General features: G+C 47.3%; 1 protein-coding gene and 1 pseudogene across 3 annotated transcripts; one reads left to right on the top strand and one right to left on the bottom strand.

Moving 5' to 3' along the window:
• Positions 1–81,457: 81,457 nt before the first annotated feature.
• Positions 81,458–233,778, bottom strand: LOC137547388 (myelin-oligodendrocyte glycoprotein-like). Of its 3 annotated transcripts, none has more exons than XM_068270939.1 (4): positions 233,692–233,778; positions 125,594–125,917; positions 96,235–96,329; positions 81,458–83,368 (listed from the first exon to the last, which is right to left on the bottom strand). In XM_068270939.1, exons 1-4 carry the CDS (start codon positions 233,726–233,728, stop codon positions 83,225–83,227), a joined length of 600 nt encoding a protein of 199 aa, XP_068127040.1. In that variant the 5' UTR covers positions 233,729–233,778; the 3' UTR covers positions 81,458–83,224. The 3 variants fall into 3 exon arrangements, with proteins under 3 accessions (XP_068127040.1, XP_068127039.1, XP_068127038.1); XM_068270938.1 differs by lacking the exon at positions 233,692–233,778 and adding an exon at positions 153,996–155,119; XM_068270937.1 differs by lacking the exon at positions 233,692–233,778 and adding an exon at positions 153,111–153,213.
• Positions 233,779–241,689: 7,911 nt separating this feature from the next.
• LOC137554789 (U2 spliceosomal RNA) lies at positions 241,690–241,895 on the top strand (annotated as a pseudogene).
• Positions 241,896–288,358: the final 46,463 nt, after the last annotated feature.

The raw sequence follows: 288,358 nt of genomic DNA, 5'->3' as shown, positions 1-288,358 counted from the left end.
TGCCCTGCTGCAAGCGTCCTGTCAGAACGGATCTTCAGTGCAGCTGGAGGCATTGTCACGGAGAAGAGAAGTCACGACAGTGTTCAGTACCTGACCTTTATCAAAATGAATGAGGCATGGATCCCGGAGGGCTACTGCACGACCGAAGACTAAGTCAGTCCCCACACACAGCATCTCTGCCTGCAGGCCGCTTGCCTGCCTTCTCAGCCACCACCAACAGGGTCCAGGACTCTAGGTGGATTCCTGAATTTTTAAGGCCGCTGCTAGCAGCGGCCGCTATACTAATTTTTCTGGTGCGTGTACATGCCTGCCTAATTTTTCTGGCTGCACTGCGGGCGGCTGCAACAAAAAAACAAAAGGCATGTACATGTGCCCATCCCCCTTCATGATCATTACCTGGCCGCGGTGAAGGGGCTTGTGTATCACAATGACCGCCGGCTATATGAGTGTCTCGGGTGGGGGTGGCACACCAAAGATAATAAGGTCGTTGCTTCATTGTGGTCAGACCAAATTTGATCAGCTGGACAGTCACTGTTCTGTCATTCAGCTACATCAGCCGGGCGACCATATGGGCTGTAAAGCCACCATCACCTGCACTCTCGTCATGGATGCACCAGTCCAGCACGGCCATTGCTACACACGGCTGTTTGCAGTCACTGCATACCTTTCACTGCATCTGTGACTGCACATTTTATTACACCTGGCAGGCAGTGCATACCTTACACTTGAATGGATGGCAGACTTGCTCTCCATATGATTCTCGTGAAATGAAATCTTTTGGACTGCTAACCATATAATAATTGCCCACCGTAACTGGTTCTCGTTAAAGGATTTAAAGTAAATTCATTTCAAATACAGCAAGCCCTCGATAGTCCTCCTGTATTGTTATTTTTGGTCACTACCTCGGGACGGGCATGCCTGCCTGCTGCCCTCCTTGTATGGGTAGTAGAAGCAGTAAAGTGTTGTACCGTGTTAGCCATGAGTAAAAGCAAGAAGTTTTGAATCAGGATGATACCATTTATTGGCTAACTTAGAGATGGATAAACAGTGAGCTTTCGACTTATAAAAAGCCTTCGTCGGACTGGTTCCTGACCAGAACTGAAAAACACAGCTTATATACACACTGACATACAGAGGAGAAACATTCTTTAGCAAACATAAATGTAATTAGATGCCTCAACGGTTACTGAGGAGGCTTTCCCAGGCATCCTATCTAAATTGATAATTTACGATGTCTCTTCATCACCAGAGTCTGCTTTATGTCATATAAAGCAGACTCTGGTGATGAAGAGACATCGTAAATTCCGAATTCAAATGGTAACTGGACTGGTTACATGCACCATTAATTCTAAGCTTAAGAGAATTGTGGCATTTAAAGCCAGCACCTGAAAGCAAATAAAATGAATAGTGACAGTGAATTCCATCTTACACAGCATATGGCACAAAAATGAATGAAAAGATAGAAAAATTAAAATTAAAAGAATTGTGGCATTTAAAACCCATCGTACCAGCTCCAACTTCTTGTGCTGGTACGATGGGTTTTAAATGCCACAATTCTTTTAATTTTAATTTTTCTATCTTTTCATTCATTTTTGTGTCATATGCTGTGTAAGATGGAATTCACTGTCACTATTCATTGTATTTGCTTTCAGGTGCTGGCTTTAAATGCCACAATTCTCTTAAGCTTAGAATTAATGGTGCATGTAACCAGGCCAGTTACCATTTGAATTCGGAATTTACGATGATTCTTCATCACCAGAGTCTGCTTTATGTCATGTTGAGGATTCTATTGATCTTATCAATTTAGATAGGATGCCTGGGAAAGCCTCCTCAGTAACAGTTAAGGCATCTAATTACATTTATGTTTGCTAAAGAATGTTTCTCCTCTGTATGTCAGTGTGTATGGGTAGTGATAGCCGTTTCTCAGGCTCCACACTGGATTCAAACCCTCATTCCCCGGCCATTACCCGGGGTCAAAATGGCAGACTTGCCCTCCATATGATTCTCGTGAAAGGAATGTGGTGTCATCTTTGCCCTCCACAACAGCTTCTCGTTAAAGGATTTAAAGTTAATTCATTTCAAATACACAGCAGGGCTTCGAAAGTCCTCCTCCTGTAATTGTTATTTTTGGTCACTACCTCGGGGCGTGCATGCCTGCCTGCTTCCCTCCTTCGATGTGTAGTGGTAGCCATTTCTCAGGCTCCACACCGGATTAAAACCCTCATTCCCCGGCCATTACCCGGGGTCACAATGGCAGACTTGCCCTCCATATGATTCTCGTGAAAGGAAATCTTTTGGACAGCTAACCATATAATAACTGCCCGCCATAACTGGTTCTCGTTAAAGGATTTAAAATAAATTCATTTCAAATACAGCAAGCCCTCGATAGTCCTCCTGTATTGTTATTTTTGGTCACCTCAGGACGGGCATGCCTGCCTGCTGCCCTCCTTGTATGTGTAGTGGTAGCCGTTTCTCGGGCTCCACACCGGATTCAAACCCTCATTCCCTGGCCATTACCCGGGGTCACAATGGCAGACTTGCCCTCCATAGGATTCTCATTGTAGCGGTGCTGAACAAGTACACAGCAAGTAGAAACTGTAATTTAAAAAAAACACGTAAGCTTTTTAACAATGCCATGGAAAGTTGATAAGGCAGTAACATATTACCTGACATCACCGAGTGAGGAAGAGCAATCTCGCCATGTTGCGCAGTAGTCCAGCATGGCCGTCACTACACAAACAGCTGGTTGCGGTGCATTACACAGTGAGTTTGGTGTGTCAGTGTGTACACTAATTACACTACCTGATTGATGTATACACATGCAAGATGTTTTAAAGCACGTTAGGCCTGCAATTTAGCATTCAATGTGATTTCTGCCCTTAAAACGCTGCTTTGCGTCAAATCCAGATTTTTCCCCGGGACTTTTGGCATGTATCCCACTCCGCCACCTGGGGGTCCAGGTGTTAGACCCCTTGAAACATGTTTTCCATCACTTTTCTGGCCAGCATAAGTGTTTCTAGTTTTCCAAGTTCGCCTGTCCATTGAAGTCTATTGCGGTTCGCAAACTTTTTCTCGAACCAAACCTTCCGCGGAGGTTCGCGAACAGGTTTCGCGAACCGTAAATCGGAGGTTTGCGACATCCCTATTGGGGACATCAGGAGACGCCTAAAAGGAGATAATAAAAAATATTGTATAGATAGACAGGAAATGCAAATTTCTTGTGGTGTACAATGGCATGACATTTTTTTTTATACATATGTTGCTGTAAGTTATACTATGCACTACAATTATGTTTCAGTGTTATAATTGGGGACTAGGCCATGTGTCTATGGTGGTTTGTGATTATTTCTGTGTTTGTTTAAAAAAAAACCCACAAAACTACATTTTGAGGTACTGAGGGACAAATCCAGTACATACATATGTTTTGCAGGTTATCATATTTGTGGTCCATACATGTGTTTAAAATAACAAATACTTCTTATTTAACTCTAATAATAATAACACAAGGAATAGTAAGGGCCTACGATTTTAAATTGGCTACCTGTGCCCAGGTGGTCAAACTCTGAACAAGTGTCATCAAAACTTATTTCCACACTTAGGTCGTTATCTACATTGCTGGCTATAATGATAAATACCCCTGGAAAAATGTAAACTTAACCACTTCGCATCCAGACTTTGTTTTCCCCTTATGGACCAGAGCAATTTTGACGTTTTAGCTACTCACGACACCTAAATGATCTAGGTATCATTTTTTTAAGGACAAACTAGACTTTCATTGGTGGGTATTTTGTCCCTAGACCAAAACAGTTTTCTATGCATTTTAATGGTAAAAATGAAAAAAAAATGCATTTTTTCTCAGTTTTTATCAATTCCAGTTTAAAAATAAAAAGTGTCACAGGATATACCGTAAAAACATGTCACCAGTATTATGTCCCCCAGTACAGATAGAAAAATGTGTCCCGAGTATCAGACCCCCCCTGTATAGCCAGATGTGTCCCCAATATCAGTCACCCCCAGTACAGTCTGATGTGTCCTCTGTGTTTGGCACCTCCCAGTATAGATAGACAGATGTGTCCCCAGGATTGCTGCCCCTCATTATAATGAAATGTGTCCCCAGGAGTAGTAGTCCCCCATTATAGCCAGATGCGCCCTCAGGATTAGCGGGTGCACCCAGGATTAGGGCCCCCCACCATTATAGCCAGATCTGCCCCCAGTATAAAATTCTACACTTAAAAATGTGGCACCTCTTACTTTATCCCCCCCCCAGCTGCACATTTTACCCCCCACCAGGGGTCCACGCACCCCCATAAGGGCCAGCCAGATGCCCCACTCCCCACGCAGGCAGCCCCCTCGGTGGCCAGATCGCTATAAAAAATGATCAGAAAGCAGCCTGACTCAGATTATCTCATTCCAGCGATCAGCCTGCAGCCTGAGCATCCGATCCCCGCTCTGCACGCAGCCCTGTGATGCTGAATAGCCGGGTCCTAGCTTGATGACGTCATCAAGCTGGGATCCGGTAACCGACATCACAGGGCTGCGTGCAGAGCGGGGATCGGAGGCTCGGGCTGCAAGCTGATCACTGGAACGAGATAAGGTGAGTCAGGCTGCTTGCTGATCACCTTTTGTAGCGATCTGGTCACCGAGGGGAGAGATGAAGGACCACCGCTGCTTGCTACAGCGGTGATCGTTCATCCGCGGGGGGGATCTCTAATTGACTACAAGTGAACATTTTCCCTTCCACCAATTAGTTTTGCAGCCATCAGTGACGAGAGGTGCGCTCTGAAGCGCACCTGTTCCTGCACAACAGGGCTGCAAGCAGGTCAGTATATCTACGTGGCTGTGGCTTGGAGGGTGCCACAGCTGACATAGATATACTGTAGCTGTGGACAAAGTGGTTAAAGAGGAACTGTAAGGAAAATCTTAAAATTTAAAACACTAACAGATAAGAAGTACATTTCTCCCAGAGTAAAATGAGGCATAAATGACTTCTCTCCTATGTTGCTGTCACTTACACAGGTAGTAGAAATCTCACATTACCAACAGGATTTGGGCTACTCCATCTCTCCATAGGGGTTTCTCAGCATGACCTTTATCTATATATATAAAATCGGATGTGGGTGTGTGTGTATGTATGTGTGTATGTGCCGCGATCACTCGAAAACGGCTTGACCGATTTGAACGAAACTTGGTACACAGATCCCTTACTACCTGGGATGATATGTTCTGGGGGTCTCGCGGCCCCCCTGCACACCTGGGCGGAGCTACAAACAGCAAATCAGATTTCACCCATTCAAGTTAATGGAAAAAATGTAAAAGGCTGCCATTCTCACAGTAATCAAGCCAGAGTCCCCACACCTGGCACAGTTGGTCACCTGGTGACCGAGGTTACAAATCCAGGAAAAGTGGGTGGAGCATAAAACAGCCAACCAAATTTCAGCCGTTCATTTTAAATGGGAAAATGTAAGCTGCAGCCATTCTTAGACTGTTAATCGCAGGGTTCTCAAACTTGGCACACTTGGTCACTGGGTGAATGTGATTAAGATTCAAGAAAATGGGTGGAGCCTACAACAGCCAATCAAAATTCACCTATTGATTTTCAAGGGGAATATTTAAACTGCTGCTATTCTTACACTGTTAATGGCAGAGGCTTCAAACTTGCTACAGTCTGTCTTTGGGTAACTGGGGTCCAAATTCACTAAAGGGGCGGGGCCACATACAGCCAATAAGATTTCCTTGGTGGATAAACTGCTTCCATTCACACATTTTTGATGCCAGGAACCTGAAAGCTCAAAAACTTGGTCATTGAGTGACTGTGTGTCAAGGTTACAAAAAGTGGGCGGAGCCAAAAACAACTTTTACTGGGAAAGTATAAACTGCAGCCATTCTTCACCGTTAATGGCAGGGTTCTCAAACTTTGCACAGTTGGTCACTGGGTGACTGAGATTAAGATTTTGAAAGGTGGGTGGAGCCTACAACAGCCAATAAAAATTCACCTTTTGATTTTCAAAGGGAATATTTAAGCTGCTACCATTCTCTTATACTGTTCAAAGCAGATGCCTCAAACCTGGTAAAGTTGGTTACTGGGTGACTAGGGCCCAAATTCAGAAAAGGGGCGGGGCCACAAACAGCCAATAAGATTTGTTTATTTTTAAATGGGAATATACAAAGTATTGATACCAAGGACCCCAAAGCTGATAAACTTGATCATTGAGTGACTGTATGTCAAGGTTAGAAAAAGTGGGCGGTGCCAACAACTAAATTTTTAACATGGCAGGGTTCCCAAACTTGACACAATTGGCCACTGGGTGACTGGGATGAATGTTCAGAAATGTGGGTGGAGCCTACAACAGCTAATCAAAATTCACCTATTGATTTTCAAGGGGAATATTCACATTGCTACCATTCTTACACTGTTAATGGCAGAGGTCTCAAACCTGATACAGTCAGTCATTGGATGACTGGGGTCCAAATTCACTAAAGGGGTGGAGCCACAAACAGCCAATCAAATTTGTTAGATTGATTTCCGCCATTCTGTTATTGGCAGGGTTCTCAAACGTCAAACAGTTGGACACTGGGTGACTGGGACGAATATTCAGGAAAGTGGGTGGAGCCTACAGCAGCCAATCAAAATTCACCTTTTGATTTTCAAGGGGAATATTGAAACTGCAGCCATTCTTACACTGTTAATGGCAGAGGCCTCAAACCTGCTACAGTCGGTCGTTAAGTGTCTGGGGTTCAAATTCAGTAAAAGGGCAGAGCCAAAAACAGCCAGATTTCTTTGCTGGATAAACTGCTTCCATTAGCACAATTTTGATGCCAGGAACCCAAAAGCTCACAAACTTGGTCATTGAGTAGTGACTGTGTGTCAAGGTTACAAAAAGTGGGTGGAGTTAAAAACAGATTTTACTAGGGAATTGTAAACTGCAGCCCTTCTTCACTGTTAATGGCAGGGTTCTCAAACTTAGCATAGCTGGTGACTGGGATTAATATTCAGAAAAGTGGGTGGAGCCTAAAAATGCCAATCAACAATCACATGTCGCTTTTCAAGGAGAATATTCCAATTGCTGCCATTCTTGCACTGTTAATGGCACAAGCCTCCAACCTGGTACAGTTGGTCATTGGGTCACTGGGGTTCAAATTCAGAAAAGGGGACAGAGCCACAAACAGTGAATCAGATTTGTTTCATTTCATGGGAAAATACAAATTATTGATGCCAAGGACCCCAAACCTTACAAACTTAGTCATTGAGTGACTGTATGTCCAGGTTACAAAAAGTGGGCGGAGCCAAAAACAAATTTCACTGGGAAAATGTAAACTGCAGCCCTTCTTACACTGTTAATGGCAGGGTTCTCAAACTTTGCCCAGATGGTCACTGGGTGACTGAGATTAATATTCAGGGAAGTGGGTGGAGCCTATAATAGCCAATCAAAATTCACCTGTTGATTTTCAAGTGGAATATTTAAATTGCTGCCATTTTTACACTGTTAATAGCAGATGCCACAAACCTGCTACAGTTGGTCATTGGGTGACTGGGGTTCAAATGCTGGAGAGGGGGTGAAGCCACAAACAGCAAATCTGATTTGTTTAATTTCTATGGGAATATACAAATTATTGATGCCAAGGACCCCAAAGCTCACAAACTCAGTCATTGAGTGTTTGTGAGTTAGGGTTAGAAAGTGGGCGGAGCCAACACCAGGGAAATACATACACAGGCAATGCTGGGTCATCAGTGGGTGGAGACAAATACAAATTTCACTGGGAAAATGTAAACTGCAGCCATTCTTACACTGTTAATGGCAGGGTTTTTAAACTTTGCACAGTTGGTCACTGGGTGACTGGGATTACTATTCAGAAAAATGGGTGGAGCCTACAAAAGTGAATCAAACTTCACCTAATGCTTTTCAAGGGGAATATTTAATTACTACCATTCTTTCACTGTTAATGGCACAGACCTCAAACTTGGTACAGTTGGTTATTGGGTGACTGGGGTTCAAATTCAGAAAAGGGGTGGAGCCACAAACAGCCAATCAGATTTTTTTTCATTTCAATGCAAATTATTGATGCCAAAGACCGCAAAGCTCACAAACTTGGTCATTGAGTAATTGTGTGTTATGGTTAGAAAAAGTGGGCGGAGCCAACACCAGCCAAATACCTACCCGGGCAACGCCGGGCAATCAGCTAGTCCTTTATAAAGACACTCCCTGAAAACGATTAATACAAAGATGCTGGCCAGCCTCCCTGCTCGCTGCACACTATTTTGGCAGTTGTACGGAGCAACCGCCATTCATTAAGTGCTTTTATAAATAAAGAAAACCCTGAGAACTTCCCTATGAGCAGTCCAAAATCTGTTGTTAATGTCAGATTTACACTACTTACTGTAAGTGACAGAAACATAGGAGAGAAGTCATTTGTGGCTCATTTTAGTCTGGGAGAAATGTACTTCTTATCTGTATGTGTTTTAAATTTTAATATTTTCCCAACAGTTACTCTTTAAAGTGTCCTAGAGCTGAAAAAAAAATTATACATACACGGCTCTTTCTCCAGCTCCATCGCCCCCACACTGGTGGCCGCAGCTTCGTTAAGGGGGGCCCCCGTACTTCCGTCAGTTGGAGCCAGTCTGTCGCAGTAGAAGTGTTCCCTCTACATATTTCTCTTGGTGGAGGGCTGCTTCACTTCACTGCTGGGAATTGTGAGCACTAATTATATTACATTGCTGTTTGTAAATTGTGTTTTGCTACTGCGATATCTGGTGGATTGTGTATTGTGGTTCATCTGATATCAAGCAGCAAGTGTCAGTTTTTAAAAGTACAATTTTTTTTTTCTTTTCCCTCTAGTTTGCTTTGCAGCAGGCAATTAGCTAGGGGGAGGGACTAGCTGCAACAGGAGGTATTTGGTCAGCTTCAGGACTCAGTACTGAAGCTTGCTCATTCTGTGGCTTGCTCACTAAGTGGCTTTGACACAAGTGGCATAGGCATTAAAAACAGGTGTTACAACACAGGCACAAAGAGAGAGGTGAGAGGAAGTAGGTAAGGACTAAAAACAAAAAAAAAACCTTCAACCAATATTGCATTTTTTTGCATTGGTTAGAATGTGCTAGGCACGTTGTGGTGTAGTCTTTAAGTTTTGAGGACTCCACCCCATCTTCACTCACTTCCCCTCCACCCCTCCCCCTCCTCCACCCCTCCCCCCTCCTCCACCCCTCCCCCTCCTCCCCTCCTCCACCCCAACTTCACTCACTCCCCAACTTCACTTACTCTCCCTTTCCTCCTCCCCAGCTACACTCACTCTCCCGTTTCATCTTTTACCACCACAGTTTACTTTAAATAATTTTTCCCCACACAATAGTCATCATGTTGGACAATGCAGTACAGTGTACATCCTGCGACATGTATGCATGCCTTGCTCAGCGGATTGAGGGTGTTTACTGTTGCCCTGGGTGTGTGCGGGTTGCTCAGTTAGAGGCGGAAGTCGCAGAGCTAAATAAGCATCTCGCAACACTGAGACGCATACACAACACGGAGAAGAGCTTGGATCTCACGATCCAGACACTGGATGGAACCGTTGAAGATGAGGTGGGTGGAGTACAGTCAGACCAAGAAGCAGAGGCAGCCGCTAGTTGGGTCACAGTTAGAAGGGGTAGGGGAAAAAGTGTCAGGGAGGCTAGTCCCGAGTTGTCCCTCACTAATAAGTATGCTTGTTTGCGTAATATTGGGGAGGATGATTCTGGAGTAGCAATGCTGCAGCAGGATGTGCTCCTTAGCAACCAAGGGGCAGACTGCTGCAAAGAGAAAGGGAATAGGGGTGCAGCTAAGGCTAGACAGGTACTGGTGGTAGGGGATTCAATTATTAGGAGCACAGATAGGGTAATCTGTCGAAGAAACCGTGAATGCCGTACAGTCTGTTGCCTCCCGGGTGCTCGGGTTCGGCATGTAGCGGAAAGAATTGACAGATTACTGGGTGGGGCTGGGGAAGACCCGGCTGTCATGGTACACATTGGCACCAATGACAAAGTTAGTGGGAGATGGAAGGTCCTCAAAAATGATTTTCAGGTACTTGGAGATAAACTTAAAGCAAGGACCTCCAAGGTGGTGTTTTCTGAAATACTGCCAGTGCCACGTGCTACATCTGAGAGACAGAGGGAGCTTAGGGAGTTAAATAAGTGGCTGAGAAATTGGTGTAGGAAGGAAGGGTTTGGGTTCCTGGAGAACTGGGCAGACTTTGCAGTCGGCTACAGGTTCTACAGCAGGCATGGGCTGCACCTTAATGGGGAGGGTGCAGCTGCATTGGGGGAGAAGATGGCTAAATGGTTGAAGGAGATTTTAAACTAGGATCTGGGGGGAGGCGGGAGGATAAATTCTCAATACGTAGACAAGATAAGGTAAAAAGTCAGTGGGAACCTAACATTATAGGGGGTGGAGAGGGGGGTGGGGACAGTATAAAGATTAAGGAGGTTGGTAAAAATTCAAGTAGCCCATTTCATGTAAACAAAATTGGTAAATGTGGTGGTAAAAATATAAAGTGAATGGTAACCAATGCTCGGAGCCTTGCAAATAAAATAGACGAACTAGAGTTCATTCTGAATGACAAAGGCTATGACATTGTGGGAATAACCGAGACATGGATGGATGAAAGCCATGACTGGATAGCTAATTTAAAAGGATACAATGTGTTTAGGAGGGATAGAACAGGGAAAAAAGGTGGAGGGGGTTGTCTCTTTGTTAAGAATTCTTTTACAGCTGTCCTCAACGATGAGATGGAGGAAGATTGCAAAGATGTGGAGTCCGTTTGGGTAAATATTCATGGTGGAAATAAAAGTTGCCAATTGCTTATTGGGGTATGCTACAGGCCACCTCTTAATAATGAAGCTGCAGAACTGCGATTACTACAGCAGATTGAAAAAGCTGCAAGTAAAAATTAGGTCATAATTATGGGCGACTTCAACTTTCCAGACATTGACTGGAGTATTGAGGCTACCCATTCTGGTAAAAGCAGCAGATTTCTGGCAGCACTACAGGACAATTACTTGACTCAAATGGTAACGGAACCAACTAGGGGGAATGCGTTACTGGATCTGATCCTTTCTAATAGACCAGATAATGTATCAAATGTGCAGGTTCAAGAACATTTGGGAAATAGTGATCACAACATGATAACGTTTGATCTGGTGACTGATAGGCCACGGGGCAGCGGGACCACGAAAACTATGAATTTTAGAAAAGCAAAGTTCAATCAAATTAGGCAGGCACTAAGTTTGGTGAACTGGGATAATGTACTACAAGGGGAAGACACTGAAGGGAAATGGAAAGCTTTAAAACTTATACTCAATCAATATTGAAGTATGCATATCCCGTATGAAACAAAATATCTAGGAATAAAAAAAGGTCTCTATGGATGAATAGAAAGGTTAAAGATAAAATGAAGAGGAAAAAGAATGCCTATAAGGTCTTAAAACAGGAGGGGACCGAGGCTGCACTAAGCAATTATAAGGAGTGCAATAAAAATTGTAAAAAATAAATTAGGCAGGCAGATTGAAGCTGAAAAACAAATCGCTGGGGATATCAAATCTAACCCCAAAAAGTCTTACAAGTACATTAACTCTAAAAAAAGAAAGGTTGACTGTATAGGACTCCTAAAGGATGAGGGTGGGAACTCAATGGTGGATGACCAAGGTAAGGCAGAGTTATTAAATGCTTTCTTTGCTTCTGTCTTCACAAAAGAAACAGCACTGTTGAAAATTACAGAGGCAGAAGAGTCTCAATCTTAAAACTGTAATATTAAATACTTAACGCAGGAAGAAGTGAAGGCAAGACTAAATAAATTAAAAATAGACAAGGCACCTGGCCCAGATGGCATGCATCCTCTGGTCCTAAGGGAATTAAGTTCAGTTATAGATAAACCCCTTTATCTTATCTTTTGTGACTCTCTTTCAACTGGCAGAGTCCCAGTGGATTAGCGTACAGCCCACGTTTTCCCATTATTTAAGAAGGGCAAAAAATCAGATCCAGGAAATTATAGACCTGTAAGCTTAACATCAGTTGTATGCAAACTATTTAAGGGGTTACTAAGAGATACTATACATGACTTCATACTAGAAAATAATCTTATTTCTCAGCATCAACATGGGTTTACTAAAGACAGGTCCTGTTTGACTAACATGCTCAGCTTTTATGAGGTAGTGAATGCTAATATGGATATTGGGAATGCTGTAGATGTGATATACTTGGACTTTGCAAAGGCCTTTGACACTGTTTCCCACAAAAGTCTGGTGCAAAAGTTGAGGATGCAAGGACTGGGGAAGAGTCTGTGTGCATGGATAGGGAACTGGCTAATGGACAGAAAACAAAGAGTTGTGGTCAATGGATCGTACTCAAAATGGGAGACTGTTAGCAGTGGGGTACCACAGGGGTCTGTTCTGGGTCCAGTGCTCTTCAATTTATTTATTAATGACCTAGTAGATGCAGTAGTGAGCAATGTTGCTATTTTTGCAGATGATACAAAATTGTGCAGAATCATCAACTCTCAGGAAGATAGTGTCATATTGCAACAGGATCTGGATAAGATGGCTATATGGGCACATACATGGCAGATGAAATTCAATGTTGAAAAATGTAAAGTCATGCATTTTGGACGAACTAATGGTCTAGCACCATACAAAATAAATGGGATACAGTTGGGGACATCAAGCTTGGAGAAGGACTTAGGAGTACTCATCGACAACAAGTTAAATAATCGTACTCAATGCCAAGCAGCTGCAGCTAAAGCTAACAAAATTTTGGGATGCATTAAAAGGAAAAAAAACTCGAGATGCTAGCATAATATTGCCCCTGTTTAACTCTCTAGTAAGGCCTTATCTGGAATATGCAATTCAGTTCTGGGCACCACATTACAAAAAAGATATTGCAGTTTTAGAGCAGGTGCAGAGACGAGCAACAAAATTGATACGTGGGATGGAAGGTCTCACTTACCAAGAAAGGTTAGATAAACTGGGTTTATTTAGTCTAGAGAAAAGAGGGGATCTAATTAACATGTATAAATACATCAGAGGGCAATATAATAGCTTGGCGGATGAGCTTTTTGTCCCTAGGTCTTCTCAAAAGACTAGAGGACATGATCTGCGCATGGAGGAAAAATGTTTTAGCCATTTATTTAGGAAAGGGTTCTTTACAGTAAGAGTGATTAAGATGTGGAATGCATTGCCACAGGAAGTCGTTATGGCAAACTCTATACCTGCATTTAAAGGGGGCTTAGATGCTTTCCTTGCGTTGAAAGACATCCATGGCTACAATTACTAGGTAATGCCTAATGATGTTGATCCAGGGATTTTATCTGATTGCCATCTGGAGTCGGGAAGGAATTTTTCCCTTTAGGGGCTAATTGGACCATGCCTTGTAAGGGTTTTTTCGCCTTCCTCTGGATCAACAGGGATATGTGAGGGAGCAGGCTGGTGTTGTACTGGTTGAACTCGATGGACGTATGTCTTTTTTCAACCAAAATAACTATGTAACTATGTGCTGGAGAGATACGTAAATAACGCATTTCTCCAGTGTAGCTGGCATGGCTGACTTTAGTGACGGGACATAGTTCATGAAGCAGAGTAGGACGGCGTTGTGGGATCATTCAGAGTGGATGGTGCTGGAGGAAGCTCCAGGTATGTATGAAATCTTTTTAATTTAGAAGTTTCAAGTCCCTTTGAAGTTACTGTTGTGCAACCAGAAAGTAATTTTTTTTAACAGGAAATGGCATAAGTGTTTACAAAAAGATAATAAGACGATGTGCAAGAGGAAAGATCTTATCATCACACTATGCCATTTACCATCAAAAAACGACTTTCTGGTTCAATGAAAGTAAATGCATGTCAAAATTTCCCAGTTGTATGAATAATCATGAGCAGCACTGTACGATGTACGCTTGCTTTGTGCAATGTTGTCTGAAATACGCAAGCATTCAGCCATCCTCATATTCCTCTTAGTTTAGCTTCCCTTTAATGCAAATACAATGGAGTTACTGGCATACCAGACAGGAGATAGGTGAGGATACCAGTCTTTCCTCACCTCACCTATCTCCTGTCTGGTATGCCTGTAACACCATTGTATTTGCATTAACTCTGGAGAGCAGAGCTGGTGTTCCTTCTTCTTTCTTCATTGCCTAATTGATATGTTTTAGTGAGCAGAGCTTTGGAAGGATGAATACTCTGTGTCTGTTGACAGCCAGAATCTGGTGCCAACTCACCTGCTTTCTATCCACATGTTAAAATTTATATGTGATATGTAAAACCCTTTATGTTACTCAGCTCTGGTCCATTTTAAGGACAACATACTGTTGGTACTTACCTGCTTACAGACTTTTTTGTGATTTGTTGTACTAGTAGATTGTTGTCTTTAAAGGGAAGGTTCAGGGAGGGTGGGTAAAAAATAAAAATCAAATTCCACTTACCTGGGGCTTCCTCCAGCCCGTGGCAGGCAGGAGGTGCCCTCGCCGCCGCTCCGCAGGCTCCCGGTGGTCTCCGGTGGCCGACCCGACCTGGCCAGGCCGGCTGCCAGGTCGGGCTCTTCTGCGCTCCAAGGCCCGGAACTTCTGCGTCCCACGCCGGCGCTCTGACGTCATCGGACGTCCTCCGGGCTCTACTGCGCAGGCGCAGAACTACTGCGCATGCGCAGTAGAGCCCGGAGGACGTCCGATGACGTCAGAGCGCCGGCGTGGGACGCAGAAGTTCCGGGCCTTGGAGCGCAGAAGAGCCCGACCTGGCAGCCGGCCTGGCCAGGTCGGGTCGGCCACCGGAGACCACCGGGAGCCTGCGGAGCGGCGGCGAGGGCACCTCCTGCCTGCCACGGGCTGGAGGAAGCCCCGGGTAAGTGGAATTTGATTTTTATTTTTTACCCACCCTCCCTGAACCTTCCCTTTAAGGTGCCAGAGACTAATGGTATGCTAGAAGTTAAGTAGTTAATTTCAGTAACCAATAAAAAAGGCTCCTTAGCATTAAGGGCCTGTACACACTGCTGTGTTGTCAAATAGACTTGCAGTCTTGAAGTCTGACGAGCCCTTCAATTTCAGTCTCAAACTATGAAAAATTGTACATATCTTAAAATATTATTTGGATTATACATGGTCCATTTAAATAAATAAATAAATAAGAGGAAATGAAATGTACATTTTCAATAACATTTTTATTGCATGTACAGGTCATGCAAACAACACCAAAAAATAAAACTTTTTGAAACATACAGGATCTTCTCAAAAAATTAGCATATTGTGATAAAGTTCATTATTTTCTGTAATGTACTGATAAACATTAGACTTTCATATATTTTACATTCATTACACACAACTGAAGTAGTTCAAGCCTTTTATTGTTTTAATATTGATGATTTTGGCATACAGCTCATGAAAACACAAATTTCCTAACTCAAAAAAATTAGCATATTTCAACCGACCAATAAAAGAAAAGTGTTTTTAAAACAAAAAAAAGTCAACTTTCAAATAATTATGTTCAGTTATGCACTCAATACTTGGTCAGGAATCCTTTTGCAGAAATGACTGCTTCAATGTGGCGTGGCATGGAGGCAATCAGCCTGTGGCACTGCTCAGGTGTTATGGATCCCAGGATGCTTCAATAGTGGCCTTAAAGAGACACTGAAGCGAAAAAAAAATATGAAATAGTGAATTGGTTGTGTACTATGAATAATTACTAGAAGTTTAGCAGCAAAGAAAATATTCTCATATTTTTATTTTCAGGTATATAGTGTTTTTTCTACCATTGCATCATTCTATAATATGTGCAGATTACACAACACTCAGCATTCAAAATGATTCTTTCAGAGAAGTGTGTGAACTAATGAACTCTCCTCTGGCAGAGGAAAAGCAAATAGTTGAATAACACTTGAGATAATAAAAGTCAGATAACAGCCCTCTCCACGAATTTGAAAGTCGCAGGGCTTAATTGCTTTTTTGCATAGAGATAACAACTGGAGTTTCTTAACTCTTCCTGTACTGGAAACAGTTAGACTGATGTATCTGATCTTAATGTTTTATTTCTTACTAGCTGATTGCCCGGCGTTGCCCGGGTATGTATTTGGCTGGTGTTGGCTCTGCATACTTTTTCTAACCCTAACACACAATTACTCAATTACCAAGTTTGTGAGCTTTGCGGTCTTTGGTAAGAATAATTTGCATTGAAAGGAAAAAAAAAATCTGAGTGGCTGTTTGTGGCTCCACCCCCTTTTTTGAACTTGAACCCCAGTCACCCAATAACCAACTGTACCAGGTTTGAGGCCTGTGCCATTAACAATGCAAGAATGGCAGCAATTAAATATTCCCCTTGAAAAGCAATAGGTGAAGTTTGGTTCACTTTTGTAGGCTCCACCCATTTTTCTGAATATTAATCCCAGTCACCCAGTGACCAACTGTGCAAAGATTAAGAACCCTGCCATTAACAGTGTAAGAATGGCTGAAGTTTACATTTTTCCAGTGAAATTTGTATTTGTCTCCACCCACTGATGACCCGGCGTTGCCCGGGAATGTATTTCACTGGGGTTGGCTCCGCCCACTTTCTAACCCTAACGCACAAACACTCATTGACCAAGTTTGGGAGTTTTGGGGTCCTTGGTATCAATAATTTGTATATTCCAATAGAAATTAAACAAATCAGATTGGCTGTTTGTGGCTTCATCCCTCTCCAGCATTTGAACCCCAGTCACCCAATGACCAACTGTAGCAGGTTTGAGGCCTCTGCTATTAACAGTGTAAAAACGGCAGCAATTTAAATATTCCACTTGAAAATCAACAGGTGTATTTTGATTGGCTATTATAGGCTCCACCAACTTCCCTGAATATTAATCTGGGCAAAGTTTGGGAACCCTGCCATAAACAGTGTAAAAATGGCTGCAGTTTACATTTTCCCAGTGAAATTTGTTTTTGGCTCCACCCACTGTTTGTAACATGGACACACAGTCAATCAGTGACCAAGTTTGTGAGCTTTCGGGTCCTCGGCATCAATAATTTGTATTTTCCCATGAAATGAAAGAAATCTGATTCAATGTTTGTGGCTCTGTCCCCTGTTCTGAATTTGAACCCCAGTGACCCAATTACCAACTGTACCAGATTAGAGGCTTGTGCCATTAACAGTGCAAGAATTGCAGCAATTTTAATATTCTCCTTGAAAAGCGACATGTAATTTTTGATTGGCATTTTTAGGCTCCACCCACTTTTCTGAATATTAATCCCAGTCACCCAGTAACCAGCTGTGCAAAGTTTGAGAACCCTGCCATTAACAGTGAAGAAAGGCTGCAGTTTACAATTTCCCAGAAAAATCTGTTTTTAACTCCACCCACTTTTTGTAACCTTGAAACACAGTCAGTCAATGACCAAGTTTGTGAGCTTTTGGTTTCCTGGCATCAAAATTGTGTGACTGGAAGCAGTTTATCCAGCAAAGAAATCTGACTGTTTGTGGCTCCACCCCTTTACTGAATTTGAACCCCAGTCACTTGATGACCAACTGTAGCAGGTTTGAGGCCTCTGCCATTAACAGTGTAAGAATGACTGCAGTTTCAATATTCCCCTTGAAAATCAATAGGTGAATTGTGATTGGCTCTTGTAGGCCACACCTACTTTTCCAAATATTAATCCTAGTCACCCAGTGACCAACTGTGCAAAGTTTGAGAACCCTGCCAATAAGTGTAAAAAAAAGTTGCTGTTTACATTTTCCCATGAAAAAGGTTAGTTGTTTTTGGCTCCGCCCACTATTTGTAATCTTGACATACAGCCACTCAATGACCAATTTTATGAGCTTTGGGGTCCTTGGCATCAATAAGTTGCATTTTACCATTGAAATTAAACAAATCTGATTGGCTGTTTTTGGCCAGCTCCCTTTTCAGAATTTAAACCCCAGTCTCCCAGTGACTGACTGCACCAGATTTGAGGCCTCTGCCATTAAGAGTGTATGAATGGCAGCAATGTAAATATTCCCCTTGAAAATCAAAAGGTGAATTTTGATTGGCTGCTGTAGGCTCCACCCACTTTCCTGAATATTAGTCCCAGTCACTCAGTGGCCAACTGTGTCAAGTTTGAGAACCCTGCCAATAACAGAATGGCTGAAATCAATCTAACAAATTTGATTGGCTGTTTGTGGCTTCACCCCTTTAGTGAATTTAGACCCCAGTCACCCAATGACTGACTGTATCAGGTTTGAGGCCTCTGCCATTAACAGTGTAAGAATGGTAGCAATGTGAATATTCCACTTGAAAATCAATAGGTACATTTTGATTGGCTGTTGTAGGCTCCACCCACATTTTTTGAATATTCATCCGAGTCACCCAGTGGCCAATTGTGTCAAATTTGGGAACCCTGCCATGTTAAAAATTTAGTTGTTGGCACCGCCCACTTTTTCTAACCTTGACATACAGTCACTCAATTATCAAGTTTATCAGCTTTGGGGTCCTTGGTATCAATACTTTGTATATTCCCATTTAAAAATAAACAAATCTGGCTGTTTGTGGCTCCGCCCCCTTTCTGAATTTGGACCCTAATCACCCAGTGACCAACTGTACCAGGTTTGAGGAATCTGCTTTTAACAGTATAAGAGAATGGTAGCAGATGAAATATTCCCTTTGAAAATCAAAAGGTGAATTTTTATTGGCTGTTGTAGGCTCCACCCACCTTCCAAAATCTTAATCTCAGTCACCCAATGACCAACTGTGCAAAGTTTGAGAACCCTGCCATTAACGGTGTAAGAATGGCTGAAGTTTATATTTTCCCAGTAAAAGTTGTTTTGGCTCCGCCCACTTTTTGTAACATTGACACACAGTCACTCAATGTGTGAGCTTTCAGGTTCCTGGCATCAAAAATGTGTGAATGGAAGCAGTTTATCCACCAAGGAAATCTGATTGGCTGTATGTGGCCCCGCCCCTTTAGGGAATTTGGACCCCAGTCACCCAATGACCGACTGTAGCAAGTTTGAAGCCTCTGCCATTAAAAGTGTAAGAATAGCAGCAGTTTAAATATTCCCCTTGAAAATCAATAGGTGAATTTTGATTGGATGTTGTAGGCTCCACCCATTTTCTTGAATCTTAATCGCATTCACCCAGTGACCAAATGTGCCAAGTTTGAGAACCCTGCGATTAACAGTGTAAGAATGGCTGCAGTTTACATTTTCCCATTTAAAATGAACGGCTGAAATTTGATTGGCTGTTTTATGCCCCGCCCACTTTTCCTGGATTTGTAACCTCGGTCACCAAGTGACCAACTGGGCCAAGTGTGGGGACTCTGGCTTGATTACTGTGAGAATGGCAGCCTCTTACATTTTTTCCATTGACTTGAATGGATGAAATCTGATTAGCTGTTTGTAGCTCCACCCAGGTGTGCAGGGGGGCCGCGGGCCCCCCAGAACATATTATCCCAGGTAGTAAGGGATCTGTATACCAAGTTTCGTTCAAATCGGTCAAGCTATTTTCGAGTGATCGCGGCACGCACGCACGCACGCGCGCACACGCGCACGCACGCACACACACACACACACACACACACACACACACACACACACACACACACACACACACACACACACACACACACACACACACACACACACACACTCATACATACTCATACACACACTCATAATTTTTTTTTCGCTTCAGTGTCTCTTTAAGCTCATCCAGAGTGTTGGGTCTTGCGTCTCTCAACTTTCTCTTCACAATATCCCACAGATTCTCTATGGGGTTCAGGACAGGAGAGTTGGCAGGCCGATTGAGCACAGTAATACCATAGTCAGTAAACCATTTACCAGTGGTTTTGGCACTGTGAGCAGGTGCCAGGTCGTGCTGAAAAATGAAATCTTCATCTCCATAAAGCTTTTCAGCAGATGGAAGCATGAACCCACTTTTGAACCAGAAACAGCGGCAGAAGCGCCTGACCTGGGCTACAGGGAAGCAGCACTGGACTGTTGCTCAGTGGTCCAAAGTACTTTTTCGGATGAAAGCAACTTTTACATGTCATTCGAAAATCAAGGTGCCAGAGTCTGGAGGAAGACTGGGGAGAGGGAAATGCCAAAATGCCTGAAGTCCAGTGTCAAGTACCCACAGTCAGTGATGGTCTGGGGTGCCATGTCAGCTGCTGGTGTTGGTCCACTGTGTTTTATCAAGGGCAGGGTCAATGCGGCTAGCTGTCAGGAGATTTTGGAGCACTTCATGCTTCCATTTGCTGAAAAGCTTTATGGAGATGAAGATTTCATTTTTCAGCACGACCTAGCACCTGCTCACAGTGCCAAAACCGCTGGTAAATGGTTTACTGACCATGGTATTACTGTGCTCAATTGGCCTGCCAACTCTCCTGACCTGAACCCCATAGAGAATCTGTGGGATATTGTGAAGAGAAAGTTACGAGACGCAAGACCCAACACTCTGGATGAGCTTAAAGGGAACCAGAGAGGAATGGTTTTGTAAAATAGAAAAAGGCTGTTATACATACCTGGGGCTTCTTCCAGCCCCATAAGCCCGGATCGCTCCCACGCCGCCATCCTCAGCTTCCTGGTTCCTCCGGTACCGGGCCCGTCACTTCCGGCGGACGCGGCCAATTGTCCGCATCACAGGGGCTCCCTCCATACACGTACGCATGCGGCTGCGCAGTAAGCAGCCACATGCGTACTTGTATGGAGGGAGCCCCTGTGATGCGGAGAATTGGCCGCGTGCGCCGGCCGAATGGCCGACTCGTGGCAATGACGGGACCCGGTACCGGCGGATCCAGGCAGCGGAGGACGGCGGCGTGGGAGCGATCCAGGCGTATGGGGCTGGAGGAAGCCCCAGGTATGTATAAAAGCTTTTTTTCATCCTCTCTGGTTCCCTTTAAGGCCACTATCAAAGCATCCTGGGCCTCCATAACACCTGAGCAGTGCCACAGGCTGATTGCCTCCATGCCACGCCACATTGAGGCAGTCATTTCTGCAAAAGGATTCCCGACCAAGTACTGAGTGCATAACTGAACATCATTATTTGAAGGTTGACTTTTTTGTTTTAAAAACACTTTTCATTTATTGGTCGGATGAAATATGCTAATTTTTTTTATAGGAATTTTGGGTTTTCATGAGCTGTATGCCAAAATCATCAATATTAAAACAATAAAAGGCTTGAACTACTTCAGTTGTGTGTATTTGAATCTAAAATATATGAAAGTCTAATGTTTATCAGTACATTACAGAAAATAAATTTATCACAATATGCTAATTTTTTGAGAAGATCCTGTATGTTTTAAAAAGTTTTATTTTTTGGTGTTGTTTGCATGACCTGTACATGCAATAAAAATGTTATTGAAAATGTACATTTCATTTCCTCTTATTTATTTATTTAAATGGACCATGTATAATCCAAATAATATTTTAAGATATGTACAATTTTTCATAGTTTGAGACTGAAATTGAAGGGCTCGTCAGACTTCAAGACTGCAAGTCTATTTGACAACACAGCAGTGTGTACAGGCCCTTAATGCTAAGGAGCATTTTTTATTGGTTACTGAAATTAACTACTTAACTTCTAGCATACCATTAGTCTCTGGCACCTTAAAGACAACAATCTACTAGTACAACAAATCACAAAAAAGTCTGTAAGCAGGTAAGTACCAACAGTATGTTGTCCTTAAAATGGATCAGAGCTGAGTAACATAAAGGGTTTTACATACCTGGGGATTCCTCCAGCACCATCCGCATGGATCAGTCCAACACCGCAGTCCTCAACCCTCTTCTGCAGCGGTACCGGGTACCATAACTTCCTACAGAAGGAGCAAGCCTGTGCCACAGAAGTGCCCATTCTACTTATCTGACCACCAACGTATGCTGGAGAGATACATAGAGAGTGCACTTCTCTTAAGTCATACTTTACGTGACAGGAGATAGTTACATAACCCAGTACCGGCGTTGAAGAAGGGTGAGGACAGCAGCGTGGGACCAGTTCATGTGCATGGGGCTGGGTGAAGCCTAGCAGAGCACCTGTGAGCCTCTCAGGAGCTGCTTTCACTGTCTCCTGATACGGTACATCAATTTAAGTCAATGACAAAGCCAGGAGCATATGTTAGAGACTGGTGAAACGTTCACACAGTTCTGCCTTTGTAGAAGAAACAGGTGGAGTGAGCTGCATCGAGGAGACAGTAACAAGATCGGCACAAGCAAATGAAGCGGAAAGGATGTGCAACAGCTGTGATGCAACAGGTAGGTATTATAGCATCAAAATATTTCAATATAAACCATACATGTCAAACTCCGGCCCGTGTGCAAAATCTGGCCCTCAGAGCCATCCGATTTGTCTCTCAAGGAGTTTCCACATTTTTTATTATTTTTGCCACAATACACCACCGCAGACACCAATTTTGAGGGTAAACCTTATCTCACAAAAGAAGTCAAATGGGGAGAGGGACAGCACTAGATACCAAGGAACTGTGTAGGGGAGGGAGTACCATTATATATCAGGTAATGAAAAAACATTTTACATTTATAAAAAAAATCAATTTTATTAATAGTGAATTACATATCCTTTACAGTATGATACAGGAAAACGGTATCCTTGTTTTTAAAAATAGCAAGTTAGAAAAAGTATTTCAAGATACAATTTATTAAAAATACCTTAGAAAGTAGAAAAGGAAACTATAATTATAGCTTAATATATTACCAGTTATCGTTTACATCGGCACACTTTTACATTAGTGATGGCTCGAACCTCCGATTTTAGGTTCGCGAACCTCCGCAAAAGTTCTGGACTACAATGGGCAGTCAAACTTTCAAAAGTACAAACATTTATGCAGGCCACAAAAGTAATGGAAAAGATGTATCAAGGGGTCTAACACCTGAGTTTTTGCATGGCGGAGTGGGATACACGCCAAAAGTCTCGGGGAAAAGTCTGGATTTGATGCACAGCAATGTTTTAAAGGCAGAAATCATATTGTAATGCTAAATTGCAGGCATAAAGTGCTTTAAAACATCTTGCATGTGTATACATCAATCAGGTAGTGACACACCACTGACTGTGTAATGCACCAAACTCACTGTGTAACGCACCGCAAACAGCTGTTTGTGTAGTGATGGCCTTGCTGGAATGGTCTCACCATGGCGAGAGTGCACACCATGGCGGTTTTCAAGCCCATATGGTCGCCGGGCTGTGGTAGCTCAATGATAGAACAACAGTGACTGTCCAGCTGATCGAATTTGGTCTGTCCACAATGAAGCAACGACCTTATTATCTTGGGTGTGCCTCTCCCCCCAAGACACTCATATAGCTGGCGGTCATTGCTTCATTGCGATACGCAAGCCCCTTCACCACGGCAAGGTAACGATCATGAAGGGGAATTGACACATTACATGCCTTTTGTGTTGTTGTTGCAGCCCCAGTGCAGACAGAAAAATTAGGCAGGCATGAACACGCACCAGAAAAATTATTATTGCGGCCGCTGCTAGCTAAAAATTCAGGAATCCACCTGGAGTCCTGGACCCTGTTGGTAGTGGCTGAGAAGGCAGCAAAGCGGCATGCAGGCAGAGATGCTGTGTGGGGACCAACTTAGTCTTGGGGCAGGCAGTCACACGGCGTGCAGGCAGAGATGCTGTGTGTATGGGGACTGACTTAGTCTTCGGGCAGGCCTGACTGTGCTTTGCAGACCACGTGGTCAGATGGACCCTTGACCCAACGCTGTGTGCCAGAGATGACACCACTTGCCTTTTAACATTACGGTATGGTTTGGGTATTGCCTTTTTTGAGAATTAATTGCGGCCTGGTATCTTCCACTGCGGTGTGTGGCTTTGCTTTTGTGTGCTGCTTTTCCTCAGGTGGTCATCCCATTGCAGTTTGTGCTTTGCCATCATGTGCCTTCGTAAGAAAGTTGTCCCTACGCGGGTCTTGGTTTTTCCACAGCTCAATTTTTGGTGGCAGAGAGTACAGATGACATTGCTCTAATCTGAGACAGACGCACAAAAGAAATTCCACACAGCTGAGCCCTGGGATGATGGCACTTTGGTGGTTGCGGCTGACTGAATGTTAAGTGGGGTGCCAGAATCAGAGCAGGAGGAGGAAGATATGTCACACTTCCGTGCGGAAGCTGAGAAAGATGAGGTGTTCTGTGTTAAATAGTCAACTACGCCCTGACAATCTTGGGGGTTGATGGCACATGCCTTCTGAACACTGTACTTTGGTCCAGGGCCACACAAAATCACGACAGCACAACCTAGAACAGACGTGCCGGGTGACGTGCCTCTGGGTCTGCCTGTTTTGCCCATATTGGGGGGATGAAGTGAAAGGTATGCACTGACTTGACTAATACAATGTGCAGTCACACAGGTACCGTGAACAGGTATGCAGTGACTAGTATTACAAATGTGCAGCAGTCACACACAGGTACCATGAACAGGTATGCAGTGTTGTTTGTGGTTCTGGAGAGGTTGCTGGCGAGCTCCTGGAGGTCTGCTGGAGAATCCTTGTAGCCGACTTTGTTGCATCTTTCCTGGGCTTCTGGTGGACTTGAGGTCCCTGCTCCAGGCCTGGGCCTAGCAGGGGCCTTGCCTATTCTAACCGGCCGGCTCATACCCCCCCTATCACTCCTTCTTACCTGGGGGAAGGAGAGATGAATGCGGATAAAGTGGTGGCCTGGTTCCAGGAGGTGAAAGAGCTTTCCGAGAGCCTGAGGGAGCTGAAAAAGAACTTTAAAACCATAAGATACAAGTATGGAGTCAGCTGGAAACCAGAGTTCCTGCAGACAAACAGCACCTTGGTATGTTTGAAGGCTGAGATCAAAGTGAGGAAAGCAAGGCTGGCTTACCTAGAAAAAAATGGTGGGCCCCTGTCTGAGCAAGCAGTGCACAGGAGGCGATTCAGAAAAATGCTGCAGCCCATTTCTGACCTGGATTCTGATGATGATGATGATGATGACTGCGCCATTGTGGAGGACGCCAGCACACCCAGAGTGGTTCCCCCCTGCGTGAAGGAGCAGTGTGAGGTGACTGGAGGCCTGATAACCGACATCAAAAGTGAGGAGGAACTAGTACCCTGCTCTGTGGTGGGTGCCCGGGACGGTGTGGGTGGTGCCTGCACTCCAGCTGTTGCTGCTGAGGGGGTGCAGGGCGGTGTGCCTACTGCTGCAGGACTGGGCAGTGTGTGTGCCGCTGGGGCCCCTAAGGCGGTGGCAGGTGGTGGTGTGGGTGCTGCAGGCACCAAGGCCGCGGTGGCCGTGTCCCCCTCCTCACCATCTGGAGGTGGGAGTGCTGAGGCTGTGATGGCCTCCCCGGGTGCCCGCACAGACTCCCCCCTTGTCTCCCCAGTACCCGCTAATCTTACCCTAGGCGCTGCCTGTGGCACCTCACCTGTGTTGCTGGTGGTGTCTGGGGTGAGTCCGGGGGGTGAGCTGTGCACCCAGAGTCCAGGGAAACGTCCTCCTCGGCCACACGATGATTCCCAAGATGGCGCCGGCAGCGAGGAGAGAATATCGAGGGCACTTCCGGCGACGTCAGCGGGGGTGGAAGTGACGTTTCCGCAACCAGTAGACGGAGTTCCGCTTGCAGGGACGGAAACCCGCCTGAGTGATGCAGAATTCCACCAGCAAGCAAAAGTGAACCTGATGTGCCTGGCCAAGAGAAGTGGAAGATAGTGTTGCAATGGACATGGACAGCCGAGCTGAGTCCACTGCAGAGCGGAGGATGGTAGATGGAAACAGGGATGCACAAAGGTCCCAGGAACTAAGCCCTCAAGCTGTAGAGCCTGCAAGAGAAGGTGCTGGTGAATTAAACCAATCACCTATGCATGAACAGGACACTACATCTGATGGACTAATTATTAAGCGCAAGACAGGTGAGAAAAAAGCTGATAAGCAAACTAAAAAAGGGAAAAATAAATTTAAAAAACCTGAAAATGTATTTGTGTGTGTGTGGGGGGGGGGGGGGGGGGGTGGTTGAAAGAAAAAAGCTGAAATTGAGGAAGCTGATTGTTCCTCTATGGAGGAAGATTGTGTATCTGCTGATTCTGATGTGAAGCAAGGTTTTTCTGCTAATGTGTCTGTTGATTCTAATGCAAAGTCAGGTTTTTCTGCCAATACTAATGATTTGTCTGTGGGAGTTGCTGAGAGGCATCCATCTGAAAATGGCGCCTGTGAATAATGGCGCACAGTGTTGCCGCTAATCCGTTTGCCGCTTATCGCTATTTAACGTTAAAGCCTTATTGTTATTTAGCGTTAAAGCCTTATTGTTATTTAGCGTCAAAGCCTTATTGTTATTTAGCGTTAACACACAGAACCCTCTCTGTACCTATCCCTAACCCCTAAACCCCCCGATGGTGCCTAACCCTAACCACCCCCCTGGTGGTGCCTAACCCTAACCACCCCCCTGGTGGTGCCTAACTCTAAGACCCACCCCCAGTGGTGCCTACCCTAACCACCCCCCTAGTGGTGCCTAACCCTAACCACCCCCCTGGTGGTGCCTAACCACCCCCCTGGTGGTGCCTAACCCTAAGACCCCCCTGGTGGTGCCTAATCCTAACCTTGACAGTGTTACATTAAATCCATTCATCGTTTTGCAGTTAAATAACTTCTGCAGTTTGGCTTATGTAGGGCGCTATTGATAAATAACGTTAGTGTGTGCCACTATTGATAAATAACGTTATTGTGTGCCATTATTGATAAATAACGTTAGTGTGTGCCACTATTGATAAATAACGTTACTGTGTGCCGTTTTTCTTCTTTTTTTCCCTGTGCGCCATTATTATGCAGTACTAACGATAAATAGCGATAAGCGTATCTTTTTAATGCAGCGCCATTTCTATGCATAGGCACTGTGCGCCATTATTCACTGATCCCGCTGAGCGGGTGCTGCAGGAGGGCGGAGATAAACATGCAAATTTAATTCTCTCTGACTCTTCCAACAGGGAGATCTCCTTAAGTGTCCCAGTAGAGGGAGAAAATACACCCTCTTCTTCTGTTGTTATGGATAGAAAAGGGGCTTTTGTCCTTTCTACGGGAAACAATGGAGAATTAATTATGTCAAATGAACAGGAGAAAATTACAGGTGGAGAGGTTTTAGATAAAATGTGGGAAAATTTCTACTCAGATGATGAATCTGAAACTGAAATTAAAAAGAAAAAAACTGAGAAGAAGAAAAATCTGGAACCTCCACCTGTAATTAAAGAAAAAATAATTACAGAGTTCAAAACGATAGAGATGGGAAGTTCGGATCTTTTCAATGATCCGGATGATTCGAATCGGATCATTGAAAAGATCCGGATCTTTGATCCGAATCTCGGATCATTTTACAGGGGACGCAGACGGGGTGAAATTTCAGGCAGGACGGGACTTTCCCTGCACTGTACGTTCAGTTTAAGGCTGGCTGCTGTTATAGCAGACTAGTATTGTGTGTATGTGTCAATGTTTTTTATATAATTTACTTTTAGGTCTGTTTAAAAACATTATATGTTGACTTATGCAGAATGAGAAGATAACCTTTCCCCACCTAAAGAGAAAGGTTTAGTAAGCAAGGGGCCTTATCCCCCCCCAGAGTTAAGTTAACATTTTATGGCCTGCCCATGTGATTCTCCCTGAGCATGCTGGGTGTTCTGTAAATCACAGCTTTATTTACCAGCAAAGCAACAGGTGTGGGAGAAGATAGTGTCTTTTAAAATGGATTCCAGAAAAAGAAGTAATATATGAATTCATTTTGATGCAGTTGCTGATAGTAAAGCAAAATGCAAACTCTGCAAAAAGACATTTTCAGGCCAAGGAGGATCAACTTCAAATTTTAAAAGGCATCTGGCAAACCAGCATCAGTCAGTAGTCCTAACCCAAATTAGACAAGAGGACCCAGACGAATCAAGACGGACACCAACCTCATTAGCACCCCCTCAGCTGAATCACCCACCACATCTGGAGAAGGGATGACTTCTCCAAAACCAAGACAAAGTCGCATAACCAGTCATGTGAGACCACCAATTAGCCCCTTCAAACAATCCAAAGTGGATGAGCAGTTGGTGAGGATGATAGTATTGGATTTCCAACCGTTTTCGATTGTCGGTGACAGAGGATTTAAAGATTTGATGAAGACTATTGATCCTGCATACGTCTTGCCAAACAGAAAGACTCTAAGTACAGTTTTGATGCCACATATGTATGAAAAAACTAAGGCACATGTAATGGATCGTATAAAGGATGCATCTGCTGTTTGTCTGACAACTGACTGCTGGACATCTCGAACAACGGTCAGTTTTATGGCAGTGACTTGTCATTATATTGATAATGACTTTAATATGATGTCCTCTCTTCTGGACTGCTTCCCTTTAACAGAGAGACATACAGCTGACAACTTAGCAGCTGAGCTTAAAAAAATTTGTGAAGAGTGGGGACTAACAAATAAAGTGAGTGCTTGCGTCTCTGACAACGCAAGTAATATTAAAGCGGCCATTCAGAAGCTTAATTGGAAGAATGTGGCCTGCTTTGCCCACACTCTTAATCTTATTGTTAGGGAGAGCTTAAAACAAATACAGGACATAGTGGCAAAGGTTAAGAGCGTGGTGGAATACGTACATCGTAGCACCATTGCAACTGAAAAACTAAAAGCCACACAAAGGCAAATGGGCCTCGAAGAGCTGAAGCTCAAGCAAGATGTAGTCACAAGGTGGAATTCCACTTATTATATGCTTATACGATTTTTGGAGCAGAAGGAAGCAATAATTTCAACACTTGCTTTAGTCAACCCCAGCCTTCAAACGCTGACACTGGATGAGTGGGACATAATAAAACCAGTGTGCAAGATTCTAAAGCCCTTCGAGGAGGTTACGGTGGAAATCAGCGCAGAAAGGTTTGTATGAATTTATTTTACCACATAACCTTTTACATTTTGGCAAAACTCTGGGTAGTTATCCGCATTCTTCCACTAGCTAGTTATTGCACTGGGCTGCTGGCGCATAGCATGTGACATCACACGCTATGCACCAGCAGCCCAGAACAAGAGCCAGTAGAAGAATGCGGAAGAGGGATCTCATGGACACAGGACTGGTAACGGATAATGCACACACGGGGTACATTATATATTAGGGGAAGAGTGACGGTGTGGATGTGGCAGGCTTGGCCGATTCACTTAATAATGCTGGTTACACACGGTGCGTTCCCGCACTTGATTTCCAGCTCGATTCCCGTCGACTCGATTATTTCCGACATGTCCGATTTCCGTTTTGATGGATCATTAGGTCGATTTGGCATACTTTACATGCGAATCGACCTAACGATCCATCGAAACGCAAATCGGACATGTCGGAAATAATCGAGTCGATGGGAATCGAGTGCAGGAACGCACCGTGTGTATCCAGGATTAGATTTCATGCTGAAATCTGATGGGAATCCGTCTTTTACTGTATGGGCAGAAAGGATAAAGATCCAGATCTCTCTCTAATCAGATTCGATTTGAGAAAGATTTGTCTCTTTATCGAATCTGACCATAATCGCATGATGTATATGTATAGCCACTATAAGTCCTCTTTTTTCTTTCTCATTATAACAGATATGTGACTGCATCTAAGGTCATTCTGATGGCAAGAGGACTTCAGAAAACTGTTGTACGATTAAGGAGTGCTTCTGTGTCCAATGAGAGCCCTGTTGTTGCAATGATGGATGCACTATTAAAAGAAATGAACAATCGTTTTCATAAAATGGAGTACTTTAGTCCGCTTGCTGAGGCAACTTATTAGACCCTCGCTTTAAGCAAAAAGCTTTCACTGACAAAGGTGCAGCAGAAGAAGCTACTAAAAGGATTATTACATCTGTTGCAAGAATTGGGTGCAGTAACCAGCATCAAGTGGGCCTCACTGACGCCCAATCCCCAACCACTTCCACTCCCCATTCTGACTCTGAAGAAACACTCTCTTTTTGGGAGGACTTTGACGTAAGAGTGTCTGATGCAGTACCAATTAGCAATGCTACATCTACAGCAAACGCAGAAGTTAGAAACTACCTTGCCGAATCTATGACGAATCTATGATTCCCAGGACTGAAGATCCACTAGCCTAGTGGAAAGCCAGGCAATCAATTTATGAGGGCCTGACGGCAGTGGTGCTATATATATACCATGATATATATATTGTTTTTGGATAAGTATTTTTTGGACAGAGTTAGGGGGCTTATATAGGAAATATTACCAGTGGTGCTCAGCAGAGCTCGAATATTCAAGCTCTATTCAAGCTCTTTTTCAGCTATTCGAGCTCGGTATTCAAGCTCCGAATAGCTGCAGCTATTCGAATGGGCTATTCGAGTAAACTCGAATAGCCCATTCACTATTTGCGCTATTCGAGCAAACAGCGCTATTCGAGCTCGAATACCGAGCTCGAATAGCGTCATAGCCCAGATTGATGTCCTTAGAGCCAATCAGAGGGCTCCCAGGCCCTCTGACGGCAGCCAATCACAGAGGGGGACCCTGGCCAGCCCCTACCCTATAAATAGCGGCCACCATTTTAGGTTTTTCCGTCCTTGCCTGACTTTGTACAGAGAGAGAGTTGCTCCTTTGTGCTTTGGCTTAGCAAGTGCTTTATTGTGGTCAATCACCTAGCGTTTTTGCTCCCATACACCTCCTATATACACCTATATTGTTGTTAGTTAGATAGACATTGTATTTTAGTTAGTAGCTTGTGTGTTACTAGAGACAGCCAGCTGCTGCAGGCAAGCTTACAGCTTTAGGCCTCAGGGCCTTGCCTGTGTGGGCAGCTGTTCTCCTGTCCTCTGTTAGTTTATTTCTCATCTTATCTATACCAGTGTTTCTGCTGTCCTTTACTACTGAGTGATTGTATTTTGTAGTTATACTGTAACTGTACTAGGACACTCACTGTCACTGTTTGTTCATAGCTCCTGCGTGTGTGCGTGCACAGTACACACTCTATTTCCTTCTGATTACTACTGATTATTGTAATTTCTAGTTGTACTTACTGTTACTACTTACTGTACTAGGGACACTCAGTCACTGTTCATAGGCTAGCTCCTGCGTGTGTGTGTGCGTGCACTGTCTGTACAGTACACACACTCTATTTCCTTCTGATTACTACTGATTATTGTAATTTCTAGTTGTACTTACTGTTACTACTTACTACTAGGGACACCCAGTCACTGTTCATAGGCTAGCTCCTGCGTGTGTGTGTGCGTGCACTGTCTGTACAGTACACACACTCTATTTCATTCTGATTACTACTGATTATTGTAATTTCTAGTTGTACTTACTGTTACTACTTACTACTAGGGACACTCAGTCACTGTTCATAGGCTAGCTCCTGCGTGTGTGTGTGCGTGCACTGTCTGTACAGTACACACACTCTATTTACTTCTGATTACTACTGATTATTGTAATTTCTAGTTGTACTTACTGTTACTACTTACTGTACTAGGGACACTCAGTCACTGTTCATAGGCTAGCTCCTGCGTGTGTGTGTGCGTGCACTGTCTGTACAGTACACACACTCTATTTACTTCTGATTACTACTGATTATTGTAATTTCTAGTTGTACTTACTGTTACTACTTACTACTAGGGACACTCAGTCACTGTTCATAGGCTAGCTCCTGCGTGTGTGTGTGTGCGTGCACTGTCTGTACAGTACACACACTCTATTTACTTCTGATTACTACTGATTATTGTAATTTCTAGTTGTACTTACTGTTACTACTTACTACTAGGGACACTCAGTCACTGTTCATAGGCTAGCTCCTGCGTGTGTGTGTGCGTGCACTGTCTGTACAGTACACACACTCTATTTCCTTCTGATTACTACTGATTATTGTAATTTCTAGTTGTACTTACTGTTACTACTTACTACTAGGGACACTCAGTCACTGTTCATAGGCTAGCTCCTGCGTGTGTGTGTGCGTGCACTGTCTGTACAGTACACACACTCTATTTCCTTCTGATTACTACTGATTATTGTAATTTCTAGTTGTACTTACTGTTACTACTTACTACTAGGGACACTCAGTCACTGTTCATAGGCTAGCTCCTGCGTGTGTGTGTGCGTGCACTGTCTGTACAGTACACACACTCTATTTCCTTCTGATTACTACTGATTATTGTAATTTCTAGTTGTACTTACTGTTACTACTTACTACTAGGGACACCCAGTCACTGTTCATAGGCTAGCTCCTGCGTGTGTGTGTGCGTGCACTGTCTGTACAGTACACACACTCTATTTCATTCTGATTACTACTGATTATTGTAATTTCTAGTTGTACTTACTGTTACTACTTACTACTAGGGACACTCAGTCACTGTTCATAGGCTAGCTCCTGCGTGTGTGTGTGTGCGTGCACTGTCTGTACAGTACACACACTCTATTTACTTCTGATTACTACTGATTATTGTAATTTCTAGTTGTACTTACTGTTACTACTTACTACTAGGGACACTCAGTCACTGTTCATAGGCTAGCTCCTGCGTGTGTGTGTGCGTGCACTGTCTGTACAGTACACACACTCTATTTCCTTCCGATTACTACTGATTATTGTAATTTCTAGTTGTACTTACTGTTACTACTTACTACTAGAGACACTCAGTCACTGTTCATAGGCTAGCTCCTGCGTGTGTGTGTGCGTGCACTCACTGTCTGTAGTGTACACACACTCTATTTCCTTCTGATTACTACTGATTATTGTAATTTCTAGTTGTACTTACTACTTACTGTTACTACTTACTGTACTAGGGACACTCAGTCACTGTGTTCATAGGCTAGCTCCTGCGTGTGTGTGTGCGTGCACTCACTGTCTGTAGTAAATAATGAGGAGTAACAGAGGCGCCAGATTAGTATAAAAAGTTTAAAAACCGTTTAAAAAGAGGGGGGTTGGTGGTTACCACCCGCAAATAAAGAGTGACCAGCCAATGAGTCATATATAAATAAATAAATAAAATTTATTTTGTAATCTCCAAGCAAACAACGCGTTTCACGGGTCAAGCGCCCGCTTCATCAGGCAATCAATCAGGAGATACACTAAAGAGACAAAAGAGAAAAAACGATACAATACATAGACAAAAAAAATTCAACAATGCGCAAAGAAAAAATGTTTTTCACAACTACACTACATAGGATGTAACAATAGGCGCTAAATTCTATCCAATTCAAATCAATTTGTGATTAAAAGTAAGCTAAAAACAACATGAGTGCAACAATGGGCTGCCTTTCAAAAAAGCTTTTCGCATATATTAAATTGTGCAAGGCGGAGTGTCACAAACAAGTGGTCAATAATGGATGCTTGTAGACATCACGGAAGAGCCCTTTGTATACAATATGCATTAGAAAAACAAGCACCCTGAATCATTATACTGCATGAAAATTAAGTGAACATCAAAGTACATTTATCTGCAAACCTCTAAAACGTGAAGGGCATATAGCGCTGCGTGATGGAATCTCTATAGATGTATTGGTACTCACCACGACTGCGTCAGCTGCAGGAATAGCGCCTACTGTAGTGGGACGCTGTCTCACCTTGGGGTTTTAAATGAAAAAGGGGTGTGGAGGTGGAGAGGTGTCTATCCGGAAGTAGACAGCGCGTCGCTGTTTCCGGTAGTGCAAATTGACAAGAGGGGAAATTGACGTCATGACGCTGTACGCGTGTACAGGGCGGACGCAGACTAATGGTCGCGTCATGCGCTGCTAGGAATGGAGGCATGCGCATTGCAAAGTACGAGTAAAGCGCCGCCATATTAGAAGAGGAAAAAATACGTTCCTGTATAAAATGAGATGAATCCGCATGATAGTTTTTAACTGATACTAGCGGTTGATAGGGAAATTTTGCAGAAATACGTTTTATATTTTATATGTTGTGTATGTGTATATATACAACTGCATGGTTGCCATGATAACTTGGACATCGTTCTGAAAGTGTTCACAATGAGAGGAAACTGTTGCCCTCTAGTGGCTGGTCATGATAAACCAGCTCATCTAAGAAAGGCTGTAGACAAAACAGTGTTGTTGTATGTGTTAATATTAAAAATTCATTATTAGTATGGGATTAATTGGGCGGGGAAACGGGGTGGGTGGGGAAAGGGGGGGGGGAGGATTTGTTCTGGGGGGGGGGAAGGAAGGACAGGAGATGGTGGGAGACAGCATGGGTCATTCAATCTGGTGTGAAGGAAAATTATATTTCAGATCATTGCCAGAAATATCTTAACAAAGGAATATAATTATTAGATTCAACTGCGATAAAAATCGGTCAATTCATTGTTAACAATAGGTTAAAAAGAAAGAAATACAATAGACAATAAAAACATATACAATGGTTAATCAAGGGGGATGATAAAAGAGAGGACTGATGATCAGAGAAGGAATGATCAATTTAAAGGATTAGTTAAAAAAGTTTAAAAAAGTTTTTCTAGAACCTCATTGAGGCCCTCAGGAGACAGGCTTCTGAGGGCCTGTATCCAATACATCTCTTTATTCTTCAGGACCTCAAAAGTATTCTGGGGTGATTCGATAGCGTCTATTAAAGTGATGGTAAGTGACCGAGGATCACCGTTGTGATAGGTGCTAAAGTGTCTGGAGACGCTGTGTAAGGGGTAGTGTTTTAAAATATTCCTCTTATGTTGTCCTATCCGGCTCCGGGCTAATTGAGTGGTGCGGCCTACGTATTGCAGATTGCAGGGGCATGATATGACATAAATGACGTTCCTGGATGTACAATCCATGTGATGTTTGATGGTGAATTCCTTGTCAGTAGTATTGGACTTGAAAGTCTGAGTGGTTGCAACAAAGCGACAGGCTGTACAGCGTAAATGAAGGCAGGGGTGCGAACCCGGCTTCGCTGAAGGGGTTGTGTGCGTTGTGTTGGTTTGTGTATGTTTAAATTTACTGGGTGCTAATAGTCCCCGTAGATTCGGGGCCCTTTTGAAAGTGAGTGATGGGCATTTTGGCAGGGATGTTTTGAGATAAGGGTCTTGGGCCAATAATTCCCATCTGTTTTTGAGAATAGTGCGAATTTCACCGTGTTGACTGCTGTAACCGGTAATGAATCTTGGAAAGGACAATGTAGTACTGGGATGGTCTATGGGGGGAGTGGTGGTGGGGGACTTAGTAGCTTTGTATTTAGCATCCTTGATAAGTTTTTTCGGGTAACCACGTTCTAAGAATTTTTTGGTAAGAGTCTGCGATTGTACGTGATAGTCAGAGGGATCCGTGCAATTGCGATATATTCGTTTATATTGGCAGTAGGGGGTATTAGTCGTCCAGGGTCTGTGATGGAAACTATTAAAGTGTATGAAGTTGTTGGCATCCACCTTCTTAAAGTGAGTTTTTGTCTTAATAGAGTTGTTCGTGGAGTATAGGATCAAATCAAGAAATTCAATTGAACTGGGATGGTGTTGGGATGTGAATGAAAGGCCTGCCGGGTTATCATTTAGATATGCAAGAAATGTAGGTATTATTGTGCGATCACCTTTCCAGATGAAAATCAGATCATCGATGTATCTTTTATAAAAAATGATGTTATCAGAAAAAGGGTGTGAGTTATGAAGTTTAATTAATTCTAGGTAGCCCATGGAGAGATTAGCGTATGAGGGGGCGAAGGAGCTACCCATAGCTGTGCCTGTGATTTGGTGATAAAAGATGTCCATAAAGGAGAAAACGTTATGCTGTAGAATGAATTCTGCGCATGTATTGATGAATTGTTGTTGTGTAGTGGGCATAATTGGGTGATTTGAAAGAAAAAACTGGAGCGAATTGAGGCCAAATGAGTGAGGGATGTTGGTGTACAGAGATGATACATCGCAAGTAAGCCAGCAAAAGTCTGCATACCAGTGTATGGGTTGCAGGAGTTCTATGAGGTGTTGGGAGTCCTTCAGGTATGACGGCAATGTTTGTACTAATGGTTGTAGATGTTTGTCAACAAATTTGGACAGGTTACTGGTGATGGACTCCATGCCTGAGATAATAGGTCTACCAGGGGGGTTAATCAGGGATTTATGTATTTTTGGAAGGTAATAAAAAAATGGTGTTTTGGGATGGTGATTAATAATGAAGTTGCGTTCGTTCTTGGTGATGATGCCGTTTGAGAAAGCTGTGTTAATAAACTGTTTTAAGGTGTTGTTAAACTCAGGGGTAGGGTCTGTAGTTAATTTGACATAGTGTATGGGATTGTCCAGTAGTCGATTGGCTTCAGCTATATAATCCAATTTGTTTAGAATGACTATGCCTCCGCCCTTATCAGCCGGTTTAAGAATGATGTCATGATTTCGTCTCAAAGTCTGAAGGGCTTGCTGTTCTGATTTATTGAGATTGGAAGTGTCAGTAGTCAGATTGAGTTTTTGTAAATCATTCAGTACCAATGTGTAAAAAGTTTCAATAAAGTTTCCCTTGGACGCAGTCGGGTAGAATCTGGACCTGCCTTTAAGTTCCGTAGTGATGTATTTTTCAATGGCAATTTCATTAGTGTTAACTTTAATTGTTGGTAATGTATCATTGTTGGTCAAGATAAGGGTATCGGTAGGGTTGGTAAGTGAAGTTTGATGTTTTTTTATGGCAAAGTGCCTCTTTAGGGTGAGTTTGCGAATGAAAGCATTTAAGTCTGTGAACAATTTGGCCATGTCTGATGATTTGGTCGGACAGAAAGAGAGGCCTTTCTCTAGTAGGTGGGTTTCTGACTGGGATAGAATGTGTTTGGAAAGGTTAAAAATGCATCTGGTCTGTGTCTTACGTCCGTAATTCGTGAATCTGAGGTGATTGGCGGTTTCTTTTTTCTTTTCCCTCTACATCCCCTTTTTTCTGAGTCTGGTAATGGTCTCTTGTGGGTTGGTTTGGGCTGGAGGATGGTTCTGGATGCCGTGGGACTCGGTAGTGGCATGATGAGTGTGTTCTGTGTGAACGAGAGGGGTAAATCTAAAAAAGAGGACGTTAAATTAATGGGGGAAGTAATCTGACTGGCATTGGTGTCTGATTGCTGTTTAATAATGGGTCTAAAAAAACTGGTGAGTGTGTTAGTTTTGGTGTGAGGCGTCAGGTCCTGTGTACTAGGGCCGGTGGGGGAAACAGGCTGGGTATCATGTGTACTGATTTGTGAGAGGCCTAGAATGTCCTCTGTGTGTGTATGATCGTCTAGATTGGTCTGAATCGGATCAACGGGAGATGTGTTCATGGTTCCGGGCTTTTTGTAGTTGTTTTGGATAACTATTGAGTCGGGGGGAGCCCCACTTGTGAAGTTGCAAGCTGGAACGTGATTAGGCCTAAATTGGGTTGTTTTTGCGTTAGATGGGGTTGACTGTAATTTTTTTACTTGTTTATGGGTACCTTGTGGGTTTTTGATGGTTCTGGTATTTTTATTTCTATATTGGGGTTGTGTTTCACTGATTTTAATGGTCTGTTTTGGATAGAGTAGTGTTTGATTAGGGTTGGACGCTTTATTGTTGGTATTATCAAATAGAGTTTTGGCTAGAACCGCTGAGTGTGCAAATGTAAACTTAGGTGTGAGGAGTGGGGGTTTGGTTGGTAGTGGTTTTGGCGTGATGGGTGGAGTGAACCCAGGGGGTGGAATGAGAATTGGTGGAGGGAAGGGAGGGTAATGTGGAGGTGGTGGTGGTAGGGTGAGGCTCATGAGGGGGGGAGGGCGGTTGTGTGGTGGGGGTATATGTTGAGGTGGTGGTGGTTTGTCTATGGGGAACCTGGTTTTGCGTTCCCTTTCCCTATGTTCTGCATAGGCTAGACGGTCTCGATTCAATTTCTTTAGTTTGGTTTCTACTGTGTCTGCCTCGAACTTTTTTAGACGTGCAATTAGGTTGGACATGAGGGGGTGATATTGTTTACTTTTGAGGTGAAGAGATAATTGTTGTTTGCACTCCAGGATAATGGGTTGAAGGTCATTGATAATGGAAGTGCGTTTTCTGATGATTCTCTCCATCATTCCCCCTGTACATGTTTCTAAATAAATGTACCAGTCATCAGTAAACACAGTGTCTTTGGGAAAAGCAGTTAATGTTTTAATGCGTATACCATCAGGAGAAATTTTCTCATCGATGTAAGTCTGTTGCATAGCTATATCGGCAATATTAAAAAATTCATCCTTAAGTGTTTGTTCAAGTTTATGAAAAATCGGTTTTAAATCAATATCTGGTATGCCAGTATCCAGTGTGGTGCCTGACGTGTCGTCCTTTTACACATTGGTACTGAATGATTTACAAAAACTCAATCTGACTACTGACACTTCCAATCTCAATAAATCAGAACAGCAAGCCCTTCAGACTTTGAGACTAAATCATGACATCATTCTTAAACCGGCTGATAAGGGCGGAGGCATAGTCATTCTAAACAAATTGGATTATATAGCTGAAGCCAATCGACTACTGGACAATCCCATACACTATGTCAAATTAACTACAGACCCTACCCCTGAGTTTAACAACACCTTAAAACAGTTTATTAACACAGCTTTCTCAAACGGCATCATCACCAAGAACGAACGCAACTTCATTATTAATCACCATCCCAAAACACCATTTTTTTATTACCTTCCAAAAATACATAAATCCCTGATTAACCCCCCTGGTAGACCTATTATCTCAGGCATGGAGTCCATCACCAGTAACCTGTCCAAATTTGTTGACAAACATCTACAACCATTAGTACAAACATTGCCGTCATACCTGAAGGACTCCCAACACCTCATAGAACTCCTGCAACCCATACACTGGTATGCAGACTTTTGCTGGCTTACTTGCGATGTATCATCTCTGTACACCAACATCCCTCACTCATTTGGCCTCAATTCGCTCCAGTTTTTTCTTTCAAATCACCCAATTATGCCCACTACACAACAACAATTCATCAATACATGCGCAGAATTCATTCTACAGCATAACGTTTTCTCCTTTATGGACATCTTTTATCACCAAATCACAGGCACAGCTATGGGTAGCTCCTTCGCCCCCTCATACGCTAATCTCTCCATGGGCTACCTAGAATTAATTAAACTTCATAACTCACACCCTTTTTCTGATAACATCATTTTTTATAAAAGATACATCGATGATCTGATTTTCATCTGGAAAGGTGATCGCACAATAATACCTACATTTCTTGCATATCTAAATGATAACCCGGCAGGCCTTTCATTCACATCCCAACACCATCCCAGTTCAATTGAATTTCTTGATTTGATCCTATACTCCACGAACAACTCTATTAAGACAAAAACTCACTTTAAGAAGGTGGATGCCAACAACTTCATACACTTTAATAGTTTCCATCACAGACCCTGGACGACTAATACCCCCTACTGCCAATATAAACGAATATATCGCAATTGCACGGATCCCTCTGACTATCACGTACAATCGCAGACTCTTACCAAAAAATTCTTAGAACATGGTTACCCGAAAAAACTTATCAAGGATGCTAAATACAAAGCTACTAAGTCCCCCACCACCACTCCCCCCATAGACCATCCCAGTACTACATTGTCCTTTCCAAGATTCATTACCGGTTACAGCAGTCAACACGGTGAAATTCGCACTATTCTCAAAAACAGATGGGAATTATTGGCCCAAGACCCTTATCTCAAAACATCCCTGCCAAAATGCCCATCACTCACTTTCAAAAGGGCCCCGAATCTACGGGGACTATTAGCACCCAGTAAATTTAAACATACACAAACCAACACAACGCACACAACCCCTTCAGCGAAGCCGGGTTCGCACCCCTGCCTTCATTTACGCTGTACAGCCTGTCGCTTTGTTGCAACCACTCAGACTTTCAAGTCCAATACTACTGACAAGGAATTCACCATCAAACATCACATGGATTGTACATCCAGGAACGTCATTTATGTCATATCATGCCCCTGCAATCTGCAATACGTAGGCCGCACCACTCAATTAGCCCGGAGCCGGATAGGACAACATAAGAGGAATATTTTAAAACACTACCCCTTACACAGCGTCTCCAGACACTTTAGCACCTATCACAACGGTGATCCTCGGTAGTGTTGGGCGAACATCTAGATGTTCGGGTTCGGGCCGAACAGGCCGAACATGGCCGCGATGTTCGGGTGTTCGACCCGAACTCCGAACATAATGGAAGTCAATGGGGACCCGAACTTTTGTGGTTTGTAAAGCCTCCTTACATGCTACATACCCCAAATTTACAGGGTATGTGCACCTTGGGAGTGGGTACAAGAGGAAAAAAAATTTAGCAAAAAGAGCTTATAGTTTTTGAGAAAATCGATTTTAAAGTTTCAAAGGGAAAACTGTCTTTTAAATGCGGGAAATGTCTGTTTTCTTTGCACAGGTAACATGCTTTTTGTCGGCATGCAGTCATAAATGTAATACATATAAGAGGTTCCAGGAAAAGGGACCGGTAATGCTAACCCAGCAGCAGCACACGTGATGGAACAGGAGGAGGGTGGCGCAGGAGGAGAAGGCCACGCTTTGAGACACAACAACCCAGGCCTTGCATGAGGACAAGAAGCGTGCGGATAGCATGCTTTGTACCACCATGCAGTCATAAATGTAATAAAGATAAGTGGTTCAATAAACAGGGACCACGCGGCAACGCTAACCCAGCAGCAGCACACGTGATGGAACAGGAGGAGGCGCAGGAGGAGAAGGCCACGCTTTGTGAGACACAACAACCCAGGCCTTGCATGAGGACAAAAAGCGTGCGGATAGCATGCTTTGTACCGCCATGTAGTCATAAATGTAATAAAGATAAGAGGTTCAATAAACAGGGACCACGCGGCAACGCTAACCCAGCAGCAGCAGCAGCACACGTGATGGAACAGGAGGAGGCGCAGGAGGAGAAGGCCACGCTTTGTGAGACACAACAACCCAGGCCTTGCATGAGGACAAAAAGCGTGCGGATAGCATGCTTTGTACCGCCATGTAGTCATAAATGTAATAAAGATAAGAGGTTCCATAAACAGGGACCGGCAACGGTAACCCAGCAGCAGCAGCAGCAGCAGCAGCACACGTGATGGAACAGGAGGAGGCGCAGGAGGAGAAGGCCACGCTTTGTGAGACACAACAACCCAGGCCTTGCATGAGGACAAAAAGCGTGCGGATAGCATGCTTTGTACCGCCATGTAGTCATAAATGTAATAAAGATAAGAGGTTCCATAAACAGGGACCGGCAACGGTAACCCAGCAGCAGCAGCAGCAGCAGCAGCACACGTGATGGAACAGGAGGAGGCGCAGGAGGAGAAGGCCACGCTTTGTGAGACACAACAACCCAGGCCTTGCATGAGGACAAAAAGCGTGCGGATATAGCAGCAATGCTTTTTGCCGCCATGCAGTCATAAATGTAATACAGATGAGAGGTTCAATAAACAGGGACCGGAAACGCTAAACCATCCCAGATGTTCATCGGTCATGTTACTTGGTTGGGGTCCAGGAGTGTTGCGTAGTCGTTTCCAATCCAGGATTGATTCATTTTAATTTGAGTCAGACGGTCTGCATTTTCTGTGGAGAGGCGGATACGCCGATCTGTGATGATGCCTCCAAAATGCAAGAAAACTAGAAATCCCCCTTGTATATATGTATTGAAACACGCAAATGAGCAAAATGCAAACAGGATGTCAAAAAAATGCAAAAGATTCTTTATTGTAAGCCAACTACAGAATTAAAAAACAATAATTTAAAAACAAGGTAGCCAGACCTGGGCCATGAGCCCCTAAGTATTAAGATAATGGAAGTGAGCTCCACAGGTAATAATAATATATAAAAGTGGTTTGCTCTGGAGTTTCCGTGAAATAAATAAACCAGTGCCACAAGAAATTATTATATAAACAATGGTGGGACTGTGTCACAGAAAACCCCCAGAGGACCACAAACAAATGTATAAGATGGTAAAAATCCTCAATAACAAACTGCTACTATAAATTGATAAGTGCAAGTGCAGATACAAAGATACAAAAAATGCAAACTTAACAAAATATAACCATCTAATAAAGATGAATAGTATGGAGATAAAGTGAATAAGACTAGAGGTAGAACGATGAATAGGTACAAACAATTGATGGAAGAAGAAAGGGATTATCTCCCTTAAGGTGCAGCAGTGATAAGGTGCATAAAGGAAGGTAGCAGTGAGAAGAGAGAATGGTAATGCAAAGCTCACCTAGGTATTGAATAATAGGTCACAGGACTGGCTAAGCGGGCGCTGCCTACGCCGTCCGACTAGTTCCGCCGAAGCTGCAAGGGGTCATGTCCTTTATTAGATGGTTATATTTTGTTAAGTTTGCATTTTTTGTATCTTTGTATCTGCACTTGCACTTATCAATTTATAGTAGCAGTTTGTTATTGAGGATTTTTACCATCTTATACATTTGTTTGTGGTCCTCTGGGGGTTTTCTGTGACACAGTCCCACCATTGTTTATATAATAATTTCTTGTGGCACTGGTTTATTTATTTCACGGAAACTCCAGAGCAAACCACTTTTATATATTATTATTACCTGTGGAGCTCACTTCCATTATCTTAATACTTAGGGGCTCATGGCCCAGGTCTGGCTACCTTGTTTTTAAATTATTGTTTTTTAATTCTGTAGTTGGCTTACAATAAAGAATCTTTTGCATTTTTTTGACATCCTGTTTGCATTTTGCTCATTTGCGTGTTTCAATACATATATACAAGGGGGATTTCTAGTTTTCTTGCATTTTGTAGTGTAATTGTTTGGGTCGGTGACCCATTTCCCCCGAATTAGCCTATTATGGCAATTAGAGATATACTAATCATCTAATGATGTCTGCTCGTTTGTTTTGGTGTTGAAAGCTGTGATGATGCCTCCGGCAGCACTGAAACAGCGTTCCGACATAACGCTGGCTGCCGGGCAAGCCAGCACCTCTATTGCGTACATTGCCAGTTCGTGCCAGGTGTCTAGCTTCATGCCCGGTTTCCGGTCCAGCGGTGCCAGCCACAAATCCGTCTGTTCCTTTATTCCCCTCCAAATTTCCTCCCCTGTGTGCTGCTTATCCCCAAGGCAGATCAGCTTCAGCAACGTTTGCTGACGCATGCCAACAGCTGTGCTGCACTGCTTCCACGATCCTACTGCTGCTGGTGCTGGGTTAGCATTTCCGGATGAGGTATAGCTTTGAGATGCGTTGGAGGAGAAGGAGTCAGAGAGGTAGGTGCTGCTGTTGTTATCCAGCTGTTTGCGGCGTGGGCAACACCCGCGCCGTAGCAGGTGAGGAATCGCTGCCAGGCTCCACAAGGTTCACCCAGTGCGCGGTAAGGGAGATGTATCGACCCTGGCCAAACGCACTCGTCCAGGTGTCAGTGGTGAGGTGAACCTTGCAGGCAACGGCATTCTTCAAGCTTCGGGTTATTTAGCTGACCACGTGCTCATGCAACTCAGGCACTGCAGAGCGCGCAAAGTGGTAGCGGCTGGGAACCACGTAACGTGGGATGGCCACTGACATCATGCCCTTGAAGCTGTTTGTCTCCACCACTCGATATGGCAGCATTTCGCAGGCCAGAAGCTTGGCTATGCTGGCTGGCTGTTACTGCCACGGCCCGGGGGTCATTTGCTGGCAATTTCCTCTTGTGCTCAAACATCTCAGAGACAGACAACTCAACCGTAGCGCTGCACACCGAAGGGCTGTTGGTTGTTGTGTTTGATGAACACTGGGAGACCTCAAGAGCACTAGTCCGGAAAGTGACAGTGTCAGCATCGTCTGATGTTTGTGAATGTTGTGAACCACGCAATGGCTGGGCTACTGCTGCTGCTGAGGCGGGTCTGGTGGTGAGTCTGGTGAACCCAAGGGAGGCAGTGTTGCTGGTGGTACCCTGTCCTGCCGCGTTTGCCCACAGAGTGGGATGTTTGGATAGAATGTGGCGGCTCATGCTGGTGGTGGAGAGGTTGTTAATACTTTCCCCCCTGCTCAGGCGGGTCTTGCACACCTTGCAAATCGCCATGGTAACATCCTCAGTGCAGTCTTCAAAGAAAGCCCAGACTTTAACTGGCTGAGGACTCGGACCTCGTGCGTGATGTGCTGGTGCTGCTTAACCCACTGCTGGACGCTTGAGAGGTCATCCAAGTAATTATCTGGTCCTGTTCTTTTGGATCTGTGAGGGTTGTTGTCCTGGACAACATGGGCAGTATTGAGTGGGTTTTCTTGGGTGCTCCCCTGTGGCCTGTACGTGAACCGTCAGGGGAAACACCTCTTCCCTTGCCCCTCCCTCTTTCACCGGATTTCTTCCTCATTTCACTTATCCTTAAAGTACACGCTGACTGGCAGCAGTACAGTGGCAGTACAGAAATGCTATACAGTGGTGGGTGAGCGGTGTACCACTATTGTCAGCAGTGACACAGAGCACAATGCTATACAGTGGCGGGTGAGCGGTGTACTACTGTTCCCAGCAGACACAGAGTGGAAGTAAACACAATGCTATATAGTGTGGCTGAGCCGTGTACACAGAGTGGCATTAAACACAATGCTATATAGTCTGCTATATAGTCACCCCGAACAGGGTGATGTTCTGCAGAACCCGAACAGTGGCAAACACTGTTCGCCCAACACTACTGGGAGGGAACGCAGATTTTAGTACCTAAACACACGATACAACATGTTTTCCGGGGTCGGACTCTGAGGCACATACAGATGGTCCCGATCATCATCCTCATCATACAACTCTTCTCCTGAGTCTGACCCACCCACCACCTCTGCCACCCCAACATCCCCAGACACAGACCCCTCATCGTCCTCAACATTAACTTGGGATGCTGGCCTGAGCCAGACCTCCTCCTCCACATCAGGCCCCATCATCTTCTCAATGGCAGCCCTCATTAATCGCTCTGGCGACGGACTGATGGACACAACGTTCTCCTCCGGGGAGGGCTGCTGCTGACCACTGGCTGCTGGGGTGGATGTTATAGCTTGCGTGGGGCGTTGGCTGTTGCTGTTAATGGGAGTGCTGCTCACAGCGGAGGTCTCTGGGGAACTCATGTTGAGCTCATATAGTGGTTGACGGTGAGTGGAGTATTACTGATCCCAGCAATATACACACTGACTGGCAGAGTACGCAATGCTATATAGTGTGGCTGAGCGGTGTACACAGAGTGGCAGTAAACACAATGCTATATAGTCTGGCTGAGCGAGCGGTGTACTACTGTTCCCAGCAGAATCAGAGTGGCAGTAAACAATGGTATATAGTCTGGCTGAGCGGTGTACACAGAGTGTCAGTAAACAATGGTATATAGTCTGGCTGAGCGAGCGGTGTACTACTGTTCCCAGCAGAATCAGAGTGGCAGTAAACAATGGTATATAGTCTGGCTGAGCGGTGTACACAGAGTGTCAGTAAACAATGGTATATAGTCTGGCTGAGCGGTGTACACACAATGCTATATAGTCTGCTATATAGTGTCAGTAAACAATGGTATATAGTCTGGCTGAGCGAGCGGTGTACTACTGTTCCCAGCAGAATCAGAGTGGCAGTAAACAATGGTATATAGTCTGGCTGAGCGGTGTACACAGAGTGTCAGTAAACAATGGTATATAGTCTGGCTGAGCGAGCGGTGTACTACTGTTCCCAGCAGAATCAGAGTGGCAGTAAACAATGGTATATAGTCTGGCTGAGCGGTGTACACAGAGTGTCAGTAAACAATGGTATATAGTCTGGCTGAGCGGTGTACACACAATGCTATATAGTCTGCTATATAGTGTCAGTAAACAATGGTATATAGTCTGGCTGAGCGAGCGGTGTACTACTGTTCCCAGCAGAATCAGAGTGGCAGTAAACAATGGTATATAGTCTGGCTGAGCGGTGTACACAGAGTTTCAGTAAACAATGGTATATAGTCTGGCTGAGCGGTGTACACAGAGTGTCAGTAAACAATGGTATATAGTCTGGCTGAGCGGTGTACACAGAGTGTCAGTAAACAATGGTATATAGTCTGGCTGAGCGGTGTACACAGAGTGGCAGTAAACACAATGCTATATACTCTGGCTAAACGAGCGGTGTACTACTGTTCCCAGCAGACACAGAACAGTAAACAGAATGCTATATAGTGTGGCTGAGCGAGCGGTGTACCACTATTCCCAGCAGACACAGAACAGTAAACAGAATGCTATATAGTGTGGCTGAGCGAGCGGTGTACCACTATTCCCAGCAGACACAGAACAGTAAACAGAATGCTATATAGTGTGGCTGAGCGAGCGGTGTACCACTATTCCCAGCAGACACAGAACAGTGAACAGAATGCTATATAGTGTGGCTGAGCGAGCGGTGTACCACTATTCCCAGCAGACACAGAACAGTGAACAGAATGCTATATAGTGTGGCTGAGCGAGCGGTGTACCACTATTCCCAGCAGACACAGAACAGTAAACAGAATGCTATATAGTGTGGCTGAGCGAGCGGTGTACCACTATTCCAAGCAGACACAGAACAGTGAACAGAATGCTATATAGTGTGGCTGAGCGAGCGGTGTACCACTATTCCCAGCAGACACAGAGTGGCAGTAAACAGAATGCTATATAGTGTGGCTGAGCGAGGTACACAGAGTGGCAGTAAACAGAATGCTATATAGTGTGGCTGAGCAAGCGGTGTACTACTATTCCCAGCAGACACAGAGTGGCAGTAAACAGAATGCTATATAGTGTGGCTGAGCGAGGTACACAGAGTGGCAGTAAACAGAATGCTATATAGTGTGGCTGAGCAAGCGGTGTACTACTGTTCCCAGCAGTGACACAATGACAGGGGGGACCCTGGCTAGCGTGGCTGGAGCGCGAACTACCCTGCCTGCCTACCCAAAGCTAAACCCACAGACAAATGGCGGAGATATGACGTGGTTCGGGTATTTATTTACCCGAACCACGTGACCGTTCGGCCAATCAGAGCGCGTTCGGGTCCGAACCACGTGACCCGTTCGGCCAATCACAGCGCTAGCCGAACGTTCGGGGAACGTTCGGCCATGCGCTCTTAGTTCGGCCATATGGCCGAACGGTTTGGCCGAGCACCGTCAGGTGTTCGGCCGAACTCGAACATCACCCGAACAGGGTGATGTTCTGCAGAACCCGAACAGTGGCGAACACTGTTCGCCCAACACTAATCCTCGGTCACTTACCATCACTTTAATAGACGCTATCGAATCACCCCAGAATACTTTTGAGGTCCTGAAGAATAAAGAGATGTATTGGATACAGGCCCTCAGAAGCCTGTCTCCTGAGGGCCTCAATGAGGTTCTAGAAAAACTTTTTAAAACTTTTTTAACTAATCCTTTAAATTGATCATTCCTTCTCTGATCATCAGTCCTCTCTTTTATCATCCCCCTTGATTAACCATTGTATATGTTTTTATTGTCTATTGTATTTCTTTCTTTTTAACCTATTGTTAACAATGAATCTAATAATTATATTCCTTTGTTAAGATATTTCTGGCAATGATCTGAAATATAATTTTCCTTCACACCAGATTGAATGACCCATGCTGTCTCCCACCATCTCCTGTCCTTCCTCCCCCCCCCCAGAACAAATCCTCCCCCCCCCTTTCCCCACCCACCCCGTTTCCCCGCCCAATTAATCCCATACTAATAATGAATTTTTAATATTAACACATACAACAACACTGTTTTGTCTACAGCCTTTCTTAGATGAGCTGGTTTATCATGACCAGCCACTAGAGGGCAACAGTTTCCTCTCATTGTGAACACTTTCAGAACGATGTCCAAGTTATCATGGCAACCGTGCAGTTGTATATATACACATACACAACATATAAAATATAAAACGTATTTCTGCAAAATTTCCCTATCAACCGCTAGTATCAGTTAAAAACTATCATGCGGATTCATCTCATTTTATACAGGAACGTATTTTTTCCTCTTCTAATATGGCGGCGCTTTACTCGTACTTTGCAATGCGCATGCCTCCATTCCTAGCAGCGCATGACGCGACCATTAGTCTGCGTCCGCCCTGTACACGCGTACAGCGTCATGACGTCAATTTCCCCTCTTGTCAATTTGCACTACCGGAAACAGCGACGCGCTGTCTACTTCCGGATAGACACCTCTCCACCTCCACATCCCTTTTTCATTTAAAACCCCAAGGTGAGACAGCGTCCCACTACAGTAGGCGCTATTCCTGCAGCTGACACAGTCGTGGTGAGTACCAATACATCTATAGAGATTCCATCACGCAGCGCTATATGCCCTTCACGTTTTAGAGGTTTGCAGATAAATGTACTTTGATGTTCACTTAATTTTCATGCAGTATAATGATTCAGGGTGCTTGTTTTTCTAATGCATATTGTATACAAAGGGCTCTTCCGTGATGTCTACAAGCATCCATTATTGACCACTTGTTTGTGACACTCCGCCTTGCACAATTTAATATATGCGAAAAGCTTTTTTGAAGGGCAGCCCATTGTTGCACTCATGTTGTTTTTAGCTTACTTTTAATCACAAATTGATTTGAATTGGATAGAATTTAGCGCCTATTGTTACATCCTATGTAGTGTAGTTGTGAAAAACATTTTTTCTTTGCGCATTGTTGAATTTTTTTTGTCTATGTATTGTATCGTTTTTTCTCTTTTGTCTCTTTAGTGTATCTCCTGATTGATTGCCTGATGAAGCGGGCGCTTGACCCGTGAAACGCGTTGTTTGCTTGGAGATTACAAAATAAATTTTATTTATTTATTTATATATGACTCATTGGCTGGTCACTCTTTATTTGAGGGTGGTAACCACCAACCCCCCTCTTTTTAAACGGTTTTTAAACTTTTTATACTAATCTGGCGCCTCTGTTACTCCTCATTATTTGCTGATTCAGTCCACCCTTGGTGGAGGGGTGTATCCCCATTTTCTCCTATCTACAGAGAGCGACTTCTTATACCTGAGTGGGGTCAGGTTATAATACTCCCCACCTGCTTCGTCAGTGGTTGCCTATGTGGTAACCCAGACTTGTGAGTATATTTCTTATTGTTATTCTATTTTGTTCCATTTGTCAATACTTACTGCACTATATTGGGCTCTCGGTTTCTTCCTTCATATTGTTCCAAGTCTTGTCTCCTCGTCGATTGATCGATCGAGCGCAGAACCGATTGCAGCCTAGAACCATGGATTTCATTGAAATGAGAGCGTCCCACAGGGAACATTTATTGATACAGTTCAAATCCTCTCTTCCCACAACCACGTCTCAGGACGACACGTCAGGCACCACACTGGATACTGGCATACCAGATATTGATTTAAAACCGATTTTTCATAAACTTGAACAAACACTTAAGGATGAATTTTTTAATATTGCCGATATAGCTATGCAACAGACTTACATCGATGAGAAAATTTCTCCTGATGGTATACGCATTAAAACATTAACTGCTTTTCCCAAAGACACTGTGTTTACTGATGACTGGTACATTTATTTAGAAACATGTACAGGGGGAATGATGGAGAGAATCATCAGAAAACGCACTTCCATTATCAGTGACCTTCAACCCATTATCCTGGAGTGCAAACAACAATTATCTCTTCACCTCAAAAGTAAACAATATCACCCCCTCATGTCCAACCTAATTGCACGTCTAAAAAAGTTCGAGGCAGACACAGTAGAAACCAAACTAAAGAAATTGAATCGAGACCGTCTAGCCTATGCAGAACATAGGGAAAGGGAACGCAAAACCAGGTTCCCCATAGACAAACCACCACCACCTCAACATATACCCCCACCACACAACCGCCCTCCCCCCCTCATGAGCCTCACCCTACCACCACCACCTCCACATTACCCTCCCTTCCCTCCACCAATTCTCATTCCACCCCCTGGGTTCACTCCACCCATCACGCCAAAACCACTACCAACCAAACCCCCACTCCTCACACCTAAGTTTACATTTGCACACTCAGCGGTTCTAGCCAAAACTCTATTTGATAATACCAACAATAAAGCGTCCAACCCTAATCAAACACTACTCTATCCAAAACAGACCATTAAAATCAGTGAAACACAACCCCAATATAGAAATAAAAATACCAGAACCATCAAAAACCCACAAGGTACCCATAAACAAGTAAAAAAATTACAGTCAACCCCATCTAACGCAAAAACAACCCAATTTAGGCCTAATCACGTTCCAGCTTGCAACTTCACAAGTGGGGCTCCCCCCGACTCAATAGTTATCCAAAACAACTACAAAAAGCCCGGAACCATGAACACATCTCCCGTTGATCCGATTCAGACCAATCTAGACGATCATACACACACAGAGGACATTCTAGGCCTCTCACAAATCAGTACACATGATACCCAGCCTGTTTCCCCCACCGGCCCTAGTACACAGGACCTGACGCCTCACACCAAAACTAACACACTCACCAGTTTTTTTAGACCCATTATTAAACAGCAATCAGACACCAATGCCAGTCAGATTACTTCCCCCATTAATTTAACGTCCTCTTTTTTAGATTTACCCCTCTCGTTCACACAGAACACACTCATCATGCCACTACCGAGTCCCACGGCATCCAGAACCATCCTCCAGCCCAAACCAACCCACAAGAGACCATTACCAGACTCAGAAAAAGGGGATGTAGAGGGAAAAGAAAAAAGAAACCGCCAATCACCTCAGATTCACGAATTACGGACGTAACGACACAGACCAGATGCATTTTTAACCTTTCCAAACACATTCTATCCCAGTCAGAAACCCACCTACTAGAGAAAGGCCTCTCTTTCTGTCCGACCAAATCATCAGACATGGCCAAATTGTTCACAGACTTAAATGCTTTCATTCGCAAACTCACCCTAAAGAGGCACTTTGCCATAAAAAAACATCAAACTTCACTTACCAACCCTACCGATACCCTTATCTTGACCAACAATGATACATTACCAACAATTAAAGTTAACACTAATGAAATTGCCATTGAAAAATACATCACTACGGAACTTAAAGGCAGGTCCAGATTCTACCCGACTGCGTCCAAGGGAAACTTTATTGAAACCTTTTACACATTGGTACTGAATGATTTACAAAAACTCAATCTGACTACTGACACTTCCAATCTCAATAAATCAGAACAGCAAGCCCTTCAGACTTTGAGACGAAATCATGACATCATTCTTAAACCGGCTGATAAGGGCGGAGGCATAGTCATTCTAAACAAATTGGATTATATAGCTGAAGCCAATCGACTACTGGACAATCCCATACACTATGTCAAATTAACTACAGACCCTACCCCTGAGTTTAACAACACCTTAAAACAGTTTATTAACACAGCTTTCTCAAACGGCATCATCACCAAGAACGAACGCAACTTCATTATTAATCACCATCCCAAAACACCATTTTTTTATTACCTTCCAAAAATACATAAATCCCTGATTAACCCCCCTGGTAGACCTATTATCTCAGGCATGGAGTCCATCACCAGTAACCTGTCCAAATTTGTTGACAAACATCTACAACCATTAGTACAAACATTGCCGTCATACCTGAAGGACTCCCAACACCTCATAGAACTCCTGCAACCCATACACTGGTATGCAGACTTTTGCTGGCTTACTTGCGATGTATCATCTCTGTACACCAACATCCCTCACTCATTTGGCCTCAATTCGCTCCAGTTTTTTCTTTCAAATCACCCAATTATGCCCACTACACAACAACAATTCATCAATACATGCGCAGAATTCATTCTACAGCATAACGTTTTCTCCTTTATGGACAGCTTTTATCACCAAATCACAGGCACAGCTATGGGTAGCTCCTTCGCCCCCTCATACGCTAATCTCTCCATGGGCTACCTAGAATTAATTAAACTTCATAACTCACACCCTTTTTCTGATAACATCATTTTTTATAAAAGATACATCGATGATCTGATTTTCATCTGGAAAGGTGATCGCACAATAATACCTACATTTCTTGCATATCTAAATGATAACCCGGCAGGCCTTTCATTCACATCCCAACACCATCCCAGTTCAATTGAATTTCTTGATTTGATCCTATACTCCACGAACAACTCTATTAAGACAAAAACTCACTTTAAGAAGGTGGATGCCAACAACTTCATACACTTTAATAGTTTCCATCACAGACCCTGGACGACTAATACCCCCTACTGCCAATATAAACGAATATATCGCAATTGCACTGATCCCTCTGACTATCACGTACAATCGCAGACTCTTACCAAAAAATTCTTAGAACGTGGTTACCCGAAAAAACTTATCAAGGATGCTAAATACAAAGCTACTAAGTCCCCCACCACCACTCCCCCCATAGACCATCCCAGTACTACATTGTCCTTTCCAAGATTCATTACCGGTTACAGCAGTCAACACGGTGAAATTCGCACTATTCTCAAAAACAGATGGGAATTATTGGCCCAAGACCCTTATCTCAAAACATCCCTGCCAAAATGCCCATCACTCACTTTCAAAAGGGCCCCGAATCTACGGGGACTATTAGCACCCAGTAAATTTAAACATACACAAACCAACACAACGCACACAACCCCTTCAGCGAAGCCGGGTTCGCACCCCTGCCTTCATTTACGCTGTACAGCCTGTCGCTTTGTTGCAACCACTCAGACTTTCAAGTCCAATACTACTGACAAGGAATTCACCATCAAACATCACATGGATTGTACATCCAGGAACGTCATTTATGTCATATCATGCCCCTGCAATCTGCAATACGTAGGCCGCACCACTCAATTAGCCCGGAGCCGGATAGGACAACATAAGAGGAATATTTTAAAACACTACCCCTTACACAGCGTCTCCAGACACTTTAGCACCTATCACAACGGTGATCCTCGGTCACTTACCATCACTTTAATAGACGCTATCGAATCACCCCAGAATACTTTTGAGGTCCTGAAGAATAAAGAGATGTATTGGATACAGGCCCTCAGAAGCCTGTCTCCTGAGGGCCTCAATGAGGTTCTAGAAAAACTTTTTTAAACTTTTTTAACTAATCCTTTAAATTGATCATTCCTTCTCTGATCATCAGTCCTCTCTTTTATCATCCCCCTTGATTAACCATTGTATATGTTTTTATTGTCTATTGTATTTCTTTCTTTTTAACCTATTGTTAACAATGAATTGACCGATTTTTATCGCAGTTGAATCTAATAATTATATTCCTTTGTTAAGATATTTCTGGCAATGATCTGAAATATAATTTTCCTTCACACCAGATTGAATGACCCATGCTGTCTCCCACCATCTCCTGTCCTTCCTTCCCCCCCCCAGAACAAATCCTCCCCCCCCCCTTTCCCCACCCACCCCGTTTCCCCGCCCAATTAATCCCATACTAATAATGAATTTTTAATATTAACACATACAACAACACTGTTTTGTCTACAGCCTTTCTTAGATGAGCTGGTTTATCATGACCAGCCACTAGAGGGCAACAGTTTCCTCTCATTGTGAACACTTTCAGAACGATGTCCAAGTTATCATGGCAACCGTGCAGTTGTATATATACACATACACAACATATAAAATATAAAACGCATTTCTGCAAAATTTCCCTATCAACTGCTAGTATCAGTTAAAAACTATCATGTGGATTCATCTCATTTTATACAGGAACGTATTTTTTCCTCTTCTAATATGGCGGCGCTTTACTCGTACTTTGCAATGCGCATGCCTCCATTCCTAGCAGCGCATGACGCGACCATTAGTCTGCGTCCGCCCTGTACACGCGTACAGCGTCATGACGTCAATTTCCCCTCTTGTCAATTTGCACTACCGGAAACAGCGACGCGCTGTCTACTTCCGGATAGACACCTCTCCACCTCCACACCCCTTTTTCATTTAAAACCCCAAGGTGAGACAGCGTCCCACTACAGTAGGCGCTATTCCTGCAGCTGACACAGTCGTGGTGAGTACCAATACATCTATAGAGATTCCATCACGCAGCGCTATATGCCCTTCACGTTTTAGAGGTTTGCAGATAAATGTACTTTGATGTTCACTTAATTTTCATGCAGTATAATGATTCAGGGTGCTTGTTTTTCTAATGCATATTGTATACAAAGGGCTCTTCCGTGATGTCTACAAGCATCCATTATTGACCACTTGTTTGTGACACTCCGCCTTGCACAATTTAATATATGCGAAAAGCTTTTTTGAAAGGCAGCCCATTGTTGCACTCATGTTGTTTTTAGCTTACTTTTAATCACAAATTGATTTGAATTGGATAGAATTTAGCGCCTATTGTTACATCCTATGTAGTGTAGTTGTGAAAAACATTTTTTCTTTGCGCATTGTTGAATTTTTTTTGTCTATGTATTGTATCGTTTTTTCTCTTTTGTCTCTTTAGTGTATCTCCTGATTGATTGCCTGATGAAGCGGGCGCTTGACCCGTGAAATGCGTTGTTTGCTTGGAGATTACAAAATAAATTTTATTTATTTATTTATATATGACTCATTGGCTGGTCACTCTTTATTTGAGGGTGGTAACCACCAACCCCCCTCTTTTTAAACGGTTTTTAAACTTTTTATACTAATCTGGCGCCTCTGTTACTCCTCATTATTTGCTGATTCAGTCCACCCTTGGTGGAGGGGTGTATCCCCATTTTCTCCTATCTACAGAGAGCGACTTCTTATACCTGAGTGGGGTCAGGTTATAATACTCCCCACCTGCTTCGTCAGTGGTTGCCTATGTGGTAACCCAGACTTGTGAGTATATTTCTTATTGTTATTCTATTTTGTTCCATTTGTCAATACTTACTGCACTATATTGGGCTCTCGGTTTCTTCCTTCATATTGTTCCAAGTCACTGTCTGTAGTGTACACACACTCTATTTCCTTCTGATTACTACTGATTATTGTAATTTCTAGTTGTACTTACTGACTGTTACTACTTACTGTACTAGGGACACTCAGTCACTGTGTTCATAGGCTAGCTCCTGCGTGTGTGTGTGCGTGCACTCACTGTTTGTAGTGTACACACACTCTATTTCCTTGTGATTACTACTGATTATTGTAATTTCTAGTTGTACTTACTGACTGTTACTACTTACTGTACTAGGGACACTCAGTCACTGTGTTCATAGGCTAGCTCCTGCGTGTGTGTGTGCGTGCACTCACTGTCTGTAGTGTACACACACTCTATTTCCTTCTGATTACTACTGATTATTGTAATTTCTAGTTGTACTTACTGACTGTTACTACTTACTGTACTAGGGACACTCAGTCACTGCTCATAGGCTAGCTCCTGCGTGTGTGTGTGTGTGCATGCACTGTCTGTAGTGTACACACACTCTATTTCCTTCTACTGAATCTGATTACAACTGATTATTGTATTTTCTAGTTAGTGTACTATTGGAAACACTCACTGTGTTCACTGTTCACACATACTGATTACCAATACCGATTATTGTATTTTGTATTTGTACTGTACTAATCACTTAGCGATCTAATCACTTAGTGATTAGTGTCACCTCACCCACCAACCCACTCCATTAAAGTACCCCACTTTTTCACCCGCCCTTTTAAAAAACTTTTGTGTTTACGCCCAAAACATCTAAGATGTCTGGAAGTGGCAGCCAGCGCGGTTTGGGCAAGGGGAAGGGCAGCAAGGGAATCAGGAGGAGAGGGAGCAGCATTGTGGCAAGCCGCGCCACCATGCACAGTTCCGCAGCAGCAGCAGCTGCATCAGTGGCTAACATTCCTCCTATAGCCACTGGCCGTGGACGCCTTGGGCACCCAGCAGGAGCATCTGCAACTCACGCTGCAGAGACACAGCAGCAGCAGCGTGTAGCACCTGCTCCTATTTTCCTCCAGCCGGGTCGGAAACGTCCCATTGAGGAAAAGGATGCATCCACTGTGGTGCAACTGATGACGGAGGATGAGCAGCCCGCCATCAGCTCTGCATCCGAGGCCTCCACCCTCACCACCACCACCCCTGTTCGCAGCAGCCGCCCAGCAGGGCCTGGGGAGGAGGCCAGTTCACCATCAGTCGCCGACCTGTCACTCAGCAGTCTTTTGACCCCAGGCACCATCAGGGTATTGTCTGCTGTTGTTGGCGATTTTGAGGAGGAGATGCTGATGGGCACTTTGGGGGAGGAGGGATTGGACAGCAAGACTGTGGCGACAGTCAAGCAGCCCATCCATGCATCAGGAGAGGAGTTTGGGGGGTCATCATCCCAGCAGGACATGTTTCAGGAGGGGGAGGGGGAGGATGATGATGACACGGTGACAGACAAAGACTGGGTGCCACCAGCTCCAGGGGATGTCGTCATCAGCAGCTCTGAGGAGGAGGAGGAGGATGCGCCTGTGGGCCTTGCAAGGAGGCGCATCATTGCAAGCATTGGCAGCAGTAGGCAGGTCCCACAGCCTGCTGGTGTCTCAGGCTCAGCAGCAGCAGCAGCAGCATCTGCCAGTACCACCACCAGCCGCACCCAAGCCCCCCCAAACCACCACAGGGAGACAGGCAGCAGCGGCTCCAGGCCGTAGGGGGTTGTTTTTGTCACCAATCTGGCGATTTTTCACAATGCCCACAGTTGACAGCAAGTACGACACTTGCAACCACTGTCAGCGGAAGTTGAGCAGAGGTGCAGACCCCTTAAAGTTCAGCACCAGCTCGCTCATCAACCACCTTGCTGCTAATCATTTCTACCAGCATGAGGAGTTCCAGAGGCTGAAGGCATCTGGTGCTGGCAGTGGCACCACACCCATCACTGCACAGCCTTCAGCAGCAGCAGCAGCAACAGCAGCCACCCGCCCTCCTGCTCCTCCAGCAGCACCAGCAGGAGTGCGGAAACGCACTGCTCCTCCCCCCTCTGCAACTCCTGCCACCGACACTGAGGCCTGTTCTGGCAGCCAGTCCTCAGTGACCTCCTCTGCTGTGTCCGCTGATTCCCGTGCTAGCAAAAGGCCACGCCAGAGCCTTTTGAGCGAGTCCTTCCAGGGGGTGGTTAGGGCTCTGCCTCCCAGCAGCTGTCGCGTGCGGCAGCTGAACGGCTTGCTGGCACGGGCCATGTGCTCCCAACTCCTGCCGTACACGCTCGTGCAGGAGGGGAGCAGCATGCGTGCGCTGCTTGCTTGTGCAGCCCCAGACTGGCAGCTCCCCAGCAGACACTTTTTCGCCCGCAAGGCCATTCCTGCACTGCACCGCTTTGTGATGGCCAATGTGGAGCGAGGGCTGGAGCACGCGGTTGGTGAAAGGGTCCACGTCACCATGGACTCCTGGAGCAGCCGCTTCGGGACAGGCCGCTACCTGTCCTTCACTGTCCACTGGGTCAGCTTGGTGGAAGGGGGGTGAGGATGGGAGAGCAGCAGCGGGCACAGCAGCAGCAGCAATACAGTGGGTGGTGCCACCCCACAGGGTCAGGGGAACTGCAGCAGGTTCCTCCGATCCTCTGCCATCCTCCGGCACACCTGGCCAAACCCCCCGCCTCAGCAGCACTGCCAAGTGCTTTTGCAGTTGGTCAGCCTTGGGAAGACCAAACTGACGGCAACCCATGTGTTGGCCGAGCAGGAGAGGATTTGGCTGACCCCCAGAGGCCTCAGAGTCGGAGAGGTGGTGGCTGACAATGGGGCCAATCTGGTTGCCGCAATTGACAGGGGAAACCTGACCCACATCCCGTCTTGCCCACGTGCTGAACCTGGAGGTGCAGAAGTTCTTGCGCACCTAACAGGGGATGGGCGAACTGCTGGAAACGGCAAGAAACGTCGTGCGTCACTTCCGGCGCTCGCCTGCAGCCTGTGCGAGCCTGGAAGACGTGCAAAAGGAGCTGGAGCTGCCACGCCATCGGCTGATCCTTGACGTTCCAACTCGCTGGAACTCCACCCTGGCGATGTTGGAGCGTCTGGTTGAACAGAAGCACGCTGTCAACCAGTACCTTGCCCTGGCCACTGTTTCTGCCGCTCAGAGAAGGGACAAGACCAGCAACATCCCGTCCATCGTCCCCGATGATGACTGGAGGCACATGCAGCAGGTGTGCTTAGTGCTGGCTCCCTTTCTGCAGGCCACTAACATGGTGAGCAGGGACCATGCTATGGTCTGTGAGTGGGTGCCCCTGGTTTGTCTGCTGAACAGGGCCCTCGATGCTTTGCTGGAACAGGGAGCGGCAGCCTTGGACCAGCAGGAGCGGCATGCAGCTGCACAGTCCACCTCTGAGGGGGAGGAGGAGGAGGACTTGGTGGAGGTCCCTGACCTTGCTGCTGATGAGGGGGATCAGCACAGCGCAGCTGAGTTGGTGCGGGGGTGGAGAGAGGATGAGGCTGAGGAGGCAGAGGAGGAGGATGAGGACAGCACTGCCGTCGATGTGCCAGCACACGTGGCCCGCCTCTTCCCAATGGCAGCGCACATGCTGACATGCCTGCGCAGGGACCCCAGGGTGATCCAGATGAAGCAGAGGGAGGACATCTGGATCAGCATGATGTTGGACCCACGCCTCAAGGGGAAGTTGAGCCAGTTCCTGCCGCCTGCAGGAGGAGACCCAGCGCAACAAATAAGGAGCTTGCAGCAGGCCCTTGTTGAGCACTTGGAGGAAGCCTTCCCCCAGCCTTCCACCCCCACTGTCCAGCCAGCACAGAGGCAGCAGCAGGTGCCTGCATCCAGCAGCAAGCGCCCCACAGACCTGCTGTCTCTCAGCAACGAGCTCTACAGGACTGTAGAGGCTCCGGCAGCAGTGACTAGAGAGGAGGTGCATGCAGCAGCATCCTCCTCCAGTCACAGCCAGCGCCTGACCCGCATGGTGGCTGACTACATGGGGTCCTACAGCGGGCTTGACAGCGATGCCCCAGTTGATCCCATGGAGTATTGGGTCAAGCGCCTGGAGATCTGGAGCGAGCTGGCGCAGTACGCCCTGGAAGTGCTGTCCTGTCCCCCTTCCAGCGTGCTGTCCGAGCGCTGCTTCAGTGCAGCTGCTGGCGTGGTCACCGAGAAACGCTCACGTCTGTCTCACAAGTCTGTGGACAGACTGACGTTTCTCAAGATGAACCAGGCGTGGGTGGAAGGCGAGTTCCTGGCCCCTGTTGTCGGCGAGAGGGGGACATGAACTGGCTACCGGAAGAACCATCGTTAATGTGCCTTACCACCCTTTACTAGTGTTGGGCGAACAGTGTTCGCCACTGTTCGGGTTCTGCAGAACATCACCCTGTTCGGGTGATGTTCGAGTTCGGCCGAACACCTGACGGTGCTCGGCCAAACCGTTCGGCCTTATGGCCGAACTAAGAGCGCATGGCCGAACGTTCCCCGAACGTTCGGCTAGCGCTGTGATTGGCCGAACGGGTCACGTGGTTCGGACCCGAACGCGCTCTGATTGGCCGAACTGTCACGTGGTTCGGGTAAATAAATACCCGAACCACATCATATCTCCGCCATTTGTCTGTGGGTTTAGCTTTGGGTAGGCAGGCAGGGTAGTTCGCGCTCCAGCCACGCTAGCCAGGGTCCCCCCCAGTCATTGTGTGTCACTGCTGGGAACAGTAGTACACCGCTCGTTCAGCCACACTATATAGCATTCTGTGTACTGTTCTGTGTCTGCTGGGAACAGTGGTACACCGCTCGTTCAGCCACACTATATAGCATTCTGTGTACTGTTCTGTGTCTGCTGGGAACAGTAGTACACCGCTCGTTCAGCCACACTATATAGCATTCTGTGTACTGTTCTGTGTCTGCTGGGAACAGTAGTACACCGCTCGTTCAGCCACACTATATAGCATTCTGTGTACTGTTCTGTGTCTGCTGGGAACAGTAGTACACCGCTCGTTCAGCCACACTATATAGCATTCTGTGTACTGTTCTGTGTCTGCTGGGAACAGTAGTACACCGCTCGTTCAGCCACACTATATAGCATTCTGTGTACTGTTCTGTGTCTGCTGGGAACAGTAGTACACCGCTCGTTCAGCCACACTATATAGCATTCTGTGTACTGTTCTGTGTCTGCTGGGAATAGTGGTACACCGCTCGTTCAGCCACACTATATAGCATTCTGTGTACTGTTCTGTGTCTGCTGGGAATAGTGGTACACCGCTCGTTCAGCCACACTATATAGCATTCTGTGTACTGTTCTGTGTCTGCTGGGAATAGTGGTACACCGCTCGCTCAGCCACACTATATAGCATTCTGTTCACTGTTCTGTGTCTGCTGGGAATAGTGGTACACCGCTCGCTCAGCCACACTATATAGCATTCTGTGTACTGTTCTGTGTCTGCTGGGAACAGTAGTACACCGCTCGTTCAGCCACACTATATAGCATTCTGTGTACTGTTCTGTGTCTGCTGGGAACAGTAGTACACCGCTCGTTCAGCCACACTATATAGCATTCTGTGTACTGTTCTGTGTCTGCTGGGAACAGTAGTACACCGCTCGTTCAGCCACACTATATAGCATTCTGTGTACTGTTCTGTGTCTGCTGGGAACAGTAGTACACCGCTCGTTCAGCCACACTATATAGCATTCTGTGTACTGTTCTGTGTCTGCTGGGAACAGTAGTACACCGCTCGTTCAGCCACACTATATAGCATTCTGTGTACTGTTCTGTGTCTGCTGGGAATAGTGGTACACCGCTCGTTCAGCCACACTATATAGCATTCTGTGTACTGTTCTGTGTCTGCTGGGAATAGTGGTACACCGCTCGTTCAGCCACACTATATAGCATTCTGTGTACTGTTCTGTGTCTGCTGGGAATAGTGGTACACCGCTCGTTCAGCCACACTATATAGCATTCTGTGTACTGTTCTGTGTCTGCTGGGAATAGTGGTACACCGCTCGTTCGCCACTGTATAGCATTGTGCTCTGTGTCGCTGCTGGGAATAGTGGTACACCGCTCACCCGTCACTGTATAGCATTGTGCTCTGTGTCGCTGCTGGGAATAGTGGTACACCGCTCACCCGTCACTGTATAGCATTGTGCTCTGTGTCGCTGCTGGGAATAGTGGTACACCGCTCACCCGTCACTGTATAGCATTGTGCTCTGTGTCGCTGCTGGGAATAGTGGTACTGTATAGCATTTCTGTACTGCCACTGTACTGCTGCCAGTCAGCGTGTACTGTAAGGATAAGTGAAATGAGGAAGAAATCCGGTGAAAGAGGGAGGGGCAAGGGAAGAGGTGTTTCCCCTGACGGTTCACGTACAGGCCACAGGGGAGCACCCAAGAAAACCCACTCAATACCGCCCATGTTGTCCAGGACAACAACCCTCACAAATCCAAAAGAACAGGACCAGATAATTACTTGGATGACCTCTCAAGCGTCCAGCAGTGGGTTAAGCAGCACCAGCACATCACGCACGAGGTCCGAGTCCTCAGCCAGTTACAAGGAGCCAGTGGGCACAAAGCTGACACAACCGGCAGCGACACCACGCACACAACTGCCAGATAACCAGTCCGATGAATTACCTCAGGACACAATGGGGTATTCGCAGGAGCTATTCCCAGCCCAACAAACTTCCACCTTTCAAAGGTCAATGGAGGAACAGCCAGAAATGTTGTGCCTGGATTCACAACCGTTAACTGTGGGAAATGCACCGCGCACTGAAATACAAGGCGAGTCCGAAGAGGACTCGGAAACCCAAATCCCAGAGCAATTTGGGCAGGAGGGGTTGCAATTGCAGGAGGTCGGCCGACAAGATCTGGAAGACGACGTTGGAGTGTGCTGCGCAGAGGTTGTTGTGGGGAGCTCTACTCCACGGCGTGGCCCACAATGACATATGACGAGTTTGAGGAGATGGAAGAGGAGGGTATGGACAATGTGGACAGAGACCCAGATTTTGTTTGTGAACGAGAACATCGCCGTCGTAGCAGCAGCACAGATGAGTCTGTTGAAGAACACACTGCTGCACGAGTTCGCCTTGTGCCACAAGGTAGGCGGCGCGCAATTTCAGGCACCACAAGCGTGGAAGTTCAAGTGAGAGGCAAAAGAGGAGCAAACAGAAATCGCCAGCAAGGAGGCAGGTGCTCCAAAGTCTGGGCTTTCTTTGAAGACTGCACTGAGGATGTTACCATGGCGATTTGCAAGGTGTGCAAGACCCGCCTGAGCAGGGGGAAAAATATTAACAACCTCTCCACCACCAGCATGAGCCGTCACATGCTATCCAAACATCCCACTCTTTGGGCAAACGCGTCAGGACAGGGTACCAGAAACAACACTGCCTCCCTTGGGTTCACCAGACCCGCCTCAGCAGCAGCAGTAGCCCAGCCATTGCGTGGTTCACAACATTCACAAACATCAGACGACGCTGACACTGTCACTTTCCGGAGTAGTGCTCTTGAGGTCTCCCAGTGTTCATCAAACACAACAACCAACAGCCCTTCCGTGTGCAGCGCTACGGTTCAGTTGTCTGTGTCGGAGATGTTTGAGCGCAAGAGGAAATTGCCAGCAAATGACCCCCGGGCCGTGGCAGTAACAGCCAGCATAGCCAAGCTTCTGGCCTGCGAAATGCTGCCATATCGATTGGTGGAGACAAACAGCTTCAAGGGCATGATGTCAGTGGCCATCCCACGTTACGTGGTTCCCAGCCGCTACCACTTTGCACGCTCTGCAGTGCCTGAGTTGCATGAGCACGTGGTCAGCAAAATAACCCGAAGCTTGAAGAATGCCGTTGCCTGCAAGGTTCACCTCACCACTGACACCTGGACGAGTGCGTTCGGCCAGGGTCGATACATCTCCCTTACCGCGCACTGGGTGAACCTTGTGGAGCCTGGCAGCGATTCCTCACCTGCTACGGCACGGGTGTTGCCCACGCCACAAACAGCTGCACCGCCGTCCCTCCCACTGGATAACAGCAGCACCTACCTCTCTGACTCCTTCTCCTCCAACGCATCTCAAAGCTGTACCTCATCCGGAAACGCTAACCCAGCAGCAGTAGGATCGTGGAAGCAGTGCAGCACAGCTGTTGGCATGCGTCAGCAAGCGTTGCTGAAGCTAATCTGCCTTGGGGATAAGCAGCACACAGGGGAGGAAATTTGGAGGGGAATAAAGGAACAGACGGATTTGTGGCTGGCACCGCTGGACCTGAAACCGGGCATGGTTGTGTGTGATAATGGGAGTAATCTCATTCGCGCTTTAAGGTTGGCTAAGCTGACACACATCCCTTGCCTGGCGCACGTGATGAACCTAGTAGTTCAGCGGTTCCTGAGGACATACCCAGGCGTGCCCGATCTGCTGTTGAAGGTGCGTCGAGTGTCCAAACATTGTAGAAATTCCAGTACTGCTTCGGGGGCACTCGCCAAGATGCAGGAGCGCTTCAATCTCCCCCACCATCGCTTGCTGTGTGATGTCCCTACGCGCTGGAATTCTACGCTGCACATGCTAGCCCGCTTTTGCGAGCAGAAGAGTGCAGTGGTCCAGTACATGACGGCGCAGTACCGAGGCGCATCCGGCCAGCTGCCAAGCTTCTGTGGATCCGATTGGGCCAACATGTTGGACCTCTGCCAAGTCCTCCAAAATTTTGAGCAATGCACGTTGCTTGTGAGCAGTGACAACTCTTCAGTCAGCATTACCATACCACTGCTGTGTTTACTGAAGAGGTCGATGTTAAAAATCAAGGAAACAGCTGTCATGATGCAACTGGGGGAATCTGAAGGAGAAAACGATCAGCGTGATGGTACCAACATCAGGCCATCCGCCTCAGGGAACGCTGGCCCCAGCAGCTATGACGAAGAAGAGGAGGAGGAACAGCTGGAGTTGGAGCAGGAATTTCATGCCACCACTGACGAGGGCCAGAGCGGTGCACGTTGGACTTCCACAATTCAACGCGAATGGTCAGCAGAAGCAGACCAGGAGGAAGGTGACGACTATGATGCATCACAACAACTATCACAACGCTCACAAGAGGATGATGAGGATTCTGGTAGGACTCTGGCACACATGGCTCAATTCATGCTAGACTGCATTGCACGTGACCCACGCATTGTGCGCATTCTGGACAACACCAATTACTGGGTTTATACCCTTCTGGATCCACGGTACAAACACAATGTTCCAAAACTGCTTGAAGAAAGAGTCAGACAGGTCAAAATGGAAGAATACCAGCAGGCCCTTGTGGAGACTTTAGAGAGGAGATTGACATCCTCCCCCTCCTCTAGCCAGTTGTACGCAGACAGACTGACTTCCGCAAACCCAGGACGACCAGGAGGGCAGCAAACAACGCAAGCCGCAGCTAGTACCCAAAAGGGAATGGTATCGGCAGTGTCCTTGGAGTGGGAAAATTTTCTGACACCCATGCAGCCGCAGCCCACTGAACAGCAAGCGTGCAGATCCACCTCCAACACCGATCGCCTGGAGAAGATGGTCAAGGACTACATGTCAGATGGCGTAGCTGTGTCGAACCATCCATCTGCACCCTTCAACTATTGGGTATCGAAGCTAGACACCTGGCACGAACTGGCAATGTACGCAATAGAGGTGCTGGCTTGCCCGGCAGCCAGCGTTATGTCGGAACGCTGTTTCAGTGCTGCCGGAGGCATCGTCACAGATCGGCGTATCCGCCTCTCTACAGAAAATGCAGACCGTCTGACTCAAATTAAAATGAATCAATCCTGGATTGGAAATGACTACGCAACACTCCAGGACCCCAACCAAGTAACATGACCAATGAACATCTGGGATGGTGTTGCGTTTCCGGGCCCTGTTTATTGAACCTCTCATCTGTATTACATTTATGACTGCATGGCGGCAAAAAGCATTGCTGCTATATCCGCACGCTTTTTGTCCACATGCAAGGCCTGGGTTGTTGTGTCTCACAAAGCGTGGCCTTCTCCTCCTGCGCCTGCTCCTGTTCCATCACGTCTGCTGCTGCTGGGTTAGCGTTGCCGCGTGGTCCCTGTTTATTGAACCACTTATCTTTATTACATTTATGACTGCATGGCGGTACAAAGCATGCTATCCGCACGCTTCTTGCCCTCATGCAAGGCCTGGGTTGTTGTGTCTCACAAAGCGTGGCCTTCTCCTCCTGCGCCTGCTCCTGTTCCATCACGTCTGCTGCTGCTGGGTTAGCGTTGCCGCGTGGTCCCTGTTTATTGAACCACTTAGCTTTATTACATTTATGACTGCATGGCGGTACAAAGCATGCTATCCGCACGCTTCTTGCCCTCATGCAAGGCCGGGGTTGTTGTGTCTCACAAAGCGTGGCCTTCTTCTCCTCCTGCGCCACCCTCCTCCTGTTCCATCACGTGTGCTGCTGCTGGGTTAGCGTTACCGGTCCCTTTTCCTGGAACCTCTTATATGTATTACATTTATGACTGCATGCCGACAAAAAACATGTTACCTGTGCAAAGAAAACAGACATTTCCCGCATTTAAAAGACGATTTTCTCAAAAACTATAAGCTCTTTTTGCTAATTTTTTTTCCCTCTTGTACCCACTCCCAAGGTGCACATACCCTGTAAATTTGGGGTATGTAGCATGTAAGGAGGCTTTACAAACCACAAAAGTTCGGGTCCCCATTGACTTCCATTATGTTCGGAGTTCGGGTCGAACACCCGAACATCGCGGCCATGTTCGGCCTGTTCGGCCCGAACCCGAACATCTAGATGTTCGCCCAACACTACCCTTTACCACCTCCTGGCTCCTGCTCACTAAGCCAGCCTGGTTAACTTTGACTATTACATCGCCTGCAGCCACACATTTTACACCTACAGTGGGCTGCTGTGTACTGCCCTTCTGCTGTCTGTCTGTGTTTCCCACTGCCAGGGTACACAGATTTACCTTCTGCTGCCACTCTGCCACCAGCTATTACGTCAAACAATAGCTATATCTGTGTAATTTGTTGTAAAAACAAAACAAAAAAAACATTAAAAAAAAAAAGGTTTAATTTTTCTGAGGTGCCCGGGTTGAAAACCGTGTTGTCCCAGTTGTGTATTGGACACGATGTGGGCTGCACGACCGCTGTCTGGGACCTCCTGTTGTGTTTATTTACGCCCTGGTATCACCGCTAGGTACCAGGGCTATTATGTCACGCTGCCTGCCATTCCTCCTGCTGCTGCTGCTGTCTGTCTGTGTTTCCCACTGCCAGGGTACACAGAATTACCTTCTGCTGCCACTCTGCCACCAGCTATTACGTCAAACAATAGCTGCTCACATTACTCCTCCATTCCTCCTGCTGCTGCTGCTGTCTGTCTGTGTTTCCCACTGCCAGGGTACACAGATTTACCTTCTGCTGCCACTCTGCCACCAGCTATTACGTCAAACAATAGCTATATCTGTGTAATTAACTTGTAAAAACAAAACAAAAAAACCATTAAAAAAAAAAGGTTTAATTTTTCTGAGGTGCCCGGGTTGAAAACTGTGTTGTCCCAGTTGTGTATTGGACACGATGTGGGCTGCACGACCGCTGTCTGGGACCTCCTGTTGTGTTTATTTACGCCCTGGTATCACCGCTAGGTACCAGGGCTATTATGTCACGCTGCCTGCCTGCTGCCACACTCACACTACTCCTCCATTCCTCCTGCTGCTGCTGCTGTCTGTCTGTGTTTCCCACTGCCAGGGTACACAGAATTACCTTCTGCTGCCACTCTGCCACCAGCTATTACGTCAAACAATAGCTGCTCACATTACTCCTCCATTCCTCCTGCTGCTGTCTGTCTGTCTGTCTGTGTTTCCCACTGCCAGGGTACACAGATTTACCTTCTGCTGCCACTCTGCCACCAGCTATTACGTCAAACAATAGCTATATCTGTGTAATTTGTTGTAAAAACAAAACAAAACAAAAAAAACATTAAAAAAAAAGGTTTAATTTTTCTGAGGTGCCCGGGTTGAAAACTGTGTTGTCCCAGTTGTGTATTGGACACGATGTGGGCTGCACGACCGCTGTCTGGGACCTCCTGTTGTGTTTATTTACGCCCTGGTATCACCGCTAGGTACCAGGGCTATTATGTCACGCTGCCTGCCTGCTGCCACACTCACACTACTCCTCCATTCCTCCTGCTGCTGCTGCTGTCTGTCTGTGTTTCCCACTGCCAGGGTACACAGAATTACCTTCTGCTGCCACTCTGCCACCAGCTATTACGTCAAACAATAGCTGCTCACATTACTCCTCCATTCCTCCTGCTGCTGCTGCTGTCTGTCTGTGTTTCCCACTGCCAGGGTACACAGATTTACCTTCTGCTGCCACTCTGCCACCAGCTATTACGTCAAACAATAGCTATATCTGTGTAATTTGTTGTAAAAACAAAACAAAAAAACCATTAAAAAAAAAGGTTTACTTTTTGTGAGGTGCCCGGGTTGAAAACTGTGTTGTCCCAGTCGTGTATTGGACACGATGTGGGCTGCACGACCGCTGTCTGGGACCTCCTGCCTGCTGTGTTTATTTACAGCCCTGGTATCACCGCTAGGTACCAGGGCTATTATGTCACGCTGCCTGCCTCATTGACTGCCTGCTGCCACACACTCATCCTCCTCCTCCTGCTGCTGAATTTACCTCCTGCTGTCTGTGTGTTTCCACTGCCAGGGAGCACATACAATGGCGCTTCCAACATGCGTGCGCCACCAGCTATTTGTTACGCTCAAAAATAGCTGCATTTCTTTAAAAAAAACAAAAAAAATATATATACTTTTTATTAATACTGTGTGATATTATTTTTAGAGGTGTCCGGGTTGAAAACTGTGTTGTCCCAGTTGTGTATTGGACATGATGTGGGCTTCACGACCGCTGTCTGGAACCTCATGCTGTGTATTTACGGCCTGGTACCACCGCTAGGTACCACACAGCCTATTATGTCTGCCTGCCTCATTGACTGCCTGCTGACACACAATCATCCTCCTCCTCCTGCTGCTGCTGCTGAATTTACCTCCTGCTGTCTGTGTGTTTCCACTGCCAGGGAAGAAGATATAGAAAAAGAAGAAGACGAAATACAAAAATAATAATAAGAAGAAGATATAGAAAAAGAAGATATAGAAGAAGAAGATGATGAAGAAGAAGATGATGAAGAAGAAGATGAAGAAGAAGAAGATGAAGAAGATGAAGATGAAGAAGATGAAGAAGATGAAGAAGATGAAGAAGATGAAGAAGAAGAAGAAGAAGATGATGAAGAAGAAAATGAAGAAGAAGATGAAAAAGAAGAAGACGATATAGAAGAAGAAGAAGATATAGAAGAAGAAGATAAAGAAGAAGAAGATAAGGAAGAAGAAGATATAGAAGATAAAGAAGAAGAAGAAGAAGAAGAAGTATATACAGTACTGAACAAAATTTTGGACACAACTTCTCTTTCCACTTTTTTTTTTTTTAAAGGAACATCCCCACATAATCACTTGCTGTTGTTACTTGGAAAAAAAGATGTTTCTTGCATCATTCACCCTCAAAACAAGTGTTGGAAGCTATTTAAGGCCAATTCGAATAGTCAGCTCGAATAATGAGCTCGAATACCGACTCGAATAGTGAGCTCGAAGTCCGAGGTCGAATCGAATAGTAAAAAATATTCGACTCGAATATTCGACCGAACGCGAATAATTTACTATTCGAATTCGACCAAACTCGAATTATAAAAAGGGGTATCCGAGCACCACTGCCTGACGGTAATAATGAAAAGAAAACTATGTGTTGTTGCCACCTCTGTACCTGCAGAGATTTTTTCAAAAGCGGGCCAGCTCATCTCTGAGAGAAGAAGCCGGCTGAATCCTAACAAAGTTAGGCAACTGATTTTTCTCAATGAAAATCTCACCTCTCTTACTGACAAATAACTAGTTTAGAGTCTCCCTTGTGACATTAAGGAACAGGAATGGAGAAAGAGAATAGTCTGGTGTGTTGCGGTACGTTCGCCAAAGATTCACTTTTACTGCAGATTGCACATGGTTTTTTTGTTTTATTGATCTTCCTAAAGGTGGGTACACACGTCAGATAAAAGTCTTTGGAAAATGAAAGATCACAGACCAATTTTATTCATGTAGTATGAGAGCCATACTCTACACAGTCTATTCTATGGAGCTGAACTCCCCATCAGATAAAAATCTTTGCAAGATGCTGCACACACAGATGCTGTACACGTGCAACAGATCAGTATCTGCAAAAGATCCGTTCCTGCAAAATGCATTCATTGGCTATCCTTCATAAAGCATTTCCGCATGCGGAAATGCTAAAAACAGCTGACTTTACCGACCACTCGGCAAAGTCAGCATTCATAAAGGCTCTTTCCGCATGAAAAAATGACACTACCGAGCAGAGTGATAAATCACCGCCTTGTGCGGTGATTATCGGAACAAATGTAGCAAAATGTTCATTCATGAAGATCACCGCAAGCGGTGTGACGTCGGGAAGTCCCGCTCCCTCTGATGTGGCGATACCAATGCAAGTGAATGGAGACACACAGACCTCCCAGGCAGCTGCAGCAGAGCGGAACACGGAGAAATGTATCAACTCGGCAGCTTCCGTGTCTCCGCCTGCCTACCGCCTGCCTACCGCCAGCCTAGTTCGGGGAATCTCCGCACTGCTTCCGCACATGGATACATTTTTATGAATGCCCACCCAGAAGTCTAAAGTACCGGCAGCGGTGTTTTTCCGCATTGATTCCCCTTACCGACAGCCTCTTTATGAATGATACCCATAGTCTATGACATCTGCAGATCTCATACACACCTTGTTTAATTATCTGTAGATCAGATCCACCAGGTTGGATCTTCAGATCGGCAGATAATTGTCTGATCTGCAGATGAATGTCCATTAAACAAGGTGTGTATGAGGATCTGCAGATCTGATAGACTATGAATGCATTTTGCAGGAACGGATCTTCTGCAGGAACAGATCTTTTGCAGATACTGATCGTTTGTGTCTGTACAGCATGTGTGTGTGCAGCATCTTGCAAAGATTTATGTCTGATGGGGAGTTCAGCTCCATAGAATAGACTGTGTAGGTATGGCTCTCATACTACATGAAGGGTGGTAAGATTGGTCTGTGATCTTTCATTTTCCAAAGACTATGGTCTGATGTGTGTACGTAGCTTTACTTTAAAGGAGTCATCAAGGGTGAAAAGTAGAAAAATTAGTGCCACTTACCTGGGGCTTCGTCCAGCCCCCAGCTCCTAGCAGGCCCCTCGCCGCAGGTCTGCCGTCAACCGTTCTCCGCCGCTGCCTCCCGGTCCCCGGCGAAGACCTCTACTGCGCGAGCGGCGCTGTCAATCACCGCCACGTTGACTGGAGCATACTGCGCAGGCACAATAGTTATGCCCCTGCGCAGTGCGCTTCGGTCTCCGCGGCGGTGATTGGCGCAGTAGAGGCTGTTGAAGCTGTTTGCAGCTACCGTTTGCAGCTACATTTGCTGTGTAAACTATCTAAACTTTAGATAAGATATATACACAAGTTACTGGTTATATTGAGCTTTTCATCTCGGATCCACTTTAACTGAGAGGGATATGGATATTTCCTTTTATACAATACCAGTTGCCTGGCAGTCCTGCTAATTTCTTTGGCTGCAGCAGTATCTGAATCACACACCTGAAACAAGCATGAAGCTAATCCAGTCACACTTCAGTTGAGCACCTGATCTGCATGCTTGTTCAGGGGCTGTGGCTAAGGCTAGTACACACTAGCAATTTTGAGCGGCCAACGATTAGTTAATTTTACCACCTCCATGTAGTATGAGGGCCAAACAGATTTTCAATTCTATGCAGATTATATAGGTAAATGGTCATACTACATGGAGGTGGTAAAATGTACCAATGATTGGCCTATCAAAATTTCTAGTGTGTACTAGGCTTAAAAGTATTAGAGACAACGGATCAGCAGTAGAGTCAGGCAACTGGTATTATTTTAAAAGGAGAAATCCATATCCTTCTCAGTTTAGGTTCCCTTTATAGAATAGTATGTTAATGCTGAACCTTAACAAGCAAACTGCGCCTGCCCCAAGTGGTCAGTTCCAATTACCCCAAGCCCGCTGATTAGAGATGTTAATGTTGAAGAAAAAAACATTTTTTGCAATTTTGCACTTTTGCATTGTTGTTTTATAATTGTGTTAATTCAAACGTTATTTAAATCCAACTCTGTAATGTGTCATTATTTTCGTAGTTGAATGTGTGTATATTGAGAGTTGTTGCGAACTGTTCGCTCGGCGAACATCTCTGGGCCTTGTACTACTTCTGGGTCGCTATGACCCGGAGTAGTACGCCTGCGCTGCCCGGCGAAGCGCGTCCTAGATCGCTCTCCTGTTGCCGGGCACTCTCTGCGCATGAGCGTGACGTCACTTATGACGTCACGCACATGTGCAGAAAGTGCCCGGCAACAGGCGCGCGATCTAGGACGCGCTTCGCCGGGCAGCGCAGGCGTACTACTCCGGGTCATAGCGACCCAGAAGTAGTACAAGGCCCAGAGATTCTGAGATGTTCGCCACATCTCATTACTCCTCCTATCTCCCTCTCCTTCTGTGGTGTGTACTGTATGCAGCACAGCAACACACAGGATCTATTAAAGTAGTACTGTGGGGTTTTTTAAAAAGAAAAACTGACACTTACTTGGGGCATCTACCGGCCCCTGAATACATTAAGTCCCGCGCCGTTCCTGCAGGATCTTCCATTCCCCGACGCTGGTCACGGTGTCATTATTCGTCTAACTACACGAATATCACTGAGGCTGCGCAGCCAGGGCCGTGTGTGTCCTCGTCTCACAATCGTGTCATCGGGACTTACTGCACAGTACAAAGCTTTCTTCAACTGCTCCTGCGCAATAAGCTCCCGATGACGCGATTGGAAGAGAGGACGTGCACGGTCCCGGCTGCGCAGCGGCAGTGATAATGACACCGTGACTGGTGGCGGCAAACGCAAGATCCTGCAGGGACGGCGCAGGAGTTGATGTCTTCAGGGGGCTGGTAGAAGCCCCAGGTAAGTGTCCGATTTTATTTTTAAAAAACCCCACAGTACTCCTTTAAAGGGAACCTGAGGTGAGAAGGATATGGAAGCTGCCATATTTATTTCCTTGTAAACCATGCCAGTTGCCTGGCAGCCCTGCTGATCATCTGGCATAAGTAGTGTCTGAGTCAAAACCCAGGAACAAGCACATGGCAAATTCAGTAAAACCTGAGTCAGAGTACCTGATCTGCTGCATGCTTGTTCAGGGTCTATGACTAAAAGTATTAAAGACACAGGGTGAGCAGGGCTGCCAGGTAACTGCTATTGTTTAAAAACAAATAAAAGCTATGCACATTGCCAGCAGAGATATGCTATGTGGGAGGCAAGGAGTTAACTTTGTAAGGAAGAGCTGAGCTGAGATGCTGCCTGTAACATGATCCCTCAGCGAGCTCAGCTCAGCTGGGAGGAGTTGCCTCTCTCACTCCCGTCTCCCACTAGCTACTAGGGCGTCCCTAGCTCTTCTTCGCAGCTCAGCAGAAGCTGCTTCCTGTTTTTCTCTGTGATCCGAATCATTCACTGTCATGATTCGGATGATTCGACTCACAAAAAAGATTCGGATCAAAGATCCGAATCGTTCATGATCCGGACAACACTACAAAACGATGAATAATTTGTTCAGACTGGAAAAAGATAGATTGATAAAAATTGATTGTCACACTAATGAAGTAAAATTCTACACCGTTGAACCTGGTGGAGACTATAGTGGCTTACACTTAGTTGGTATGGGCGACCCAGAATGTGGGCCCCAAATTAGTTTCCGTGCAAACGGTAAAAAAGTTCTCATTGAAAACAATATAATGAAAGTTTTTTCTTTTGATGGTAAACTAGTAAAAATGGAAACTATTTTTGGTCTAGGGCCAAATGCCCCTAAATATGAGGCTCCTTCCTCTACAGTGCCTGCTGGTACTGACACTAGTATGGTAGCTGGTGGGAGGGGGAGGGAAGTAAGGAAAGCCAGTGATCCTGGTAAAATTGTTGGTGAAGTTACTGGTAGTAAGGTTACTGGTGGGGCTACTGGTAGGGTTGATAGTGGGGCTGCTGGTGGGGCTACTGCCGAGTCGGGGTTGCCTGAGTTGGAGAGCGTGGTCAGGGTGGGATTTGATTTTCCCGCCCTGGGTCCAGCATCCAATCCAGGGGCACTTGCTTCTATGGCGGCTCCGACTCGGGGTGGCTCTACTGCTCAGCCCAGATCTTATGCAAGGGCTGCACGTAGCACAAATTCAGGGAGAAGAGTCCTGGCTCCCCTGGAGTCAGAATCTGACACCGTCACCCCCGGAAGAAGAAATGTTGTTAGGCTTAAGTGGGAGCAAGGCTCTACAATTCCTAATAAAAAGGAGTTCGTGAAATTTCTTCTGGACATGGGGGTGAAGCCGTGTGGCTTATTTAAGATTCTGGCTCCAGGGGACCCCCCACCATACTATGATGTGAGCTTTATTTCTTTGCACGGGATGGAGTCTTTTCTAGAGGAGAGAGAAACATTTTCCGTTAATAACTTATGGCATGGATTTTCAGTGCTTCCTTTAGCTAGACAATCCCTAGAGAAGAGAGCTCACATCGTAGTACAAAATGAGAGTATCCCGGTTCGCGATTTGATGGCCTGGGTCCAGCATTATGCGGATGTGATGTCCCCGCCACACCGGGTTCTGGATGACCTGGGTATCTGGTGGGGGGAGTATGAGGTGGCAATAAAACTCCATGCGAAGGAGGGTGTTGTCACCCATATTCCCCGTTCCGCCCTTATAGGGCGTGATAGAGTTATTGTGTATTACCCGGGTCAGCCCAGAACCTGCAATAGGTGTGGCAAGAGGAGGCACTTTGCCAGCAACTGCCCTGATCCCAGGTGTAGTAAGTGCCAGGAGTTCGGGCATTCCTCCAGCAGTTGTAAGCGCATTAAATGCAATTTTTGTTTTGAGTTTGGACATCCATATACGGAATGCCCGACCTCCTGGGCAGCTATGCCTGCGGATCTTAAGAGAGCCATGCTAGTCCAGATGGAGGAGGGGAACCAGGCTGTCCTGCTGTCAATCCCCAATGTTTCTGTACAGTCTGATCCAGCTCCTACTGTGTCTGAGTCTCTTGTGACCCCTTCCTCCTTTGTTCCTTACACTGTTTCCCCTGTTCCGTTTAGGATTGGCATGGCCTCTACAGGACAGGCTGGACTTAGGCGAATGAATCGCATCTGGGATGCTTCTCAAGGTAGTGAGGGCTCGTCTCCCAAACCGCAACGTATTAGACCTCCAAGGTCTAAAAGAGGCATGGGAGGTCCTACCTTCCTCTACTGCCTCTACAACCAAACCTCTTCCTCCTTCTACTCCTTACCCTTTTTCCCCTCCTCCTCCTTCCAAACCGGTTTCTCCTCCACCCCCCCCCCTCCTCCCTCTAATAACAATAATCTCCCCCCCCCCCCCTTCTGACGATCCCAGTACTCTCCCTTCCCCTTCCCTATCCATTTCTGATAGGACAGAACCTGTTCCCCCTTCTGTGTCCCCGCATACACCTTTTCCGGGTTTCACGGGTGTCTCTTTGTCACCACGTGGCAGGGAGCACCTGTCACCAGAGGAAAGGGGATACTTGGAGGACAGGTTAAAAACCAGGAAGAAAAGGAGGAAACCTGGGGGAAGTTCCCCCGGTGAAAGAATCTCCACTCGGAAAAATTGGGAGGCCTTAGTGCAAAAAAGGCAGGAGGTCAAAATGACCAACAGATTCGACATTTTGTCTAAGGGTCCTCTCTCCTCTGAGGAAGAGGACATGGTAATTGGCGAAACCGCCTCTGTTTGAGGAGGTACTGTATTTTGTGTTTATGTTTTTCTTTTTTGTTAACGTTGTCCTTTGCTTTTTCCTTTTTTGTCTTTGTTTAAAGAAGCACAAAGGGAAGCCTTAAATTATTCTGATTGCGGTTCCCCCACCACTAATGTTGGCAACGATCAACGTTGCCAGCATCAAAACCCCCAGAGCTCGAAAGTTGGCATTTTCAATTCTGGCCAGCCTGGAGGCTGACCTCTTTTTCCTGCAGCTTACCAAACACACAGGAGAAACTCTTTTTCCTGCAGGAGACCAGGCTCACCTCGATGGCTGACATTTGGTTAGCTGAGAGGGACTGGTTGGCTGGTCGGAGTTTTTGGTCTCTTGCGGGAGAGCCTAGTAGTGGTGTGGCGGTTCTTTTTAGAACTGACATGGTAACGTGCCGGCGAGTAATTGGGGTTGAGATGGGAAGGTGTCTGATCTTAGATGTCTGTGTGGGAGGGCAAAACCTCAGGCTTATCAACACCTATGCCAGCCCCGGGGCTGAGGGGGTGAGGAAGAACCTTTTCACACAGATCAGGCCATTCCTTTTTTCCGCCTATCCGGTGATCCTGGGTGGTGATTTTAACACCGTCACTAGGGCCAAGGACAGGGCAAGTACCCGGGTCCGAATAGGTGTAGATGGTAGGTACTTAGATAGATTAGTTAGGGAAGCTGATCTGGTGGATGTGCACATTCGACATTCACCGGATCTCACAGGTTTCACTTTTTATAGAGGATATAGTAGGTCTAGAATAGATAGATTTTTTTGTTTCAGAGAGCCTCATCACTTCAACTCCCAAGTTGTTGGCGGTGGAGTTCTCGGATCACCTTATTCTATCGGTGGGTTTGAATGCTTCGGAAGCTCCATCCCAGAGGTAGGGGTATCTGGAGAATGAATTCGTCCCTGCTACTGGAAGGTGAGGTAAGACAATCCTTTGAGGAGTTTTTTCAGGCACAGGTTACCATCCTGGACTGTTTCAACAATAGGTCTAAGTGGTGGGAAGAGGTCAAAAAATTTGTTGCCAGATTTTTCAAGGGTCTAGCAATCCGAAGAACCATTGATAAAAATGTTGCTTACCAACTTCGCCTCAAGCAGAAGCAGTATGACCAGCTGGCTTCTTTGACTCTGGAGAGGGATCATGGAAAATACCACTCGCCTGACCCTTACCAGAGTTTCAAACAAAGTTCAGCACTTAAAACGGTCCGTGGTTTCAGGTAGTGATGGGCGAACACCTGGATGTTCGGGTTCGGGAAAGTTCGCCGAACATGGCCGAGATGTTCGGCATGTTCGGGCCGAACCCCGAACTTCCCGAACATCCCGCTTTTGGGGGCCCTATGGGGTCGCAGGCATAAGGGGGGAGCATGCCCCGATCGCGGGGGGGGGGGGGGGTCGGAAATTCCCCCCACCCCCTCCGCTAGCGCTCCCCCCTCTGCCCGCTTCCCCATACAAAAGTTTCAGGAAAGTACCTGTGGTAGTGGATGGCCTGGCAGTGGCACTGTGGAGTGAGGAGGAGGAGTCCAGAGAGTGACGTGTTGAGGGAGGCCGGGCAGCGGGCGGTTCAGCGGTAGTACCCTTGTGGTACTTCCGCCCTTTCTCTGACCTCACGCCCGCTGCCCGGCCTCCCTCAACGCGTCACTCTCCGGACTCCTCCTCCTCACTCCACAGTGCCACTGCCAGGCCATCCACTATCGCAGGTACTTTCCTTAAACTTTTGTATGGGGAAGCGGGCAGAGGGGGGAGCGCTAGCGGAGGGGGTGGGGGAAATTTCCGACCCCCCCCCCCGCGATCGGGGCATGCTCCCCCCTTATGCCTGCGACCCCATAGGGGGGCCATATTGCGGCATGTTCGGGTGAACAGGGCCCTGTTCGGCCGAACAGGGGCCCTGTTCGGCCCTGTCGGCGGCCATTCAATAGTTCGGGCCGAACCCGAACTTAAAAGGCCGAACACCATCAGGTGTTCGGCCGAACTCGAACATCACCCGAACAGGGTGATGTTCTGCAGAACCCGAACAGTGGCGAACACTGTTCGCCCAACACTAGTTTCAGGGATGGTTCGGGGTCTCTGGCAAAGTCCAGGTCGGAGATCTTGTCCATCGCTAGAGATTTTTACGCTAATCTGCTTGGGAAGAAATCACTTGATCAAACAAGAATTGAAGACTTCTTGGCCTCCATTCCTGGTCTGGGCGATATTGATATATCTACCATAGATTTGACGACAGAAATCACTGTAGAAGAAGTCGAGAGAGCCATTGCAGATCTCGCACCCAAAAAGACTCCGGGTCCAGATGGACTGACGACCGAATTTTATAAGGCTTTTATGTCTATCTTGGCCCCTCAATTGGCTGGTGCTTTTAATGACTGTCTTGCTGAGGGCCGGTTACCGCCCTCCATGACACAATCTGCAGTGATTCTGTTGTCAAAAGGTCGTGATCCTGAGATGATTGAGAACTGGCGTCCCATCAGCCTTCTCAGCGTTGACAGAAAGATCTTGGCAAAAATATATACTTTCCTGCCATCAGTACTGTTCTGTTTCCGGTAGAAGTACACTCTCAGCACTGTTAGATGTCCGGGAAGTCCTGAAAAAGTGCAGAGCTGAAGGTTGGGGAAAGTACCTACTAGCGTTGGACCAGTCCAAGGCTTTTGATAGGGTCAATCACGAGTACCTATGGCGGCTGCTTGGTGTATATGGTTTGCAAGGTGGTTTTGTCAATTGGTTACAAACTTTGTATAAAGAGGCTGAAAGTTTCATGCTCATTAATGGATGGGTTGGCCAACCTTTCGAGGTGAGCTCGGGGGTCCGCCAGGGTTGTCCTTTGAGTTCTCTACTGTATGTATTCGCCATCGACCCCTTCGTGAGAAGGTTAGAAGGCGGCATGCTCAGTGGGGTTCCTGTGGGCATCGCTGGTGTCTCGCCTATAAATGTAGTGGCCTATGCTGATGATGTTACCGTAGTGATCTCAAAGCGGAGGAGGCATTGGTGGTTGCTGAAGAGATTGCCCGGTACTCATTGGCATCTGGTTCGAAAATCAATCCGGACAAGTGTGAAACTTTCTGGATGGGGAAAGTTGGAGAGTCCTTTGTACTTCCCGGTTCCTTTCCCGTGCCTCAGGATGAAATTAAGATACTTGGCATCAAATTTGGACCAGGCGATTATGGCCTACGAAATTGGGAGTGCAAACTACAAGATGTCAGCACCAAAGTAGCTCGCTGGAAAGGTTGGAAGTTGACCTTTAGGGAAAGGATTGATTTAATCAAAACCTACCTGGTACCAATTATGTTATATGCTAGTTATGTTACGATTTTGCCACCATCTCTGTATACCAGGATCAATACCTTGTTTTCCAGATGTTATGGGGAAACAGGTGCAACCCTGTGCGTAGAAATATTACCTACAAAACTAGGTGAGAGGGTGGCTTAGGCATGGTCAACCCGATTGTCTTTTTTTCCCTGATTTTTATTAAATTCAACCTTGGTAAATTACTGGAAGGGAACTCGCCTAGTTGGGTAGGCATCTCTCAGACCTGGTTTGAGCCTTTCCTTAAGAATTGGAAGAGCAGTGGCCTAGTGAAAAATCTGAATGCACGTCATGGCTATCTTCCAGGCCTATGTTGCACCTTGCGTGAAGAAACTACGGCAGTGGGGATTGATGGTGGAGGACATCAGGTCGGTTGAGAGGAAAGCCCTCTCGGCTAGGGTGATGGACTCTCACTTCTCAGATCCACTGACCTTGAGGGACTACCCAGGCACAATTTTGAGGAAATGCTTGCGATTGATTAATTCGCCGCGTATTCCGGACAAAATGTGGGACATTGCCTGGCTTACCTTCCAGGGCAAGCTTTACGTTGGAGGGAACATGAAGGGTCGAATGGTGGAGGAACGTGTTTGTCCTCGACAGGAGTGCACTGTTGAGGAGGACATGGACCACTTTTTGATGTGATGTCCTTTCAATGTGGAGGTGTGGAAACAGGTGGGAGGGGCTCTAGGTATTCCCTTTCTGGAGCGTCTTAGTTACGCTGAGTGGGCTTACGGAGCATTTAAACAACACCAGGGTTTTGATTTATGCACATTATATATAGTCAGTCTAGTGGTTAGGAGACACATATGGTTTGCACGGTGTGATCTAGCAGTTAGGAAGAAAATCTTGCCTGTCCAGGTGGTGGTGAACAACATTCTGGGTGAGGTTGGTGTAAACAAAATACACACTACTGATTTCTAAACTCAACACATTTTTTGACCTTGTCAAGAGATTAATAAAACTTAACCTTTATTTTGTTATAATAAAATCATTGCCATTTTTTGGTAGTAATGTTGTGCTTTCATTATTTTATTTTTATTTATATTTTCAAAAACCTAGTTTGGGAGTATTGAATATTTCGTAGAGGTTTATAATTGTATTATCCCTCCACTCCCAAGCTAGGCACTATAACATATACATGCTGAGTTACTTTAAAGATCAAAACCCTCCACCTTAAACCAACATGTTTCGGCTCCTTAAAAATAGAGCCGTCGTCAGGGCCAACAATGAAAAAGTGCCTATGGTGCAAAGTGCATAGTAAAGATAAACACAGCTAACTATAGATACATAGTAAAGAAAACAACAACTGAGAGCTGTGCTCTCAAGCAATGTCAGCAATCAAATGAGGCTCTCTCATAGCCTCCCTTATATACCATTGCATGTGGGTGGGTTCAAAGGGATAGCCCCTCCCGTCCAAAATCGTATCTCCTATTGGTTATAGTGATTGTCAATCACAAACCCAATACATCTATTGGTTGTCCATACTCAGCCATACCTTTCCAAACAGCCCTTTCCCAGTACCTCCTACATCCAGAGGACTCATGATGAATATCATATCTTCTGCGCTAGCATATTCTATCCACCTTTAACCTGTAAAGTTGCTAGACCCTCCAGGAAGACCAATAGTTTCAGGAAATGGTTGCCTGACAGAACAGATGAGCAAATATGTCGATTTCTTTCTGAGACCATTTGTCACGGGCCTCCCTTCATACATTAGAGATACTATGGATTTATTGAACAGACTTCAAGGTCTCGATGTATCAGAGGGGGTTTGGCTGGCCAGCCTAGATGTTGAGTCACTGTACAATAATATTAAACACGATCTGGGCCTAAGAGCCGTCAGCTATTTTCTGCAGGGTAGAAGTGTCCACCTGCGTGAACATTCGGCCTTAATTATTGAAATGTTGAAATTCATTCTAAATCATAATTATTTTTTGTTCCTGAATAAGTTTTATATCCAGAAACGAGGTTGTGCAATGGGGACAAGTTGTGCACCATCCTACGCAAATTTATTTTGGGGTGGTGGGAGGATACAGTGGTCTTTTCAGCAGAGATGGCAGAATATACGACATCGATTTTATTCTGGGGCCGCTTTATAGACGATGTGTTCATTCTGTGGGACGGCCCCAGATCGAAATTTGTGGAATTTGTGCATCGCCTAAATCAGAACGAGATAGGTATGTTCTTTACATTCGAAATTGACAGAAACGTTCTAAGTTTCCTGGATGTCGAGATAAGGAAATCCTCCAATGGGGGGTTGGAAACCAAAATTTATCGTAAACCAACATCTACAAACTCCCTACTCTCTTGGGACAGTCATCATCCCATTCCATTGAAAAAAGGTATCCCCAAAGGACAATACATTCGAGCACGAAGAAACTGCTCTAATAGCCTCCGGGAGGGGCTATCCCTTTGAACCCACCCACATACAATGGTATATAAGGGAGGCTATGAGAGAGCCTCATTTGATTGCTGACATTGCTTGAGAGCACAGCTCTCAGTTGTTGTTTTCTTTACTATGTATCTATAGTTAGCTGTGTTTATCTTTACTATGCACTTTGCACCCTAGGCACTTTTTTATTGTTGGCCCTGACGACGGCTCTATTTTTAAGGAGCCGAAACATGTTGGTTTAAGGTGGAGGGTTTTGATCTTTAAAGTAACTCAGCATGTATATGTTATAGTGCCTAGCTTGGGAGTGGAGGGATAATACAATTATAAACCTCTACGAAATATTCAATACTCCCAAACTAGGTTTTTGAAAATATAAATAAAAATAAAATAATGAAAGCACAACATTACTACCAAAAAATGGCAATGATTTTATTATAACAAAATAAAGGTTAAGTTTTATTAATCTCTTGACAAGGTCAAAAAATGTGTTGAGTGAGGTTGGTGTAATCAGGTCTTTGGAGAGAAAGAAGCTGGGAAGAGGTGCTTGGATTCTGGCTTGGCAGAATATCAGGCCTCCTTGACTTAGTGGAATCTCTCCAGGGTGTTGTTTTTGTATCCTTTATCTTACACCCTAGGTTTTTGTCTGGCCGCAGGCACAAGAAAGTCACACTTTATGCTTTTTAGTATACATGTTGGTGAGGGTTTTTTTTTTCTTTTTTGTCTTGTACAGTTATTTTTTTTATGTCTCGACTTTTTGTTGTCTTTAGTCCTGTGTGTTTTGTTTTTTTTTATGTTATGGGCGTAAAGCCTCATATTTTTTCTTTTGGCCGTAAAAGTCCCATATTCTTGCATAATTGAGGAGTATGATTGTTGTAATGTAGGAGTTGTCTGAGTTTTTGGTGGTGGTGTATGTTTTATGTTCTTCTTTTCTTTTATCTTTTTTTGTATGTTGCATGTATGTTGTGTTGTAGGTGTTGTCATGTGTTTTTGGTGGTGGTTAATGTTGTATGTTTTCTTTTCCTTTTTGTCTGGTTGTCTAGTTAGTATGAAAGGATATGAGTGGTACCTCCTCATTAGATTATTTTGTTCTATGGAGTTTTACAATAGAAGCTAAGACAAATTTGTCACGTTCCGTCGTTTTCACTTGAGAAATGTTCACCTCCCATTCATTAGCCTATAACTTTATCACTACTTATCACAATGAACTGATCTATATCTTGTTTTTTCCGCCACCAATTAGGCTTTCTTTGGGGGGTACATTTTGCTAAGAGCCACTTTACTGTAAATGCATTTTAACAGGAAGAATGAGAAAAAACTGAAAAAAAATCATTATTTCTCAGTTTTAAGCCATTATAGTTTTAAAATAATACATGCCTCCATAATTAAAACTCACTTATTGTATTTGCCCATATGTCCCGGATATTACACCATTAAAATTATGTCCCTATCACAATGTATGGCGACAATATTTTATTTGGAAATAAAGGTGCATTTTTTCCGTTTTGCATCTATAACTATTTACAAGTTTAAAATAAAAAAAATATAGAAATATTTCATCTTTACATTGATATTTAAAAAGTTTAGACCCTCAGGTAAATATTTACATGTTTTTTTTTTTTATTGTAATTTTTTTTTTTATATTAAACATTTTATTTGGGTAGTTTTGGGAGGGTGGGATGTTAACAATAGGTTTATAATGTAAATGTGTGTTGATTTTTATTTTTTTAACTTTTAGTTGTAGTATTACTTTTGGCCACAAGATGGCGGCCATGAGTTTGTTTACATGACGTCACTCTAAGCGTAACACACGCTTAGAGAGACGCATGGGGGAGGTAACAGCCAGAAAAGGCGCAGCTTCCGAGAGAAGCTGTCGCTTTTTCAGCGGGGAAGAGGAATCAGTGATCGGGCACCATAGCCCGATTCACTGACTGCCTGGCTAACGAACTGCGGGCCGGGAGCGCGCGTGCACACGCACGATCGGCCGCGGGAGCGCGCGGTACCGTGCATGGTTCCTGGACGTAGTTTCTACGTCCAGGAACCAAAATAGGTTAATAAAAAAATTAACAGGTATGCCGTAGTATTACAAATATGCAGCTGTCACACACGTGCAGTGAAAAGGTAGTCACTGAATGTGCTGGAACTTGCACAGTATAGAATTAGCAAGGGCCAGCCTGCGACTGACTGACAGGGCTGTATATGCAAGTGTCAGTGGGCCACACAAAAAAACAAACAAACAGATCACAAGAACAACATTAACTCTCAAAAGAGCTGTTGGTGGGGTGCTTTTTAGCAATAAGTATTAGCAAGGAGCAAGCTAACAAGTCTAGCTTTAGCCTAACTTTAGCCTAACTAAGCTTTCCCTATGTCTCTCTGCAGCACCTCTCCCTTCTCTAATTACTGCAGTAACACAGAGTGACAAAATTGGCAAAGGAAACAATATTTATAGCTTACTATATTATAAGTTATCGTTTACATAGACACACTTTTACATATAGTAGTTTGTCTTTTATAAATTGTGCTATCTCCTGCACGCAGTTTAACATTTTAAACTTGCAAATCTTTTTTCTAAATGAAAAAAGAAAGGAGAATTAGAACAAATTGTAATACCAGTTATCGTTTACATGTGCGCCCTATTTTCCTGTTGCCCTTTTTTGCATTTAGTAAAAATAAATATAAGTTTAAATTTTAAGTCAGGGTTGATTATCATTTTCAACATTTCATATTTTAAAAATATTATTATAGTTTTACAGTTTGTAAAACATTATTTTAAACGAAATATTTCACAACATTTTTTTTATAAACGTTATTGCCACTTATCGTTTACACCCTGCGCCCTTTTTTCCCGACGCCCTTTTTGCATGTACGCGTGTACTCCTACCTATTGCCTGATGAAGCTGGGCCAATCCTGCAAAACATGTTGTATTGATCCCTGAAGTATGTAATAAAATGTATTTGTCAACATAACTTCATCGATCCTGGCAACCAGAGACAAAGCGATTATAGCCGTTTGGGGTGACTAGGTTAGAGCCATTCTAGTGCCTGTGCAAAAAAATCCTGAGTAATGAGAGTAGAACCATTGTGTTTCAAAGCGGCAGAGCCATACTCTCTGTTTTTTGCACAGAGTCATTCTGGCTAGTGGGAATATAGCCATTGCAAAGGACAGGGTGGAAGCCATTTGTAGTTGTAGGTTTCTTTGCATCTTCATTTGCCATCTTCAGGAGATGTTTCTGGAAACATAAGAAGCAAGGGGAGAGGTCAGGTGACATCACAGAACATACATCAGCCTACACACATCTCAACACTGATTGCTGCAAGCCAGGTATTATGGCAGTTTATGGTGTGGGGGACACAGGAGTGACATGTTCTCTTTGCTGACTTACAAGGCTGCGAGCTGGGGAGCCGGTATTTAGCTTATTGCACACTGCCGTTCTCTGCAGGTTTGATTTAACTGCAGTAGTTTGTCTCTTTTTCTCCCACAATGTAAGTATATGGGAGTAACGCCTGGTATAGTAAACCCAGATATAATAGAACTTCTACAAAAAATGAACTCAGAAACAAGAACAGAAGATCCTAGAGAAACCACACCACTCACAATAGTTGAAAATCAATTAAACTGATCTTTATTTATACACAAAACCCATGATAAAACAATTAAAAATCAGATATTAGGTGGTGCCACTATAAATATTGTAATAAGCCCATAGATAGTAAATGTAGGGTCTGAATCGTAAGTCACTCATATCACAATGCGTAAAATGCAGAGGCGCAGCAGCGTGTAGCGTGTAGCGGCCATTTTCCAGCTGATGGTGGATGAGCAGGGCACCAGCAGCTCTACAACAGAGATCTCCACCCCCACCAGCACTCCTGTTTGCAGGAGCAGCAGCAGCCGCCCAGCAGTTCCTGGGGCTCGGTCATCACGTCAACCCCAGCGGGCAGCCTACCCTCAGTGAGCGCACTTTTCACTCCAGGTACCAACGCTACGTGCCATGGTACAAGATCCGGCATGCTCCTGGCAGACGTTACACCTGCTGCATTGCCCTGCTCCTGCTGCCTGTGCAGCTCTCACCGCCAGGGTGCCACAGGCCACTGATACCACCTATATTTAACCCAAAACACAATTGCTGCGTAATTTTTTGGAGGTGTCTGGGCTGAAAACTGTCTTGTCCCAATTGTGCGGGTGGACTTTGGACAAAATGTGGGCTGCACAACCGGTGTCTGGAACCTAGGCCTGATGTTAATTTACAGCCATTTTTTTTTTGTATTATAACTTCCCACATAAACAATTGCTGTTTTTCTTTTTCTGGTGGTTGATGGTAATTGTTTTAAACTTTGTGGCTTTGTATCTGCAGCTAGGAAGAAGTGTGCTGTCGTGTATTCACATTAGATATTTATGGGGCAATATGTTTTCCGCTCACTCAGGGCGAACATATGTTGCCTTATGTAATACAATCAGGTTGACTTGGTTAATTTTGTGTTTATTAGTTTATGATAAAACTGTAAAAAAGAACATAGGTGGTCAGAAGAAGGTGGAGACGGATATTTGCTGATAATGCTCATGTGCTTTTGATGTACTATAAATGTTGTTGTTAGACCATGTCTACAGTTGCCTTACCTGGCTACCTATCATAATAAGCCATATTTGAGCTTATGACTTGATCAAGCGGTTTATGCTTCTAAAAATGCCCTGTATAACACATATACAAATGTTAATGTTTTAAAAGTCCAAGATTGTACAGGACTAATGTTTTGTATCTGTTAACCTGCCTTTTGATCTAAATAAAGAATAAAAAAAAAAAAACCACGATGCATCATTTACTATAAAAGACATTTTGGAAGCAATTTAAAGGCCACTTCCGGATTTCAATCCGGATACCCAGATTAACCCGGATAATGGGTTCGGATATCCGGATCTATTCGGATTCCGGAACGGTTTGAATTCGGATATCTGAATTTATCCAGATAGTTTACTATCCGGATCCAAATCAACCCGGATAATAAAAAGGGGTATCCGAGCAACACTATCTTCAATCAAAGTAACAGATACTGGCATGAGATTTTTACGAGATATGGGTGCGGAAACATTTTTTTATAGGTACAGGTAAGTATTTCTGGTTAAATATGAATAATAAAGGACTTTTTTGTGGTTGTGTTTTCTTATTCCATTATACTCTTTGTGGAAATGGGTAAGGGGTACTTTGTACCCCTACTCTCAACTCTCCTGGGGAGGGGGCAGACATCTGGGGGTCCCCTTCTTAAAGGGCACTCCCAAATGCCACCATGAACCCCCAGGACGTGAGCATGGATTGGACAAGGGCTCCGAGGGAGAGGGGGAGGCATGAGGCTTGGCTGCCCCTCTCCCATGGAGGCCCCCCCCCCCATATCATGGACCATGTGGGCTGGTACAGCTCAGGGTGCAAAGCCCCACGCAGCCGAGGCTCTGCATTCTGGCTATCCCAGCCTGCATGGGGGACAAGGGGTTAAAAAGTCTTGGGAGGGGGGGCCCACATCATATTTTTTTTTCCCACACTAAACATAAAAAAATACATTTATATACATGTTGACACATTAATTGTCATTTTACCACATATAAATTGAGGTTTTTCCTCACACTTTAACATTGATTTTTTTAAAAAACTGTAAGGTCTTTTTGAATTTTTTTTCCCACTTGTTTCTACTTTTCTTCATAACATACCCTGCAAATTTGGTGTTTCTAGCCTGTACAGGGGCTTTGCTATTAACCGTTAAATTAATCACGGATTCCGACTCATGATTACGAATGTAATGTGAAATTCCATCTCGATACCACATTCGAATTCGGAACTCTGATTCTATTTGTAATTATGATCATGGCCGAATCAGAAGTGGGCGGAGCCGTAATCGAAACCACTCAAATCCGGAATCGGAAGCAACACTGTTTATACCTGACATATAAGACAGTGATTATTCCCCACATTTGATATGCAGCAATTATCCCCCAAATTATTATTATTTAGTATTCATTCTGACATCTTCTGCAATGCTGTACAGAGTATATATTGTCTTATCCCTTAACTGTCCCTCATGCTAGGTACACACCATACAATTTTCTGGCAGATTTACCTGCCAGATCGATTATTTCTAAGATGTCGGATCTGAATTTCAATAGTTTTTTTTAATTTTCTGATTTTTTTTTGTTTTTTTTTGTTTTTATTAATCAATTTTTGTTCGGTTCTATGAAAATTGATTAAAAAACAAAATAAAAACAGAAAAATCGAAAAATCTATTGAAATTCACATGGGACATGTTGGAAATAATTGATCTGGCAGGTAAATCTGCCAGAAAATTGTATGGTGTGTACTCAGCATCAGAGGGGCTCACAATCTAATCCTCACCATCATATGTCTGTATCGTGTAGTGCAGTGTTTCCCAACCTTTTCCGGCCCGGGGAACACTGTCTGACCAAATTTTTCTCCGGGGAACGGCGCGCGCGCGCGGTGGGGGCCAGTGTAGGGTTGCCCCAGTGTAGGGAGTTTAGTTGCCTCAGTATAGTGCCCCAGTATAGCCAGTATAGTGCCCCAGTATAGTGCCCCAGTATAGCCAGAATAGTGCCCCAGTATAGCCAGTATAGTACCCCAGTATAGCCCCCCAGTATAGCCAGTATAGTGCCCCAGTATAGCCAGTATTGTGCCCCAGTATAACTAGTATAGTGCCCCAGAATAGTGCCCCAGTATAGCCAGTTTAGTGCCCCAGTATAGTGCCCCAGTATAGCCAGTATAGTGCCCCAGTATAGCCCCCCAGTATAGCTAGTATAGTGCCCCAGTATAGCCAGTATAGTGCCCCAGTATAGCCAGTATAGTACCCCAGTATAGCCAGTATTGTGCCCCAGTATAGCTAGTATAGTGCCCCAGAATAGTGCCCCAGTATAGCCAGTTTAGTGCCCCAGTATAGTGCCCCAGTATAGCCAGTATAGTGCCCCAGTATAGCCCCCCAGTATAGCTAGTATAGTGCCCCAGTATAGCCAGAATAGTGCCCCAGTATAGCTAGAATAGTGCCCCAGTATAGCCAGTTTAGTGCCCCAGGATAGCCAGTATAGTACCCCAGAATAGTGCCCCAGTATAGCCAGTTTAGTGCCTCCCGCCCGTCCCCGCGGCCGCCGCTGTTATTACCTTGTTAACAGCGGCCGCTCTCCCCTCTCCGGCGCGTTTATATTCAAGCAGCGTATCTCCGGCTGCTCTGTGTGATGCACTGATGCGGAAGAAAGGAGGGCAGCGGCTTCCTGTAACGGCGATATGTATCGCCGTTACTATGGTAACCGAGCCCTGCCTCCTTCCGCATCAGTGCATCACACAGAGCAGCCGGAGATACGCTGCTAGCATATACATGGTCTGGAGAGGGGAGAGCGACCGCTGCTAAGGTAATAACAGCGGCGGCCGCAGGGACGGGCGGGAGGGGGGATAAGAGCACGGCACACCAGGCAACGTTCCGCGGCACACTAGTGTGCCGCGGAACAGCGGTTGGGAAACACTGGTGTAGTGTATGTATCCTAGTCTAGGGTCAATTTAGGGGAAGCCAATTAACTTATCTGTATGTTTTTGGGATTTGTGAGGAAACCCACGCAGACACAGGGAGAACATACAAACTCCTTGCAGATGTTGCCCTGGCTAGAATATGAACTGGGAATCCAGCGCTGCAAGTTAAGAGCACTAACCACTACGCCACTGTGCTCCCTGAAATATAATGCAGCAGTTAGCCCCCACATATAATGCAGCAATTACCCCTCACATATAATGCAGCAATTACCCCCCACATATAATGCAGCAGTTACCCCCCCCCCCGATATAATGCAGCAGTTACCCCCCACATATAATGCAGCAGTTACCCCCCCCCCCCCCCCACATATAATGCAGCAATTACCCCCCACATATAATGCAGCAATTACCCCCCACATATAATGCAGCAGTTACCCCCCCCACATATAATGCAGCAATTACCCCCCACATATAATGCAGCAATTACCCCCCACATATAATGCAGCAATTACCCCCACATATAATGCAGCAATTACCCCCCACATATAATGCAGCAGTTACCCCCCACATATAATGCAGCAATTACCCCCCACATATAATGCAGCAGTTACCCCCCCACATATAATGCAGCAGTTACCCCCCACATATAATGCAGCAGTTACCCCCCCCCCACATATAATGCAGCAGTTACCCCCCACATATAATGCAGCAATTACCCCCCACATATAATGCAGCAATTACCCCCACATGTAATGCAGCAATTACCCCCCACATATAATGCAGCAACTACCCCCCACATATAATGCAGCAATTACCCCCACATATAATGCAGCAACTACCCCCCACATATAATGCAGCAATTATCCACCACATATAATGCAGCAATTATCCACCACATATAATGCAGCAATTATCCCCCACATATTATGCAGCAATTATCCCCCACATATTATGCAGCAATTATCCCCTACATATAATGCAGCAATTATCCCCCACATATTATGCAGAAATTATCCCCCACATATAATGCAGCAATTATCCACCACATATAATGCAGCAATTATCCCCCACATATTATGCAGCAATTATCCCCTACATATAATGCAGCAATTATCCCCCACATATTATGCAGCAATTATCCCCCACATATAATGCAGCAATTATCCCCCCCATATAATGCAGCAATTATCCCCCCCATATTATGCAGCAATTATCCCCCCACATATAATGCAGCAATTATCCCCCCACATATAATGCAGCAATTATCCCCCCACATATAATGCAGCAATTATCCCCCACATATTATGCAGCAATTATCCCCCACATATAATGCAGCAATTACCCCCATATATAATGCAGAAGTTACCCCCACATATAATGCAGCCAGGGCCGGATTACCGACCAGGCAACAAAAGCAGTCGCTTGGGGCCCCATTCAGAGTCATAAACCAGCCCTTGCCATCCTGTCAGCGGTGGCTGGATGGTATAATGGTTAAAGGAACTCTGAACAGTGCAGTAACTATGGAAAGATGCATATCATTTTAAAGCTCTCTTTCTCCTCTTTCCAATGATATCCAAACGACTGCTCTATGCCTTTTAGTTTTCGATATTTTCGCGATCGAAATCGTGGCCACAGGACGACTTTTCTCCAAAGTCAGAGGTGGCTGGATGGTATAATGGTTAAAGGGACTCTGAGCAGTGCAGTAACTATGGAAATATGCATATCATTTTAAAGCTCTCTTTCTCCTCTTTCCAATGGTATCTAAACGGCTGCTCTATGCCTTTTAGTTTTCTATATTTTCGCGATTGAAATCACAGCCACAGGACAACTTTTCTCCAAAGTCAGCGGTGGCTGGATGGTATAATGGTTAAAGGGACTCTGAGCAGTGCAGTAACTATGGAAAAATTCATATCATTTTAAAGCTCTCTTTCTCCTCTTTCCAATGATATATAAACAGCTGCTCTATGCCTTATAGTTTTTGATATTTTCGCGATCGAATTCGCGGCCACAGGACGACTTTTCTCCAAAGTCAGCGGTGGCTGGACGGTATAATGGTTAAAGGGACTCTGAGCAGTGCAGTAACTATGGAAAGACACATATCATTTTAAAGCTCTTTTTCTCCTCTTTCCAATGATATATAAACAGCTGCTCTATGCCTTTTAGTTTTTGATATTTTCACAATCGAAATCATGGCCACAGGACGACTTTTCTCCAAAGTTGGCAGCTCGATTCAGCAGAATGCAATGAAATATAAGGAACCCAGGGGGATATAATTACAAACATCATGCTGGTAGGTGTGAGGATGTAATGAATTAGTTGTGGGTATGCTTAAAGGCATATCCACAGGCACTGCTTGGAGTCCCTTTAAGGGCTCTGCCGCTGACACAGGAGACCAGGGTTCGAATCTCAGCTCTGCCTGTTCAGTAAGCCAGCACCTATTCAGTAGGAGACTGTAGGCAAGTCTCTCTAACACTGCTACTGCCTATAGGGTGCGTCCTAGTGGCTGCAGCTCTGGCGCTTTGAGTCCACCAGGAGAAAAGCGTGATATAAATGTTATTTGTCTTGTCTTGTCAAATGATGCCGTGCGCTGCTGATTGTCTTCAGAGCCCGGCTCTCCTCCTAGGTCCCCCTCCTGCTACTGTGCGCTCTGCCGCTGCCCACTCCACCCTCCCTTCCCACAGAGAACCACAGCTGCAGCAAGAATGATAGCAGCAGATGGCAAACACTCACTCACCTATCCATGATCCAAGCAATAGAGATCCCGTCATCTGAAACCCATCTGTCTCTTCTACAGTGCAGCCGCTCGCTCTGAACTTCCTGATTCTCAGATCAGACATAAAGTAGGAAGTAGTAATAGTAGTAGTAACAGAGCGGCAGCACTCTAGAGGAGACAGATGGGCTCCGGATGACGGGACCTCTATTGCTTGGATCGCAATAGATGAATGTGATTCATCTGGTGCTTTCATTCTCCCCCACTGCGGCTGCCTTCTCTGCTGGACTATCGTATTCACTGGGATGGAGGCTGCATGGTGGCTGTCTAGTTTGGGAGGAAATTGGTTGTTCGGTGGTGGGAGTGGTTATGTAATTCTGTCTGGGGAACGGCTTCCGGTTTGGCGGTGTCCAGAGCTTTCTGCTATTGCCAGGCTGGAGATGCAGGGGGAAAGTGCTGCTGCTGTGATATCTGGCGCCCTCTTCACAGGGGTGCCCCAGCCCCTGAGTGCAAATGTCCCAGCCATTCATCTCTCACTTTGCATTTTGCCGCTGCTATTCCCTGCATTGTGCACCCACAGAGGGAAGCGTGCTGTTGCCCATAGCAACCAGTAGCTCGGCTGCCCGGTGTGTGCGACATATTGCTGTGCAGCTGCATCTTCTGATTCTATTACGACATGATGGGGGGGCCCAAATTAGTTACTTTGCTTAGGGCCCCATTTAGCCTTAATCCGGCTCTGCATGCAGCAATTACCTCCACATATAATGCAGCAATTATCCCCCACATATAATGCAGCAATTATCCACCACATATAATGCAGCAATTATCCACCACATATTATGCAGCAATTATCCCCCACATATTATGCAGCAATTATCCACCACATATAATGCAGCAATTATCCCCCACATATTATGCAGCAATTATCCCCCACATATAATGCAGCAATTATCCCCTACATATTATGCAGCAATTATCCCCCACATATTATGCAGCAATTACCCCCCACATATAATGCAGCAATTATCCCCCACATATTATGCAGCAATTATTCCCCACATATAATGCAGCAATTATCCCCTACATATTATGCAGCAATTATCCCCCACATATAATGCAGCAATTATCCCCTACATATTATGCAGCAATTACCCCCCACATATTATGCAGTAATTACCCCCCAATATAATGCAGCAATTATCCACCACATATAATGCAGCAATTATCCCCCACATATAATGCAGCAATTACCCCCCCCCACACACACATATAATGCAGCAATTACCCCCCACATATATTGCAGCAATTACCCCCCACATATAATGCAGCAATTATCCCCCACATATAATGCAGCAATTATCCCCCACATATAATGCAGCAATTACCCCCACATATAATGCAGAAGTTACCCCCCACATATAATGCAGCAATTATCCACCACATATAATGCAGCAATTATCCAGCACATATTATGCAGCAATCATCCCCCACATATTATGCAGCAATTATCCCCCACATATAATGCAGCAATTATCCCCTACATATTATGCAGCAATTATCCCCCACATATTATGCAGCAATTACCCCCCACATATAATGCAGCAATTATCCCCCACATATTATGCAGCAATTATTCCCCACATATAATGCAGCAATTATCCCCTACATATTATGCAGCAATTATCCCCCACATATAATGCAGCAATTATCCCCTACATATTATGCAGCAATTACCCCCCACATATTATGCAGTAATTACCCCCCAATATAATGCAGCAATTATCCACCACATATAATGCAGCAATTATCCCCCACATATAATGCAGCAATTACCCCCCCCCCACACACATATAATGCAGCAATTACCCCCCACATATATTGCAGCAATTACCCCCCACATATAATGCAGCAATTATCCCCCACATATAATGCAGCAATTATCCCCCACATATAATGCAGCAATTACCCCCACATATAATGCAGAAGTTACCCCCCACATATAATGCAGCAATTATCCACCACATATAATGCAGCAATTATCCAGCACATATTATGCAGCAATCATCCCCCACATATTATGCAGCAATTATCCACCACATATAATGCAGCAATTATCCCCCACATATTATGCAGCAATTATCCCCCACATATAATGCAGCAATTACCCCCCCCCCCCCACCACCACATATAATGCAGCAATTATCCCCTACATATTATGCAGCAATTATCCCCCACATATTATGCAGCAATTACCCCCCACATATAATGCAGCAATTATCCCCTACATATTATGCAGCAATTATCCCCCACATATAATGCAGCAATTATCCCCTACATATTATGCAGCAATTACCCCCCACATATTATGCAGTAATTACCCCCAATATAATGCAGCAATTATCCCCCACATATAATGCGACAATTATCCCCACATACAATGCAGCAATTACCCCCACATATAATGCAATCATCCCCCAGCTATAATGCAGCAATTATCACCCACATATAATGCAGCAATTATCCCCCACGTATAACGCAGCAATTACCCCCCACATATAATGCAGCAATTACCCCCACGTATAATGCAGCAATTACCCCCCCCCCCTTATAATGCAATTATCCCCCACATATAATGCAGCAATCATACCCCACATATAATGCAGCAATCATCCACCACATATAATGCAGCAATCATCCACCACATATAATGCAGCAATTATCCACCACATATAATGCAGCAATTATCCACCACATATAATGCAGCAATTATCCCCCACATATTATGCAGCAATTATCCACCACATATAATGCAGCAATTATCCCCCACATATAATGCAGCAATTATCCACCATATATTTTGCAGCAATTATCCACCACATATTATGCAGCAATTATCCCCCACATATAATGCAGCAATTATCCCCCACATATTATGCAGCAATTATCCCCCACATATAATGCAGCAATTATCCCCTACATATTATGCAGCAATTATCCCCCACATATAATGCAGCAATTATCCCCCACATATAATGCAGCAATTATCCCCTACATATTATGCAGCAATTACCCCCCACATATTATGCAGTAATTACCCCCCAATATAATGCAGCAATTATCCCCCACATATAATGCGACAATTATCCCCACATACAATGCAGCAATTACCCCCACATATAATGCAATCATCCCCCAGATATAATGCAGCAATTATCCCCCACATATAATGCAGCAATTATCCCCCACGTATAACGCAGCAATTACCCCCCACATATAATGCAGCAATTACCCCCACGTATAATGCAGCAATTACCCCCCCCCCTTATAATGCAATTATCCCCCACATATAATGCAGCAATCATCCCCCACATATAATGCAGCAATCATCCCCCACATATAATGCAGCAATCATCCACCACATATAATGCAGCAATTATCCACCACATATAATGCAGCAATTATCCACCACATATAATGCAGCAATTATCCCCCACATATTATGCAGCAATTATCCACCACATATAATGCAGCAATTATCCCCCACATATAATGCAGCAATTATCCACCATATATTATGCAGCAATTATCCACCACATATTATGCAGCAATTATCCCCCACATATAATGCAGCAATTATCCCCCACATATTATGCAGCAATTATCCCCCACATATAATGCAGCAATTATCCCCTACATATTATGCAGCAATTATCCCCCACATATAATGCAGCAATTATCCCCTACATATTATGCAGCAATTACCCCCCACATATTATGCAGTAATTACCCCCCAATATAATGCAGCAATTATCCACCACATATAATGCAGCAATCATCCCCCACATATAATGCAGCAATCATCCCCCACATATAATGCAGCAATTACCCCCCACATATAATGCAGCAATCATCCCCTACATATAATGCAGCAATTACCCCCCAATATAATGCAGCAATCATCCCCCACGTATAATGCAGCAATTACCCCCCACATATAATGCAGCAATTACCCCCCACATATAATGCAGCTATTGCCCCCACATATAATGCAGCAATTACCCCCCCCCCACATATAATGCAGCAATTATCCCCCACATATAATGCAGCAATCATCCCCCACATATAATGCAGCAATCATCCCCCACATATAATGCAGCAATTACCCCCCAATATAATGCAGCAATCATCCCCCACGTATAATGCAGCAATTACCCCCCACATATAATGCAGCAATTACCCCCCACATATAATGCAGCAATTACCCCCCACATATAATGCAGCAATTACCCCCCCACATATAATGCAGCAATTATCCCCCACATATTATGCAGCAATCATCCCCCACATGTAATGCAGCAATTATCCCCCACATATAATGCAGCAATCATCCCCCACATATAATGCAGCAGTTATCCCCCACATATTATGAAGCAATTACCCCCCAATATAATGCAGCAGTCATCCCCCACGTATAATGCAGCAATTACCCCCCACATATAATGCAGCAATTACCCCCCACATATAATGCAGCAATTATCCCCAACATGTAATGCAGCAATTATCCCCCACATATAATGCAGCAATCATCCCCCACATATAATGCAGCAGTTATCCCCCACATATTATGCAGCAATTACCCCCCAATATAATGCAGCAATAATCCCCCACGTATAATGCAGCAATTACTCCCCACATATAATGCAGCAATTACCCCCACATATAATGCAGCAATTGCCCCCCCTTATAATGCAGCAATTACCCCCCACATATAATGCAGCAATTATCCCCCACATATAATGCAGCAATTACCCACCACATATAATGCAGCAATTATCCCCCACATATAATGCAATTATCCCCCACATATAATGCAGCAATCATCCCCCACATATAATGCAACAATTATTCCCCACATGTAAAGCAGTACTCCTCACTGACATATAAGACAGTATTTATCTCTCACATACAACGCAGTATTTATACCCCACCTATAATGCAGTAATTATTCTCCACATAAAAGGCAAAACATCACATTTGACAAGCATCAAAATCCCCCACATATAATGCAGTACTTATACCCCCCATGAAACACATTTTGGCTGCTGCATAAAAGTTATCAGGTGTAGCAAAGCAGCGCCACAGCCAGATATACTTGTCCTGCCTCCCCCAGCCATGAAAACCCTTTAAATGCAGAGTAGTGCAGGGAGTGCTTTGATCAAAGCCTCTAAGGGTCTCCTCTTCCTCCAGGGAGTGGCGCTGTATGCTGACATCATCCTCTGAGTCATGTTATGACACATGTGGCCCAGAGGATTGTGTCAGCACACAGCAACACTCTGTAGTGGAAGAGGAGATCCAATCCTGGGTCCGGATCAGGCAAATATCAAAACCTTTAATGAAAGTGCTCCCTGCACTACTCTACAGGCTTTCAGGCTGAATGAGGCAGGAAGAGTATGCGATGCTGCAGCAGGTAAAAGGTGTCGCAGGTTGGACTGTACTAGTTAAGCACATCTTTTGGTGGGTCAGTCAAAAAGGCTCAGCAAACCACATATAAGCCATGCCCATTATTTACTTCTCTTACTCTTGCTCTGCTATAGCTATGGGATGACACAGAGCACAACTGAGGCAATTTTTCCTCTTACTTGTGCGGTACACTCAGGACTCCACTGAGGGAACTCAGAGACCCCCACACTGAGCATGTGCAGCCTACAGCATTTTGGCAGTCATATCTGTTTATTCGATATGACTGCCATGCCATATACAGATATGACTGCTATATATACTAAATAAGAATGATGGAGGAGGTGAGCTGGTGCTCAGTGCATCCACAAAGTATATCATTTCATTAGTTATACAACAAGATGTGACTGTTGCTCACCTTATATATAATATAATTAAGCGCTCCAAACAGCAATGTGACGCCCACAACAACAGCGATCAAAATGCCTCTCATCCACAAGGAACGCTCAGGCTCTGTAAGGAAACCATACATACAATCACATGTGTGATAAACATACCATCCATTAGCACAGTGATGTCTCACCTGATCTGTCCATAGATAAGGGGAGCAAGGAGGAGACAAGAGAGACATACAACCATTCAGGAAGTGTTCATCAGTGCTGAGCAAATCAGTTTACCTGGAGGGAAATCTTCAGTTGTCCAGCAGAAACCAGTGTGCTAAGTAACCTGGTAAAGTAGCCTCCCAGTCCCCGCCCCCTCTGTGCTGTTAGTTAGGGTGTGGGGTGCCTGCTTAAAGTGAACATCTGGCCTAAAAATCTACTCAGCAGCACTGAAAAGGCTTGGTGTTTCTTTAACAGTTTCACAGCATCAGAACTTTGTTTTTCTTACCAAAGCATAATTTTTAGCTGCATTTTTAGCTAAGCTCCACCCATCAAAGAAAAAAAGCCCGGGCTTTTTTCCCCTGATGCTGTGCAGAGCATGATGGGATTTCCTATGTTGTTATTCACGTTGCCTAGCAACTGGGAGAGGTGATCAGCACACAGGACAGTTGGAACTGTGTCTCATGCTCCCTGTCAGCTCCTTTCACCCAAAAAGATGACTGCCATCATGAAATCAAACATTTGCCTTTTCTTTTAAAACAGTGTGGGTAAGAGATTATATTACCTATCTATTTTAATTAACATAACTAATGTAACTTAATGACAGTATGTTTGTTTAGGCTGGAGTTCCTCTTTAAGCAGCTGATTGTTTAATGTAAGTGCTAGTGGAATGCTGCAAGTAGCATGCCCCACTGCAACTTGCAGACTGGGGGTGTTAGGGGAAGCCAGAGCTGCAATGAGTCGTACAGTGGGTGACTTGTGAGACGCTGTGGCATACTGAGATAAAAGTGAATATAATGAGTATTATGCTTAGGATAATTAAAGCAAATCTGTGAGTTTTTTTAAAAGGGGGAAAAAAGATAATTACCTCCAGAGGCTTAGCTAGGGTTTTCAGCGCCCGGGACAAAGACCATGTTAGCGCCCCCCCAACGGGTGGTCATGCATCAGACTGTGGGTGTGGTCATAGGTGAAGTGAAATATACATAGTCCATCTGTATACCAGCAGGCTCCATATACAATACAGACCCTGTATGGTGAACTTCAACGGACAGGGCTAAGTAGTTTACTATATCAGAATTAGGCATACGTTGTATATTCATTCAAACTAATTTTCAAGTCCCGGGGACTGAGATTACTATATCAGGATTGGCCATACATTGTATAGTCATACAGGCACATGGTCAGGACCCGGGGACTGAGATTACTATATCAGGATTGGTCATACATTGTATAGTCATACAGGCACATGGCCGGGACCCAGGGCTGAGATTACTATATCAGGATTGGCCATACATTGTATAGTCATACAAGCACATGGCCAGGACCCGGGGACTGAGATTACTATATCAGGATTGGCCATACATTGTATAGTCATACAGGCACATGGCCAGGACTCGGGGACGGAGATTACTATATCAGGATTGGCCATATATTGTACAACCATACAGGTACATGGCCGCCCGGGACCCGGGGACTGAGATTACTATATCAGGATTGGCCATACATTGTATAGTCATACAGGTGCATGGTCAGGACCCGGGGACTGAGATTACTATATCAGGATTGGCCATACATTGTATAGTCATACAGGCACATGGTCAGGACCCGGGGACTGAGATTACTATATCAGGATTGGCCATACATTGTATAGTCATACAGGCACATGGCCGGGACCAAGGACTGAGATTACTATATCAGGATTGGCCATACATTGTATAGTCATACAAGCACATGGCCAGGACCCGGGGACTGAGATTACTATATCAGGATTGGCCATACATTGTATAGTCATACAGGCACATGGCCGGGACCCAGGGCTGAGATAACTATATCAGGATTGGCCATACATTGTATAGTCATACAGGCACATGGCCAGGACCCGGGGACGGAGATTACTATATCAGGATTGGCCATATATTGTACAACCATACAGGTACATGGCCGGGACCCGGGGACTGAGATTACTATATCAGGATTGGCCATACATTGTATAGTCATACAGGTGCATGGTCAGGACCCGGGGACTGAGATTACTATATCAGGATTGGCCATACATTGTATAGTCATACAGGCACATGGTCAGGACCGGGGACTGAGATTACTATATCAGGATTGGCCATACATTGTATAGTCATACAGGCACATGGTCAGGACCCGGGGACTGAGATTACTATATCAGGATTGGCCATACATTGTATAGTCATACAGGCACATGGCCAGGACCCGGGGACTGAGATTACTATATCAGGATTGGCCATACATTGTATAGTCATACAGGCACATGGTCGGGACCCGGGGAATGAGATTACTATATCAGGATAGGCCATACATTGTACAGTCATACAGGCACATGGCCGGGACCCGGGACTGAGATTACTATATCAGGATTGGCCATACATTGTATAGTCATACAGGCACATGGTCAGGACCCGGGGACTGAGATTACTATATCAGGATTGGTCATACATTGTATAGTCATACAGGCACATGGCCGGGACCCAGGGCTGAGATTACTATATCAGGATTGGCCATACATTGTATAGTCATACAAGCACATGGACAGGACCCGGGGACTGAGATTACTATATCAGGATTGGCCATACATTGTATAGTCACACAGGCACATGGCCAGGACCCGGGGACTGAGATTACTATATCAGGATTGGCCATACATTGTATAGTCATACAGGCACATGGTCGGGACCCGGGGAATGAGATTACTATATCAGGATTGGCCATACATTGTACAGTCATACAGGCACATGGCCGGGACCCGGGACTGAGATTACTATATCAGGATTGGCCATACATTGTATAGTCATACAGGCACATGGTCAGGACCCGGGGACTGAGATTACTATATCAGGATTGGTCATACATTGTATAGTCATACAGGCACATGGCCGGGACCCAGGGCTGAGATTACTATATCAGGATTGGCCATACATTGTATAGTCATACAAGCACATGGACAGGACCCGGGGACTGAGATTACTATATCAGGATTGGCCATACATTGTATAGTCACACAGGCACATGGTCAGGACCCGGGGACTGAGATTACTATATCAGGATTGGCCATACATTGTATAGTCATACAGGTACATGGCTGGGACCCAGGGACTGAGATTACTATATCAGGATTGGCCATACATTGTATAGTCATACAGGTACATGGCCGAGATCTGGGGACTGAGATTACTGTATCAGGATTGGCCATACATTGTATAGTCATACAGGTGCCTGGCCGGGACCCAGGGACTGAGATTACTATATCAGGATTGGACATACATTGTATAGTCATACAAGCACATGGACAGAACCCGGGGACTGAGATTACTATATCAGGATTGGCCATACATTGTATAGTCATACAAGCACATGGACAGAACCCGGGGACTGAGATTACTATATCAGGATTGGCCATACATTGTATAGTCATACAGGCACATAGTCGGGACCCGGGGACTGAGATTACTATATCAGGATTGGCCATACATTGTATAGTCATACAGACACATGGCTGAGACCCGGGGACTGAGATTACTATATCAGGATTGGACATACATTGTATAGTCATACAGGCACATGGTCAGGACCCGGGGACTGAGATTACTATATCAGGATTGGCCATACATTGTATAGTCATACAGGTGCATGGCCGGGACCCGGGGACTGAGATTACTATATCAGGATTGGCCATACATTGTATAGTCATACAGGTACATGGCTGGGACCCAGGGACTGAGATTACTATATTAGCATTGGCCATACATTGTATAGTCATACAGGCACATGGCCGGGACCCGGGGAGTGAGATTACTATATCAGGATTGGCCATACATTGTATAGTCATACAGGTACATGGCCGGGGACCCGGGACTAAGATTACTATATCAGGAGTGGCCATATATTGTATAGTCATACAGGTACATGGGCGGGACCCGGGGACTGAGATTACTATATCAGGATTGGCCATACATTGTATAGTCATACAGGCACATGGCCGGGACCCGGGGACTGAGATTACTATATCAGGATTGGCTATACATTGTATAGTCATACAGGCACATGGCCGGGACCCGGGGACTGAGATTACTATATCGGGATTGGCCATACATTGTATAGTCATACAGGCACATGGCCAGGACCCGGGGACTGAGATTACTATATCGGGATTGGCCATACATTGTATAGTCATACAGGCACATGGCCAGGACCCGGGGAGTGAGATTACTATATCAGGATTGGTCATACATTGTATAGTCATACAAGCACATGGCTGGGACCCGGGGACTGAGATTACTATATCAGGATTGGCCATACATTGTATAGTCATACAGGCACATGGCCAGGACCCGGGGACTGAGATTACTATATCAGGATTGGTCATACATTGTATAGTCATACAGGTACATGGCTGGGACCCAGGGACTGAGATTACTATATTAGCATTGGCCATACATTATATAGTCATACAGGCACATGGCCGGGACCCGGGGAGTGAGATTACTATATCAGGATTGGCCATACATTGTATAGTCATACAGGTACATGGCCGGGACCCGGGACTGAGATTACTATATCAGGATTGGCCATACATTGTATAGTCATACAGGTACATGGCCGGGACCCGGGACTGAGATTACTATATCAGGATTGCAACAAACACAAATTTGTGTTTGTTGCAGTTGGCATTCAGTTTAGAGATGGTGGGGTGAGTGTTCCCTGGAGGTGAGAGGTCCAGGACTTGCCCACACTTCCCTCTAGGTGTCGCATGGTGGTTTGGGGGCCCCAGCGAGTGAGAGAGACCTGGGGCCCCTGGGCTGTCATGTGGACCAGTGTTTGTGTTATATCAGGATTGGCCATACATTGTATAGTCATACAGGCACATGGCCGGGACCCGGGGACTGAGATTACTATATCAGGATTGGCCATACATTGTATAGTCATACAGGCACATGGCCGGGACCCGGGGACTGAGATTACTATATCAGGATTGGCCATACATTGTATAGTCATACAGGCACATGGCCAGGACCCGGGGAGTGAGATTACTATATCAGGATTGGTCATACATTGTATAGTCATACAAGCACATGGCCGGGACCCGGGGACTGAGATTACTATATCAGAATTGGCCATACATTGTATAGTCATACAGGCACATGGCCAGGACCCGGGGACTGAGATTACTATATCAGGATTGGCCATACATTGTATAGTCATACAGGCACATGGCCAGGACCCGGGGAGTGAGATTACAATATCAGGATTGGTCATACATTGTATAGTCATACAAGCACATGGCCGGGACCCGGGGACTGAGATTACTGTATCAGGATTGGCCATACATTGTATAGTCATACAGGCACATGACCGGGACCCGGGGACTGAGATTACTGTATCAGGATTGGCCATACATTGTATAGTCATACAGGCACATGGTCAAGACCCGGGGACTGAGATTACTATATCAGGATTGGCCATGCATTGTATAGTCATACAGGCACATGGCCGGGACCCGGGGACTGAGATTACTATATCAGGATTGGCCATACATTGTATAGTCATACAGGCACATGGCCGGGACCCGGGGACTGAAATTACTATATCAGGATTGGCCATACATTGTATAGTCATACAGGCACATGGCCAGGACCCGGGGAGTGAGATTACTATATCAGGATTGGTCATACATTGTATAGTCATACAAGCACATGGCCGGGACCCGGGGACTGAGATTACTATATCAGGATTGGCCATACATTGTATAGTCATACAGGCACATGGCCAGGACCCGGGGACTGAGAATACTATATCAGGATTGGCCATACATTGTATAGTCATACAGGTACATGGCCGAGACCCAGGGACTGAGATTACTATATCAGGATTGGCCATACATTGTATAGTCATACAGGCACATGACCGGGACCCGGGGACTGAGATTACTGTATCAGGATTGGCCATACATTATATAGTCATACAGGCCAATGGTCAAGACCTGGGGACTGAGATTACTATATCAGGATTGGCCATACATTGTATAGTCATACAGGTACATGGCCGAGACCTGGGGACTGAGATTACTGTATCAGGATTGGCCATACATTGTATAGTCATACAGGTACATGGCCAGGACCCGGGGACTGAGATTATTATATCAGGATTGGCCATACATTGTATAGTCATACAGGCACATGGCCGGGACCCAGGGACTGAGATTACTATATCAGGATTGGACATACATTGTATAGTCATACAGGCACATGGTCAGGACCCGGGGACTGAGATTACTATATCAGGATTGGCCATACATTGTATAGTCATACAGGTGCATGGCCGGGACCCGGGGACTGAGATTACTATATCAGGATTGGCCATACATTGTATAGTCATACAGGCACATGGTCAGGACCTGGGGACTGAGATTACTATATCAGGATTGGCCATACATTGTATAGTCATACAGGTACATGGCTGGGACCCGGGGACTGAGATTACTATATTAGCATTGGCCATACATTGTATAGTCATACAGGCACATGGCCGGGACCCGGGGACTGAGATTACTATATCAGGATTGGCCATACATTGTATAGTCATACAGGCACATGGCCAGGACCCGGGGAGTGAGATTACTATATCAGGATTGGTCATACATTGTATAGTCATATAGGCACATGGCCAGGACCCGGGGACTGAGATTACTATATCAGGATTGGTCATACATTGTATAGTCATATAAGCACATGGCCGGGACCCGGGGAGTGAGATTACTATATCAGGATTGGCCATACATTGTATAGTCATACAGGTACATGGCCGAGACTCGGGGACTGAGATTACTATATCAGGATTGGCCATACATTGTATAGTCATACAGGTACATGGCCGAGACTCGGGGACTGAGATTACTGTATCAGGATTGGCCATACATTGTATAGTCATACAGGCACATGGCCGGGACCCAGGGACTGAGATTACTATATCAGGATTGGCCATACATTGTATAGTCATACAGGCACATGGCCGGGACCCAGGGACTGAGATTACTATGTCAGGATTGGCCATACATTGTATAGTCATACAGATACATGGCCGAGACCCGGGGACAGAGATTACTATATCAGAATTTGGCCATACATTGTATAGTCATACAGGCACATGGCCGGGACACGGGACTGAGATTACTATATCAGGATTGGCCATACATTGTATAGTCATACAGGCACATGGCCAGGACCCGGGGAGTGAGATTACTATATCAGGATAGGCCATACATTGTATAGTCATACAGGCACACGGCCAGGACCCGGGGACTGAGATTACTATATCAGGATTGGCCATACATTGTATAGTCATACAGGCACATGGCCGGGACCCGGGGACTGAGATTACTGTATCAGGATTGGCCATACATTGTATAGTCATACATGCACATGGTCAGGACCCGGGGACTGAGATTACTATATCAGGATTGGCCATACATTGTATAGTCATACAGGCACATGGTCAGGACCCAGGGACTGAGATTACTGTATCAGGATTGGCCATACATTGTATTGTCATACAGGCACATGGCTGGGACCCGGGGACTGAGATTACTGTATCAGGATTGGCCATACATTGTATAGTCATACAGGCACATGGTCAGGACCCGGGGACTGAGATTACAATATCAGGATTGGCCATACATTGTATAGTCATACAGGCACATGGCCGGGACCCAGGGAGTGAGATTACTATATCAGGATTGGCCATACATTGTATAGTCATACAGGTACATGGTCAGGACCCGGGGACTGAGATTACTATATCAGGATTGGCCATACATTGCATAATCATACAGGCACATGGCCGGGACCCGGGGAGTGAGATTACTATATCAGGATTGGCCATACATTGTATAGTCATACAGGCACATGGTCAGGACCCGGGGACTGAGATTACTATATCAGGATTGGCCATACATTGTATAGTCATACAGGCACATGGCCGGGACCCGGGGAGTGAGATTACTATATCAGGATTGGCCATACATTGTATAGTCATACAGGTACATGGCCGGGACCCGGGGACTGAGATTACTATATCAGGATTGGCCATACATTGCATAGTCATACAGGCACATGGTCAGGACCCGGGGACTGAGATTACTATATCAGGATTGGTCATACATTGTATAGTCATACAGGCACATGGTCAGGACCCGGGGACTGAGATTACTATATCAGGATTGGCCATACATTGTATAGTCATACAGGCACATGGCCGGGACCCGGGGAATGAGATTACTATATCAGGATTGGCCATAAATTGTATAGTCATACAGGTACATGGTCAGAACCCGGGGACTGAGATTACTATATCAGGATTGGCCATACATTGCATAGTCATACAGGCACATGGTCAGGACCCGGGGACTGATATTACTATATCAGGATTGGTCATACATTGTATAGTCATACAGGCACATGGCCGGGACCCGGGGACTGATATTACTATATCAGGATTGGCCATACATTGCATAGTCATACAGGCACATGGCCAGGACCCGGGGACTGAGATTACTATATCAGGATTGGCCATACATTGCATAGTCATACAGGCACATGGTCAGGACCCGGGGACTGAGATTACTATATCAGGATTGGTCATACATTGTATAGTCATACAGGCACATGGCCGGGGACTGAGATTACTATATCAGGATTGGCCATACATTGTATAGTCATACAGGCACATGGTCGGGATCTAGGGACTGAGATTACTGTATTTTTTTGACTTTAAGACGCTACAGACTATAAAATGAACCTAGTTTCAGAAGACAAAAATCATGGAATAAAAAGAAACCGGGTGCATCTATAGTGCAGGGGCGTCTTATGGTCCTTTCCCACTCCCCCCATGCTGTCTCTAAACTACACTGCCCAGCTAAACTAGCCCCTATTACCCCCATTACACTAAGATACACAGACCCTACAACCTACACTAAGCTACATAGTACCCACAATTTACACTGAACTACATAGTCCCCACAACCTACACTAAATACTAATACATTAGTCATCCAATGTTTCTTATACTTGCAGAGGTGTGCTGCCAGGGACACAGGATCCTGGGCTGCTGTTGGTCTGGGACCATGGAGTCTCCAGGTCTTGTACACTGGCAGGGTTGGGCAAGGTCTCTCATCAGCGGCGGTGGAGAAGCCAGGAGTAGAGTTGGGCCGAACCTCCGATTTTAGGTTCGCGAACTTCCGCGAAAGGTTCGGTTCGCGAAAAAGTTCGCGAACCGCAATAGACTTCAATGGGGAGGCGAACTTTGAAAGTTCAACTGGAAAAATGATACAAAACATGTTTCAAAAGCTGTAATACCTGGAGCCACACCTAATTGAGTGAAATACACATCACTGCTGTAGGACCCGCCCACCTCCAAGCAAGGTCCTTAATACCATTTGCCTGCCTACACTAATTAGTTATGGGACAGCTGCTACACACTCTGCTAGAGAGATTTTAATTGGCCTCTCTCCTCCCTCCACCCCTTCTACTTATTCCCTTCTCCCTCCTACCGGAGGGAGGAGGGTCTCTTCTGCCAGGGAATTATACTATTTTAAAAACCAGTATACATCATACCATAGCTGGGAATACATACATGAGTATACATCATACCATAGCTGGGGATACATACATGAGTATACATCATACCATAGCTGGGAATCGAACCCAGATCTCACTGTGTGGTGGGCACGTCACCCTAAGCACTGTACCACTACAGAAGTAAGTGAAGCTAGCCTAAAATTTAACATTTATGCTCAATGCAATAGAACCATTAGGTTGCTTAAAGGAGAACTGTAGTGAGAGGTATATGGAGGCTGCCATATTGATTTCCTTTTAAGCTATACCAGTTGCCTGGCAGCCCTGCTGATCTATTTGGCTGCAGTAGTGTGAATCACACCAGAAACAAGCATGCAGCTAATCTTGTCAGATCTTACAAAAATGTCAAACACCAGATCATACCATTAGGTTGCTTAAAGGAGAACTGTAGTGAAAGGTATATGGAGGCTACCATATTGATTTCCTTTTAAGCAATACCAGTTACCTGGCTATCCTGCAGATCCTCTGCCTCCAATACTTTTAGCCCTAGACCCTGAACAAGCATGCAGCAGATCTGGTGTTTGACATTTTTGTAAGATCTGACAAGATTAGCTGCATGCTTGTTTCTGGTGTGATTCACACTACAGTGGCTGGATAGTGTACTGGTTAAGGGCTCTGCCTTTGACATGGGAGACCAGGGTTTGAATCCTGGCTAGGTCAAGTACCTATTCAGTAAGGAGTTCAAGGCAAGACTCCCTAACACTGCAGGGTGTCCTCTTGAGCGCGTCCCTGTGGCTGCAGCTCTTGAGCGCTTTGAGTCCGACAGGAGAAAAGCGCTATACAAATGTTTGGATTATTATTATTATTACTGCAGCCAAATAGATCAGCAGGGCTGCCAGGCAACTGGTATAGCTTAAAAGAAAATCAATATGGCAGCCTCCATATACCTCTCACTACAGTTCTCCTTTAAGCAACCTAATGGTTCTATTGCGTTGAGCATAAATGGTACATTTTAGGCTAGCTTCACTTACTACTGTAGTGGTACAGTGCTTAGGGTGACGTGCCCACCACACAGTGAGATCTGGGTTCAATTCCCGGCTATGGTATGATGTATACTGGTTTTTAAAATAGTATAATTCCCTGGCAGAAGAGACCCTCCTCCCTCCAGTAGGAGGAAGGATAGAAGGATAGAAGGATAGAAGGATAGAAGGATAGAAGGATAGAAGGATAGAAGGGTAGAAGGGTAGAAGGGTAGAAGGGTAGGAGGGAGGCCAATTAAAATCTCCCTAGCAGAGTGTGTAGCAGCTGTCCCATAACTAATTAGTGTAGGCAGACAACTGAGTCAAATGGTATAAAGGGACCTAGCTTGAAGGGAGGGTGAGCGGGTTCTCAAGCAGTGTGTTTGACAATAAGATGTCTGCTGACAGTGAAATGGAGGCTAAACATTTTGCTCAATACAGCATTATGGGGCGAATCGAACTTCCGCAAAAGCGAACGCGAACCCCCAAAGTTCGCCTGGAACCGTTCGCCGGCGAACCGTTCGGCCCATCTCTAGCCAGGAGCTGGAGCTGCCCACGTGGTGCTGATCACAGATGGGAACCCGAGTGCCGTTCATCAGATTATGTGGGTAAGAGGCAGCTTAGCAGAAAAAATGGCCAGGGTCTCCGGCGAAGTAGTGACAGCGGCGGTGGAACGTCTGCAGAGTTGGTGCGCCAGCGAGCTCAGGATTCTGGGGTCGTGGTGCTTATCAGCCCTGCGGGCCAGGAACTAGTGTTGGGCGAACACCTGGATGTTCGGGTTCGGGTCCGTTCGCCGAACATGGGCCAGATGTTCGGCATGTTCGGGCCGAACCCCGAACTCCCCCGAACATGCAGCTTTTGGGGGCCCTATGGGGTTGCAGGCATAAGAGGGGAGCATGCCCCGATCGCGGGGGGGGGTCGGAAATTCCCCCCACCCCCTCCGCTAGTGCTCCCCCCTCTGCCCGCTTCCCCATAAAAAAATTTTGCTGAAAGTTAAATAGTACCGGTGGTGGCTGGCTGCAGTGGCTGGCTGGCAGTGGTGTGAGTGAGGAGGAGGAGTCCGACTAGGACGCGTTGAGGCCGGGCAGCGGGTGGTTCAGCGGTAGTACCCTTGTGGTACTTCCGCCCTTTCTCTGACCTCACGTCCTCTACGTGATGACGCATACGAGGGTACGCATGACGCGTACCCTCGTATGCAGAGGACGTGAGGTCAGAGAAAGGGCAGAAGTACCACAAGGGTACTACCGCTGAACTGCCCGCTGCCCGGCCTCAACGCGTCCTAGTCGGACTCCTCCTCCTCACTCACACCACTGCCAGCCAGCCACTGCAGCCAGCCACCACCGGTACTATTTAACTTTCAGCAAAAAATTTTTATGGGGAAGCGGGCAGAGGGGGGAGCGCTAGCGGAGGGGGTGGGGGGAATTTCCGACCCCCCCCCCCGCGATCGGGGCATGCTCCCCCCTTATGCCTGCGACACCATAGGGGGGCCGTATTCGGCCGAACAGGGGCCCTGTTCGGCCGGGCATTGAGCAGTTCGGGCGAACCCGAACTAAAAGGCCGAACACCATCAGGTGTTCGGCCGAACTCGAACATCACCCGAACAGGGTGATGTTCTGCAGAACCCGAACAGTGGCGAACACTGTTCGCCCAACACTACCAGGAACATCGGTCCGGGTCTCCGGCGAAGAAGTGACAGCGGCGGTGGACCGGCTGAAAACTTGGTGCACCAGCGAGTGCAGGATTCCAGTGGGGTGTTCGCTCATCAGCTCAGCAGGTCAGGAACAATTGGCCTGGATCTCTGGTGGGGAGGTGACAGCTGTGGTGGAGCGGTTGCAGACGGGGTGAGCCAGCGAGCGCAGGATTCCAGGAGCATGCCGCTCACCAGCAAGTGAAGCTGTTATGAAAGCTGGATTAATCGCTGAATGAAGCAGGATGCAGGACTCGGAGCCCGCGGCTGGATATGTGAGGGCTTCCTACACCTGCTTGTGTGGGACACCTGGCCGTACAAAACTACAAGGTTTCCTATATCAGAGTTTAGGGAAAAAAACAACCCTAGCAGGTGATAGTGTAACAGCAAGCAGAACTAAAGGTGGCCATACACTGATAGATTTGCAGCAGATTCCACCATCAGATGCCTGTCAAGTCCAATCTGACAGGAAACTATCTGATGTATGCCACACACTACAAAGAGATTTCCTATAGATTTCAGAATTAAATCTATTGGAAATCTATTGAAAATTGATCTAAATGCATTATTGCACCATTAGATCCAATGCAAATCTATGGGCCATCGATCTACTGGCAGCAGCAGATCAAAAATCGGCCACAAATTGATAGATCGGCCACTTGATTGTGCATCGCTTTGTGGCCGATCGATCAATGGGTGAAATCGACCAGTGTATGGGCTCCTTAAGCATACAGTTAGCAGGTGCTATTGATTTATATATATGCAAATTAAAGTCCTAGCAGGTCAAACAACAAGCAGATCAAAGCACACACAGTTCCTTCAAAAGTAGTGCAATTAGTAAACCGCTGCTGATTGCATGAATATGGCCGATTGTAACAGGAGGACAATGTTTACACTGCAGGTCATACATAATGAATGATCATTTTATTGCACAGATACTGCCTGTTAGGGAGTCATCTCACCAGTCACCAGGGTCAGGGCTTTGAAATCCTGTGTGTCCTGTGTGCTATTGCCAGGGTCGCTGGAGAGGCCTCTGCACAGCAGGCTGCACAAAGAAGAGAACAGCCCCAGTCTTACCCATTCTCCTCCTGTCCCCACGCTGGCTCCTTGTATGAAATGCTTCTGCCGCTCTTCTTCCATCTTCCTCCCCTCATAAGCGTGACTCATCCAATCATCACGTAGCACAGCAGAGGGGAGGGGTCGGGAGAGGAAGGGGCATATAGCTGTCCCCCATGTTGTCTCTTCTCAGAATCTGTGTGTTTTAACCACTTAAGTACTAGAGGTCTCTGCCCCCTTAAGGACCTGAGACCGCTGGTATCAGAAACGTCGGAACACCGACAGATAACGACGAATCGCCGCACATACCCGCCTCAATCGCTGTCACTGCCGCATGTTGGGAACCTGGCAGGGCTGGATTTGTACTCTTTAGCGCCCAAGGCCACTGCCACCAGCTGCCCCCCTTCAGTATAGGAAGCGAGATGACCCCTCTCCCTTCCCTCCAGTATAGGTAGCCAGATGACCCGTCCTCCCTTTCCCTACAGTGTAGATAGCCAGATGACCCCTCCTCCCTTTCCTTACAGTGTAGGTAGCCAGATGACCCCTCCTCCCTTTCCCTACAGTGTAGGTAGCCAGATGACCCCTCCTCCCTTTCCCTACAGTGTAGGTAGCCAGATGACCCCTCCTCCCTTTCCCTCCAGTATAGGTAGCGAGATGACCCCTCCCCCTTCCCTCCAGTATAGGTAGCCAGATGACCTCTCCTCCCTTTCTTTCCAGCATAGGTAACCAGATTACTCCTCCCTTTCCCTTCAGTATAGGTAGCCAGCTTGCCTTCAGTGTCACTCATTTCTCCGCTCATCTCCAGTGCAGAAGCTTCCTGTTCCTTTCGGTCTCCAGTGCTGCCCAATTAGATAGCCGCCGGCCACAATGCAAACATGCACAGAGAGCAAGGTGGCTGTGTAACGATCGGTGAAGCACAGAGAGGATCTGATTACCGGTGATCTGCAGTATCACTGGGAATACAGATGTATACCAGATTATAAGTGATCTGCAGTATCACCGATAATCCGATATACCAGCTAACCTCTGTTCACCTGAGTAGAATGTAGTGTTTGGTGTAACAGTAACACTTTGAGGACTAAGCCTCAGCGCAGTAAGGTATACTGCACGGATTCCTTCCGAAGACCTGGACTCTCCAAGACGGGAGGAGTCAGGCTGCGAGTAGGAAGGATTGTCTAAAAGTAACACTCTGGAGGAAGTGTCACTGATAGAACGAGGAACCGCCTCCAACAGTGAGGTCGGTTCTCGAGGTCGGACAAGCCAGGTCGTACACACACGGACAGATAAAGTACAATATCAAGAGGCAAAGGCAGAGTCAGGTACAGGCAGGGTTCGGCAACAGGGTATCAGAAATATCGAGGTACAAGATCAGTAGGCAGAAGCAGAGTCTAAGGACGAGCCGGGGTTCGGCAACAGAGTATCAGAAATATCGAGGTACAAGATCAGAGTTCAGAAGGATAGTCAGGCAGGCAAAAGGTCATAACAGATAATCAGAATCAAACTAGTACTTTAAGCTATCAACAGAAACTAGCTAAGTGTAGGATTACAGCTCCAGCTGGTCCCGGCACACTTGCGGATCTGACTACGGATCTGGGTGCTCCCACGTATGTGATCGCACGCCAGACAACCAGCAAGTGAATAAGCAGCAGAATATACAGTTGCTGGACTCTGCTGCCCCGCCCGAACCATTCAGCCAATCATGAGTCCTGCAGGAATCAGCTGACCTTCCTGATCAGCTGACACTTCCTCTGCAGGTATAAAGGTCCTGAATTCAGGCCCGCGCGAGCATAGCTCTCCATCTGCCTAGGTGCACTAACAGACCCAGCCACACCAAGCAACTCCTACCAGGTTTCTCGGGATGTAAAGCGTGAAACTCTTTCCTTAATTCGTCCGCATGCATGCGGTTCCCAGGTACCCATTGTCTCTCCTCAATGCCATACCCTTTCCAATGCACCAGATATTGTACTGAGTTCTGTACAATGCGCGAATCTAAGATTTTTTCTACCTCATACTCGGGTTGGTCCTCCACCATCACAGGAGGAGGAGGAGTAGGACCCACATGAACCGCAGGTTTGAGTAGGGACACGTGAAACGACCTTACGCCCCGCATGCTGGCAGGAAGATCAATGGCATAAGTGACGTTGTTGATCTTCTTGGTCACAGAAAATGGACCCACAAACCTGGGGCCCAGTTTGGCAGATGGCTGCTTCAGGGTCAAGTGACGTGTGGACACCCAGACTAAATCCCATGGCTGAAACTTTCATTCCATGGAACATCTCTTGTCCGCTTGACCCTTTTGACTTTGGAACGCTTTCTGCAAATTCTCTCTAACAATTCCCCAATTGCCCCTGAGTGACTTCTGCCAATCCTCCAGTGCGGGAAATGGAGAAGAGGCAACTGGCAGCGGGGAGAACTTGGGCGACCTCCCTGTCATCTGGAACAGAGAAAAACCAGAAGAAGAACTCTTCAAATTATTCTGTGCGAATTCTGCAAAAGCCAGAAACTTTACCCAATCATTCTGTGTCTCCGCAACGTAACATCTTAAGAACTGTTCTAAAGACTGATTAACTCCTTCGGTCTGCCCATTGGTCTGTGGGTGGTAGCCTGACGAGAAAGACAGCTTCATGCCCATTTGGTGGCAAAATGCCCTCCAGAATTTAGAGATGAATTGGACTCCCCGATCGGACACAATGTTTTCCGGAATGCCGTGCAGCCGGAAAATGTGGACAATAAATAGGTCGGCCAATTCCTGGGCCGAGGGGAGTCCTTTCAAGGGCACGAAATGGGCCATTTTGCTGAAGCGGTCGACTACCACCCAAATGACCGACATGCCTTCAGACCTGGGGAGTTCACCCACAAAATCCATGGACAAGTGGGTCCATGGTTCACTCGGGGCGGGCAAAGGCTGCAAGGTACCGACAGGTGCCTGCCGGGTTTACTCTTGGCACATACCGCACACTCCCTGACATACTCCTTGCAGTCTGTTGCCATAGAAGGCCACCAAGCACACCTGGCTATCAGATCCTGCGTTCTGGCAGCACCAGGGTGACCAGCATTCTTACATTTGTAAGACCTGTAGACGAAAAGGCAGTGGGATAAACAAAACCCCCTCTGGTTTTCCCTCAGGGACATCCTGCTGAAAGGGACCCAAAGCCTTTGTCCAATCCTCCCAGGTCTCTGTGGCTGCTAATACCAGCCTTTGCGGGATGATGGACTCAGGAGCGGGGGGCTGTGCTGTCTCTAATTCGAAACATCTGGACAGGGTATCTGCCTTGATGTTTTTGCTGCCTGGAGTGTACGTGATAATAAATCTGAATCTCGTAAAAAATAAAGACCAACGGGCCTGTCGGGGACTTAGTCTCTTAGCCCCCTCGATGTATTCCAAATTTTTGTGATCAGTATAAACTGTGATCGTGTGCTCTGCCCCCTCCAACCAGTGGCGCCATTCTTCAAATGCCAATTTAATGGCCAGAAGTTCCCGGTTGCTTATGTCGTAGTTTTTCTCTGCCGGAGAAAACCTATGGGAAAAATAAGCGCATGGATGCAATCTGCCTTGTAACCCTGACCGCTGAGACAGCACCGCCCCTACCCCAACCTCCGAAGCGTCAACCTCCACAATAAAAGGAAAGGACGTGTCTACATGTCTTAAAATAGGCGCTGAGCAAAACAGTTTTTTCAAGTGCGAAAAGGCTGCCACAGCCTCAGGAGACCAGTGGGTGGTATCTGCCCCCTTTTTTGTGAGACTGGTGAGAGGGGCAATTATCGTGGAGTACCCCTTTATGAACCTCCTATAGTAGTTCGCAAAACCTAAAAATCTCTGCAGGGGCTTCAACCCCACTGGCTGTGGCCATTCCAGGACAGCTCTGACCTTGGCAGGATCCATTGACAAGCCCGAGGTGGAAATCACATACCCTAAAAATGTGACAGTGGTCACCTCGAAAATACATTTCTCCACCTTGGCATACAGCATATTTTGCCTCAATTTGTCCAACAGGAATTTAACGTGGACCCTGTGCTCGGAGAGGTTGTTGGAATAGATCAGTATATCGTCAAGGTACACTAGCACAAATCTACCCAACACCTCCCTGAATACCTCGTTGATTAATTCTTGGAAGACGGCTGGCGCATTGCACAACCCGGAGGGCATCACTAAGTACTCGTAATGCCCGTCGGGAGTGTTGAAGGCCGTCTTCCATTCATCGCCCTTTCTAATGCGGATCAGGTTGTATGCACCCCTCAGATCTAATTTTGAAAAGATCTTGGCATTCGTGACCTGCGTAAATAAATCATCTATCAATGGTAACGGATAACGATTCTTCACCGTGATTTTATTCAGGCCACGGTAGTCGATGCAAGGTCGAAGCCCTCCGTCTTTCTTCTTAACAAAAAAGAAACCGGCCCCTGCAGGCGACCGGGAGGGGCGAATGAACCCTTTGGCTAAATTGTCACGAATGTACTCCTGCATCGCTATTTTCTCTGGTCCAGACAAATTATACAGGTGACCCCTAGGGGGCATACAACCGGCACGGAGATCGATGGGGCAATCGAATGGGCGATGAGGAGGTAACTTGTCAGCAGCCTTGGGACAGAATACATCTGAGAACTCGGAGTATTGCTCGGGAACACCCTCCACATGAAACTTGGTCTGACCTAAAGTCACCTTCCCTAGACACTGTTGGGAACAGAAGTCTGACCAACTAGTTAATTGTCCAGCAGCCCAATTAATCTGTGGCGAATGGAGCTGCAGCCAGGGCATACCCAAAACAATTGTGGAGGTGGTCATGTGTAATACAAAGAAACTTAGACTTTCGTTATGCAGAACCCCAATAGTGACTTCCACCTCTGGTGTCTGAGACAGCGGACGGTCCCTTTGCAGCGGGGAATCGTCCACAGCAGTAACCTGGATAGGTGGTCTTACTGGGGTGAGCGGAATGCCCAACTTTTCTGCGAACTCTGAACTCATAAAGTTAGCCGCGGAGCCTGAATCAAGAAAGGCCTCTGTGGCTTCAGATTTGTCCCCCCACGTAATCGTACAAGGAAGGAGCAAACGTCTTTCTTTTAGGGGTGTGAGTTGGGCGCCCAGGGTGTCACCCCTTACAACTCCTAGGCGGTAGCATTTCCCGGCTTATTTTTATCCGGTTTAATGGGACAGTCTCGTACCCTATGCCCCCCTTCACCACAGTATAGACATAATTGCTCAGACATTCTCCGTCTTCTCTCCACTTGGGTCAACTTAGATCGACCGATCTGCATCGGTTCAGGTGGCGGCAAGACCGGAGACGATGAGACAGCAGGAGATGGAGTTACTAGGGGTGCAGCAGGAGGTGCTGCGTAGGAAGTCACCCTGACACGATGACTGCCCTTAGTTTGTCTCTGATGGCGTAGCCTACGGTCGATTCGAATGGCCGACGAGATGGCCTCATCGACTGTCTTGGGCTCGGGTTGGCTTAACATTAGGTCGGAGACCTCATCCGACAACCCAGACAGGAAGTAATCTAACAGGGCATAGGTGTCAAACCTGGCCGTAACTGACCACCTACGAAATTTGGCCGCGTAATCTTCGACTGGACCGCTGCCTTGCCGCAAAAGCTTAAGCTTCCGCTCAGAGGTCGCAGCAAGGTCAGGGTCGTCGTAAATCACTGCCATGGCTTTAAAGAATTCTTCTACCGAGGTAAGGGCTAAGTCCCTGGCCGGCAAATTGTACGCCCAGGTCTGGGAGTCACCAGTTAGTAAGGTCTTAATAAATATGACCCGTTGGGTCTCAGTTCCCGAGGATCGGGTTCTCAGCTCAAAATATGATAACACTCTACTCTTAAAATTCCGAAAGTCAGACTTGTGGCCGGAAAATTTATCAGGTACGGGCATACGTATGGCATCACTAGAAGGGGATCGCACCGAATCAACTGACGTCTGAAGGATTCGCACAGAGCCTGATAGGGCATCAATTAAGGCTTTGTGCTGGCCCAGTGCTTGATGGATGCTATCCACTGAAGTGGCAAGCACAGTCAGAGGGTCAGCGCGTGCGTCCATCTGTTTTTTTTTTTTGGTCTGGCGTTCTGTAACGATCGGTGAAGCACAGAGAGGATCTGATTACCGGTGATCTGCAGTATCACTGGGAATACAGATGTATACCAGATTATAAGTGATCTGCAGTATCACCGATAATCCGATATACCAGCTAACCTCTGTTCACCTGAGTAGAATGTAGTGTTTGGTGTAACAGTAACACTTTGAGGACTAAGCCTCAGCGCAGTAAGGTATACTGCACGGATTCCTTCCGAAGACCTGGACTCTCCAAGACGGGAGGAGTCAGGCTGCGAGTAGGAAGGATTGTCTAAAAGTAACACTCTGGAGGAAGTGTCACTGATAGAACGAGGAACCGCCTCCAACAGTGAGGTCGGTTCTCGAGGTCGGACAAGCCAGGTCGTACACACGGACAGATAAAGTACAATATCAAGAGGCAAAGGCAGAGTCAGGTACAGGCAGGGTTCGGCAACAGGGTATCAGAAATATCGAGGTACAAGATCAGTAGGCAGAAGCAGAGTCTAAGGACGAGCCGGGGTTCGGAAACAGAGTATCAGAAATATCGAGGTACAAGATCAGAGTTCAGAAGGATAGTCAGGCAGGCAAAAGGTCATAACAGATAATCAGAATCAAACTAGTACTTTAAGCTATCAACAGAAACTAGCTAAGTGTAGGATTACAGCTCCAGCTGGTCCCGGCACACTTGCGGATCTGACTACGGATCTGGGTGCTCCCACGTATGTGATCGCAACGCCAGACAAAGAGCAACTGAATAAGCAGCAGAATATATAGTTGCTGGACTCTGCTGCCCCGCCCGAACCATTCAGCCAATCATGAGTCCTGCAGGAATCAGCTGATCTTCCTGATCAGCTGACACTTCCCCTGCTGGTATAAAGGTCCTGAATTCAGGCCCGCGCGCGCATAGCTCTCCATCTGCCTAGGTGCACTAACAGACCCAGCCACACCAAGCACATGCTGCTGCATGCAAACAGCTGCTTTGCTGTCAGGACATGCGGTGGCTTTTCCGCGTTCCACCACACAACCAGACGCGTGCAAACCGCCGCGTAGGACACGGAGTCAGCCGCCTAGCTCTTGGCACACGCGGCGGCTTTTCCGCATTTCCTCACAGGCTGCTGCACAGGCAGCTAGCAGCAGAGTACCGCGGTTAAGCGCTCACCTGATCTCCCTGCATTGCAGCATTTGCAAGCTTGCAAATGCTGCACCAGTTTAGCCTGCTGCTTTGGTGCCCTTACTCCTGTGGTGCCCTAGGCCATGGCCTAGGTGGCCTTGGCCTAAATCCGGCCCTGGAACCTGGGCTACCCACTCTGCCGTCTCTATAATGGTAGAGTTCCTGTGAGCCTGTCAGGAGCAGCTTTCATTGGCTCCTCACCCTGTCTTTCAGTGTAAGCCAAATGGGAGCTGCTTACATTGAAAGACAGGGCCAGGAGCCAATGAAATTGTCTCCTGACAGGCTCACAGGGCTCTGCCGTCAGAGACAGATGAAAACAGCGGATGCATGCAGTGGCGGCTTATTGAAATCTACGCCCTGGCAGCCAGGTAGCCATCAAAACAGGGCGTAGATTTCAATCTTCAAGGTCCTTAAGTAGTTAAAGGACAACTGTAGCGAGAGGTATGTGGAGGCTGCCATATTTATTTCCTTTTAAGCAATACCAGTTGCCTGGCTGTCCTGCTGATCCTCTGCCTCTAATACTTTTAGCCCTAGACCCTGAACAAGCATGCAGCAGGTCAGGGGTTTCTGACATTATTGTCAGAACTGAGAAGATTAGCCGCATGCTTGTTACTGGTGTGATTCAGACACAACTGCAGCCAAATAGATCAGCAGAGCTATCAGGCAACTGGTATTGTTTAAAAGGAAATAAATATGGAAGCCTCTGTATCCCTCTTGCTACAGTTGTCCTTTAAAACTGATGCTCCTCAGGAGATAGCAAGGATGGCTCAGCGCCCTTTAGTCCCAGTGCCCAGGGACATTTGTTTCCTCTGTCACCCCCCACCCCCCTCCCACCCCCATAGCTACGCGTCAGCTTACCTCAATAGAGGGAATCTTCTGGATCCTCTAAGTGAATTCACAAATGGGAGCATGGTTGCATGCACTCTTCTACAAACATTTGACAAAGAGGTATGAGGGGTCGCAGCGACGGTGGAAGTGAGAGGAACAGGGATTATCCAAAGGCTTCTCTCTACTGAGGTATATAACCATTTAGGCTGCTTCCACACAGGGACGTTACAGGCGCACGTTAGTGCAGCCTGTAATGCTCCCCCAACGCACAGCAATGTAACACAAGTGGGCTGTTCACACAGCCCATGTTGCATTACATGTAACGCTCCACGTTCTTAGGAGAGTGCAGCATGCTACGGCGTTACAGCGGCTTAAGCCGCGTTAGACTGTTTGCACATGCTCAGTAATGTTGGGGAGGAGCGGAGAGCGGCCAGGCACATGGCTAATTAATATTCACTGCACATTGTGACATGCAGTGTTTACTTCCTGGAGCGGCCGCTCTGCGGCGATTGGCCGGCGGGACCACGTGATGCCGCATGCGTCCAAGAGTACGCATCACGGACGCCAGAGTGAGCTGCACAACGCGGCTCACTCTGACGTCCACATCGAGGAGCACCAGGCCTTGCGTTAGGTGCACGTTATGCGACCTTAACGTAGCACCTAACGCAACGACTTGGTGTGCAAGTAGCCTTAGGGCACTTTTTTTCCCCTACAGGTACACTTTAACCACTTCACAGCTCCAGTACAGTATATCTACTCCCCTGCAGACTTCATCTAACCGCCCAGGGGAGTAAATATCCGTACTCCCGCTGCTACCACTGCTGTAAGCGCTCCCGCTTATTTGTGCGCTCGTTCATGTTGCCATCTGCCCGCCAGGAGATCAATGAATGGGAAAGCAATTCCTAATCATTGATCTAAGTCCCCGTAGCAATTATCGGCGCCTTTTATGAGAAGCTGCACGATCATTCTAATAAATAAAAGTTTCCCATCTTCAGTACACTTCCTGTAAGCATACATATTTTGCTTACAGGACGTATAAAAAAAAAAAGACTGAGGCCATCTTGTGGCCAAATGGTAAAACTACAACTAAAAGTATTTTTTTTAAATGCAAAGACCTGTTTTTACATTTTAAATTAACCCCTTACCTCCCACACTCCCCAATAGTTACCAACATTTATTTTTTTTGTAAAAAAAATACAATGAAATAAATTTACAATTATAAAAATGCATAAATAGTTTTCTTAGGGACTGAACTTTTTTAATATGTATGTCAAGATGGTATAATACTGTTACTTTATAAATTATGGGCTTTTTATTAATGATGAATGCAAAACTGAAAAAAAATGCATCTTTATTTCCTAATAAAATATTGGCGCCAGACATTGTGATAGGGACATCATTTAAATGGTGTTATAACCGGTACAAATGGGCACATAAATTACATGGATTTTAATTATGGTATCATGCATTATTTAAAAATTATAATGGCCGAAAACTGAAAAATAAGGATTTTTTCCAATTTTTTTCTTATTTTTCCATTAAAAAACATTTAGAATAAAATAATTCTTGGCATAATTTACCACCCAAAGTAAGCCTAATTAGTGATAAAAAAAAACCACATTTAACACATTTCATTCTGAGAAGTAGAGATAAAGTTATTGGCAAATGAATGGAAGGAGCTGAAAGGTGAAAATTGTTTGGATGCTGAAGGGGTAAAACCCCTCAGTTGTGAAGTGGTTAAAGTGCATGTGAGTCAAAAAACAGATACTTACCTTAGTAGTAGGAAGCCTCTGGATCCTGTAGCATCCTTTGGATTCTGTTGTTGCTTGGGGACCCCCAAAAGAAATCTGACAAGAGCTTGTCAGATTTCTGATCATGCTGCCTTCCAGCCTGCATGCCTGTGCAGTAAGCTGGAGCCGCTGGTACACAAGTGGCTCCATGCTACTGTGCATAGCTGACCAAGCACGGCCTTGATCGTGCATGAAGAGGAGTGCTGCCTAGATCTTCTGGAGGGCCCCAGCAAGTGGTGACAGAGGTAAGAAGGCACAGAAAGCCACAGGAGGATACAGAAGCTTCCCTCTTCATAGGTAAATTTCTGTTTTTTAACCCAAGGCTCACCTATGAAGCAATATCCAGAGGAATATTTATCATCACAGATGCAGATTAGAAAGGACCTTTATTTTTACAGGGAGAAAAATTATTCAGGAAAGAGGAACATTTCTTCACTTAGGCCTGGTTCACACCTGCGTTTTTTTGGGGAGCCAGCCGTACGGATCCAGATATCTAGATCCTGGAAAACTGTCCGTTTTTACAGCCAGTGTGCTGTAAAATGTCCGTTTTCCATAAATTCATATTGTGCTGCAAAACCTTTTGTTTACATTCTGCTGAGGGAAACGGTCGAGAAAATTGGGTCCTGCTGCATTTTTTTGTCCGTTCAGCGGAACTGACAATGGAACGGTAGGTCCGGATCCACTGGCAAAAGTTAGAGTGAACCAAGCCTTGGATTATGTCCTTCATTGATATTTGTGAACTCATGACATGTTCTTCCATGTTACACTTCTGCTTTTTGATACATTTTTATAAAGTTTCACACATTTTTCCCTTCTGTGGTATAAAAGTGAAGAGTTGAAGTGCTCCAGGGTGGCCTACTGAGTGTGCCTTCAGTGGGTGCAGCTCTCAAGCACTGAGACAGGCGTCACACTTTTCTGTTTTCATGCATGTTCTCTGCACAGAAAAACTGATTTCAACTGATAACTCGTGTTAATCAATGGGCTAGTTCACACCTGAATGCAGATTTCATGTGCAGATAAAAACCTGACGTCCTGCAGGACAATTCTGCACATTTTGTCAGTTTTCTCTATCAATTACATCAACTACTGTGAAAAAAAACACACTTTTTCTGCATATGAACACACATAGGGCTTGATTCACTAAGACAAATAGCATGACTTATCAGAGTTAACACACCTTATCAGAGTTAACACATCTGTAAACCTGACAGGCACCTATTGGCCCATAAAAGTGCGGGGATAATGTCCTTTAAAGTGATTGGGCCCGCAGGGGCTCAGGGCAGGATGAGTGGAGCTCTCGTCATTGGCAATTAGCAGGCATACGTTTGTAGCACTTGCTATGCTACTCCGATAAGGCGTGTAAACTCTGATAAGCAGTGGCGGCTCCAGCTTCAGATTTTTTGGGGGGCTCAAAGGGGGCACAAAGGCTGGCAGGTGGGGCTTACAGGGGGTATTTGCAGCGCGCGAAGTGGTGAGAAAAGGGAGTATGGTCATGACATCATGTGGGCGGGGCTAACTGTAATGTAGTTGTACCAGCTAATGTAGTTACATAAAAAAAAATATGAAGTAAATGCACATAATGACAGACAGCGTTTCACCAGTAAATGCACATGACAGACAGCGTTTCACCCGTAAATGCACATAAGAGACAGCGTTTCACCCCTGTAAATGCACATAAGAGACAGCTTTTCACCCCCGTAAATGCACATAAGAGACAGCTTTTCACCCCCGTAAATGCACAAAAGAGACAGCTTTTCACCCCAGTAAATGCACATAAGAGACAGCTTTTCACCCCAGTAAATGCACATAAGAGACAGCTTTTCACCCCAGTAAATGCACATAAGAGACAGCTTTTCACCCCAGTAAATGCACATAAGAGACAGCTTTTCACCCCAGTAAATGCGCATAAGAGACAGCTTTTCACCCCAGTAAATGCACATAAGAGACAGCTTTTCACCCCAGTAAATGCGCATAAGAGACAGCTTTTCACCCCAGTAAATGCACATAAGAGACAGCTTTTCACCCCAGTAAATGCACATAAGAGACAGCTTTTCACCCCAGTAAATGCACATAAGAGACAGCTTTTCACCCCAGTAAATGCACGTAATGACAGACAGCGTTTCCCCAGTAAATGCACATAATGACAGACAGCATTTCCCCAGTAAATGCATGTAATGAGAGACAGCATTTCACCAGTTAATGCACATAATGACAGACAGCCAGTGTCCCCAGGTGTATAGATGTCCCCAGTATATGTAGTCAGGCTAGTGATGGTGGACTGGGGGCCCCAGGGAACCTCAAGCCTGGCTGGTGGTGGGCTGGAGGCCTCAGGCCTGGGTGGTGGTGGTGGTGGGCTGGGGGCCCCAGGGCAGCTCAGGCCTGGGTGGTGGTGGGCTGAGGACCCCCAGGGCAGCTCAGGCCTGGTAGGTGGTGGGCTGGGGACCCCAGCCCAGGGCAGCTCAGGCCTAGCTGGTGGTGGGCTGAAGGCCTCAGGCCTTGGTGGTGGTGGTAGGCTGGGGGTCCCATGGCAGCTAAGGCCTGGCTGGTAATGGGTTTGCTGGGGGCCGGAGAGCAGCTCAGGCCTGGCTGGTATTGTTGGGCTGGGGGCCCCAAGGCAGCGCAGGCCTGGGTGGTGGGTTGGGGGCCCCCAGGGCAGCTAAGGCCTGGCCGGTGGTGGGTGGGCTGGGGGCCGCAGCACAGCTCAGGCCTGGCTGGTGGTGGTGGGCTGGGGGCCGCAGCGCAGCTCAGGCCTGGCTGGTGGTGCGTGGGCTGGGGGCCGCAGTGCAGCTCAGGCCTGGCTGGTGGTGGTGGGCTGGGGGCCGCAGCGCAGCTCAAGCCTGGCTGGTGGTGGGTGGGCTGGGGCCCCCCAGGTGGGTGCTCAGAGTCAGGCCTGGGTGGCTGCCTGGTGCACAGTTGCAAAATAACAATTTGGCAGTTGGCTGGCTGAAGTAAACAGGACAGCACACCCCGACCCACCACACCCACCTTGTCGGAGGAGTTCCGACTCCTGAGTCCTGCTGGCTGTCTAGCTGACTGACTGGCTCGGCTCCAGAGTCCAGCCTTCAGTCCTGTGCGCTGTCCGTGGGTGCCTGGGTCATTCACTGCCACTGGGTGTGCGTGAGACTGAGTGCTGCTAACTAGAAGTCAGTGATGCTGCCGAGTCTGTTCTGTCTCCCGTCGGTGGCAACTAGCTGGGCGGAAAAGGAGAGCGTGCGCGCTTTGCATGTGTCATGATGCCGGACGTCGTCACGTGACACACATCTATACTATAGCTACCAGATTGTACCCTTGCGGGGCGGGGCGGGCCGCCCTGCGTGGCTGAGCCTGCACCCGGGCCGGGGCGGTGACTGATCGCTGGTGGGTGGTGATACAGTCAGTCAGCGCCCGCCCAAGTCCTCCTCCCAGCCAGGCTCGGCTCCTTCTGTGCAGGTCGGGTCGGACTCGGAAGTTCTGGGAACTTGTGGCGGGGGGGGGGCTTTAATGGGGGCTAATGAGTCGCCAGCTGGGGCTGAAGCCTGGGTAAGCCCCAGTGTAGCGCCGCCACTGCTGATAAGGCATATTAACTCTGAAAAGATGTGTTAACGCTGATAAGGCATGCTATTTGTCGTAGTGAATCAAGCCTGTAGTGTGCAGAAAAAAAAAACACACGCAGAAAACTGAAAGACAAATAGACACAGAACATTTATATCGCGCTTTTCCCCTGGCGGACTGAAAGCGCCAGAGCTGCAGCCACTAGGGCACGCTCTATAGGCAGTAGCAGTGTTAGGGAGACTTGCCTAAGGTCTCCTACTGAATAGGTGCTGGCTTACTGAACAGGCTGAGATTCGAACCCTGGTCTCCTGTGTCAGAGGCAGAGCCCTTAACCATTACACCATCCAGCCACTGACCATCCAGCCAAAGACAAGTGTGATCCCTGCCTGAGTCAGACAGGAGAAAAGCACTATCTGAACACTAACACTTTCATGTAAAGGTGGCACTAACGATACAATTTTTTTTTTTTTTTTTTTTTTTTTTGATGCAATTTTCTGAATGATCTTTTACGAACAATTCTTTGTATGAACAATCATTTGGGAACGCTAATAGACAAAACTCTCCCAACCTATCCGATCAGATAAATGAAATTAATCCGACAATCGTATTGGCTTCATTAATCTGATTGGATTGGTCAGGATATTTTTGTCCAGTGGTCCCAAATGATAATTTCCGATCATTTGTTAGAAGAATAGTTTGTAAAAGATTGTTCCGCAAATTGTATCATAAGTGGCTACCTTGACACTAATCACTAATGCTTTAATTAATGATTACCACCACCTTCCATATACAGTTACTACTGTATCCAAAATGTATACTGTACTCATTATTACTATTCTCAAAACTGACCGAGATACCCCATTTTTAATTTTACTATGTTGCTATTCTCTAATGAAATACACCCCTGCCCCCCATGGAATGATCAGTTTTACCCTAAGCCTGAGAGCTGCACCTCCCTCCAAGTGCTTGTCTCTTCTCTGCTACGGGATCTACAGCCATGTGTTGGGCTTTCAGAATCTCTTCTTGTCTCACTCAAGTGGCATTGGCATCTCTCATTATGTGTGGCACTAGACGGAGACAGAGAAAAAATGCTGCAAGCATGTGACCACCTGAACCTTCCTCTAACTTGGGGAAGGGAGATTCCTAATGCTGTGGGTACATCTAGCTATCTAACTTGGGGACGGGGCAATCTAATACTGGGAGCTCATCTGGCTAGCCAAACTAAGGAGGGGGGCTAATTTGGCTACCTAACTTGGCGAGGGGGCTGCCTAAGACTGCAGGTACATCTGGCTATCTAAATGGAGGGGAGGGGGCTATCTTATACTGGGGCCACATCACTTGGATAGGCTCAATTTGGGGCTCATCTGGCTATCTGAGACAGGGAGGGGGGCTACTTATACTGTAGGGTAAAGTGACCAGACATCCTTCAAAAGGGGGACATGTCCTCTTTTTTAGCATGGTTTCCTCTGTCCTCCAGGCACTCCAAAAGTTCATTAAAATGTCCTCCTTTCACAGGATCAGAAACAGAGATGACTGCATTTTACTTATGACATATGTGATATACATATGAGATATGAGATACATATGAGATATACTGAGATTGAGCAGACTTCGGCTTCCGTTACCAGGTTATCAATATCTATAACCGTAAGAAGTGGGTGCGTGGCAACACTGTTTATATTCTAGTTCCATCCGACAGCACAACTAATCAATACTTTATGTAAAATGTCAAATGAAAAAGAAACAGAAATGTCTAAAGCAGAGAAGTTGCAAGTTTTCTGATTGTCACACGATAAAATGTCCATGTTTTGAGGCAGGACGAAAAGAAGCGTATAGCATTGGTACCAGAGATGGCTTAAGATGTAATGGGACCCTAGGCAGGTTGGTTAGATTTGCCATCCCTTTGTGGTGCCTTTGGTAAGCTGAAGTGGAGAGAGGTCAAAGAAGGAAGCAGCTGGGCCTCTTGACACCCTTTAGACCCCTGGCACATGCCTAGGTTGCCTGGTGAATGATCCTTCTCTGATGGAGTTGGAGTTATTTGGTCATACAGTATTTATTCTCCTTTCTAACGGTCTCTGTCCTCCTTTTTAGCCGACCCCATCTGGTCACTCTACTGTAGGGACAACTGGCTATAGCAGGGAGGGGGGGCTGCATAATACTGGGGGCACATCCAGCTATATAAATGTGGGAGGGGGCTAACTAAAATGGGCACAATATATATATATTGGGGGGGAATATCACCCTCTAGCGCTGGAGAACCTTGCCCTAGCCCTGCCCCCCCTTCAACTACTGCCAATGGTTTTTAACCACTCATCTGCAGTAAAATCCCTGCTGCCTGCCCATTCTTTTCTTTCACACTCTCCAGCCTGCACATACCCAATCACATCTATTAGTATTTTAGTATTTTATTTTAGTACATTAGTATTTTTATTTTCAATTCTACCTTAAAAGTGCTTACCAGTTAAGGATAATTTCACAATATTGGATCCATAATGTTTATCATGGTCATCATATCGGCATTCATAAATCCCCTGGTCATCAGCGTCCACATTGCTCAGTGTCAGGGTTCCATGTGATGTCCAAGGCATTGCTGTGCGCCCTGAGTACCACTGAGCCTGCTGAGAGAAGTCATCCTGACCATTACTGAACCTGTGTACCACCAATTCCTCTCCGTCTTTCTCCATCACCCAAACTACAATCAGCCTTGCTTCTTGTAGTGTGAAATTAAGCTGACATGGGAGCTCTGCAGTGCTATGGCGATGACAGGACACAGTGAGGAAATCTGTATGGAGAAAAAGAGAGAAATAATTACACAGCAGCACTCACTGGTGGTGTGTCACTGTTCATGTGACCTGATGGCACATACTGGCAGGTCACATGATGAGAGAGGCAACTGAGCTTTGAGAGGATGCTGGATGCATGGCTGATCAAGAGCTTGTTGGTATGTGAGGTGAGAAACCTCTCTGTTATGCTCAGCACACAATTCTGCATGCGAAAGGCACATCTGGCTACCTATACCGACGGCACACCTGTTACCTGTACTGGAAGGGGGGATGGGGAGCTACTTAATAATGAAGAACATCTGGCTACCTATAATGGAAGGAGGGGGAACTACTTAATACTCGCGCACATCTGCTACATATGCTGGAAAGGGGGCTATACATGTGCTACCTATATTGGATCAGCTACCTAATACTGGGGCTGTATCTAGCTACATATACAGGGGTGGGCTTATCTGTTTCCTATACTGCCTAACTGGATACTTATAAAAGTTGGGTGGGCACATCTGCTACTTATACGGGGGGGGGGGGGGGGGGGGTACCTGATATTAAGTATGGGTGGAGGAGGCCTTTGACAACTTATACTTGGGGGCTCTTTGGGTGCCTAATACAAAGGAGCTATCTCTGGCAGCTCATACTGAGGTGCTACCTCTGGGTACCTATACTCAGGGACACTTCTAGCTACCTTTACTGGGGGGCCCTCTTGCTACTGAAAATGGGACGTTTCTCTGGCTGCATAATACTTGGGGGTGCCTCTAGCTACTTACTACTGGGGGTATCCCCGGCACCTAAAACTAAGGGGTTCTTTTGGCTACCAAATAAAAGTGGGGCACATCTGGCCACCTGTTACTATTAGGGGCACCTCTGACTACCTTATATTATTTGGGTGACGCATCTGGCTACCTAATATTAGTAACTAGGGCATATCTGTATACCATACACCTGCAATTACCGAGAACACATTGTTCTGGGAAGTGGCTTTGCAATCTGTGGCAGCTGTATTGCTGAAAGAAAGTGTGCAGCTGGTGGATGGTAACGCCAAGGTCTAGTTTTGCTTAGGCCTTTGAGAAACCTAAGGCCGGCTGGTGTGTGTGTGTGTTTCGGCGAGTGTGTGCGTGTGCGTGCGTGCGTGCGTGTGTGTGTGTGTTGGGAGGTGATGTGCATGGCCAGTAGAGCGATCCATTGCTAGGCGGTATCGTTATTTTATAAAAGCTTGTTAATAAAATATATTAAAACACAAAACAAAATCAGTGCAACCAACTACACAAAGACCAAGATAACACTTCTCCTCAATCAATCTTTCCTCAACAATAGTTCAAAAAGTGTGAACCATAGCAGAGTGCAGGAGATTTTAGTAATGTTCATACACAGGGGCATAACAATAGACACTGCAAGAGATGCATCTGCAGGGGGGCCCAGAAACCACAGGGGTCCCCATCCTGAGAGACTGACAACTAAGGGCAAAGAGAGCCCACCACCTGGATCAATAAGAACTTACCTCAATAACGGAATCTAGGAAAGAATAAAATTAACTACTGTAACTAATACTGAAAACAAAAGCACCAAGAGGAAAAGAAAAAAAACGAGGGTGAAAAAACAACAACAACAGTGTGAGAAGCTAGACAAAGTGCGGATGGAGGTAGAAGGCAAACCTGACCGACTCTCATCTGACAATCCACTTAACCACCTCCACTAACAACCTCCATCTGGCCGTTTCTGTCATGGCACCTATCTGGGAGGTATGGAAATCTACCTTCAACACCCTAACTAACCCTACCCTCCAATCTACACCCTCTCAGCCCCTGACATCAAACCACTTGATCATCAAAATTACCACCACCAGAGGGTGGTAATTAAAAGGTATTATTTTTTTTACAAAACTTTTGCTTTTTCTACCTATATAATTTGTTTGGGTAACACGGTACAGAAAACTTTTTTGCTACTATCACCATCAGAGGGGAAATCTCTCTCCCCCAACTGTCAGTTGCAACTCCCTTTTACCAGGCCTCCCTCTAAGACCATACCCCCCCCCCCCCCCAATCTGTCATGAATGCAGCAGCCAGACTGATCAATTCCTCCCACATCTCTGACCTCATCCACAGGCACATACCGGCCTGCACCCTCCTCTCCTCCAATGACCTGCGTCTGTCGGCTCTGCGCACTTCTCACTCCCATGCGCGAATGCAGGACTTCTCAATGGTTGCCCCCACTCTCTAGAACTCTGTCCCACAAGCCATCAGTCTCACCCCCACCTTTACTTCCTTTAAAACGAGCCCTCAAAACTCACCTGTTCAAACTTGCCTACCCCCCCCAAATTAGTACCTTAAGACATTCTGCTGAGCACCTTCTCAACAGTCCCAAAATATCTGGATGCTAAACCATTTTTTTTAATGGGGCAATGTTAGTGTCAGTAGCATACTCTGTGAGAAGCCATAAATAAATAGTGGACATGGTCGCAGTTTATGTTTGAGGATAAGCTGTATAATGATAAGCTGTACACAGAATTAGTGCTGTATAAGGATCCCTAGCAAATTTACCTACTATTTGCACTAAAAAACAAACAATTAAAAAAAAAAAGGTCCCCCTCCCCAAACCTCTTTAACCCCTAGTCATCCATGCAGGCTGGTATAGCAAGAATGCAGGTGCAGCTGTGGAACTTTATGACTGTGGTTCCGATTGCAGAGTGCAAATTGCACACCTCCCAACTTTTTGAGATGAGAAAGAGGAACAATTAAGCCACACCCCTGCCACACCCCTAATCACGCCCCCGTCACACCCGTAGTCACGCATACGATAACGATTTCATAAGAAAAATATGTTGTTTTATAATTCAAACCACATTCATCCTTTCTATCCTGGTTCATTTTCCTTTATTTTAACATGTTAACATTAAGTAATATATCAATTTAAAGGATGGGAATAAAGTTTAGAGTCAATCAAACACATTTTTAGTAGAGAAATATATATATTTACATAGAAAGAGGGACAAAGTCCTGAAAGAGGGACAAATGAGGATGAAAGAGGGACAGAGGGACAGGGCTCTCAAAGAGGGACTGTCCCTCCGATAGAGGGACAGTTGGGAGTTATGAAATTGCTGCATGTAGCATTTTCAGAGCGATCACAGAGTACTGATCTGCATCAAGTGTGTGCAGACCTTCAGGGCCCATTTACACTTAATGAGTTGGTATGCGTTAGTGTGCGTCAGTGTGCGTTAGTGCGCATTGGTACGCGTTTTTCCATAGCAGTGCATTGTGAAAAAGATTTCAGTTAAAACCCGTTAAGTGTGAAAGGTGCCGTAGGAAAACATGGGCACTTTGAAAATCAGTTTTCTTTCAGTTTTAACTGAGACCAACTGATTAAAGAGGAACTCCAGTGAACATTTTTACTGTTGGCAGGTGATGTAGCTGTTCCATGGTTTTTTGGCAGTTGGAGACAGCTGTAAACAGCTATTTCCCACAATGCAGCAAGGTTGACAGACAGGAAACTGCCAAGAGTACGTACTTTTCTTGTGGGAGGGGTTTCACCACAAAATCAGTCATAAAGCGCCTCCTGATGGTCTGTTTGTTTTAAAGGAATAGATTTCTCACGTAAAAGGGTGTATCAACTACTGATTGGGATAAAGTTCAATTCTTGGTCGGAGTTTCTCTTTAAGTGTAAAAGGGGCCATAGGGTGAATTCAAACAGTGCGCTATACATTATCCAGACTTGAAAAGACAAAAATACAGGGAGATCGGGAGCCCAATCTGGTGTATTAACGTTGGAATAACATCAGGTAAGTAGTAGAGTAAGAGTAATACTCACAAGTGTGGGTTGCTGGAGGCAACCACTCGTCTAGGCATGTGGGGGAGTACCGCCCTCACTCGGCCTTTTACCATCCGGTTCGGTCGTCGCTCCAGAAAAAGTTCAGATATATAACGGGGTTCCTGGTATCTGTGGATCCTCAGGAAGGATTTAGCATAAGCTTAGTGGTAGTTGGAGGCGCCTGTGTTGGACCGGGTGGACTTTTAGTATGGTCCCTGGGTTGTATGCGTGTATGTGGATACTGATATCACAACTCTGTAATTGTAGAAATAGCCTACCTTATTAGTAGTAATCAAACCGTATAAAAAGAAGTTCAGAATTTATTTGTGCACATCGACAACGCGTTTCACGGTCGCAGCCGCTTCATCAGGTCAAATATACGTGCTTAAAGTAAAAACATAAAAACAGTTTAGAAAGGCGCTCAGGACCCACATTGAAAAGAAATAAATATACCTTCAATATCCAGGAGCATAAAATACATAGCATGGGTACATAGCATGGGTAAGTACATATAGCTTCAATAGCCAAAAGCATAAAATACATAGCATGGGTAGTCCTTTTCAACAGCATAGATAATCAACTGTTATAGCATATGTAGCAGAAGAGGCTCAAAAACTATGGTGGCTATGATGGCGTTAGGGTATTCCTATTGACAGTTAAAGTTACGTGTGCTGCCCCTACCAGTCGTCACACCGATTAACACCGATTAACATTAGAAGGGGATATAGTAAGTAGATACACTAGCTGATTGTGAATGTTAGTATATGAACTCGTATACACACTTATTACTGTGCAATTAAAAGGGGGGGGGGGAGAAAAAAAATCCTGCTAATTAACATCTAATCAAAGGTCATAATACTAAAAATATTAATATTAATAAAAATAATAAAAATTCCAGTTATATGCTTGACTGAGGTGCCTCATACCTGTGCGGTAGACCTAGGGATATAGATAGTTAACAATTTGATGAGAAAGGGTGAGAGGGGGGTATTTAGTTTTGGGACAATGGAAAGGTGTATTCTTGAGGGATGAGAGGGGAGGGGAAAGGACCAACAAATAGGATGAGGCAATGAAACTACATGAGGATAATAGTGCAGCTTCAGCCGGGGAGAAGTGTGCATAGTACAGCCAGGTGGCATAGTGGCATCTCCATTCAGAGTCACGAGATTATCAGCCATTAAAGTAAAAAAGACAGAAATTACCTTATGTGTCCTGCAGTCAGCCTGGGCGCCATAGAAACGCCGCTGCCAGGACTGACTCTATTTATCGAGCTAACTCTTCCTAAAGAGGCGGTAGGGGTGGGCGTAGCCTTCTCGCTCCACGCTATGGATCCACGCAATAATCTGCTAACTATGCGCATACACAAACTAATATAAGTATACATTCCAAAATCCAATGCGGAATTGTATGCGTATAAAGGGCAATAAAATTTCTGCGTATGCGCAATGACCCATATAAATGCAGTTACCGCACGCGTAGTTGACTTCGCAATACATACGTCAACTACGCGAAGCTTCGCATAGCAGGACTACGACTACGCGGAAATGCGTACGTGTAGTTCTTAAACTTCGCCTACGAACTACGATGCGTAGATTCGCACTGGTGTAGTTTACGAGCAAAAACCCAAAAGTCACTCCCAGGAGAGGAGAAAAGGACAGCGCTCCACAGCAATAAAGATAATATAAAATTAGCACCAATGTCACCAGTTTTGTATTGGGGATCCGCAAACTTCAACCGAATACACACACTCTCCAACAAATTCCAATCCAATCAGGGGCCCCTGATGAGTCGAATGACGAAACGCGTAGGGCGGAGCTAGGAGTCACGCAGGACGAAAGGGGGAATTGATCAGAGCGGGGACTGTGGCATGCAGCGGAGATCCGACCGCGGCGGTGCTGGCACACATAGAAAGCGCTTGTATGATCTTCAATCTGGTACGCAGATCTTTTAAGCATTTTAGCAATAAATCTTAAAGTTTTTTTACACTATGCGAGTTCCGCTTTGTGTTTGAAGGTGATTACTGCTGCTCTTGTTGCCCAGGAAGGAGGGCTTGTATGCAGAAAACTCAAGAAACAATCTGGTGAGTGAGACTCACAGAGGGGGCATAAAGATCCCCCTTGCTTTCCTGTAGTCCTGGGTGGAGGCCTTTATCTGCACAAACTATTGAAGTGAATCACGTGGTGGTTCTTAAGAGGCAGTATTCCACTATTTCCTCCTTTTTTTACAGGGAAATCCTAGGCTCCTGTTGGGAGGGCAGGATTGTGATCGCAACTTAGTTTACGAGCAACCCTGAGCAAGATCCATTACAACACAGACAAGTGAACAGACCCATAGAATTATATAGGTGGAGAGAGTTGACAAGGCAATGCAAGGTAGTTTCAACGGAAGCAGTAGATTTGGGCGCATGAGACAAGTGGACAAAAAGGGCGCCCCATTCACTTCCATTATAAATATCGTTTAATGGGCGCTGAACAGGGAAAAAACGGCGCCGGAGATTTTTAAGGATTTATAACGGCGCCCGGAGATTTTTAAGGATTTATAACTATGTTTGTGATGATTTAAGTTTACAAAATGAGCCCGTGACGAATAACGTTTATGAAGATACTAAATCACTATTTCTAAAACATTTCTAAAACATTATTATCCACCCAAAAAATAATTTACATTTTTTTCTTTACATTTTTTATTTATTAATGTGTGTAAAACATTATTATCCATAGGGGGTTTTAGGTTTAGGCACCAACAGGGGGGTCTTAGGTTTAGGCACCAACTGGGGGGTCTTAGGTTTAGGCACCAACAGGGGGGTCTTAGGTTTAGGCACCAACAGGGGGGTCTTAGGTTTAGGCACCAACAGGGGGGTCTTAGGTTTAGGCACCAACAGGGGGGTCTTAGGTTTAGGCACCAACTGGGGGGTCTTAGGTTTAGGCACCAACAGGGGGGTCTTAGGTTTAGGCACCAACTGGGGGGTCTTAGGTTTAGGCACCAACTGGGGGGTCTTAGGTTTAGGCACCAACTGGGGGGTCTTAGGTTTAGGCACCAACAGGGGGGTCTTAGGTTTAGGCACCAACAGGGGGTCTAGGGGTTAGGGATAGGTACAGGGAGGGTTTTTAATAAACGTAAATATAAGTTTCACTTCACAAATAGGGAAGATTAACGTTTTAAGAATTGCTGATCTCATAAACATTATTTAGTGATTTATAAATTCTTAAAACACTATTTATAAACGAAATTCTACACAATATTTCTATAAACGATATTTTCCATTTATCGTTTATACCACGCGCCCTTTTTTCCCGACGCCCTTTTCGTACGTACGCAGTTTCAACTGCAATAATGTGTTCTTCCACATGGTGGTGCTGAATATCAGTGTATTTAGTAGTTGTACCAACATCATTTCCTTACAGCATTGAGCCATGTCTTTAACCACTTCCCGACCGCCTAACGCACAGGGGCGGCCGGGAAGTGGAGCCCGCAAGGACCAGCTCACCCACAGAGGCGGCGGTCCTTGTAGGGGCATGGGCGGAGCGATCGCGTCATCCGTGACGCGATCCTCCGCTGGCGCCTGTCTCCGCTCACCCGCCGCAACATCCCGCCGGCCATACGGAAGCGCCGGCGGGATGTTAACCCGACGATCGCCGCATACAAAGTGTATAATACACATTGTAATGTTTACAAAGTGTATTATACAGGCTGCCTCCTGCCCTGGTGGTCCCAGTGTCCGAGGGACCGCCAGGGCAGGCTGAAGCCACCCTAGTCTGCACCCAAGCACACTGATCTCCCCCCCCCCTGCCCCCTGATCGCCCACAGCCCCCCTCAGACCCCCCCCTGCCCACCCCCCAGACCCCTGTTTACACCCAATCACCCCCCTAATCACCCATCAATCACTCCCTGTCACTATCTGTCAACGCTATTTTTTTTAACCCTAAACTGCCCCCTGGGGACTCCTGATCACCCCCCCACCGCTCAGATTCTCCCCAGACCCCCCCCCTCAGACCCCCCCCTCCCTGTGTACTGTATACCTCTATCCCTCTGATCCCCTGTCAATCACCTGTCAATCACCCATTAATCACCCATCAATCACCCCCTGTCACTGCCACCCATCAATCAGCCCCTAACCTGCCCCTTGCGGGCAATCTGATCACCCACCCACACCAATAGATCGCCCGCAGATCCGTCGTCAGATCACCTCCCAAGTGCAGTGTTTACATGTGTTCTCTACCCTAAACACCCACTAATTACCCATCAATCGCCCATCAATCACCCCCTATCACCACCTGTCACTGTTACCCATCAGATCAGACCCTAATCTGCCCCTTGCGGGCACCCAATCACCCGCCTACATTCTCAGATTGCCCTCAGACCCCACCTTATCAATTCGCCAGTGCATTAGTTACATCTGTTCTTCCCTGTAATAACCCACTGATCACCTGTCAATCACCCATCAATCACCCCCTGTCACTGCCACCCATCAATCACCCCCTGGCACTGCCACCCATCAATCACCCCCTAACCTGCCCCTTGCGGGCAATCTGATCACCCACCCACACCAATAGATCGCCCGCAGATCCGACGTCAGATCACCTCCCAAGTGCAGTGTTTACATCTGTTCTCTACCCTAAACACCCACTAATTACCCATCAATCACCCCCTGTCACCACCTGTCACTGTTACCCATCAGATCAGACCCTAATCTGCCCCTTGCGGGCACCCAATCACCCGCCTACACGCTCAGATTGCCCTCAGACCCCTCCTTATCAATTCGCCAGTGCATTAGTTACATCTGTTCTTCCCTGTAATAACCCACTGATCACCTGTCAATCACCCATCAATCACCCCCTGTCACTGCCACCCATCAATCACCCCCTGGCACTGCCACCCATCAATCACCCCCTGGCACTGCCACCCATCAATCAGCCCCTAACCTGCCCCTTGCGGGCAATCTGATCACCCACCCACACCAATAGATCGCCCGCAGATCCGACGTCAGATCACCTCCCAAGTGCAGTGTTTACATCTGTTCTCTACCCTAAACACCCACTAATTACCCATCAATCACCCCCTATCACCACCTGTCACTTTTACCCATCAGATCAGACCCTAATCTGCCCCTTGCGGGCACCCAATCACCCGTCTACACGCTCAGATTGCCCTCAGACCCCCCCCCCCTTATCAATTCGCCAGTGCATTAGTTACATCTGTTCTTCCCTGTAATAACCCACTGATCACCTGTCAATCACCCATCAATCACCCCCTGTCACTGCCACCCATCAATCACAGCCTGGCACTGCCACCCATCAATCACCCCCTGGCACTGCCACCCATCAATCAGCCCCTAACCTGCCCCTTGTGGGCAATCTGATCACCCACCCACACCAATAGATCGCCCGCAGATCCGACGTCAGATCACCTCCCAAGTGCATTGTTTACATCTGTTCTCTCCTCTAAACACCCACTAATTACCCATCAATCACCCCATGTCACTGCTATCCATCAGATTAGACCCCTATCTGCCCCTAGGGCACTCAATTACCCGCCCACACCCTCAGAACGCCCTCAGACCCCAGCCCTGATCACCTCGCCAGTGCATTGCTTGCATCTATTCCCCCCTCTAATCTCACCTTGAGACACCCATCAATCACCTCCTGTCACCCCCTAGCACACCTACCCATCAGATCAGGCCCTAATTTGCCCCGTGTGGGCTCCTGATCACTCGGCCAAACCCTCAGATCCCCCTCAGACCCCCTTCCGATCACCTCCCCAGTGCATTGATTGCATCTATTTTCCCCTCTAACCACCCCCTGAGACACCCATCAATCACCTCCTGTCACCCCCCTAGCACTCCTATCCATCAGATCAGGCCCAATACAACCTGTCATCTAAAAGGCCACCCTGCTTATGACCGGTTCCACAAAATTCGCCCCCTCATACACCACCTGTCATCAAAATTTGCAGATGCTTATACCCCTGAACAGTAATCTTGAGACATTTGGTTTCCAGACTACTTTGGGCCCGTAAAATGCCAGGGCGGTATAGGAACCCCACAAGTGACCCCATTTTAGAAAAAATACACCCCAATGTATTCTGTTAGGTGTATGACGAGTTCATAGAAGATTTTATTTTTTGTCAAAAGTTAGCGGAAATTGATTTTTATTGTTTTTTTTCACAAAGTGTCATTTTTCACTAACTTGTGACAAAAAATAAAATCTTCTATGAACTCGCCATACACCTAACGGAATACCTTGGGGTGTCTTATTTCTAAAATGGGGTCACTTGTGGGGTTCCTATACTGCCCTGGCATTTTAGGGGCCCTAAACCGTGAGGAGTAGTCTAGAAAACAAATGCCTCAATATGACCTGTGAATAGAACGTTGGGCCCCTTAGCGCACTTAGGCTGCAAAAAAGTGTCACACATGTGGTATCGCCGTACTCAGGAGAAGTAGTATAATGTGTTTTGGGGTGTATTTTTACACATACCAATGCTGGGTGGGAGAAATATCTCTGTAAATGGACAATTGTGTGTAAAAAAAAAATCAAACAATTGTCATTTACAGAGATATTTCTCCCACCCAGCATGGGTATGTGTAAAAATACACCCCAAAACACATTATACTACTTCTCCTGAGTACGGCGGTACCACATGTGTGGCACTTTTTTACACCCTAAGTACGCTAAGGGGCCCAAAGTCCAATGAGTACCTTTAGGATTTCACAGGTCATTTTTGTTTCAAGACTACTCCTCACGGTTTAGGGCCCCTAAAATGCCAGGGCAGTATAGGAACCCCACAAATGACCCCATTCTAGAAAGAAGAGACCCAAAGGTATACCGTTAGGAGTATGGTGAGTTCATAGAAGATTTTATTTTTTGTCACAAGTTAGCGGAAAATGACACTTTGTGAAAAAAAACAATTAAAATCAATTTCCGCTAACTTGTGACAAAAAAATAAAAACTTCTATGAACTCACCATACTCCTAACGGAATACCTTGGGGTGTCTTCTTTCTAAAATGGGGTCATTAGTGGGGTTCCTATACTGCCCTGGCATTTTAGGGGCCCTAAACCGTGAGGAGTAGTCTTGAAACAAAAATGACCTGTGAAATCCTAAAGGTACTCATTGGACTTTGGGCCCTTTAGCGCAGTTAGGGTGCAAAAAAGTGCCACACATGTGGTATCGCCGTACTCGGGAGAAGTAGTATAATGTGTTTTGGGGTGTATTTTTACACATACCCATGCTGGGTGGGAGAAATACCTCTGTAAATGACAATCTTTTGATTTTTTTACACACAATTGTCCATTTACAGAGTTATTTCTCCCACCCAGCATGGGTATGTGTAAAAATACACCCCAAAACACATTGTACTACTTCTCCCAAGTACGGCAATACCACATGTGTGGCACTTTTTTGCACCCTAACTGCGCTAAGGGGCCCAAAGTCCAATGAGTACTTTTAGGATTTCACAGGTCATTTTGAGAAATTTTGTTTCAAGACTACTCCTCACGGTTTAGGGCCCCTAAAATGCCAGGACAGTATAGGAACCCCACAAATGACCCCATTTTAGAAAGAAGACACCCCAAGGTATTCTGTTAGCAGTACGGTGAGTTCATAGAAGATTTTATTTTTTGTCACAAGTTAGCGGAAATTGATTTTTATTGTTTTTTTTCACAAAGTGTCATTTTCCGCTAACTTGTGACAAAAAATAAAATCTTCTATGAACTCACCGTACTACTAACGGAATACCTTGGGGTGTCTTCTTTCTAAAATGGGGTCATTTGTGGGGTTCCTATACTGTCCTGGCATTTTAGGGGCCCTAAATCGTGAGGAGTAGTCTTGAAACGAAATTTCTCAAAATGACCTGTGAAATCCTAAAGGTACTCATTGGACTTTGGGCCCCTTAGCGCAGTTAGGGTGCAAAAAAGTGCCACACATGTGGTATCGCCGTACTCAGGAGAAGTAGTATAATGTGTTTTGGGGTGTATTTTTACACATACCCATTCTGAGTGGGAGAAAGACCTCTGTAAATGGACAATTCTATGTAAGAAAAATGAAAAAATTGTCATTTACAGAGATATTTCTCCCACCCAGCATTGGTATGTGTAAAAATACACCCCAAAACACATTATACTACTTCTACTGAGTACGGCAATACCACATGTGTGGCACTTTTTTGCAGCCTAACTGCGCTAAGGGGCCCAAAGTCCAATGAGCACCTTTAGGCTTTACAGGGGTGCTTACAAATTAGCACCCCCCCAAAATGCGAGGACAGTAAACACACCCCACAAATTACCCCATTTTGGAAAGTAGACACTTCAAGGTATTCAGAGAGGGGCATGGTGAGTCCGTGGCAAATTTCATTTTTTTTTGTCGCAAGTTAGAAGAAATGGAAACTTTTTTTTTTTTTTTTTTGTCACAAAGTGTCATTTTCCGCTTACTTGTGACAAAAAATAATATCTTCTATGAACTCACTATGCCTCTTAATGAATACTTTGGGATGTCTTCTTTCCAAAATGGGGTCATTTGGGGGGTATTTATACTATCCTGGAATTCTAGCCCCTCATGAAACATGACAGGGGGTCAGAAAAGTCATAGATGCTTGAAAATGGGAAAATTCACTTTTTGCACCATAGTTTGTAAACGCTATAACTTTTACCCAAACCAATAAATATACACTGAATGGGGTTTTTTTTATCAAAAACATGTTTGTCCACATTTTTCGCGCTGCATGTATACAGAAATTTCACTTTATTTGAAAAATGTCAGCACAGAAAGTTAAAAAAATCATTTTTTGCCAAAATTCATGTATTTTTTGATGAATATAATAAAAAGTAAAAATCGCAGCAGCAATCAAATAGCACCAAAAGAAAGCTTTATTAGTGACAAGAAAAGGAGCCAAAATTCATTTAGGTGGTAGGTTGTATGAGCGAGCAATAAACCGTGAAAGCTGCAGTGGTCTGAATGGAAAAAAAGTGCCTGGTCCTTAAGGGGAGTAAAGCCCACGGTCCTCAAGTGGTTAAAGTGAACCTTAAGCCAGGAAAAAAAATGAGTTTTACTCACCTGGGGCTTCTACCAGCCCCCTGCAGCAGTCCTGTGCCCTCGCAGTCACTCACTAATTCTCCGGTCCCCCGCTGCCAGCTAGTTTCGTTTTTGCCGACAGGCCCATCAGGGCTGGCCAGGCGTAGGTTTTTCCGCATTCCCGACTGTAATTAGCGATATTGCGGGCCACAACGCGTTGCCGCCTATCTATGCGTTCGTAATGCGGCAACGCATATTTTTGTACGCGTTGCGGCCTGCAATAGCGCTAATTACAGTCGGGAATGCGGGAAAAGCTACGCGTGGCCAGCCCTGATGGGCCTGTCGGCAAAAACGAAACTAGCTGGCAGCGGGGAACCAGGGGATTAGTGAGTGGCTGCGAGGGCACAGGACTGCTGCAGGGGGCTGGTAGAAGCCCCAGGTGAGTAAAACTCATTTTTTTGGTCTGGCTTAAGTGTGCCTTTAACCTCCTGGGCGATACAATAATATCACCAGGGGGCGGCGCAGCACTTTTTTTTGTAATTTTTTTTTAATCATGTAGCTAGCCTAGCGCGGCACGGCAGGTAGCGGCGAATCAGCACGGAGGGGCGGCGATCGGTATATACACGCAGCTAGCAAAGTGCTAGCTGCATGCAACAAAAAAATCGGCCCACCAGGGCCTGAGAAATCCTCTGCGGCGGTTTACCCCAAGCTCAGCTTGGGACTATCGCCCAGAGGGTTAAAGGAGTTATCAGGGGAAAAAAAAAAAAAAAGGTTTACTCACCTGTGGCTTTCTCCAGCCCCTTGCAGCCGACTGTCCCACGCTGTCACCTCCGCTCTGCGCCGCCATCCCGGTCTTCCTGCACAGTGCAGAGGCTGACCCCGAGGTCGTCCTTACTGTGCCTGCTTGAAGCGCCCCTGTCAATCATGGCCACATTGCCCATGGAGTACTGTGCAGGTGGTAGTGGTTCTGCACCTGCGCAGTGTGCCGTGGGCAATGTAGCCATGATTGACAGTGGTGATTCACGCAGGCGCAGTAAGGACGACCTCGGGGTCAGCCTCTGCACCGTGCGCAGAGACCGGGAGGCGGCGGTGAGTGTAGCGGTCAGCGTGGGACAGTGGGCTACAAGGGGCTTGAGAAAGCCCCAGGTGAGTTAGGCCCCGTTTACACTTAATCAGCTGGTATGCGTTAGTACACGTTAGTACAAGTTGGTATGCGTTTATTCCATAGCAGTGCATTGGGAAGAAGATTTCAGTTAAAACACATTGGGCTTGATTCACAAAGCCATGCAAACAGTTTAGCGTGCGCAAAAGTCCGCGATTGCGTGAATTGCAGCACTTTGCGCGCACAAAAGTCCGCGAACGGCACTTCACGTGCTAACTGTTTAGCACACCCGTGCTAAACAGTTTGCATGGCTTTGTGAATCAAGCCCATTAAAGAGAATCTGTACTCTAAAATTCTTACAATAAAAAGCATACCATTCTATTCCTTATGTTCTCCTGGGCCCCTCTGTGCTGTTTCTGCCACTCCCTGCTGCAATCCTGGCTTGTAATTGAGAGTTTTAGGCAGTGTTTACAAACAAACTAACCAGCTTGTGATATGCTCAGACTGTGACTCACACAGTGTGAAGAGGGTGTGTAAAGCTTCTGCCAATGACAAGCAGTGCTGCACATTCCACACATTCCAGCCTTATCTGACAGAGCCGACAGAAGAGAGAAGATTAGATCATATAACAGAGATAACACAGCCACTGTGCAACTAGGAAAGGCTGCAATAAGACAGAGCACATGAGACGGAAGCAGGAAATTTGGGCGCATGAGGCAGGTGGACAAAAAGGGCGCCGCCATTCACTCCTATAATAAATATCATTTAATGGGCGCCCAACAGGAAAAAAGGGCGCCGGTGAAAAATAACGTTTTAAAAGCGGCGCCCGGAGACTTTTAATGTTTTATAACTGCTTCTCATGATTACACATTATTTAATGATTTATAATTTTTTACACATTATTTTTAAACGAAAAACAGTACAATATTTTTTAAAACATTATTTTCAAACGAAAAATTGTAAAATTTTTCTTTTTTAAAACATTATTTTTAAACGAAAAACCGCACAATATTTTTTAAAACGTTATTAATGCTTATCACAGGGGGGGTCTTAGGTTTAGGCACCACCAGGGGGGTCTTAGGTTTAGGCACCACCAGGGGGGTCTTAGGTTTAGGCACCACCAGGGGGGGTCTTAGGTTTAGGCACCACCAGGGGGGTCTTAGGTTTAGGCACCACCAGGGGGGTCTTAGGTTTAGGCACCACCAGGGGGTCTAGGGGTTAGGGATAGGTACAGAGAGGGTTCTGTGTGAGAGTAGGGTTAGGTATAGCTTTAGCAACATTCTTATTAATGTTTTATAAAACGTTATTATAAATTTCACTTTTTAAACAGGGAAGATTAACGTTTTTACAATTGCCGATTTCATACACATTATTTAATGATTTATAACTTTATAAAACATTATTTTTAAACGAAATATAGCACAATTTTTTTTAAACGTTATTCATGCTTATCGTTTAAAACCATGCGCCCTTTTTTTTTAACGTACGCCATTAGAACAGGTATAGGAACTTATAGGATAGAAGAAATAAGGCTGAAAATATTGTTACAGAGTCTCTTTAAGTGTGAAAGGTGCCATATGAAAACATGGGCTTTACTTTGAAAATCAGTTTTCTTTCAGCTACTATAACTGAGAGCAACTGATTAAGTATAAAAGGACCCTAAAGCTTTTTTTTTTTTTTTTTTTTCCTGAAAACTCCTTTAGGCTTTCTGGAACCAGATGGTTCTGAAACCTTAAAGGAAATCTGAGATAAGACTAACTGCATGATGCATAATTACCTGGCATTCTTCCAGCCCCATGAGGACCGTGGCCTCCATCACTGTCCTCCTCGGGCTGCTCCGTTCTCTTTCTCAGCCTTCTTAATTTGGCAAGTCGTGCTGTTCTGCACAACTGTGCAAGCGCAGAATGTTCCCAGCCAGGGTGACAGGGCCATGCACGAACCGTGCTGCACATGTACAAAAGAAAACAACTGACTAAATAGACAGAGCAGAGAACTGGAAAATGAAACGGCCTAGGAAGACAGTGATGGAGTCCATGGTCCTCATGGATTTGGAGGAAGCCCCAGGTAAGTATAAATCAAGCTGTAGTTCTTGTCTCAGGTACACTTTAGGGACCAGAGCCATCCTTTCCTTTTTGTAAACATAGTTTAGTGTGACTGTAGCTCACAGTAATCACAAAGTCAGAAACCAATGAAACTGGCTCTTAACCAAAGATATGGAACAACAGGAACAGCGAGTGCAATGCGGAAGTTGATATCTGGCAGGGCAGGGATAAGTGGACATAAACATGGCGTAAATTTCAATTTCAATGGTCCGGAAGCAGTTAATTTGAATGACAAACACATTACCTTAAAAGACCATTCAAACTGAACAACACATGCAAGATTGCAATTTTGAGCATGCATTCCGGTGTGTTATGCTGGGAATGCACGGTGCGTTTGAAATTATCAATCGGGCCGCTGATGGCTCGATTGATAATTTCCCACCTGTCCGATACCTCGCCGGATAGATTCCCCGCTCGATACCGGCAGGGAGAACACTAGAAGAAACACACAGAAGATTAGGAAATGCCCACGGGGACGAGCGGGAAGCGATCCACACGCTCGCGGGGACCGATACCGGCGGCTCGATTCCGGCGCACAACCGCACCGTGTATTCCCTGCATTAGAGTTCAGACATCGGCCGCAACACAATAGAACCTGATGGGAAAAGTGTCATCCAATTATTTGTTCCTGGCTGCATTACATTGTAAAACATAGGAACACACAGCTTTATTCTGAATGGGAGTGTCCAGTTAACATGCAGAATGCACATTATGTGCAGTACGTCATGACAGCAGCACACAATGTGAATGTACCCTTGGACTGGGTTCACAGCAGCACATTCCCAGCATACAGGATACGCTGGGCCCATCAAAGCCAGTCAGACTGGCACCATTCTGCATCCATCACCGTTCGAGTCGCTGTTTTTTGTCGCCGGGGACAAGCGCTGCAATACCGGTGGGAGCAGAAGCATACTGCTGGAGCTCCCTATTGGCTTGAAACAAACCAATAGGTATCCTCCCTCCCCAGGAGATGTAGCCCTTCGATGTGAGTACATCACATGGAAGGAGTACATCTCCCGGCATGCATTGCAGCAGTCGGGAAGGGGGGGGGGGGGGGGGCACACTGCAGCAGGAGCTTGATGTTTTGCCACCTGCGGGTCTGCTCCTTAGAACGTGGCAGAGGGCGTATAGATTGGGGAGCTAAGGAGCAGCCCCCAGAAGGAAAATAATGCCAGCCCTCCCTTCTTCCCAGCAGTGCACACTATTTACAGGCCTTCCATAGGTGGAGTGTTCATTTTATATAATTTACTATATAATGAGAGAACCTTTTAACCACTTCAGCCTACAGTGTTGTTCACCTTATGCATCTGAGCAACTTTCACCTCCCATTCATTTGCCAATAACTTTATCACTACTTATCACAATGAAATGTAATGATCCGCTCAGCTGGCTGCACAGGCAGACAGCTGTTTGACCATTCCTTATGTCTGAAAGATGCAGGTCTCTGGAAAAGAGACCTGGCTTCATCTTGCAACTTTCAGAGCTGCTTTGCTGAGGAATTTGCATACATGCAAATTACCCAGCTGTCTCCTTTGAGGGCTGGCACTATAAAGACCTGCTGCTGACCAGAAGGCTTTTCTGGTCATAACGGTTTGTTAAATCACTCCTGGAGTGTCAGCCTTTCCTGTTGGATTGTTATAGTTAGTTAGAGTAATTCTGGGGACTGCACTAGGCAGCTTCTCTAGTGCAGTTAGCCTGTCTGTTTTGTCTGTATTGCCTCTCTGTTGCGATTGTCCTGTCGCCAATGGTGGTCGTCAGGAAATCGTTCTGTCTGTCTTGGAGTATAGCTGGAGCAGCGGTTGCTACCAGTTATCTCCTGTTTGTCTTGCTTGGATCGCACTAGCCTCTAGCGGTAGCAGCTGTGGATCCTTCTGATCTGCTTTCTTGGAGTATAGCTGGAGCAGCGGTTGCTACCAGCTATCTCATCGCCCTGTCTTACTTGGATCGCACTCGCTCTGGCGGTAAGAGCAGTGGATCCTGCTAGCTCTGTTACTTTACCTGGATCGCACTCGCTCTGGCGGAAAGAGCAGTGGATCTTTCCGATCCTACTTCCTGTCCGTCTGTCTGTCTTGTCTGATATGAACGCTTGCTGTAGGCTTGGTGAGGTAACCGTTAAGCAAGCGCTCACGTGCTTGTCTCTGTTGTGCTTAACACGCGGAGACCACGCTGTAAACGCGTTCGCTGTTGCGAATGAGTGCGGTGTTCGCGTTTAGTTAGCGTTTGTTATTTTCCTTATCTTCTCATTGTATGATTTGCTGTGCCTTTGCTACTCTCGTGCCCTGTCTTGCTTAAGCCTTGTGTCACCTCTGGCAATCGCCTCTCTCGCGATTGCATTCCTACATTGTTTCTGCTGTTGTGTGTGCACCGTCGCGGGTTGGCGACTAGATTGGTGCACATACATACATTCTGTCCCTGTGCTCATTCTCATTCGCAATCGCTTCCCTTGCGATTGCGTTCTCACTTGGTTTCTTCTGTTGTGTGTCCACCGTCGCAGGTTGGCGGCTAGATTGGTGGACATACATACATTCCTCATCTGTGCTTATTCGGTCTTGTGTCGCTGTTAGCAATCGCCATCTCTTGCGATTACCTTCTCACTTGATCTTCATGGTTGTGTGTTCATCGTCGCAGGGTGGCGACTAGATTGGTGGACACACATACCCTCTGTCGCTTTGATCTCTCTCTTTCAGGGCTATTTTGCCCTGCGTTTCTTCCCTTCGTACAATTCCTGTCTGGCGTCTGTGGCAGGGCAGAGGAGCTGTTCCTCTGCACTCCACAGCTCCACCTGCCGACAGGAATTTCCCTCTACAGGTGCGTTGCACCTTTTGCTGGGTTCCCTCAAATTATACGCTTGTGGAGGATTTCCGCAGTGTCAGCGCACATCCTGTGCGCTGATCACGGAGAGAATTCCACAATCGTTACATGAAATGATCTATATCTTATTTTTTCCGCCACCAATTAGGCTTTCTGTGGGTGGTACATTTTGCTAAGAATTATTTTTTTCTAAATCTATTTTAACAGGAAGATTAAGAAAGAAATGAAAAAGAAATCATCATTTCTCCGTTTTGGCCATTATAGTTTGAAATTAATACATGCTACCATTATTAAAACACATGTATTTTATTTGCCCATTTCTCACGGTTATTACACTGTTTAAATGATGTCCCTATCACAATCTATGGCGCCAATATTTTATTTGGAAATAAAGGTGCATTTTTTTCAATTTGCGTCCATCACTATTTACAAGATTATAATTTAAAAAAAATATATGAATATACTCTCTTGAAATGCATATTCAAAAAGTTCAGAGCCTTAGGTAACTATTTATGTTTTGTTTTTGTTTTTTGTAATTTTGTTTATATTTTTTTTTTTATTAAAAATGTATTTGGGTCATTTTTGATGTGCTAGGTAAACAGCTAATTTTAAATGTAAAATAATGTATTTATTTAATAAAAAATTTATTTAGGTGTAGTTTTACAATTTGGCCACAGTCAAAAGTCCAGGAAGCAAACAATCTCGCTTCCAGGAAGCATTAGGAGGAAGGAAAACTTTTTTCTGCAGAAAGACCGCGGCCTCTGTTAAGAGGCTGTCGGTTTTTCTGCGGGGGACTTAGATATAGTTTCCATTCATTGATCTCTGGGCTAACGGCAGGCGACGGGAGCATGCGTGGCAAGAGGCAGAAAGTTCAGCCTATCTGGATGAGTATATTCCTCCAGATAGGCTAAAGTGGTTAAAACATTTTTTTCAACATTTTCAAGCACTATTTTCTTACTCAAGTTAAGGGCCGTGTGTTTATTTCAGTTAAAAAAAATCTTTAAAACAAACCTGAAGCAAAATAAACTTATGATATAATGACTTGTATGTGTAATACTGCTAAGAAATAGAAAATAGTAGCAAAAAAAATAAATAAAAAAAAGAATCATGTTGTTTTCCACTACAGGAAGAGTTAAACGTCAGTTGTTATCAATGCAAGAGAGCTTCTCTGAACTTGTACACTTATGCTAGGCATACAAGGCTCGACGCAGGCTTATCAATGGAGCCGCTGATGGCTCGATTGATAATATCCGACAGGTCCGATGACCTGCCGGATAGATTCCCCGCTCGATCCCTGCGGGGATCGATCCGTGCGGACGAGCGGTGACGCGCCGATGTCGAGCCGCTGGCTTGATACCGGCGCATAAACGTGTGGCGTATGTTCGGCATTACACATCAAAGAAACAGTGAGATGCAGGTTGAGATAACGTTTTGCTGCAGGGAAGTTCAAAAGGTCATTATTTCTGCTCTGTTTTATAGTTTCAAACACAGGGTGTGGTTTGTAAACTGCAAATATGACAGTGTGATGCAATGTTATATATATATATATATATATATATATATATATATATATATATATATATATATATATATATATATATATATATATCAAAAAAGCTATATAACTGATAAATAAAAATATGAGACTTTTCTTTGCTCCTAACCCCGCCCCCCAACAAATGCTGCCACCTTATTCCCCTCTCAAAACATGTGTGGCCACCATAACCACCACTGAAGATAAGAGTGCATTATAAACAGTGGCGTAGGGACCGGGGTCGCAACGGTCGCCGTGGCGACCGGGCCCGGCTCCTGAAGAGGCGGGGGAGGGGCCCGGGGGGCCCATGTCCGTTCGGAGGGCCGTGCGGCCCGTGCGCGCTATTGGGAGGGGGGAGCCGCAGCTGCGGGGAGGGTAGCCCGACCTCTCCCTCCCTTCCTCTCCCCGCCCCCCCCCCCCCCCTCAGATGCAGAGTGAGCGGCGCACGGAAGCGCTGTAGGCAGAACTCACCTCCGTCCCTGGTTCCAGTCGCCGCTGATCTTCTCTCTGCATAGAAGCTGATACTGATACACACTGCTTCCGGCTAAACAGGAAGCAGTGTGTATCAGTATCAGCATCTATACAGCAGGAGGAGATCATCGGCGATTGGAACCAGGGACGGAGGTGAGTTCTGCCTACAGCGCTTCCGCTCACTCTGCATCTGAGGGGGGGGGGGCCCGGGGAGAGGAAGGGAGGGAGAGGTCGGGCTGCCCTCCCCGCGGCTGCGGCTCCCCTCCCCATTATGTGGGGGAAGCTACCTACCTAATCTATCCTGGGGGGGGGGCAGCTACCTAATCTATCCTGGGGGGGGGCGCAGCTACCTAATCTACCCTGGGGGGCAGCTACCTACCTAATCTATCCTGGGGGCAGCTACCTAATCTATCCTGGGGGGCAGCTACCTAATCTATCCTGGGGGGCAGCTACCTACCTAATCTATCCTGGGGGGCAGCTACCTAATCTATCCTGGGGGGCAGCTACCTAATCTATCCTGGGGGGCAGCTACCTACCTAATCTATCCTGGGGGGGGCAGCTACCTAATCTATCCTGGGGGGGCAGCTACCTAATCTATCCTGTGGGGCAGCTACCTACCTGATCTATCCTGGGGGGCAGCTACCTAATCTATCCTGGGGGGCAGCTACCTAACCTATCCTGGGGGGCAGCTACCTAATCTATCCGGGGGGGGGCAGCTACCTAATGTAACCTATCCTGGGGGGCAGCTACCTAACCTATCCTGGGGGGCAGCTACCTAATCTATCCTGGGGGGCAGCTACCTAATCTATCCTGGGGGGCAGCTACCTAATCTAACCTATACTGGGGGGCAGCTAACTAATCTATCCTATACTGGGGGGCAGCTAACTAATCTATCCTGGGGGGCAGCTAACTAATCTATCCTGGGGGGCAGCTAACTAATCTAACCTATCCTGGGGGGCAGCTAACTAATCTAACCTATCCTGGGGGGCAGCTACCTAATCTAACCTATACTGGGGGCAGCTACCTAATCTAACCTATACTGGGGGGCAGCTACCTAATCTATCCTGGGGGGGGGGGCAGCTACCTAATCTATCCTGGGGGGCAGCTACCTAATCTATCCTGGGGGGGGCTCAGCTACCTAATCTACCCTGGGAGGCAGCTACCTACCTAATCTATCCTGGGGGCAGCTACCTAATCTATCCTGGGGGTCAGCTACCTAATCTATCCTGGGGGGCAGCTACCTACCTAATCTATCCTGGGGGGCAGCTACCTAATCTATCCTGGGGGGCAGCTACCTAATCTATCCTGGGGGGCAGCTACCTACCTAATCTATCCTGGGGGGGGCAGCTACCTAATCTATCCTGGGGGGCAGCTACCTAATCTATCCTGTGGGGCAGCTACCTACCTGATCTATCCTGGGGGGCAGCTACCTAATCTATCCTGGGGGGCAGCTACCTAACCTATCCTGGGGGCAGCTACCTAATCTATCCGGGGGGGGCAGCTACCTAATCTAAGCTATCCTGGGGGGCAGCTACCTAACCTATCCTGGGGGGCAGCTACCTAATCTATCCTGGGGGGCAGCTACCTAATCTATCCTGGGGGGCAGCTACCTAATCTAACCTATACTGGGGGGCAGCTAACTAATCTATCCTATACTGGGGGGCAGCTAACTAATCTATCCTGGGGGGCAGCTAACTAATCTATCCTGGGGGGCAGCTAACTAATCTAACCTATCCTGGGGGGCAGCTACCTAATCTAACCTATACTGGGGGCAGCTACCTAATCTAACCTATACTGGGGGCAGCTACCTAATCTATCCTGGGGGGGGGGCAGCTACCTAATCTATCCTGGGGGGCAGCTACCTAATCTATCCTGGGGGGCAGCTACCTAATCTATCCAGGGGGGAAGCTACCTAACCTATCCTGGGGGGCAGCTACCTAACCTATCCTGGGGGGCAGCTACCTAATCTATCCTGGGGGGGCAGCTACCTAATCTAACCTATCCTGGGGAGGTCAGCTACCTAATCTATCCTGGGGGGGGGGCAGCTACCTAATCTATCCTGGGGGGGCAGCTACCTAATCTATCCTGGGGGGCAGCTACCTAATCTATCCTGGGGGGCAGCTAACTAATCTATCCTGGGGGGCAGCTAACTAATCTATCCTGGGGGGCAGCTAACTAATCTAACCTATACTGGGGGGCACCTACCTAATCTAACCTATACTGGGGGGCATCTACCTAATCTAACCTTATACTGGGGGGCACCTACCTAATCTAACCTTATACTGGGGGGCACCTACCTAATCTAACCTTATACTGGGGGGCACCTACCTAATCTAGCCTATACTGGGGGGCACCTACCTATCTAACCTATACTGGGGGGCACCTACCTATCTAAGCTATACTGGGGGCACTTACTTATCTAACCTGTATTGGGGGCACCTAGCTAGCATATACAGGTGGCAACTATACTGGCTACCTATATTGGAGGCACCTACCTAACTAACCTATACTGGGGGCACCTACCTATCTAACCTATGCTGGGGGCACCTACTTATCTAACCTATGCTGGGGGCAACTATTCTGGCTACCTATATTAGAGGCACCCACCTAACTAACCTGTACTGGGGGCACCTATCTATCTAACTTATACCGGCGGCGCCTGCCTATCTAACCTATACTGGGGACAACTATACTGGCTACCTATGCTGGAGGCACCTACCTGGCTAACCTATACCTGGGGCAACTATACTGGCTTACCTATGCCTGGCTACCTATACTGGGGGGACCTATAGCTGGCTATAGGGATTCGGATATGTGTGTGCGTCGGGTGTTGCCGGGGGAGGGGGGGAGCTGTTGTTGCCGTGGGGGGGCTGTTGTTGCCGGGGGGGGCCCACATCCAGATTCCGCATCGGGGCCCAGAGGTTTGTAGCTACGCCACTGATTATAAATCCCACTTAATGACAATAACAAAATAATAATAATAACAAGAATGCATAAACATATCTCCCCCACAACATTCCCCCCACCCACCTTTCCCAGGGCCGGCCCGCCCATGAGGCGGGGTGAAACTTTTGCCTCAGGCGGCACTTCTGGAGGGGCGGCAGCCGCCCGTCTGTGTGTGTGGGGGGCCGCCCGAGCTGGAGGGGATAGCGGGCAGGAAGGGGGTATTGGGCCTAGCGGCGGGGAGGGGGGTCGGACCCCCCCCCCTCCCTCGCCTGGGTCCCCCGTCCTCCGCTCCCCTCCAGCTTTAGAAGTGAGGTCGCTGGCTGCAGCTATATTGTAAGAGGCAACGGGCGGGGATCACTCACCTCTTCCTCGTTCCAGCCCGAGCCTGCGCTCCACTGACGTCACTTCCTGCTACGCCGCAGGAAGTGATGTCAGTGGAGCGCAGGCTCGGGCTGGAACGAGGAAGAGGTGAGTGATTCCCGCCCGTTGCCTCTTACAATATAGCTGCAGCCAGCGACCTCACTTCTAAAGCTGGAGGGGAGCGGAGGACGGGGGACCCAGGCGAGGGAGGGGGGGGTCCGACCCCCCTCCCCGCCGCTAGGCCCAATACCCCCTTCCTGCCCGCTATCCCCTCCAGCTCGGGCGGCCCCCCACACACACACGGCTTGGAGGGGGGAGGGGCGGCGATTTTTTTGAATTTTGCCTCAGGCGGCAAAAAGTCTAGGGCCGGGCCTGACCTTTCCTCCCAAAAATAAATAAAAGTGTAGGTTATATACACTGTGGACAGTGTAGCAACACACACACCTCTGTTATTGGCAGAGTATTATAGCACAGGCGTTTCTGCTCCAGGGCGGGGTGGATCCACTTTGTTGTTTACAGTTTCGTTTCTCACGAAGCTGCTCTTTCTCCTCCCCAGCGATCAGAAGCAGCTGCTGTGTTACAGCCAGATAAGGCTGTGTTAGTGTGCTTGGGGACCGCTTGATTCCCACTGCTTAAACTGTAACAGTGGGCAATGCAGAGCACTGTCTCTCTAAAGAGGCCCATTAATGGAACAATTTTTATAATCAATGCTAAAGTATGATGGACTTGTTAATATGGAAATTATCAATTGGAAATGATCATTTGGGACCAACAGTGGCATTTATCCCCCCCCCCCCCCCCCCCCCCCCCCGATATCTACAAAGAAATGATCATATGTCTGCCACAGGCAAAAGAACTGATCATGCCTCATGAGCTGTGAATTATGATATTTATTATTTATTAGGGCTGGAGTGAATAACTACCAATGGAAAATATTCTATATTGACAAGCTTTCTGTGATTTAAAGATTATCTGCAGTGACATGATAACATAAACATATGTACATATAGCACTAGCTCCACTAAGAAATTGTCTAAAATCCCCTTCTGAATTTCCAGTACAGAAAGAGTAAAAAACAAAAAAAAAAACGCATCTAAATCCCCTCCTAGAATCCCTCCACTGGCTTCCTATCCAGTCCAGAATCAGATTCAAGATACTGTGTCTGACCTACAAATCTGTCCACAAAACCTGTCCAACCTACATCTCTGATCTTACTCAGAGGTACACACCTAGCCGCTCACTCCGCTCTTCCAATGAACTCCGCCTAACCGCCCCCCGCATCACCCAGTCCCATGCACGCCTCCAGGACTTCTCAAGAGCTGCTCCAACACTATGGAACTCCCTACCTCCACCCATTAGGACAGCCCCCTCCTTCAACATCTTGAAGAAAGCCCTCAAAACTCACCTTTTCACTCTGGCCTACCACCCCTCACAAGTGCTCTAAACCTACAGCTGAACTCTGGTCCCCTACCATTCGTGTCCTTACCTCTCCCTCTAGATTGTAAGCCTTTGGGCAGGGTCCTCCTCCTTCTGTGTCCTACCTGATCTTGCACCTCCATTACTGTGAACCCATGCTATGCATCTGAGTGAACCTAACTTGCCTAATCTCCATGCTCCATCCAGTGACTGACTAAGCATTACCTGGTACTCATACTGTGCTGCGTGATCTGGTTTTCTTGTATTCCTGTATTGTCATATTGCTGTTTGTCACCCCTAAATATTGTCTGTAACCCAAACTAATGTCCAGCGCTGCGTAATATGTTGGCGCTTTATAAATACAATAAATAAATAAATAAAATAAATAAATCTATGAACATGAGCTGGTGGAATATCGGTGGCCATACATCTAGAGATATGGCTGTACTACTGACCATTAAATTTGATCATTTTATTGAATTGAGAGAGAATCGAGTGTGTTCCAGTATGCCCAATCATCTAAAAGTGGCTGATATCATGAAAAGCGGCTAAGGAGGAGCAGCCCCCAGAAGGAAAATAATGCCAGCCCTCCCTTCTTCCCAACAGTGCACACTATTTACAGGCCTTCCATAGGTGGAGTGTTCATTTTATATAATTTACTATATAATGAGAGAACCTTTTAACCACTTCAGCCTACAGTGTTGTTCACCTTATGCATCCGAGCAACTTTCACCTCCCATTTATTCGCCAATAACTTTATCACTACTTATCACAATGAAATGATCTATATCTTGTTTTTTTCCGCCACCAATTAGGCTTTCTGTGGGTGGTACATTTTGCTAAGAATTATTTTTTTCTAAATCTATTTTAACAGGAAGATTAAGAAATAAATGAAAAAGAAATCATTATTTCTCAGTTTTTGGCCATTATAGTTTGAAATTAATACATGCTACCCTTATTAAAACACATGTATTTTTTTGCCCATTTCTCCTGGTTATTACACTGTTTAAATTATGTCCCTATCACGATGTATGGCGCCAATATTTTATTTGGAAATATAGGTGCATTTTTTTCAATTTGCGTCCATCACTATTTACAAGCTTATAATTTAAAAAAATGTCAAATCAACCAGCTTGAGGTGCCCATACAACAGATGACATATGGGCAAATCGACCAAGAGACAGAGCTCTCTCTGATCCAATTTGATTAGAGAGATCTGTTGCCTGCCCATACACCAACAGACCAATCCAAAGAGATTTCAGAATGAAAGTTCTCGGAAATCAGCCGCCCCCACCCCTATCCCACCCGCGCTGTTACCCCTAGCGTAAGATGTGAAATAATAGAAAGAGAATGGAATACTTCTCAGTAGAGGTGAGCATCTGGATAGTCCAGATAGATCCTCCTAGGACCCATCGATCCAGCGCTGGGACCCTCTGAACACGTTCAACGTGCATGCTGTGCTTATCAGGACCGTGTTGTATGCGGGGACAAGTACTACACTGGTTCCCAGAATAAAAAAATGTAAACAAAATTGCTAGAAAATTGTGTTTTCAAAGATGGTGGTAAACTGAATTTGATGCAGCAACCCACTTAACAAAAATTTTAAAGGAACACTGAACACAGCTCAAAAATGGAATACTGGACTTACCCGGGGCTTCCTCCAGCCCCCTGTAGCCTGTAAGGTCCCTCAGCATCTTTTGGGTCACCTCCACTTGCCCACTGGCAGCTCTGTTAGGATTCGCGACCCAGTTGAGGGCCGTGCGCAATTGGGTGCCCGTCGCCATAAGTGTTCTGCTCTTGCGTGGTTCATTCTCTCTGGCGACGGACATTTGATTGAGACAGGCGTGTGAAAGGGCCATGCATGCGCAGTTACGCAGGGCTCCCAACCGGGTCATGCTGTTAACTGAGCCACCAGCGGGATAACTGAGATGACACAGAAGAGGCCGAGGGACCTCACGGGCTATGCGGGGGCTGGAGGAAGCCCCGGGCAAGTCCAGTATTTCATTTCTGAGCTCTGTTCATGGTTCCTTTAAACAGTGTTGAAGGAGTAGCTAGGTAGTATTTTCTATTTCCAATGTTGTGGGTGCAATTTCATCAAATCTTTCAAGTTTGGTTCCTCTTCTTTTCTCCCCCCAGGTTTGCCTTAAAAAGTCCTGGAAATGGACTTCATATGTAGAGAGCCACTTGCGTAGTTCCCAATAGCTAGAACACACCCATCTATTATTTATAGATCCAGATCCAAATGGTAGAAATCACAGATTTTAATCCACAAGAATACTTCCAGCCATGTAAGGAAAATGTCCTATTTTTCTGTCCGGTTCTTTGGTAGATATCTGCGTGTTGGAGGGATACAGGCCGGTGCGCCAACGAAATAACCTACCCGTCGAATCTTCCACCAGCCCCCGTGTCTTACAGACCGCTGCTTCCAGAGAGGAGTCACCCTCACACACACACATAGGCACAGTGTTTCCTGCAGAGAGACATGTTGAGCAACTTAGGAAGGCAGCTGCTACTTCCAGAGAGATAAACTCACCCTGACACACAGCACTCATCCCGGAGAGGAGCAGGCACAAGAGGGGGGTGAGGTGCTTCATTCTGTTCACGGCTGGCATCTCTTCTAGTGTGTGTTTCCTAGCTTCATAGAGTGTGTTCTCAGCAAGTGTGTGTTTCCTAGCTTCTCAGTGTGTGTTCTCAGCTAGTGTGTGCCTCCTAGCTTCAGTTCTCAGTGTGTGTTCTCAGCTAGTGTGTGCCTCCTAGCTTCAGTTCTCAGTGTGTGTTCTCAGCTAGTGTGTGCCTCCTAGCTTCAGTTCTCAGTGTGTGTTCTCAGCTAGTGTGTGCCTCCTAGCTTCAGTTCTCAGTGTGTGTTCTCAGCTAGTGTGTGCCTCCTAGCTTCTCAGTGTGTGTTCTCAGCTAGTGTGTGTCTCATAGCTTCTCAGTCTGTGTTCTCAGCTAGTGTGTGCCTCCTAGCTTCAGTTCTCAGTGTGTGTTCTCAGCTAGTGTGTGCCTCCTAGCTTCTCAGTGTGTGTTCTCAGCTAGTGTGTGTCTCATAGCTTCTCAGTCTGTGTTCTCAGCTAGTGTGTGCCTCCTAGCTTCAGTTCTCAGTGTGTGTTCTCAGCTAGTGTGTGCCTCCTAGCTTCTCAGTGTGTGTTCTCAGCTAGTGTGTGCCTCCTAGCTTCTCAGTGTGTGTTCTCAGCTAGTGTGTGTCTCATAGCTTCTCAGTGTGTGTTCTCAGCTAGTGTGTGCCTCCTAGCTTCTCAGTGTGTGTTCTCAGCTAGTGTGTGTCTCATAGCTTCTCAGTGTGTGTTCTCAGCTAGTGTGTGCCTCCTAGCTTCTCAGTGTGTGTTCTCAGCTAGTGTGTGTCTCATAGCTTCTCAGTGTGTGTTCTCAGCTAGTGTGTGCCTCCTAGCTTCTCAGTGTGTGTTCTCAGCTAGTGTGTGCCTCCTAGCTTCTCAGTGTGTGTTCTCAGCTAGTGTGTGCCTCCTAGCTTCTCAGTGTGTGTTCTCAGCTAGTGTGTGTCTCCTAGCTTCTCAGTGTGTGTTCTCAGCTAGTGTGTGTCTCATAGCTTCTCAGTGTGTGTTCTCAGCTAGTGTGTGTCTCATAGCTTCTCAGTGTGTGTTCTCAGCTAGTGTGTGTCTCATAGCTTCTCAGTGTTAGTGATGTCCGGTTCATGAGTGATTGGTTCATTTGAGCCAGTTCTTTTCTGTGAGTCGAGTGATCCGACTCATCACACTGAACTGAATCAGCTCAGTGGATGATTCAGGAACTGCAGCTGCACTGGGTCCTATTACACCGCAAAACCAATTTTGATGTGCATTTTTTGTGCGTTTTTTTTATGCGTTTGCGTTTTTGACCAATTTTAATGTGCGTTTTTTATCCGGTTGCGTTTTTTACCAATTTTGATGTGCGTTTTGTATGCGTTTGCATTTTTCTGATTGGTAAGTGCCTTGATTTTTGAAAATAAATACTAGTGGTTAAATCAATAGAAAAAACGCAAAGCGTTTTTCATACGTTCCTATACTTTACATTGAAACGCAAAACGCATCATAATCGCACAGACATGCGTTTACGTTTTTTTTTTAATTAATCGGAACGCAGCAGTAGAAAAGGCCACCCAGGATTATTATTTTAAACAGGCTGCACGTAAGGCCCCGTTCACACTGCACGCTTTGCTGTCTGGATTTCGGCAACATGTGCAGGAGACAGATTCGCACGACATCAGAAAGTGCATTGACTGCACTGATGTTCACACTGCATGCGTTCCGGACCAGTGCGGTCCACAAACGCACGCTGCACGCATTTTTTAACAAACGCGCGGCTGACCTACTCACTATCAGTGAATGGGATCAGCCACGCAACACATACAAGCGCAGATGGCTTGCATTTGTACACGTTGCGTTCCGAACACATGGCCATCCGTGTTTGATGATGTCAACGTGGCCTAAGAATCAGCAAACGCATGCGTTTTTGGCAAAAACGCAGCTAGTGGGAAAGGGCCCACAACACACAGCTAAAGGAGAAGAAGCCAGGAGGAGGAATAATAGATGTCTGGGGCAATTAGCAGAGGTGGGGAGTGACTGGCAATGAGAAAAGGCTCATACACACCTCAGACAAAAGTCTTTGAAAACTGAAAGATCACAGACCAATCTTACCCCCTTCCATGTAGTATATGAGCCATACTCTACACAGTCTATTCTATGGAGCTGCACTCCCCATCAGACAGAAATCTTACCCCCTTCCATGTAGTATGAGAGCCACACCTACACAGTCTATTCTATGGAGCTGAACTCCCCATCAGACAGAAATCTTACCCCCTTCCATGTAGTATGAGAGCCACACCTACACAGTCTATTCTATGGAGCTGCACTCCCCATCAGACAGAAATCTTACCCCCTTCCATGTAGTATGAGAGCCACACCTACACAGTCTATTCTATGGAGCTGCACTCCCCATCAGACAGAAATCTTACCCCCTTCCATGTAGTATGAGAGCCACACCTACACAGTCTATTCTATGGAGCTGAACTCCCCATCAGACAGAAATCTTACCCCCTTCCATGTAGTATGAGAGCCACACCTACACAGTCTATTCTATGGAGCTGAACTCCACATCAGACAGAAATCTTACCCCCTTCCATGTAGTATGAGAGCCACACCTACACAGTCTATTCTATGGAGCTGCACTCCCCATCAGATAGAGATCTTACCCCCTTCCATGTAGTATGAGAGCCACACCTACACAGTCTATTCTATGGAGCTGAACTCCACATCAGACAGAAATCTTACCCCCTTCCATGTAGTATGAGAGCCACACCTACACAGTCTATTCTATGGAGCTGAACTCCCCATCAGACATAAATCTTACCCCCTTCCATGTAGTATGAGAGCCACACCTACACAGTCTATTCTACTGAGCTGAACTCCCCATCAGACAGAAATCTTACCACCCTTCCATGTAGTATGAGAGCCATACTCTACACAGTCTATTCTATGGAGCTGCACTCCCCATCAGACAGAAATCTTACCCCCTTCCATGTAGTATGAGAGCCACACCTACACAGTCTATTCTATGGAGCTGCACTCCCCATCAGACAGAGATCTTACCCCCTTCCATGTAGTATGAGAGCCACACCTACACAGTCTATTCTATGGAGCTGCACTCCCCATCAGACAGAAATCTTACCCCCTTCCATGTAGTATGAGAGCCACACCTACACAGTCTATTCTATGGAGCTGCACTCCCCATCAGACAGAGATCTTACCACCTTCCATGTAGTATGAGAGCCACACCTACACAGTCTATTCTATGGAGCTGCACTCCCCATCAGACAGAAATCTTACCCCCTTCCATGTAGTATGAGAGCCACACCTACACAGTCTATTCTATGGAGCTGAACTCCCCATCAGACAGAAATCTTTGCAAGATGCTGAACATAAAAATGCTGAAAAGATCAGTATCGGCAAAAGATCCATTGCTGCAAAATGCATTCATAGTGTATGATATCTGCAGATCCTCATACACACCTTGTTTAACCTCTCTGGCGTTCTATTAAGATCGCCAGGTCGGCTGCGGGAGGTTTTTTTTTAATAAAAAAAACTATTACATGCAGCCAACTGAAAGTTAGCTGCATGAAAGCCCACTAGAGGGCGCTCCGTATGCGTACTTCTGATCGCCTCCGGCGATCAGAAGTAACAAGGAAGGCCGCAATGAGCGGCCTTCCTTGTTTCGCTTTCCTCGTCGCCATGGCGACGAGCGGAGTGACGTCAGCCGCCTCCGATCCAGCTGTTTGTTCCAGCTGCGCTGAGCTCGGGCGGCTGGGGGGACCCTCTTTCGCCGCTGCATGCGGCGATCAGGTAGCACACGCGGCTGGCAAAGTGCCGGCTGCGTGTGCTCCTTTTTATTTGAATAAAATCGGCCCAGCGGGGCCTGAGAAATCCTCCTGCGCAGGTTACCCCGAGCTGAGCTCGGGATAACCGGCAAAGAGGTTAACAGACATTCATCTGCATATCAGACAGATCAGGCAACAGAAGCAGTCGCTTGGGGCCCCATTCAGAGTCAAAGGGGCCCCATTCAGAGTCAAAGGGGCCCCATCAGCACATAATCCAGCCCTTGCCATCCTGTCAAAGGACGCTGCCCACTGCTGACTGTGTTCAGAGCCGGGCTCTCCTCCTGGGTCCTAGAGATGTAGCAAACGGTTCGCCGGCGAATGGTTCCAGGCGAACTTCAGGTGGTTCGACTTTGCAGAGAACCGGGAACCTTTTTTCCAAAAAGTTCAGTTCGCCCATAGACTTTAATGGCGCCGACTTTAGCGGTTAATAGCAAAGCCCCCTGTCACGGAACAGCCGTGAGAAACGCAGGTGAATCTAGAGAATTCACAGTCGATTTCCTGATCGCTCCCTGTCGGATCTGTGCAGTCGTGCAAGCGATCAGAAAACGACACTTTTGTGTTTTTTTTTTAATCCAGAGATCTGTTTCCCTGTGAGCAAAGCATTCCCCTCACCCCTCAGGAATGCCTTACCCCTCAGGAATGTCGAACATGGCCAGATTCCCTGCAGGGACCAGCTCCTCTCCCCCCACAGCCAGATGGCCCCATGAAAAGAACCAGGAAACTGGCTCTCCAGGGGGCCATGACAAAGCAGCCGAAGCGGCACCGACCAGGCAGATATGAAAACCTGTGGGATAGGGTTTCTTACCTATTAAATGGAGACTGTATATCGCACTGCTATAAAATTCATATAGTCTTATTCGTTAAAGTCTGCCCAACGTGCTGATATGAAATTCATCGCCATAGCCCGTCTGTTTATTGCGGTATGAATCTTCTCAGGAACCTGACCCGCTGCCCTAGCCATGTCTGATGTCATATTAATCGGTATTTTCCGACAAGTATGAATCTGCTATCCCCCTAAATATGACATGTATCGTTCATGAGTTACGGCATTTTATAAGTTTAGCCCTAAGATCTCTCAGAGGGAATGAACTGTCATTGGGTGGTAACTCAGAGGGGGCCGGCATTGCCATACCCCCAAACCAGCTTCATCAAAAGCACATGGCCGGCAGGCGGGCCCTCAGTCCTCCACATTCCATCTGTATGAGAGCTGTCTGGTGCTAGCCAGAGGACACATGGCTAGCGGCCATCTTGATCGGCCATCTTGTCTGAACTGAAACAAAGGACATTTTCCATTTTGCTTGGATTTTAAATTGAGCTGAAACAAAGGACTTTACAAAGGAACTTTGATTCTTCCCACTAAAGGACATCTTTCCAGAAACTAAGTATTTTTTCTCCCTTTCTTTATTTTCCTGCTGTGTTATCTCATGTCTCAATAATTGTTGATTTTAATAATTTTCTGTATATATTAATTATTTATATTGCCGTGAATAAAAGACTTTATTAAAGTCATTTACTGTTCCACTACCCTGCTTTTCAGCCATACACAGAAACTGATCCCAGGTCTCTGGAGAGACGCTACTACTATTGTTGATATCTAGACAGAATAGAGTGTGTTTAACCGTTTTTTTATTCGCAGGACTAGTCAGTCAGTCGGGTCCACTGGCCCATACCAGTGGTGGTGGCAGTTATACCCTGAAATCGTGTGTAAGTTGTAATTACCGTACCTCACAGGCTCCCTTCTGGTTTGTCTGCGGCCAATTCCCAATGGTTCCTACGCATTGACTGCGACTAGAGTTCCACCGTTTGGAAGGCATTTCGCGTTCCGACCACCAGGGCTCCTGTGACAGTGTTTGGCAGCGGTTGGGACCTGTGTTGTGCTGAAAGTATCTAAGATAGCGCTAGCACTATCCAGAAACGAACTAATTCGTTGGTGTAGCTGGAAGGCAATATATTTTTTATATATACAGAAAGACTGTGTAGCCAGTACCCCTCCCCAAAAGTTTTATTTTATTTGGCGTGGAAATGTCCGGGAACTACCAGCAAATGTGCGTGGCAGACCTGCAAACTCTTGCAGGGAAGTTCAAAAGGTCATAATTTCTGCTCTGTTTTATAGTTTCAAACACAGGGTGTGGTTTGTAAACTGCAAATATGACAGTGTGATGCAATGTTATATATATCAAAAAAGCTATATAACTGACAAATAAAAATATGAGACTTTTCTTTGCTCCTAACCCCGCCCCCCAACAAATGCTGCCACCTTATTCCCCTCTCAAAACATGTGGCCACCATAACCGCCACTGAAGATAAGAGTGCATTATAAATCCCACTTAATGACAATAACAAAATAATAATAATAACAAGAATGCATAAACATATCTCCCCCACAACATTCCCCCCACCCACCTTTCCTCCAAAAAATAAATAAAAGTGTAGGTTATATACACTGTGGACAGTGTAGCAACACACACACCTCTGTTATTGGCAGAGGATTATAGCAGAGACGTTTCTGTTCCAGGGCGGGGTGGATCCACTTTGTTGTTTACAGTTTCATTTCTCAGGAAGCTGCTCTTCCTCCTCCCCAGTGATGAGAAGCAGCTGCTGTGTTACAGCCAGATAAGGCTCTGTTGGTGTGCTTGGGGATTGCTTGATTCTCACTGCTCAAACTGTAATGGCCCATACTCACCCCGAACCGTCGCTCGTCGCTGCTGTCGCCAGGCAATTGGCGCGGTCAATCGCCTGGCGACAGTTGCCGCCGCAGCTTCGCCGCAACTGTCGCTAGTCCGCGTGAGTATGCGGAATAGCGACAGCAACCTCTGACCAGAACACGGAGCTTCCGGCGGCGGGGGAGGAACGTCGGCGACAGCTTCCGTCGCACAGCTGATCCCTCTTCCGCGTGTGTACGCGGAGGGACCTGGCGACGAGCTGTCGCCGGCCTGTCGCGCACACGCTCCCGTGTGCTAGCGACAGGCCACAAATGTAGCCCGTGAGTATGGGCCATAACAGTGGCCAATGCAGAGCACTGTCTCTCTAAAGAGGCCCATTCATGGAACAATTTTTATAATCAATTCTAAAGTATGATGGATTTGTTAATATGGAAATTATCAATTGGAAATGATCATTTGTGACCAACAGTGGCATTTATTTTTGTCTCCCTATTTCTACAAAGAAATGATCGTATGTCTGCCGCACGCAAAAGAACTGATCATGCCTCATGAGCTGTGAATTATGATATTTATTATTTATTAGGGCTGGAGTGAATAACTACCAATGGAAAATATTCTATATTGACAAGCTTTCTATGATTTAAAGATTATCTGCAGTGACACGATAACATAAACATATGTACAGTGGAGGAAATAATTATTTGACCCCTCACTGATTTTGTAAGTTTGTCCAATGACAAAGAAATGAAAAGTCTCAGAACAGTATCATTTCAATGGTAGGTTTATTTTAACCAAAAGGAAAATCGAAAAAATAACCTTAAATAAAAGATAGCAACTGATTTGCATTTCATTGAGTGAAATAAGTTTTTGAACCCCTACCAACCATTAAGAGTTCTGGCTCCCACAGAGTGGTTAGACACTTCTACTCAATTAGTCACCCTCATTAAGGACACCTGTCTTAACTAGTCACCTGTATAAAAGACACCTGTCCACAGAATCAATCAATCAAGCAGACTCCAAACTCTCCAACATGGGAAAGACCAAAGAGCTGTCCAAGGATGTCAGAGACAAAATTGTAGACCTGCACAAGGCTGGAATGGGCTACAAAACCATTAGCAAGAAGCTGGGAGAGAAGGTGACAACTGTTGGTGCGATTGTTCGAAAATGGAAGGAACACAAAATGACCATCAATCGACCTCGCTCTGGGGCTCCATGCAAGATCTCACCTCGTTGGGTGTCAATGGTTCTGAGAAAGGTGAAAAAGCATCCTAGAACTACATGCGAGGAGTTAGTGAATGACCTCAAATTAGCAGGGACCACAGTCACCAAGAAAACCATTGGAAACACATTACACCGCAATGGATTAAAATCCTGCAGGGCTCGCAAGGTTCCCCTGCTCAAGAAGGCACATGTGCAGGCCCGTCTGAAGTTTGCCAATGAACACCTGAATGATTCTGTGAGTGACTGGGAGAAGGTGCTGTGGTCTGATGAGACCAAAATAGAGCTCTTTGGCATTAACTCAACTCGCTGTGTTTGAAGGAAGAAAAATACTGCCTATGACCCCCAAAACACCGTCCCCACTGTCAAGCATGGGGGTGGAAACATTTTGCTTTGGGGGTGTTTTTCTGCTAAGGGCACAGGACAACTTAATCGCATTAACGGGAAAATGGATGGAGTCATGTATCGTGAAATCCTGAACGACAACCTCCTTCCCTCTGCCAGGAAACTGAAAATGGGTCGTGGATGGGTGTTCCAGCACGACAATGACCCAAAACATACAGCAAAGGCAACAAAGGAGTGGCTCAAGAAGAAGCACATTAAGGTCATGGAGTGGCCTAGTCAGTCTCCGGACCTTAATCCAATAGAAAACCTATGGAGGGAGCTCAAGCTCAGAGTTGCACAGAGTCAGCCTCGAAACCTTAGGGATTTAGAGATGATCTGCAAAGAGGAGTGGACCAACATTCCTCCTAAAATGTGTGCAAACTTGGTCATCAATTACAAGAAACGTTTGACCTCTGTGCTTGCAAACAAGGGTTTTTCCACTAAGTATTAAGTCTTTTATTGTTAGAGGGTTCAAAAACTTATTTCACTCAATGAAATGCAAATCAGTTGCTATCTTTTATTTAAGGTTATTTTTTCGATTTTCCTTTTGATGTGCTATCTGCCACTGTTAAAATAAACCTACCATTGAAATGATACTGTTCTGAGACTTTTCATTTCTTTGTCATTGGACAAACTTACAAAATCAGTGAGGGGTCAAATAATTATTTCCTCCACTGTACATATAGCACTAGCTCCACTAAGAAATTGTCTAAAATCCCCTTCTGAATTTCCAGCACAGAAAGAGTAAAAAAAAAAAAAAAAAAAACTGCGTCTATGTAAATGAGTGTCACGATCGATGTCAGCACACAGAGAGAATCTGATTATTGGCGATCTGCAGTATCACCAAGAATGCAGATATATACCTGATTATTGATGATCTGCAGAATCACCGATAATACAGATATATTGCTAACCTCTGGACACCCAGCACAAGAAGTACAGTAAAGACAGTAATATATCACAGAACAAATATCCACCTCACGGTAATTCCTCAGAGGTGTTGTTACCTCTGAATGGGAACCCCGTGAGTGAGATCCTCTAACCAGGCAGAGTGAGGAATCTCGACCCCCAGCAGTAATCGTCTGCTTGGGGCAGGCGTCTCGGAGAGGCAAGCCTCAGAGATAACCCTCCAGTGGGAGACGTTCCACTGGAGGGAGAAAGGTCAGACAGGCAAGGGTTCGGCAACAGAGATGGCGGCAGCAGTACAGGAACGGAAGGCAGAAGAGTAATCAGTAAACAGGCAGAGGATCGGCAACAAGGATCAGATAGGCAAAGGTACAAGATCAGCAAGGGATAGAGTAGTCAGGGATAGCCAGAGTCAAAACACAGATCAATATACAATAATAATCCTAAGCTAAGGTGTGAAATCCTTAGTATCAACACCAGGGCACTGCACTAAGGTCTGAGCGCTAACACAGAAGTGTATTCACGACAGCAGACAATGAGCAACTGACAACTGTGGGCTTAAATGCAAAAGCCCTGTTCCACCAGCCCGCCCAGGGGGCTGGAACTGAAGTCTGCAAGTGATTGGCTGGCTGAGGTCAGCTGATCAACAGATCAGCTAACCTGTCTTCTAAGACAATAAATGTCTTGTCGCCTCGCGCGCGGCGTACGTACGAAAAGGGCGTCGGGAAAAAAGGGCGCGTGGTATAAACGATAAATGGAAATATCGTTTATAGAAATTATTGTGTAGAATTTCGTTTATAAATAGTGTTTTAAAAATGTATAAATCACTAAATAATGTGTATGAGATCGGCAATTCTTAAAACGTTAATCTTCCCTGTTTGTAAAGTGAAACTTATATTTTCGTTTATTAAAAACCCTCCCTGTACCTATCCCTAACCCCTAGACCCCCTGTTGGTGCCTAAACCTAAGACCCCCCTGTTGGTGCCTAAACCTAAGACCCCCCTGTTGGTGCCTAAACCTAAGACCCCCCTGTTGGTGCCTAAACCTAAGACCCCCCTGTTGGTGCCTAAACCTAAGACACCCCTGTTGGTGCCTAAACCTAAGACCCCCCTGTTGGTGCCTAAACCTAAGACCCCCCTGTTGGTGCCTAAACCTAAGACCCCCCTGTTGGTGCCTAAACCTAAGACCCCCCAATTGGTGCCTAAACCTAAGACCCCCCTGTTGGTGCCTAAACCTAAAACCCCCTATGGATAATAATGTTTTACAGACATGAATAAATAAAGAATGTAAAGAAAAAAAATGTAAATTATTTTTTTGGGTGGATAATAATGTGTTAGAAATGTTTTAGAAATAGTGATTTATTATCTTCATAAACGTTATTCGTCACGGGCTCATTTTGTAAACTTAAATCATCAGAAACATAGTTATAAATCCTTAAAAATCTCCGGGCGCTTTTTTTTGGGTGGATAATAATGTGTTAGAAATGTTTTAGAAATAGTGATTTATTATCTTCATAAACGTTATTCGTCACGGGCTCATTTTGTAAACTTAAATCATCACAAACATAGTTATAAATCCTTAATCTCCGGCGCCTTATTTTCCCCGTTCAGCGCCCATTAAACGATATTTATAATGAAAGTGAATGGGGCGCCCTTTTTGTCCACTTGTCTCATGCGCCCAAATCTACTGCTTCCTCGCGCGCGTGCGCATGACCCTCTGCCTCTGCACTTCCGAGAGGCCAGGTCCCCGGTCAGCGCACGCCCGCATACAGAAACCCGCCAGCTGGATTGCGGGGCCTGCCGCCATACTGACAGGGTCGGCGGTCACTGCCCCGCTCTGTGCCGGCGGCTCCGTATACGAGTCGGAAGCCGCCGGCTGGGAAGCGGAGGCCGCCGCCATGCTGCCCTGCGCGGCGGCGGCGGTCCCGCTATTCCTCACAGTACCCCCCCCCTTGAGGAGTGGACTCCGGACACTTCCTACCCGGTTTCTCAGGATGTAACTGATGGAACCTCTTCTTTAATTTCTCAGCATGCATGCGATTCTCTGGTACCTAAGATCTGTCCTCCACCCCATACCCTTTCCAATGGACCAGATACTGTACGGAATTCTGTACCAGCCGGGAATCCAAAATTTTCCCAACCTCGTACTCTGGCTGACCCTCCATTATCACTGGGGGGGGGGGGGGGAGAGCAGGTTTCAACAAAGAAACATGGAACGATCTCCCACCTCTCATGCGGGCTGGGAGATCAATAACATATGAGACCTCATTGATCTTTTTGGCCACCGGATAAGGCCCTATGAACTTGGGCCCCAACTTGGTGGACGGTTGTCTGAGTGCCAAATGTCTTGTTGACACCCACACCATGTCTCCAGGAGAAAAGTGCCACTCAACAGACCGTCTCTTGTCGGCCTGTTTCTTTTAAATCTGGAAGGCTACTCCCAAATTCTTTACTTGTCCCCTAAGTTTTTTTAAAACCTTCTGCCACTCTTCCAGGGCTGGGAAGGGAGAGGAGCACACCGGCAATGGGGAAAATTTAGGAGACCTTCCTGACACAACCTGAAAAGGGGACAAGCCCGTTGAAGCGCCTCTCAGGTTGTTGTGTGCAAACTCAACAAAGGGCAAGAATTTAACCCATTCCGTTTGTGCATCTGCCACATAGCACCTCAGGAACTGTTCCAGTGCCTGATTAACCCCCTCGGTCTGCCCGTTGGTCTGTGGGTGATACCCAGACGAGAAGGACAGGTTCATACCCAAATTATGGCAAAAAGCCCTCCAAAATTTTGATATAAATTGGACTCCTCTATCCCATACCACATCATCCAGAATCCCATGTAATCGGAAGACATGCTGTATGAAGAGGTCGGCTAAGTCTTGAGCTGATGGGAATCCTTTAAGAGGAACAAAGTGGGCCATCTTGCTGAACCTGTCCACGATCACCCATATCACAGTCATACCTTCTGACTTGGGAAGCTCACCAATGAAGTCCATGGACAGATGGGTCCATGGTTCACTTGGAACTGGCAAGGATTGTAAGGTACCCACTGGAGCCTGGCGAGACGGTTTACTCCTGGCACACACCACACACTCTCTGACGAATTCCCTGCAATCAGAGGCCAATGAAGGCCACCAAACACACCTTGTGAGTAGATCTAGAGTGCGGGTGACCCCCGGGTGACCTGTGTTCTTATGGGCATGAAATAGCTGCATGATTTGCAAACGGAACGGGAGTGGGGGTTTCAGTGACTGCCAGCACCACCTTGTGTGGTACAATGCTCTCGGGGAGTGCGGGCTGAGCTGTCTCCGGTTCAAAACATCTGGAGAGAGCGTCTGCCTTAATGTTCTTGGAACCTGGAGTGTACGTGATAACAAATCTAAAACACAAGAAAAATAGGGACCAGCGGGCCTGACGAGGAGTGAGCCTCTTAGCCCCTTCAATGTACTCCAGGTTCTTATGGTCAGTATATACAGTAATGGTGTGCTCTGCACCTTCCAGCCAATGACGCCATTCCTGGAAGGCTAACTTGATGGCCAACAGTTCCCTGTTGCCCACATCGTATTTTCTCTCAGCAGGAGAAAACCTGCGTGAGAAATAGGCACAAGGATGTGTCTTGCCCTGCAGACCCGAGCGCTGAGACAGCACAGCCCCCACCCCGATCTCTGAGGCATCTACCTCTACTATGAAGGGAAGAGCGATGTTAACATGTCTCAATATAGGTGCCGAGCAAAACAGTTTCTTCAGGGTATTGAATGCGGCCTGGGCCTCCGATGACAACTGATAAGGGTCAGCCCCTTTCTTGGTTAGACTAGTCAGAGGGGCTACTACCAAAGAGAATCCCTTGATAAATCTCCGGTAGTAATTAGCAAAACCAAGGAATCTCTGAAGTGCCTTCAAGCCAACCGGTTGCGGCCACTCTAGGACAGCCGAAACCTTTTCTGGGTCCATAGAGAGCCCTGACGTTGAGATGATGTATCCCAGAAAAGGAATTTGAGTGACCTCAAAGAGGCACTTCTCTAGTTTTGCATACAATAGGTTTTGTCTCAACCTCTTCAACACATATTTGCTTAATTGCAAATCGTCTGCCAGACCATCCTGATTACTCATTTGCTCTGATGCTGTGTGTATATCAGGAGGTCTGGTAGTCGGGCCGGCCGACTTCGGGTCGTCTTCTAAGGGTCGTTTTCAAAGGGTGGAAATTAACCAGAATTTACCAGAATTCAACAGCAATTCAGCAGAAATCAGCTTTACACCAAGGTAACTTCCTCAATCTTTTAGCCTCACCTGCATTCCTGCTCACTATCCAAACCTCACACACATTGCTTCCTCTCTCCTACTCCATGTATCTTCCACCGTTCTCTACACATCTACCTCTGTCCAAACCACTACCAGCCTCCTCACCACACAACGTAATGTACCCCTTCCCCCCTGTCCTTTCTCTGGCTCACCCACACTTCACCCACCATATTCCTACCAACCCTTTGCCACCCCTCCACCACTACCACATGCTATTCCTCCACCTGCTTCTCCAGCTGGTCCCAGTACTTTCTCCCTCCATCCTCAACCCACCCATCCCTAGACCCCCACTGGTCCCCAAACTCCCAGCCACCCCCCTTTTAGCCCCTCCACACTCCTCTTGCATCCGCAGACCACACCATAATAATCTCATTCCCATCCATACAACCCCCAGGCACTGTCTCCCTCTGTTTTGTGGTCTATGGAATGCCAGATCTGTCCGCAACAAGCTCACATCCATCCATGAGCTCTTCCTCTCCAAATCCCTCACCTTCCTCGCCCTCACAGAGACATGGCTCACCCCCTCTGACTGTACCGCAGCCGCTGCTCTCTCCTATGGGGGACTGCATCTCAGTCACACCCCCAGACCTGACAACAGGTCTGGAGGAGGAGTGGGTCTGCTTCTCTCCGCTCCCTGCACCTTCCGGGTCCTATCACCGCCCCCTTCCCTGCACTTCTCATCCTTTGAGGCCCATGTAATCCGCCTGTACCAACCTCTCCCAGCCATCATTGCGGTCCTATATCACCCCCCATCTGCTCCAACTTCACTCTTCCTAGACAACCTGGCCCCCCCACATCCTGTCATCTGACCTCCCCACCATCGTACTCGGGGATTTCAACTTACCTATCGATGAGCCTATCTCCACTGCTGCCAAGCAGCTACTCTCCCTCACCAAATCCCTTGGTCTCTCTCAGCACACAAATTCCACCACCCACCGCGCTGGTCATACTCTTGACCTCATATTCTCAAAGTCCACCTCCCTCAGCAACCTGGACATCGCACCTTTCCCTCTCTCTGACCATCACCTTCTCACCTTCACTATCTCCCCACCAACAACTTCTCTCCCCACCCCTCAGCCTGGTCGATGGCAGAGAGACCTACGTAATCTCAGCCCAAATGTCCTAGCAAGTCCCCTTCTCTCCCTCTCCTCCCACCTACCCACCCTAACATGCCCCAATGAAGCGGCTGCACAATATAACCTTGCCCTCTCATCTGCTTTAGATCAAGCTGCCCCCTCAATCTTCCGCCCTATCAAGCCCCCCAACCCCCAACCCTGGCACAACACCCACACACGTAACCTCAGGAAAGAAACTCGAGCAGCCGAACGGAAATGAAGGAAATCACATCTCAATTCTGACTTCCTAGATTACAAGGCCAAACTGTTACTCTTCCACACTGCCCTCTCTGAGGCTAAACAAATGTACTTTGCAGCACTGATTGGAACCCAAGCTTCCAACCCTCGACAGCTTTTTGCTACCTTCAATTCCCTCCTCAACCCCACTCCTCCCCCTCCCAGCTCCTCCCTCTCAGCCAATGACTTTGCCAAACACTTCACCACTAAAATTGCAACAATACGCAATGAAATTTCCCTCCTCCATCCCTCCCTTCCCAATGCCTCCCAGGTTGTCCCCTTGCCTTCCCTCCCAGCTGCTCCCCTGTCACATCCACCCCTCGCCTCTTTTGCTCCTGCCACCACTGATGAAGTCAGCCTGCTGCTAGTGGCTTCCCCCCCCCACATCCTCTCCCTGTGATCCGGTACCCGCGAATACTCTTCGTCCCCACTTCCCTGACCTGGCCCCAGTCCTCACCTCCTTGTTCAATCTCTCCCTTTCCACAGGCATCTTCCCCAAAGCATTCAAACAGGCCACTGTGCTTCCCCTGCTGAAAAAACCCTCACTCGACCCATCCCTACCCTCAAACTACCGCCCAATCTCCCTCCTTCCCTATGCTTCTAAACTCCTCGAACGCCTAGTCCACCAGCGCATTACCCAATACATCAACACCAATACCCTACTTGACCCCTACAGTCTGGATTCCGACCTGCACACTCAACTGAAACAGCCCTCGCCAAGGTGGTCAACGACCTTACCCTTGCCAGGGCCAAAGGCAGTTATTCCATCCTGCTCCTCCTTGACCTCTTTGCAGCATTTGACACTGTTGACCACTCCCTCCTCCTCCAATCACTACAGTCCATTGGCATCCATGGTCTTGCCTTGGCCTGGATCTCCTCCTACCTATCCAATCGCTCCTTCACCACTTCCTTCAATGGCTCCTCCTCAACCCCTGCCCCCCTCTCAGTTGGGGTCCCCCAGGGCTCTGTTCTAGGCCCCCTTCTTTTCTCCATATACACTTCCTCAATTGGCAAGCTTATCTCCTCCCTGGGCTTTAATTACCACCTTTATGCAGATGACACTCAGATTTACCTCCATACCCCCGATCTCTCATCCACCACCATAAACAAGGTCTCCTCGTGTCTCTCAGCAATTTCCTCCTGGATGTCAGCTAGGTTCCTAAAGCTTAACCTAGACAAAACTGAGCTCCTGATCTTTCCACCCCATGCTGCTGCACCCATCCCAGATTTCCACCTCACAATCAACAACACAACCATTCTCCCTACCTCCCAGGCCCGCTGCCAGGCCCGCTGCCTGGGTGTCACCTTGGACTCTGACCTCTCCTTCATCCCACACATCCAAAACATCACCAGAGCCTGCAATTTCCACCTCCGTAATATCTCCAAGATCCGCGCATTCTTAACCCCGGACACGACCAAACTGCTCACCCATGCCCTCATCATCTCCCGCCTTGATTACTGTAACTCCCTCCTTTCTGGCCTCCCCCTGAAACGCACTGCCCCCCTTCAATCAGTGATGAACGCGGCTGCAAGACTCATCCATTCTTCGCACCGCTCTGCATCCACATCTCCCCTTTGTGAATCCCTGCACTGGCTCCCTATCCGTCTCAGGATAAGTTTCAAGATTCTATGCCTGGCGTATAAATCTGTGCACAAAACATGCCCTACCTACATCTCGGAGCTTGTTCACAAGTATACACCAGGTCGCCCCCTCCGTTCCTCCAACGACCTTCGCCTCACCACCCCACGCATTTCACACTCCGCTGCACAGAGAATTTAAATGCAAATTTGGTCCCCCGGTTGTATGGGGGCATTGGGAAGCCTCCCCGAGGCGCTCCTGGATAGTGCTGTATAGCATGAACTAATTCCCGCAGGGCAAACCGCTTTGCGGCATTGGTTCAATGGACCCTGCATTAGTTGGCATGCGAAAGCAAATGCATATTTGCATGAGCATTGCCTCATGAATAGCCAATCAGGCCAAATTTGCTCAGCCAGTTGTGTCAGGTGTTCACTTGGTGTTTAATGCACACATTTAAATTCTCTGTGCAGCGATTTGTGAATTTCTTTCCCTTGGAGGCGGGTGGCGGATGGCTCATTCCAGGTAGTGTGAGTCCTGGAGTGGGCTGTCAGTGCCTGTCCTCCACCCCCCTTGGAGTGCAGTGTGTGAGCCAGCCCTGAGCTCCAAAGCTCGGTGCGACCCATGCTTCATTCCTTTCCTTTTCAAATGTGTTGCACCCAAGCTATGCTCAGCAGCAGAACGCAATGGACGTCAAGGTAAGTGCCTGTTTTTAAATATTGGGAGGTGAAAGGTGCGGATGGCTCTCCCTGGCGCTGGCCACGCTTGGGGGGGGCCGCCTGCGCCACCCAGCCTCCCCCCTCCGGGGTGCTGCTGTGGTTCCCAGGCAGTGAGAGTGCCTGGGACCCCGCGGTCCCCCGGTTGTATGGGGGCATTGGGAAGCCTCCCCGTGGCGCTCCTGGATAGTGCTGTATAGCATGAACTAATTCCCGCAGGGCAAACCGCTTTGCGGCATTGGTTCAATGGACCCTGCATTAGTTGGCATGCGAAAGCAAATGCATATTTGCATGAGCATTGCCTCATGAATAGCCAATCAGGCCAAATTTGCTCAGCCAGTTGTGTCAGGTGTTCACTTGGTGTTTAATGCACACATTTAAATTCTCTGTGCAGCATTTCACACTCCCATGCCCGCCTGCAGGATTTCTCAAGAGCTGCCCCCACCCTCTGGAATGCCCTTCCACCACCCATCAGACTTGCTCCCTCTTTCAACACATTCAAGCAAGCCCTCAAAACCCACCTCTTTATGATGGCCTACCCACCTCCTACCACATAGTAACTCTCTAAGGAGTATTTAACAGCCCCCCCCCCCCCCTAGTGTTTCCACCCCTCCCTTTAGATTGTAAGCCTCTGGCAGGGTCCTCCACTCCCTAGTGTAGGCTACAGGATCATGTACTCCTGTCATATGACAGCCTGTACTTGTATTACTGGGCCTACCTAACCAGCCCATATTGCATGATCATGTATTTTGTACAATTTGTATGTATAACTTTGTTCTATGTGTATAACCTTGTTATGTCTGTCATCCTTGTATCATTGTATATATTTATTGTCCAGCGCTGCGTAATATGTTGGCGCTTTATAAATACAATAAATAATAATAAATAATAATGTTTGCGATGTTCCACGAGGTTTGGAGAGAAAATCACTATGTAATCGAGATATACCACGACAAACTTCCCCAACACCTCCCTAAAGACCTCGTTAATCAACTCCTGGAAGACGGCCGGGGTGTTACACAACCCGAAGGGCATTACTAGATACTCGTAATTTTTTGTAAATGATACAGCGCTCACCACCTTTTTAGACAAAAAAAACAAATTCAAATTCGCTGCTTGCTGCTACTGAAAAAAGTCACATAAAAGTCCTTCCTTCAAGTCAAACTTCATATACTGCAGCTGCGCGTCTGCAGTGATTCCTTGTTGTTGTTAGACTCTGAAAAGGAGAATACAAGAGACCATAGCGGGCAACATCTACGCACAGTACACCCTTGTGCAAATATGACACACTGTGCTCAGGTTACTACCACCGCATGCGGGGACGGGGACACCTCCCCCTTTAATTCCCTGCTCACCAAATAGCTTCTTGTTAATATGCGTATAGCTGAGTCTGTATATCAACGTCCAAGAACTGCAGAATCTACAATCAATATACAAACATGCTCCTCATAGCGTAAAAATGTATTTAATAAGGCTCGGCGGCCCCAGATTAAAATCAACGTACCAAAACAGAGATTAAAAACAACATATCTCACATATCCGGATTCAGCAGTCAGATCTTGCCTCCTCCACGCCTGTATTCCGTCCGTGTGTTGTGTGCCTGGTAGCGTGCGTGTCTCAGCTCCGCCCTACGCGTTTCGTCACAATGGGCATGACTCATCAGGGGCTATGACACGCACGCCTCGCTACCGTCTTTAGTATACGTGTGCCCGCCTCAGTCGCCGCCCACCTCTTTGCTCCTCCCGACTAGGGTGTTCGTCATGTGGATTACACAGAGTAGTGGGGGCAAGATCCGGCAGGCACAAATAACATAATGGGTTCCCTTCCTAACGGCGGACTTCCGCCCTTGCTGTACCATCCCTAATTCCTCCGGGCTACAATCTTAACTCTACCCTTCTATTCCTAATACGGAGTCCACTTGCGGCGCAGCGCAGGCAACTCTATCCTGCAAACCAGCTTATATGCAGCAAAGCTGGACACTAATGTACCTTATTCATAACTGTTGAAACACCTCCACATCACAACATATTAAATGTTAATAATCAGGAATAATGAGTAAGAGTATAAAAAATAATAAAAACATTTGATAAATCCCTCCCGCCCGCTATAAGCATGATTAGAACGACCCATCTCTCAATATTTTAGGGATAACAATTGTCAATATCATGCCCACCCCTCCCCCATAAGGATTAAACATTAGCCAAACACCAGTGAATATAAATGTCGTTGTTTCCGACCTTCAAGCGTGCCTACATACAGCTAGGGATGGGCAATAATATGCCATTTTTCATATGCCATTTTATCACCTACTAAAAATTCCTACATCCCGTCATAAAAAATTAAAAAATCAAAAAATCAGAGAAAGCAAACCCAAGACCCTCCCACCCACCTTCAACCTTCTCTGCATAATTAGAGCGACCCATCTCTCAATATTTTAAGACTAACAGTGTCCAATACCAAACTACTTTCATTTCTTAATCATTAGCCAGGAAACAGTTAATATCAATCTCAATATTTAAACCATGGGGAGTTAAACTTTCCAGCTTATGGATCCATAAAGTTTCCAGCTTGGAAAGTTCCCGCACCCAATTACATCCCCTCCACTTTGGAGTGAGTTTCTCTAGAACGCAGAATTTCAAAAAATTGGGGTTACATGCATGAAATTTTCTGAAATGGGCCGAGACGCTATGGTCCTCGTGGCCCTTTTTGATTTTATAAATATGTTCCCCGATGCAGGTTTTTAGATCCCTGGTGGTCCGGCCAACATATTGTTGGCCACATGTGCACCATAGCAAGTACACCACATATTTGGATGAACATGTCAGAAAGGTTTTAATGTCAAACCTCTTATGGTTTGAAAAGGAGGTAACCGAGGCAACCATTTCCCTCCTATGTGTGTTACACCCCGGACAGTTCCCACATGGGAAAAACCCCGGTTGTTGACAACCGTAGGGTGCCCTTCTGGCTGGTGGATCTACACAGCTGGGGACCAGACTGTCTCTAAGGTTAGGTGCCCTGCGATAAATAAAGGAAGGTTTCCTTGGTAATGCTCTAGCCAAGACTGGGTCACTGGTGAGGATTGCCCAATGTTTTCTAAATATCTTTTCAACTTTTCTAAACTGCAGGTTGTAATTACTAACAAACGATAAATCCCTGTCTGTCTCTTGTTCCCTTCGATTGCCATTTACCAAGGTATTTCAAGGTATTTCTATCCATGTTTTTTACCTGTTCCATGGTATTGTTCAGGGACAGGGAAGCCTCAGAGTAACCCTTTTTTAAAAAGCGGTCTCTGAGTATACCTGCCTGGGCCTCATAGTCCTGTATATTCGCACAGTTTCTCCGCACTCTAACCATCTGGCCCTTTGGGACCCCCTTTATCCATTGTGGATGATGGCAACTGTCCACTGGTATAAACCTGTTTCTATCGGTATGTTTAAAAAAACATTTTGTTTTAATTTCCCCATTCTCCCAAAAAATATTTAAATCCAAAAAATAAATACTCGTAGTGTCAAACTCCAATGTTAGTTGAATGTTTGGCCAGATTGCGTTTGCCTGTTTGATGAAAGTTTGCAATTCCTCCCCGGTACCCCTCCACATGACCAAAAGGTCGTCTATATAGCGACCCCACATGATGATGTTAGGGGCGCCCTTCGAGATGGCTAACTCTTCCCATCTCCCCATATATAGGTTAGCTAGGGAAGGTGCGAAGGACGCCCCCATAGCACATCCGTACCGCTGTGCATAGTAGTCCCCCTTGTACCAAAAATAATTTTTTGTTAAAGCAAACTCCAGCAATTGCAACAAAAACTCTACTTGGTGTGCATTCAGCTGACCATCCTCATCCAAATAGTATTTGACCGCATCAATCCCACCCTGATGCGGTATATTAGTATACAGGGAACTTACATCCGCTGTCCCCATTACCATTCCTTCTTCAACCTCTACTGTGTTTAGTACTTGTATTGTATGTCTCGTATCTTTTAATACCTTTGGGAGTTTTTTTACAAGCGGTTGTAAGAAATGATCAAGATAAACACCCAACCTATGAGTGACTGATCCGATACCACTGATTATCGGTCGGCCCGGTGGGTTAATGGGGTCCTTGTGTACTTTTGGGGTCTGGTAAATTACTGGCACCCGAGGCGCAGAGGGAACCAGATAGCTATATTCTTGATCCGTTAGTAAACCTTCATCCAGTCCCCCCCTTAACAATTGTATAAGTTGTTTTTTATATTCTATAGTTGGATTTTCTGGTAGTTTCTTATACGTATTTGGATCCAGGACAATTCTATCCAGTTCTGTAAAGTACTGTTCCTTACTAAGTACCACCACCCCTCCCCCCTTATCAGCCAGACGAATCACAAGGTTCTTAGTTTCCAACATGTCCCTTATTTGTTTCTTATATCCCCCCACCCTCTGTTCTGGCAGGTTCTCTACTTCCGTAGTAACTAATCTTTTAAAAACTTCAATACTGTTTTGGCTACTGCCTGCTTGAGGATTAAACGTAGAGTTATTCCTTAACGTTGTATGTTGGTACTGTGATACCGTATTAGCTCTTTGATTGGGACCTTCCTTATCTAAAAAGTAACGTCTGATATTGATCTTTCTCACGAACTTGTTAATATCTATATAGGTACTAAATTTGTTTATGTTTCTTGGTGGGGCAAACTTAAGACTAGTGTTGGGCGAAGTGTTCGCCACTGTTCGGGTTCGCCCGGATTTCGGGCTGTTCGAGTTCGATTCGGGCTTCGCCGGACACCTCGTGGTGTTCAACCATGTGTTCGGCCATGCGGTCGAACGTATGTTCGGCCTGACAGCGCATGGCCGAACGTTCCCCGAACGTTTGGTTCGCGCTGTGATTCGCCGAGCGGGTCACGTGGTTCGGGCACGAACACGCGGCTCGCGCTGCGTTTGGCCGAGCGGGTCACGTGGTTCAGGTAAATAAATACCCGAACCGCGTCATTTCTCCGCCACTTGCGTTTGGGTTTAGCTTTGGGTAGGCAGGCAGGTTAGACTCTCTCTCACCAGCTAGGCTAGCCAGGGCCCCCCAGCCTCCAATACTATATTTGCCACTGCACTGTAGTGCAAGTCAGCTCAGCGTGCGTTTACTGCTGGGATCAGTAGTACTTCCGTCCATCACCAGTATATAGCATAGTATATAGCATTGTCTTCTATTGCCACTGTACTGCCGGTCAGCGTGTACTGCTGGCAGGGCCGGCCCTAGACTTTTTGCCGCCTGAGGCAAATTTAGAAAAAATTATTGCTGCCGCCGAGCTGGAGGGGTAGCGGGCAGGGCGGGGGTATTGGGCCTAGCGGCGGGGAGGGGGGTCGGACCCCCCCCCCCTCCCTCGCCTGGGTCCCCCGTCCTCCGCTCCCCTCCAGCCTTAAATACATCAGAAACGCAACTCGTAAGAGGCAGTGGGCGGGGAGGACTCACCTCTTCCTCGCTCGATCCAGCGTGCGCTCCACTGACGTCCCTTCCTGCAGCGCCGTCCATTTACAATACAGTGGGCGGCGTTGCAGGAAGTGACGTCAGTGGAGCGCACGCTGGATCGAGGAAGAGGTGAGTCCTCCCCGCCCACTGCCTCTTACGAGTTGCGCTTCTGATGTATTTAAGGCTGGAGGGGAGCGGAGGACGGGGACCCAGGCGAGGGAGGGGGGGACCGACCCCCCTCCCCGCCGCTAGGCCCAATACCCCCGCCCTGCCTGCTACCCCTCCAGCTGGGCGGCCGGCTCCCCGCACCCACCGACGGGCGGATGCCGCCCCTAGAAATTTGCCGCCTGAGGCAAAAGTTTCACCCCACCTCATGAGCGGGCCGGCCCTGACTGCTGGGATCAGTAGTACATCCGTCCATCACCAGTGTATAATATAGTATATAGCACTGTCTTCTATTGCCACTGTACTGCTGGGATCAGTAGTACTTCCGTCCATCACCAGTGTATAACATAGTATATAGCATTGTCTTCTATTGCCACTGTACTGCCAGTCAGCTTGTACTGCTGGGATCAGTAGTACTTCCGTCCATCACCAGTGTATAATATAGTATATAGCATTGTCTTCTATTGCCACTGTACTGCTGGGATCAGTAGTACTTCCGTCCATCACTAGTGTATAACATAGTATATAACACTGTCTTCTATTGCCACTGTACTGCTGGAATCAGTAGTACTTCCGTCCATCACCAGTGTATAACATAGTATATAGCACTGTCTTCTATTGCCACTGTACTGCTGGGATCAGTAGTACTTCCGTCCATCACCAGTGTATAACATAGTATATAGCATTGTCTTCTATTGCCACTGTACTGCCAGTCAGCTTGTACTGCTGGGATCAGTAGTACTTCCGTCCATCACCAGTGTATAACATAGTATATAGCATTGTCTTCTATTGCCACCGTACTGCTGGGATCAGTAGTACTTCCGTCCATCACCAGTGTATAACATAGTATATAGCACTGTCTTCTATTGCCACTGTAATGCTGGAATCAGTAGTACTTCCGTCCATCACCAGTGTATAACATAGTATATAGCACTGTCTTCTATTGCCACTGTACTGCTGGGATCAGTAGTACTTCCGTCCATCACCAGTGTATAACATAGTATATAGCATTGTCTTCTATTGCCACTGTACTGCCAGTCAGCTTGTACTGCTGGGATCAGTAGTACTTCCGTCCATCACCAGTGTATATTCTATATATATAAAATCGGATGTGTGTATGTATGTGTGTGTGTATGTGTGTGTGTATGTGCCGCGATCACTCGAAAACGGCTTGACCGTTTTGAACGAAACTTGGTACACAGATCCCTTACTACCTGGGATGATATGTTCTGGGGGTCTCGCGGCCCCCCTGCACACCTGGGCGGAGCTACAAACAGCAAATCAGATTTCACCCATTCAAGTCAATGGAAAAATGTAAAAGGCTGCCATTCTCACAGTAATCAAGCCAGAGTCCCCACACATGGCACAGTTGCTCACTTGGTGACCGAGGTTACAAATCCAGGAAAAGTGGGTGGAGCATAAAACTGCCAATCAAATTTCAGCCATTCATTTTACATGGGAAAATGTAAACTGCAACCATTCTTAGACAGTTAATCGCAGGGTTCTCAAACTTGCCACAGTTGGTCACTGGGTGAATGCGATTAAGATTCAAGAAAGTGGGTGGAGCCTACAACAGCCAATCAAAATTCACCTATTGATTTTCAGGGGGAATATTTAAACTGCTGCCATTCTTACACTGTTAATGGCAGAGTCTTCAAACTTGCTACAGTTGGTCATTGGGTGACTGGGGTCCAAATTCACTAAAGGGGCGGGGCCACCTACAGCCAATCAGATTTCCTTGGTGGATAAACTGCTTCCATTCACACATTTTTGATGCCAGGAACCTGAAAGCTCACAAACTTGGTCACTGGGTGACTGTGTGTCAAGGTTACAAAAAGTGGGTGGAGCTAAAAACAAATTTCACTGGAAAATATAAACTGCAGCCATTCTTACACTGTTAATGGCAGGGCTCTCAAACTTTGCACAGTTGGTCACTGGGTGAATGAGATTAAGATTTTGGAAGGTGGGTGGAGCCCACAAAAGCCAATAAAAATTCACCTTTTGATTTTCAAAGGGAATATTTAAGCTGCTACCATTCTTATACTGTGTCACACGAGCCCTGGTGGTCAGACCGCAACCAGCCTTCTAAACGGTGCCAGCGCACAGATCGTGCGAACTCTGGTCGCAGTCAATGCGCAGGAACCGTTAAGAGATAGCCGCAGACAAACCACGAGGGCGCCTGTGAGATACGGGTGATTACAACTGCACCCACTGGTTCAGGGTAAACTGCCACCACCGCGGTTACCATGGGACCGTGGAGCTCACTAACTGACTAATCCTGCGAATAAAACGGTTAAACATACGATATTCTGTCTAGCCAACACCAAACAAACAGTAGCGTATCTTCAGAGACCCGGGATCAGTTCTGTGTGTGCTGATAAGCAGGGTAGCGGACAGTGAATGACTTGGAGAAAGTCGTTTATTCACGCAATATAAATAATTAATATATACAGACAATTATTAAAATCAACAATTATTAAAACAGTAATAGCCAGTATAAAAAATAAAAGAAGGGAGGAAAATACTTAGTTCCTGGAAAGATGTCCTTTTTGTGGGAAAAATCAGAGTTCTGAGTTTCAATCAAAGTTCAGAGTTCAGACCAGGTGGATGCCAGCATATCCTCAAGCTGGCATAGATGAGTTCAAGATGTTTCAGGGTGGAGGACACTGAGTTTGGGTCCTCTGCCATTCTTATGCCCCTGATTCAGTAGGAGGGAGTGAGGGCGGGGAGCCACACACCCCCTTAGAAGATGAGATGAGCCCTCCCCTTGTCCTGAGGACCAGAAATCATATCTACCCATATATGGGCTCTATCTCACAGAACCGTACAGGTCAGGGCAGATTTATTAACATTTTCAGGTCTGTCTCGATTTACCCAGCGCCCTGATACCAGACATGAGGGGTGGGACCCCTGTGGTATCATCAGGGCACTTTCAAACTGCCTAACTGGCAGTCCTTACCTCAGAATGTTCTGAAACTTCCTCAGAACCAGCACCGGGGCTCATGCTACACTTCCCCCACGTTTGGCGAAGCTGCCATCTCAGGAACCCCAGAAATATGACAGATCTGGGAAGTTATGGATTATGCTATGAGACTCAGGTTATTCAGGATGTGTTCTAGCTGCTAACAGCTGACTTCCCTTTGATCTTTACCAGGGAGCAAGGCGTCAAGACCTCCCGTGAATTCGTAGCCTGCCTGGCTGCACCTAGGCATCCTTTGGTTAATTAACATCTACATGAGATCAGCTAGGTGTCACCTGGTTCCCAGAACAGAAAGGGGAATTGTGCCTTCCACAGGAATATGTCCAAGCTAATTAACACCTCCCCCCAGGCTGTCACTTCAGCTAAGACAGATCCCCCAGCTGTTCCTAGGCAGAGGGATACTACACATCAAATCTTGGTTCTATTGATCTGAAGCGCAATCGATGCAGGGAATCGAGTGCGATCGCTTTTTCTTCACGGGCGGTTCCAGGACGCGCCTGCGGCCCCGCAACCGTCTGTGACATACTGTTAATAGCAAATGCCTCAAACCTGATACGGTCGGTCATTGGGTGATTAGGGTTCAAATTCAGAAAGGGGGCGGAGCCACAAACAGCCATATTTGTTTATTTTTCAATGGGAATATACAAAGTATTGATACCAAGGACCCCAAAGCTGATAAACTTGATAACTGAGTGACTGTATGTCAAGGTTAGAAAAAGTGGCCGGTGCCAACAACTACATTTTTAACATGGCAGGGTTCCCAAACTTTACACAATTGGCCACTGGGTGACTGGGATGAATATTCAGAAATGTGGGTGGAGCCTACAACAGCCAATCAAAATTGACCTATTGATTTTCAAGGGGAATATTTACATTGCTACCATTCTTACACTGTTAATGGCAGAGGCCTCAAACCTGATACAGTCAGTCATTGGGTGACTGGGGTCCAAATTCACTAAAGGGGTGGAGCCACAAACAGCCAATCAGATTTGTTAGATTGATTTCAGCCGTTCGCTTATTGGCAGGGTTCTCAAACGTGACACAGTTGGCCACTGGGTGACTGGGACTAATATTCAGGAAAGTGGGTGGAGCCTACAGCAGCCAATCAAAATTTACCTTTTGATTTTCAAGGGGAATATTTACATTGCTGCCATTCATACACTCTTAATGGCAGGGTTCTCAAACTTTGCCCAGATAATAATAATTGCAGTATTTGTATAGCGCCTTTCTCCTGTTGGACTCAAAGCGCTTGCGAGGCAGCCACTAGAGCGCACTCAGTAGGCAGTAGCAGTGTTAAGGAGACTTGCCCAAGAAACTCCTTACTGAAATAGGTGCTGGCTTACTGAACAGGCAGAGCCGAGATTTGAACCCAGGTGGTCACTGGGTGACTGAGATTAATATTCAGGGAAGTGGGTGGAGCCTATAATAGCCAATCAAAATTCACCTGTTGATTTTCAAGGGGAATATTTAAATTGCTGCCATTTTTACACTGCTAATAGCAGATGCTTCAAACCTGCTACAGTTGACCATTGGGTGACTGGGGTTCAAATGCTGGAGAGGGGGTGAAGCCACAAACAGCCAATCTGATTTGTTTCATTTCATGGGAATATACAAATTATTGATGCCAAGGACCCCAAAGCTCACAAACTTGGTAATTGAGTGTTTGTGCGTTAGGGTTAGAAAGTGGGCGGAGCCAACACCAGTCAAATACATACACAGGCAACGCTGGGTCATCAGTGGGTGGAGACAAATACAAATTTCCCTGGGAAAATGTAAACTGCAGCCATTCTTACACTGTTAATGGCAGGGTTCTCAAACTTTGCACAGTTGGTCACTGGGTGACTGAGATTAATATTCAGAAAAGTGGGTGGAGCCTACAAAAGTGAATCAAACTTCACCTATTGCTTTTCAAGGGGAATATTTAATTGCTGCTATTCTTGCACTGTTAATGGCACAGGCCTCAAACCTGGTACAGTTGGTCATTGGGGTTCAAATTCAGAAAAGGGGGTGGAGCCACAAACAGCCAATCAGATTTTTTAATTTCAATGCAAATTATTGATACCAAAGACCGCAAAGCTCACAAACTTGGTCATTGAGTAATTGTGTGTTAGGGTTACAAAAAGTATGCAGAGCCAACACCAGCCAAATACATACCCGGGCAACGCCGGGCAATCAGCTAGTATAGTATATAGCATTGTCTTCTATTGCCACTGTACTGCTGGGATCAGTAGTACTTCCATCCATCACTAGTAGTGTATAACATAGTATATAGCACTGTCTTCTGTTGCCACTGTACTGCTGGAATCAGTAGTACTTCCGTCCATCACCAGTGTATAACATAGTATATAGCACTGTCTTCTATTGCCACTGTACTGCTGGGATCAGTAGTACTTCCGTCCATCACCAGTGTATAACATAGTGTATAGCATTGTCTTCTATTGCCACTGTACTGCCAGTCAGCTTGTACTGCTGGGATCAGTAGTACTTCCGTCCATCACCAGTGTATAATAGTATATAGCATTGTCTTCTATTGCCACTGTACTGCTGGGATCAGTAGTACTTCCGTCCATCACTAGTGTATAACATAGTATATAGCATTGTCTTCTATTGCCACTGTACTGCTGGGATCAGTAGTACTTCCGTCCATCACCAGTTTATAACATACTATATAGCATTGTCTATTGCCACTGTACTGCCAGTCAGTGTGCGTGTACTGCTGGGATCAGTACAACCATAATGAAGAAATCCAGTGAAAGAGGGAGGGGCAAGGGAAGAGGTGTTTCCCCTGACGGTTCACGTAGAGCCCGCAGTGGAGCACCTAAGAAAACCCACTCAATACCACCCATGTGTGCCAGACAAACAACCCTCACTGATCCACAAGAGCAGGAACGGATAATGAATTGGATGACCTCTCAAGCGACCAGCAGCGGGTTAAGCAGCAGCAGCACCAGCACATCCTTGTTGTCACGCACGAGGTCCTCTGCCAGTTACAAGGAGCCAGTGGGCACAACGGTGACACAACCAGCAGCTACACCATGCACACAATGGCCGAATAACCAGTCCGAACAATTATTTCCGGACACAATGGCCTCTTCGGAGGAGCTATTCCCACTCCTACCCCCACAAACAATGGAACAGCCAGAAATGTTGTGCCCGGATTCACAACCATTGTGCGAGGTTAATGCACCACGCACTGAAATGCAAGGCGAGGACGAAGACACCCAAATCCCTGAGCAATGTGCGCAGGAATTGGAATTGCAGGAGGTCCACCAAGAACATCTTGAAGACATGGGAGTGAGGTGCGCAGAGGGTGTTCTGGGGAGCTCTAGTCCACTGCACACAGACACAGTCACAGATGAGGAGATGGAAGAGGAGGTTTTGGACGATGTGGACACAGACCCGGATTATCGAGTAAAACCTCGCTGTCGGGATAGCAGCAGTACAGATGAGTCTGCTGCAGAACCCACTGCTGCAAGAGTTCGCCGTGTGCCACAAAGTAGGCGGGGGCGGGGTATTTCGGACACAACAGGCATAGCCGTAGAAGTGAGATGCCAAAGAGGCACGAAAGAAACTCGCCAGCAAAGCAGGAGCTCAAAAGTATGGGCTTTCTTCGACGACTGCAGGGAGGATGTTACCATGGTGATTTGCAAGGTGTGCAGGACCCGACTGAGCAGGGGGAAAAATATCAACAACCTCTCCACCACCAGCATGCGCCGCCACATGGTAGCCAAACATAGCACTCTGTGGTCAAACACGCAAGGCCAGGGTAGCGGCTCGCTTCCAGCCCCCAGCAACACTGCCTCCGTTGTCACCAGACCCTCCTCAGCAGCAGCCCAGCCATTACGTGGTACACAAACATCCGTAGTAGACGACGATGTCAGTTTCCGCAACAGTCCTCTTGACGTTTCCCAGTCTTTAACGACCACGACAACAACAACCAACTGTCCTTCGGTGTGCGATCCTACGGTTCAGTTGTCTGTCCTGGAGATGTTAGAGCGCAAGAGAAAATTGCCAGCAAATGACCCCCGGGCCGTGGCACTAACAGCCAGCATAGCCAAGTTTGTGGCCTGCGAAATGCTGCCATATCGCGTGGTGGAGACAAACAGCTTCAAGCGCATGATGGCGCTGAACATCCCGCGTTACGCGGTTCCCAGCCGATACTATTTTGCGCGGTCTGCAGTGCCAGCGTTACATGAGCACGTGGTTAGCAAAATAACCAGAAGCTTGAAAAATGCCGTTGCCTGCAAGGTTCACCTCACCACAGACACCTGGACGAGTGCCTTTGGCCAGGGTCGATACATCTCCCTGACGGCGCACTAGGTGAACCTTGTGGAGCCTGGCAGCGACTCCTCACCGGCTACGGCGCGGGTGTTGCCCACGCCGCAAACTGCTGGACCGGCATCCCTCAGAGATAACAGCAGCACCTACCTCGACTCTGACTCCTTCTCCTCCAACGCCTCTCAAAGCGGTACCTCATCCGGCATCGGTAACCCAGCAATAGGGTCGTGGAAGCAGTGCAGCACAGCTGTTGCCATGCGTCAGCAAGCCTTACTGAAGCGGATCTGCCTTGGAGATAAGCAGCACACAGGTGAAGAAATTTGGAAGGGAATCAAGGAACAGACCGATTTGTGGCTGGCACCGCTGGACCTGAAACCAGGCATGGTTGTGTGTGACAATGGGAGCAATCTCATTCGCGCTTTAAAGTTGGCTAAGCTGAGACACATCCCTTGCCTGGCACACGTTATGAACCTAGTTGTTCAGCGGTTCCTGAGGACATACCCAGGCGTGGCAGATCTTCTGCTGAAGGTGCGACGAGTGGCCAAATATTTCCGAAAGTCCAGTACCGCTTCAGAGGGACTCACCAAGATGCAGGAGCGGTTCAATCTACCGAACCATCGCTTGGTGTGTGACGTACCCACGCGCTGGAATTCGACGCTGCACATGCTAGCACGCTTTTGCGAGCAGAAGAGTGCAGTGGTCCAGTACATGACGGCGTAGTACCGAGGCGCATCCGGACAGCTACCAAGCTTCTGTGGATCTGATTGGGCCACCATGTTGGACCTCTGCCAAGTCCTCCAAAATTTTGAGCAATCCACGTTGCTTGTGAGCGGTGACAACTCTTCACTCAGCATTACGATACCACTGCTGTGTTTGCTGAAAAAATCAATGCTGCAGATCAAGGAAGCCGCAGTCAGGATGCAAGTGGGGGAATCTCAAGAGGACAACGATCAGCGTGATGATGATACCAACATCAGGCAATCTGCCTCAGGAAACGCTGGTCCTCCCGGCAGCTATGCTGAAGAAGAGGACGAGGAACAGCTGGAGTTGGAGCAGGACTTGGACGCCCCCACTGCCGAGGGACAGAGCGGTGCACGTTGGACTTCCATGATTCAGCGGGAATGGACAGCAGAAGAAGACGAGGAAGAAGGTGGGCGACGGCGTGATGCTGGTGATGATGATGAGGGTGCGTCAAGCTCAGAAGAACATGATGAGGATTCTGTTAGGACTGTGGCAGACATGGCTCAATTCATGCTAGACTGCATCGAACGCGACCCGCACGTTGTTCGAATTCTGGACGACGTGGATTACTGGGTTTATACCCTTCTGGATCCACGGTACAAAGACAATGTTCCCAAACTCATTGGAGAAACTGTCAGACAGGTCAAAATGGAAGAATACCAGCAGGCCCTTGTGGAGACATTAGAGAGGAGATTGACATCCTCCTCCTCTAGCCAGTTCCACGCCGACAGACTGACTTCCGCAAACCCAGGACGAGGAGGGGAACAAAGAACACAAGCTGCAGCTAGTGCCCACAAGGGAATGGTATCGGCAGTGTCCTTGGAGTGGCAAAATTTTATGATACCCATGCAGCAGCCCACAGAACAGCAATCGCCCAGTTCCACCTACAACACCGCTCGCCTGCAGAAGATGGTCAAGGACTACATGTCAGATGGCGTAGCCGTGTTGAACAATCCATCTGCACCCTTCAACTATTGGGTCTCTAAGCTACACACCTGGCACGAACTGGCAATGTACGCAATAGAGGTGCTGGCTTGCCCGGCAGCCAGCGTTATGTCGGAACGCTGTTTCAGTGCTGCCGGAGGCATCGTCACAGATCGGCGTATCCGCCTCTCCACAGAAAATGCAGACCGTCTGACTCAAATTAAAATGAATCAATCCTGGATTGGAAACGACTACGCAACACTCCCGGACCCCAACCAAGTAACATGAACAGTGAACATCTGTGATGGGTTAGCGTTTCCGGTCCCTGTTTATTGAACCTCTCATCTGTATTACATTTATGACTGCATGGCGGCAAAATGCATTGCTATCCGCACGCTTCTTGTCCTCATGCAAGGCCTGGGTTGTTGTGTCTCAAAGCGTGGCCTTCTCCTCCTGCGCCTCCTCCTGTTCCATCACGTGTGCTGCTGCTGGGTTAGCGTTTCCGGTCCCTGTTTATTGAACCTCTTATCTGTATTACATTTATGACTGCATGGCGGCAAAATGCATGGCTATCCGCACGCTTCTTGTCCTCATGCAAGGCCTGGGTTGTTGTGTCTCAAAGCGTGGCCTTCTCCTCCTGCACCTCCTCCTGTTCCATCACGTGTGCTGCTGCTGGGTTAGCGTTGCCGGTCCCTTTTTACGGAACCTCTTATCTGTATTACATTTATGACTGCATGGCGGCAAAATGCATTGCTATCCGCACGCTTCTTGTCCTCATGCAAGGCCTGGGTTGTTGTGTCTCAAAGCGTGGCCTTCTCCTCCTGCGCCACCCTCCTCCTGTTCCATCACGTGTGCTGCTGCTGGGTTAGCGTTACCGGTCCCTTTTCCTGGAACCTCTTATCTGTATTACATTTATGACTGCATGGCGACAAAAAGCATGTTACCTGTGCAAAGAAAAATGACATTTTCCGCATTTAAAAGACAGTTTTTCCTTTGAAACTTTACAATCAATTTTCTCAAAAACTATAAGCTGTTTTTCAAATATTTTTTTTCCTCTTGTACCCACTCCCAAGGTGCACATACCCTGCAAATTTGGGGTATGTAGCATGTAAGGAAGCTTTACAAAGCACGAAAGTTCGGGTCCCCATTGACTTCCATTATGTTCGGAGTTCGGCGCGAACACCCGAACATCGCGGCCATGTTCGGCGAACGTTCGCGAACCCGAACATCCAGGTGTTCGCCCAACACTACTTAAGACCCTTATCCAAAACTCGCATCTCACCTCTAGTCAACTCTACCCCACTTAAATTGAAAATGCCGTCCCCAACTAATTCCTTAGCCTTCTGTTTTCTGTATCCTGCTCTGCATCCCCTTCTGCTCTTCTTTTTATTTGTCGGCCTGGTGTAAACGGGAGCATGTCTAGGTCTCCTCTTCTGTCCTCCCCATATTGGCGATGATGGCCCCTCCCTAAAAAATTACTATTACTTTCATAACCCATGGGGGGTTCATCCTCGAATGTTTGGAACCTATTAGAAGTGGGCACCCTGTATTGTATTCTCGGTGGAGCTCTCCTTGGGGTTGCTCCCTCCGTGTAGCCCCCTCTTGGTGGTGTGTAGCCACCATACACATAACCATGCTTAGTCTCCTCCCTACTATCCCCATGTGCCCCCCATCTTCCGTGGTACCCCCTCCCCCGGGGTCTGAAATATCCTGTCCTAGGGGGATGCGCTGGTTCCCAGTGGGGTGGATGGTAAGTGGAAGGGGGGTGTCGAACCTGGAGATCCGGTCTGCCTTGACCACCCTGTACCACCCTCTTTGAAGGGGCCAATTGTACCTGTCTGGGGGGATTGTTAGTACCCGGATTTTGAGGGGGGTTGGCCGTTTGCTCTACTTTCTTTTTTTGCCACTTATATGCATTATTATATTGGTATGCGGCCACATCCTTAGCATATTGTTTGTGCTTGTCTAAAATGATTTCCTTTTCAGTTTTTAATAAAGAGTCCTGTATGAATCTCGACCGTCTAGTGTATTCTTCATCCTCCTTGTAAGGTTCTAGCCTCACCCTGGTCTGTTCTATATCCTTCCCCAATCTTTCCAATCTCACATTTTTCCTTTTTATACATAGCTTAACAAGACCTTGGCCACATCGTTCCATATAATCATACAGTTCGGCATCATTCTGTTCCCCCTCCTCCCCATCATTAGGTGTTGCTTCCCACCTGTATCTATTAGGGACAATACCCTTTTTAGCATATTTTTCCAAGGTGGCTACATCCCACCAAGCCTGAAGTTCCTTGCTCATAATAGTATGTAAGTGTTTAAAATCATGTTCCATACTTTGTGTAGTGGTAGCTGGAAGTTCATCAAATAAAGTGTCCAAGTTAATTTCCCTTTTTCTTCTATACTCAAAGATATCCGTCATGGTGTGCGCAGCGATCTAAAAGGCACAAATGGTCAAAACAGTTTTTGTAAATGATACAGTGCTCACCACCTTTTTAGAGAAAAACCCAAATTCAAATTCGCTGCTTGCTGCTACTGAAAAAAGTCACATAAAAGTCCTTCCTTCAAGTCAAACTTCATATACTGCAGCTGCGCGTCTGCAGTGATTCCTTGTTGTTGTTAGACTCTGAAAAGGAGAATACAAGAGACCATAGCGGGCAACATCTACGCACAGTACACCCTTGTGCAAATATGACACACTGTGCTCAGGTTACTACCACCGCATGCGGGGACGGGGACACCTCCCCCTTTAATTCCCTGCTCACCAAATAGCTTCTTGTTAATATGCGTATAGCTGAGTCTGTATATCAACGTCCAGGAACTGCAGAATCTACAATCAATATACAAACATGCTCCTCATAGCGTAAAAATGTATTTAATAAGGCTCGGCGGCCCCAGATTAAAATCAACGTACCAAAACAGAGATTAAAAACAACATATCTCACATATCCGGATTCAGCAGTCAGATCTTGCCTCCTCCGCGCCTGTATTCCGTCCGTGTGTTGTGTGCCTGGTAGCGTGCGTGTCTCAGCTCCGCCCTACGCGTTTCGTCACAATGGGCATGACTCATCAGGGGCTATGACACGCACGCCTCGCTACCGTCTTTAGTATACGTGTGCCCGCCTCAGTCACCGCCCACCTCTTTGCTCCTCCCGACTAGGGTGTTCGTCATGTGGATTACACAGAGTAGTGGGGGCAAGATCCGGCAGGCACAAATAACATAATGGGTTCCGTTCCTAACGGCGGACTTCCGCCCTTGCTGTACCATCCCTAATTCCTCCAGGCTACAATCTTAACTCTACCCTTCTATTCCTAATACGGAGTCCACTTGTGGTGCAGCGCAGGTAACTCTATCCTGCAAACCAGCTTATATGCAGCAAAGCTGGACACTAATGTACCTTATTCATAACTGTTGAAACACCTCCACATCACAACATATTAAATGTTAATAATCAGGAATAATGAGTAAGAGTATAAAAAATAATAAAAACATTTGATAAATCCCTCCCGCCCGCTATAAGCATGATTAGAACGACCCATCTCTCAATATTTTAGGGATAACAATTGTCAATATCATGCCCACCCCTCCCCCATAAGGATTAAACATTAGCCAAACACCAGTGAATATAAAAGTGGAGGGGATGTAATTGGGTGCGGGAACTTTCCAAGCTGGAAACTTTATGGATCCATAAGCTGGGAAGTTTAACTCCCCATGGTTTAAATATTGAGATTGATATTAACTGTTTCCTGGCTAATGATTACGAAACGAAAGTAGTTTGGTATTGGACACTGTTAGTCTTAAAATATTGAGAGATGGGTCGCTCTAATTATGCAGGGAAGGTTGAAGGTGGGTGGGAGGGTCTTGGGTTTGCTTTCTCTGATTTTTTGATTTTTTAATTTTTTATGACGGAAATCGGATGTAGGAATTTTTAGTAGGTGGTGAAATGGCATATGAAAAATGGCATATTATTGCCCATCCCTAGCTGTATGTAGGCACGCTTGCAGGTCGGAAACAACGACATTTATATTCACTGGTGTTTGGCTAATGTTTAATCCTTATGGGGGAGGGGTGGGCATGATATTGACAATTGTTATCCCTAAAATATTGAGAGATGGGTCGTTCTAATCATGCTTATAGCGGGCGGGAGGGATTTATCAAATGTTTTTATTATTTTTTATACTCTTACTCATTATTCCTGATTATTAACATTTAATATGTTGTGATGTGGAGGTGTTTCAACAGTTATGAATAAGGTACATTAGTGTCCAGCTTTGCTGCATATAAGCTGGTTTGCAGGATAGAGTTACCTGCGCTGCGCCGCAAGTGGACTCCGTATTAGGAATAGAAGGGTAGAGTTAAGATTGTAGCCTGGAGGAATTAGGGATGGTACAGCAAGGGCGGAAGTCCGCCGTTAGGAAGGGAACCCATTATGTTATTTGATCTTGCCCCCACTACTCTGTGTAATCCACATGACGAACACCCTAGTCGGGAGGAGCAAAGAGGTGGGCGGTGACTGAGGCGGGCACACGTATACTAAAGACGGTAGCGAGGCGTGCGTGTCATAGCCCCTGATGAGTCACGCCCATTGTGACGAAACGCGTAGGGCGGAGCTGAGACACGCACGCTACCAGGCACACAACACACGGCGTGGAGGAGGCAAGATCTTACTGCTGAATCCGGATACGTGAGATATGTTGTTTTTAATCTCTGTTTTGGTACGCTGATTTTAATCTGGGGCCGCCGAGCCTTATTAAATACATTTTTACGCTATGAGGAGCATGTTTGTATATTCATTGTAGATTCTGCAGTTCCTGGATGTTGATATACAGACTCAGCTATACGCATATTAACAAGAAGCTATTTGGTGAGCAGGGAATTAAAGGGGGGAGGTGTCCCCGTCCCCGCATGCGGTGGTAGTAACCTGAGCACAGTGTGTCATATTTGCACAAGGGTGTACTGTGCGTAGAAGTTGCCCGCTATGGTCTCTTGTATTCTCCTTTTCAGAGTCTAACAACAACAAGGAATCACTGCAGACGCGCAGCTGCAGTATATGAAGTTTGACTTGAAGGAAGGACTTTTATGTGACTTTTTTCAGTAGCAGCAAGCAGCGAATTTGAATTTGGGTTTTACTCTAAAAAGGTGGTGAGCACTGTATCATTTACAAAAACTGTTTTGACCATTTGTGCCTTTTAGATCGCTGCGCACACCATGACGGATATCTTTGAGTATAGAAGAAAAAGGGAAATTAACTTGGACACTTTATTTGATGAACTTCCAGCTACCACTACACAAAGTATGGAACATGATTTTAAACACTTACATACTATTATGAGCAAGGAACTTCAGGTGGGAAGCAACACCTAATGATGGGGAGGAGGGGGAACAGAATGATGCCGAACTGTATGATTATATGGAACGATGTGGCCAAGGTCTTGTTAAGCTATGTATAAAAAGGAAAAATGTGAGATTGGAAAGATTGGGGAAGGATATAGAACAGACCAGGGTGAGGCTAGAACCTTACAAGGAGGATGAAGAATACACTAGACGGTCGAGATTCATACAGGACTCTTTATTAAAAACTGAAAAGGAAATCATTTTAGACAAGCACAAACAATATGCTAAGGATGTGGCCGCATACCAATATAATAATGCATATAAGTGGCAAAAAAAGAAAGTAGAGCAAACGGCCAACCCCCCTCAAAATCCGGGTACTAACAATCCCCCCAGACAGGTACAATTGGCCCCTTCAAAGAGGGTGGTACAGGGTGGTCAAGGCAGACCGGATCTCCAGGTTCGACACCCCCCTTCCACTTACCATCCACCCCACTGGGAACCAGCGCATCCCCCTAGGACAGGATATTTCAGACCCCGGGGGAGGGGGTACCACGGAAGATGGGGGGCACATGGGGATAGTAGGGAGGAGACTAAGCATGGTTATGTGTATGGTGGCTACACACCACCAAGAGGGGGCTACACGGAGGGAGCAACCCCAAGGAGAGCTCCACCGAGAATACAATACAGGGTGCCCACTTCTAATAGGTTCCAAACATTCGAGGATGAACCCCCCATGGGTTATGAAAGTAATAGTAATTTTTTAGGGAGGGGCCATCATCGCCAATATGGGGAGGACAGAAGAGGAGACCTAGACATGCTCCCGTTTACACCAGGCCGACAAATAAAAAGAAGAGCAGAAGGGGATGCAGAGCAGGATACAGAAAACAGAAGGCTAAGGAATTAGTTGGGGACGGCATTTTCAATTTAAGTGGGGTAGAGTTGACTAGAGGTGAGATGCGAGTTTTGGATAAGGGTCTTAAGTTTGCCCCACCAAGAAACATAAACAAATTTAGTACCTATATAGATATTAACAAGTTTGTGAGAAAGATCAATATCAGACGTTACTTTTTAGATAAGGAAGGTCCCAATCAAAGAGCTAATACGGTATCACAGTACCAACATACAACGTTAAGGAATAACTCTACGTTTAATCCTCAAGCAGGCAGTAGCCAAAACAGTATTGAAGTTTTTAAAAGATTAGTTACTACGGAAGTAGAGAACCTGCCAGAACAGAGGGTGGGGAGATATAAGAAACAAATAAAGGACATGTTGGAAACTAAGAACCTTGTGATTCATCTGGCTGATAAGGGGGGAGGGGTGGTGGTACTTAGTAAGGAACAGTACTTTACAGAACTGGATAGAATTGTCCTGGATCCAAATACGTATAAGAAACTATCAGGAAATCCAACTATAGAATACATAAAACAACTTATACAATTGTTAAGGGGGGACTGGATGAAGGTTTACTAACGGATCAAGAATATAGCAATCTGGTTCCCTCTGCGCCTCGGGTGCCAGTAATTTACCAGACCCCAAAAGTACACAAGGACCCCATTAACCCACCGGGCCGACCGATAATCAGTGGTATCGGATCAGTCACTCAGCCAATCAACCTGAAAGGGGAAATAACATAATGAAGCTTAGATTAGATATACAAATATAGATATAGGTATATTTGCGTGAAGCCTGGGTCAGGAACAAGCTGAATCTTTAGAAGTAAGGATGCATGGAGTTCCGCAATAGAGGCAGAAAGTTCAAGTAGGTAAAGCTTCCATGTCCTCGGATGTATCCGGATAGGTAAGACTTCTTAGAGGGCCTCTAAATCGCTCAGCCAGATGTCGTATCTTTCTTGGGGGTGAACTCGGGGAGAGGGTTAAGCTCTGTTGAGTGTTGTGTGGTGGAGGAAGTCGGAGGCCCAGTTGCTTGAGGAACATTGGCGCGTCGTCTAGATCTGATACTGTGAAGCGTGCGCCATTTTTATTCACAGATAAGCGAAAGGGGAAACCCCATTGGTACTGGATTTTTGCATCTCTTAGAAGTTGGGTGATCGGCCTGAAAGCTCTTCTCTTGGCCAGAGTAATGAGTGAAAGGTCATTGTAAATTGAGAGTTCGTCACCCTTAAAAGAAACTGTGGAGGTGTTTTGTATGGCTTTTAAGAGAGCTTCTTTTGCCTCATAGTAGTGGAGTCACACTATGACATCTTTAGGGCGCTGAGCTGTGGGTCTTCGTCCACCTAGTGAGCGGTGAGCCCTGTCCATTCGCCACATTTCGTCTGTGAGATCAGGTACAAGTGACTTATATAGTTCTAGCAAGTGTGGGAGAAGCTTGTCAGCAGTAATAGCCATGGACATACCTTTGATGCGTATGTTTTGTCGCCTCTCTCGGTTTTCAAAATCTTCTTGCGCAGCCCTGATTGCCTTAAGGTCAGTTTGGATAAGGCGTTGTTCGTCTTCCATGTCTTGCTGCTTAAGGGAGATAGCTTCCATCCTATCCTCCAGAGCGTTAGAACGTTCGCTCAGGTTAGTGATGTCTTTCCTAAGATCTTTCACTGCGGATAAAATCACCTGTTGGAGTGAGTCATGGAGGGCTCTGTAGTGTTTATCCAAGGCTATGTCCAGTGTGGCAGCGGTAAGCGGCGTCTGGTCCATGAGTGTGGGACCCAGGTCTGGCTGTGGTGAGGCCTGCTGCGTGGAATGGGAGAGGTGGGCTGTGTCTGGAGCGCGATCGGCGCCATCTTGTGACGTTGGCGGGCGGACGAATCGGTCCATAGAGCCGGCCTGCGGAGCTGTTTTCTGGCTGCTTTTCGTAGCCATCTGTGCTCGGAAGCTTCCTGAATGGATGCCCGATGTGGCCGCGCGGTGAGGGCGGAGTGGGAGCTGAGTGCGGCGGAAAAGAGGAGAGGGGTAGATCGGAGCCGAGAGTCTAAGCGGCCATCTTGTCGTCGCCGCGCATGCGCCTTTCCTGAATGTGAGTTTTTATTTGCTGTATTTCTGGAAATTTGTTTACTCAAATAAATTGTGTCTTTGGAAATTTCCACTGAGAGAATCTCTTATCTCCTTTTTTCTGGTGCACTGAGTTGCACTTTTAGGAGTGAAAGAGGCACGTGTGGGATCACTGGAGATAGAACAAGCGCATGGTAGCATTCTGATGTTGATCATACAGCGCTACTGTTTGTCCAAGATATACAACAAGTGCATCTGCCCCGGATGCCCTGATATCATTCACATACCTGCCATTTTAGAAGAAAATTAGTAAAAGTGTTTCCAAAGACAACTCCGCTGCACCTTCCACAATAGAAAGTCAAATCTCCAAAAAGCAAGCCTCAGCGCTACCAGATGAGATGATACACCTCTTCCCTTTGCAGAACACTCCCTAGTTCCGAACGGTTTTGTCTCTATGCCGTCATCAGGTGACCCCTGATGACAACATAGAGCCGAAAGAGGTCGGAACTAGAAAGTGGGCATCTTGAAGGTTACCTATTGGTATTTATTAGCACTATATGTGCTTAACCACTTCACTTCCAAGCAGGGGCGTTCCTAGGGTCCTTGGAGATCGGGGGCAAAATGGGCGTGGTCATACAGTGAGTGGGCGTGGCCATGGGTGGGGCCAAATTTACATGAACTTAGCAGCGGTGTAAGCTACAGATAACGGGCCTGCCCATCAAAATATTGGATGGAGCCCCATGTCCTTTATTTAAATAATTGACAATCAGTATAGGCATAGATCAAAGATGTATACGCACATACAATTTTGAATGGTCAATCACTGACCAATTTTACCACCCCCATGCAGTAAGTGGGCCAACAGACAATGAATTTGATGAACAGAGCTAAAATTGGCTAATCAAAATTGTATGTGTGTACCAGGCTTTACAGCTACATACTGAAAGTAGCAGGGATAAGCACACACTGCAGCTAGTTTACTATCAGTACAGGCACAGAGTAACAGCTTATACAGTACATACTGGAGGTAGCAAAGATCAGCACATACTGCAGCTAGTTTACTATCAGTACAGGCACAGAGTAACAGCTTATACTGTACATACTGGAGCTGGCAGAGATCAGCAGACTCTGCAGCGAGTTTACTATCAATACAGAGATACAGTAACAGCTTATACTGTACATACTGGAGGCAGCAGAGATCAGCACACACTGCAGCTAGTTTACTATCAGTCCAGGCACAGAATAACAGCTTATACTGTACATACTGGAGGTAGCAGAGATCAGCACACACTGCAGCTAGTTTACTATTAGTCCAGGCACAGAGTAGCAGCTTATTCTGTACATACTGGAGGCAGCAGAGATCAGCACACACTGCAGCTAGTTTACTATCAGTCCAGGCACAGAATAACAGCTTATACTGTACATACTGGAGGTAGCAGAGATCAGCACACACTGGAGCTAGTTTACTATTAGTCCAGGCACAGAGTAGCAGCTTATTCTGTACATACTGGAGGTAGCAGAGATCAGCACACACTGCAGCTAGTTTACTATCAGTACAGGCACAGAGTAATAGCTTATACTGTACATACTGGAGGCAGCAGAGATCAGCATACACTGCAGCTAGTTTACTATAAGTACAGACACAGTAACAGCTTATACTGCACATACTGAAAGGTAGCAGATGTCAGCACACACTGCAGCTAGTTTACTATTAGTCCAGGCACAGAGTAACAGCTTATACTGTACATACTGAAGGCAGCAGAGATCAGCATACACTGCAGCTAGTTTACTATAAGTACAGACACAGTAACAGCTTATACTGCACATACTGAAAGGTAGCAGATGCCAGCACACACTGCAGCTAGTTTACTATCAGTACAGGCACAGAGTAACAACTTATACTGTACATACTGGAGGCAGCAGGGATCAGCACACACTGCAGCTAGTTTACTATCAGTACAGGCACAGAGTAACAGCTTATACTGTACATACTGGAGGTAGCAGAGATCAGCATACACTGCAACTAGTTTACTATCAGTACAGGCACAGAGTAACAGCTTATACTGCACATACTGGATGTAGCAGAGGTCAGCACACACTGCAACTAGTTTACTATCAGTACAGGCACAGAGTAACAACTTATACTGTACGTAAGGGATGTAGCAGAGATCAGCACACACTGCAGCTAGTTTTCTGTCATTATCGGCACAGAGTAACTGCTTATTCTGTACATAATGGAAGTAGCAGATATAATCAGGGGGGATAGAGAGGAGGGAAGAGAGAGCCAAGAGGGGGAAGAGGAAAGAGAGGGAGGAAAGAGAGGGTGGGGTGAGAGAGAGAGAGAGAGAGAGAGAAGAAAGAAAAGAGAGAGAAGAGAAAGAGAAAAGAGGGAGGGGAGGAAAGACAGAGAGAAGAGAGAGAGAGGGGGACGAATCTGGCAGCGGCAGGCAAAGGAAGAAGCCAAGCTGAGGTGGAGATGTGGAGTGGCACTGGCACCTGAGGACGGTGGTGTGGCGGCTCTGGAGAACTGGAGACCGATCTGGCGGATGGCAGCCGAGCCGGGCAAGTTTGAAGTCAGGATGGCGCCATGCGTGGAGTCAGCAGCTGGCTAATTTGTTTTTACAGTGGCGCGTGCAAGGGGCGGAGCTACTCTCTCCAGCCCCCTGCCTTTCAATTAAATCCAATGCCCCCTGTCAGGTGCTTCGGCTGCTCCGCTCCTGATTGGACAGGGGGCGGATACTTGGAAGCCGGTAAGCCTATTAGCGCTGGCAATGTGCGGTGAGCGCCTCCCACAACATGGCGGCCGCCATGTTCAGCGATCAGCGGCCGCACTTACCTAATGTTCGGGGCACCCCATGTTGGGCACCCCAGGGTTGAGATTCGTGGCACCTCAAGGTCATATATGGGGCACTAACCACGGATATATAGCGCTAGCGACGCCCCTGCCTCCAAGGCTTTTTCCCCTTAAAAACCAGAGCAATGTTCACCTTTCAGCACTGCATCTATTCACCTGCCAATAACTTTATCACTACTTATCACAATGAAATGATCTATACATTTTTTTTGCCACTAATTAGGCTTTCTTTGGCTTGTACTTTTTGCTAATAATTATTTTATTCTAACTGCATTTTAATGGGCATAATAAGAAAAAATGGAAAGAATTCATTATTTCTCAGTTTTCGGTCATTATAGTTTTAAAATAAAATGTTCTACTGTGGATAAAATCCACACATTTTATTTGCCCATTTGGCGCTCCATATGCGGCTAACAGCATCTTTAGGCACTTTTATTTGGCCTGAGGAAGTGGGCAGGATCCCACGAAACGCATTGCCTGTGCTTTAAATATATTATTATTCATTCTTTGTATGAATTGGACTTCATTGAGGTAAGCCACCTCACTTACTTCATTTTATTTGTTTTTAACATTTTTTATTCCCACTGGGCTCCTCTTTTCCCTTATCAGAGGCAAAAGCTTTACTTACTTTTTTGTAGGTTTTAGCTGCATTTGGAAGAATTCATTAGCAAAGTGCTTTTTGAGGTATGTGACACAGGCAGTGTTGTTCTTGCATGACAGACTACAGAGTTATATGAAAAGCTGTGGTGTCAGGATTCACACAAAATTACAAATGTTTATGCTGCACTTAAACAAGATACGTTTCCTCTGCTCAGTGCAGACAGCTCAGTCAGAGACACAAGCAGCTGCAGTTAAGCTAGTGAGATCATTTTTTCCTTCTGTCTGCTCAGCTGGCCGGGACACCGGGGGGGGGGGGGGGGGGGGGGGAGGTGCCGCAGGACAGCCTCCCCAACCTGGGGCAGTCGCGCAGTATCCGGGACGGTTGGGGGGCTTGCCTTCCCTCTCCTTTGATATCTGTTTTTTTTTGTTTGTTTTATTTAGACTTCAGACTCACTTTAAAGTGACTCCGAGCTCACCCAAAAAAAGAAAGTTGTACTCACCTGGGGCTTTCTCCAGCCCAGTGCTGGTCGGGAGGTCCCACGCCGGCGTCCTGGCTCCTCTCCTTCTCCCCGCTCCGGAATGGCTGACAGGCCGCAGCCCGGGCGACACTCGCCCGAGTGTCGGGCTGCTCCTTCCGCGTATGACGCGGATTACGTCACACGCCGGCCGCCTCGCGTCATCACGGCGGCCGGCGTGAAAGTACTGCGCATGCGCGCTTTAATCGCGCATGCGCAGTACTTTCACGCCGGCCGCCGTGATGACGCGAGGCGGCCGGCGTGTGACGTCAGCCGCGTCATACGCGGAAGCTGCAGCCCGACACTCTACCGAGTGTCGCCCGGGCTGCGGCCTGTCAGCCATTCCGGAGCGGGGAGAAGGAGAGGAGCCAGGACGCCGGCGTGGGACCTCCCGACCAGCACTGGGCTGGAAAAAGCCCCTGGTGAGTACAACTTTCTTTTTTTGGGTGAGCTCGGAGTCCCTTTAAAGAGAACCTGAGATTATTATTGATTTATAAAGTGGCAACATATTCTGTGGTGCTGAACAAAGTAAGAAACGAATATGGGGTACATAATAATACAGACATAAAAAACTGAGTTGGTACAAAATACAGAATTGGTAATAACTAGAGATGTCACGAACCTCCGATTTTCGGTTCGCGAACCCCGTTCGCGAACCTTCGCGGAAGGTTCGGTTCGCGTAAAAGTTTGCAAACCGCAATAGACTTCAATGGGGAGGCGAACTTTAAAAATAGAAAAAAATATGCTGGCCAGAAAAGTGATGGAAAAGATGTTTCAAGGGGTCTAACACCTGGAGGGGGGCATGGCGGAGTGGGATAGATGCCAAAAGTCCCGGGGAAAAATCTGGGTTTGACGCAAAACAGCGTTTTAAGGGCAGAAATCACATTGAATGCTAAATTGCAGGCCTAACGTGCTTTCAAACATCTTGCATGTGTATACATCAATCAGGTAGTGTAATTAGTGTACTGCTTCACACAGACACACCAAACTCAATGTGTAACGCACCGCAAACAGCTGTTTGTGTAGTGAAGGCCGTGCTGGACTGGTGCGCAACATGGCCAGAGTGCAGGCCGTGGCAGTTTTCCAGCCCATATGGTCGCCGGGCTGTGGTAGCTCAATGATAGAACAACAGTGACTGTCCAGCTGATCAAATTTGGTCTGTCCACAATGAAGCAACGACCTTATTATCTTCTTATATGTAGGTAGGCATAGGTAGGAGTCCCAGTATAGGTAGGTAGGCATAGGTAGGAGACCCAGTATAGGTAGGAAGGCATAGGTAGGAGACCCAGTATAGGTAGGTAGGCATTGGTAGGTGCCTCAGTAGTTAGCTAGGCATAGGTAGGAGTCCCAGTATAGGTAGGTAGGCATAGGTAGGTGCCTCAGTAGTTAGCTAGGCATAGGTAGGAGACCCAGTATAGGTAGGTAGGCATAGGTAGGAGTCCCAGTATAGGTAGGTAGGCATAGGTAGGTCCCCTAGTATAGGTAGGTAGGTAGGTGTCCCCGTATAGGTAAGTAGGTGCCCCAGTAGTTAGGTAGGCATAGGTAGGTGTCCCAGTATAGATAGTTAGGCAGGGCCTGGCTGGCACAGTGATAACAATTACCAAGGTCCAGCTGCAACAGATAGGGCTGTATAATGTCAGTGTCAGTGACAGTGAGCAACACACACAAAAAAAAAAACACATCAGGAGAACATTAGCTCTCAAAAGAGCTGTTGAGGGGTGCTATTTTAGCAATAACAATCAGCCAGGAGCAAGCCAAGACCAAGAGCCTAACTAATCTTTCCCTAGGAGAAAAAATCTGCAGCAGCTCTCCCTAGTCTGTCTAGGCACACGAGTGAGCATGGGCGTCCGCACGTCTGGCAAAATAGGGCATTTTCCCCCCCTAGATTGCCGAACCTGGAAGTATGAGGCCACGGCCGCCAGCCGCCAAGCTGACAGTCCGGCTGCTGCTGCTGCGCTGCCTTGAGTCTCTCTCTCCCTCTCTGACTCAGGCTGGGCTGCAGCTGGGCACCGGGCTGGCGGCTGGCTGATTATCGGCGATAGCCGATTGCGGGGGACGGGAGGCATGGCAACTGCGTGGAGTCACATGGTGGAGCCTGGAGGAGGAAGTCCTGGTGTCAGAGCAGCAGCCGCCTGCATCCGCAGCACGATCTGATGCTAGGCTGGCCGCTCTGCTCCTCCTCCTGCCTGCTCCAGTGCAGTGAGTCCTGACCGTCACACACATAAACATTACTCTCTCGGGGAGGGGGATCATGCGGCCAGAGTCCAGCCCACAGAAAGATGTCAGCAAGGAGGCGGGCATGGCCAGGGAGCTGAGGGAGGAGGGACTGTGTGCAGACTGAACAATGAGTCGGGCCACCTGCAAACTGTGTGTGGGGGGCGGAGAAGAGTGGAACTGTCTGCGTGTATGGTGTACCTACTGCTGTGGTAAGTTCTGCCCAGAATCCCCCCTCCCCCATTTTAACATTGGTGCAGTCAGTGATCTCGACATTTCCAGACCAGCCTTATCCAGTTTTAGCTGGTCTGGTCAAGCTGCACACACATATGCTGGCATTGGGGAGTGAGCTGAGCGACAGGCTGTTCCTGAGGCAGATTATGTGAGTGGTTTTCTTTGCCTGTTATTTGTGTGAGTGACCCTCATAGTGTGACACCCCACTGGGGTGTCAGTCAGTGTCACTGTCCCCACCATTTGGTAGTGCCAGACCCCACTAGGCCTGAGCCCAGCCCACACCATTGCCCTCTCCTACCTGGCAAGTTGTGTCTGTTGCAGTTTCTGGAAGTGTGAGAGAGACTGCCGCAGTACGATTGCTTAATGGTGACACTCTGCCGCAGTACGATTGCTTAATGGTGACACTCTGCCGCAGTACGATTGCTTAATGGTGACACGCTGCCGCAGTACGATTGCTTAATGGTGACACTCTGCCGCAGTACGATTGCTTAATGGTGACACACTGCCGCAGTACGATTGCTTAATGGTGACACACTGCCGCAGTACGATTGCTTAATGGTGACACGCTGCCGCAGTACGATTGCTTAATGGTGACACACTGCCGCAGTACGATTGCTTAATGGTGACACTCTGCCGCAGTACGATTGCTTAATGGTGACACTCTGCCGCAGTACGATTGCTTAATGGTGACACTCTGCCGCAGTGCGATTGCTTAATGGTGACACACTGCCGCAGTACGATTGCTTAATGGTGACACATTGCCGCAGTACGATTGCTTAATGGTGACACACTGCCGCAGTACGATTGCTTAATGGTGACACTCTGCCGCAGTACGATTGCTTAATGGTGACACTCTGCTGCAGTACGATTGCTTAATGGTGACACACTGCCGCAGTACGATTGCTTAATGGTGACACACTGCCGCAGTACGATTGCTTAATGGTGACACTCTGCCGCAGTACGATTGCTTAATGGTGACACTCTGCCGCAGTACGATTGCTTAATGGTGACACTCTGCCGCAGTACGATTGCTTAATGGTGACACGCTGCCGCAGTACGATTGCTTAATGGTGACACGCTGCCGCAGTACGATTGCTTAATGGTGACACTCTGCCGCAGTACGATTGCTTAATGGTGACACTCTGCCGCAGTACGATTGCTTAATGGTGACACGCTGCCGCAGTACGATTGCTTAATGGTGACACACTGCTGCACAATGATTGCTTAATGGTGACACACTGCTGCACAATGATTGCTTAATGGTGACACACTGCTGCAGTACGATTGCTTAATGGTGACACTCTGCCGCAGTACGATTGCTTAATGGTGACACTCTGCCGCAGTACGATTGCTTAATGGTGACACTCTGCCGCAGTACGATTGCTTAATGGTGACACGCTGCCGCAGTACGATTGCTTAATGGTGACACGCTGCCGCAGTACGATTGCTTAATGGTGACACTCTGCCGCAGTACGATTGCTTAATGGTGACACTCTGCCGCAGTACGATTGCTTAGTGGTGACACGCTGCCGCAGTACGATTGCTTAATGGTGACACACTGCTGCACAATGATTGCTTAATGGTGACACACTGCTGCACAATGATTGCTTAATGGTGACACACTGCTGCAGTACGATTGCTTAATGGTGACACACTGCTGCACAATGATTGCTTAATGGTGACACTCTGCCGCAGTACGATTGCTTAATGGTGACACGCTGCCGCAGTACGATTGCTTAATGGTGACACGCTGCCGCAGTACGATTGCTTAATGGTGACACTCTGCCGCAGTACGATTGCTTAATGGTGACACTCTGCCGCAGTACGATTGCTTAATGGTGACACGCTGCCGCAGTACGATTGCTTAATGGTGACACACTGCTGCACAATGATTGCTTAATGGTGACACACTGCTGCACAATGATTGCTTAATGGTGACACACTGCTGCAGTACGATTGCTTAATGGTGACACACTGCTGCACAATGATTGCTTAATGGTGACACACTGCTGCACAATGATTGCTTAATGGTGACACACTGCCTCACTACGATTGCTTAATGGTGACACGCTGCCGCAGTACGATTATTGCTTAATGGTGACACACTGCCGCAGTACGATTGCTTAATGGTGACACACTGCTGCACAATGATTGCTTAATGGTGACACACTGCCGCAGTACGATTGCTTAATGGTGACACACTGCCGCAGTACGATTGCTTAATGGTGACACACTGCCTCACTACGATTGCTTAATGGTGACACACTGCTGCACAATGATTGCTTAATGGTGACACTCTGCCGCAGTAGGATTGTTTAATGGTGACACACTGCTGCACAATGATTGCTTAATGGTGACACACTGCTGCACAATGATTGCCTAATGGTGACACACTGCTGCACAATGATTGCTTAATGGTGACACACTGCTGCACAATGATTGCTTAATGGTGACACACTGCTGCAGTACGATTGCTTAATGGTAACACACTGCTGCAGTACGATTGCTTAATGGTGACACACTGCCGCAGTACGATTGCTTAATGGTGACACACTGCTGCAGTACGATTGCTTAATGGTGACACACTGCTGCACAATGATTGCTTAATGGTGACACTCTGCCGCAGTACGATTGCTTAATGGTGACACACTGCCTCACTACGATTGCTTAATGGTGACACACTGCTGCACAATGATTGCTTAATGGTGACACACTGCTGCACAATGATTGCTTAATGGTGACACACTGCTGCACAATGATTGCTTAATGGTGACACACTGCCGCAGTACGATTGCTTAATGGTGACACACTGCTGCACAATGATTGCTTAATGGTGACACACTGCTGCACAATGATTGCTTAATGGTGACACACTGCCGCAGTACGATTGCTTAATGGTGACACACTGCCTCACTACGATTGCTTAATGGTGACACGCTGCCGCAGTACGATTATTGTTTAATGGTGACACACTGCCGCAGTACGATTGCTTAATGGTGACACACTGCTGCACAATGATTGCTTAATGGTGACACACTGCTGCAGTACGATTGCTTAATGGTGACACACTGCTGCAGTACGATTGCTTAATGGTGACACACTGCCGCAGTACGATTGCTTAATGGTGACACACTGCCGCAGTATGATTGCTTAATTAGACTGAATATGGTAGGATTAGATAGTTAGCGCCTCTTGACTATGTACTCTATTTAGCACTGACATCTTCTGCAGCACTTTACAGAGTACATACTCAAGAGGAGCTAACAATCTAATCCTACCATATTTAGTCTAATGTCCTACCTTATTGTGTATTTATATAGCACTGACCAATTCTACAGCACCTTAAAGTTCATAGTCATATTACTGAACCTTGTCAGAGGTGCTCACAATCTAATCCCTACATACTCCTAGCCTAATGTCCCACCATTGCTAAGTTCATGTAAATTTGGCTCCTCCCGAGACCACGCCCACAGGATAGTCTATGGTCACGCCCATTTTTCGGCGTGGCGCTAGCTTCTTTTTTTCTTTGCCCCCCCCCGGAAAATTTTCTGCGGACGCCCATGCCAGTGAGTGTCATAGCCAGCGAGCCTGCCTTATATAAGGGGGGGTGGGGCTCCAGGGCTTAGTGTAGCCTGAATGGCTACAATGTGCCTGCTGACTGTGATGCAGAGGGTCAAAGTTGACCCTCATAGTGCATTATGGGGCGAATCGAACTTCCGCAAAAGTTCGCATGGTGTAGGCGAACGCGAACCCCCAAAGTTCGCCTGGAACCGTTCGCAGGCGAACCATTCGCTACATCTCTAGTAATAACAGTGACAAAAGTAAGCCGGGATAGGAGACCTCTGTCAGGTGAGTAAATTATTTATTTTACAGGTGCATTGTTTTCTTTTGACTGCTGCCCACATTACGATTATTTTCTGGTGGCTGCTGCCCACATTACGATTATTTTCTGGTGGCTGCTGCCCACATTACGATTATTTTCTGGTGACTGCTGCCCACATTACGATTATTTTCTGGTGACTGCTGCCCACATTACGATTATTTTCTGGTGACTGCTGCCCACATTACGATATTTTCTGGTATCTGCTGCCCACATTACGATTATTTTCTGGTGACTGCTGCCCACGTTACGATTATTTTCTGGTGAAATGCCCACTTTATGATTATTTTCTGGTGACTGCTGCCCACTTTACGATTATTTTCTGGTGACTGCTGCCCGCTGTACGATTATTTTCTTGTGACTTCTGCCTGCTTTACGATTATTTTGTGGTGACTGCTGCCCACTTTATGATTATTTTCTGGTGACTGCTGCCCACATCACGATTATTTTCTGGTGACTGCTGCCCACATCACGATTATTTTCTGGTGACTGCTGCCCACATTACGATTATTTTCTGGTAAAATGTCCACTTTATGATTATTTTCTGGTGACTGCTGCCCACTTTACAATTATTTTCTGGTGACTGCTGCCCACTTTACCATTTTTTTCTCGTGACTGCTTCCTGCTTTGGCCTGTCGTACCACTGCTACGCCGATGACACACAGCTATACCTGTCCTTCAAACCTGGTGGAACAGACCCTACTCCAAAAATAAACTCTTGCTTAGCTGAGCTACAGGCATGGATGAATGATAACTGGTTGAAACTAAATGCTGACAAAACTGTCCTTTTTGTCCAAAGCCAGTGCTCGCCATCAAAACAGCTCTATCCTAAAGCAACACCAATCAGGATTAGGAATTCAGACATAAACAGCTCCAACCTTGTGCGCAGCCTTGGTGTACTAATCGATGGGGAATTGAGTCTCAGAAACCAAATTTCATCTGTAGTTAAATCTTCCTACTTTCATCTTAAGAACATTGCAAAGATTAAACATCTGATTCCCCCAGAGGATCTTCCAACCCTAGTTCACGCCTTTATCACATCACGGTTGGACTACTGCAATGCCCTTTATGCTGGCCTCCCCAAAAAGGACCTGCGTCGCCTGCAATTAGTGCAGAATGCTGCTGCCAGATTACTAACAAACCAGCCTCGCCACTGTCACACTAGAATCCAAAGCATGTGGCATTTAGGCGGAATTTTTGCTTAAAAGCGTTTAAGGGCCTGTTTCCACTACACGCAGATTGGATGCAGAATGGATGCAGAAACACTGACTCCAATGAATCCCTATGGGCCTGTTTCCATTAAACGCAATTTTTCTGATGCAGATTTTCCCATAGGCATTCATTGGAGTCAGTTTTTCTGCATCCATTCTGCATCCAATCTGCGTGTAGTGGAAACAGGCCCTAAGCCTTCCCACAACCTCCGCTGTGCTTGTATGAAAGAGTTCTGAGCAGTGCAGTGTTTTCCGAGTAGAGGCGGGCTGATGAGATACATGTGACCATTATGAATGCAGCCACAGGGGAGGATGTGGGTTACATGCTTTGTTTAGCACGTACGCGGAAAGAAACCTCTATCTGATTGATCTGCATGATGAATGCTAGCCTGTTAATTTCCATGACGTGTTCCTTTCTGTTTATCCAGAAACACGGCTGTCTGCAAATGAGAATTGTGTGAACAGCAGCCTAGTCTCCTGTTCACCATCATTTATGAAAAATCCTCAAGGGTGATCTAAGACATTCATTTAAAGTGGACCTGAACTCAGAACTCTCTCTCTGCTCTAAAAGATAAGCAACAGCATAATAACCTTTAAAGTGTATCAGAGATAAGTAGAAAGAAAAAATTCATACACACCTGGGGCTTCCTCCTGCCCCCCCCCCACCTCAGGCCTGATCACTGCCTTATCATCGTCCCCAATCTTCCTTAAGGGGTCCCGGTATCTTCGGCCAGCCAGCACATGCGCAGTGTGGCTGCATGCGCTCCCCCGACTCAATCCCACCGCCAGGAGAGTGGGGCGGGAGCGTGGCGGATCGGGCATATGGCTGGGCCACGCATGCGCAGTAAGCCCTGACTGGCATAAATATCTGGACCCCTTACAGAAGATCGAGGAGGCAGAGAACAGTGCTGAGGGAGCAATCAGGCCGAGGGGACAGGAGGAAGCCTCAGGTATGTATGATTTTTTTAAATCATCTTTAGTTTCCTTTAAAGTAAAATATTTCTTTGTTACAGCTGATACAAATCCTGCAATAAATCTGCAGTTTCTACTTCCTGATTCATGGAAGCAGACATATTGTTTACAGCCTGTGCTTTCAAATGAGCTTAGCTGCCATGGCAGTCAGGTGACACGAGAGCGATCAAATTACCACTTGTGATTAGACACAAATGACAGGCTAAATACACACAGGGTGAATTTCTCTATGATTTCCTTCTGTCCTGTGCAAGAGTTCAGCTCCACTTTAAATTTCATTCTATGTGACACAACTTATGCTAACTGCAGCCAGGACCAGAGGACAGTTACTCCTCAAGGGGGTTGATGCAGAAAATGGCAGTAATATTGTTGTGCAGAGACAATGCACTGCGATATTACCCTTATTATCAACTGCGAGTTATGCTATTAGCATGACCCGCGGTACTCGAGTAGCATGACTGTTACTACATTGATGCTCGTTACTAATGAGCGTTACCATAGCAACGGTCACGCTACTTGAGTACCACAGGCCATGCTAGTAGCATAACTCAAGGTACTAGCTTCCAGTAATGGAGGGGGGAGGGGGAGGCAATTTATTTTGCCTGGAGATTCCATTATTACTACGGTAGAACCGGCCCTGCATGAATGCAACATGCAGGACCTGCTGCATTTTCCCGCAACCGTATCACAATTGTGCCGCAGACCAGACACAGCAGAAGCCTATGGGAACGTTACAATGTTCCTTTCCCACTAGGCTGAATGCTGCATGCAAAACAAGGACTCGCTTGTCCCATGGATTTGGTTCCGCTGTCGCTCATCGTTCGGTCCACTACAGGGGAGAAGCTGATTAATGCTCAGCAGATGAATTGGGCACCCTATAGGTTTGCAAAAAAAAAAAAAAACAATGGGAAACCTGCTTTGAAGAGAATCTGTACTGTGAAAATCTTACATAAGTAAACGTACCAGACTGTTTGTTGTCTTCTTCTAGCCCCCTCTGTGACATTTTTGCCGCTCCCCGCTGCTTTCTTGGTGATAAAATCACTGTTTTATTCATTGTTTTTGTAAACAATGAAGATGGCAGCCAAACAGGAAATACATCATCAGAACAGGTGCCTGTTTGCAGAGGCTCCTCTCAAACTTGACTTCACTGCTGTAATATTTCTCCCACTTGTTGCCTTGGCTGCTTGTCTGGGCTTTAAACTGATCTTTCTGCAGTCACAGCTGTTCACAAGGTCACAGACAGGCTGGCTGTGAGCAGAGAGCTGGCTTTGACTCATACACACTGCACACACAGAGCCTGCAGGGGGCGTGGAGGGGGTGTGCATAACTTCTCCCTATCACAGCACATTCCTCTCTGGGCTGACAAGACTCGACAAAGGAAATAAGATTAGCTATATTACAGAGACAGTGCAACTAGAAAAAGGCTACAGTAAGCCAGACCACATTAGAACAGGTATAGGAACTTATAGGATAGAAGAAATAAGGCTGAACATTTTTGTTACAGGGTTTCTTTAACAGGGAAAATTCTGATTAGTTCATGGTGGACCAATGAGAATCCTCCCTGTTAGGTAAGACTCCAGGTTTTGGGGTTTTCTTTACAATCCAGTAGGGAGCTTCATACTTGTAGCAGGAGCAGATTGGTTTTGGGACCAGTGCGGATTGGTGGCGACGAGAATGGAGCAGATTCAAAATGGCAGTTACGTGAAGGAAGTTGCACTTGTGTTGTAGTGTGAACCGGCCCTTATTCCAACAGATACCGTCGCACTGCACTGTCAACACATCAACATCTATGTACCATGGCAATGAAATGTGTTTGCGATATGAGATTTTATTGTTCGAGGCAACACATGTCAGTTTTAAAGTAGTGTCAATGTTGCAACACAACAGTGTTGTTCTGTATGCATTCAAGTTTAAGAAGGCAATTTTCTGTTTTGCTCTCTGCCTTGGACACCAGCCTGAGGCCTCTTGCAAACTACGGGCCTGATTCACAAAGCGGTGCAAAGTGTTTGCACGCCTGTGAAAAGCCCTTTATCACGCCTAAACTCAGTTTAGGCGTGATAAGAAAAAACTCGCGCGATCTCCCGCGCGCAAAGTTTTGCGCGCGTAGCGCACCACACTGCGCGCGCAGTGTGCCGTGCTTCGCGCGCAGCGTCCATTGAGCCCTATGGGACTTTGCGCGCGCAGCGCGGTGCGCTACGCGCGCAAAACTTTGCGCGCGGGAGCTTCGCGCGAAGAGCAGCACAAATCGGTGATAACTCAGCTTTGCACCGCTTATCACGCCTAAAGTCTTTTAGGCGTGATAACTGAGTTATCACCGCTTTGTGAATCAAGCCCTACATGCGATTCCGTATTTTAATATGATCCGATTTCTAATTCCGATTAAAAAAACATAGCAGCATGCAGTATTTTTTTTTTAATTGGAATCAAAAATCGGATCGTATGAAATATCAGAATTGCACGTAGTTTGCACGAGGCCTTAGATTGATTGATACGGAACAGTAACTGTTAAGGCATAAATATGCCCCACCAGTGCTAGGAATACAAAACAGGACAGGACCTGTTCTCAGAATGAGGAACTTGTGACTAAAAAAAAACCAGTTACACAACTCTCAGTATAGCCGAGGGCGGGAAAGCTGCCAAACTAATAACACAGCTCGGATTACAAAGCTGTGTGCAGAGATGATTAACCACTTCAGGGCCACAGACTTACACCCCCCCTTGTGACCAGGCCATTTTTCACAATACAGGGCTGTGCAGCTTTGTCAGCGTGCTGCACAGCCCTGCAATTAAGCACACAGATGATTTTTTTCTCCTTTTCTTGTCCTTAATCGGACACTCATACCTCTCAACTTTTTGAGATGAGAAAGAGGGACACTTAAGCCACACCCCTGCCACACCTCTAACCACGCCCCCGGCACACTCCCAGTCACCTATACCATAAAGATTTCATAAGAAAAATAAGTTGTTTTATAATTCAAACCACACTGGTCCTTTCTTTCTTGGCTCATTTTTCTTCATAGTAACATTTTAAAATTAGTATCAATTTAAAGAGACTCTAAAGCCTCGTTAAAATAATGTTTGTGTTTTAAAAAGCTCTTAAGCATGTTTGCCCAACCTAAATGAATCACCCCAAACTGGCAGATTGTGGGGCTCCTTCCGTGAGAGGCAGAGCTTTGGGCTGTAGCTCTGCCTCTCAAGTGTCGATCTGCGGCAGATCTCCACCTCCGCCCGCCCCTCTCAGTCTTCCTTCACTGAGAGGGGCGGGGAAGAGGCGGAGATCCATGGGCAGATTGACGCTCATGGAGGCAGAGCTGCAGCTGAAAGCTCTGCCTCCCGGGGCAGCAAAATCCACGTCCAAGAAAGTCGTGGATTTTGCCAGGGGTGTTAGGGGTGATTAATTTAGTTTTCAGCCGTGGGGATGCAGCGTTTGGTTTTTAAAATAAAAACATGATTTTAAGGCGGCTTCAGAGTCTCTTTAAAGGATGGGAATAAAGTTTAGAGTCAAACACATTTTTTAGTAGAGAAATATATATATTTACATAGAAAGAGGGACAAAGTCCTGAACGAGGGACAAATGAGGAGGAAAGAGGGACAGGGCTCCCAAAGAGGGACAGTTGGGAGCTATGGACACTCGTTAGGAGGTCTCTGATCGCTGTGATTTTTGTTTTTTGGTTTTATTTAAAAAAAAGAAAGGCTTTTCCCTCCCTCTTTCCCCCCTCTCCATCCTACCTTTGCCGTCCGAAATTGCCATAGGATGGCGATCGGCTCTCTTCCCCGCCTCTCATAGGCATTAGCCTATGAGAGGGCTTCATTCCCCAGCCGCTCTGAGGGACAGTCGAGTGTCCCTTGTACAGCGCTACAGGAGATCGCAGTGCTGTACAAACGTAAACAAAGGGGATCTATTTCCCCTTTCAGTTGAAAACAGTCTACTAGCTGCAATCGCGGCTTGCAGGATGACGGCAGGGAACGCTCACGCATGCGAGCGTGCGTTCCCTGGTAAATTGCAGCTCCAGGTCTTGATGCTAATCGGTGTTAGGCAGTCCTAGGGCTGCCGCCGTGTTCACACCCATTGGCGTGACGCAGTCGTTAGGTAGTTAAAGGGAACTTGAAGTGATAGGGATAAAGACAGGGCGGGTTCTAGACTTTTTGCTGCAATTTGAGGCAATCTTGTGAGGGTGTGCAAGAGGATGTCCTTATTTGGAATGCTTGCACAGCACCAGAAAATGTACTCTGCTTCATTTAATGTTCTCAGTCAGCAAGAGAGCGTATGCAACAACTTGTGTCGAATAAAACACGGATGCTCTCCTTCCTCACTGTCAGACACCTCACACAGCACAACAAGCTACTTTTTCCCAATGATGCTCTCCTGTCTCCCCCTCCTCACTCACTGTCAGACACCTCACACAGCACAACAAGCTGCTTTTTCCCAATGATGCTCTCCTGCCCCCCCCCCCTCCTCACTCACTGTCAGACTCCTCACACAGCACAACAAACTGCTTTTCCCCAATGATGCTCTCCTGCCTCCCCCTCCTCACTCACTGTCACACTCCTCACACAGCACAACAAGCTACTTTTCCCTAATGATGCTCTCCTGCATCCCCATCCTTACTCACTGTCAGACTCCTCACACAGCACAACAAGCTACTTTTCCCTAATGATGCTCTCCTGCATCCCCATCCTTACTCACTGTCAGACTCCTCACACAGCACAACAAGCTACTTTTCCCTAATGATGCTCTCCTGCATCCCCATCCTTACTCACTGTCAGACTCCTCACACAGCACAACAAGCTACTTTTTCCCAATGATGCTCTCCTGTCTCCCCCTCCTCACTCACTGTCAGACTCCTCACACAGCACAACAAGCTACTTTTTCCCAATGATGCTCTCCTGTCTCCCCCTCCTCACTCACTGTCACACTCCTCACACAGCACAACAAGCTACTTTTCCCTAATGATGCTCTCCTGCATCCCCATCCTCACTCACTGTCAGACTCCTCACACAGCACAACAAGCTGCTTTTCCCCAATGATGCTCTCCTGCATCCCCATCCTCACTCACTGTCAGACTCCTCACACTGCACAACAAGCTTCTTTCCCCCAATGATGACCTCTTCACCTCGCTCTCCTCTCGCTTCTCCTCCTACTCTGTCTACATGCTGTTAGTGTAACACAGTGCAAACATGCTGCCCCTGTAATCTCTGCACCTGATGCAAGTGTTTCCCTTTGCTTCATGACAGAAGAAGCGGCTTTGGATATGGAGGTTGCCATATTTATTTCCTTTTAAATAATGCATATTGCCTGGCTGTCCTGCTAATCCTCTGCCTTCAATACTTTTAGCCACAGATCCTGAACAAGCAAGCATGCAGCAGATCAGGTGCTCTGACTGAAGTGCGACTGGATTACCTGCATGCTTGGTCCAGGTGTGTGATTCAAACACTACTTTAGCCTAAGAGATCAGCAGGACTTCCATGCAACCGATATTGCCTAAAAGGAAATAAATATGGAAGCCTGTAGGTTGCCTTTAACCACTTCAGTACCAGTGGTATCTGGACCTACTTCAAGGAAAAATAAAAATGATTTTAACTTACCTTGGACTTCTTCCAGCCCCCCGGACTCGCCCTGTGCCCACGGCGTCCTCCTGGTCCCTTCCGGCCAGCAGCAGTGACCCCCGCAAACTTGGCCGGTTACCGAGAGTCAGTGGCTACAGCCTACAGCGCATACACGGTCCCGGCCCACGCATACCCTAATCGTGGAACATTCTGCTCATGTGCAGTAGCGATTTCCGCATACTGTGCAGAATGTTCCTGGTCATGGACGCACAATCAGGGTGTGCAGTAGCTGCTGACTCTCAGTGACCAGCTAGCTTTGTGGCTGCTGCTGGCTGCAGGGGACCAGGACGGCGTTGTGGGCACAGGATGATTTCAGAGGGTTGGAAAAAGCCTCAGGTAAGTTAAAATCATTATAAGGGGCCAGAGACTTAACAAGCTAATACATTATTGCAGCGGCTCTGGAGGTGTGATAATTTGCATATATTCAGCAGCAATGCATTGTGGGAGACATCATATGCTCACTCCAATCTGAATAATCACAAATACCTTCTGTTTTAAGAAGGTAAACTTCTCTTTTGATTTAGATGATCATGCTACTCAGCTCTCTGCCTTGGACAACAACCGGAGACTGATTGATACAGATCAGTAACTGCCAAGGCGTAAACATATCATATCCTCTATAATAAAACGCCTGTGTCCCTGCGTCACGCTGTCCCTGTGTTGCTGGGTCCATGCTTTTTGCTACTGCGCATGTGCGCAGCACGGACCGAGCCTCACAGAGACAGGAGGATGGGGACGGGGCCAGGGAGCCGAGTGGGCGGCGTGTGAGGTGGTGTGCGGCATGTGAGCAGGCGGCTGGGTGTGCGGTGGGTGAGCGCGCGTCAGTGGGTGACGGGCGCGCGTGGTGAGAAACACAAACTTAAAGCCCATTTTTAAATAGGCTTAGGTTTGCTAGTTACATAATAGTACAGCATAAGAGTATTGATGGGGGGGGGGGGGGGGGGGGGGTGTAATCGTAAGGGCAAGATGTTAAGAATATCAGCTCATTGTAACCTTTTGTTTCTTTTGCAGATTGTGCCAGCGGTGACTATAGTGTGAGGTGGAAAGCCTGAGGCTTGCAGCGCAATGACACCAGCTACTCAAGCTGCAAGTGACAGGGCAAGGGCATGTGGCTGTGAGATCTTGCTGCATCCGCCTGATTCTCCAGATCTTTCTTGCACCAACTGACTTTCTTGTTCCCAGAAATGAAAAACGTCATTCTTGAAGTGAAAGAGTGGAGTAAGGAGCAATCTGCAAACTTCTACAATAACGGTATTCGGAGTGTCAAACGCTGAGAAAAATGTGCAAATCTGAATCAGAGGAGAGTCAACAACTACAAATCAAAACAAACTTTGTAAAATTTCATTAAAGATGATAGCTAAAAATGTACAACGATTATATGAATACGGTGCACAAGTCCTTTGATAAATTAGTTCACCCAACCATGGGGAAGGCTGGTCAACAAAAACAATAGTTAGAGCACAAAAGGAGTGACCGCTACTCAATGAACTATAAAAATACAAAACTTTATTTCGATCAGTTTAAACATTCCCAGAACCAACTGGATTCCCCAATCCCAACCCCCCCCCCCCCCCCCATAAAAAACTGCATAGGCTATCCAAACAGGAGCGCTCCTGAGCTCACACACACAACCAGTTAAACCACACATATACAATCAGGATCGGCCAATCTCTTCAGACTGCATCTGTATAGATACTGTGAGATAGCATCCAAATGTCCAAGTACTCTGGGCCCACTAATCCGACTCTTCAAATACCACTATTGCCAGCAGGTCAATTTAAGCAACAATTGCTACTTTATCAATGGTCAGTGTCCATTCTCTCAAACACCGTCCTACTTCACAAAGTCCACCTCTATAGTAAGCAGGCAGCTATAGGAACAACACCAGCCTTGCCCGACCTCAGTGCGGCATTCACAATCACTAGCTGTGGGGCTTTATCTTCTGATTTCCGCCCAACGGCAGCACATGCCTTTACCTTCTCTTCGAAGTGAGTGAACAGCAATGTTGTGGCGTCCCGCAACGACCAGGTACCCAGTCTCAGCAGCCCAGGACGGACACCAAGCTCTCATCCACGTGTATAGCAGGGGAGCGTCTCGTCAGCCATCCGCAGATAGCCACTAAAAGATAGAATTCTAAAACCTACAGGGACTGTTTTTGGACACAAAAGTGAAGGAAAAGTTGTTTCAAGGGGCCAACAACCTGGATAGGGGCATGCCTGAGGGGGATTTATGGCATAAGTCCCATCAAAAATTACATAGCTGACGCAGAGTCTGGTTTTCATCTCTAAAGAGAAATCACAATACATTCCTAAATTGGTGGAATAAAGTGCTTTAAACTGTCCGGCGTGTGTACACGTCGTCCATCAGGTAGTGTAGTGGTTACGTCCGCTTCAAACTGACAGACGGAACGCAGTGTTTGATGCACCGCAGTCTGCAAACAACTGCAAAGACTTAACGATTATGTCAGGTTAGCATATCTTTGTTTTTACTAGTTGACACCTCCTCTCAGCGGCACTGAGGCTTTATAAAGGGGGCATTGGTGGATACTAGATGCCAGTAGTGGTATGAAGGATTATTGGGTTATGGCAGGTGCACTACTAGGACCAGCTGACCTGTCTCCAACAGCTAACTTGTGAACTGGCCACAGAAGAGCAATACAATAGCAAGAAAAACAATGTAGAAGGGCTTAGCTGTTCAGGACAATGTAATAGTAGCAAGAATCTGCACTGAGGACACAGAACACAGGCCTAACTCTCTCCCTGTCAGCAGCACACTGTCCCTCATCTGTCTAGCTCAGAAGCCAAACACAGACTGCAAAATGGCTTCTGTGCTGCTGGCTTTCTGATAGGTGAGGGGCGGTCAAGGTGGGAGGGATACTTGATTGGCTGCCATGTGTCTGCTGACTCTGGGGTGAGGGGTCAAAGTTTGGCTCCATTATAATGAATAAGGGGCGAATTGAACACCACATGTATTCGCCTGAGGGGGCGAACACAAACACCCCTTGTTCGCCACAAACTATTCGCCGGCAGAACAGTTCGGCCCATCTCTAACAGTTGGTAGAAGAGATCTGACAGAACCGACAGGTTATTGATTAGTCCATCTCCTCATAGGGGTTTCTCAGGATTTTCTTTATTTTCAAAAGCACTAAGGCCTCTTACACGCTTCATGCAATTACGATTTTTTATACGATCCGATTCTTGATTCTGATTAAAAAAATGTAGCAGCATGAAGTACTTTTTTTTTTTCATTGGAATCAAAAATTGGATCGCATAAAAAATAAATCTGAATCGCATGCAGTGTGCAAGAGACCTAAAAGTGATTTTTTTTTTGTTCTACCGCTTATTGATACCTAGCCTTTAAACCCCCATTTTTATTTTCAATTTTAATCTTGTATGGTATTTAGAGGGTTGGCCTATTTTTAAGACTGTTATTGGTTTCTCAATTTGAATAGGCAAAGTTGTGAAGTAAAACCAACTTCCCCTATATCGAGCTCTGGAACTCCCCCTTAGTCAGATCTGTTATTCATGCCTTGACTCACTGTCCAGAAATGATGTCATTTCTTCTTATGTTCCTCAATTATCTCAGAATTTTGGACTACTAGGGATGAGTGAGCTATAAGTGAAGCTGAGTTTTACTGTCCACGAAACTAAATTGTCCTATTGGCTGTGCTGTCCTTCATACATCAGGACCCCAGCAGCCACGCTTTTCTTCCCCACAGTCTCTGTCTGCAGGCTGCACCTGCCACACATCCTTCCACAGTACACGCGCTGCCATCGTCCTTCCTGGTTACGGTGTCTTTCCTCTGCACTCCCTGGTTACAGTTCTCTTTTTACTGTATGACCTGAAGGCACACGTGTGCTGCACATCATGTGTGACCCCGGTGTAATGTGTAGCACACGTGGCTGGCTGTCAGGTCACATAGTACCAGGGAAACAGTAACCAGGAAGTGCGGAGGTAAGATGCCATAACCAGGAAGGATGACGGCGGTGCTTGTACAGTGGAAGGATGTGTGGTGGCTGTAGCCTGCAGATGAGGGTCCTGATATATGAAGGATGGTGTCTGTGGATTACCAGAGCCTAGAGTGGCCAGACTACCCGAGACAGACTAGGAGAGAAGTGCGGCAGCAGGATCATGTGACATATTCCACTGGAGGTCTAAAACCACAACTCGGCTATCTTAGCCCAATCACAGAACTCAAAGCTTTAGGCCATTCAGAGAGTGCAGAGTCAACTCGGACGGATCAGCTAAAAATAGCGCTAATAGATTTGGGCGCGGCTATATTTCTAATGTTAATTATCGTTTTTTTTGTAAATTTACACTCAATTTTGCATATGTTTGGGCGCAAGTGCCTAAAATCGATATTTTACGTAAATCGATAAAGTAAACTCGGTAATATTCCTAATTGTGTTGTGGAATCGGTAATATCGGTAATTTAAAGTTCATGATAATATATCAGAACGAATATCATAACGCTAAATAACGAAAAACGATGTCAGTCATAACGATAACTTAAAAAGTCTTTTGGTGTAATAACAGTAAATGAACATGTTTAATGATGGAATGTAAGCAAATTCTGTCCAAATACATATAATTTTGTAATTACGAAAATATAACATTCACTGTACAGATGTAATACCGATATTTGACATTTCTATTTACGATAATATATAAAGTATTTACGATAATTTAGGGTTAGACACCACCAGGGGGGTGGTTAGGGTTAGGCACCACCAGGGGAGTTTTAGGGTTAGGCACCACCAGGGGGGGTGGTTAGGGTTAGGCACCACCAGGGGGGTGGTTAGGGTTAGGCACTACCAGGGGGGTGGTTAGGGTTAGGCATAGGTACAGGGAGGGTTCTGTGGCAGAGTAGGGTTAGGTACATTTAGGGTTAGCCACCACCATGGGGGGTTAGTGTTAGGCACCACCAGGGGGGTGGTTAGGGTAAGGCACCACCAAGGGAGGGTTCTGTGTGAGAGTAGGGTTGGGTTAAGCTGTGTTCTTGAATTACATTACGATATTTAACGTTATTATATTTTCGTTTTCATCTCACATCAGTTTTATACCTGTAATAATAATAGTCAGAATTATCGATTTTACATTACAAATACCGTTAAATTATCGATATTTCTAAATTACGATATTTTTCTTTTCCCGATAAATCGCGCCTAAATTTGACCGCGACTTTTTCAAATGTACGCGCTGGAGAGATACGTAATGAGCAAACTTCTCTTATGTCAGACTGGCTGCGACAGGACCCGATACCGGAGCTGTGGGCAGCAGAGGACGGTGGCGTAGGAGCGATCCAAGCTTATGGGGCTGGAGGAAGCCCCAGGTATCTATAAAACTTTCAACTTTCATCAGTTCTGGTTTCCTTTAGTTCCACAATCGCTCCTCACAACTTTAAAAAAAATACCCCAAAAACTACTTGAAATGCAGCATCACCCAGTAAAATGATTCAGTGTAGCTGCAGAAGACATTGCTTTGTCTACATTCAGTAAGGGTCCGTTTCCACTATCGCGAAACTGCATGCGTTTTCTGCACACAGATTCGCATAGACAATACAAGTTAATTAGCCGGTTTCCACTTGTCAGGAAAACAGATCGTTTTTCTGTGCAGGAAAAATCTTCCCAGCAGAACCATCAGAATTCGCACACCGTCCGCAAGCCGGGGTGCGATTCGCATACAATGTAATTAATAGAAAATTTGCATGCGTTTTCACTATGCGAATTTTCCATTCGAATTGGCGTACATTTTGCATAAAATCAATGTAAAAGCACACAGGCACAGACATGGTTAAATTTGCATACTTACTAACATACGCGAAAACGTGCACGAATTTGCGTTAAAATTCGCATTTGAATTCGCATCCGCATTCGTTTTCCCATTTTCCGCAACGATTTTGCACTGCACAAGTGGAAATGGGCCCTTAATGTTTTGTAATGCTGCAGATATAATCTTGGCGTTAGACAGGATCAAACTTGTCCAGTGACTCACGTGGCTTAGAAACGTGCTTTGTTTTCAGTACACACCTACCAAGCTACCTTTCTACTAACACAATATAATTATAGAAAACTATACAATGGGTGCTTTCCTAAATGCCATAGGCCAGTGATCTGCAAACTTGGCTCTCCAGCTGTTAAGGAACTACAAGTCCCACAATGCATTTGCCTTTATGAGTCATGACTGTGGCTGTCAGACTCCTGCAATGTATTGTGGGACTTTTAGTTCTTTAACAGCTGGAGAGCCAAGTTTGCAGATCACTGGCATAGGCTAAATTCAGACACCTTAAAGAGGAACTCCAACCAAGAATTGAACTTTAGCCCAATTAGTAGCCTATTACCCCCTTTTACATGAGAAATCTATTCCTTTTCACAAGCAGATCATCAGGGGGCTCTGTATGGCTGATATTGTGGTGAAACCCCTCCCACAAAGGAACCCCTCCCACAAGAAAAGTACGTACTTTTGGCAGTTTCCTGTCTGTGAACCTTGCTGCATTGTGGGAAATAGCTGTTTACAGCTGTTTCCAACTGCCAAAAACCACGCAGCAGCTACATCACCTGCCAACAGTAAAAATGTTCACTGGAGTTCCTCTTTAAAGAAAGCCTGAACTGAAAATGAAAAGTCAAAATAAGCATACACAAGTCATACTTACCTTCCATGTAGTCTACTCCTCAGTGTCTTTCTCCTGTCCCGCGTCCTGTTTGTCCACTGTGATCAAGGGATTTTCCGTCCTGCATTTTGAAAATGGCCATTACCCATAACAGCTTTCTGGTCAGCACACTGTTAAACTGTAACATCGCCCACTTGAGCCATAGGGAAATATGGACATTACCTGGTACATCAGTTTTCCTCTCAGCTATAACTGACAGCAACTGATATCTTATTGACAGCAACTGATATATTTCAGATCTGACAAAATGTTGTCAGAACGGGAAGGGATCATTGTCAGAAGAAAATGGTGAGCTTCTGAGAGGAACTGACGGCAAGGTAACTGTAATGCTGATTTGAAGTTACCTCATGTGTTTATTTAAAATATTTTTACTCAGTACAGGTTCTCTTTAAAGAGAACCTGTACTGAGTAAAATTATTTAAAATAAACACATGAGGTAACTTCAAATGAACATTACATAGTTACCTTGCCATCAGTTCCTCTCAGAAGCTCACCATTTTCTTCTTACAGTGATCCCTTCCAGTTCTGACAATATTTTGTCAGAACTGAAATATATCAGTTGCTGCCAGTTATATTTCAGTTGCTGTCAGTTACAGCTTAGAGGAGAACTGAGGTGTCCATGTTTCCCTATGGCTCAAGTGGGCAATGTTACAGTTTAAAGGAGTTCTTTCGCGAAAAAAGTAGGCAGTTAAAAAATGTGACAGATGACAGGTTTTGGGCCAGTCCATCTTTTTAAGGGGGATTCTCAGGGCTTTCTTTGTTTTCAACAGCATTTCCTGAACAACAGTTGCAAAATCTAACTGACATAATAGTGTGCAAGTGATTAGGGAGGCCGGCTGGTATCTTGCTATTTTGGCAGTTAAACTGCTGTTCAGGAAATGCTGTTGAAAACAAAGAAAGCCCTGAGAATCCCCCTTAAAAAGATGGACTGGCCCAAAACCTGTCATCTGTCACATTTTTTAACTGCCTACTTTTTTCGCGAAAGAACCCCTTTAACAGTGTACTGACCAGGAAGCTGTTATGGGGTAACAGCCATTTTCAAAATGGAGGACGGAGAATTCTATTGATCACAGTGGACAAACAGGACGCAGGAGAGGAAAAATAGATTAAGGAGTAGACTGCACGGGAGGCATGTATGACTTGTGTATGTTTATTTTGACTTTTCATTTTCAGTATAGGTTTTCTTTAAAGAGAAACTCCAACCAAGAATTGAACTTTATCCCAATCAGTAGCTGATACCCACTTTTACATGAGAAATAGAATGATTTTCACAAACAGACCATCAGGGGGCGCTGTGTGACTAATTTTGTGCTGAAACCCCTCCCACAAGAGGCTCTGAATACCACGGTACTCTGGGCAAACTGCCACAATGTAACAATGTTCACAGACAGGAAATGGCTGTTTAAAGCTGTCTGTAACAGCCAGAGCAGCTAGAAACAGCTACATAACCTGCCCACAGTAACAATGTCACCATGTAATACATGTCAGAATGTGAATCTGGGAGAGGAAAGATTTTACAATGAGCAAACACTGACTAAATCATTTATACATAATTATTGTAAAAATGAAGCACTTTTTTTATTAAATTATTTTCACTGGAGTTCCTCTTTAAGGTAGAAGATGTGAAATGGAGTGAATTTCAACTGAAACCGTAGGCAGCCAAGGGCTGTTGCATCAGAAAGCACTGAAGCTTTGCATTGTGAGGCTGTAGAAAAGCGGATCCAATATCAGGCCACCTGAGACACGGCACAATAGCACCCGCTTCTTTACAGCACATGGGCCCCTAGTCACTCACAATTCTTCTAATCAGAGGCATTTACCCATCACTGGCCTGGCACACCTGTGAATTTTTTAGCCACAATCCCTTCCCATTTATTATGTAGCCCGCAGCTCTGAATAATTCCATAAAGAATGGCTTGCTTGACGCGGTCCTTTGGTGCCCCCTCCAACAGGAGAGACACTAGGCAGCTGCCTGCTGTGCTTGTGCTAAATAATTTCCCATCTCCTCCTGCTTTGGGCCCTCCCCTTCTGATCTTTCCTCCTGTGACCTCATACCCTCAGTGTCTCCTTCCCCTGAACCTTTCCCTGACTACAACCTCTGAATTTCCTTTATAATAATCATTGCCCCCCTCATCTGCGGAGGTGTGATGGGAAGTGGGAGGTAAATATTTAGCCTAATCGTGGCTCAATTGGAAAGGATCAGGAAATCGCTTAAAGTGAAACTAAACTCAGAATGTCCTCTTTGCTGTAAAAGATAACCCATGGCATAATAACCTTTGTGGTTAGAAAAAATCTTCAATACATTTTATGGAAATCCCCCAAAATTCTGAAGTTCTACTTGGTTTCACTTCTGCAGAAGGCACTGAAAGGGTTAAGCCTCAGGCTGATTTCACACTAGCAGCTTGCGTTTTAGTTGCGGTACGATGGGATGATCGCACCACAACGCTGAAAACAGGCTTTGGAAATACCTGGGGTAATGCGCGGTAATAAAGTTTTTGCCAGCAAGTGATTACCCCCCTTTTTTGCCCAACAACAGAGATTTCTGTTGGTGGGCTCTGATAGCTACTTTGTTTGTTTTGTATTTTTGTATTTATTTATTTTAAACAAATTTCTCTATTTTTTTTTAATTCCCTACCCTACCTCCCCCCGCCAGCTAATCACCGTAATCGGCTGTCATAGGCATCAGCTTATGACAGCCGATCGCTTCTGATCCTCTGTAGGGGACAGCTGAGTAACACGGCTGTCTCCAGTACAGCGCTGCCTTAGATTGCATTGTAAATAAATGGTTTCGCGTCTAACAGTCTGATGGGGAGCTCCATCATCGAAGCAGAGATGGGCACGCAATCTCCTGCAAAACCCCGTCCCAGGACTTCACGACAAATGGCGTTGAGTGGTCCTGGGGCTGCCGCCGCATTCATGCCAATCGGCATGGAGCAGTCGGGAAATGGTTAATCCCAGTTACCCAGTGGCCAACTGTGCAAAGTTTGAGAACCCTGCCATTAACAGTGTAATAAGGGCTGCAGTTTATATTTTCCCATGGAAAAAAATTTAGTTGTTGGCTCCGCGCACTTTTTATGACCTTGACATGCAGTCACTCAGTGACCAAGTTTATGAGCTTTGGGGTCCTCTGTATCAATCATTTGTATATTCCCAAAGAAATTAAACAAATCTGGTTGACTTTTTGTAGCTTCACCCCCTTTCCAGAATTCGAACCCCAGTCATCCAATGACCGACTGTAGCAGGTTTGAGGCATTTGCTATTAACCATTTAAAAATGCAGCAATTTAAATATTCCCCTTGAAAATCAACAGGTGAATTTTGATTGGCTATTGTAGGCTCCACCCACTTCCCTGAATATTAATCCCAGTCACCCAGTAACTAACAGTGCAAAGTTTGAAAACCCTGCCATTAACAGTGTAAGAATGGCTGCAGTTTATATTTTCCCATTGAAATTAGTTTTTGGCTCCACCCACTTTTTGTAACCTTGACACACAGTCACTCAATGACCAAGTCTGTGAGCTTTCAGGTTGCTGGCATAAAAAATGTGTGAATGGAAGCAGTTTATCTACCAAAGAAATCTGATTGGCTGTTTGTGGCTCTGCCCCTTTAGTGGATTTAAACCCCAGTCACCCAATGACCATCTGTAGAAAAGTTGAAGCCTCTGCCATTAACAGTGTAAGAATGGCAGCAGTTTAAAAACTCCCCTTGAAAATCAATAGGTGAATTTTGATTGGCTGCTGTAAGCTCCACCCACTTTTCAGAATATTAATCCCAGTCATTCAGTGGCTAAGTGTGGCAAGTTAGAAAAGGCCTGTAAGCGTAGTGCAACGCAGTCTGAAGGGCCTACACATGATAGTGTGGCCTGCATGGGAAGAAAAGGGTTAAGGTTAGAAGGAGGAGGTGGGATTTCGTAAAGGAGGAGCATTAGGGGTGCTAGGGAGAAGAGGCGGGTGGGGGGTGGAGTTATTCAGTCAGGCGATAGGAAGAAAGCTGAGTGGACCTACCTTGCCTGCTGCAGGATGTCGGAGATTGAGGCCTTAGTGGATCGGATCCGTGCGGAGGCTGCATCTAGGGGCCCGGAGTGGATCCAGACTCAGCTGGCGGCCATGTCTGCAGGGCCCAGCGGACAGCAGGAGGAGCGCGGTCGGAGGACTTCCAGACCTCCCGATCGTCTGAGCCCGGAGCCGACCACCCGGTCGCGGAGGAGGAGCGGTAGCCCTGTGCGGGATCCTCAGGCGCCCCCTGCAAAACAGCAGTCTTCCGCAGGTGGGTCAGCCGTGAGGAATCCCAAGGCCAAGAGCGGCTCGGCGAGTGGCAGCAGACGGGGGAAAGCATCGGCCAAGTCGGGGGCGGCAGCTGCTTCCAAGCAGGCTTCGCAGGCCTCTAAGCAGAAGAGGGGAGGAAGTAGTTCCAGCAGTACGGGCACCGCCTCTTCACAGAGTGCGGCGGTGGCCCACACGTCGGCGAGGAGTGACACAGCGGCCAGCAGAAGGGGTGAGGAGGCAGCGGCTACCAGCAGGGGGAATGATCGGCAGGACAGCGGTGCGCATCACGCGGGCAGCCAGGCAGGACATGGGACTGGCCTGCTGGGCGCGGCTACCGGAGGACACAGCAGCATGGGGCCAGGAATCGCGGGAGCTACAGGAGCTGCACCAGGATCCGGACCAGCGGTCGGGCAGGTCCACACCCCTGCGCCACCAGGTGAGGCCACTACTCATAACCCGTTTGCCAGCATGACAAGTGTTGTGGGGATGGGGTCACAGTCAGGGACGATGCAGACTAGTGGGGGGTTGTTGAGTGCTCAGGCAGCGATGCTCCCTGCACTGGAGACATTCATGGCAGGCATGAGGAGCTTGCTGGGTGGGCCTCCAGCGGCGCTGGGTTCACCAGTTGGGGCTTGGGGGGGACAGTCGCAGCTGCAGGCTCCTGCTGTTACCTGGGGGGCGATTCAACCGGAAACACAGCCGCCAGGAGGTAGTAGGGATAGCCCAGTTATGGTTGCGCAGCGGCCAGGGCTGGCAATTTTAACTACAGGAGCAGCAAGTTCAGATGCGCAGCATGTGCAGGCCCCGGCGACATTGCCCTCTGTGGCGTCTGGGAGCGCTGAGGTGTCTGTACAAACTAATGAAGGGGAGGTTGAGAAATCGGCGGAAACAGAAGTGATTAGGTTGGCGGACGCAGCTAAGTCAGAAATGTATGTGTGCCTTAGCGGCCCGCTTGGAGTACATTTAAAAGCCGAAGTTCGTGAAAAAATATGGAAAGGGGAGTTTGTAGAGATTTTTTCTCTTTTACACTTGGCCAAGTTTAATCTAGATAAAGTAAAAACTACAGAATCCAAAAAAGAGGAGGAAGAACGGCGCAGGTATCGCTTGATACCGCGCACTTTCCAGAATTGGCTGCAGGCTTTTGAAATTCTGGCATGTGTGATTGGCGAGAAAAACCCAGAGTGTTGTTCCGCCCTTTTCTGTTATCAGAACGCGATAGGCGAGGCCTATAGGAGGTATGGCGGTGATGCTTGGCTCAAGTATGATGAGGCATTTAGGCAGAGAAAAGCGGTTCGCTCGTCAGTGTGTTGGAACCATAAGGACATAGAGTTGTGGATGAGTCTGATGATCCCATCCACCAGTCCGCAGTCCTTTCGAGGGCACGAGGGTGCAGGTTCCACTGGAAAATCAGGCAGCAAAACGAAAGGTCTGTGTTGGCAATTTAACGATGCCACATGCAGATTTGGTTCCTCGTGTCGTTTTAAACACGAGTGCTCAGGCTGCGGTGGGTCACACCCGGGGTCCAGGTGTTATAAGCAAAAAAAAGGGAGAACGACGGAGGCTGGAAATAATAGGGAAGACGCCGGTGAGAGTTCAAGAGATGGAACCGTTTCTTTGTAAGTATCCGCGTACAGAGGATGCAAAATTTTTACGGCTAGGGTTCACAGACGGTTTTGTTATACCTAGTCGATGCGCATCGCGGGCCGGAGACTCTCATAGGAATTTAAAATCAGCATGTGCGTTGCCTGATGTGGTGTCATCTAAGTTGAATAAGGAGATTGCGGCTGATCGTGTGGCAGGACCATTTGATTGTTGCCCTCTGGAAGGTTTAATCGTTTCACCGTTGGGGTTGGTCCCTAAGAGGGAGCCAGGTGCTTTCCGCCTCATACATCACCTGTCCTTTCCAAAAGGGTTGTCGGTCAACGACGGCTTAGCGGAACAGGACACGTCTGTGGTGTATACGTCGTTTGACGTAGCGCTCAGATGGGTGAGGAGGTTGGGTCAGGGTTCCCTTTTAGCCAAGACGGACATAGAGGCAGCCTTCCGTTTGTTGCCAGTACACCCATCTAGTTTTAGGCTGTTAGGTATTTTTTGGGAAGGTAAGTATTTTGTTGATCTTTGCCTTCCCATGGGTTGTGCAATCTCATGTTCTTTTTTCGAAAAATTCAGCAGTTTTATTGAATGGGTGGTAAAAGAAGTAGCAGGGGTCAGCTCGGTTATTCATTATTTGGACGACTTTTTGTTTATGGGGACGGCGGGCTCGGACGAGTGTGCGTCCTCTTTAGCAGCTATGTACCAGGTTTGTGAGAAGTTTGGGATTCCCCTCGCGCTCGAAAAAACGGAGGGTCCCACAACGTCGTTGAAATTCTTGGGGGTTCAGATTGATACGGTGGCCATGGAGTGCAGTTTGCCATTGGATAAGGTCAGGGACCTTCAGGTCACCATCCAGGCAATAGTGTTAAGACGTAAGACCACTCTGAGGGATCTTCAGTCTCTGCTCGGGAAGTTGAACTTTGCCTGCAGAATCATGCCCATGGGGCGCATCTTTTGCAGGCGGTTATCGAGCGCTACGGCGGGAGCTTCGTCACCTCATCATCGCATTCGGCTGACTGCGGAAATGAGAGAGGATTTAAAGGTATGGGTCACCTTTTTGCAGGAATTCAATGGGAGATCATTTTGGATGGCGGAGGAGGTGAGTAATTTTGACATTGAGTTGTTCACGGACGCTTCAGGGTCTCATGGCTTCGGAATCTTTATGGCAGGTGAGTGGTGCGCGGCCCCTTGGGATTCGTCATGGGTTGAGGCCGGCTTTACGGTAAACATGGTGTTGCTCGAGTTGTTCCCGATTGTTGTAGCGATTCAGTTATGGGGGCAGCGTTTGGCCAACAGACGCATACGTTTTAATTGTGATAATTTGGGGGTGGTATTAGCCGTGAATAGATTTTCGGCTTCTTCACCGCCAGTGATTCGAGTAATGAGGCATTTGGTTCTGTTGTGTCTGCGATTTAATATCTGCATCTTTGCGGTGCATTTGCCTGGGGTCGACAACATCATTGCTGATGCCCTCTCTCGCTTCCAGTGGGACAGGTTCCGGGCGGCAGCTCCTACAGCGGAAGAGAGTGGGGTTCCCTGTCCAGAGATGATGTGGATGATTCCTTTCAGGTGATTTCACAGCTGATTCGGAGGTCTCTATCGGAGTCGTCATGGGCAGCGTACGCGCCTGTGTGGAAAGCGTGGGACGTTTTGACGGCTCAGGTGGGCGACTGCTCGACGGATGAGGATCGGTCGTGCCTGCTCCTATACTTTGTGGGAAGGAATTTTGCGGAGGGCATGTCAGCTGCGGCCATGTCTAAGAAGTTGGCGGCATTGGCCTTCCTGTTTAAGTCTAGAAATCTCAGAGATGTGACAAAGGATTTTAGGGTGGTGCAGGCGATGAAAGGTTTTCGGGCGGGATCCATAAGGAGGGATTCTAGGCGCCCGGTCTCGTTCGAAATCTTACAAAAGGTGGTTCTGGCGCTGCAGGAAGTATGTTATTGTCAGAATGAGGTGGTGCTTTTTAGCACGGCTTTTGTGTTAGCATTCTTCGGTGCATTCCGGGTGGGGGAGTTGGTTAGCAGGTCAAAATTAGAAATGGGGGGCATCCTCGCTGGAGACGTCACGGTTCAGGAAGGAGCGGTGTCAGTTATTCTGCGTAGATCAAAAACAGACCGTTCGGGAAAGGGGACGGTCATTACACTTTTTCAAATTGGGGGTTTACTTTGCCCGAGAGAGAATGTATTGCGTTTTTTGGCAATCAGGCCTGGTACGGCACCAGTTTTTCTGGCGCACACTGATGGTCTGCCGCTTACACGGTTCCAGTTTTCCTCCGTATTTCGCAAATGTCTCGAGAGGGCCGGTTTTCCTTCCAGCGAATTTGCCCCTCATTCCTTTCGCATTGGCGCAGCGACAGAGGCTTCGCGCTGGGGCCTTAGCGAGGAAATAGTAAAACGGATAGGCAGATGGGACTCATTGAGATATAAGTCTTATGTCAGGTTGCATTTGATTTAGTGAATATCATTAGGGGAAGTAGGTGGTTTGTTCTTGTGTTCCCTTTGTTTTCTTTGTTTTGTTGTCTTGCAGGAAGACCGGCTCTTGTGTGGATCTTTGGACACTCCTATGTCACAAGGGGAGCGAGGAGAGCTGCGGTTCGCCCGGAAGGGCGTCAGTTGGGATTTCCGTGGCAGGAGGTCCGGATCCGTTGGCTAGGTTTTCCTGGCATGCTATGGGCACGGGTTTTGCCCGAAGTCCGTAGGTATACTGAGTGGGACAGGGCCCCAGACGTGCTTGTTCTGCACGTTGGGGGCAATGATATTGCATCAAAATCCACCAGGTGTATCATACGGGACATTAAGTTCGATTTTTTAAGACTCAGGAGGGAGTTTCCGGGCCACAGTTGTAGTGTGGTCGGACGTGATAGCTAGGTCTTCGTGGAGACTGGCAAGGTCGGTGCAGAAAGTTAATAAGGCCAGAGTAAAATTGAATAAAGAGGTGGCTAGTTTTGTGATCCGTAATGGGGGTGTAGCGGTTAGGCACGTTGAGCTCGAGAGTGATCTTCATTTACTGCTTAGCAGGGATGGAGTTCACTTGAACGAAATCGGGACAGATTTGTGGGCGTTGGGGATAGAAGAAGGTATTCAGAGGGCGCTGAGAGTGTGGGCCTCTCTGGCGTGAGGATTCACGCCGGTTCGTGTTGGAGGGGTAAGGGCTCCGAAAGTTCTTGGTTTTAGGGGATTTGCCTCAGGTGCAAAATCACCCAGTTATGTTTCTCAGCAAGTGAGAGGGATTCGATGGGCAGAGCAGCTGTCCCCGAGCCGGTGACCGCGGCGGGGGCCGGTTACAGGCTGCTTGCCAGTTATCATGGACTTTTCTACGTGATGGTGAAAAGGTCGGACCCCTTACCTCAGCTCTCTGAATTTGTGTTCAGTTTGTTAAATAAACGGGCTGCTATGGCCTATAAAATCCAATCAGGTGTCTTTGTGTTATTTGGGGGCTACAGTGGGTGGTGAGATCTGGGAAGGCTAGGCCATTGTACTATCAAGAAAAGGCCTGTAAGCGTAGTGCAACGCAGTCTGAAGGGCCTACACATGATAGTGTGGCCTGCATGGGAAGAAAAGGGTTAAGGTTAGAAGGAGGAGGTGGGATTTCGTAAAGGAGGAGCATTAGGGGTGCTAGGGAGAAGAGGCGGGTGGGGGGTGGAGTTATTCAGTCAGGCGATAGGAAGAAAGCTCCCTCCCTCCCTCCCTCTTGGGTAGTGTAGATAAGTTGTGTTTTTTCCTTGCAGGTGTTGTTACTTTTCGTCATTGCAGCAGGAGGGGTAAGGGCTCCGAAAGTTCTTGGTTTTAGGGGATTTGCCTCAGGTGCAAAATCACCCAGTTATGTTTCTCAGCAAGTGAGAGGGATTCGATGGGCAGAGCAGCTGTCCCCGAGCCGGTGACCGCGGCGGGGGCCGGTTACAGGCTGCTTGCCAGTTATCATGGACTTTTCTACGTGATGGTGAAAAGGTCGGACCCCTTACCTCAGCTCTCTGAATTTGTGTTCAGTTTGTTAAATAAACGGGCTGCTATGGCCTATAAAATCCAATCAGGTGTCTTTGTGTTATTTGGGGGCTACAGTGGGTGGTGAGATCTGGGAAGGCTAGGCCATTGTACTATCATGAAAACCCTGCGATTAACAGTGTAAGAATGGCTGCAGTTTACATTTTACTATTTAAAATGAATGGCTGAAATTTGATTGGCTGTTTAATGTTCCACCCACTTTTCCTGGATTTGTAACCTTGGTCACCAAGTGACCAACTGTGCCAAGTGTGGGGACCAGGCGCGTCGCTAGCGCCTGGTCCACGTGCCCCCAATATGCCTCAGGGTGCCACGGATCTCAGTTAGGGGAGTGCCCTACATGGGTGCCCCGAATCTATTGTTAAATGCAGCCGCCGTTCGCTCGATACGGCGGCCGCCATGTTGTGGGTGGTGCTGACTGGCTCAGTTCTCTCCTGCACCGCCCCCTGCCCAATCACAAGCGCTGCTGTTGCTGAACATCACCTGGCAGGGGGCGTGCCGGTGTGGGACAGTGTGGAGGCAGCCACAGGGGGCTGGAGCGAGCGAGCGTGGTAACTCCGCCCCCTGCACGCGCTTCATTTGGGCTCCCGGTCGGCGTCCGTCTGACAGCCTTTGTGGCTTACTGTCCTCCTGTCTGGCATCCGCCGCCCCCTGCCTAAGTGCTCAAATAGAACTGGATGGAGCAACACCTGGCAGGGGGCGTGCGATTACATTTTAAAGGCAGGTGGCCCTGTCACTCACTACCTCACGGGGGGGGGGGGCGCCTGTCACTCACTACCTAACCTGGGGGCGCCTGTCACTCACTACCTAACCTGGGAGTCCCTGTCACTTACTACCTAACCTGGGGATGCCTGTCACTCACTACCTAACGGGGGTCCCTGCTGTCACTCACTACTTAACTGGGGGTCCCTGCTGTCACTATCTAACTGGGGGTCCCTGCTGTCACTCACTACCTAAACAGGGGTCCCTGCTGTCACTCACTATCTAACTGGGGGTCCCTGCTGTCACTCACTACCTAACTGGTGGTCCCTGCTGTCACTCACTAACTGGGGGTCCCTGCTGTCACTATCTAACTGGGGGTCCCTGCTGTCACTCACTATCTAACTGGGGGTCCCTGCTGTCACTCACTACCTAACTGGGGGTCCCTGCTGTCACTCACTATCTAACTGGGGGTCCCTGCTGTCACTCACTACCTAACTGGGGGTCCCTGTCACTCACTACCTAACTTGGGGTCCCTGTTACTCACTACCTAACTGAGGGGTGCCTGTCACTACCTAAACTGGGGCCTCCTGTCACTACATACACTGGGGGGCTCCTGTCACTAAATGAGCTGGGGGGCTTCTGTCCCTACCTGAACTGGGGGACTCCTGGCACTACCTTAACTAGGGGGCACCTGTCGCTACCTAAACTATCCAGGCCAACCAGCCCAGAATCACTGTCAAAAGGGCCACAGCATCACCACCAGTCAGGCCAGCATTCACTTCAACCAGCCAAGCACAGCCCAGCATTACCGCCAGCCAGGTCACAGCATCACTGCCAGCCAACCCAGCCACAACATCGGCCACAGCATCACCTCCAGCCAACCCGGCCACAGCATCACCGCCAGCCAGGCCACAGCATCACTGCCAGGCCTTTCAGCTCACACATCATCCCCAATCCGGCCAAAAACAGTATTGCCAGGCACAGCAGCCAGTACAGGATAATTCAAAAGCCAGGTGAGAGGTGTCTATCATATTAAGGGGGCATTCTGCCTATTTATGTGAAATACTGTCTATTTATGTGCCTCATGACTGCTGAATTTGTCTTGTTGGAGCCTCATGATTGCTGAATTTGTCTTGTTGGGGGCCTCATGATTGCTGAATTTGTCTTGTTGGGGGCCTCACGATTGCTGAATTTGTCCTGTTGGGGGCCTCATGATTTGTTGGGGGCCTGATGATTGCTGAATTTGTCATGTCGGGGGCCTCATGATTGCTGAATTTGTCTTGATAGGGACCTCATGATTGCTGAATTTGTCTTGATGGGGGGCCTCATGATTGCTGAATTTGTCTTGTTGGGGGCCTCATGATTTGTTGGGGGTCTCAAGATTGCTGAATTTGTCTTGTTGGGGGCCTCCTGATTTGTTGGGGGCCTCATGATTGCTGAATATGTCTTGTTGGGGGTCACATGATTGCTAACTGCGAGACTATGGGAAAAGCTGAATCATCATCATATGAGACAATAGCATTAAACCTACTTTTTTAGCTTTTTAAAACAGAAAATAAAACTGGGAGGTTCTAAAAAAATGAATACATTTTTCAGGAGTAGGATGGATGAAATTGTTTATCTTCACAGTTTATTTTCAACTTGGATTTTCCATAATGTTCATGTATGAGTTAAAACGTTTGTACAGTATTTAGTTTAAATTGCTGTTGCCACTTTGCGATAGACAAGTGACTTGTCAAAATTGTATGTGCGTATACATGGTTGATCTATGCCTATACTGATCGTAAATTATCTAAATAAAGGACAGGCGGCTCCATCCAGTATTTCGATGGGCAGGCCCGTTATCTGTAGCTTACACCGCTGCTAAGTTCATGTACATTTGGCCCCACCCATGACCACGCCCACTCACCTCATGGCCACGCCCATTTTTGCCGCGGCGCGCTGAGCATATACCCCCCACCTAGTGCCCACTGGTGCCCCCGATCTCCAAGGACCCTAGGAACGCCCCTGGTGGGGACTCTGGCTTGATTACTGTGAGAATGGCAGCCTTTTACATTTCTTCCATTGACATGAATGGGTGAAATCTGATTTGCTGCTTGTAGCTCCGCCCAGGTGTGCAGGGGGGACGCGAGACCCCCAGAACATATCATCCCAGGTAGTAAGGGATCTGCATACCAAGTTTCGTTCAAATCGGGCAAGGCGTTTTCGCGTGATTGCGGCACATACACACACTCACACACTCACACACACGATTTTATATATATATATATATATATATATATATATATATATATATATATATATATATATATATATATATATATATATATCGATTAATATAAAGTAAGAGAACACACTTCTCTGTCCACGATAAGGCAATGTCTCACAATCTCAGAGCAAGCAAGGTGTTAACCTCTTTCGGTGACTTTTACAGCAGTAGGAACTTCGATTTGCAGTACAACACTGTCTCTATAAGGACTGTTCATGCACAGGGCATTCACGGGTCAGGCTTTTCTCGGGACTGAGCATTGTTACAGCAGTAGTCTAGAACACTTTCACTTTGCAATACAACACTGTCTTTCATGAGCAGAACATTCACCAGAACTGAGCATCATTAAAGAGACACTGAAGCGAGAATAATTCTCGCTTCAGAGCTCATAGTTAGCAGGGGCACGTGTGCCCCTGCTAAAACGCCGCTATCCAGCGGCTAAACGGGGGGCCCTTCACCCCCAAACCCACCCCCGCAAAATCTACGACCAACTTGGTCGAAGATTTTGCTCTTCCTGGAGGCAGGGCTAACGGCTGCAGCCCTGCCTCACAGCGCGTCTATCAGACGCGCATCGCCGCCTCTCCCCCGCCCCTCTCAGCGAAGGAAGACTGAGAGGGGCGGGGGAGAGGCGGAGGTACGCGTCTGATAGACGCGCTGTGAGGCAGGGCTGCGGCGGTTAGCCCTGCCTCAATGCGGAAGAGATTCCGCTCTGCACGGATGGGATTTGGGGGTGAAGGGACCCCTGTTTAGCCACGGGATAGCGGCGGTTTAGCAGGGGCACACATGCCCCTGCTATCTATGAGGCCTGAAGCGAGATTTATTCTCGCTTCAGACTCTCTTTAAACAGTAGGATACTTTCTCTTGGCAATAAGGACTCTCTCAGGAGCTACACAGCACAGATAGGGCTTGATTCACTAAAGTGTGATAGCTGCTATCACAGCAGTTATCACGCGAGCTGCGTTAGTTTGTGTGATAAGCGAAGGTTTATGCAGCAGTGTTAGTCTATGGGACGCAGAAGAAGCTTTGTTTCACTGCGTTTGTACAGTATGCGTTCCGCAGACGCTGGTAGTGTTGTATAATATGCAAGCTGGCTGCCAAAACGCACATAATGAAAATCTATATGCATTGCGTTTTTCATGCGTTTTTTAATGTGTTTTAATTAAAAAGTAAAGATCTGTGATGTGTTTCCGCTTCCTGCTGTCTTCCTAGTGATCTGCATATATATAAAAAAAAAAAAAGCATACAACGCACATATGCGTTTCCCATTAGCGAGCCACAAACACAATAAAACGCACCTGCATAAAAAAAAACCGCAAAACGCACCAAAAACGGGGTAAAAACGCAATACCACATTGAAAGTGCACGATACTAAAAATGCTACTTTTTCACGCTAGGTCATATGTCAACCCAGCCATATGCATTTAAGAACCACTAGTATACTATGCACTGTCATTATTATGGGGGTTACACTACCATATTATTATTATGTATTTATATAGCACTGCCATCTTCTGTAGCACTGTACAGAGTACATAGTCATGTCACTGACTGTCCTCAGAGGAGCTCACACTCTAATCCTACCATAGCTATAGTCTAATGTCCTACCATATTATTATTATGTATTTATATAGCACTGACATCTCCTGCAGCACTTTACAGAGTACATATTCATGTCACTCAGAGGAGCTCACCATCTAATCCTACCATAGTCCTAGTGTAATGTCCTACCATATTATTATCATGCATTTATATAGCAGTGACACCTTCTGCAGCACATTACAGAGTACATAGTCATGTCACTGACTGTCCTCAGAGGAGCTCACAATCTAATCCTACCATAGTCATAGTGTAATGTCCTACCATATTATTATTATGTATTTATATAGCACTGACATCTTCTGCAGCACATTACAAAGTACATAGTCATGTCACTGACTGTCCTCAGAGGAGCTCACAATGTAATCCTACCATAGTCATAGTCTAATGTCCTACCATATTATTATTATGTATTTATATAGCACTGACATCTTCTGCAGCACATTACAGTATATAGTCATGTCACTGACTGTCCTCAGAGGAGCTCACAATTTAATCCTACCATAGTCATAGTCTAATGTCCTACCATATTATTATTTATTTATATAGCACTGACAACTCCTGCAGCACTTTACAGAGTACATATTCATGTCACTCAGAGGAGCTCACACTCTAATCTTACCATAGTCATAGTGTAATGTCTCTACCATATTATTATTATGTATTTATATAGCACTGACATCTTCTGTAGCACATTACAGAGTACATAATTATACAGACACAGGTAAAACATACAAACCATGCAGATAGTGTCCTGACCTAGATGGAGCCAATGTGAGAACACTATCCACTGCATCACAGTATAAGCACCGTGTATAACCTCTGCTGCTTTTTATCAAAGTCCCTTATTATCTTCCGTTTGGCTACTCCGACTTTGCTTAATCTCTTGATCACAGCTTGCCCCAGTCTGCTCTTCTTCACATGTTGGGAGATGTGCTGTAGGGAGATAAGTATGTGTGTGTGGCTGGGAGCAGAAGGTGCTGGTGAGAGACATGTTGAGGCGGTGAGCACACCCTTTATGAGGTTCAATAGAGAGCAGGTGGTGTGGACGTGTCAGTTTGTGTGGTATGTGTACACACCCCTGTTTGTGTGTGCTACATCAACGATGAAAAAAACGGTCTAACAACAAGTCATTCTCAGCAAGACTGCGGGCTCAGTCACAGGGGTTACTTACACAAGAGCAGCAATCAGCAATGATTGTACAAACATTTTAAAAAAGCGTAAAAAAACAAAATGAGTTGTACAGAATTTAACGGAAAACTCATCCAAGAAATTCTGTAGAAAAATGTCAGGTCCAGGAAGTCACCCCTGGAGGATGGGGGAGGGAAGCAGATGGGTGTCAGAAGAGAGTTAGTGTCTGCTGGTTGGGTGGGATGGGGGTGACTGAGGGTAGGAGGAGACTTAAAGATAGTGGATAGTGTACTGGTTAAAGGGCACCTAAACCGAGAAGGATATGGATTTTTCCTTTTAAACTAATACTAGTTGCCTGACTCTCCTGCTGATCCTGTGTCCTGTGTCTACAGCCCCTGAACAAGCATGCAGCAGATCAGGTGCTCTGACTGAAGTCAGACTGGATTAGCTGCATGCTTGTTTCAGAGGTGTGATTCAGCCACTACTGCAGCCAAAGAGATCAGCAGGACTGCCAGGCAACTGATATTGTTTAAAAGGAAACATCTAAATTCCTTTCAGTTTAGGTTCACTTGAAGGGCTCTGCCTCTGACACAGGAGACCTGGGTTCGAACCTCAGCTCCTCCTGTTCAGTAAGCCGCCACCTATTCAGTAGGAGACCTTGGGCAAGACTCTCTAACACTGCTACTGCCTATAGAGCGCCTCCTAGTGGCTGCAGCTCTCAGGAGAAAAGCGCTATATAAATGTTCTGTGTTTGTTGTTTAAAGGGAACCTTAACGGTTTGTCCTGCGCCGGGACAAACCGATCCTCCGGTTCACTGCAGTGCTGCGCATGCACAATGGACCGGAGGATCGGCTTGTCCCGGTGTGACACAGTGCATCTGCAGGGGGCCGGTAGTAGCCCCAGCAGGGGCGTAAGTAGAAATCACTGGGCCCCCTGCAAAACTTTGGATGGGGGCCATTGCCTCCCTCCCCCCCAGTTTCTGCAAGTAAACTGAGAATCAATGTTATTCAATTGGCTAGTGCAGTGGTTCCCAACCTTTTCCGGCCCGGGGAACACTTTCTGACCAAATTTTTCTCCGGGGAACGGCAGGGGTGGGGGGGTGTTTGCGCGACCTAGTGGACAGTGCCGTGCGCAGCAGGCTATGGGGGGGGGGGGGGGGGCGGCTGGGGTGTGGCTGCATAGCTAGCATAGTTGCCCCAGTGTAGGAGGGAGTTTAGTTGCCTCAGTATAGCTAGTATAGTGCCCCAGTATAGTGCCCCAGTATAGCCAGAATAGTGCCCCAGTATAGCTAGTATAGTGCCCCAGTATAGCTAGTATAGTGCCCCAGTATAGCTAGTATAGTGCCCCCAGTATAGCCAGTATAGTGCCCCAGTATAGCCAGTATAGTGCCCCAGTATAGCCAGAATAGTGCCCCAGTATAGCCAGTATAGTACCCCCAGTATAGTCAGTATAGTGCCCCAGTATAGCCAGAATAGTGCCCCAGTATAGCCAGAATAGTGCCCCAGTATAGCCAGAATGGTGCCCCAGTATAGTGCCCCAGTATAGCCAGAATAGTGCCCCAGTATAGCTAGTATAGTGCCCCAGTATAGCCAGTATAGTGCCCCAGTATAGCTAGTATAGTGCCCCAGTATAGCCAGTATAGTGCCCCAGTATAGCTAGTATAGTGCCCCAGTATAGCTAGTATAGTGCCCCCAGTATAGTCAGTATAGTGCCCGAGTATAGCCAGTATAGTGCCCCAGTATAGCCAGAATAGTGCCCCAGTATAGCTAGTATAGTGCCCCAGTATAGCCAGTATAGTGCCCCCAGTATAGCCAGTATAGTGCCCCAGTATAGCTAGTATAGTGCCCCAGTATAGCCAGAATAGTGCCCCAGTATAGCCAGAATAGTGCCCCAGTATAGCTAGTATAGTGCCCCAGTATAGCCAGAATAGTGCCCCCAGTATAGCCAGAATAGTGCCCCCAGTATAGCCAGTATAGTGCCCCAGTATAGCCAGTATAGTGCCCCAGTATAGCCAGTATAGTGCCCCAGTATAGCCAGAATAGTGTCCCCAGTATAGCCAGTATAGTGCCCCAGTATAGCCAGAATAGTGCCCCAGTATAGCCAGTATAGTGCCCCAGTATAGCCAGAATAGTGCCCCAGTATAGCCAGAATAGTGTCCCTAGTATAGCCCCCCAGTATAGCCAGTATAGTGCCCCAGTATAGCCAGTATAGTGCCCCAGTATAGCTAGCATAGTGCCCCAGTATAGCCAGAATAGTGCCCCAGTATAGCTAGTATAGTGCCCCAGTATAGCCAGAATAGTGCCCCCAGTATAGCCAGTATAGTGCCCCCAGTATAGCCAGTATAGTGCCCCAGTATAGCCAGTATAGTGCCCCAGTATAGCCAGTATAGTGCCCCAGTATAGCCAGTATAGTGCCCCAGTATAGCCAGAATAGTGCCCCAGTATAGCCAGAATAGTGCCCCCAGTATAGCCAGTATAGTGCCCCAGTATAGCCAGAATAGTGCCCCAGTATAGCCAGTATAGTGCCCCAGTATAGCCAGTATAGTGCCCCCAGTATAGTCAGTATAGTGCCCCCAGTATAGTGCCCCAGTATAGCCAGAATAGTGCCCCCAGTATAGCCAGTATAGTGCCCCAGTATAGCCAGAATAGTGCCCCAGTATAGCCAGTATAGTGCCCCAGTATAGCCAGTATAGTGCCCCCAGTATAGTCAGTATAGTGCCCCCAGTATAGTCAGTATAGTGCCCCAGTATAGCCAGAATAGTGCCCCAGTATAGCTAGTATAGTGCCCCAGTATAGCTAGTATAGTGCCCCAGTATGGGTAGGTGGTGCCCCCCGCCCGTCCCTGCCGCTGTTATTACCTTAACAGCTGCCGCTCTCCCCTCTCTAGCGCATGTGTTTAAGGCAAGCAGCGTATCTCCCTGCTGCTGTGTGTGATGCGACAGGAAGCAGGGCAGCGGCTTCCTGTAGCGGCGATATGTATCGCCGTTACTATGGTAACCGAGCCCTGATTCCTGCGCATCACAGAGCAGCCGGGAGATACGCTGCTTGCCTTAAATAAACACATGCGCTGGAGAGGGGAGAGCGGCCGCTGCTAAGGTAATAGCAGCGGCGGCCGCGGGGACGTGCGGGAGGGGGGGGGAAGAGGATGGCACACCAGGCAACATGCCGCGGCACACTGGTTGAAAAACGCTGGGCTAGTGCACACTAGTGTGTGTTTTCCCCATGCAGATAAAAACTGACAGCAGTGAAGCACTGCACACATTTCTCTGTTAATTACATTAGTTTCTGTGATAAAATGTGCATGTTGTCACACTTACAGACACAAATGGTGTGCGGAAAACGCATACAGAAAACCAACTGATGAGTGTGCTCCCAGCCTCAGCTTATTACACTCACTTTGTCCATCTCTGATGGAGCAGAACTGGCTCTGCAGATGCAGAATTCTCCAGCATCATTACAGTACAGACCACTTGGGGAGGGGTAAAAAGGTGGGGGTTGGGGGCTGTACACAAGAGCCTGCTGCACACTGAACTGTAGGGACTGTCTACAAATATTTATCTACAAAACTTTGTATGATTCCTTATCAGTGGCTGAGCAGATGCAGTCATTAGAACAATTGTGCAGAGAGCAAAAAGTTTTTTCTCCCTGCCCTTACTTGTCAGTCTCTCAGGACAGACTAAAGAAACTTCAACCCAAAGGGTCTATTGTTACGCCCCTGAGCCCCAGGTAAGTTAAATGCTTTTTTTTTTTAACATCAGTTAAGGTCCCTTTTAAAGGGGTGAGGCCTTGTATACATGATCAGTTATGGTCACTCTTTATGACCGTCAATCCATAGTTAGGGTGACATTTCACTGAACAAGTGCTGGACAGACTTTCATGTACTGCCCAATGGAGAGGATGGGACAAATAAAGGTGAACCGCATCCTGCAGTGTAGTAACAAAAGATGAGTATGAGAGGGGGAATGGGGGAAGCAGGGGGACCAAGAGCTTATTATAGTGTAATATGTACGTTTTGTTAAAGGACACCTGAAGCGAAAATAAACGAATGAAATAAAAAATTGTATCTATCTTCCTTCACCTAAAATACTTTTTAAGATATTCCACAGTTGTATTTTATGTTTAAATCTACTTTTTAAGTTGTAATTTTTTTATTGTTTTTGCTCAATGACACATTCATTGAAGTATGCAAGAGCTACAAATCTATGAACTATTGATCCTTTTTATCTCTTTCCTGCTCTTAGAAGCCATTTTCTGCTCAAAAAGTGTTTTATAGTTTGAATTTCTTATGAGTGAGGGTCACACTGTAGTCACTTCCTGTCTGAGTCAGGACTGAGTAAGCCACTTACATACATGATATTTAACTCTTTCAGGCAGAGAAAGAAAAAAAGGAACACAGCATAGTTATTAGTGTGCTAGGCACTGTACATACCCATGTCTATCTCATCATGTCACATGTCACTTCGGGTATCCTTTAACCTCCTCAGCGGTATGGACGAATATATCCGTCCATCACCGCCGGAGGTCGCCGCTCAGGCCCTGCTGGGCCGATTTTTGCAAAATAAAAAGCAGCACACGCAGCCGGCACTTTGCCAGCCGCGTGTGCTGCCTGATCGCCGCCGCTCTGCGGCGATCCGCCGCGAGCAGCGGCGAAAGAGGGTCCCCCCCAGCCGCCCGAGCCCTGCGCAGCCGGAACAAAAGTTCCGGCCAGCGCTAAGGGCTGGATCGGAGGCGGCTGACGTCACGACGTCGGCTGACGTCCATGACGTCACTCCGCTCGTCGCTATGGCGACGATGTAAGCAAAACAAGGAAGGCTGCTCATTGCGGCCTTCCTTGTTTATTCTGGTCGCCGGAGGCGATCAGAATGACGCTTCCGGAGCGCCCTCTAGTGGGCTTTCATGCAGCCAACTTTCAGTTGGCTGCATGAAACAGTTTTTTTTTCATTTAAAAAAAAACCCTCCCGCAGCCGCCCTGGCGATCTTAATAGAACGCCAGGGAGGTTAAAGAGACACTGAAGCGAGACTAAATCTCGCTTCTTGTCTCATAGTTAGCAGGGGCATGTGTGCCCCTGCTAAAACGCTGCTATCCCGCGGCTAAACGAGGGTCCCTGACCCCCCAACTTGGTCGTAGATTTTGCTGCTGCTGGAGGCAGGGCTAACGGCTGCAGCAAACAATGAGATTATGGTTTGCCGTTACAATGTAATGTGTTTACATATGCTAATTATGATATGTTTGAATTTTGGAGGTGGAGTCAAGTACTGGTCTGAGTGCTTATTAGGTTGCACTGTCAGTTTGCACATTGTTACCATTCTGTATTGCTTTACCTTGACAAAGGGGACCCCACGGGGCCCCGAAACGAGTCGTTGGTTTATGGAGTGGACATGTGTCACAATTGGTTGAATAAACCTTGATCTTGGATCGATTGAGTGTGCGGACCTTCACGATTTTTTCCTTGCAGTTTACAATGGTCCAGCACCTCCATGGTGGTGTGCGATCCTCATTTTGATTTTTTTTAGAGCACAGAGCGGTGGTCCTTAAAGGGACACTTAAGTCAAACAGAAAAAAAATGAGTTTTACTCACCTAGGGCTTCCAATAGCCCCCTGCAGCTGTCCGGTGCCCTCGCCATCTCCCTCCGATCCCAGGGCCGGATTTGTGGGCAGGCCACGTAGGCTGGGGACTAGGGCGGAGCCTAAGGAGGGGCGGGTTAACAAACTGTCCTAACACCTACCCATGAAATCCCCCACAATAATAGCGTGTTTGTCTGCAGCCACCCCTAGCTTTGCACTGCACACAGTAGCATGTCTGTGTGTGCAGCAACGGTGGCTACAGAGAAGGACAGAGCGGGCATCTTTGCGAAGATGACAGGAGCAGTGTCTGCCTCGTTGTAGCCCTCCCTGCTGTCACTCAATAGTTCCTCCTAAGCCTGGCCAATAGCGTCAGTACAATCCTTTGTATCCCCGCCCTCCTCCTTGCTCCTGCCGATCGGAAATTCAGGAGGGGCGGGGATACAGGAGATAGTTCAAGGCAAGCATGTTTTAGCCTCCCAAGCTGGTAGGAACAGAAGTGAAAGCACTGCAGTATGGTCAGCCTTTATAGATGCACGTTCTCCTCCCGTCCAGAGCCGGGACAAGGTCCTCCAGCACCCAAGGCTGAGACACCAAAGTGCGCCCCTCCATCCCTCCTACCTCAACTGTCACACACTGATTGCTATTAGACTAAGAGGGCCACAGGGCCCACAACCTCCCCAACACCTTAATCTCCAGTTATCTGGCTTGCAGTCACTGCTATGTATCCCCTTTTCTTATTTCTCTCTGCTTCATACACAATTAGGAATGACAGCTGAATGAATTGTGCGCCCCCTCCTACACTGCGCCCTGAGGCTGGAGCCTCTCCAGCCTATGCCTCGGCCCGACCCTGGGGTGCGGATCCGCTAGGGTAATGTATTTCAATGGGCTGGTGCACACCAGAGCGGGAGGCGTTTTGCAGAAACGCATACTCCCGGGCTGCTGCAGATTTTGGATTGCGGAGGCGTTTCTGCCTCAATGTAAAGTATAGGAAAACCGCAAACCGCTCTGAAAAACGGCAGATCAGAGCGGTTTGCCAGGCGGTTTTGTTACAGAAGCTGTTCAGTAACAGCTTTACTGTAACAATATATGAAATATGCTACACTGAAATCCGCAGCAGCAATCCGCAAAACGCCTCATAAAAATAAAAAAAAGCGTTTAAAAATCTGCTAGCATTTTGCGGATCTGCTAGCGGATGTTGGTGTGCACCGGGCCTATCAGAGAACAGGGGGGAGAAAAGGAAAAAAAAAAATATTTTCCATCGGCTGCACGTGGCGCTCTTATGTTACTGCGCAGTTGCTGTGGGAAAAAAATCCATGGCCGGACAACTTTCCTTCAAGGTTGCACTTTGTCTGTCTCCTGCACGAGGAGCAGTAGCACACCCTCCTCCAGAGCTGCCAGCGGACTGGCAGGCAGTGCCATGGCTGCTGCTGCTTATATATAGCCTCAGCCCAGGGCATTGTGACATCATTTTGCTGGTCAGGTGCGCCCGCATGCACAGGTATGACATCATTTTCTGGTCAGGTGCGCCCGCGTGCACAGGTCAGGTGCGCCCGCATGCACAGATCGAGGGCATTGTGACATCATCATCATCAGTTGACTTCCTGTGACCCCTACAGCGCATGCCTGGCAGGCTTGCTGTAGCTGTTTTCAAACAGCCAGAGCAAGCCTGCCAGGCTAGAGACTTGACTTACTCTACCCTCTACACTCTCTCCTAGCGTGGTGCCGGAATGCAGGGTGCCGTAAGCCTACTTTAATTTTGTTTGCGGCGTGGAGGCACGGCAGCGGAGGGGTTCCGGAGGTGGGCGGGGCCATGCAAATGTCATCAGGCGGCAGCTGAGCCTGGCACTGTGCAGCACAAGTGCCCCCATCCCGGTGGCCCGGCAGGCCCGCAGAGGCAGCGGGGAAGGTCCCCTCGCAGAGGTAGCGGGGAAGGCCCCCCCCGGCAGCCGGTGGCCCCGGGGTTTTAGTTATCTGGCGGCTGTGTGGGCAGCTGCTGCATTTAGAAGGTATTTTGCCTGAAATCCACTGGAGGGTGCTTTTGCTTTGGACAATAAATGGGTTATCGCTTCTCGGCTTTTTGGCTAAGATCAAGTGTAGTATCTGTTCTTATCAGTTTAATATCTGATACGTCCCCTATCTGGGGACCATATATTAAATGGATTTTTGGAACAGGGAGGGTGCTGCTACTCCTGAGTGCAGGATAGAGTTGAAAACCTCTCACCACTGACAATATAAAAAAACATTGTTTCAAGTTGTGTCTGCTTTTTTTTTTTTTTTTCTTTTGAGCATCTGTGTCATTTATTGAGCCCGTATTTCTCCTGGCTGTAAGGCTTAGTGCAGGGGTCCCCAACCACCGGGCCGCGGCCCACTGCCGGTCCGTGGGCAGTTGCCAGCTGGGCCGCGGCGGGTCTGGCCTCTCACCCCCCTCCCCCCGCGGCCGCCGCTCCTGTCACCTTATGAGCTGGCGGCCGCTTCCTGTCACTGATTCCCCGTAGCCACTTTGAGGATTGCAGCATCTCCTTTTACAGCAGCGCTTCCTGCGCAGCTGCTGTAAGGAGGGAAGAAAGCGAGACAGCGCCGGTTTCCATGGTAACGGCGATCGCCGCTACAGGAAGCCGCTGCCCCGCTTTCTTCCCTCCTTACAGCAGCTGCGCAGGAAGCGCTGCTGTAAAAGGAGATGCTGCAATCCTCAAAGTGGCTACGGGGAATCAGTGACAGGAAGCGGCCGCCAGCTCAAAGCAGGTAACAGAAGCGGCGGCCGCGGGGGGAGGGGGGCTACACTGGGGCACTATACTAGCTATCCTGGGGCACTATACTAGCTGCACATGGGGCACTATGCTAGCTATACTGGGGCACACTGGGCACTATGCTAGCTATACTGGGGCACACTGGGCACTATACTAGCACTATACTAGCTATACTGGGCACTATACTAGCTATACTGGGGCACACTGGGTACTATACTGGGGCACACTAGGCACTATACTAGCTATCCTGGGGCACACTGGGCACTATACTAGCTATCCTGGGGCACTATACTAGCTGCACATGGGGCACTATGCTAGCTATACTGGGGCACACTGGGCACTATGCTAGCTATACTGGGGCACACTGGGCACTATACTAGCACTATACTAGCTATACTGGGCACTATACTAGCTATACTGGGGCACACTGGGTACTATACTGGGGCACACTAGGCACTATACTAGCTATCCTGGGGCACACTGGGCACTATACTAGCTATCCTGGGGCACTATACTAGCTGCACATGGGGCACTATGCTAGCTATACTGGGGCACACTGGGTACTATACTGGGGCACACTAGGCACTATACTAGCTATCCTGGGGCACACTGGGCACTATACTAGCTATCCTGGGGCACACTGGGCACTATACTAGCTATCCTGGGGCACATGGGGCACTATACTAGCTATACTGGGGCACACTGGGCACTATACTAGCTATCCTGGGGCACATGGGGCACTATACTAGCTATACTGGGGCACACTGGGCACTGTAATAGCTATCCTGGGGCACACTGGGCACTATACTAGCTATCCTGGGGCACTATACTAGCTATCCTGGGGCACTATACTAGCTATCCTGGGGCACATGGGCACTATACTAGCTATACTGGGGCACACTTGGCACTGTACTAGCTATCCTGGGGCACACTGGGCACTATACTAGCTATCCTGGGGCACACAGGGCACTATACTAGCTATTCTGGGGCACTATATTAGCTATCATGGGGCACTATACTAGCTATACTGGGGCACACTGGGCACTATACTAACTATACTGGGGCACTATACTAGCTGCAGCGGGGTACCTAGACTCCCTATACTGGGGCAACTGTGCTTGCTGTGCCGCCGCGAATACCCCCCCCCCCCCCCCCCCCCCCCGGGCCCCAGAGAAAATTTTGGACGGTTACCGGTCCCCGGGCCGAAAAAGGTTGGGGACCCCTGGCTTAGTGCACACCAGAGCGGTTCCGCTGCGGTTTGCGATCCGCTTGCGGGTGCGGCAGAGCTGGGACAAGGTCCTCCAGCACCCAAGGCTGAGACACCAAAGTGCGCCCCTCCATCCCTCCCACCTCAGCTGTCACACACTGATTGCTTTTAGACTAAGAGGGCCACAGGGCCCACAACCTCCCCAACACCTTAATATCTAGTTATCTGGCTTGCAGTCACTGCTGTGTATCCCCTTTTCTTATTTCTTTCTGCTTCATACACAATTAGGAATGACAGCTGAATGAATTGTGCGCCCCCTCCTACACTGCGCCCTGAGGCTGGAGCCTCTCCAGCCTATGCCTCGGCCCGGCCCTGCTCCCGTCTGTAAGGTATTGCTACAAACACTGACTCCCCTGCTTCTGTTCGTCTAGTCACGCTGTCATTCCCTTTCTCCAGCTAATAGTGTACTCTAATAGTGGTGGGGGCAACCCCAGGGCAGGGCAGCGGTGCTGACCTCTGTGAAAGGAAAAGTATCTTGAAAACTTCTGGGCAGAAGGGGAGGCTGACAGGACAGCACACTGCTCAGATGCTGGTAATAGGTTATACACTGTCCTAAGCTTCAGTAGATGTCCAATGTTCCCCAGCCTGTGTAATATATATATGCATACAGTCAAAAGTGGCGCCTGGAAAAAATGGCGAATGGTGATTAAAACGCTATTTAGCGTTTTTAACCTAATTGCTAAATACCGTTTTGATTTGTTTCAGCATTGTTATCCTACATTTAGGAGAATGGTATTTATGACACGATAAATACCGTTTTCGTATTGTTACCTTGGGGTCAGGATGCGGTGCGTACATCCAAAAGATGTAATCCGGATGTCGGAAACTTTTGCAGTCTCGCTGGCACACTTGACTCTGGCTGCCCTGCGGTGTTTGCAGTGGAATTTTAACACTAGATGGTGCTGTTGAACATAGAGGACAGTGAGAATATTTAACTATTCTTACACAGTACCAAAGAGTAAAGAAGCTGTAACCTAGTGGTAAAGCCCTTGGCTAGAAAGAAAATTTTGCTAGTTCGAATCTGCTCAACATTAATTTTTTTCTTCTTCTTTCTTTGAATTGATAAAGATGCGCTGCTATCAATAAAGTGATAAAAGGTTAGTTTAAAATACTTTGTTTATGAAGTAAAATATTTATGCTGTAAATATCCAAGCTGCAGAATGTATGGAAGGTTAAAAACGAAGTGGGAGCACGGAATATAGATGAGAGAAAAGGAATTAGAAGCCTTTGACTGATCACTACTTCTATTTTTTTGTCAGTTTGCAGCCAGTAAGTCCTTGTCTCTCATATTCTGTGCTTCCACTTCGTTTTTAACTTTGCATACGTTCTGCAGCTGGGATATTTTGAACACAAAACTTCATAAGAAAACTATTTTTAAACGTATCTTTTATTACTTCATAAATAGCAGCGCATCTTTATCAATTAAAGAAAAAAAAAGTAACATTGAGCAGATTCGAACCAGCAAAATCAACTCTAAAGCCTATCTCCTTACCACTGTGCTAATACCAACGCTGCTTTGAGCTCCCAATTTCTCCCTGCACTATAATGTCTTCTTTCCAGCATGATTACAGCTATATAGCACACACCAGGCAAGCTGTGCACCGCTTCCTTTAAACACTGGATTTATTCTCCCATACAGTACATCAGCAGGTATATAGGCAAAAGTCCAGTGACAGCATTTTCATGTACATTGACATCAAATTGATCTGACCTGTGCCATGGACGGGTGCGGGAGGGTGACCAGGGGAGGGGAGGACTGCGCGACAGCCGTTTCGCGCCGGTGTGGCGCTTGTTCACGTGCAGGTATCCTCGGGCGAATGGCGGCGTGTACGGGCTTCCATGATGTTACTCGGAAGCCCCGCCCATCACGCTCGCCATTGGCCGTTGTGCGCTGGATAGTGATTGGGTGAGTGACTAGAGAGAGGAAGACCGGCCTGTGACGTGGCATTAGGTGAGTGGTTGCTAAGTCAACATAGACACATGCGTGCATAATATTCAGATCGCCGCAACATGGCGAAATTAAAAACTGTGTACATATATTAAACATACTTCCGTGACCGACCGTGCCTAAAATATACATTGTTCATTACTCGTGCCCAAACACATTCTTTAATAAACTTAAACACTTGTGCTTTCTGTGTCTTTGTGAGAAGACCCGCTCACGCTTGGGCCAATGCAATTGCCTGAGCTATGCCTGGGTCTCCACCTGCTGTCTGTATAAAATACATTTTATTAGACACTCGTTAAAAACACCCTATTACCCCAATTAAAATCACTATGAGGTTAGTGGGGGGAAATCCGTATTGGGGAGACACAATCCCCTGGACTATTTGCTTGCCTCTATTTACCATTAGGTCTCCACCCCCTTCTTGAATAAATCCCACCTCCCTCTGCTACATATTAGAGCGTTCCAGCCAACACCCTTTAACTTTCGGTGTTGACATTATAGAATGGGAGGGGGAAAAACAAGAATGTGGGGGGGAGAAAGAGGAAGCCCCCACCTTAGCCCATTGGAAACAGGGAATGCACCCCATACCCCTCAAATCTCTAGGGGAACCCCCCGTTGACAGCCCACGACCAGAGTTCCGTGGGCTCGAGAAAGGGAGAAGGAAAAGGAGAAGGAGGGAGACCCCAGTGTATCTCCAGGGGCAACTAAGCTCCCCTGAGGATATATGGACGCAGTGGGTGTGAGGGCAGTGCTCCAGTGTGATGGCTGTGCCCAGGGAGGGGGGACGGACGCCACCGGGATACACACATCATGCCCCAAAGGCGCCCATCCATCCCCTCACCGGACCATGAACGGGGGCGCGGCCTCCTCCATTCTCTTGGCCTGCGGGCCACATTGCCATCCACTTAAAATCAGCACCTGCCCTCCCCCCCTGCATCTCCATTGGTGGGGCACCCACCCATACGTGCCCTAGGTCCATGGTGTATTACCTTTTACGTCCGGGGCACGCTTTTCCTGAGAGGGAGCGCTCCCGGATGGCATTATTTGCCACTCAGGATCTATCATCATCAGTGGGGGGAGACAAGGGGAGGGCAAGGAGAAAAAAAAAAAAAAAAAGAGAGAAGAGGAGACTAATCGGGGGAAGAGTACACCAAGAAACATGCTCATGGTGAACACTGGGAAAATGAAAAGGGGAACCAGCAAACACAGAGTGGCATCTATTATTGGGGGTGCCTGGAGTGTCGGGAGCAGGGGAATTTCCTCTCGTCCATCATCTGGCCCTTGGAGGATGATGGAGTCTTAACCTTATGGGTCAAGAAAACAGGATAACTCCAACCTGTCATTGAGGCCCACAGGCCCCATCGCCCCCGTGCGTAAAATTACCCGCGATTCCCGTCTGGTTAACTCCTGATCCCTGTTGCCCCCTCTTCTAGGGTTGGCAACGTGTAGGAGTCCCGCGAATTTCAGACATTTGGATTTACCCCCGTGGGATTCCCTCACGTGTTCGATAAGGCGTGGACACCCCTTCCCGGACTTTATGGACTTGAGGTGTTCCCCCACCCTCTCCTTCAAGGGCCTGGTTGTTTTACCCACATAGAAAAACTGGCATGGGCAAAAGATGACGTAGGAGACAAACTTGGTCTGGCAGGTGATGAAGGCTCTCACCTCCCACTGTGTTCCCCCCAATCTAAGGTTCGTGCCTTCTACAATTTGCGGGCAATACTTGCATCTGCCACATCTGTGATTGCCCTTTGGGCGTTCATTGGTCAACCAATTGGTTGGTGTTACGGAGCGGTACTCACTTCGGGTCAAAATATCCCCTAATGTGGGGGCCCTTCTGAATACCACTCGTGGGGGATCAGGGAAGATCTTCTGCAGCGCAGGATCTCTGGTTATAAGTGGCCAGTTCTTTCTGATAACCTGTGACACTTTCCTGGTCATGGGAGTATAATCAAAGGTGCAGGTGATGGAGCCTGCCCCCTTCTCGGGTCTTGGCCGTCTAACCAATAGGGAGGACCTCTCCCTCCCTCTGGCCTTCTCTCTAGCTGCCTCTAATGCAGTCTCATCATAGTTCCTTGCCCGTAGGCGTCTGGTTAACTCCCCCGCCTGTGTCTTAAATGTTTCTGGGTTGGTATTATTGCGTCTGAGGCGTAGGTACTGGCCGTATGGCAGGGATGATTTCACATGTTCAGGGTGATAGCTGCTCTTGTGTAGCAACGAATTCACGGCTGTGGGTTTCCTGAACCCCTCACACACCAATTTTGTACCATCTGGTTTGATCATAAGATCAAGGAAACACACCCCACTATCACTGATCTCAGATGTGAAGCGCATATTTATCCTGTTAACATTGAGGTGCTCCATGAATTCTCCAAACTCCCCGACTGTTCCCTGCCACACGACCAGCACGTCGTCCACATAGCGCGACCAAACCTTGATCCTCCCGCGAAATGGGTTCAATGAGCTCCGCACACAATCCTCCTCCCAAGCTCCCAAAAAGAGCCCAGCATAGGTACATGCCACAGAGGTCCCCATGGCCGTCCCGGAAGTCTGGTGGTACCACCTTCCATCAAATAGGAATGCGTTGTGGGTTAGGATATACCTGAGACATTCACACAGGTAATCCTTATATCCCGTATCTTTGTTGGTTCTGTCGAGAAATCGGCGTACCGCCTTCACCCCCTCCTCGTGGGGTATGCGGCTGTACAGGCTCTCCACATCGATCGTGGCGAGCCTATACCCCGGTCGCCACTCCGCATTCTCCACTATATTAATTGCATCTAGCGTGTCTGCCAGATAACTGGGAACCCCCCTGAGGAGAGGGCGCAGCAGGTGGTCCAAGAAGCGAGATAGTCGCTCCGTTAAAGACCCACACCCCGACACTATGGGTCTACCCGGAGGGTTCTCCATAGATTTGTGCAGTTTGGGAAGGTGGTACCACGCAGGGTACCGGGGCGACACAGGCAACAGGTCCGTGGCTAGCCTCTGCGGCATGTACCCCAACTCGACTCCTCGCCTTAGCAAAGTACGAAGAGTCGTCTGGTACTTGATGGTAGGATTGCGATCTAGGCGCTCATACTGATCACCATTTCCCAACTGTCTGTAGGCTTCCCTCGTGTAGGCCTCGCCTGACATGATCACCACATTCCCCCCCTTGTCCGCCTGTTTCACCACCAGGTCCCGGCGTTGCTGTAGCCATCTCATGGCCCTTCTCTCAGTACTGCTCAGATTATCAGGGGCCCTATCGTAACAAAGTGCCCTCATCTCGTCTGAGACCTGGTGGAAAAATTGATCTATCGGCGAACCGGGGGGGATCTGCACCGCCCTCGTGGACCTACACGCTCGGAAAGCCCCAGAATTACCCAGGTTTAAACCAAGACCAGGAGAGCTCTCCTCATCTATGGAACAGTCACCACCTTCCTCCCACAACTCCTCAAGCATCCGGAGTGCCTCCATCTCAGCCTGGTCCCAGTTCACCGTGGGGCTGAACCCCAGTACGGGGTCCGGGCTGGCCATCATCGAGGGGCCTCCATCACCCTGTCCTTGGAGTCCCATGCCCCCACTACTGTGTAACTGGTTGAGCATCATGACTCTCGTGGTCTTGTAAAGATCTATGAGGGGGAGGGGAGCTTAGTTGCCCCTGGAGATACACTGGGGTCTCCCTCCTTCTCCTTTTCCTTCTCCCTTTCTCGAGCCCACGGAACTCTGGTCGTGGGCTGTCAACGGGGGGTTCCCCTAGAGATTTGAGGGGTATGGGGTGCATTCCCTGTTTCCAATGGGCTAAGGTGGGGGCTTCCTCTTTCTCCCCCCCACATTCTTGTTTTTCCCCCTCCCATTCTATAATGTCAACACCGAAAGTTAAAGGGTGTTGGCTGGAACGCTCTAATATGTAGCAGAGGGAGGTGGGATTTATTCAAGAAGGGGGTGGAGACCTAATGGTAAATAGAGGCAAGCAAATAGTCCAGGGGATTGTGTCTCCCCAATACGGATTTCCCCCCACTAACCTCATAGTGATTTTAATTGGGGTAATAGGGTGTTTTTAACGAGTGTCTAATAAAATGTATTTTATACAGACAGCAGGTGGAGACCCAGGCATAGCTCAGGCAATTGCATTGGCCCAAGCGTGAGCGGGTCTTCTCACAAAGACACAGAAAGCACAAGTGTTTAAGTTTATTAAAGAATGTGTTTGGGCACGAGTAATGAACAATGTATATTTTAGGCACGGTCGGTCACGGAAGTATGTTTAATATATGTACACAGTTTTTAATTTCGCCATGTTGCGGCGATCTGAATATTATGCACGCATGTGTCTATGTTGACTTAGCAACCACTCACCTAATGCCACGTCACAGGCCGGTCTTCCTCTCTCTAGTCACTCACCCAATCACTATCCAGCGCACAACGGCCAATGGCGAGCGTGATGGGCGGGGCTTCCGAGTAACATCATGGAAGCCCGTACACGCCGCCATTCGCCCGAGGATACCTGCACGTGAACAAGCGCCACACCGGCGCGAAACGGCTGTCGCGCAGTCCTCCCCTCCCCTGGTCACCCTCCCGCACCCGTCCATGGCACAGGTCAGATCAATTTGATGTCAATGTACATGAAAATGCTGTCACTGGACTTTTGCCTATATACCTGCTGATGTACTGTATGGGAGAATAAATCAAGTGTTTAAAGGAAGCGGTGCACAGCTTGCCTGGTGTGTGCTATATACGAATTCCTGTTTCAACAAAATCTGTCTGCACGCTCCCACACGTAGGACCCCAGGTACAGCAAGGAACAGGACGGGATTGTGTATTAATCTTCATAGGGTGCAGCAGACCTCACTATCCTCCCTATACTGAGTGCCGGGCAAACCAGCATCTTGTGTGTACTGTTATGATTACAGCTATGCCCAAAACGTTAAATTGCGTTTTATAGTAAATTGAATGGTGGCGCCATAATGGTCAGACGGGGCTGTGCGCCATTTTTTCCTGCTCCCATATATATATATATATACTGCACACTAGTCCCTCACCATTATTACATAACTGTGCACTGCCCAGGCTTATTGCATTTCAAAACTAGCATGAGACACCCTCTACCACTACATTTAGAGTAGCAGAGGAGCATGGTATTATATGTACTTCAGTGGCCGGTCAGATTTAAACTCTCCTGTTCTTCATTGCAGCGAGGCACTTTAACCTCCTTAGCGGCATGCCCGACACTGTCGGGCATACCGCTTCTGCCCTCTGGAGTCCCCAAGAATTAATTTATTTGCTCAAATGGCAGTAAAACCTTTAGCTAGCACTAGGCTAGCTAGTAAAGGTGTCCGGCACCCCCCGATCGCCTGGGATCCCCCCGGTCACCCGTTTATACATTACCCAGCCTGGATCCAGCGATCGTACAGCCTCCCTGCACAGCTCCGGTCTCTCTATGAGGAAGATCGGATTTGTGCATGACGTCGACGACATCATGTGCGATCCTCTCCATAGTGAAGGCCCGGAGCTGTGCGGGGAAGCTGCTCCGATCGCTGGATCCAGGCTGGGTAATGTATAAGCGGCTGGGGGGGGGGGGGGGGGGGGGGGGGGAGTACCGGACACCTTTACTAGCTAGCCTAGTGCTAGCTAAAGGTTTTGCAGCCATGTGAGCAAATTAATTAATCCTGGGGGCAAAAACTTACTTACCTTAATCGGCCTGAAAGTTGGAGGGAGCAGTTGGGAATGGCACAAAACAGGTAAAATGAAATGTAACAAGACAATAGCAGTGAAGATGTATCTATATATTTTGCCAGGGGCCCACTACAAAAATCCAGATCAAATGTGTGCGTGGGGGGGCATGTTGATGACAGCGGGCCTTGGGTGGTAAAAAGTACAAATCCGGCCCTGTCCGATCCTCCTGGCCCCACCGGCAGCCACTTCCTGTTTCGGTGACAGGAGCTGACAGGCTGGGGACGCGAGTGATTCTTCGCGTTCCCAGACACATTAGCACCCTCTATGCTGCTATATGATATATGCTATAGCAGCATAGATGGTGCTATTGTGGCCAGGAACGCGAAGAATCACTCCTGTCAGCCTGTCAGCTCCTGTCACCGAAACAGGAAGTGGCTGCCGGCGGGGCCAGGAGAATCGGAGGGAGACGGCGAGGGCACCGGACAGCTGCAGGGGCCTATTGGATGCCCCAGGTGAGTAAAACTCGTTTTTTTTGTTTGACTTAAGTGTCCCTTTAAGTGGTTAATCTATTTTGGCTCCTGAGTTTTCAGTTTTTGAAAGGATGATAATGCACTTGTGCATTGCTAGTGTTAGTGATCTGTCATGGCAGATCACTAAACAGTATGACCATCTCAGTCAATGATAATCTAGCTCTTGTACAAGGCTTAGAGGCGTATGGTCACTCATCACATTAATGAAAAGGTTAAAAGTGAGTAGTTAGACATGCGTACATCCAGGGCTGGGCCAAGGCAGAGGTGAGAGAGGCTCCAGCCTCAGGGCGCAGGGCGGGGCCGAGGCAGAGGCAAGAGAGGCTCCAGCCTCAGGGCGCAGTGTAGGAGGGGGCGCACTCAGCTATCATTCCCCTATTGTGTTTGAAGCAGAGTGAAATAAGAAAAGGTGATACATGGCAGTGACTGCAAGCCAGATAACTAGAGATTAAGGTGTTGGGGGCCCTGAGGGGCCTCTTAGTCTAATAGCAATCAGTGTGTGACAGCTGGGGTGGGAGGGATGGAGGGGCGCACTTTGGTGTCTCAGCCTTGGGTGCTGGAGGACCTTGTCCCGGCTCTGCATACATCTGAAAAAGCCACCTGGTAATTTGGGGGGGGCCGTCTAATGCTGATAGAATATCGGTAATGTTACCAATACTCTGCTACCACCTTCCGTAAGCTGTCTCTCACACTAACCCACTACTATCTACACACCTAACAACCGACTCCCTCCTCGGCCTCAGAGTAAACACCTGGGGTTTGTAGATTGACAAAAGGAAGAAATTGAGAGCCTACAATAGTGTAGTATGTCAAAGCAATGTGGGTATAGGCTGAGCAGGATCATCCACCAGGTAGCCTAGGCAAATGCCTGGGGCCAAGTGCGTGTCAAGGGGCCCACCTGCCACCATCTCTGACCTCTCTCCACTTCCGCTTACCAAAAGGACCAATAATGCGACACTAAATCTACTACCTGGCATTCATGTTTATTCTAGAACAATAAAATACTTTTTTTCCGTGATTCTGTTTTTATTTCTTTTTAACGCTTTGTGGAAATGGGTAAGGGAGAGGGCTGGCACATGGGGGTCCCTTTCTTAAAGAGGAGCTGTTAGGTATAGGGTCTCAGAGAAAAAAAACACATATATCAGTAGCTAAATATTGGCTGTACTATATTACATATGCATTTCACTGTCCACGTTTGGATTTCACAGAATTTTTATATAGTATTTGCAGAGAATGATGCTCCTGACAGCTCATGACAGGTTCCATGTTTGTCTGTCTTGTATGAAGCCAATTGTGATGTCATATCCTCCCTTACCCTGCTTCCTGATGATCCGACTCACAAAAAAGATCCTAATGGACAACACTACTGTGCAGTGAATATTAATTAGCCATGTGGCTAGGAACAATAGCGGACTCCTGCAGTATACTCTAACGGAACATGTGCCCTGTGATTTTTCAGTGCTGTGAGTTTTAGGCTGCTGTTACAAGCTGCTGTAACACGAGCCTGTAACTTCTCACTGTGAAAGCAGCCTTAAATGAAGGGGAGGACCCAAGGTAGTGCACTGGGGAGAAGAAGCAGCCCCAGAATGCTTTGCAGTATCTGTTATGCGTCCTGCCAGTCTCCTACAGAGCTTGGGAATAACCAGCCTTGCTGTTCAGCACACATCAAAGTAAGAGAGATTTTTAACTTCAGTATTGCCTTTTTGGCTTCCTTCTAAACTGTTTAACAAAGTAGAATACAGGTTTAAATTAGCTTTTGTAGCCTGACAGTTACTCTTTAAATGGGACACCAGATGCTACCATGAACCACCACAAGTTTCTCCAAAACTACGAGGTCTTTTTTCCTCTAGTACCCACTGTTCTTCTTAACATACACTGCAAATTTGGTAGTTCTTGCTTGTATGGGGGCTTTGCTATTAACCGCTAAAGTAAGCTGTCGTTAAAGGGGAAAAAATGCTAAAATATTTGAGTGTATTTTTGCTTTTAGAAGTTAAAATTTACTTACGTACACAAAAATAACGCAAAAAGAATGTTGCATTTTCACTCATCACTGATCATTATCTACCAATTCCAAATTATGTCCAAGTGAGTATCCAAGATCTTGCACTATTCATGGCTCTTCTTCCTCCTCTCTCTCTGATTGGATATTTAGAGATTCCCTCTCGTACGAGCTACCCTTCCTTATTCTCAGTTGGAGTACTTCAGGGCTCAGTTCCCTCTCCCCTTCTGCCGGGCATACACGGCTCGATTTTTTTTTTATCAATTGAGCCGCTGATGTCTCGATTGATAATTTCCGACAGGTCTGATCACCGCGCGAATCGATTCCCCGCTCGATACCCGCGGGCCGACAATGGCAAAAAACGAAAAGAAAATAAGGAGTGCCCGTGGGGACGAGCGGGAATCGATCCGGGCAGGCACGGGGACGAGCTGGCTGGATTCTGGCGCATAATCTAGCCGTGTATGCCTGGCATAAGGCTCTAGGACCACTCATCAATTCATTTTAGTATCACCATTCTGCTGATGACGCCAAAATCTACTGTTCTGCTCCTTATTTCCATTTATTAACATATTGTGTTCCTGCCTAGTGCCTACATTAAATCTCCTTCTCGGTCTCTTCCAAGTTCCTGAAACTTAACAAGGTCTTGAGTGAACTTATGATTTTTTCACCTTTTGCCCTTCTTGAAATGACAATCAATATTAATGACACCTATTTTCTCGTCTCCCTTCCCGTTTGCCACCTAGAAGTCGCTCTTCATTTCACTCTCTATCAAACCTCACATTAATACCCTAACCACCTCTTGTAATCTCCAACTCAAAGTATTCCCCATACTTGCCCTGTTAAGGATTACCGAAACACCCTCCTGAGCAGCCTACCACTCCGGACCATCCAGATGTCTGTGCGATGACTCATTCACACTACTTTTCTGATTGAGCATTCCTCTCATTCTCCCCACACATTACCTAACCCACACAGAATTCCTTTCAAGGCCTTTGAGGGTTTTTTTTGAAAATGTTTATGTTATTTCTTTAAAAGAAAACTTGAAGTATGAGAAGTATGAGAATATGCCAGGACTGCATGACTCAACATCACGAAAACAAAATCCCAGCTATAACAACGCCAGAGACAATAATTAGGTGATACTACCATACGATGAGTAATGTCATAAATAAAAGCATTGACTCAAAGTTGTTAGGTTAGGAGATGAGCTTATGCAGAACAGTTGTACATTAGATGTGCTAAATGTTGATGGTAATGGGCTTCGGGAGGGAAGTTGTTATCCACCCCACATTCTTTCTGCTCACTTACTAGCTGGGGGCAGTTTGAACCTGCTGAAATCTGATCTATGCTGTGCTTACATGTTTACAAAGCAAGCTAGATATGACAGTTGTCAGAATCCGCTCTGCTGGCCTTGATTCCCTGGACAGTTTGGTTTCTTATGCAGGTTGCATAGTTCAGTCCAGGGAAAAGAGGCCTTTTTGTCAGTTTGCAAGGCTGACTGATTTGCATCTACTTATCTTGCAATCTGCTTGTCTGCTTCCTTTGAAGGTTTTCAGTATAAATGTCACTTCCTCCCAGAATTCCTTGCTCGTTATAGTTCCTGTTTAGTGAGACTAACCTTTAGAGCCTCAGCCTCTTTGTATCTTGTTGCGAATATTCTAGTGTAGTTATTTCTTGGGGAGTGCATTTTGCACTCCTCCTATTCCAGCCAGGTTGTATATTATTTGTACTGCCTAAAGGTGGCCATACACTGGCCCGATTCGCGGCCGTTTCGACAGCAAATTCGATCCTGGGATCGAATCTGCTGCCAATCGTTCGCGCTAAACGCACCCGCCGATCCGATTTCCTCCCGAAATCGGATCGGTCCGTCGATCGCACCGTGCGGGAAATTACCCTCGATCGCCCGCGGGTAGGGAGCGCGTCGCTAGCGGCGGCCGATCCGATCAGGTATACATTACCTGACGCTGGCTCCCGGGCGTCTTCTCCGCGCTGCACCGCTCTGTTCCAGCTCCATCCCGGCGCTTCCTGTGTCACTGCAGCGACCAGGAAGTTCAAATAGAGGGCACTCTATTTGAACTTCCTGGTCACGGAGTGACACAGGAAGCGCCGGGATAGAGCAAGAACAGAGCGGTGCGGTGCAGCGTGGAGAAGACGCCCGGGAGCCAGCTTCAGGTAATGTATACGGGGGGGGGGGGGCACAGGCGGCAGGAGCAGCTCAACAGATTGTGATCGGTTTCAGGCTGAAATCGATTCACAATCTGTTTGCAGTAAAGGCAGCCATATGACCCCTCTCTGATCAGATTCCATCAGATAGGGATCTGTCAGCTGGTTGATCTAATGGCAAATCGACCAGTGTATGGCTACCTTAAGTCTTGCTTTGTCTTGTCCTGTCCTTGCAATTGTACTATCTCCTGCGGTGGCTGATAGTGAATCGTTCAGTCCTGTTTCTAGATCGCATTCGCCCTAGCTCTAGAGGTGGAGGATCTCTCTTGTCTGTGTCTTGGAGTATAACCTTGGCAGCGGTTGCTACTAGTTACTCCTTCAGTCTGTTCTGTCTGTACCGAACGCTTGCTGTTGTCTGGTGTTAGGCAACCGATTAGCAAGCGTTCCAGCTATTTGTTTGTCTTTGCTTTCCGTGTTCATTTGTTAGTCAGGGTTGTACGTTTTGTCACTGCTGCGCTTAACGTGCGGTGACGGTACGATAAACGCGCTTGTCACTGTTGCGCATAACGTGCAGTGACCGCGTTTAGTTACTTCATTTGTTATTTTCCTTGACGTTCAGACTGTAGTTATTTGCTGTGTCTTCCTTTACTCAATTCATGCTCTGTCTTTGCTCAGTCTTGTGTTGCTGATAGCAATCGCCTCTCTTGCGATTAGCTTTCTCACTCTGGTCTGTTCTGTTGAAATATGTCTACTAGAAATCACCAGAAATCCGCTCACACTTCCCTGGGACAGTGCTGGAACCGGGACAGGCCAATCCAACGAGACAAAAGCAAAGAAAGGGTGTCCGCACGATATCCCTTGCATCAGGTTCCTTTATTATGGACGTATCCACACCACAACACACATCATATAGCTGACATGTTTCGAACCAAACGGTTCTTACTCATAGCTAAAAATTTATGACACTAGACACTATATATACCAGCCTCCTGTGGAGGGGGAGGTCCCACAATTAGAGGCACTCCCCTAAACACCACATCCAGGAAGGGATATTCACATTCCAAAGAGAAACAATCCTTGATGGTATATCTCATGCGAAATGTCTGTACTCTGTCAAATTTTACTTAAAAATATATAGAAAAAGTTCCCAATATAAAATAAATAAAATCAGATAGCAAGAGAGCAGGGAGAAACACATACACCGGAGAAACTCCTCACTAAGTTATTAATGCTAGATTCCAACGGGAATTTAAACCCATTGGAAGTCTCGTTCCCAGTCTAAAAATCCATAGAGCCTCTCGGCTGGTAAGCCGTTTGACCAAATTACCCCCTCTCTGGGCTGGAAAGATCCTCTCCAGACCATGAAAAGAGAACGAAGCCATATTTCCACCATGGACCTGGCGAAAGTGCTTCGCTACATTAGAAATGTTGGTAGTGAACCACCTTGGGCCGCAATAATGTTCACCAATTCTGGCACGTAAAGGTCTGGTAGTGCACCCCACATACTGTAGGGAACACTCCGTGCACGTGACAAGATATATCACATAAGGCGTGCCACAATTGATGAATTCCTTAATGGGGAACCTACGTCCATTTGAGGTTGATATTGCCTCCCGTGTTCGTTTATGTACACTACAATAGTGGCATGTTCTCACCCCACATTTGTACGAGCCGGTCAGACTGAGCCAGGTTGAGGATCTAGGACTAGACTCAAACAAGCTAGGCGAGAGGGATTGGGCCAGAGTGGGCGCGCGCCTACTAGCAAAACGTACTCCCTGTTGTAAAATGCCCCGCAAGTCCTCATCCCCTTTTAACACAGGAAGATACTTTCTCAAAATGGAAACTATCCTGTTATATTCCACACTGTAGGTGGTAACGAAGGTGGGCCTTGAATCTGTGGTATCATTCCTTCCAATTGTTGTCAGTAGATGATCCCTACTTTTTTTGTTGGCTCTCGTTTTTCCTTTGTTGATCATCCACCCAGGATAACCTCTATCCAAGAGTCTATTCTCCACCCTCTCAAATTCTTCCCCGAGCCACGTCTCCTCCGAACAATTACGTCGCGCCCTGATAAATTCACCCACAGGGACCGCACAGATGGTATGCTTTGGATGGAAACTCGTGGCCCGGAGAGTTGTGTTACCACTGCAGGGCTTCCGGAATGTCCTAGTGTGTACTCTCCCCCGGACAGGGTCTCCCACTAAAGTGACATCTAAGTAGTCTATTGAGCCCATCCCCCAGCTATGGGTGAACTGTAGATTCAAAGAATTGCTATTGAGGTCACTCACAAAGGCGGGGATATCCTCAGGGATTCCTTGCCAGACCAATAATAGGTCGTCGATGTACCTCCCGTACCACGCAACATTCCCCAGACAGCGACCCCCACCCCCAAAGATGTGGCTCTCCTCCCACCACCCCATATAGAGGTTGGCCAAAGATGGGGAGAACTTGGCCCCCATGGAGGCGCCACACCTCTGGAGGTAGAAGCCGCCATCAAACATGAAATAATTGCGGGTCAGGAGGTACTCGACAGCCAAATAGATGAAGGTCCGGTGATCCTCAGTGTAAGAGGAGTATTTTTCAAGATGGTATTTAACAGCTTCAATGGCTAAATTGTGGGGGATACATGAATATAGAGCCTTCACATCGATGGTAATCCATACAAAGTGTTTTTCCCACACAAAACCCTTCAAGCTAGAAAGCAAATGCTTGGTGTCTCTAACATAGCCCGGAAGGCGCCTGACCAGCGGCTGCAACATTGAATCGACCCACTCACTCAGGCGCTCCCCCAGAGAGCCAATGCCAGCCACAATGGGCCTGCCCTCCGGGGGAGCGCCCGGTTTGTGAATCTTGGGAAGATGGTGGAAGACTGGGGTGATCGGATCAAGGACACCCAAATAGTCCACCATTCTTTGATCCAACACATCCAAACTCTGTCCAAAAGACAACAAATCAAACAATTCTCTCTGGAAAGCCCTCATAGGGTCTGCTCCCAATTTCTGTTACACCATAGAATCATTTAGTTGCCTCAGGGCCTCAGACCTATAACTGTCGCTATCCAGGACAACGACAGCACCTCCTTTATCCGCATTCCGGATAACTATATTTGAGTTACTTTGAAGACTAGAGAGGGCCTGTCGCTCCTGGTGCGTCAAGTTCGGTCTGTTTTTACTCAAGGCCCCTTCCAATTCCACTAAATCTCTCTCCACCAACTCCTGAAAGGTTTCCACATGATGTGTGCGGCTGGTCAGGGGATAAAAAGACGGGTTACGGGTAAGGATCGGTTTAACATCTTCTAGGGAGACTAAGGCCCGGTTCACATTAGCGGTTGCTATCCGGAATCGCCGTGCCGGAGCCGTGCCGGAGCCGGACCGCATGCGGACCGGACGAAACGGACGCACGGCATAGCAATGAAAGTCTATGCGACCGTTCACATGCGTCCGTTTCGTCCGGACCGGAGCCGGACCGGATCCGGACTCCGGCGTCCGTTCCAACATGCGCTATTTTTTGGTCCGGCTGGTCCGGCTGACGTATCCGGACCGGAGCCGGAATGTTGCATCCGGCCAATGGAAACCAATGAGAACCGGAGAGCGCACAACACACTGGCTATAAAAACCGGATGTTATACCACACTTCCTATGCTGACTCTATGGTATGGTGGCCATTTTGGATGGGGACCACATGGCACCAGCGTTCACAGAGTGGAGCAGCAGTGACTTCATGCTGGCGCTCTTTGGCAGCAACATGTCTGACGATATGTCTGATAACGAGGGGGTGAGGCCCTACACATCAGAAGACCTCATCCTACAGGTGCAGCAGGTACCAGCCCTGTGGGACAAGGGGGATGCGGACCACAGCAACATCAAAAAATGCAGAGGCCTGTGGAAAAAAATTGCCAAGCTGTATGTGGAGGACTTTGAGCACTTGAGCAAGAGACAGCAAGGCACAGAGGGTATGTTGACTAGAAGTTTTTGGGGGGGCTTGTGGTTAGCTTGTGATGTATTCCACTTTTGCTATGGATTTGTGTCACCCACGTGTTGCCCACCCACCCGTGGCCCACCCACCTGTTCCCCACCCACCTGTACCCCACCCACCTGTACCCCACCTGTGATGTATCCCACCCACCTGTGATGTATCCCACCCACCTGTACCCCACCTGTGATGTATCCCACCCACCTGTGATGTATCCCACCCACCTGTACCCCACCTGTGATGTATCCCACCCACCTGTGATGTATCCCACCCACCTGTACCCCACCTGTGATGTATCCCACCAACCTGTGATGTATCCCACCCACCTGTACCCCACCTGTGATGTATCCCACCCACCTGTGATGTATCCCACCCACCTGTGATGTATCCCACCCACCTGTACCCCACCTGTGATGTATCCCACCCACCTGTGATGTATCCCACCCACCTGTACCCCACCTGTGATGTATCCCACCCACCTGTGATGTATCCCACCCACCTGTGATGTATCCCACCCACCTGTGATGTATCCCACCCACCTGTACCCCACCTGTGATGTATCCCACCCACCTGTGATGTATCCCACCCACCTGTGATGTATCCCACCCACCTGTGATGTATCCCACCCACCTGTACCCCACCTGTGATGTATCCCACCCACCTGTACCCCACCTGTGATGTATCCCACCCACCTGTGATGTATCCCACCCACCTGTACCCCACCTGTGATGTATCCCACCCACCTGTGATGTATCCCACCCACCTGTACCCCACCTGTGATGTATCCCACCCACCTGTGATGTATCCCACCCACCTGTACCCCACCTGTGATGTATCCCACCCACCTGCGATGTACCCCACCTGTGCACATAAAACATACACAATGACCAATTATTAAACATCAATTTATTGTAAAAAATTAAGACATTTAAAATCACTTAAAAACTTGAAACTCCAAAATAAACACATTTCAACAAAACATATTAAAAACCAAACATTCACCCTCGTCCTGGTGGTGTGGTAAAATAAAGTCTCAGTTGGTCCCTGTTCCGCAGTGACACTACCCTTGGCCTGGTTGCATACCTCCGCAGGGGCATTAGTGGAAGCACATTCGGGGGTTCCGGAGTCTCTCTTTCCTCCTGCCGCACAAAGTTGTGGAGGATGCATGCTGCCTTCACCACGACAACTGCGTTGCCCGGTTTCAGCAGCATGGGCGTGTGGAACACCCTCCACTTTGACACCAGGATCCCAAATGTGCACTCCACCATTCTCCTTGCACGGCTCAACCGAGCATTGAAGTGTAGCTGGCTGGCATCAAGTCCCCTGTCTGGGTACGGACGCATTACATGGTCGGACAGGGCGAAGGCCTCGTCCCCCACAAACACATAGGGGTAGGCCGGTGCCCTTGTCCCAGGCCAGGGTCTGTCACGGGGGAGACGCAGTCTGCCTTCCTCCATCAGCCGGCAAAGGGTCGTACGCTGGAAAATTCCAGAGTCATTGGAACTACCGTACGACCCCACGTCCACGTACACAAACTTGTAGTCCGCATCTGCCACTGCCATTAGAACAATGCTGAAGTATTTTTTATAGTTGAAATAATGGCTGCCACTCCCCACGGGTTTCTGAATCCGGATGTGTTTCCCATCCAGTGCGCCAACACAATTAGGAAACTTGCACTCGGTCCAGAAGCCCTGGGCGATCTCCTCCCATTTCGTGGTGTCAGGCACAGGCATGTATCTGGCCCTCAGTCGCGTCCAAAGGATCCTCGAAGTCCTCACGACGATGCCTGCCACCGTGCTCTTCCCAATACGAAATGTGACATGTAGCGATGTATATGTTTGTCCAGTTGCGATGTACCTACAAGAGAAATAATCGAAATCAATTTTTCATGTCATTACAGGAGAAAGGTTCAAGACAAGGTGGCGCAATATACGTGATGCATACGTGAAATGGCTACGGAAGAAAAAACTTGCCGAACGAAGTGGCAGTGGCGGGGGAAAGCGACAAAAAGACTACCAATTTGCCAAGCAATTGTCTTTCATCAATGCAAGCCTGGAACCTAGACTGTAAGTACCACTACTGTGGGCAGGAACTGAGAGCTCATTTTAGCAGACAACTACCATGACTTCGGCCATGTATTGCTATAAACTGGCCTCAATTCCCATGGCTAGCGAACTTTTCTCACAAGCTTTATCAAATGTTTGGTAGAAACGGTTGATAAAGTGTTTGCTAGTGTTTGCTAGCTCTGTGAATTGACGCCACATGCTGTTTGGCACACCAATAAATATTGTTTTTATCTACAGGACTGAAGACAATTTGGAGCAAGAGGAACCGACCCAGGAGGCACGGTTCAGCAGTGAGGAGAGCTTGGTGGATGATGACGTCGCCGATGTAACCTATTGCCCCGAGGAGAGGAGTAGGAGGAGGGAGTTCTTAGCTATCCCAGCTCTCTCCTTTGATGATGACTTGGGAGAAGAGAGCTTGGATGTTGAGGTTGCAGGACCGAGTGTGGAAGAAGCTGCACCTCCACAATCGACCGCTATGGAAGCTCCAGGGGAACAAGAACAAAGTGAGGAGCACCGAGAGACTGCAGCACAACCAGCGCGCAGGGCAACCCCGACACAGGCCAGAGGACGGGAAGATGCTGCCACACCACCAGTGAGGACCACCCCACCAGTGAGGCGTCGAGGTACCCTCCCCCCAACAAGGAGAGAGACAGAGTCCGAGATGTCCGGGGCTGTCTCCGGACTTCTCGGGATTCTTCAGAGCCACCAAACTCTCATAACCCGGCAGTTGCAAGATGAGGACAGGGGCCATATCATGGAGCAGTACAAGTCCCACATCACTTCACTGCAATGTGAGCTCGACGCTGTACATGGGCACTACAGGGACGAGCTTAAAATGATGCATGAGATGCACAGAGGAGAAATCGACCAACTGCGTGCGCAGCATCATCAGTCGGTGGGCCAGCTGCAGAACATGATGCAGCAAATGCATCAACAAAGCAAGGAACTACTGAAATTGCAGGCACACCCGTGTTTTCACACTGTGATGTCTCTAATACCATATTTGGAAAAGGTGCCTTCCCAAAACATGATGGCGTGCCATTCCACTTTGCTGGAGGTGATCAAACAACACATGGACACGCCATTATTGCAACCACCAATTTTTAGACCCCCACAACCAACAGCGGTGCCCACCTGGCAATCATCACAGATGTACACCGGCTACAGAGGCAGTCAATATGGGCCACCGCTGTCAGGGTCCAGCTCATCCACGACCAGCACCCAAGAGAGTCCAGATTTCCAGGCAGCAACTCCCACCTTTTCTAGTAGTGGTGCCGATCCAATGTAAAAAAAAAAGTCAAATTGTTCCTGGACATGCTCCTCTGAATACCTCCGATCCTCGGAGGAAGGATACCATCCCAGGGCTTTTTAGCCCAACCTTTTCCCTGCCCCATCTCCTTCAACCAAGGTTCAGAGGTGTTCAGATGACCATGTCAGGGAACTTTTGTTTTTGCTGGACTTGAACTTTAGGGCCTGGTGTCCCCGAAAGACACTACCTGGGTCACAACCTTGTGCCTGTTGCACTGCACCTGTAGTCCTGCACCTGTGCCTTTGATTCCTCTTGTTCCTCCTTACTTTGTTGTTCCTAATCACTTGCACAAGACCCTTGGAGCCATGGATGAAGGACACCTTCACTGGTCGGTGAGAGGCCTAGCCTTTTCACTGACCTGTGTCCTTCATCCATGGCTCAGAGGCTCATGTGCCAGTGGTTAGGTTTTTTAAGCACTTCAATTTTAGGGCCTGGTGTCCCCGAAAGACACTACCTGGGTCACAACCTTGTGCCTGTTGCACTGCACCTGTAGTCATGCTCCTCTGCCATCGGTCCCTCTTGCTCCTCACTTTGTTCTTGTTCCTAACCACTTGCACAAGACCCTTTGAACCATGGATGAAGGACACCTTGACTGGTCGGTGAGAGGCCTAGCCTTTTCACTGACCTGTGTCCTTCATCCATGGCTCAGAGGGTCATGTGCCAGAGGTTAGGTTTTTTAAGCACTTCAATTTTAGGGCCTGGTGTCCCCGAAAGACACTACCTGGGTCACAACCTTGTGCCTGTTGCACTGCACCTGTAGTCCTGCACCTCTGCCATCGGTCCCTCTTGCTCCTCACTTTGTTCTTGTTCCTAACCACTTGCACAAGACCCTTTGAACCATGGATGAAGGACACCTTGACTGGTCGGTGAGAGGCCTAGCCTTTTCACTGACCTGTGTCCTTCATCCATGGCTCAGAGGGTCCTGTGCCAGTGGTTAGGTTTTTTAAGCACTTCAATTTTAGGGCCTGGTGTCCCCGAAACACACTACCTGGGTCACAACCTTGTGCCTGTTGCACTGCACCTGTAGTCATGCACCTCTGCCATCGGTTCCTCTTGCTCCTCACTTTGTTCTTGTTCCTAATCACTTGCACAAGACCCTTGGAACCATGGATGAAGGACACCTTCACTGGTCGGTGAGAGGCCTAGCCTTCTCACTGACCTGTGTCCTTCATCCATGGCTCAGAGGGTCCTGTGCCAGTGGTTAGGTTTTTAAAGCACTTTAATATTAGGGACTGGTGTCCCCGAAACACACTACCTGGGTCACAACCTTGTGCCTGTTGCACTGCACCTGTAGTCCTGCACCTCTGCCATCGGTCCCTCTTGCTCCTCACTTTGTTCTTGTTCCTAACCACTTGCACAAGACCCTTTGAACCATGGATGAAGGACACCTTGACTGGTCGGTGAGAGGCCTAGCCTTTTCACTGACCTGTGTCCTTCATCCATGGCTCAGAGGGTCATGTGCCAGTGGTTAGGTTTTTTAAGCACTTCAATTTTAGGGCCTGGTGTCCCCGAAACACACTACCTGGGTCACAACCTTGTGCCTGTTGCACTGCACCTGTAGTCATGCACCTCTGCCATCGGTTCCTCTTGCTCCTCACTTTGTTCTTGTTCCTAATCACTTGCACAAGACCCTTGGAACCATGGATGAAGGACACCTTCACTGGTCGGTGAGAGGCCTAGCCTTCTCACTGACCTGTGTCCTTCATCCATGGCTCAGAGGGTCCTGTGCCAGTGGTTAGGTTTTTAAAGCACTTTAATATTAGGGACTGGTGTCCCCGAAACACACTACCTGGGTCACAACCTTGTGCCTGTTGCACTGCACCTGTAGTCCTGCACCTCTGCCATCGGTCCCTCTTGCTCCTCACTTTGTTCTTGTTCCTAACCACTTGCACAAGACCCTTTGAACCATGGATGAAGGACACCTTGACTGGTCGGTGAGAGGCCTAGCCTTTTCACTGACCTGTGTCCTTCATCCATGGCTCAGAGGGTCATGTGCCAGTGGTTAGGTTTTTTAAGCACTTCAATTTTAGGGCCTGGTGTCCCCGAAACACACTACCTGGGTCACAACCTTGTGCCTGTTGCACTGCACCTGTAGTCATGCACCTCTGCCATCGATTCCTCTTGCTCCTCACTTTGTTCTTGTTCCTAATCACTTGCACAAGACCCTTGGAACCATGGATGAAGGACACCTTCACTGGTCGGTGAGAGGCCTAGCCTTCTCACTGACCTGTGTCCTTCATCCATGGCTCAGAGGGTCCTGTGCCAGTGGTTAGGTTTTTAAAGCACTTTAATATTAGGGACTGGTGTCCCCGAAACACACTACCTGGGTCACAACCTTGTGCCTGTTGCACTGCACCTGTAGTCATGCACCTCTGCCATCGGTTCCTCTTGCTCCTCACTTTGTTCTTGTTCCTAATCACTTGCACAAGACCCTTGGAACCATGGATGAAGGACACCTTCACTGGTCGGTGAGAGGCCTAGCCTTCTCACTGACCTGTGTCCTTCATCCATGGCTCAGAGGGTCCTGTGCCAGTGGTTAGGTTTTAGAAGCACTAATTTAGGGCCTGGTGTCCCCGAAAGACACTACCTGTAGTCCTGCTCCTCTGCCATCGGTTCCTCTTGCTCCTCACTTTGTTCTTGTTCCTAACCACTTGCACAAGACCCTTTGAACCATGGATGAAGGACACCTTGACTGGTCGGTGAGAGGCCTAGCCTTTTCACTGACCTGTGTCCTTCATCCATGGCTCAGAGGGTCATGTGCCAGTGGTTAGGTTTTTAAAGCACTTTAATTTTAGGGCCTGGTGTCCCCGAAAGACACTACCTGGGTCACAACCTTGTGCCTGTTGCACTGCACCTGTAGTCCTGCACCTCTGCCATCGGTCCCTCTTGCTCCTCACTTTGTTCTTGTTCCTAACCACTTGCACAAGACCCTTGGAACCATGGATGAAGGACACCTTCACTGGTCGGTGAGAGGCCTAGCCTTCTCACTGACCTGTGTCCTTCATCCATGGCTCAGAGGGTCCTGTGCCAGTGGTTAGGTTTTTAAAGCACTTCAATTTTAGGGCCTGGTGTCCCCGAAAGACACTACCTGGGTCACAACCTTGTGCCTGTTGCACTGCACCTGTAGTCCTGCACCTCTGCCATCGGTCCCTCTTGCTCCTCACTTTGTTCTTGTTCCTAACCACTTGCACAAGACCCTTGGAACCATAGATGAAGGACACCTTCACTGGTTGGTGAGAGGCCTAGCCTTCTCACTGACCTGTGTCCTTCATCCATGGCTCAGAGGGTCCTGTGCCAGTGGTTAGGTTTTTAAAGCACTTTTATATTAGGGACTGGTGTCCCCGAAAGACACTTGGGCAGCTATGCCCTGCAACTCTTCCAGCACAAAGTTGGTGGTTGGTGTTCCTTAAAACTGACCGGGCTATACCATAGATATGTTATTTTTTGTCTTCCATGTTGGAAGAATGTTTCCATGTTGGAAAGTGGTTGTTTTTGCAATAAAAAAATTTGTTTTTACATACCTCAGTGTGATGAGTAGTTGTTCTTGTGGTGTGACTGCTCTCCTGAACGTGGTATCCTTCTTCCTAAGGTCATCCTTCACCATCTCCAAAAGGGTATCAAACCTGTCAGGAGATGGAAAGGAAGAAGCTGTAAAGTATGTCGTGGGACACGGTGTTGGGTGGAGGATGGGGGAGGTGTGTTTACAGAGGTTTGGGAGTGTTGTGGAGGGTGGGGGTGTAGTGTATTACTAGGTATACAGGGGTGTGGGGGTCAGGGTGGTGTGTTTAGCTAGGTATACAGGGATGAAGTGTTGTGGGGGTGAGGGTGGGGTGTTTAGGGATGGTGGGGGTTGGTGTATTTAGGCCTAGATACTTACAGGGGAATAGACATCCGAGTGTAGCTGTAGAACTTCTGTGGGTGTCGTCTGAGGTCCCGGTAGAGGGCCTGGAACTCTCCCTTCCTCTGCCTCCTGGCTAGTAGAGGGTGCACCCACCATCTCCTGCGAGGAGCACGCCTTCTCCCCACATAGTAGTAGGTAAACAACAGGAAGGAGAGAATTCCCAGGTAATAAGCGTAAAAAATGACTGGATCCATGGTCCCAACTGCTGTCTCTGTATCCAAGGATGGTCTCCACACGTCCAGCTGTCTCCAACAATGACCCCAGAGCTTCTGCTGACCTCCCAGAACCCCAGGTATTTATACAGGTTGTTATCTCTTTAAGAATCCGGATCCGGACCGCAACCGTGTTCATCCCGCACGGAAACCGTATGCAACCGGACCGGATCCGGACCAGATCCGGACTGGAACCGTACGGGTCAGGTCCGATCCGGCTCCGGTGCGGTCCGGACATCCGGTGCGGTTTTAGCAAAACCGCAAGTGTGAACGGGGCCTTAACCAGTGCTTTCTGCGGCCAGATAATCCAGGGCCCATCTTGCACTGAGCTCCCTAAAATCTCCAATATCGGTAACGCTATCCCTAGCTCTGTTAACCCTGCCCCCGGTTGCTTCACCATCAGGAAAATGCTTTCGAAGTAGAAGAGCTCTAACAAATCTATTGACATCAACTATGGTCTCAAAAACATTCATATGTTTAGTAGGTGCAAATGATGAGGCCTTGCGGGGCATTTTACAACAGGGAGTACGTTTTGCTAGTAGGCGCGCGCCCACTCTGGCCCAATCCCTCTCGCCTAGCTTGTTTGAGTCTAGTCCTAGATCCTCAACCTGGCTCAGTCTGACCGGCTCGTACAAATGTGGGGTGAGAACATGCCACTATTGTAGTGTACATAAACGAACACGGGAGGCAATATCAACCTCAAATGGACGTAGGTTCCCCATTAAGGAATTCATCAATTGTGGCACGCCTTATGTGATATATCTTGTCACGTGCACGGAGTGTTCCCTACAGTATGTGGGGTGCACTACCAGACCTTTACGTGCCAGAATTGGTGAACATTATTGCGGCCCAAGGTGGTTCACTACCAACATTTCTAATGTAGCGAAGCACTTTCGCCAGGTCCATGGTGGAAATATGGCTTCGTTCTCTTTTCATGGTCTGGAGAGGATCTTTCCAGCCCAGAGAGGGGGTAATTTGGTCAAACGGCTTACCAGCCGAGAGGCTCTATGGATTTTTAGACTGGGAACGAGACTTCCAATGGGTTTAAATTCCCGTTGGAATCTAGCATTAATAACTTAGTGAGGAGTTTCTCCGGTGTATGTGTTTCTCCCTGCTCTCTTGCTATCTGATTTTATTTATTTTATATTGGGAACTTTTTCTATATATTTTTAAGTAAAATTTGACAGAGTACAGACATTTCGCATGAGATATACCATCAAGGATTGTTTCTCTTTGGAATGTGAATATCCCTTCCTGGATGTGGTGTTTAGGGGAGTGCCTCTAATTGTGGGACCTCCCCCTCCACAGGAGGCTGGTATATATAGTGTCTAGTGTCATAAATTTTTAGCTATGAGTAAGAACCGTTTGGTTCGAAACATGTCAGCTATATGATGTGTGTTGTGGTGTGGATACGTCCGAGATATGTCTACTGTCGCTGGGTGGCGACTAGATTGGTAGACATTCATATAGTCCGTCTCTGTTCCTGCTCTCTTTTGAGTTGCTACCTTGTTTATAAATTCCCAGTGTTGCTCCATCGTGCAATTTCAATCTGGCATCTGTGGGTGTGCAGAGGACTAGGGAGTGAGTGAGTGACAGGGAGCCCCTTTAGGGAGTGAGTGAGTGCCAGGGAGCCCCTTTAGGCAGTGAGTGAGTGCCAGGGAAGCCCTTTAGGGAGTGAGTGCCAGGGAGCCCCTTTAGGTAGTGAGTGAGTGCCAGGGAAGCCCTTTAGGGAGTGAGTGACAGGGAAGCCCTTTAGGAAGTGAGTGAGTGACAGGGAGCCCCTTTAGGTAGTGAGTGAGTGCCAGGGAGCCCCTTTAGGGAGTGAGTGAGTGCCAGGGAGCCCCTTTAGGGAGTGAATGAGTGACAGGGAGCCCCTTTAGGGAGTGAGTGAGTGCCAGGGGGAGCCCCTTTAGGGAGTGAGTGAGTGCCAGGGAAGCCCTTTAGGGAGTGAGTGAGTGCCAGGGAGCCCCTTTAGGGAGTGAGTGAGTGCCAGGGAGCCCCTTTAGGTAGTGAGTGAGTGCCAGGGAAGCCCTTTAGGGAGTGAGTGCCAGGGAGCCCCTTTAGGGAGTGAGTGAGTGCCAGGGAGCCCCTTTAGGTAGTGAGTGAGTGCCAGGGAAGCCCTTTAGGGAGTGAGTGACAGGGAGGCCCTTTAGGTAGTGAGTGAGTGCCAGGGAGCCCTTTAGGGAGTGAGTGAGTGACAGGGAGCCCCTTTAGGGAGTAAGTGAGTGCCAGGGAGCCCTTTAGGGAGTGAGTGAGTGCCAGGGAAGCCCTTTAGGGAGTGAGTGACAGGGAGGCCCTTTAGGTAGTGAGTGAGTGCCAGGGAGCCCTTTAGGGAGTGAGTGAGTGACAGGGAGCCCCTTTAGGTAGTGAGTGAGTGCCAGGGAAGCCCTTTAGGGAGTGAGTGACAGGGAGGCCCTTTAGGCAGTGAGTGAGTGCCAGGGAGCCCCTTTAGGAAGTGAGTGAGTGACAGGGAGCCCCTTTAGGGAGTGAGTGAGTGCCAGGGAGCCCCTTTAGGGAGTGAATGAGTGACAGGGAGCCCCTTTAGGGAGTGAGTGAGTGCCAGGGGGAGCCCCTTTAGGGAGTGAGTGAGTGCCAGGGAAGCCCTTTAGGGAGTGAGTGAGTGCCAAGGAGCCCCTTTAGGGAGTGAGTGAGTGCCAGGGAGCTCCTTTAGGGAGTGAGTGAGTGAGTGCCAGGGGGAGCCCCTTTAGGGAGTGAGTGAGTGCCAGGGAAGCCCTTTAGGGAGTGAGTGACAGGGAGGCCCTTTAGGCAGTGAGTGAGTGCCAGGGAGCCCCTTTAGGAAGTGAGTGAGTGACAGGGAGCCCCTTTAGGGAGTGAGTGAGTGCCAGGGAGCCCCTTTAGGGAGTGAATGAGTGACAGGGAGCCCCTTTAGGGAGTGAGTGAGTGCCAGGGGGAGCCCCTTTAGGGAGTGAGTGAGTGCCAGGGAAGCCCTTTAGGGAGTGAGTGAGTGAGTGCCAAGGAGCCCCTTTAGGGAGTGAGTGAGTGCCAGGGAGCCCCTTTAGGGAGTGAGTGAGTGAGTGCCAGGGGGAGCCCCTTTAGGGAGTGAGTGAGTGCCAGGGGGAGCCCCTTTAGGGAGTGAGTGAGTGCCAGGGAAGCCCTTTAGGGAGTGAGTGAGTGACAGGGAGCCCCTTTAGGTAGTGAGTGAGTGCCAGGGAAGCCCTTTAGGGAGTGAGTGACAGGGAGGCACTTTAGGTAGTGAGTGAGTGCCAGGGAGCCCTTTAGGGAGTGAGTGAGTGACAGGGAGCCCCTTTAGGTAGTGAGTGAGTGCCAGGGAAGCCCTTTAGGGAGTGAGTGACAGGGAGGCCCTTTAGGCAGTGAGTGAGTGCCAGGGAGCCCCTTTAGGTAGTGAGTGAGTGCCAGGGAGCCCCTTTAGGGAGTGAGTGAGTGCCAGGGAGCCCCTTTAGGGAGTGAATGAGTGACAGGGAGCCCCTTTAGGGAGTGAGTGAGTGCCAGGGGGAGCCCCTTTAGGGAGTGAGTGAGTGCCAGGGAAGCCCTTTAGGGAGTGAGTGAGTGCCAAGGAGCCCCTTTAGGGAGTGAGTGAGTGCCAGGGAGCCCCTTTAGGGAGTGAGTGAGTGAGTGCCAGGGGGAGCCCCTTTAGGGAGTGAGTGAGTGCCAGGGGGAGCCCCTTTAGGGAGTGAGTGAGTGCCAGGGAAGCCCTTTAGGGAGTGAGTGAGTGCCAGGGAGCCCCTTTAGGGAGTGAGTGAGTGCCAGGGAGCCCCTTTAGGAAGTGAGTGAGTGACAGGGAGGCCCTTTAGGAAGTGAGTGAGTGACAGGGAGGCCCTTTAGGTAGTGAGTGAGTGACAGGGAGCCCCATTAGGTAGTGAGTGAGTGCCAGGGAACCCCTTTAGATAGTGAGTGCCAGGGAGCCCCTTTAGATAGTGAGTCAGTGCCAGGGAGCCCCTTTAGGTAGTGAGTGCCAGGGAGCCCCTTTAGGGAGTGAGTGACAGGGAGCCCCTTTAGGTAGTGAGTGAGTGCCAGGGAGCCCCTTTAGAGAGTGAGTGAGTGCCAGGGAGCCCCTTTAGGGAGTGAGTGAGTGCCAGGGAGCCCCTTTAGGAAGTGAGTGAGTGCCAGGGAGCCCCTTTAGGGAGTGAGTGAGTGCCAGGGAGCCCCTTTAGGGAGTGAGTAAGTGCCAGGGAGCCCCTTTAGGCAGTGAGTGAGTGCCAGGGAGCCCCTTTAGGTAGTGAGTGAGTGCCAGGGAAGCCCTTTAGGGAGTGAGTGACAGGGAGGCCCTTTAGGTAGTGAGTGAGTGCCAGGGAGCCCTTTAGGGAGTGAGTGAGTGACAGGGAGCCCCTTTAGGGAGTGAGTGAGTGCCAGGGAGCCCTTTAGGGAGTGAGTGAGTGCCAGGGAAGCCCTTTAGGGAGTGAGTGACAGGGAGGCCCTTTAGGTAGTGAGTGAGTGCCAGGGAGCCCTTTAGGGAGTGAGTGAGTGACAGGGAGCCCCTTTAGGTAGTGAGTGAGTGCCAGGGAAGCCCTTTAGGGAGTGAGTGACAGGGAGGCCCTTTAGGCAGTGAGTGAGTGCCAGGGAGCCCCTTTAGGAAGTGAGTGAGTGACAGGGAGCCCCTTTAGGTAGTGAGTGAGTGCCAGGGAGCCCCTTTAGGGAGTGAGTGAGTGCCAGGGAGCCCCTTTAGGGAGTGAATGAGTGACAGGGAGCCCCTTTAGGGAGTGAGTGAGTGCCAGGGGGAGCCCCTTTAGGGAGTGAGTGAGTGCCAGGGAAGCCCTTTAGGGAGTGAGTGAGTGCCAGGGAGCCCCTTTAGGGAGTGAGTGAGTGCCAGGGAGCCCCTTTAGGGAGTGAGTGAGTGCCAGGGAGCCCCTTTAGGCAGTGAGTGACAGGGAGGCCCTTTAGGTAGTGAGTGAGTGCCAGGGAGCCCTTTAGGGAGTGAGTGAGTGACAGGGAGCCCCTTTAGGTAGTGAGTGAGTGCCAGGGAAGCCCTTTAGGGAGTGAGTGACAGGGAGGCCCTTTAGGCAGTGAGTGAGTGCCAGGGAGCCCCTTTAGGAAGTGAGTGAGTGACAGGGAGCCCCTTTAGGTAGTGAGTGAGTGCCAGGGAGCCCCTTTAGGGAGTGAGTGAGTGCCAGGGAGCCCCTTTAGGGAGTGAATGAGTGACAGGGAGCCCCTTTAGGGAGTGAGTGAGTGCCAGGGGGAGCCCCTTTAGGGAGTGAGTGAGTGCCAGGGAAGCCCTTTAGGGAGTGAGTGAGTGCCAGGGAGCCCCTTTAGGGAGTGAGTGAGTGCCAGGGAGCCCCTTTAGGGAGTGAGTGAGTGCCAGGGAGCCCCTTTAGGCAGTGAGTGAGTGCCAGGGAGCCCCTTTAGGTAGTGAGTGAGTGCCAGGGAAGCCCTTTAGGGAGTGAGTGACAGGGAGGCCCTTTAGGTAGTGAGTGAGTGCCAGGGAGCCCTTTAGGGAGTGAGTGAGTGACAGGGAGCCCCTTTAGGGAGTGAGTGAGTGCCAGGGAGCCCTTTAGGGAGTGAGTGAGTGCCAGGGAAGCCCTTTAGGGAGTGAGTGACAGGGAGGCCCTTTAGGTAGTGAGTGAGTGCCAGGGAGCCCTTTAGGGAGTGAGTGAGTGACAGGGAGCCCCTTTAGGTAGTGAGTGAGTGCCAGGGAAGCCCTTTAGGGAGTGAGTGACAGGGAGGCCCTTTAGGCAGTGAGTGAGTGCCAGGGAGCCCCTTTAGGAAGTGAGTGAGTGACAGGGAGCCCCTTTAGGTAGTGAGTGAGTGCCAGGGAGCCCCTTTAGGGAGTGAGTGAGTGCCAGGGAGCTCTTTAGGGAGTGAATGAGTGACAGGGAGCCCCTTTAGGGAGTGAGTGAGTGCCAGGGGGAGCCCCTTTAGGGAGTGAGTGAGTGCCAGGGAAGCCCTTTAGGGAGTGAGTGAGTGCCAGGGAGCCCCTTTAGGGAGTGAGTGAGTGCCAGGGAGCCCCTTTAGGGAGTAAGTGAGTGAGTGCCAGGGGGAGCCCCTTTAGGGAGTGAGTGAGTGCCAGGGGGAGCCCCTTTAGGGAGTGAGTGAGTGCCAGGGAAGCCCTTTAGGGAGTGAGTGAGTGCCAGGGAGCCCCTTTAGGGAGTGAGTGAGTGCCAGGGAGCCCCTTTAGGAAGTGAGTGAGTGACAGGGAGGCCCTTTAGGAAGTGAGTGAGTGACAGGGAGGCCCTTTAGGTAGTGAGTGAGTGACAGGGAGCCCCATTAGGTAGTGAGTGAGTGCCAGGGAACCCCTTTAGATAGTGAGTGCCAGGGAGCCCCTTTAGATAGTGAGTCAGTGCCAGGGAGCCCCTTTAGGTAGTGAGTGCCAGGGAGCCCCTTTAGGGAGTGAGTGACAGGGAGCCCCTTTAGGTAGTGAGTGAGTGCCAGGGAGCCCCTTTAGAGAGTGAGTGAGTGCCAGGGAGCCCCTTTAGGGAGTGAGTGAGTGCCAGGGAGCCCCTTTAGGAAGTGAGTGAGTGCCAGGGAGCCCCTTTAGGGAGTGAGTGAGTGCCAGGGAGCCCCTTTAGGGAGTGAGTGAGTGCCAGGGAGCCCCTTTAGGCAGTGAGTGAGTGCCAGGGAGCCCCTTTAGGTAGTGAGTGAGTGCCAGGGAAGCCCTTTAGGGAGTGAGTGACAGGGAGGCCCTTTAGGTAGTGAGTGAGTGCCAGGGAGCCCTTTAGGGAGTGAGTGAGTGACAGGGAGCCCCTTTAGGGAGTGAGTGAGTGCCAGGGAGCCCTTTAGGGAGTGAGTGAGTGCCAGGGAAGCCCTTTAGGGAGTGAGTGACAGGGAGGCCCTTTAGGTAGTGAGTGAGTGCCAGGGAGCCCTTTAGGGAGTGAGTGAGTGACAGGGAGCCCCTTTAGGTAGTGAGTGAGTGCCAGGGAAGCCCTTTAGGGAGTGAGTGACAGGGAGGCCCTTTAGGCAGTGAGTGAGTGCCAGGGAGCCCCTTTAGGAAGTGAGTGAGTGACAGGGAGCCCCTTTAGGTAGTGAGTGAGTGCCAGGGAGCCCCTTTAGGGAGTGAGTGAGTGCCAGGGAGCCCCTTTAGGGAGTGAATGAGTGACAGGGAGCCCCTTTAGGGAGTGAGTGAGTGCCAGGGGGAGCCCCTTTAGGGAGTGAGTGAGTGCCAGGGAAGCCCTTTAGGGAGTGAGTGAGTGCCAGGGAGCCCCTTTAGGGAGTGAGTGAGTGCCAGGGAGCCCCTTTAGGGAGTGAGTGAGTGAGTGCCAGGGGGAGCCCCTTTAGGGAGTGAGTGAGTGCCAGGGGGAGCCCCTTTAGGGAGTGAGTGAGTGCCAGGGAAGCCCTTTAGGGAGTGAGTGAGTGCCAGGGAGCCCCTTTAGGGAGTGAGTGAGTGCCAGGGAGCCCCTTTAGGGAGTGAGTGAGTGAGTGCCAGGGGGAGCCCCTTTAGGGAGTGAGTGAGTGCCAGGGGGAGCCCCTTTAGGGAGTGAGTGAGTGCCAGGGAAGCCCTTTAGGGAGTGAGTGAGTGCCAGGGAGCCCCTTTAGGGAGTGAGTGAGTGCCAGGGAGCCCCTTTAGGAAGTGAGTGAGTGCCAGGGAGCCCCTTTAGGGAGTAAGTGAGTGCCAGGGGGAGCCCCTTTAGGGAGTGAGTGAGTGACAGGGAGCCCCTTTAGGGAGTGAGTGAGTGCCAGGGAGCCCTTTAGGGAGTGAGTGAGTGCCAGGGAAGCCCTTTAGGGAGTGAGTGACAGGGAGGCCCTTTAGGTAGTGAGTGAGTGCCAGGGAGCCCTTTAGGGAGTGAGTGAGTGACAGGGAGCCCCTTTAGGTAGTGAGTGAGTGCCAGGGAAGCCCTTTAGGGAGTGAGTGACAGGGAGGCCCTTTAGGCAGTGAGTGAGTGCCAGGGAGCCCCTTTAGGAAGTGAGTGAGTGACAGGGAGCCCCTTTAGGTAGTGAGTGAGTGCCAGGGAGCCCCTTTAGGGAGTGAGTGAGTGCCAGGGAGCCCCTTTAGGGAGTGAATGAGTGACAGGGAGCCCCTTTAGGGAGTGAGTGAGTGCCAGGGGGAGCCCCTTTAGGGAGTGAGTGAGTGCCAGGGAAGCCCTTTAGGGAGTGAGTGAGTGCCAGGGAGCCCCTTTAGGGAGTGAGTGAGTGCCAGGGAGCCCCTTTAGGGAGTGAGTGAGTGCCAGGGAGCCCCTTTAGGCAGTGAGTGACAGGGAGGCCCTTTAGGTAGTGAGTGAGTGCCAGGGAGCCCTTTAGGGAGTGAGTGAGTGACAGGGAGCCCCTTTAGGTAGTGAGTGAGTGCCAGGGAAGCCCTTTAGGGAGTGAGTGACAGGGAGGCCCTTTAGGCAGTGAGTGAGTGCCAGGGAGCCCCTTTAGGAAGTGAGTGAGTGACAGGGAGCCCCTTTAGGTAGTGAGTGAGTGCCAGGGAGCCCCTTTAGGGAGTGAGTGAGTGCCAGGGAGCCCCTTTAGGGAGTGAATGAGTGACAGGGAGCCCCTTTAGGGAGTGAGTGAGTGCCAGGGGGAGCCCCTTTAGGGAGTGAGTGAGTGCCAGGGAAGCCCTTTAGGGAGTGAGTGAGTGCCAGGGAGCCCCTTTAGGGAGTGAGTGAGTGCCAGGGAGCCCCTTTAGGGAGTGAGTGAGTGCCAGGGAGCCCCTTTAGGCAGTGAGTGAGTGCCAGGGAGCCCCTTTAGGTAGTGAGTGAGTGCCAGGGAAGCCCTTTAGGGAGTGAGTGACAGGGAGGCCCTTTAGGTAGTGAGTGAGTGCCAGGGAGCCCTTTAGGGAGTGAGTGAGTGACAGGGAGCCCCTTTAGGGAGTGAGTGAGTGCCAGGGAGCCCTTTAGGGAGTGAGTGAGTGCCAGGGAAGCCCTTTAGGGAGTGAGTGACAGGGAGGCCCTTTAGGTAGTGAGTGAGTGCCAGGGAGCCCTTTAGGGAGTGAGTGAGTGACAGGGAGCCCCTTTAGGTAGTGAGTGAGTGCCAGGGAAGCCCTTTAGGGAGTGAGTGACAGGGAGGCCCTTTAGGCAGTGAGTGAGTGCCAGGGAGCCCCTTTAGGAAGTGAGTGAGTGACAGGGAGCCCCTTTAGGTAGTGAGTGAGTGCCAGGGAGCCCCTTTAGGGAGTGAGTGAGTGCCAGGGAGCTCTTTAGGGAGTGAATGAGTGACAGGGAGCCCCTTTAGGGAGTGAGTGAGTGCCAGGGGGAGCCCCTTTAGGGAGTGAGTGAGTGCCAGGGAAGCCCTTTAGGGAGTGAGTGAGTGCCAGGGAGCCCCTTTAGGGAGTGAGTGAGTGCCAGGGAGCCCCTTTAGGGAGTAAGTGAGTGAGTGCCAGGGGGAGCCCCTTTAGGGAGTGAGTGAGTGCCAGGGGGAGCCCCTTTAGGGAGTGAGTGAGTGCCAGGGAAGCCCTTTAGGGAGTGAGTGAGTGCCAGGGAGCCCCTTTAGGGAGTGAGTGAGTGCCAGGGAGCCCCTTTAGGAAGTGAGTGAGTGACAGGGAGGCCCTTTAGGAAGTGAGTGAGTGACAGGGAGGCCCTTTAGGTAGTGAGTGAGTGACAGGGAGCCCCATTAGGTAGTGAGTGAGTGCCAGGGAACCCCTTTAGATAGTGAGTGCCAGGGAGCCCCTTTAGATAGTGAGTCAGTGCCAGGGAGCCCCTTTAGGTAGTGAGTGCCAGGGAGCCCCTTTAGGGAGTGAGTGACAGGGAGCCCCTTTAGGTAGTGAGTGAGTGCCAGGGAGCCCCTTTAGAGAGTGAGTGAGTGCCAGGGAGCCCCTTTAGGGAGTGAGTGAGTGCCAGGGAGCCCCTTTAGGAAGTGAGTGAGTGCCAGGGAGCCCCTTTAGGGAGTGAGTGAGTGCCAGGGAGCCCCTTTAGGGAGTGAGTGAGTGCCAGGGAGCCCCTTTAGGCAGTGAGTGAGTGCCAGGGAGCCCCTTTAGGTAGTGAGTGAGTGCCAGGGAAGCCCTTTAGGGAGTGAGTGACAGGGAGGCCCTTTAGGTAGTGAGTGAGTGCCAGGGAGCCCTTTAGGGAGTGAGTGAGTGACAGGGAGCCCCTTTAGGGAGTGAGTGAGTGCCAGGGAGCCCTTTAGGGAGTGAGTGAGTGCCAGGGAAGCCCTTTAGGGAGTGAGTGACAGGGAGGCCCTTTAGGTAGTGAGTGAGTGCCAGGGAGCCCTTTAGGGAGTGAGTGAGTGACAGGGAGCCCCTTTAGGTAGTGAGTGAGTGCCAGGGAAGCCCTTTAGGGAGTGAGTGACAGGGAGGCCCTTTAGGCAGTGAGTGAGTGCCAGGGAGCCCCTTTAGGAAGTGAGTGAGTGACAGGGAGCCCCTTTAGGTAGTGAGTGAGTGCCAGGGAGCCCCTTTAGGGAGTGAGTGAGTGCCAGGGAGCCCCTTTAGGGAGTGAATGAGTGACAGGGAGCCCCTTTAGGGAGTGAGTGAGTGCCAGGGGGAGCCCCTTTAGGGAGTGAGTGAGTGCCAGGGAAGCCCTTTAGGGAGTGAGTGAGTGCCAGGGAGCCCCTTTAGGGAGTGAGTGAGTGCCAGGGAGCCCCTTTAGGGAGTGAGTGAGTGAGTGCCAGGGGGAGCCCCTTTAGGGAGTGAGTGAGTGCCAGGGGGAGCCCCTTTAGGGAGTGAGTGAGTGCCAGGGAAGCCCTTTAGGGAGTGAGTGAGTGCCAGGGAGCCCCTTTAGGGAGTGAGTGAGTGCCAGGGAGCCCCTTTAGGGAGTGAGTGAGTGAGTGCCAGGGGGAGCCCCTTTAGGGAGTGAGTGAGTGCCAGGGGGAGCCCCTTTAGGGAGTGAGTGAGTGCCAGGGAAGCCCTTTAGGGAGTGAGTGAGTGCCAGGGAGCCCCTTTAGGGAGTGAGTGAGTGCCAGGGAGCCCCTTTAGGAAGTGAGTGAGTGCCAGGGAGCCCCTTTAGGGAGTAAGTGAGTGCCAGGGGGAGCCCCTTTAGGGAGTGAGTGCCAGGGAGCCCCTTTAGGGAGTGAGTGCCAGGGAGCCCCTTTAGGGAGTGAGTGAGTGCCAGGGGGAGCCCCTTTAGGGAGTGAGTGCCAGGGAGCCCCTTTAGGGAGTGAGTGCCAGGGAGCCCCTGTAGGGAGTGAGTGAGTGCCAGGGGGAGCCCCTTTAGGGAGTGAGTGAGTGCCAGGGGGAGCCCCTTTAGGGAGTGAGTGAGTGACAGGGAGCCCCCCCCCCCCCCCCCCCCGCCGCCGCTCCCCCCACCCCCCTTACCTTGTAGCAGACCTCAGGATCAGCGGCGACCCGACCAGTAAGAGCGGGCGCTGGACGCACCCGCTCGATATGCGGAAGTGATGTCACTTCCACATATCAGTGCGGGCGCTGGGTCCTAGCGCCCGCACGATTGGTCGCCGGCTCGCCGCCTGATCCTGAGGTCTGAGTGACGCGGCGGCGGCTGGAGGGAGCCGCTGCTAGAGGGGGCCGGGCGGAGATCCGTGGCACCCCAGGATAGATTGGGGGCATGTGCCCCCCCAAAACAGGGCTAGCGACGCCCCTGGGGGGAGCAATCACAGCCCACCAACAGAAAGCTCTGTTGGTGGGCAGAAAAGGGGGAGGATTCACTTGTGCCTTGAGTTGTACGGCCCTGCAGTGAGCCGTTAAAGCTGCAGTGGCCTCTATTGTAAAAAATAGGCTGCTCACTAGGGGGGTTAAAACCGTCGGGTCCTCAAAAGGTTAAACAGTTTTCTCTTTATTTACTATATACAGTTCATTGAAATAAAAACATGGACAGTAGTTAACTACTTATATCTGTGGGTTTTTCTTCATGGGATTGTATGGCTGCCCCTGCTGCTTTAAGGGATATAATTTAATATTTTTATTTAGGTGGGAAGCCATTATAATAACTATAGTAAAGTTCGTCTTTAAAGTGGTCTGAAAGCTAACATTTCTACTTTGCTCTAAAAGATTTGTCACAGATTGAAAGCTACTATCACAGAATTTTATTTTTTTTAGCAGAACATCACTGAGATGGTTAAATAAAAGCATTTTGTCCTGTTATTCAGCTTCAATCTGCATCCAAACTGTAGATAACAGTATCTTTGTTTACATTCCAATCTTGTAGCAATGTGTGTAAACACAGTCTAACAAGTAAAAAGGAGCCCTCTGTGCTTCAGACACATACACACAGTTCAAAATAGCTCATTAGAATATGTGTGTGTGTGTGTGTGTGTGTGTGCGTGCGTGCGTGCGTGCGTGCGTGCGTGCGTGCGTGTGTGTGTGTGTGTCTTGGTATACAGATCCCTTACTACCTGGGATGATAGGTTCTGGGGGTCTCGTGGCCCCCCTGCACACTTGGGCGGAGCTACAAACAGCAAATCAGATTTCACCCATTCAAGTCAATAGAAAAAATGTAAAAGGCTGCTATTCTCACAGTAATCAAGCCACAGTCCCCACACTTGGCACAGTTGGTCACTTGGTGACCGAGGTTACAAATCCAGGAAAAGTGGGCGGAGAATAAAACAGCCAATCAAATTTCAACCATTCATTTTTAATGGGAAAATGTAAACTGCAGCCATTCGTGGACTGTTAATCGCAGGGTTCTCAAACTTGGCACAGTCGGTCACTGGGTGAATGCGATTAAGATTCAGGAAAGTGGGTGGAGCCTACAACAGCCAATTAAAATTCACCTATTGATTTTTAAGGGGATTATTTAACCTGCTGCCATTCTTACACTGTTAATGGCAGAGGCTTCAAACTTGCTACAGTCGGTCATTGAGTGACTGGGGTCCAAATTCTCTAAAGGGGAAGGGCCACAAAAAGCCAATCAGATTTCCTTAGTGGATAAACTGCTTCCATTCACACATTTTTGATGCCAGGAACCTGAAAACTCACAAACTTGGTCATTGAGTGACTGTGTGTCAAGGTTACAAAAAGTGAGCGGAATCAAAAACAAGTTTCACTAGGAAAATATAAACTGCAGCCATTCTTACACTGTTAATGGCAGAGTTCTCAAAGTTTGCACAGTTGAGCACAGTTGGGTGACTGGAATTAATACTCAGGGAAATGGGTGGAGCCTACAACATCCAATCAAAATTCACCTGTTGATTTTCAAGGGGAATATTCAAATTGCTGCTATTCTTACACTGCTAATAGCAGGTGCCTCAAACCTGGTACAGATGGTCACTGGGTAACTGGGGTTCAAATTCAGAAAGGGGGCAGAGCCACAAACAGCCTATCAGATTTGGATAATTTAAATGGGAATATACAAAGTATTGATACCAAGGACACCAACGCTCATAAACTTGGTAATTGAGTGACTGTATTTCAAGGTTAGAAACAGTGGACGGCGCCAACAGCTAAATTTTTTACATGGGAAAATATAAACTGCAACCATTCTTACAATGTTAACCACTTCCCAACTGAGGGGTTTTACCCCTTCAGCATCCGAGCAATTTTCTCCTTTCAGCGCTCCTTACATTCATTCGCCTATAACTTTATCATTACTTATCACAATAAAATGAACTATATCTTGTTTTTTTCATCACCAATTAGGCTTTCTTTAGGTGGGACACTATGCCAAGAATTATTCTATTCTAAATGTGTTTTAATGGGAAAATAGGAAAACATTTGGAAAAAAAACATTATTTTTTTTATAAAACCGTTTAAATTATGTCCCTATCACAATGTTTGGCGCCAATATTTTATTTGGAAATAAAGGTGCATTTTTTTCAGTTTTGCGTCCATCCCTAATTACAAGCCCATAGTTTATAAAGTAACAGTGTTATACCCTCTTGACATAAATATTTAAAAAAGTTCAGTCCCTAAGGTAACTATTTATGCATTTTTTTTATTTGTAATTTTTTGTTATTATTTTTGTAATTTTTTTGTGTAAAACTAATGTATTTGTATGTGAAAAATGCTTTAGGGTGGAGTTTTACTATTTGGCCACAAGATGGCAACAGTAACTTATTGTTTAATGCGACCTGCAAGCGTCCTTCCGGACGCTTGCAGAAAGTACTAGGAGGCTGGGAAAGTTTTTTTTTTTCACACAATGATCGCGCTGCTTATCGGAGAAGCAGCGGATCATTGCGGGGCTTAGATCAATGAAAGGGAATGGATTTTCCCGTTCATTGATCTCTGGGCGAGCGGCCGGCGGCGTGTTTCCAAGCGGGAGTGCGCGCACGTGCGAGCGGGAGCGCGGACAGCGGCGGTAGCTGCGGAGAGGTGCGTATATCTACACTCCGGGCGGGGAACTCAAGTCCAAAGGAGCGTAGGTATACTGTACCCGGGCAGCGAAGTGGTTAATGGCAATGTTCTCAAACTTGATACAGTTGGTCACTGGGTGACTGGGATTGATTGATTTTTAAGGGGATTATTTACATTGCTGCCCTTCATACACTCTTAATGGCAGAGGCCTCAAATCTGGTACAGTCAGTCACTGGGAGACTGATGTTTAAATTCTGAATAGGGGGTGGGCCACATACAGCCAATCAGCTTTGTTTAATTTCAGTGGGAAATTGCAACTTATTGATGCCAAGGACCCCAAAGCTCATCAACTTGGTCATTGAGTGACTGTATGTCAAGGTTAGAAATAGTGGGCGGAGCCAAAAACAACTCACTTTTTACATGGGAATATATAAACTGCAGCCATTCTTACTCTGTTAATGGCAGGGTTCTTAAATTTGACACAGTTGGTCACTGGGTGACTGGGATTAATATTCAAGAAAGTGGGTGGAGCCTACAACAGCCAATCAAAATTCACCTATTGATTTTCAAGGGGAATATTGAAACTGCAGCCATTCTTACTCAATGGCAGAGGCCTCAAACCTGCTGCAGTCAGTCATTAAGTGACTGAGGTTCAAATTCACTAAAGGGGTGGAGCCACAAACAGTCAATCAGATCTCTTTGCTGGATAAAATGCTTCCATTCGCACTATTTTGATGCCAGGAACCCGAAAGCTTAAAACTTGGTCATTGTGTGTCAAGATTACAAAAAGTGTGTGGAGTCAAAAACAGATTTCCCTGGGAAAATGTAAACTGCAGCCCTTCTTCACTGTTAATGGCAGGGTTCTCAAACTTTGCACAGTTGGTTACTGGGTGACTGGGATTAATATTAAGAAAAGTGTGTTGAGCCTTAAAAACTAATCAAAATTCACTTGTTGTTTTTCAAGGGGAATATTGAAATTGCTGCCATTCTTGCACTGGTAATGGCACAAGCCTCAAACCTGGTACAGTTGGTCATTGGGTCACTGGGGTTTAAATTCAGAACAGGGGGCGGAGCCACAACCAATCAGGTTTGTTTCATTTCACTGGGAAAATACAAAGTATTGATGTCAAGGGCCCAAAAGCTCACAAAATTGGTAATTGAGTGACTGTGTATCCAGGTTACTAAAAGTAGGTGGAGCCAAAAACTAATTTTACTGGGAAAATATAAACTGCAGCCATTCTTACACTGTTAATGGCAGGGTTCTCAAACTTTGCCCAGATGATCACTGGGTGACTGATTTATATTCAGGGAAGTGGGTAGAGCCTATAATAGCTAATCAAAATTCATTTGTTGTATTTCAAGGGGAATATTTAAATTTCTGCCATTTTTACACTGTTAATAGCAGATGCCTCAAACCTGCTACAGTTGGTCATTGGGTGGCTGGGGTTCAAATGCTGGAGAGGGGCGGAGCCACAAACAGCCAATCTGATTTGCTTAATTTCTATGGGAATATACAAATTATTGATGACAAAGACCCCAAAGCTCACAAACTTGGTCATTGAGTATTTGTGTGTTAGGGTTAGAAAAAGTGTCCGGAGCTAACACCAGCCAAATACATACCCGGGCATCGCCGATTCATCAGCTATATATAATAAAATGCAGTTTGAATAAAATGCAACGGCGGCTTTCAGGGTACGATAAACTACACATTGGAAACTTGTAATTTGTAAACAGACAGTATTACTTGTGCACAAAAGCAAATACGATAACTGTATGAGTAATAAAAAAGTAGGAAAACACATTCTTATTGAATGTTATGTCAGAGTTTCAGAACACTTTAAAGTGAACCTCCGGACTAAACATCTACTCAGCAGAACTGAAAAGGCTTGGTGTTTCTTTAACAGTCTCACAGCATCAGAACTTTGTTTCTCTTACCAAAGCATCATTTTTAGCTGCATTTTTAGCTAAGCTCCACCCATCAAAGAAAACTGCCCGTCCTTTTTTCCCCTGATGCTGTGCAAAGCATGATGGGATTTCCTATGTTGTTGTTCTGGTTGCCTAGCAACTGGGAGAGGTGCTCAGGACACATGACAGATGGAACTGTGTCTCATGCTCCCTGTCACCTCCTTTTAGCCAAAAAGATGGCTGCCATCATGAAATCAAACATTTGCCTGTTCTTGTAAAACCGGGTAGGTAAGAGATTATATTACCTATCTATTTTAATTAACATAACTAATGTAATTTAATGACAGTAGGTTTGTTTAGGCTGGAGTTCCTCTTTAAGTCCTTTTTAACTATGTGTTTCTCATCAAATCTCTGGTTTTTACATAGGATGTGCGTGTTTTGACAGGAAATAGCAGAGGCTAAGAAAAGCCACTATTGTCCTATAGAAATGTATAGGAAATCAGCGTCTTGTTGCTAGAGGAGGTTCTGGAGAACGCCCATCCTTGGGTTAAAAATGTAGTTATCAGTATACTGCCCTATTTCTGATGTCATTATGTACGCACAAGTCATGTGCTCTGACCAAAGATATGCCTCAAGAAACAGCTCATGTCATTCATAGAGGCTGACATTACTCACTGCTCTGTGTGTGACCAGTCTTTGTAAGAGGATATTACCATGAAGAGGTTATATGGGATCAAGTTTCCAGCCCCTTTGGTGGGGGAGGGGGGGAATGAATAAAAGCTGTATATGCTTTCAGCAAGATCACCAATTCTACTACCCTAGGCCCCATATAAAAAAGTTGAGTGAAGTAAGTAAGTGCAACTCTCTGATGATACTAATGGGTGGTATGACAAACATGTAGGAGTTTATAAAAGTTTGTGATTCTATGTGACCTAGTACAAGATGAGATAAGAAATAAGGAGCTATAATAAAATGTAAATTGGGAAAGGTAAGTGATGAGTAGGGATGAGCAGGGCCGAGGCAGAGGCAAGAGAGGCTCCAGCCTCAGGGCGCAGTGTAGGAGAGGGAGCAGGGCGGGGTCAAAGCAGAGGCGAGAGAGACTCCAGCCTCAGGGCGTATTGTAGGAGGGGGTGCAGGGCCGAGGCAGGGGCGAGAGAGGCTCCAGCTTAAGGGCGCAGTGTAGGAGGGGGCGCAGGGCGGGGCCAAAGCAGAGGCGAGAGAGGCTCCAGCCTCAGGGCGTAGTGTAGGAGGGGGTGCAGGGCCGAGGCAGAGGCGAGAGAGGCTCCAGCCTCAGGGCGCAGTGTAGGAGGGGGCGCACAACTCACTCAGCTATCATTCCCCTATTGTGTTTGAAGCAGAGAGACATAAGAAAATGGGGTACATGGCAGTGACTGCAAGCCAGATAACTAGAGATTAAGGTAGTGGAGGTGGTGGCCCTGGGGTGCCTCTTAGTCTAATAGCAATCAGTGTGTGATGGCTGGGGTGGCAGGGATGGAGGGGCGCACTTTGGTGTCTCAGCCTTGGGTGCTGGAGGACCTTGTCCCGGCTCTGGGGATGAGCAATAGAATTCTGCAGAATTCGGATTTTCAATTTTCGCATTGGAATTCAGCATTCCAAATCTTGATGCAAAATTCGATATTGTGAGTGGAATTCCGCAGAATTGCGATATTTGCATTAAAGTCAATACCCCGATTTCTGGTTCCGGTTAATTGCAAACCCCTATATATGCTAGCTAATTAGCCAGGGCCTATGCCCACAAGATAATCTTATGAAAATAATGCAAGCCTGTGCACAGTGCATTGGGATTTTATTTGACTGACAATCCTTAACCACTTGCCGACCGCACGCTTATACCGTGCGTCGGCAAAGTGGCAGCTGCAGGACCAGCGACGCAGTTCTGCGTCGCCGGCTGCAGGCTAATTAATCAGGAAGCAGCCGCTCTCGCGAGCGGCTGCTTCCTGTCAATTCACGGCGGGGGGCTCCGTGAATAGCCTGCGGGCCGCCGATCGCGGCTCGCAGGCTAAATGTAAACACAAGCGGAAATAATCCGCTTTGTTTACATTGTACGGTGCTGCTGCGCAGCAGCGGCGTAAGGCAGATCGGCGATCCCCGGCCAATCAGCGGCCGGGGATCGCCGCCATGTGACAGGGGACAGCCTGTCACTGGCTGCACAGGACGGATAGCGTCCTGTGCAGCCCCGATCTCCAGGGATGAGCAGGTATGAGAGGGAGGGGGGAATTTCGCCGCGGAGGGGGGCTTTGAGGTGCCCCCCCCCCCCCCCGCAACAAGCCTGCCCACCAGAGCGATCAGACCCCCCCTGCACACCATCCCCATAGGGGGGAAAAAAGGGGGGCGATCTGATCGCTCTGCATGAAACATGATCTGTGCTGGGGGCTGCAGAGCCCACCCAGCACAGATCACAAAAAATAACGCTAGTCCTTAAGGGGGGGTAAAGGGTGGGTCCTCAAGTGGTTAATAGGTGCCATTATAGCTAAGCTCCACTGCATATAAACCGTTGATGTGTCCTTTTTGTTGCTAAACAGGTTTATGAACTTTTTTGAATCACCATATTCAGTGGAGTTGCATGTACACACCATCTGGACCTTTACCACTAGATGGCACCATAACGCCATCTGGGAAGCCACATAGGACTATTGAACTATTTGGTGTAATGCAATGATTTTTATCCTTGCATAGGAATGGGGTATTCTTTTCAATCTGCATATAAACTAGCTTGGACTTACTGTCTCTTCAGTAGCCATCCAGGAACCACCGCAACCCCTGGGGACTCTCAGATGCTCTCTATTTCTCTCTCTCTCTTTCTTTTTTCTCCTCTACTTTTTCCTTCCTCCCTTCTCTCTCTCCTTCTCCCTCTCTTTCTTCTCTCTCTCTCCACTCTCTATTTCTCTGCTCTCTGCTCTATCCTCTCACAAGGACATACAACGGGGCATCCGAATTGCCGCAGAGCAAGTGCGCACCACAGCGGAATGTTGCAGCTCAGCTCAACATAGCACCCGGATGCCCCCTATAGTCCTCCTCCGCTATGATCTGTGTATATGCCTACTCTATGTATATGCCTATTCTATGTATTGTACTGCATGTGCTATTGTGCCATCACCGACATAGGCAAACATGGGGGGGGGGGGATTACAGCTGCCCAGAATCCCCCCTTGGACAAGGGCCATTGCAGTGTCTGGGGACAGGCACAAGTTGAGACACCAAAAAATCTGCAGGCATCTGCAGCTCACAGCACCGCCCCCTATCTTTCCCTTCTACAGTTGACTTTGGATGGAGCATGGAGCAGCCGCGTGTGTACAGAGCATGGAGCAGCAGCGTGTGTACAGAGCATGGAGCAGCAGCGTGTGTGCAGAGCATGGAGCAGCAGCGTGTGCACAGAGCATGGAGCAGCAGCGTGTGCACAGAGCATGGAGCAGCGTGTGCACAGAGCATGGAGCAGCGTGTGCACAGAGCACGGAGCAGCAGCATGTATACAGAGCATGCAGCAGCTATGGGTAACTTAGCAGAGTCAGGTATGAGCACAGACCTGTGCCCTGCTGTGTTTCACTTTCCCCTTCATTAGCAATGTTGGCCGTCCTCATTATTATCTGTATCCAAACTGCTCCTGATCAATCCCATTGTCCGTCGGTCGGACGGGAAATTGCATGTGTACCCAGCATGATGTCCTACCATACTATTAGCGTATTTTTTCGGACCATAAAACGCACTTTTTCTTTTCCAAAAGTAAGGGGGAAAAGTCAGTGCGTCTTATGGTCCGAATGCTACACTGCGGCCGGGCACCACTAAGTCTCCTGCACCCCCCACTAATCCCTGACACAATTTGACAGCATGGGGTTAATGGCTGCAATACATATGCAGTGCAGTCATTAACACCTGCTGGTCCTCAAGTGCAACTTAATTCTTCCTGATCCCCAAGTGCAGCCATTAACATTGCTGGGTAGACTTATACTTGAGTCAGAACAAAATTCCAGCTTAAGAGGGTCAAATATTGGAGTTGATACACGAGGTCGACTTATATTTGGGGATATATGGTATGTGAACCCTTTGGAATTATATGGATTTCTGCACAAATTGGTCATAAAATGTGATCTGATCTTCATCTAAGTCACAACAATAGACAATCACAGTCTGTTTAAACTAGTACCACACAAATAATTAAATGTTTCCATGTTTTTATTGAACACACCATGTAAACATTCACAGTGCAGGTGGAAAAAGTATTTCAACCCCTAGGGCTTGATTCACAAAAGAGTGCTAACTTTTAGCACGGCCATTTTCGTGCGAATTTTCGCATTGCGCGCGATCGCGAATTTTCGCGCGAAACGATACAGTTTTCGCGCGCAAACGCAATTTTTTTTGCGAAAACGATAAAGATTTTGCTGTTTACGCGCGAAAACGGTATCGTTTCTCACGAAAATTCGCGATCGCGCGCAATGCGAAAATTCGCGCGAAAACGGCCGTGCTAAGAGTTAGCACTCTTTTGTGAATCAAGCCCCTAGAGACTAATGACATCTCCAAGAGCTAATTGGAGTGAGGTGTTAGCCAGCTTGAGTCCAATCAATGCAATGAGATTAGAGGTGTTGGTTACAGCTGCCCTGCCCTTAAAAAACACACACCAGTTTTGGGTTTGCTTTTCCCAAGAAGCATTGTCTGATGTGAATGATGCCTCCCACAAAAGAGCTCTCAGAAGACCTACGATTAAGAATTTTGATTTGCATAAAGCTGGAAAGGGTTATAAAAGTATCTCCAATAGCCTTGCTGTTCATCAGTCCACAGTTAAACAGATTATCTATAAATGGAGAAAGTTCAGCACTGCTGCTACTCTCCCTAGGAGTGGCCTTCCTGTGAAGATGAAGGCAAGAGCACAGCGCAGAATGCTCAATAAGGTGAAGAAGAGTACTAGAGTGTCAGCTAAAGACTTACAAAAGCCTCTGGCATATGCTTACATCCCTGTTAGAGAATCTGTGAGACGTAAAATACTAAACAAAAATGGAATTCATCGGAGGATACCACAGAGTAAGCCACTGCTGTCCAAAAAA

The sequence above is a fragment of the Hyperolius riggenbachi genome, chromosome 2 (assembly GCF_040937935.1).
Source record: "Hyperolius riggenbachi isolate aHypRig1 chromosome 2, aHypRig1.pri, whole genome shotgun sequence".
NCBI lineage: Eukaryota > Metazoa > Chordata > Amphibia > Anura > Hyperoliidae > Hyperolius > Hyperolius riggenbachi.
Note: the sequence above shows the minus strand (reverse complement) of the source record. Positions and strands in the feature narration are given on the sequence as shown.

Coding starts and splice junctions, on each gene's coding strand:
- LOC137547388 (XM_068270938.1), bottom strand. CDS start 154,074: ATGCCAGCCGTGAACAGAATGAAGCACCTCACCCCCCTCTTGTGCCTG. Junction 96,330..125,593: donor TGTGAAATTATCCTTAACTG/GTAAGCACTTTT, acceptor GTTTCCTTACAG/AGCCTGAGCGTTCCTTGTGG. Junction 83,369..96,234: donor TTAATTATATTATATATAAG/GTGAGCAACAGT, acceptor TTATGTTTCCAG/AAACATCTCCTGAAGATGGC.